This window comes from Nycticebus coucang, chromosome 18 (assembly GCF_027406575.1).
Source record: "Nycticebus coucang isolate mNycCou1 chromosome 18, mNycCou1.pri, whole genome shotgun sequence".
Classification (NCBI taxonomy): domain Eukaryota; kingdom Metazoa; phylum Chordata; class Mammalia; order Primates; family Lorisidae; genus Nycticebus; species Nycticebus coucang.
The window spans coordinates 3,711,379-3,981,088 of record NC_069797.1 but is presented as its reverse complement, the minus strand read 5'-3'; the positions used below and the strand labels follow the sequence as shown (position 1 = coordinate 3,981,088).

Here is a 269,710-nt window from a genome sequence, read left to right as displayed (position 1 = left end):
AGTGATTATGCATCAATTGCACAGTTTCCATTTCTTGGTTTTATATATTTTGAAGACGAAAAAACACCAGCAGAATCTAATATTGTCAATATTTTTAAAATCATCACAGCATCTTGCCTAGGAACAAGAACTCGTTTGCTTTTTGAACACAGATTAAATAGCCTAAGGAACACATGTATTTCTTTGAAAATGAAAGAAACGGAGTTTATTTGCTGCAAAATTTCATCAACACTGTGTGTTCAACTACTGACTCGCCTTTAAAGTACCAATAGCTCTGAGTACCAAATAAACATCATCAAAAAAAGCATTACCATCTCCATTCCAAACCTCCAGAAGAACATGACCCCTGAACTACTTCTCATTGCATCTATTTGTTCCATTTTGACATAGTTTTATGTGATTTTCAAATACTAAGTCAGGCATTTCAACAATAACATTACCAAAGCAACAACAGCAATAGAAAGAAATCAGCCCAGTAAATACATAAAAGCAATCACTGTGGGTCATGATTCACTGATGGAGGATATGAATCCACAGTAGTGAACAGAGATCTCAAATAATTAGATCAGGAAAAAATGGGACTCTGATCAGCCGTCTGCTTCTGCTTTACCTATTTATCCCAAAAACAGATAAGGGGCATGATGAGGAAGGACGTGGCTGTCCACCTGCCCATTTCCAGAGAAGCACTGCTGAATGTACCATACCCACCCACATTCTTCGGCTGATCCACATCATCCCTAAGAGCTCTTCACAGTTTAACAGACCTCTCCTTAATAGTAACACAGCTAAAGAATATTTGAGCAGTACAGTCCAGGTACCATTCTAAGTCTTTTATACGTATTATTTAATCTCCATTTTAGACAAGGACTATTATTACATCCTTTGTAGCCATGAGAAAGCTGAAATAAAATGGGGAGAGGGCCAAATAATGTACCTTAACTGGCATGTAAAAGGTGGCTCTAAGAAATGGAACTGTGTTCCCCATCCTCAACCGACTGCCAAGTACATAGAACAGCCTCTGTCTCCTGCGGTGCTGAGAAAGTGACAGGGGCTCCACCTTCTCTCAGAAGGCAGTGGTACAGTGTGCTCCCAAGCTCCAGATATAGGGGTGCAACCTCCTGGGAGTATGCCCAGCAGGCTGCCCTGCACAATGCACTTAACCTGATGTCTGCTGCACCAATTATTATCAAAGCCATTTATGATCATCAGTATTATGTTTCTCTTTAATTTTATACAGATCTGTACAGTTCCATGGGGGACAAAGGAAGGAGGAGAAATGGTCCCCAGGGAGGACTAAATGCAGTGTGATAGAGGACTGAGCTGAAGATCGAAACAGCAAGTTCAAAGAGCCCTGGATGAGGCAGCCCACGTGGAAAAGCAGGGCCAATGCCCTGGAAAACGCCCACCACCTTCGTCTACACCTAAAAGGGGAGGGCAAACCAAACAGGACTCCGGAATTAGGGCAGGTGCAGAAGACCCATCCTACGCAACATTTAAGGATAAACTAAAACACTTCCTAGAGTCTGAAAAACACTATTTGTTAGCCAGAAGAGGGATCCAGCATCTTCGTGGTACCCTATTAGTAAATCCTATTATATTTATCATAAACTCAAAATTCAGAAGAACCATATGTAGTCTCTAAGTCTTATCTTCTGGCACCACCAGTAATAAAAGGAGATTCACTAAGATTTTCCCTCTGTAAAGTGCTTCTTAGGATTTTGTATGTAGACATTTGTATTCTACATTTAGTAAGTTTTACCTATACCCATTCTAGGATGCACCATAGGTATGACCCCATCAATTACCCTCCCTCCACCCCAACCTCCCCCTCCCCTCCCCTCCCTTGGCCCTTTCCCCATATTCTTGTGCTATAGTTGGGTTATAGCCTTCATATGAAAGGTATAAATTAGCTTCATAGTAGGGCTGAGTACATTGGATACTTTTTCTTCCATTCTTGAGATACTTTGCTAAGAAGAATATGCCACGAAGGCTATATTAAACAGTTTGATGAAAATATTTCAGATTTTATATGAAACCGGCACATTGTACCCCTTGATTGCACTAATGTACACAGTTGATTTAATCTATATATATATATAGATAGATAGATAGATAGATATAGTACTTCTTAGGAGATAAAACAGGAAATAAAATGTGCTTGTGAATATATTATTTTAAAATTAAGCCCCTTGGAAGAAAGTTTAAATGACAGTATTTGGTGAGTATAAATCTTCCTGTTTCTTCATCCCTCCACATTGCTGTTTTCTCTTTTTTATGACCCGGGTGTATTTGTTTTTCTTTCTCTCTCTCCTCCTCCTCTTTCCTCTCTCTTTCTCCATTCTGAAACATTAACCTTAGGATAAAATCCTTTCTCTAGACTCTCTGGACTTGAAGTCCTATGTTAGAATAAAGCACCTAAATGAGGTCCTGAAGTATATTTCTGAAATCCCCTGAAGATTGGCCAATCTATCCTAAATACAAATTCCCTAACTAGTGATCTCGGCTATCAAGAAGAAAAATATAATTTTACAATACTCTACCCTATTTCTAGTTCTGATTGCACTTAAAACAGGAATGATTCCATTTTTGTCAACCATTTTCAGCTTTAATTTAATTCTTAATTTTAAAAAATTCCTACAAATAGTGATACAATTGTTTAGTTTTTAGAATCAAATTTTTTTTTCTTTATAAATAGAGAATTATAGCCAAGAGTTACTGGCATTTTTTATTTATCTCTAACCTTGTTTTTCATGTATATGAGGCTGAATAATACCAGTATTATTTTTTATACTGTTTTTAATACTGTTTTCCACAGTATTCTCTTTTGGGACTTCCAAGTATTCATTTCAATATACTTAAACTAATTATAAGCTACTGTCCTAACATCAAAAGAATTTATTTAAGTATATGCTGAGTATGTTACACATATGGAATGCATATAAATTAACTATAAAACTCTATGTAAGGCAAATTTTAAAATTTTCATTTACTTTATAAGATCAGACTCTGTGTACTGCTTAACTTATTCAATTAAAACAAATATTTATAAAATGCTACTCTTGATACTGAGGATATAATGATGAACCCTCTGTATAGTTACAAAAGTAACATTTGAATAAATGTTCCTGTCCCTTTCAGAAGAATCTCTACTTCATGTTTCAAAATTCAACATAAAACCCTAAAATTCCATTGCTAACAATGAAATTCGCAAGATAATGTTAAGTAAATGATCTGACAAATTTTTAAGTATCAGCACAGCCAGTTGCTCTTTAAATATGCTATAAGTGAAAGGTTTTCTGTAATTTTTAGATTAAAATTATCACTAGGAATGTAATTTAAATGACATTACATTGACAGATGGCATCGAATAGTTATTTGGTAAATTACACAAGAAATAAATGAACAACTAATTTGCATAATATTAAATTATAACTCTAGATAATACTTCTCCTATAGTTAAAAATGGAAAATGTTGTACCCTTTATATTGCAACATGGCACTTAGTACGAGCCTTAGAATCATCACTAAAATTAAAACACCTCTTGCAGTTAAGTATAAATTTGCATTTTCAATAAAGCCATATAGCCATGAGACCATTTTTCCAAAGATAAGGATAAAGAAAAACTCCAGATGTGAATAATCATCAGAAAATGTTTTGAGGCCTAGGAGTATAGGAAAACGTCCAATGATTAGTTATCTAAAGAGTGTATAGATGAAAGAATTTTGAAAAGGTACTAAGTAATTTTTGCAATTGTGGTAATCCTCATTTTCTGGTCCATGATTTCCAAGAAAATCTTAATCTAACTTTAGTATATGTTTGGGTTTTGATTTGTCAAACTGTTTTTAGAGAACTGATCTAAATTCTCAAGTTAAAGACTTGGCCTGGAAAACTAAAATTTATCGCCTATTCCCAGGAGATGGAGGTTGCTGTGAGCTGTGTGACGCCACGGCACTCTACCGAGGGCAGTAAAGGGAAACTCTGTCTCTACGAAAAGGAAAAAGAATACAAATTAACCGTTGGCGCCTGTGGGTGAAAGGAGTAGGGTGCCGGCCCCATATACAGAGGAGGTGGGTGGCGAGAAAAACTGCCCCCTCCTGAAAACCATTTCGTTGAAAGAGTTCGCCTGCGGGCACCCCCGCCCTCCGCCCGCATATTTTGGAGGTGGCGGGTTCAAGCCAAGCCCCGACAAAAAACTGGAAAGAAAAAAAACAAGAAAGAACGAAGGAAGGAAGGGAGGGATGGAGGGAAGGAGAAAGGATGGAACGGAACGATGGAAGGAAGGAAGGAAGGAAGGAAGGAAGGAAAATGAAAGAGTAAAAGTGGTTCAGTGCCTGTTCCTCAGAGGAATAGGGCACCGGCCCCAAATTCCAGAGGTGGCGGGTTGAATCCGGGCAAACACAGCAGTCAAACACAGCAGAAGAAGGAAAATATTTAATAAATAAATAGATAAATAAATAGGCTGGCGTGGCGTGGGGGGGTGGTGCATAGCACAGTGGTTAAGGCACCAACCACATCCACCGAGGAGGCTGGCGGATTCCAGCCCTGTCTGACAAGCTACACAACAATGACAACTGCAACAAAGCAAAAATACCCTGGCGCTGTGGTGGGCTCATGCAGTACCAGGTACTTGGGAGGCTGAGGCCAGACAATCGTTCACGCCCAAGAGTTGGACGTTCTTCAGAGCTGTGACACCACACCAAGGCAATCTACGGAGGGTGACTCAGTGAAAGTCTGCCTCACCAAAAAAAAAAAAAAAAAAATTTCAAATGAATTCAATTTTGAATTCAAAAATTCAAAAAATAAATTAATAAATGTTAAAATTGATCTAATAAAGAAGTAAATAGACACGTAGCACACTTCCTGGAACAGAAACTCTTCCTCTCTCCGAACCCCCGCTTTCCAATCCAGAAAAAAACTTCAATAATGAATTAAGTGTTTTTTCTTTTCTTGTTTTTTTTTCTAGAGACCGAGTGTCACTTTAAACCCTACGGGTAGAGTGCCATGGCATCACACAGCTCACAGCAACTTCCAACTCCTGGGCTTAAGCGATTCTCTTGCCTCAGCCTCCCGAGTAGCTGGGACGAAAGGAGCCCGCCACCATGCCCAGCTATTTTTTGGTTGCATTTCAGCCGGGGCCGGGTTTGAACGCGCCACCCTCGGTCTGTGGGGCTGGAGCCTTACCGACTGAGCCACAGGCGCCGACCCTCAGTTAAGTTTTCGACCTTTATTTCTGATCTGTTCCGTTTTACAGAAGAGCTAAGCAGCCAAGCACAGAGGCGCTGACCTGACCTGACCTGACCTGACCGGAGCCGAGGTTGAAGGGAAGAACTCCTAGGATCTGTCCCCGCCCTTCTCAGCACCGCCTCCCCACTGGGCTTTGAGAGGACACATCTGTCGCCGGGAACAGCTCCATACACACCCAAAGAAGTTATGGGGTTGGGGGCGGTTGATCTCCACTCTGATGCTAGCATTCTGGGAGGCCGAGGCCGGTGGAGACAGGAGACGACCGCCCCACACCCCAGCATAGTCCCACCTGTTCGGGAGTCTGAAGCAAAAGCATCCCTGGAGCTCAAGAATTCGAGGGTGCTGTGACTTGTGAACGGCGCCACGCCGCTCTTCCCACTGAAGGTGGAATGAATGTGTATGGCCAAAAAATATACAAATAAATAAATATATAATCCCACACACGTATACTGTCCTAGCTGGTTGTGTAGACCTGAATGAAGAAGAGTTTTGTTTTTTTTTTTTTGATAGGAATGACACACCCGCTTGGCCCACACACTGCCGAGTTCGCTCTGTAGCTCTAGTAGTTACACAGGAGGCAAGCAGTGCGTATTGTCAGAAGAACCGTTTCAGAATAAAGGGAGAGTGAGAATGAAGGGGGAGAGAGACGGAGAGGGGGGAGAAAGGGAGGGAGAGAGGGAGAGAGAGAGAGAGGGAGAGAGAGAGAAAACGAACAGGAAAGAAGGAACACGGGGTTTGGAGGAGCGAGGCGAATCTCAGAGCCCCAGGGGAACCAGAACTTATACAAGGCCACCACCTGCTGGACTGACTAGGCCAAAACACGCAGAAGAGACATCTGGTCGACCAACAGGCGCTAAGGTGACAAGATCCCCGGTCTAAGGTCTGCCACGGACGTCTGGTCATCCGCGGGGCACCGTGCACACCCAAGTTTCCTAACACCCACATGTGCTCTACGTGGGTGTCGTGCATGCCAGCCTGCCTGGCAGGAGAACCCGGCGTGCTCATTCTTAGCTAGCTCCCGTGTTTCATATGCAGGTGCGGGGGCCAGGGGAGGGGGGATGTTACGAGGGACGGAGAGAAAGAAAGGGGAGAGGGAGTGGAGGACGGAGGGATGTGTGTGGCAGCATCTCCTTTAGTAGTTCATAGGCGTCATGATCATGTGTTCCAGCACAAGTGTGAGATGTGCCATGAGAGAAACAAGGGATAAAAGAAGACAAAAGAAACCCCGAAATGGTGCCTTGGGACACGCAGTCAGAACAAGTCAGCAACCTGCAGACACGGAGGACCGGCCCTCTCCGCAGCCAATTGGAGGCCGCCAACAAGAGGTCAAGAGCTGGGGCCTCAGCGGGGGTTTTTCTCAGCTCAGAAACGCCTGTGCCTGTGCGTGGGAGCAGCCCCTGGCTCAAGGATTAGGGCGCCGGCCCCATATTATACCGTGGGTGTTGGTTCAAGCCCGGACTCCGCCAGAACTGGAAAGCAAAGAAACGAACCCATTTTCGTGAGCTGAACTCAGTGAGTTGAAGCGATCCGCCCACCTAGACCCCCCAAAGTGCTTCGATTACAGGCCTGAGCCACCTCACGTCGCCCAACCTAATTCGATTTAGTTAAATATCCTTCTCCCACACCTGGTTTCACTGTATCTGGAGAGATATATGTGTTGGGGGAAGCTATTATTAAGTATAGAAAATAACGGGGGCGGGACCTGTGGCTCAGTGAGCAAGGCGCCGGCCCCATATACGGAGGGTGGTGTGTTCAACCCCAGGCCAGGCCGAACTGCAACAAAATAGCCCGGCGTTCTGGCGGCCGCCTGTAATCCAAGCTACTCGGGAGACCGAGGCAGGATTATCGCCTATTCCCAGGAGATGGAGGTTGCTGTGAGCTGTGTGACGCCACGGCACTCTACCGAGGGCAATAAAGGGAAACTCTGTCTCTACGAAAAGGAAAAAGAATACAAATTAACCGTTGGCGCCTGTGGGTGAAAGGAGTAGGGTGCCGGCCCCATATACAGAGGAGGTGGGTGGCGAGAAAAACTGCCCCCTCCTGAAAACCATTTCGTTGAAAGAGTTCGCCTGAGGGCACCCCCGCCCTCCGCCCGCATATTTTGGAGGTGGCGGGTTCAAACCAAGCCCCAACAAAAAACTGGAAAGAAAACAAACAAGAAAGAACGAAGGAAGGAAGGGAGGGATGGAGGGAAGGAGAAAGGATGGGACGGAACGATGTAAGGAAGGAAGGAAGGAAGGAAGGAAGGAAGGAAGGAAGGAAGGAAGGAAGGAAAATGAAAGAGTAAAAGTGGTTCAGTGCCTGTTCCTCAGAGGAGTAGGGCACCGGCCCCAAGTTCCAGAGGCGGCGGGTTGAAACCGGGCCCCAGTCAAACACAGCAGAAGAAGGAAAATATTTAATAAATAAATAGATAAATAAATAGGCTGGCGTGGCGTGGGGGGGTGGTGCATAGCACAGTGGTTAAGGCACCAACCACATCCAACGAGGAGGCTGGCGGATTCCAGCCCTGTCTGACAAGCTACACAACAATGACAACTGCAACAAAGCAAAAATACCCTGGCGCTGTGGTGGGCTCATGCAGTCCCAGGTACTTGGGAGGCTGAGGCCAGACAATCGTTCACGCCCAAGAGTTGGAGGTTCTTGAGAGCTGTGACACCACACCAAGGCAATCTACGGAGGGTGACTCAGTGAAAGTCTGCCTCACCAAAAAAAAAAAAAAAAAAAAAAATTCAAATGAATTCAATTTTGAATTCAAAAATTCAAAAAATAAATTAATCAATGTTAAAATTGATCTAATAAAGAAGTAAATAGACACGTAGCACACTTCCTGGAACAGAAACTCTTCCTCTCCCCGAACCCCCGCTTTCCAATCCAGAAAAAAACTTCAGTAATGAATTAAGTGTTTTTTTTTTTTTTTTTTTTTTTTTTCTAGAGACCGAGTGTCACTTTAAACCCTACGGGTTGAGTGCCATGGCATCACACAGCTCACAGCAACTTCCAACTCCTGGGCTTAAGCGATTCTCTTGCCTCAGCCTCCGGAGTAGCTGGGACGAAAGGAGCCCGCCACCATGCCCAGCTATTTTTTGGTTGCATTTCAGCCGGGGCCGGGTTTGAACGCGCCACCCTCGGTCTGTGGGGCTGGAGCCTTACCGACTGAGCCACAGGCGCCGCCCCTCAGTTAAGTTTTCGACCTTTATTTCTGATCTGTTCCGTTTTACAGAAGAGCTAAGCAGCCAAGCACAGAGGCGCTGACCTGACCTGACCTGACCTGACCGGAGCCGAGGTTGAAGGGAAGAACTCCTAGGATCTGTCCCCGCCCTTCTCAGCACCGCCTCCCCACTGGGCTTTGAGAGGACCCATCTGTCGCCGGGAACAGCTCCATACACACCCAAAGAAGTTATGGGGTTGGGGGCGGTTGGTCTCCACTCTGATGCTAGCATTCTGGGAGGCCGAGGCCGGTGGAGACAGGAGACGACCGCGCCACACCCCAGCATAGTCCCACCTGTTCGGGAGTCTGAAGCAAAAGCATCTCTGGAGCTCAAGAATTCGAGGGTGCTGTGACTTGTGAACGGCGCCAGGCCGCTCTTCCCAGTGAAGGTGGACTGAGGGTGTATGGCCAAAAAATATATAAATAAATAAATATATAATCCCACACACGTATACTGTCCTAGCTGGTTGTGTAGACCTGAATGAAGAAGAGTTTTGTTTTTTTTTTTTTGATAGGAATGACACACCCGCTTGGCCCACACACTGCCTAGTTCGCTCTGTAGCTCTAGTAGTTACACAGGAGGCAAGCAGTGCGTATTGTCAGAAGAACCGTTTCAGAATAAAGGGAGAGTGAGAATGAAGGGGGAGAGAGACGGAGAGGGGGGAGAAAGGGAGGGAGAGAGCGAGAGAGAGAGAGAGAAAACGAACACGAAAGAAGGAACACGGGCTTTGGAGGAGCGAGGCGAGTCTCAGAGCCCCAGGGGAACCAGAACTTATACAAGGCCGCCACCTGCTGGAGTGACTAGGCCAAAACACGCAGAAGAGACATCTGGTCGACCAACAGGCGCTAAGGTGACAAGATCCCCGGTGTAAGGTCTGCCACGGACGTCTGGTCATCCGCGGGGCACCGTGCACACCCAAGTTTCCTAACACCCACATGTGCTCTACGTGGGTGTCATGCATGCCTGCCTACCTGGCAGGAGAACCCGGAGTGCTCATTCTTAGCTAGCTCCCGTGTTTCACATGCTGGTGCGGGGGCCAGGGGAGGGGGGATGTTAGGAGGGAAGGAGAGAAAGAAAGGGGAGAGGGAGTGGAGGACGGAGGGATGTGTGTGGCAGCATCTCCTTTAGTAGTTCATAGGCGTCATGATCATGTGTTCCAGCACAATTGTGAGATGTGCCATGAGAGAAACAAGGGATAAAAGAAGAAAAAAGAAACCCCGAAAGTGGTGCCTTGGGACACGCAGTCAGAACAAGTCAGCAACCTGCAGACACGGAGGACCGGCCCTCTCCGCAGCCAATTGGAGGCCGCCAACAAGAGGTCAAGAGCTGGGGCCTCAGCGGGGGTTTTTCTCAGCTCAGAAACGCCTGTGCCTGTGCGTGGGAGCAGCCCCTGGCTCAAGGATTAGGGCGCCGGCCCCATATTATACCGTGGGTGTTGGTTCAAGCCCGGACTCCGCCAGAACTGGAAAGCAAAGAAACGAACCCATTTTCGGGAGCTCAACTCAGTGAGTTGAAGCGATCCGCCCACCTAGACCCCCCAAAGTGCTTCGATTACAGGCCTGGGCCACCTCACGTCGCCCAACCTAATTCGATTTAGATAAATATCCTTCTCCCACACCTGGTTTCACTGTATCTGGAGAGATGTATGTGTGGGGGGAAGCTATTGTTAAGTATAGAAAATAACGGGGGCGGGGCCTGTGGCTCAGTGAGCAAGGCGCCGGCCCCATATACGGAGGGTGGTGTGTTCAACCACAGGCCAAGCCGAACTGCAACAAAATAGCCCGGCGTTCTGGCGGCCGCCTGTAATCCAAGCTACTCGGGAGACCGAGGCAGGATTATCGCCTAAGCCCAGGAGATGGAGGTTGCTGTGAGCTGTGTGACGCCACGGCACTCTACCGAGGGCAATAAAGGGAAACTCTGTCTCTACAAAAAGGAAAAAGAATACAAGTTAACGGGTGGCGCCTGTGGGTGAAAGGAGTAGGGTGCCGGCCCCATATACAGAGGAGGTGGGTGGCGAGAAAAACTGCCCCCTCCTCAAAACCATTTCGTTGAAAGAGTTCGCCTGCGGGCACCCCCGCCCTCCGCCCGCATATTTCGGAGGTGGTGGGTTCAAACCAAGCCCCGACAAAAAACTGGAAAGAAAACAAACAAGAAAGAACGAAGGAAGGAAGGGAGGGATGGAGGGAAGGAGAAAGGATGGGACGGAACGATGGAAGGAAGGAAGGAAGGAAGGAAGGAATCTGAAAGAGTAAAAGTGGTTCAGTGCCTGTTCCTGAGAGGAGTAGGGCACCGGCCCCAAGTTCCAGAGGCGGCGGGTTGAAACCGGGCCCCAGTCAAACACAGCAGAAGAAGGAAAATGTTTAATAAATAAATAGATAAATAAATAGGCTGGCGTGGCGTGGGGGGGTGGTGCATAGCACAGGGGTTAAGGCACCAACCACATTCACCGAGGAGGCTGGCGGATTCCAGCCCTGTCTGACAAACTACACAGCAATGTCAACTGCAACAAAGCAAAAATACCCTGGCGCTGTGGTGGGCTCATGCAGTCCCAGGTACTTGGGAGGCTGAGGCCAGACAATCGTTCACGCCCAAGAGTTGGAGGTTCTTGAGAGCTGTGACACAACACCAAGGCAATCTACGGAGGGTGACTCAGTGAAGGTCGGCCTCACCAAAAAAAAAAAATTCAAATGAATTCAATTTTGAATTCCAAAATTCAAAAAATAAATTAATAAATGTTAAAATTGATCTAATAAAGAAGTAAATAGACACGTAGCACACTTCCTGGAACAGAAACTCTTCCTCTCCCCGAAACCCCGCTTTCCAATCCAGAAAAAAACTTCAGTAATGAATTAAGTGTTTTTTTTTTTTTTGTTTTGTAGAGACCAAGTGTCACTTTAAACCCTTCGGGTAGAGTGCCATGGCATCACACAGCTCACAGCAACTTCCAACTCCTGGGCTTAAGCGATTCTCTTGCCTCAGCCTCCCGAGTAGCTGTGACGAAAGGAGCCCGCCACCATGCCCAGCTATTTTTTGGTTGCATTTCAGCCGGGGCCGGGTTTGAACGCGCCACCCTCGGTCTGTGGGGCTGGAGCCTTACCGACTGAGCCACAGGCGCCGCCCCTCAGTTAAGTTTTCGACCTTTATTTCTGATCTGTTCCGTTTTACAGAAGAGCTAAGCAGCCAAGCACAGAGGCGCTGACCTGACCTGACCTGACCTGACCGGAGCCGAGGTTGAAGGGAAGAACTCCTAGGATCTGTCCCCGCCCTTCTCAGCACCGCCTCCCCACTGGGCTTTGAGAGGACCCATCTGTCGCCGGGAACAGCTCCATACACACCCAAAGAAGTTATGGGGTTGGGGGCGGTTGGTCTCCACTCTGATGCTAGCATTCTGGGAGGCCGAGGCCGGTGGAGACAGGAGACGACCGCGCCACACCCCAGCATAGTCCCACCTGTTCGGGAGTCTGAAGCAAAAGCATCTCTGGAGCTCAAGAATTCGAGGGTGCTGTGACTTGTGAACGGCGCCAGGCCGCTCTTCCCAGTGAAGGTGGACTGAGGGTGTATGGCCAAAAAATATATAAATAAATAAATATATAATCCCACACACGTATACTGTCCTAGCTGGTTGTGTAGACCTGAATGAAGAAGAGTTTTGTTTTTTTTTTTTTTGATAGGAATGACACACCCGCTTGGCCCACACACTGCCTAGTTCGCTCTGTAGCTCTAGTAGTTACACAGGAGGCAAGCAGTGCGTATTGTCAGAAGAACCGTTTCAGAATAAAGGGAGAGTGAGAATGAAGGGGGAGAGAGACGGAGAGGGGGGAGAAAGGGAGGGAGAGAGCGAGAGAGAGAGAGAGAAAACGAACACGAAAGAAGGAACACGGGCTTTGGAGGAGCGAGGCGAGTCTCAGAGCCCCAGGGGAACCAGAACTTATACAAGGCCGCCACCTGCTGGAGTGACTAGGCCAAAACACGCAGAAGAGACATCTGGTCGACCAACAGGCGCTAAGGTGACAAGATCCCCGGTGTAAGGTCTGCCACGGACGTCTGGTCATCCGCGGGGCACCGTGCACACCCAAGTTTCCTAACACCCACATGTGCTCTACGTGGGTGTCATGCATGCCTACCTACCTGGCAGGAGAACCCGGAGTGCTCATTCTTAGCTAGCTCCCGTGTTTCACATGCTGGTGCGGGGGCCAGGGGAGGGGGGATGTTAGGAGGGAAGGAGAGAAAGAAAGGGGAGAGGGAGTGGAGGACGGAGGGATGTGTGTGGCAGCATCTCCTTTAGTAGTTCATAGGCGTCATGATCATGTGTTCCAGCACAATTGTGAGATGTGCCATGAGAGAAACAAAGGATAAAAGAAGAAAAAAGAAACCCCGAAAGTGGTGCCTTGGGACACGCAGTCAGAACAAGTCAGCAACCTGCAGACACGGAGGACCGGCCCTCTCCGCAGCCAATTGGAGGCCGCCAACAAGAGGTCAAGAGCTGGGGCCTCAGCGGGGGTTTTTCTCAGCTCAGAAACGCCTGTGCCTGTGCGTGGGAGCAGCCCCTGGCTCAAGGATTAGGGCGCCGGCCCCATATTATACCGTGGGTGTTGGTTCAAGCCCGGACTCCGCCAGAACTGGAAAGCAAAGAAACGAACCCATTTTCGGGAGCTCAACTCAGTGAGTTGAAGCGATCCGCCCACCTAGACCCCCCAAAGTGCTTCGATTACAGGCCTGGGCCACCTCACGTCGCCCAACCTAATTCGATTTAGATAAATATCCTTCTCCCACACCTGGTTTCACTGTATCTGGAGAGATGTATGTGTGGGGGGAAGCTATTGTTAAGTATAGAAAATAACGGGGGCGGGGCCTGTGGCTCAGTGAGCAAGGCGCCGGCCCCATATACGGAGGGTGGTGTGTTCAACCACAGGCCAAGCCGAACTGCAACAAAATAGCCCGGCGTTCTGGCGGCCGCCTGTAATCCAAGCTACTCGGGAGACCGAGGCAGGATTATCGCCTAAGCCCAGGAGATGGAGGTTGCTGTGAGCTGTGTGACGCCACGGCACTCTACCGAGGGCAATAAAGGGAAACTCTGTCTCTACAAAAAGGAAAAAGAATACAAGTTAACGGGTGGCGCCTGTGGGTGAAAGGAGTAGGGTGCTGGCCCCATATACAGAGGAGGTGGGTGGCGAGAAAAACTGCCCCCTCCTCAAAACCATTTCGTTGAAAGAGTTCGCCTGCGGGCACCCCCGCCCTCCGCCCGCATATTTCGGAGGTGGTGGGTTCAAACCAAGCCCCGACAAAAAACTGGAAAGAAAACAAACAAGAAAGAACGAAGGAAGGAAGGGAGGGATGGAGGGAAGGAGAAAGGATGGGACGGAACGATGGAAGGAAGGAAGGAAGGAAGGAAGGAATCTGAAAGAGTAAAAGTGGTTCAGTGCCTGTTCCTGAGAGGAGTAGGGCACCGGCCCCAAGTTCCAGAGGCGGCGGGTTGAAACCGGGCCCCAGTCAAACACAGCAGAAGAAGGAAAATGTTTAATAAATAAATAGATAAATAAATAGGCTGGCGTGGCGTGGGGGGGTGGTGCATAGCACAGGGGTTAAGGCACCAACCACATTCACCGAGGAGGCTGGCGGATTCCAGCCCTGTCTGACAAACTACACAGCAATGTCAACTGCAACAAAGCAAAAATACCCTGGCGCTGTGGTGGGCTCATGCAGTCCCAGGTACTTGGGAGGCTGAGGCCAGACAATCGTTCACGCCCAAGAGTTGGAGGTTCTTGAGAGCTGTGACACAACACCAAGGCAATCTACGGAGGGTGACTCAGTGAAGGTCGGCCTCACCAAAAAAAAAAAATTCAAATGAATTCAATTTTGAATTCAAAAATTCAAAAAATAAATTAATAAATGTTAAAATTGATCTAATAAAGAAGTAAATAGACACGTAGCACACTTCCTGGAACAGAAACTCTTCCTCTCCCCGAACCCCCGCTTTCCAATCCAGAAAAAAACTTCAGTAATGAATTAAGTGTTTTTTTGTTTTTTTTTTTTTTGTAGAGACCGAGTGTCACTTTAAACCCTTCGGGTAGTGTGCCATGGCATCACACAGCTCACAGCAACTTCCAACTCCTGGGCTTAAGCGATTCTCTTGCCTCAGCCTCCCGAGTAGCTGTGACGAAAGTAGCCCGCCACCATGCCCAGCTATTTTTTGGTTGCATTTCAGCCGGGGCCGGGTTTCAACGCGCCACCCTCGGTCTGTGGGGCTGGAGCCTTACCGACTGAGCCACAGGCGCCGCCCCTCAGTTAAGTTTTCGACCTTTATTTCTGATCTGTTCCGTTTTACAGAAGAGCTAAGCAGCCAAGCACAGAGGCGCTGACCTGACCTGACCTGACCTGACCGGAGACGAGGTTGAAGGGAAAACTCCTAGGATCTGTCCCCGCCCTTCTCAGCACCGCCTCCCCACTGGGCTTTGAGAGGACCGATCTGTCGCCGGGAACAGCTCCATACACACCCAAAGAAGTTATGGGGTTGGGGGCGTTTGATCTCCACTCTGATACTAGCATTCTGGGAGGCCGAGGCCGGTGGAGACAGGAGACGACCGCCCCATCCCCAGCATAGTCCCACCTGTTCGGGAGTCTGAAGCAAAAGCATCCCTGGAGCTCAAGAATTCGAGTGTGCTGTGACTTGTGAATGGCGCCACGCCACTCTTCCCAGTGAAGGTGGACTGAGGGTGTATGGCCAAAAAATATATAAATAAATAAATATATAATCCCACACACTTATACTGTCCTAGCTGGTTGTGTAGACCTGAATGAAGAAGAGTTTTTTTTTTTTTTGATAGGAATGACATACCCCCTAGGCCCACACACTGCTGAGTTCGCTCTTTAGCTCTACTAGTTACAACCCCAAACCTGCAGGTGGCCACTTTGTGCTCAGCCAAAGCCACAGGGGCCACATGCAGGGGACAGAGACCTTGCCTGTGCAGCCACCTACTCTCTAGGGAATTGCCCTGAGAATGCCTGTCATCCCTGTCCCCTGACTTCTCCCTTCTGTGTCCTCAGCTCAGTGACACAGTCATGATCAGCCGGGGTTCCACCTCATCTGGGCAGGACTGAGTTTAGAAATAAATCTGCAGCCAGATAGGCTCACCTGTGTGTGTTCACATAGGCATGTTGTGCTCATGTGTGTGTATGTGTGTGTCCATGTGTGGTGGGTATGCACTGTTACACATGTGTGCCTGGGTGTCCATATGTGTATGTGCATGTACTTGTACAAATTCACTTTTCTTCCTTGAGGTCACAGAGGCTGGCTCTCCTCAGTATCCGGTGTCAGGAAACACCTGCTGTGTTCCATGTATCTGGACCAGTCCTCGGATTGTTCAAGGTGTAAGGACCTCACCAGTTACTGTCTACTATGTCTTGGATGGAATCAGGGGTCATGACAGGTGTGTGGTGTCATTGTCTTTGCCTTCTTATCTTGTTAGAATTGGGTAGGTTTCATCCCTCTGTGATACTTTGCTTATGCCTGGAGAAATCGGGCCTGACTGATTTCTACTGGGGGTTACAGAGCATCTCGGGTGTGTAGGTTTCATCAAATTAGGGAAGTTTGGGGTCATTATTGTTTGAATGTGTTTTCTGTCTTTTTTTTTTTGGTTTTAATTATTTTTTAGTTTTGCTTTATTTATTGTTTGGGATTCATTGAGGGTATAAGAAACCAATGCAAGGTTACACTAATTGCATTTGTTAGGTAAAGTCCCTCTTACAATCGTGTTTGCCCTCAAAAGGTGTGGCACACACCAAGGTCCCACCTCCCTCCTTCCATCCCTCTCTCTGCTCTTCCTTTTCTGTCCATTTATCCCAATGTTATCTTTCTGAGACTTCCACCTGTGTTGCACAAGTTTCTCAAGTTCTGTGCATTTTTTATTCTTATTTCCTTCTGTTTTTCAGGCACAGTAATAACAATTGATCCAACTCGAGTTATATTTTTCCTCATTTCTTTTTTAATTTTTTATACATGATATGACTTTCTTTTGAACATTTCATTATTTTGACTTTTTAAGATCACATTTAATGCATGTTAGCTGGTTCCAGATCTTTCTCTACTAGTTCTAGTGTCTGTGACTCTTTGGAGTTAGTATTTATCAGATTTTTTTGCTGTTTTAATTGTTCATTTAATGTTTTCTCATTGCTGTTATGCTTGGTGTCTTGTAGTGTATGGTGGAAAATCTTTCTTGTTTCTTTATCTGTCTCCTACTTTCATCTTAAAACATGAGACCTTTAAATAATACGATGTGGGCTCAGTGTCCATAGCACAGTGGTTATGGTGCCCACCACATGCACCAAGGCTGGAGAGTTTGAAACTGGCCCGGGCCAGCTAAACATCAATGACGACTGTAGCAGAAAATAGTTGGGGGGTGTTGTGGGTGCCTGTGGTCCCAGCTACTTGGGAGGCTGAGGCAAGAGAATCACTTAACCTCAAGGGTTGGAGGTTGCTGTGAGCTATGATGCCACGGCACTCTACCAAGGGTGACATAGTGAGACTCTGTCTCGAAAAATAAATAAATAGGTAAATAAATGAATAAATTAATTAATTAATACTATAATGTGACCACTCTGGAAGTCCGATCCCTTCCTTGATGATTACTGTTTTTATTTTTTTGGTTTATGTTTTTTGTAGTTATTATTGTTGGTCATTTCTGGCTTCCTGGTTTTCTGGGCTAGGTCTGCATCCTCTGCACATGTGGTCGCTGACGTCCCAGTTCAGTTACATTAGTGGCTAATTACTGGGCAGAGATTTCCTTCACCACTCTCAGGAACACGGCTCTCAGCCCCTCCCAAAAGCCCCTGCATGTGTTGGGCCCAGCTCCACACTCTGTCACCTCACATTTCTGCCTTGGCCTCACTTCATCTTTGCACAGCTCTTCACTTTCAGCCGGTGGAGAAGCATCAGGACCTTTCTAGTTCTTTCTAGGCAGGACATAACACAGCTCAGAGCATAGAAGTGATTTTCTGTATCCACGGGAACGTGTCAGAGCTCGTCAGCACCACCTATGGACTCCCACACCTTGCAGTTTTTCCTTATAAGCTTTTTGTTCAGCTTGTTGTCTGTCCCATCAATGCCACCATCGCAGACACCCTCAATGTTAACAACTGCCTACACTTACACCACAAGAAACTGAGGATGGGGCAGCTTCAACAAACAAACTCTGAGTCAGTTCTAATTCGGAGAAGTGCTAAGAATGAGGCTTCACTTAGAACAACCAGAAAGCTCACTAATGCAGTTGTCTGTAGATAGGATTTTTTTGAAAAAAAATGTGAATCTTACCATTTTGTAACTTCCGGGAATATCATTCTTCTGTGCTTCACAGCTACAAAGGTTTTGAGGCTTGTTATTTTCAGGGATGCCATAGGTTTCAGGAAATACACAGAAGATATGATAAAAACAACACGACTTTCGTTTTTACAAAGCTCCCTCTTTTTCAAATGGTCCTAAGATTTGTGTAAGCCCTTAGTAAATGCCCATAATTGTGAAAAAATTTTAAAAAAGTGTGAAAAAGTTGACTTAGACAATTGATACCATTGTGTACATTGCCTTATATGGTGGGACAGGATTTCAGGGAGCCTCAGTCAGTCCACTATCTGGTAAGTATTTCTTGACTACCTGTTTTTGAAAAAAGAAATCCATTCTAGGTCAGAGTTATCAAAGTGACCTGAATGACTGTTTATTTTTTTTCTTTTAGATTATTGCATATCAGTTGCCATCTACTGGACCTTGAGATAAATTCCTCAACCTTATCCTGAAGGCACTGAACACCTCAGTGTTCAGTGGAAACAGCCAAAGCGCTTAAGATTTGTGGGGGGTGGTGGGCCTTGGTGTGTGCCACACCTTCTGGGTGCAAGACATGATTGCAAGAGGGACTTTACCTAACAAATACAACCAGTGTAACCTGGCTTATTGTACCCTCAATGAATCCCCAACAATAAAAAAAAAAAAAAAGATTTGTTCCTCAAAGCTGGACATGGTGGCTCATGCCTGTAATCCCAGCATTTGGGGAGGTGAGGTGGGTGAATTGCCTGAGGTCAGGAATTTGAGGTGAGCCTGAGTAAAAGTGAGATCCCCATCTCCATAACTAGCCTGGCATAGTGGCGGGCACCTGAAGTCCCAACTGCTTGGGAGGCTGAGGCAAGAGAACCTTTTCAGCTCAAGAGTTTGAGGTTGCTGTGAGCTATGACACTACAGCATTCTACCGAAGGCAACAAAATAAGAATCTGTCTCAAAAAAAAAAAAAAAAAAAAAGATTTGTTCCTCACACTACCCACGAAGTTTTATTCTCTCATTATTTTTTTCAGATCGGCTTTCCACCATATGAAAGGATTTTCAGAGTTTATTAGAAATGAATACAATTATTTTTAAATGTGATTATTTAAATAAAGCTCCAAGAGGCATGAGTGAGGTGTGTCGTGGAGTCTCAGTGTTTAAATGTGGAAAGGAGACTGTCCTTGCACCGCCTCCCCCTATGTAGTGACCACGTAGAAACCAGCATGTGTGACAGATGAGATGTAACATTTCCGTCATTGCTGCTGATCTGTTCACTCTACTGCAGCCTGGCCTAACAGTCTGCTTCCCAGGGAACCCTTAAAAGGCATCAGAATGCATCTGGCTCTCTTAGTGTAAACTTTCAACAAATAGATCAACATTATTGAAGGGTCAGGTCACCAGACCCTGTTTCTGGGACCCAGGTGGCAGTGTTGGTAGCAGAGTAGAGAAACAGTTTTTGTCCCACTTCCCCCTTCATTTGGATCACTGTGCTTCATGCAAATGAACCACTAATGGTATAACTTGCACCACAGACATAGTCAGCCTCGTCCTCAGACTGGAGGTTGGAGATGGTTAAGTAGTGGTCAGCCCAAGAGCTGGAGCAGGAGAAACAATCAGGGATTCCATCCCCATTGCTGGAGCTTCCGTCACTGCTAACATACATCAGGTACTGAGGGGCCTTCCCTGGCTGCTGCTGATACCATTCAGTGGTGTAGTCACTGTGTGCGCTGCTCAGGGTGCGGGTGAGCTTGACCGAGGCTCCCAGGGAAGCAGATGCAGAGGATGGCTGAGTCAGCACAGGCTGGCAGAGGGACACTGGAAACACAGACACCCTTTATGGCCTGGAGGAAGGACAGTCCTAGCATGGGTGTGGGAGAAAGTGTGAGTGGATTAGGGGGTGAGGATGCTGAGGACCATCCTGACCTGTGCAATGAAGGAGGAGGCTGAGAGGGAAGAGTGCTGTCCAGGCCATTCTGCAGACACCCCAGAGCTCTTCTGAGGCAAACATGCTGCAGGTCTCTCTTATCCTCCCTCTAACTCCAGAGGAGAGAGAGGGACCCTGCATGCAATTGTGCTGCTCTTCCCCTACCCAGCCAAACCTTCCCTGGGCCTGTGTGCCACCACAGTGGCTAAGTATCATTTCTTGTAGAAGTGGGTATATGCTGGGTTTGGCCTGAGGCTCCCAGGGGGGCAGAGAGGACATAGCTTCTGGCTCCAGTGAGCCCTGAGCTGAGCCCAGGGCCAGGTGGAAGCTGAGCCCCAAGAGCCCTCAGTGACAGTCCCTCAGTGCCCCCTGCTGCCCAGGCCCAGGTCCCGCGTGTCTATGACCAGATGCCAGGGCGTCCTGAAAGAGTCTCCTGCCCCAACAGGGCCTTGACCACTGCCCACTCCCTGTCCAGGACACAGCGAGGCCCCACTTTAGCACATCCTCCTATCTGTCTCAGTCTTGAGTTCTCTATTTGAGACTCAGCGGAACAGGACACACCAGCCACTTGCTTTTAACATGTCTTCCAAGGGAGGGGTGTCTCATACATATAACTGGTGCATGAAATAAAATGTGCATTAGGTGAGAACAGGGACTGTTCTCAGACTACTCATAGATCCAGGGTTCTCTCTCCCTGCTTGACTGTTCAATAGATCAGCACCCAGATGAAGAGTACTGAGCACTGGAGAGAGGAAATTACCCTGCTTTGTGGTTCACAGGAGGTTCTGCTAAAAAGGAGAAACCAAGAAATTAAAAAAGGAAAACAACAATAAAATTCAACACAACAAAATTAAAATGTTATTAGTATATTTAGGGCTTCTTTTGAAGGGATTACAGATGTTCAAGGGATAATTTCCTGGCTCTGGTGACAGTCCATGTTTATTCTGACATGAACAACTGTGTGATTAACTGAGATGGTCATGCCGGAAGGGAGGGCTAAAAAAAAAATGGAGTGAATGGGACTGCAAACTAATACAACCTTTTTGGAAGGAAGAAGTATGGAGAAATCTCAAACAACTCAACCTAGACCTCCCGTTTGATCCTGTAATCTCATTACTTGGCATCTATCCAGGAAAAACAACATTTTATTATAAAGACACTTGTACTAGGCTTTTATCCAGGCGGAAAAAAAAAAACAAAACCTTTTATTATAAAGATACTTGTATTGCAGCCCAATTTACGATTGCTAAAATGTGGAAACAACCTTAATGTCCTTCAACCCAGGAATGGATTGGTAAGCTGTGGTATATGTCTACCATGGTATATTATTCAGCCATAAAATGGAGATTTTGCAGCATTTGTACTAACCTGGATAGAGGTAGAACACATTATTCTTAGTGAAGCATCACAGGAATGGAAAAGTATGAATCCTATGTACTCGATTTTGATATGAGAACAATTAATGACACAGTGGGGCAGGGGGGAAGGGAAGACCAGAGAAGGAGGGAGTGGGTGAGGGAAAGGAAAAAAAGAAAAGAAAAAGACAAGAAAAGAAAATAGTGACTAATTCTCACATAAATTGGATTTAATTTTGACTAAAATACATTACTTTAAACATTAATTTTCCATTCAACTTTTTAATATGTTGTTTGGGATATTGCATCCTCATTTATAAGTGAAATATGTTTTTAATTTCCCCTTTATAATAATATAGTCTCTCCAGTTTTAATATCAGGTGTACCCAGATCAAGTAGAATGATTTTGAAGTATTTCTTCATTTTCTTTTGTCTATAAGATTTGGCATGATCTGTTTTTTGAAATGACCTTTTACTTTTATTTATAAATATTCGTTGTCTATTTTTTGAGACTTAAAATAATAATAAAAAGTTAACTGATGACTCCACACTGAATCTCACAGTCAAAGCATTCTATAATAGATATACTCTTATTTGACAATGTGAATGTTACTTTCATTGCATTATTAGTAGTAGTATTGCTGAATATTTTGATGCAGCAATTATCTGATTTCTTTTCTGAATGTATTTATGTTTGCTCATTCTTTACGTGGCTTTTGTTTCTAGTCCTTATCTTAAACATTGTTAGTATTATTAAATTTTAGGCCTCTAATTTTGTGATGGCAAAAAACGGAAACCTAATAAATACATGTATATGTAAAAATAAAAGAAAATCTGCCCCTCTTACCATATATCCTACTCCCTGGCTGAGTTATATTATAAAAACCCAGTGATTGTGTCACTTACTGATCAACGTCTCTCTCTTTTCCTCTCTCCTCTTTCTCCCTTTCTTTCGCTCTGTGTATTTAAAGTTCCAAAACTGCTGCACAGTCAGGAAATAGAATCTAACTACTTTCACATAAGTTTATCTGTGTTTCATTCATCAAACTATTTAGATGACGTAGGAGTTGTCATGACTGTCAAGTACAGAAAATGAAAGGGATTCTGTTTCATGGTTGTGATTTCATATCTGTTGGAATTAAGCCTGAATTAAGCCTGGCACATAACTTCTCAGAAAATCATTCACTGCCTTCCTCCACTCACTTTCCCAGTGTTTAATTATCTCATCTGTGGACACAAAGCCCACAAACCCATCATCCTCACTTCAAGAGTTTTCCCTAAAGTCCTTTGTGGGATTTTGCAGTGATGATGTGGATATTCTGATTTTACTGAGCATATGGCAGATTTTGAGTTTTCTATTCAGTGTCCTTTGGCAAATGATAATGTTACAGGCCCCTAGGGACACATTCTCCGTGGTGGCCATAGTGAGCATTAGATTGACTACAAGGGAAAGTGTGAAAATTTTCTTCAGAAATGAAAACATAAGCATGGTTGGGCTGTTGGGATCATTTACATTAGTAAAGACACATTGAACTGTGTACTTAATATCCCCAAATGTCATTCTATGTAAGTTAACTTTAAACAAGGAAAGAATAAAAAGAGAATGATGGATTTTTTTGTTAACAAAAGCCATCAAATTTGCCAGGCCTGCTTTAAAGGAAATTCTAAAACTATTTATCAATGAGATGAAAAATAATCTCAACAGGTAGCTAAAAATTTAACAACAAATAATTATTAAATAAGTACTAAGAAAGTGGAGAAATATGAGTAAAACGAAATAAAAATTGAGTATGTAAAATGGTTATGATAACATCAGTTGGTATTTTAAATGCATATTATGTGTAAATGTGATTGTGGATGTGTGTGTACATATGACACATGTTCATCAACGTGTGTGTATATTGTAAACATAGGACATAACTATGTTTGTTGTCCTTGTGTAAGTAGATAGAGAGTACGTGGAATTGAAGGGCCTGGACTCAGACTTCCTGATGCTCCATTTGAGACAATGAGCTCTTTAAGTCCCTTTATGTTGTTCCAGGAATCAAGAGGTCAGATTTCCTACCTTTAGAAATAAATTAATATAGGTCTGTCCCCAGACCCAGACCCTTCCTGCCCTGTGTGCTCTTATGTCAGCAGGAGAAGGTGGAGAAGAATGAGCTGAGTCAGTTCCAATGGGGAAGAGAATCGTGGACTCTGATAGGCCTCTGCTCTTGGCAGGTCAAATCTTCCAGCCAATCAGGACTTGGTTCACATGTTATCTGCTCAGCTCCTTGAGAAGCTCTGAGTGTTTCTCTAACTTATGGGACAATCCCAGGAGAGCCTTAGTGCCCCACAGTAAGTGCATTGCCTCAGTCTGCGTCTGGCCATCTACTGTGCTTCAGCTTTCCCCTGTGGGGGTCATAGATTTCCTAGATCAACTTTTCTGGTGTTTCTGCTCATCACCTCAATGGATTTATCAAAATTTAAATTATATATGGGGGTTGATAGCTCAGGGGACACCATCTCATGGGGATTAAGGTACATTAAACATCCCTTGTTTATGGCATGGCACCCATAGCTAAGTGGTTAGGGCACTGCCACATACGGGGGCTGGTGGGTTTTAACCCAGCCTGGGCCTGCTAAACAACAATGACAACCACAACAAAATAGTAGCCAGGGGTTGCAGTATTCCCCTGTACTCCCAACTTCTTGGGAGGCTGAGGCAAGAGAATTTCTTAACCCCAAGACTCTGAGGTTGCTGTGAGCTGTGATACCACAGTACTCTACCGACAATGACATAGTGAAACCCTGTCGCAAATAAACAAACAAACAAACAATAAAAACATACCTGCATAGCATAGAAACTGCAGGCTTTTTAATTAGATAGAGTATAACAAACATAGAACTTTCCCCATCTGTCTACATTTCTTTCATGTTTTTTTAAATATAATTACACATACAAATTAAGATGAAAAATATTAAATTGAGTTATGTAGTCATTTGCTATCTGTGGACAAGCTGGCGAGGGTGCAGCATGGATGGAAACCTCTCACACTTGCAGTGAAATAACCCAGGGGGCTCAGAGAGGTGAGCTGCTTCACATGCTCAGAAAGTAGCAAGGAAGAGCTGCCTCAAACAAAAACCTCAGTGGTCTTTTACTGAGCATGAAAAATGTGTATGGCTAACAAAGTACTCAACAAACAGTTAATAACAAACACAGAGAAACTCTAACCTCATTACTAAATGTAAGGGTAAGAGTCACTATTTTTTAAGAAACTCTAACCTCATTACTCAATGTAAGGTTAAGAGTCTTTTTTTTTTTTTTTTGGTAAAGAATGAGGAAGTAATAGGAAAAAGTGGAAGGAAACATCTAAGAACAATGTCCTATAATCATAAAGTCAGAAAGTTACCAAAGAAACAGGGCCAGTGTTTAGGGTGTAAACTCTAACTGCCTTAGCTCTCCTTTTGGTCCCATTCTATACTTTGACTTGCTCAGCAGATCTTAATCTATAATTGCTAAACATTCTGTTCAGACCACAGACCACACTATGCGCAGCCTGGGGAGGTCACGAAGGAGTCCAGACTCAGGAATGTTAGCTCTGGGCAGTCTTGTCACTGAATATTCTGTTTAGACCCCCCAGGTTGTTTCCAACACTGTGCTGTGTGCAGTGCAGTGGGGGTTGTCTGAGGAATCTGGACTGTTTTCAGCCCATCCTCCAGAATGTCAGCCTAAGCTACTTCTGTCCCTGATCTTTAACCCAGATCTCCAATCCACAGAGTTCCTGTGTGCCCTTTGCCCAGTTTCCCCCACTGAGGGAGTCTCATAACACTATATGCAACATACACTATCAAAATGATGAAATTAACATTGAAATAATGCTTTATGCCATTTTATCATTTTACTTTTAACCTCTGTATAGAATTATATTTTAAGTGGGGTTTCAGGTAGAATTATGTGGTTGTCTCTTTGTTTTATAATTGATTTTTAAAAGTGACAATCTCTTCCTTTTAATGTATGTGGTTAGTTCATTTACATTTAATGAAATTACTGGTATAAATGTATTTAAGATTGCAATTTTAACATACATTCTCTGTTTATTTCCATGATTTCTGTTTGTCTGTACCTCATTGCTGCCTTCTTTTGGAATACGTGAAAATTATTTAGTGGATTCTTTTGATATTTCTATTGGTTGTTTGAATTTATCTCTTTATTTAGTTTTATTCTAGTTGTTCTAAAGACAACAATATGCCTAACTTTTCATAGTCTATGTAGAGTTAATACTAAGCTCAATTTTTTCCCATTACATAATTTATATGCAGAAATTCTATTAAAATGCTATAACTTAGATAAAACTTAAGAGCTGAAAAATAAATATTTTGCTAATATACCTATTGATTTTCTTCCCACATCCCTTAGGCTTAATATTTTTCTCATTTAGCATTTATCTTCCACCCAAAGACCTTCGTTTTGTGTGTTTTTTTTAATTTATTAATGTATTTATTTATCTATTTATTTATTTGACTTTGGGGTATTTATTGGAGATGAAACATTTCAGGTTGTCTTCAGCTGACAAGATCTTAATTTGTCCTTTTTTCTCAAAAAAAAAAAATACACCTGGAAAGTTCATTACATGGTGACAGTTCTTTCTTTCTTAACAGTGTGAAAATCTAATGTCACTATATTTTCTCAATGTGTGCACATGAAATAGTCACAATTGTTTCATTTGTTGATCTTCTGTATATATTATAATATTTTCTGTCTGATTTTATTTATGTGACTTTGCCTTTATCTCTGGTTTCAGCACATTATTATTGTTTGGACATGGTTTTTATTAAGTGTATCTGTTTTTGAGTCACTAAGTTTCTTTGCTCTTTAAGTTTATATCCCTCATAGATAGTGGATTAGGGATTACCAGTGGCTGGGGGTGGGGGAAGAATGTGGACTGACTGATAATTGTGGGATTTGGTGGGGGAGTTCATAAAAGTATTGTAAAATTAGATTATGATGGTGGAAGAATAATTCTGTGTACATAGTAAAACGATTTAATTGTACCTTTTATAGTATGTCGAGTATATCTCTTATTTTTTTATTTATTTTTTTTTGGTAGAGACAGAGTCTCGCTGTACCGCCCTCGGGTAGAGTGCCGTGGCATCACACGGCTAACAGCAACCTCTAACTCTTGGGCTAACGTGATTCTCTTGCCTCAGCCTCCCGAGCAGCTGGGACTACAGGCGCCCGCCACAACGCCCGGCTATTTTTTTGTTGTTGTTGCAGTTTGGCTGGGGCTGAGTTTGAACCCACCACCCTCGGCATATTGGGCCGGTGCCCTACTCACTGAGCCACAGGCGCTGCCCTCTTATTTTTAATAAATGAATACTACGTGGGAAAAAACCCCACTGACAATTAGAAGGTGCAATGTGCTCAACCTCACTTCCTCTAACACTGACAACACAGGGTTGGCAACAGTCATCGTCTGCATTTGTCACAGGCAGTCATGGGGTTATTTACCTCACGGGAGGCCAAGGGCAGTTTTTGTCTCAGTTCTCCATGTGTCTGGAGCACTGTGTGAGCACTCAGGCTATCATCCCATGATGAGCAGTAATAAACAGCCTCATCCTCAGGCTAGAGGCCCGAGATGGTCAGGGAGTCAGTGTTGCCAGTATTGGAGCCAGAGAACTGATCAGGGATTCCTAAGGGCCGTGAAATTCCAAGCATGACAGTTTGGGGGGCACCAGGAGAAATCTGCTGGTACCAGCCCACATTATACTTTCCAACATTGTTGCTGTTTCCAGTACAGGACAGGGTGATCGTCTCTCCCATAGACGCTGACACCCAGGCTTCCTGTGTCAGTCTGGACTGTGCCCAGGATCCTGGAACAGAAGAGATGGAGACACACAGAGGTAGTCTGGGGTCATTTTCCACCACATGCTCTCAAAATGAAAGGGAGAAATCAACCAGGTGTACCCCACCCAGGCACTTCTGCTTCCCAGGGCCTGTCACCTGGGCAGAGAGTGAGGAGGGTGAGCAGGAGAGGGGCACAGGCCATGGTGGAGATTCCTGTCAGCTCTGATTCCTGGGGATCCACAGCTGCCTCAGAGCTGCCCCTGTCTCTTGTACCTACTTTCCCACTGTGGGGACTGAGAGGCCTTTCATTCAAATCAGTCCCCTCCCCTCACATGGCCTCCCAGTCCCTGGGCACGGAGATTTCTCTACATGAGGCTGGCAGGGCCTGGCCTGAGCCTCCCTGGGACTAAGATTAAGCAGCCAGTCTGTCGCCTGGGACAGTGAGCCCCAGGCCCCCAGCAGAGAACAGGTGGCTGGTTTCCAGCTGGGCAGCCCCACAGTGCCCCTTACTGCCCCTGGGGTGGATTCGCTCAGGTCTGGGATGCCCAACAGGGGACCCTGGGAAGAACACTGGGCTCCCCACCCCTTCTCTGCTGCTGTCCTCAACAGAAGGACCCCTTCACTCCCCGGTGGCTCCTCCACAGGACAGCTGTTCACCTTGGCTAAGTGCTGACTTCAGTGACAGGGACTCCTTGGCAGTTTAATCTGTGGCCATTTCTTCCACTGTGGATTTGTTGTGGGGTCAGCTCACTAGAACCACAAAGGACAGCGACAGCCCAGCCAAGACCTGTTAGTTGGAAAGGCCTAGGATGCTGGCTTTGCTTTCCCTCTGCCCATGATGCACCATGACAGGGTGGTTGCTTTTATGTTCAGTTGTGAGACTTTCTATTATACATGAGATAGTAGAGCCTTCTCAGATATGTGATCAGCATGTGTTTCTTCTGTTAGTGTTTGACTTTCTCTCTCTTTGATTGTGTCCATTGACAAACACATTTAAAATTTTTCATCAAGTCAAATTTATGTATTTATTCATTCATTTATTTTTTTTCAAATCATAGCTATGTATATTAATGCAGTTATGGTGTACAATGTGCTGGTTTTATATGTAATTTGAAATACTTTCATCAAACTGGTTAACATAACCTTCACCACATTTTCTTAGTTATTATGTTAAAATATTTATATTCTACACTTAGTAGATATAACATGTACCCTTATAAAATGCACCATAGGTGTGGTCCCACCAATTACCCTCCCTCTAGCCATCCTCCTCCCTCCCCTGCCCATCCTCTTTCCCCTTCATCTGTAGTTGGGTTATAGCTTTCATATGGAAGTGTGGATGCTTATAGATTGGTTTCATAGTAGGGCTGAGTATATTGGATACTTTTTCTTCCATTCTTGAGATACTTTGCTAAGAAGAATATGTTCCAGCTCCATCCATGTAAACATGAAAGAGGTAAAGTCCCCCCCCCTTTTTTTTTTAAGAGACAGTCTCACTCCATCACCCTCGGTAGAGTGCTATGGCATCACAGCTCACAGCAACCTCCAGCTCTTGGGCTTAGGTGATTCTCTTGCCTCAGCCTCCTGAGTAGCTGGGACTACAGGCACCCTCCACAACAATAGACCAGGCTACTTCTAGTTGCAATGTGGCCAGGGCCAGGTTTGAACCCACCATCCTCGGTATACAGGGCCAGCGCCCTACTCACTGATCCACAGGTGCTGTTTGTCTCCATCTTTTTTAAGGCTATATTTTATGGCATACATATACCACAATTTATGAATCCATTCATGGGTTGATGTGCACTTGGGCTTCTTCCACGACTTAGCAATTATGAATTGGGCTGCAATAAGCATTCTGGTGAAAAGATCTTTGTTAAAAAGTGATTTTTGGTCTTCTGGATATGTACCTAGTAGAGGAATTGAAGGATTGGCAGGTCTATTTTTAGATCCCTAAGTGGTCTCCAAACATTTTTTAAAAGGAATATATTAGTTTGCATTCCCACCAGCAGTGCAGAAGTGTTCCCTTTTGTCCAAATCCACACCAACATCTATGGTTTTGGGATGTGGAATAATCTTACTAAAGTTAGATGATATCTAAAAGTGATTTGATTTGCATTTCTCTGATGATTAAGGATGATGAGCATTTTTTTCATGTGTTTGTAGGCCATGCACCTGTCTTCTGTAGAGAAGTTTCTCTTCAAGTCCCTTGCCCACCCTGAGATGGGATCACTTGTTCTTTCTTGCTAATATGTTTGCGTTTCTGTGGATTATTATTATTATTTTTTTTTTTTGCAGTTTTTGGCCAGGGCTGGTTTGAACCCGCCACCTCTGGCATATGGGGCTGGCATCCTACCCCTTTGAGCCTCAGGCACCGCTCCCTCTGTGGATTATTGTTATTAAACCTTTGTCAGAGACGTAACCTGAAAATATCTTCTGAGGGCTGTCTGCTTGCTTTATGCACTGTGTTCTTGGCTGTGCAGAAGCTTTTTAATTTGATCATTTCTCAGTAATGTATTTTTGGTGTTGCTTCAATTGCCTGGGGGTCATTCTCAGAAAATATTCTCCCAGGCCAATTTCTTTAAGTGTTTTCCCTGCACTTTCTTCTAGTAATTTTATACTTTTCTATCAAAACACACACAGACACACACAGACACACAAAAACACACACAGAGACACACATAAAAACACACACAAGGACACAAAGACATACACAGACACAGAGACACACATAAAAACCCACATAAGGACACACACATATACACACAGAAGCACAGATGCAAACAAAGACACCCACAGACATACACAGAGACACAGACACAGAGAACACAAAGACACACACATACACACACAGACGCACAGAGATACAAACACACAGACCCACACACAGACATACACAGAGACACACTCAGACACACACATGACACAGAGAGACACACAGAGACACATACACGGATACACACAAACACACACAGGGACACAGACACACACAGAGACACACACACAGACAAAGACACACACAAAGACCCACACAAGGACATACACATATACACATAGACACACACAGACACACACTCAGACACACACAGAGACAGACACACAGAGAACACAAGACATGCACACATACACACAGACACACAGAGAGACAAACACACAGACACACACAGAGACACACCCAGACAAACACAGACATGCACAGACGCACACAGACACACACACAGAGGCACAGACACAGAGGTAAACAAACACTAAGACAGACACTCATAGAGAAACACACTCAGACACACACAGAGAGACACACAGAGACATGGACACAGATACATACATAGACAGAGGTACAGAGACACACATACTGAGATACACAGACACACACAGAGACAGACACACATGGATACACACACAGACCCAGACACACACACAGACACAAACACAGAGACACACACAGAGCCACACATATACAGAGAGACACACAGAGCCACACACAGAGACACACAGACACACAAAGAAACACAGAGAGAAACAAATGGACAACCACACGTACACACACACAGACACACTCACAGACATACACAGAGACACACAAACAGACACACACACACAAAGGCATACACAGAGACACATATATAGAGACACACAGACATATACACAGACACACTCACAGAGACACCCACACAGACACAAACAGAGATACACACAGAGACACACACACAGACACACAAAGGCACAGACAAACATACAATTAGACACACAGAAACACACACACAGACACAAAGAGAGACACAGACACACACAAAGACACACAAGAAACACACAGACTCAAACACACAGAAACACAAACACAGACACACAGAGACACAGACAGGCACACACAGAGACACACAGACACACGCACACACACAGACAAACACACAGAGACACGCACAGACTCACACATAGGCACACATACAGACATAAGACACACTCACAGACACACACACAGCAATACACACAGAGACACACACAGACACACATAGAAAGACAGACACAGGCAGACATACAGAGAAACACAAACATACAGACACTCAGAGACACACAGTCACAAACAGAGACACACACTCAGTGACGCACAGAGATACATACACAGACATACGCAGAGACACCTACATAGACACACACACAGACACACCCAGAGACACACACATAGACACACATACAGACACACACAGACACTCTGAGACAAACACAGACACACACACGCAAACACATAGAGACACAGACAAGACCCACACTCAGACATGCACACACAGGGATGCAGACACAGACACATACAAAGACACATGTAGAGAAATACACACAGACACACACAGAGACACACACATAGACACAAATAGAGACCCAAACACAGAGACACACACCCAGAGGGACATATTACAGAGACTCTCACACACACACACAGACACATACAGAGAGACACACAGTGGAAGATGCAGAGACACACACAGACACACAATCACACACACATAGACACACACAGAGACACACACACAGATACATAAACTGACAGACACACACACTCAGAGACAAAGGCACAGACAAAGGCACAGACAAACATACAATTAGACACACAGAAACACACACACAGACACAAAGAGAGACACAGACACACACAAAGACACACAAGAAACACACAGACTCAAACACACAGAAACACAAACACAGACAAAGGCACACACAAAGACAGAGACAGACATACACAGGCACACAGAGACACACACACAGAGTCATACAGACACACACACAGATACATAAACAGACACACACCCAGACACACACGGACACTCAGAGACAAACACACACAGACACACAGAGATACACACACAGAGACACACACAGCCACACACAACTAGGGGCTGCTCTCAGAAACTTCATTTTGGGACACTGAGGCAGTTGTCAGTCGGCTCTCCAATAAAGGACTCCCCTGAAAATTTGGCTCGTGTGGCTGTGTGATCTCTGGGGGAACTTCTGGGCATAACACTAGGATTAAGGGTGTCATGCACAACACCTGGCCTTTCTTTACTATTTATGTATAGTTCTGAGTCTCTATTCAGAACTCTGTGTCCTCCATCTATGTGTCTATTGTTGTACTAATATCATGCTTTTTTGGTTACTATGGTCTTGCAGTATAATTTGAAGATTGGAAATGTAATGCCTCCAGATGTGGATTGCATTGGCTAGTCGGGCTCTTTTGTGATTCCGTGTGAAAATTAGGATTTTTTTCTCTAATTCTTTCCAAAATGATGTTGGCATTTTAATGGGAATTGTATTGAATCTGTAAGTCATATTTGGGCAATATGACATTTTAGCAATATTGATTCTTCCAGTGTTTTGTCATTCACGTAATCTACAATTTCTTTCATTAGTGTTTTCTAGTTCTTACTTTAGAGATTTTTACTTCCTTGGTTAAATGTATTGCTAGGCATTTTATGTTATTTTGTAGCTATTGTGAATGGTATTGAATTTTTGATGTGATGATCACCTTAGCATTTATTAGTGTATAAAAATGCTACTGATTTGTGTACATTAATTTTGTAACCTGAGATAATTAAATTTATTTATTAATTCTAGGAGTCTTTTGGAGGAGGCTTTACGGTTTTCTAGATTTAAGATCATCTCATTGGCAGCAGGGATAGTGTAACTTTTTTTTTTTTTTCTGACTTGAGTGTCCTTTATTTTTTTCTATTACCTGATTTCTCTGGCTGGGACTTCCAGCACTATGTTGAGTAGAAGTGGTGAGAGTGAGCATCGTCCGGTCTCAATTCTTACTGGGAATGCTTTTAACTTTATCTCATTCAGAATAGTGTTTGAATTAAAGGCCATTCACAATCAGAAAGGATTTGGAAGGGGTTTGTCTTGTGAACTAAAATAAAATCTTACGTCCCCCTCCACCAGCAACTAACTGAATGGACCCCCCCCTTGGCCAAGGGGATCCCTTATATTGAGTTGCTAGGCAGCAGAGAGGAAATCTGACATGTCTCATCATGCTCCCTCCTCTTATTAGAGATGCCCTCTGTGACTCACAACAGCCAAAGGCTGTGGAAGACTTACCTGTGCGTCCTCAATACACACAACAAACCAGTTGAGTCTGTCCAGTGCTTTGTCTCCGATTAACAAACCCTTTACCTTAAGCATGTCTTTTTGCTGACTCCTGGTCTTTTAGCCAAAGTCTAACTCTTCCAGACAATTATCAGGTAAAGAATCTTTAAACCCACGTATAAATCTGTGAGCCCCAACCCACCAGATGTCCCAGCTTTTTGTGCCAAACCAATGTATGTTTTCTGCTTATTGATTTATAACTTCACCTGTAATTCCTATCTCCTAAAACCAAACTGCAAACCCATAACTGGGAGTCCACTTGCTCAAGGCTTCCTGGGTGTGGCTCTGGGTCATAGTCTTCAAATTTGGCTCAGCATGAACCTCTTTAAATTATTTTTACAAGTATGGCTTCTTTTCCATTGACATCATATGTAGTTTTTATTATGTTGATGTATGTATTTATTCTGTCTATGCCTATTTTGCTGAGGGTTTTTTATCATTAACACTTGCTGGCGTAGGGTGAGGGGAAATGTGCCCTTTCCCCCCAAAAGGTGGCTGAAAGACCAACTCACAATTAAGGCAGGATAGTAAGAGAAATGTTTATTTCCAAATATCATGCACATGGGGAGAATTAAAGGATTCATCTCCCAATGTTTTAATGATGGCCCGATACCTTTTAAGATGCCTCTTAGAAGGGAGGGGGAGAAGGTGGAGTACAGGAGCAGCAGGTGAATGCTAAGGAGGATGAATAGATGGGGGGAAATGAATTGACTTGTAAATTAACCTGAGAGACAGTTATTATGTTTTAAACAATTTGCAGTAGGTCTGCTAGCCTTCAGGGTGAACAAAGAAAGTTAGTTTTGCCCCTTTGATATTTTGATCACATTGGTCAGGTTTTATGTAGATAGAGAAGAAGCCCCTTCCAAATGCTTTCTGATTGTGAATGGCCTTTAATTCAAAATATTCTTTATACAAGTAGTCAATTTTGGAGTGAAATTTCCTTAGCTCCTTCACTGGATTTTAGGGAATGTTCTTACTGTATCTATCGAAATAATCATATGATACTTGTTTTAAATTCTGCCTATGTAGTGAATCACATCTTGATTTGCATATGTTAATCCATCTTTGTATCCCTGGGAGGAAATTCACTTGTCATGGTAAACTATACTTTTCATGTGATCTTGGGTTTGTTTTGCTAGTGTTTTCTTGATTGTTTTTGGATAGATGCTAATCAGGCCCTTAGTTTTCTTTTTGTTGTTGTTGTATTCATTCCTGGCTTTGGTATTAGGTTGGTATTGACTTCATTAAATGAATTAGAGAGGATTTCCTCTTTCTAATCTTATGTAACAGTCTCAGTAGGACAGGTACCAGTTCCTCTTTGTATGTCTGGTAAGAATCACTATGATCTGGTTTTTGGCTTTCTGGGGAGGAAGCATATGTTTTATTACTAATTTATTCTCACTACTTGTTGGTATGTTTAGAATTTCTATTTTTCTACAACTCAGCTTGGGAGGTTGTGTGATTGCAGGAATTTATTCATTTTCTCTAGAATTTTTAGATTGTGTTCACAGAGGTGTTCATAGTAGTCTCAGAAGATCTTTTGCATTTCTATGATATCATGATATAATGTCTCCTTTTACATCTCTGATTGACCTTATTTCAATCATTTTCTTCTTTTCTCAGTTAATCTACCCAGTGGTCTATCAATTCTTTTCTTTTCTTTTTATTTTTTTTGTGTGGTATATCAGTTTTATTTGTCTTTTCAAAGAATCAAATTTTTGTTCTCTTGATCCTTTATATTGTTCTTTTTTGTTTCAATTTTATTTAGTTCTCCTCTGATTTTTTGTTATTTCTTGTCTTCTACCAGCTTGGGGTTTGGTTTGTTTTTATTTTTCTAGAACCCCAATGTGTGACATTAGGTTATTAATTTGTGATATTTCTGTCTTTTATTTATTTATTTTTGGGGGAGACAGAGTCGCAGGCTCTCACCCTGGGTAGAGTGCTGCGGCATCACAGCTCACAGCAACCTCAAACACTTGGGTTTAAGTGATTATCTTGCCTCAGCCTCCAAAGTAGTTGGGACTACAGGCAACCATCACAGTGGCCACTGTTTTTTTGTTGCAGTTGTCATTGTTGTTTGGCAGGCCTGGCTGGATTCAAACCTGCCAGCTTTGGTGTATGTGGATGGCACTCTAGCCGTTGAGCTACAGGCATCAAGCCTATGATATTTCTGTGTTTTAATCGGAAGTATTTAGTGCTATAAACTTCTCTCTGAGCTCTGCTTTTAACTTACCCCAGAGATTTTGTTAGTTCGTCTTTTAATTTAAAAAATGTTTTTTAAATTTTGCACCTTCATTTCATTGTTGATCTCAAAGTTAACTTAGTATTATGCCTTTTAATTTGCATGTATTTGTATGGTTTTGAAAATTTCTTTTAGAATTGATTTCTAGTTTTATTCCACTGTAGTCTGAGACAATTCATAGTATTATTTTGATTTTTATCAATTTTTTGATACTTGTTTAGTGGCCTAACATATGATCTATCTTGGATAATTATGTCCCATGTTCTTATGAGAAGAACATAAATCTATACTTTGGGAGTAAAATATTCTGTAAATGTCTGTTAAGTACACTTGTTCTAGAGTCCTGTCTTATTCAGTGTTTCTTTGCTGTCCAGTTTTGACATTGGAGTGTTGAAGTGCCCCACTATTAATATGTTGTTTGTTTCTTTTCTTAGATCAAGTGGTATTTCTTTTATGAATCTGGGACTCTGGTGTTAGGTGCATGTATATTTAGGATTGTTAGATCTAATTGTTGAATTGATCCCTATATCATTATATAATGGCTATCTTTGTCTTTTTTTTTTAAAGTTATTCAGTTATTGATTTCAAATCTGTTTTATCTGATCTAAGAGTAGCTACTCCTGCTCACTTTTTTTTTTTTTTTTTGAGACAAAGTCTCACTCTATCACCCTGGGTAGGTGCCATGGCATTATAGCATTAGCAACCTCAAACTTTTGCACTTGAGAAATCCTCCTGACTCAGCCCCCTGAGTAGCTGGGATTACCGGCACCCACCACAATTCCTGGCCATTTGTTTTATTTCTTTATAGACAGGGTCTCACTTTTGCTCAGGCTGGTTTCAAAGCCCTGAGCTCAAGCAGTCTACCCGCTTTGGCCTCCCAGAATGTTAAGATTACAGGTGTGAGCTATCACACCAGGCCTCCTGCTCACTTTTGATTTCCATAGCATGGGATATTTTTTTCTCATGCTTTAACCTTGAGTTTATGAGAATCTTTATGAGCTAAATGGTTTTCTTGGAGACATTGGATATTAGGGTTGTGTTTTTTATCTATTCTACTAATCTGTATTGTAGGAGTCATAGCAAAACCTGTCCTTTTCCCTTGATCTGGTTTCCTGAAAGATCAACTCACAATTATGGTACATTAATAATGAGAGAGGATAGCCAAGAAGGGTGAGGTCTACAAGAACAGGTCTTCTCAAGGAGACCACAAAGATACACATGCAGGGTCCTCTCCATGGTGACTCAGCTCTTGGAAATTTGTAAACTTAACTTCCTGAAACTTGGAAATTTCTAAGTTCTGTGAAATCCTGTAGTTCTGTAGGGGTGGGAATAGCATCCCCCGCTTGATTCAAACTAGCCAATGAGAAGGGTACCCATGGGGTGGAACTTTTTGATTGTCAATAAAAAGAGAAAGACCAAGGCAGTCGGGGAGCACAGCCATTTGAAATTCTTCTATGCCGTAAGCTCCCAGCTGGTGAATAAAGCCCTTCCTCTTATAAATGTGGTGTTTGGGTGCTCCTTCTCTCTGTTGGGCCTTGTCTTCCTGCAACATTTTTGGTTCCCTGACCGGGAAGTAAGATCCCCCCGGAGAGAACACGCACCTGGTAGTTGCTGCCAATCCTTTGGACACCCACGTGGGGGCCCCTGATCAGCCTGGGTGACGTGAACCACTGAGCACTCCAGGGAGGCAGTTTGGCCTCCCTGTGTAGACGCCTTAACTAGGCTGAGAAAGGACCCCATTGGCAGGTCTTCAAGGAGTCAAACACCAGGAGGAACTGACATGCGGGAACGGGTACTTACACAGGGAGAAGTGTAAGGCAAGGTATGATCGATCTGGAGGTCCCATTACAGTTTTAGTGGAAAAGGAGCCTGATCAACTCCTTGGGCATTAGATTGTTGACAGGTCTGTTGAGAGGTATGTGAGAGTGTGTGGATGTGGTGTGACTGAAAGAACTCCGAGGGTGGAGTTGGACCTCCCTTCACAGGGCCTAGGGGAGTGTTGGTTTGCCTCCTATGGCTAAGTAGCAGCTTGAGTGGGAAATCGAAGCTGTCCAGGTTAAGAATTGGGTTGGAGGGGGGGAGGAGACAAGATGGCTGACTGAAGCCAGCTTTCCACAGAGGCTCCCGTCCAGTAGGAGAGTTTAAGGACAAAAATTCAGCAAGTAACCTGGTGGATTTGAGCTGCACTAAGAGAGAAGGTTGAAGAACGCACATCAACCCCACTGAGGCAAGCTGCGACCACAAGGATACAAACAAAAGGTACAAAATCCATCACCAAGCAGATGGGAGTCCCCTCCCCCATGAGAACGGCTCGGAGAGCCCCACAAACAATGGGGAAGAGTTCAAAGGTCCTCCCACTACACACCACGGGAGAGACCCTCTAAAAACTTGACCTACCTCCCCTACTAGGGTGTCACGGCGTCCTCCTGCCAGGCATAAAACTGTATAAACTGTATATAGTATCTACCTGGAATTCTGAACTCCCAGCACTCCCCTTCACTCACAGTGAGGTCTGGAGACCAGTCCTGGTCAGCAGAGAGGGTACTGCACCAGAGTGGCAGTTCCCTGAGGCACAGTGTGACAGCTGTTTTCTGGTGACAATACGGCCAGGCATAAAACTGTGTAAAGCTGTGTGTGTTCTCTGCCCGCAACCCCAGGCTCCCAGCGTTCTGCGTGCTCCCCTCTGCTCTCCCTCCAAGGTCTAGAGGCCTGTCCCCCAGGGGTTCAGACTCTTAGGCGATTGCTCAAGGGGTGTAGACAGTGCTGGGCTGTAGCTGGTCAGTGCAGACTCTGGGGTACAGGAGCAGAGAGAGGATGGTTGGCCGGAAGGGAGCTACACAGGAGCAGCAGTTGCCTGAGCCATAAAGCAGCAGCCCTCTTTTGCTAGCAATATGGTTCACTACCAATTATTCTGAAGCCACACCCCCTGTCTCCCTGGGCAACCAGAGACTGTGAGTATAGGATTTGCCTTAGGCAACTCCAACTTGCAAACGGGGGAAACTCCCAGAGTGGGGCTGACCCAGAGGTCTGCTATACTAAACCTAAGATGCACCTGGACCTCAGGGGATCATCAGCCTATAGACAATACAAGAGCAAAGACAAGCTAATTTGGAACTCAATTCAGCTTCTCTTCTGCAGGGGAACCGCAGAGTTGTTCTATTCTGTTCTGTCAGTAACATTAATCAGGGGCGAGTCTGGACCTGAGTGAAAACCCCCCAACCTTCATCAAGCGCCCAAGGTTGTCAGGCCTCACCTCCTTCTGCTAGAGAGAAGCAGAACACAGTGGCCTGGCAGACTTCCTTGTGATTCAGGCAGGTAGAAACTCCTGGAGTACCGATTCACTATAGGCAATTGGGTCAGCCAACTGCAGGGCTATCAGTGACTGGGTGTGACAGCGGTGCAAGGTGGGGAAGGAGGCATCAACCTTCCCAGACTGATCTATTGCCTGGGTGGCTCCTCCTGAGTCCACGCAGCACTGGAGAAAGCCACACCAGAGTAGTCACCAGACCCCTGTGATTCAGTTCCCACAGACCTCTTAAACTCTCACCCGAGACAGGTGCAGACTGAGAGAACTGATTTGGACTTTTTGAACTGAACCAATCGCCTGAGGACAAATCAGGTGGCGCCCTGGGTGCACCGTGGTAGGAAGGTTTGACTTTCCTTTTCCAATTGTTTGCTGGTGGGGGTGGGGTGGGGTGACTTAATTGCTGATATTTCTCCGCAGCTGAGACTTCAATCTAGAGTATCTGTTTCACTAGGGTGGAACAGAAACCAACTGAAAACAAGACAGAACCAGTTAGCCCCACCACACCAGACAGGGTCTCAGTTTCTCAGGCCACAACACTGTACAGGCCCTCAACAAAGCCCCAGGGGGGAAAAATCAAAGGGAGTAAAACAACCATGGGGCAGAATCAGCAGAAAAACTCTGGTAACATGAATAACCAGAATAGATCAAACCGCCCCCCCCCAAGGAAAGATATGGCAGATGTAATTGAAGATCCTATTCATAAACAACTGGCTGAGATGTCAGAAATCGAATTCAGAATTTGGATTGCAGACAAGATTAACAAAGTGGAATTGGGAATTCGAGGAGAAAATCAAAAGTTGTCTCAAGAATTTAAGACAAAACCACCAAAGACTTAGACACACTGAAGCAATAAATTGCAGCCCTCAAAGATATGAAAAATACAGTAGAATCCCTCAGCAACAGAATGGAGCAAGGAGAAAAAAAAATTTCTGACATTAAAGATAAAGCCTTTATACGCTCCCAAACTCTCAAAGAGGAAGAGAAATGGAGAGCAAAAATGGATCATTCTCTCCGAGAGCTCTGGGATAATTCAAAGAAAGTGAATATCCGAAATTTGGAGTTCCAGAAACAGATGAAGTGGCCTCGCTGGGCACAGAGGCCCTTCTGCATGAAATTATGAAAGAGAATTTTCCAGACATACCAAGAGATTCTGAAATTCAGATAGGAGACAGCTTCAGAACCCCAGCATGACTCAACTCCAATAAGACATCCCCCAAGCGTATCATAATTAACTTCACTAAAGTTAATATGAAGGAGAAAATCCTCAAAGCTGCCAGGAGAAAGAAAACCATTACCTTGAAAGGGAAGAATATTAGAATGACTGCAGATCTCTCTGCTGAAACTTTTTAAGCCAGAAGAAGGTGGTCACTGACTTTTAATCTCCTAAAGCAAAATAACTTTCAATCCCGGATCTTGTATCCAGCTAAACTGAGTTTCATTTATGACGGAGAAATTAAATACTTGAATGACAGTCATATGTTGAAGAAATTTGCCATAACAAAACCAGCTCTTCACGATATTCTCAGACCTATCTTCCATAATGCCTAACCCAATCCTATACCACAAAAGTAAACTCACTCAGAAACTTCGGATCAAATTCCAATTTCCACACTGGCAAAAGGATTAAAAGTGCCCACTGGACTTTTGAAAAACTCGATACCCAAAACTTCACCAGACTTATCAATATTCTCCATTAATGTGAACAGCTTAAACTGTCCTCTAAAGAGGCATAGGTTAGCTGACTGGATACAAAAACTCAGGCCAGATATTTGTTGCATACAAGAGTCACATCTTAACCTAAAAGACAAATACAGACTCAGGGTGAAAGGATGATCATCCATATTTCAGGCAAATGGTAATCAGAAAAAAGCAGGTGTTGCAATTTTATTTGCAGATACAATAGGCTTTAAATCAACAAAAGTAAGGAAGGACAAGAATGGTCACTTCATATTTGTTAAGGGTAATACTCAATATGATGAGATCTCAATTATTAATATCTATGCACCCAACCAGAATGCATCTCAATTTATAAGAGAAAATCTAACAGACATGAGCAACTTTATTTCCTCCAGCTCCAAAATAGTCAGAGATTTCAACACTTCTTTGGCAGTGTTGGATTGATCCTCCAACAAGAAGCTGAGCAAAGAAATCTTAGATTTAAACCTAACCATCCAACATTTGGATTTAGCAGACATCTACAAAACATTTCATCCCAACAAAACTGAATACGCATACTTCTCATCAGCCCATGGAACTTACTCCAAAATCAATCACATCTTAGGTCACAAGTCTAACCTCAGTAATTTAAAGGAATAGAAATTATTCCATGCTTCTTCTCGGACCACCATGGAATAAAACTTGAGCTGAGTAACAACAGGAATCTGCATACTGATACAAAAACATGGAAGTTAAATAGCCTTATGTTGAATGATAGCTGGATCAGAGATGAGATTAAGAAAGAAATCGCCGGACAGCGCCTGTGGCTCAGTCGGTAGGACGCCGGCCCCATAAAACGAGGGTGGCGGGTTCAAACCCGGCCCTGGCCAAACTGCAACCAAAAAATAGCCGGGCGTTGTGGCCGGCGCCTGTAGTCCCACCTACTCGGGAGGCTGAGGCAAGGGAATCGCTTAAGCCCAGAAGTTGGAGGTTGCTGTGAGCTGTGTGAAGCCACGGCACTCTATGGAGGGCCATAAAGTGAGACTCTGTCTCTAAGAAAAAAAAAAAAAAAATGAAAGTAATCGCCAATTTTTTGGAATGAAACAACGATGAAGACACGAACTATCAGAACCTCCGGGACACCGCAAAAGCAGTTCTAAGATGGAAATTTATAGCACTGCAAGCCTTCCTCAAGAGAACAGAAAGAGAGGCAACTTAATGGGACATCTCAAGTAACTGGAAAAGGAAGAACATTCCAACCCCAAACCCAGTAGAAGAAAAGAAATAACCAAAATTAGAGCAGAATTAAATGAAATTGAAAACAAAAGGATGATACAACAGATAAATAATTCAAAAGCTGGTTTTTCGAAAAGGTCAATAAAATAGATAAACCTTTGGCCAACCTAATCAGGAAAAAAAAGAGTAAAATCTCTAATTTCATCAATCAGAAACAGCAAAGATGAAACAGACTCCTTAGAAATAAAAAAAAAATCCCTAATGAATATTGCAAGAAACTGTATTCTCAGAAACATGAAAATCTGAAGGAGATTGACCGATACTTGTAAGCACGTCACATTCCAACACTTAGCCAGAATCAAGTGGAAATGTTGAACAGGCCCATATCAAGTTCGGAAATAGTATCAACCACACAAAACCTCCCTAAAAAGACAAGCCCGGGGCCAGATGGTTTCATGTCAGAATTCTACCAAACTTTTAAAGAGGAATTAGTACCTATATTACTCAACCTCTTCCAAAACGTAGAAAAAGAAGGAAGACTACCTAACACGTTCTATGAAGCAAACATCACCCTGATCCCCAAACCAGGAAAAGACCCAACAAGAAAAGAAAATTACAGACCGATATCACTAATGAATATGGATGCAAAAATATTCAACAAGATCCTAACAAACAGAATCCAACAACACATCAAACAAATTATACATCATGACCAAGTTGGTTTTATCCCAGGGTCTCAAGCCTGGTTCAATATACGTAAATCTATAAATGTAATCCAGCACATAAATAAATTAAAAAACAAAGACCATATGATTCTCTCAATCGATGCAGAAAAAGATTTTGATAATATCCAGCATCCCTTCATGACCAGAACACTTAAGAAAATCTGTATAGAAGGGACATTTCTTAAACTGAGAGACCATCTACAGCAAACCCACAGCCAATATCATATTGAATGCAGGTAAATTGGAATCATTTCCACTCAGATCAGGAATCAGACAAGGCTGCCCATTATGTCCATTGCTTTTAAACATTGTAATGGAAGTTTTAGCCACCACCATTAGGGAAGAAAAGGCGATCAAGAGTATCCATATAGGGTCAGAAGAGATCAAACTTTCGCTCTTCACAGATGATATGATAGTATATCTGGAAAACACTAGGGACTCTACTACAAAACTCTTAGAAGTGATCAAGGAATATAGCAGCGTCTCAGACTTCAAAATCAACATTCATAAATCGGTAGCCTTTATACATAACAACAATAGTCAAGTTGAAAAAACAGTTAAGGACTCTATCCCATTCACAGTAGTCCCAAAGAAGATGAAATATTTGGGAATTTATCTAACAAAGGATGTGAAAGATCTCTATAAAGAAAACTATGAAACTCTAAGAAAAGAAATAGCCGAAAATATTAACAAATGGAAAAACACACCATGCTCACGGCTGGGAAGAATCAACATAGTTAATATGTCCATACTTCCCAAAGCAACATAAAATTTCAATGCAATCCCTATTAAAGCTCTACTGTCATACTTTAAAGATCTGGAAAAAACAATACTTCGTTTTATATGGAATCAGAAAAAACCTCGAATAGCCAAGACATTACTCAGAAATAAAAACAAAGCAGGAGGAATTACGCTACCAGACCTCAGACTACACTACAAATCAATAGTGATCAAAACAGCATGGTATTGGCACAAAAACAAAGAAGTAGATGTCTGGAAAAGAACAGAGAACCAAGAGATGAACCCAGCTACTTACCGTTATTTAATCTTTGACAAGCCAATTAAAAATATTCAGTGGGGAAAAGGTTTCCTATTTAACAAATGGTGCTGGGTGAACTGGCTGGCAACCTGTAGAAGACTGAAACTGGACCCACACCTTTCACCATTAACTAAGATAGACTCTCACTGGATTAAAGATTTAAACTTAAGACATGAAACTATAAAGATACTAGAGGAGAGTGCAGGGAAAACCCTTGAAGATATAGGTCTGGGCGAGTATTTTATGAGGAGGACCCCCCCGGGCAATTGAAGCAGCTTCAAAAATACACTACTGGGACTTGATCAAACAAAAAAGCTTCTGCACAGCCAAGAACACAGTAAGTAAGGCAAGCAAACAGCCCTCAGAATGGGAGAAGATATTTGCAGGTTATGTCTCCAACAAAGATTTAACAACCAGAATCCACAGAGAACTCAAACACATTATCAAGAATAGAACAAGGGATCCCATCGCAGGCTGGGCAAGGGATTTGAAGAGAAACTTCTCTGAAGAAGACAGGCGCGTGGCCTTCAGACATATGAAAAAATGCTCATCATCTTTAATCATCAGAGAAATGCAAATCAAAACTACTTTGAGATACCATCTAACTCCAGTGAGACTAGCCTATATCACAAAATCCCAAGACCAGAGATGTTGGCGCGGATGTGGAGAAAAGGGAATATTTTTGCACTGCTGGTAGGAATGCAAATTAATACATTCCTTTTGGAAAGAGATATGGAGAACACTTAGAGATCTAAAAACAGATCTGCCATTCGATCCTGTAATCCCTCTACTGGGCATATACCCAGAAGACCAAAAATCACATCATAACAAAGATATTTGTACCAGAATGTTTATTGCAGCCCAATTCATATTTGCTAAGTCATGGAAGAAGCCCAAGTAACCCATCGATCCACGAGTGGATTAATAAATTGTGGTATATGTACACCATGGAATATTATGGAGCCTTAAAGAAAGATGGAGACTTTACCTCTTTCATGTTTACATGGATGGAGCTAGAACATATTCTTCTTAGTCAAGTATCTCAAGAATGGAAGAAAAAGTACTCAATGTACTCAGCCCTACTATGAAACTAATTTAGGGTTTTCACATGAAAGCTATAACCCAGTTACAACCTAAGAATAGGGGGAAGGAGGATAGGGAGAGGAGGGAGGAGGGAGGGGAGAGGGGGGTAGAGGGAAGGGTATTGGTGGGATTACACCAGCGGTGCATCTTACAAGGGTATATGTGAAACTTGGTAAATGGTCTGTGAAGCTAGTGAATGATGCCCCATGATTATATTGATGTACACAGCTATGATTTAATAAAAGAAAAAAGAATTGGGTTGGAATTGTGTGCATGTGAGTGCTTTGAGAACGACCGAGATGGGTAACAATAGGTGGGGTTCACCCCCCCTCCATTCATGGGGTGAAACAAATGTGTGAGTGTGCCTTTCTTTCCTGCTCCAACTTTGCCTCCTGGCTATTATGAGAGAAACTGGAAGTTCCAGGTTTTCTGCTTTCTGTCTTTGGTGGTGACTTGAACAATCTTCCTGACTTGGCCATGTGGGACTTGGGGGGGGGGGTATGAAAAGACATTAGAAAGAATGTTGTTGTATTTTTGTTACCGGAATTTCTTCAGTGAGTGTTTGGTCTCAGTAATTTGAGAATTGTGCCAGCGGGCCACAGATCAGTGATAAAATGGCATTTTGTTGGACTGAGGGGCACGCAGTGAGAGTGGAGAGTGCCAGAGCTATTGGCAGAGGGGTTGGGCCTTGAAAAGTGTTGTGGTTTAGGCAGTCCAGTGAGCTCTGGATGGCCCCTGGAAATATGGGGAAGAGAGTGTAAATTTCATGCTGAATGAGGCTGTATCCATATAAGCAACAGGTTTCCAAGGTGAACAGCCTCTGGAAGTGGGGAGGAGGCCCAGGTTGGAGGTTCCCTGCATAAGTCCTTTTTCTAGGGGTAAATAATTATCTCTGAGAGATATTTTGTCCAGGACTTGGTAGATGGAAAAATAACTTTACAAACTGAAAGGGTGTTCTATCAAATGAATCAATGCAGCGCCTCACCCTGGGCAAGGTTATTAGGTCTTTGTTGCAGTTTTTGTCTGGAGAGGGGATTAAGGTGTGTGCTCCTTAGGGTGGAGCCTTCCAAAAGATTTCGGCTGCTTTGTTTATGACCTTGCTGGGGCTCGGAGGGTTTGTGCCTGGAGATGGGAGTCTGATGTCTAAGCTCACCTGAGCCTGAAAAATGGGGGTTCCCTTTCCAGAGTGGGAAAATCCTGTATCAATCTTATATCTCATAAAATGTCTCTCATTTGTAAAATGTAATAATTTGGTTGTTTAAATTGTTGTGGAAACTGAATCTTTGTCAAAGAATAAGATTCTTGCCTTTTAAACCTTCTAGTTATCAGTTTGGCCGAGAGAATGGGTGACTTCATGGTAAACTGGGATCCTGTTTTGTGGGAAGTGAGTTTTTGAGTAAGAGAAATTAAACAGAAAGGAGAATGGCATTGTGTAAAGAAAGAATCTTGTGTGATAAAATTTGCACTGAAAACAGAATGGTTGTATAAGAAAGTGAAAGGCAGGGAAAAAGTTAAAGAAAGTTTAGAATGTTCGTAAGTGGTCTGTGTAGGTTAAATGAAGCTCATAAAAGAGAATTTGTGAAAGAATTTACATATGATCCAGTTGACTATTTATTTCCTTTAAAATCTTTTGGCTTGTAATTTTCTTTAAACAAATGTTTTAGGCCTTTGATATTTGACAAAACTTTCAAAATAAAAACTCTAAATCTGGGGCTTGGAGCCCAAAGGGCAGTGGTTGCAACGCTGGCCACATGCACTGAGACTGGTGGGTTCAAACTTGGCCAAGGCCAACAGCAAAAAAAAAACGCAACTTTAAATTTAGTCTTCTTGAAATATTAAGACCACTGAAAGTCATGGGAAAACAAATTAAACTTATTTGATTTATTCAAAATATATAGGAAACATTGTCAAATATGAAATGGTGATTAATTTTATGTAGGTTATGGTTATATATATGTTCCAATATTATAAAGCATGGGTCTGTCCTAATGTATAAGACATTGGTCTGTCCTAACATATATTGTTGGTAATAATTTTAATTCATCTAAAAAAGAAAGTATTTTTTATGTAACTGGCTGAGTCCAAAGTTTATCCTAAAAAGAAAAAAAAAATATTAAGAGAGGCTGACAAATTCTCTCAAATTCAAATTCCTGATGTCTTTGGAAATTGAATACCGCCAGACTAAAAAGCAGATTTTTAGAACGTTCATTGGAAAGTTAACATGTCTATGAGTATTGCTAACCTAACTCAACAGAATAGAAATCGGTTAAGCGGATCTGGGCTAGTTTGAAATGGCTTTTTGGTCAAAATATTGTTGATTCTTTCTGTGTTCTGTTTTCCAGAAGTCAAGAAATAATTTTCTGTCTTTTGAGCTATTTGTAGTTTTTCAAGCAATGTGTGTACTTATGAGCAGAGTTTGAAACATGTATTTTTCTCTCTCCTTGTTTTCTCTGGAATTTGCAAGCCATTTGTATGTATTCTTAATTTCTGACAATACAGTTATTTTCATAAATTCAATAAGAATCTGTTTTGTTCTATATGACATGATGAAGGCACTCATTATTTTACCAAGGCTTTGGCTGGAATAGCATTTCCAGAGGTGTCCAGACTGCATTAAAGAATTAAGGTTGACTTTATAAGGCCAATAAAAAAAGCCCTTTGGAAAACTGGCCAGATACCCATCAGTAACATTTCCTGATCTCTGGTAAGTAATGAAGGTCGCTTGCTGACGGGTCCAGGAATCGAAATGTGCTTGGGGACCTCAAGAGAAGAGGGATTTACCCAATACATACAGGTATCTAATGGCACAGATAAAACTTGGGCTCTGAAAGGCTTTCAAAAAGTCCAGCCTGACATTCCTTATAAAAGGTTCCAGCAAAGCCAATTTTAAAGGAAAGAAGAGCCTAGATGGCTAATAATTAATTATTCTTACTGCACTTTATGGAAATAATCAGACCCCATATACTGAAGGTACAGTTTATTTTGGCAAATAAGTTAGTTCTACTATAATTTGCCTTTAGTAAAGAGAGAAATTGGAGAGAGAAAAATAGTTTAAAAGGAGAAAAAAGAGGCTGTGGTCCACCTGTATTTAGATCCCAGCCTTGTCTGTACTGTCAACTTATAAAATGAGACATACTCTGTTGAATCTACTGTCAGCAGAAGCCAAGCGGCCCATTTGTCTGGACTTAAAAGATGTATCTTTCAGTATAAGGCTGGCTCTGGGAAGCCAGAGGCTGTTTTCTTTCCAGTGGGAGAGACCAGACATGGAAACAGTGCACATGGACCAGGTTGCCACAGGGGTTCAAAACACCCACGATTTTTGGAGAAGCGCTGGCTTGTGACCTCCAGAAATTCCCAGCTGAGGAATTAGAATGTGTGCTGTTCCAATATGTCGATGACCTCCTTTCAGGACACCCTACCCAGGAGGGCTGCACCCAAGGCATGGACTATCTTTTATGACATCTAGAGGTATGTGGCTATAAAGTATCCAAATGGAAGGCCCAGATTTGCCGGCAGCAAATACGTTATCTAAGATTTACTGTCAAGCAGGGGTAGAGGTATCTAGGCACAAAATGGAGGCAGGTCATTAATTGCCTCCTCAGCCCCATGAGCCAAAAGCAGGTTTGGAAATTCTTAGGCCCGGTCGGCTTCTGTCATATTTGAATCCCCAACATTGTTGTCTTAGCTAAGCCCTTGTATGACGCAACTAAAGAAGAGAAGGAAGAGCCCTTGGAGTGGGAAGGAGAACAGGAATGTGCCTTCTCCCAGCTAAAGGTGAGGCTGATGGCTGCACCTGCATTGGGACTGCCAGACTTGGCCAAACCCTTTACTCTGTATGTCTCAGAGAGATAAAATGGCTGTGGGTGTGTTAACCCAGCTGGTTGGGTCCTGGCCAAGGCCTGTAGCTTACCTCTCTAAGCAGTTGGATGGAGTGGTAAAAGGATGGTCACCATGCTTACGGGCTCTACCCGCTACTGCTCTCCTTGTGCAAGAAGCTGACAAGCTGACTCTAGGACAGGATCTGAGTGAAAGTACCCCACTCTGTGGTCAATTTAATGGACACTAAGGGACATTTTTGGCTCTCTAATGCAACACTCTGAAACAAGCCACGCTCCTTCCAGTCAGTGAAAGAGAGACTGAGCGTAACCTTACGGAAGTTATAGATAATGTGTACTCTAGCAGACCTGACTTGCGTGACCAGCCCTGGACAGATGCAGATTGGGACTTGTATGCAGATGGAAGCAGTTACATGACGGTGCAAGGTGAGTGGAGGGCTGGGTATGCAGCGGTTACCTTAACAGAGACTAAGCCCCTACCCCAAGGAACATTGGCTCAGAAGGCTGAGTTCATTGCCTTGACTGGAGCCTTAGAACTAAGTCAAGGGAAAAATTTGAATGCTTTTCTGACTCTCCAAGTACGCAGGGCATTGTACAAGGAGAAGGGACTATTAAATTCTGGGAAAAAAGGACATTATGTATCAGTAAGAAATGCTCCAATCGCGAGAGGCAGTATGGAATCCCCAAAAAGTGGCAGTTATGCACTGTTGTGGACATCAAAGAAATGCTTCCATCATCACTAAAGGGACACTGGGTTTAGTACTGAGGCAAAAAGGGCTGCCTCCCAGCCATACCAGGTGTCGCAAGTGGCTCCCCTCATCCCATGGGTCCCGGAACTCACTCTATCTACTCCAGGGAGGAGAGGGAATGTTTGGCAGCAGAAGGGAGCCAGGAAGCAGAGGGACAATGAATAAAGATGCCAGATGGACAAGTAGCAGTCCCCCAGATTCTAGGAGCCACCGTGGTGACAAGAGTGTTTGATAAATTTGCTGAGCCAGTACTTCTACATCTCCCACCTGGCATCCCTGGCCAAAACTGTCAGTCTACAGTGTATCACCAGCAGCCAGTTCAACGCGTGCCAAGGACTAACAGTACCCCGAGGAATCCACTCGTATGGAGCAACGCCCTTCAAGGACTTCCAGGTAGACCTTACTGAAATGCCCAGGTTTAGAGGGAACAAGTACTGGCTGGTGATGGTCTAGCAGACTTGGAATAGGTAAAAGCCTTTCCCACTGGGATAAAAAGGACTCCTAAAGTAGTAAAGTATTACCCGGAGAAATCATCCCATGGTTTAAGTTACCACTCTGTTTAAAAGTTGATAATGGGCTAGCCTTCATAACAGAACTAGTGCAAATAATAAGATAAAGCTTTAAATAATTTATAGGCCTCAAAGCTTATACAGGATAAAGTGTATGAACAGGACCATAAAAGCAGAAATTGGTAAACTCTGCTAGGAAGCAAAGCTTAACTGGATGCAGGCCTTGCCACTGGTGTTGTTCAAAGAGGTCTCTGTCAATTCTCTGCAATTTAGCAGGAACTCCTAAAAGAACTAGAAAAGTCTGAACTGAATAGATAAAAACCCTAGAAAGAGTAACAAGGAAAATCTCCACTGGGATAATTAACTGTGTTCTGTTTAGTCTTTTCTGTCTGTACATCCTTTCTCTCTGGAGGATCAAGGGGACCCAGTCTAGGTCTGGAATCAGAACCTGGTCCCCCTGAAACCAAGGTAGAAAGAACTTTACACCATCATCCTGACCACATGCACAGCAGTAAAGGTGAAAGAAATACCTGGAATCATCATAGCTGGCTGACTAGGGCTTCACTGCTTCTTGGAAAGTAAAGGTAACTTTTGAAACAATCAACATGCCATGCTCCAGCCACATACTGGGAGCTGGCTGGTCAATGCACAGCTGAAGCTTGAGGAAACTCCTCAAGGGACTTTTTGGACTTTGAACTTTGGAAAAGTGGGGGAATGTCACAGGGAAACGTAAAAACTCATATATATATTAGCCCACCACCATGGTACTATTAAGGCCCGAGTAGAGAACTCAAGAAGAGTCACAGTCCCTAAAACCTCAGTGCTGAAAAGTAACTAATCTTGGCACCTGCAGAAACAAGCTGATAGTGAGACCTCAAATTAAAATATCTTGGAATCTCAAAAGAGGGGAATGAGAGAGGATAGCCGCGAAGGGTGAGGTCTAGAAGAACAGGTCTTCTCAAGGAGACCACCAGGATACATATGCAGGGTCTGCTCCACGGTGACTCAGCTCTTGGGAATTTATAAACTTAACTTCCTGAAACTTGGAAATTTCTAAGTTCTGTGAAATCCTGTAGTTCTGTAAGGGTGGAATAGCATCTCCCGCTTGATTCAAACTGGCCAATGAGAAGGGTACCTGTGGGGTGGAACTTTTTGACTGTCAATAAAAAGAGAAAGACCAAGGCAGTCAGGGAGCACGGCTGTTTGGAATTCTTCTATAAGCTCCCAGCTGGTGAATAAAGCCCTTCCTCTTATAAATGTGGTGTTTGGGTGCTCTTTCTCTCCTTTGGGCCTTGTCTTTCTGCAACAATAAGAGAAAGGTTATTTCCAAATACCACGTGAATGGGGGGAAGCATAAGAATGAGTACCCAAAGTCTCAGTGATGGTCAGTGACTTTTAAAGATGCTTTTTAGAAAGAAGAGAGGAGAGAAACTGGAAAGTATACATGTATCAAGTGGTTGCTATGGCGGGAGAGTGTAGATGAGTGTAAACAGATTGATTTGTAAACTAATGTGAGACAGGTATTGAGCTTCAAATGACCCTGGAGCCAGATCTATTAGCATGTGATAAGGAGGCCAGCAGCCTTTTCTGATTTTAAATCAGGGTACTTGGGTTTTATAGAGGGGAGGCCAGTGCTTTCTGATCATGAATTGCCTTTTAATTCATTATATATATATATATATATATACACCCAGGAATTATATTTGAGGGTGAAATTTCCTTAGCTCCTTCATTTCTCTGGTCTGGAACTTCCCTAGAAGTTTCAAACATTAAGAGCTGAGGTGGTAAATGTAGAGAGAGAGAAAGCAGGTTAGCAATTTAGTAATAAGATAAGATGTTTGATAAGACATATAATAGTATAAATTAGAGGTGGCACCCATACCTGCCTTGGGTAAGGCACCGGACACATACATTGAGGCTGGTAAGTTTGAACCCAGCCTGGCTGGCTAAGGTAACAATGACAATTGTGACAACAAAAACAACAAAAATAGCCAGGCATTGTGGTGGGCACCTGTAGTCCCAGCTACTTGGGAGACTGAGGCAAGAGAATTGCTTCAGCCCAAGATTTTGAGGCTGCTGTGATCTGTTATGCCACAACACTCTACCAAGGGTGACATAGTGAGACTCTGTCTCAAAAAATAAGAGACTATAAATTAGGATGAGAATGAATAAGCAGAAAAGAACAGATCTAAGCACATTTCCTCATACCCCCATTAAACCAGTCTCCCATTCCTGGGAAAAGGTCAGTTCAATAGAATGGTTTCACTTCATTAATTTGATGAAGAATGTTTATCTTGTTCTTTAAGAGATGTAGATCAGTCTCTGTTTTCCCTGACTGATTTATGCAAAAACAACATTTTCCCCCAAATAACAGCACAAGCTCTTCTTTGTTGAGCTATCAAAGCATCCAGGATGTGGTGATTTTGAATTACAACAGATGCTAGGCTGTTAATCTCTGCTTGAAGTGTTCCCAATGCCCACATGGTGATGTTTAGCTCTTATTCTATTACCATGGAGAGATTTATGACTGCACTTTCAATTCTGTTAAGTTCCAAATGCTGAATAAAGGATCCTGAGCATTGAAAAGAACTTTGAGTTATGATATACAAGGGGATTTTTTATAATGTCACATTTTGTATGTTCATAAGGTACAACCTTATGAGCAACAGAGCCCAAGATTGTAATTTGACTGGAATTTAAAGTGGAATACTTGGTAATAGAGCGTGTCAGATAGCCAAGACTATAGCATCCTAACCATTTTAGTGGGAACCATTTGTATACCTTATTACCACACAAGATAAAAAGACCAGTATTATTTATAGACAGTCAGGTTAGAACCTGTGACCTTCCAGCCTGGGGATTGTCATGTCTTGTCCTCTTCACTGGCATATTCACATATCAGGTTGTTATGTGTCCCTGAGCAAAAGATATCTCCACAGTTTTTACAGACCAGTTGTCTCACCAGCAGGTGAAGTCGTATGTTGCTTCTTCTCTGGCTGTGGATACCACATATTATCATTCATGCTTTTTCCAGATTGGTTCCACCAGGCACTGACATCAGCAGGGATGAAAATGAATTCAGGTTGCTTTGCATGGTCTAGATCTTGGCATAAACAGCAATCAGGTTGATTAGTTAGTGTGGCCAGGGTTTGAAAGACTGGTGCAAAGGGGTGCTGGGTCAGCACTTGACCTGCTGAAAAAATAGTAAGTGTTAGTAAGAGTAAGTCATAGTTTGAAAGAAGAGTCATAGTGTAAGATAAAATGAAAAAAGAGAACGGGATAGATTGAGGCAATCTTCACTCAGCTTCTAATGTGTTATTTCTGAAAGTGGAGGGGGATGTTTAAAGAAAAGAGTGTTTAAAAGTGACTTTTTCTTTTTTTGAGACATAGTCTTACTTTATTCCCCTTGGTAGATTGCCTCGGCATCACAGCTCACAGCACTTCCAACTCCTGGGCTTAGGTGATTCTCTTGCATCAGCCTCCCAAGTGGCTGGGACTAGAGGTGTCTGCGACCACACCCAGCTATTATTTGTTGCAGTTTGGTTGGGGCAGGGCTCAAACCTGCCATCCTCAGTGTATGGGGCTGGTGCACTACCCAAGGAGCCTAACTAATTAGAATATAAGGCAGTTAGCTGTAGCTGCATAACAAATAACCACAGAACACAGGGATATTGAACAATGAATATTTCTTGTGCATCAGCAGGCTTCCTAGGAGATGTGCTCTCATCTGGCCTTGGCTAGGGCAGCTCAGTGTCACAAATCCCTCATCCTACACAGACTAGATGGCTGGACCCCATATGTCTTCCCAGGGATGACAGAAAGTCAAGGTCAGTAGGCCAAATGATACCTTCACAGCAGCTTGCATTTTGGCTGATTTCCTATTGACCAAAGCCAGACACATGCTGAGCTCGGGGTTGGAAGATTACACCCACCTGCTGAGTAGTAGAGCAGTGCAAAGTTGCATGGCTGAGATGGTGGATACCAACAAGGGTGAAGAATCAGGCCATTAATTTCATCATAGTCTGAGTAGTGTGTATGCCCTCTTGTAGTACCCATGCTGTCAACACCAGCATCACATGTGGAAAAGATGGACAACATTGCACATATACAGGCCGAGAGCGAGTGTCAGGGCCGTCCCGGGTGTTTCTCCTCCACTACTGCTCCACCTCCTGCCCTCCTGCTCTACCTGGTGCCGCCTGTAGGTGCTCAGGTCAGGCTGGTCATGGAGGCTCCTGATGCTGGAACTCAGAACGCGCTGCTCAGAACACGGAACGTCAGCGAACACACTGATCCCTTCACCTTGGCAAAGTCTGTAGTCAACACAAACCTCCCAGAGTAGCGGACCCTATTCGAAGGACCTGACTCTGCTGAACTGCCCTCATGGGCAGTTATCTGGACAAATCTGGCCCGCAGCAGCCTGCGCCAGCTCAGGAGGGCGGGGACCCGCAGGAGAGGCCTGACCGCAGCCCACCCGCCCAGCCCTCACCTCCCGCCCAGCCCTCACCTCCCGCCCGGCCCTCGCCTCCAGCCCGGGTGGCCCATCCTGTCCGCCATGTTTACCCCTTGCTCCCCACTCCTCTGCTCCCGGCCTCCAGGAGGCCTTGCCACAGGGACGGTGGGATGTCCTCAAGGCACTCCATGATGGTACCTCGAAGATGGGATCCCCTTCGACAGCCCGGGTATTCCCATGTGGGGGTACTTCCCAGGGTGTGCTGGGATGGCTTCCCCAAGAAGAAGACCCGGCTACCTGTTCATCATTTCCGGTGGGTGGGCCGCCCGGGGACTGTGAGGATCCCCCCTCTTGACAGAAAATGGACTCGTTCTGCAGGACGGGAGCAGGTGATCAGCTCAGCACTGTCCTCACTATCACGCGACGTCTCAGACCCAAGTGCCCTCAAAGACAGGATGGAAAATACAGTGAGGGGGGAAGACCAAATATTTGCTGATGGCCAGAAAAATACAAGAAGTTGCCATGACAGCAGTGGGACTGGACCTTCAGCCCTTGAGCCCCTGGTGGCCAAAGGAGTCCGGGCTCCTTTGCTGCCTAAGCCTGAGCGTCTGAAGAAAGGTCCCGATTCCCAGAGCTCAGAGGACCCCTTGAATAAGAGATCGTGCACATCTTGTGCGAGCACGTACACATGTGGCATCCCTATCCCCAGGCGCAATGCCATTACCAGCTCCTACAGCTCTACCCGAGGCTTCTCACAGCTCCAGAAGAGAAGCGGCCCCAGTTCCTCACCCTCCTCATCCCGCTCCAAGACACAACTGAGGCCAGCAAAGAAAATAAGAGGAGAAGAGCTGGGTCATCATTTCAGTTCCTCAACTCCACTTGTCCCAGACAAGGAGTCCCGGGGAGAGAAGGCTGCAGAAACGACCACAAACGTCTGCAGTTCCCCATCTACAACTCACAGCTCTAGGCCACGAAAACGGAAGTTTCCGCTGCTGCGCTGTCCGCGAGGGGAACCTCTGACTTTGCCTCCAGCTCCCGACCCTGGCTATTCAGTCACTGCTAAACACCTGGACTTAGAAAAGAAAGCTTCATTTGACTGGCTGAACAAGTTTTTGGCAGACACGACTGAAGACGAGATGATGGAGGTGGACCCACCAGACACTGACACCACCACCGATTCCACAGTCGAGATGATGGAGGTGGACCCGCCAGCAGCCCCCCCTGCCATCGAAGACGTCGAGATGACTGAGGATAGCCCAGAACCTGTAGCTCTTCCAGCGAAGACGTTTACTAAATCCCAAGCCCTATCTGCCCCATCCACCACCGCCAAGCAACGATTTCAGTCTGGAATGCTGAGCATTCTACCCCTCCCACCTTCTGCGGCACCTCCACCTTCTGCGGCACCTCCATCTTCTGTGGCACCTCCATCTTCTGCGGCACCTCCATCTTCTGCGGCACCTGCTGTGTCTTCCTCATCTCCCCTGAGCAGTGTGAGCCGCACCAGGAGCAGCGTGAGGAGCGCCACCACTTACGCTGCACAGCCCTTTCTCTCTGGGGCACTCCCTGCCTCTGCTGACAGGTTTATCCCAGCCCAGATTTCCATCGTCCAGGTTGCCATGTTTACTCCCAACCATACATCAAGCACAGTCACCACCTCTGGATTCAGCCAGTCCCCTCCCAGTGCTGTTCAGACAGCCAGCAGCAGCAGCTCCGGTGGCTTCCGTACATTGGGCGGCACCCTGACCACCTCACGCCCAGCCCCCACCAGCCAGCCAGCGCTGACCATCAGTTTTGCCTCAAGTGAGAAACCTCCTCTCCCGTCAAATCCAGGAGCCAGTCCCCAGACTGCATATAAGGCCACTGATGGGCCACGACGCCGAGCTCCCAAGCGACGCCTTCCCCCAAGCTGTGGAAACTCTGCAGCCGCACCCCCAGCTAAAAAGCCAAAACTAACCCCAGGCCCTGCTGCCAAAACTAATCCCTGAGAGCCATCTTTGCTGGCAGCTACAAGGTGCAGCCCACTTGGATGTCTGTGCATTTGATAGGATTGGGAAAGACTTCTTATCCCTAAAACATTTCCTTACTTGGCTTAACTATCAGAAGTGGCTCTCTTCCCTGAGTTCCCTTAGGGCAGTGGTTCTCAACCTTCCTAAAGCCGTGGCCCTTTAATACAGTTCTTGTGGGTCACGACGCACAGGTTGAGAACCACTGCCTTAGAGGACTCTTTCTCCATTTCCTGCTGCTTTGTCCCTTGTAGGATATAATCACAGTGTGTGCTGCCTTTGCCATTTTCCTCCTTTCTATTCCGAGTCAAGACCTCATCTCCCAAACTCTCTGCCACCTGGCCCCTAAAGGCTTACAGGCAAAAGACTGTTAGCATGGCAGAGCCAGGGGTGAGCCACTTCCCTCCATGAGGGCAAAGCTCTCATCTTAGAGCAGACAGGAAACCCACGCCTGCTGTCAGCTGCCTCCTACCCCACCTCCCTGGTGGCCTCATGGGGCCGTTGTCTGCCTCTCCAAGATGATATGTAGGAGGCCTTGTCCTGTTACTTGTCTGATGCTCCTGCCTATGTTTGAGGAGAAATTGAATTGTATGAGTGGCGGCATGTTGGGACTTAACTGCTTCAAGTTTTCTAGGGCCCTGCTATCTGAAGGTGGACAGTACAACCACTGTCTGGCTGCAAGTGCTGACCCTGAATTTCAAAAGGTTTTTGCCTTTAAGGGCTGGCAGACCTGGATGGTGGGGGTGGGGAGGCGGGGAGTACATACTTTCCAGTGACAGCTGGGTGCCCGTAAACTTGAAGCAGTTGAGCCTGGCACTCCCAACATGCCAACACTCAAACAATTCAATTCTTCCCTGTCCACATTCATAGGCATGAGCGTCACACAAATATCACAGGACAAGGCCACCAACATATAATCTCGGAGAGGCAGACAATGGCCCCATGAGGCCACCAGGGAGGTGGGGCGAGGAGGCAGCAGACAGCGGGCCTGTGTGTCCTGCCTGCTCTTAGAGCTTTGCCTTCCTGGAGGGAAGTAGCTCACGTCTGGCTCTGCCATGCTAACAGTCTTTTGCCACCAAGCTCTTAGGGGCCAAACTGCCAGAGAGGACCGGAGATGAGACATTGATTGAGAAATGGCAGGAGGAAAATGGCAAAGGCAGCACATACTGTGGTCTCCAAGATAAAGCTGAACTTCAAGATCATTTTCAAACAATGAAATCCTACAAGGGATGAGGGAGTATTACCCTCCACTTATGAGACCTCACTGGGGGCTACCTCACCCACACTCTAAGTTACAAAATCTACCTTCCTGAGCCGTACTTTCAGGCTGTATCTTAGTGATTTCCCCTCCGAGAGCCCTGTCCGGTCATTTCCCCTTTCCTGCTTTATACTACAACCAGATGCTTAGGCCCAGGAGCCCCACTGTCATGCCCATCCTCTTTGGGAGAAGAGTGAATATGAGTGTCATGCCAACTTTTCTGAAGATTGTTCTACGATTGGGATTTTGCCCATCACCTGTTAAGAAGACCAACATTTGGGGTCACATACTAATTTAGAGTATAGTTTGTTAACACTATTTTCATGGTTTTAAGGTGTTTACTATATTTCTTTGAAAGCTGAGGATGCTGAGTGATCTTAAGTGAAATGTTAATACCTTTTGTTTGATGTATTAGAATTTAGGGTTATAAAAATCAGAATAGCTGTTCTTAAAACAACAAGAAAAATACCTGTGTTTCTGTCGCCACTTCCAACATACGAATGTTTCCATAGATTGTTTTCTTTATAGCCATCCTGTTTGTGACAGAAGCCCTACTTCCAATTTATCTGTTTCTTATAGAGTGGTTTTGCATATTCCAGTTACCTAGATGCTCTTTGGAGATTTTTGATACCATTTAAGGAAGATGGCTAGATATCTGCTTTTGGAATAAGAAAAAAACAGGAATATTTATTATATTTGTGTATCTGTATGTATTTTTATACTATCTTTGACACCTTACACATTGTTTTCACAATTTACGTTGCCATCACCCTGAAGAAATAAAAGCACTTCCAAAAGGGTTTTTAAAAACAAAATTCTGAGAACAAATTTTAACTTTGTAAGATAGTCAGAAATTGAAACCTCAGTAATAACCATCATTGGGAATATTGATATATTGTTTGACAATGTTGCTTCTTCATTTGCATGGAAGTTGACGGTCAGGTACATAAAGTTAATTTTTACTGTTCAGAATAAGTTATGTGAAAAGATGTCATTTTATTTTCAAATGTATGTATTGTAACCCTCAGTTTCAAGCTGTATAAAAAATTAAATTGGATTGTATTACTGAAAAGTGAATTTTGTAATTCTCCTATGTCAAATTATACCTAATTTGGAAAGAGGGAAGTGGCAACCACTAAAAGATGGGTTCTCTTCTCTAAATGGAGGAAAAGTCTCAGCAGAGCAATAGGATAAAGTGTTATGTTAAGTATAAATATTTAAAAAATGAAAATAAAAATAAAAAAAGGAAAAGATGAATACTTAGATGTTCAGGGGATCCCAGGGCCACCCTCACTTCAGACCAGCTGGCTATTAATTTAGGGGCTCCCACAACCACCTTTTTGGTTGAAAAGACCAAATGACTCACAGAACTCCGGAAAGTGTTACATTAGTGAGTATAGTTTCTTAGAGTGAAAGGATGCATATTAGAACTGCGGAAGTAAGAGACACCTAGAGCAGAATCTGGAGCAGGTCCAGATGTGCAGTCTCATGTCCTGGGAACACGTTCCCCTCCTAGTATCAACAAGGTGAGGCAGTACACACAGAGTCCCGCCAACCCAGGAAGCTCAGTCGATCCCCAAGTGTTCAGGCTTTTTTGTGAACTTGATCACATTGTGTGTGTGTAGCTGACCATTAGCCTTCAGCCCCTCAGGAGCTCAGAAGTCATATGGCATGTCCCAAAGCACCCAACATACATCACCTTCTTAGACTGTCTCATGGCTAAAGCCCCCAGGCAGATAACGATGTTGTGATGAGGCAGGACACTCCAGGGACCTTGAGATTTCCTCCCAGTAGCTGAAGCCAGAGACCAGACCTCTCTCCAGGTGAAGAGAATTTTTTGCCCCACACTGCCCCGCCTGTATCGGGGAAGACATGTTCACCCTGAGCTTGCTTGCCCTGTGTACCTACCATGACGCTATCCATAAACATCCTGGTTTTCCTCTCCTTCTGGGCACGTGGTGGGGTTATGCTTCCTTCCTTTAGCCCTTTGAAGACAGATGTGCCCTAATGACTTGCCTTAGTAGGGGAAATGTAAGAGGAAATAATGAGAAGGCAGAAACTTCAGAATCAACATAGGTTCACCATGTTCCCTTCCCTGATCTCAGGAGCCTGTGGAAACAGGTTGGGATGAAGGGCCCATGAGTCTGGGACCCTGAGAAACTAGGAAGAAGTATCCCTCACCAACCCTTGATACACTGTCCACATCAGTCAGTGGTAACCGTTTGTTGTGTTAACCACCTAAGATTTGGGGATTTTTATGGTAGCACAGCATATCCTGGTAGCTGGATATTACACTGTGGTGGATCGTGGGCAAGTTATTTATCTTCTTATAAAATTCCTTGGGCCTCAGGTTTCTTCTTATAAAACGCAGACAGTAGTACTTGCCTTTTGAGGCTACGGCAAGAATAAATGTTACACATTATAGTAGTTTGCTAGAGAAGTCATAAGAAAGTACTACGGACCTGGTGGCATGAACAATTATTTTCCTAGAGTTCTGGAGGCTGGAAGTTCAAGATCATGACCGCAGGATTGGCTTCCTCCAAAGCCCTCTCCCTGCCTTATACATGGCTGTCTTCTTCATCCCTCTTCACATAATCATTCCTTTGTGTGTGTCTGTGTGTTCATGTCCTAATCTCCACCGTATTTAAGGACAACCGTCACGTTGGATTAGAGTTCACCCTAATGACCTCATTGTAACTTCAATACCTCCTTAAAGGTCCTTTGTCTACGTACAGTCACAGTTTGACATACTGAGGGTTAGCACGTCAACATATGCTCTTCAGGGGGGCACAATACAGTCCACGTTACAGGTGGAAAACAGTTACAGTAGAACAGTACATGGCACAGTAAATGTTCAAGTCGGTTAGTGACTATTGTGGTTGATACCCTAATCTTTGTTCATACTGTTGAGAAAATATGGAGAAGACTTACTTTTTATGGAAGAAAGTTGCTAAACTGTGTTTGATATTATCACTAGTTAATGAATATATAATACACGAACAGTCATGTAAGCTTAGGCACAAAACATTTTAAAAATACAAACAAGCCACTCTGAAATTGCTATATGCCATACAAGCTGAAATATGATATTCTGGAAAAAATAAAACTAGAGACAGTGAAAAGATTAGTAGTTGCCAGGGGTTGTGGGGAAGGTTGGGAAGAACAGACAGAGCACAAAGAATATTTAGAGCAGTGAAACTACTCGGTATGATACTATAGTGGTGGATACACGACATGTGTCCAAACTCAGAGAATGTACAATATCAAGTTGTTGCCTTGATGTAAGCTATGACTTTGGATAATAAGGGCATATCAATGTACGTTATTCAATTGTTCCAGATGTGCCTTTCCAGTGGGGGATGTTGGTAGTCTGAAGGCTCTGAGCGAGTGGGGACAGGCGCCATATGGAACTCCCTGTTCAATTTTGCTGAGCACCTGACTTTGCCCAGGAAATAGTCCATTAAAATGTAATTAGTATGTTATTAGTAACATACCAAACAGTTACTAATAATTGTAAGGAGAGAAGAATAGTTTGAAGATCGTCTTGGTTACATATTGCGATGATGTTTCGGGGTCTTTGTGGATGTATTTTTGTGTGTGTTCTGTGTGAATCTGAAATTGGGAAAAATATGTAAGTTAACAAAAGTAACGGATGACTGGCTCTTCTGGGAAGCAATAATCAAAGACATAGGTGGGTGGTCCCCATCCTGTACTTCCGCCTGATGCTCAGGAAAGGTTGGTGAAACCTTCACTGCTTGTTGTTAATCTCTGCCCGGTAACATCTCTAAGAGGTGAACCATGCCAGAAGGGCCTGACTCTTGGAAGGAAGCACCGCACCTTGACTAGTAACACCTGGCTGGATCAAGAACTCCAAACACAACGGTGCGTCTGAGAAACAAAGACTTAGGAAAGACCCTCTGTGTTCAGGCGACCATGGGAAGGGTCACTGGAGGAAGCCCCCACCTGGGCCAGAACTAACAGGGAAGGACTTCCTTAGAAGCCACCAGAGACCATAGGCACGGCACAGTGAGGCCTTTTGAGTCAGGACAGAAGCCCACTGGCCCTTTCCCCCTTCCAGTAATTGCAATATTTTCTAAAACGTGGCCATGCGTTGGGCTTCCACTGGGGAATCTGGTGTCACAGTCAAACACTGCACCTCAGATGTCGTTTAGGCTTTTACCCATAGTTTCCATGTGTACAAAATGGAGGCAACAGCATCTGTCCTTCAGGATCCGTGTACGGATTGCCTGGCATAATGAGGGTGCTTAGCTGATGAATGGATTAAAGTATGTCTTCAAGCAGTGACCACCCATAGGCTGAACTGAAGGGATTTCTGGGTGAGGATGTGTTGAGGATAAAGGGGGGCAAAGAAAGGAAGGATGGACATGCCTTCCATGCAGGAAACAGGGCCTTTTGGACCTCCTGGTTCTCTGTACAAACACCTGTACGAGTTTCAAATAGCACAAGACAAATATAGAAATATACCCAAGGGTGAAAAATAGGCTCTTCAGGTACCAAACAAAGAAGGAATTGAAGGAGCTATGATGGTCCTCTGGTGTGGCAGGCTAGGGGTGTGTTATCCTGGGAGAGCCAACAATGGCTAAGATCATTCAGAGATGAAAGAGGAAACCTGGGGCCTTTGAGGATTTAGTAAATAACTCTTCTTCTTTTATCTACAGTGAATCTTAAAAAAAAAAAAAGCAACATTGCCTAACTCCCACTAAGGCCTTTGAGCATCCCTAAGTAATCTGGGCAGCTGCTGATTTCTATGTTTTCACTAGCAAACTTCAGCCCAGGACTTACTTGATTAACACTAGAATGGGATGTAAAACCCCTCATGTCCCTCTCTGCAATTTCAAATTCTCATGAAATAATCATTCAAGTGTGAGAATCTGTATGCCTATGGTCACTCATAGCAACATTGTTGAGAATGGTGAAAAACGGGAAACACCAACACGTCCGCTAATGGGAAACTGGTTAAATGCATCCTATTGTGCTGTTATTAAGGTATTGCCTGTGAGCTCCAAATTCATGCTTCATTGCCTGCTCTATGACAATGGACCTGGACCTATGAAACAGTTTTCCTTTGCCAGAAGCAGGGATGTCCAGCACTGTCAGCAGAGGGTACTATTCTCCTCCCATTCCAGGGGTGGCTTGCTCACCAAGCTCCTGGAGAGCTCACTGCTTACTCCAGTGCCTGGCCCCAAGCGGTTTTTCTTTCTGCTGCCTGAGGGGCTTCTGCTGTTTCCACCTCTCAACCCTGACCACATTAGGGTAGCCAGGAGCCCCAGATTGCGTGGGCCTGTGTTGCAAGGAATCTCTGCCCTTCTTTGGTGGTCAGGCTAGCCTTTTCTAATCATGTGCCAGGACCTCAGGCTGAACGGAATCTGAATGTCCAGGCTGCCAGGTAAAGATAAACTGCTTCAGCCGCTAAGGACAATCAGGATTCATCAGATGATACTGACAAATCCAACTGCTGACTTTCTATTTTTACTTTAGCTCCAATTTTACTGTGTTCAGACATCTCCTAGGAATCTCATAAAAGGTACATTCTGGTTCAGTAGCTCTGAGGTGGGGCTGAAATTCTGCATTTCTATAAAGTTCTGAGGTGATGTGGAAGCTGCTGGTCCACATACCATCCTTAGAGAAGTGAGGAGTTAGCTTAGCTTTGAGCTCATTTCTGTAATATAATCTTTTCTTTCCTTTTTTTTTCTAACAGAACCTGCTGCTGAAAGCCACCACCTGAGTGCAGAATTCCATCAGGAACAGATGAATGCCAAGTTCCCTTTGTTAGTATATGAGGAAAGAAATCAGAACGCTCTGGATTAACAACCATCCCCAGCTGATGATGACCTTTGCCACTAAGTACACTAAAACAAGAGAAAATTATTTTCAACATCATATACCTAAGCCCTCTTTCCCCTTAACCCACACATGTTCTTCTGAACCACAGATCAGCAGTCATCGAAGTGTATCTGTGAATATGCTCCCAACAGTTTGGGTTTTATCAAAGTATGATCCAGTTTGTTTCTCTGTAAAAGGCAGAGGGGTCAGAAATATTGTCCCATTGGTGTCATATTGACATGAGGTGCAAATGAACGGAATCACTGTTCCTCTGACATGGAATTTGCCTTATTATCTCCCAAAGCCTAGACTCACAATTGATAATACAAATAATTAAAATGTTCACATTCAGATGCAACGCCTTTATCTTTCAATTTTGTATTTGATCCTTAGGAAACAACCAGTAAGTAGCAAATTATCTTCCTCAGTTCTTTTATTTTTAGTATGTTTTTTATATTTTTTTTAAATACTATGAGGTTACAATATGAGGTTACATTGTTCCCATTTCAGGGTAAATTTCCTGAAGAACTTTGTTGAAGAGCCCCTCAAAGGGTGTGTTATACACCCCGACAATGTGAACATTAAGTGAGATCCTGCCTCACGCTCTCCCTCCTTCTGCCAAATGCCCACACCTTGCTTCCCTCTACTTCTGAACTGGACTATATTAGTCTTTTATTAAACTCTACATCATTTACATTTACCTGGATGAAGTTGAAATACATTCTTCTTAGTAAAGTGTTGCAAGAATGGAAAAATAAATATCCAATGTACACCATACATTGCATCCTAGTGTGCCAGTTATTAAGGTCATAAGAAATCAATATATCAACAATTACATGCTCATAAGAACCATTTCTGATATGTAATCTAATCATAAGACTAGTCAGTGCTATGTCAACATTAATCCAAACTTAGCATAAACATAGTAAAGCATTCACCACACAATATGACATTGGGAGGTTCTAAGTACATCACCTTGCCCCACTACAGCCTCAGTACGTGAGCAGGCCCTCATGCAATATCTTTTAGTGATATGGACCAAGACACAGCTCCCCTTCAGGGCTGTTCTGACTACAAGCACTTTTCATGTGTATGCACACGATGTCTGCCTCCTGCTTGCACAAGTCTTTAAAATGGGAGACTCTGTCCTACTCACATGGCAGGCTTCAGCTCAGTGCCTGACAGGAATGCATAGTGGTAAAGACTGTGGAATCCAGCAGCACCTGTGGCTCAAAGGAGTAGGGCACCGGTCCCGTATACCAGATGTGGTGGGTTTAAACACAGCCCCGGCCACAAACTGCAAAAAAAAAAGAATGTGGACTCCATCCAGACTCCCCACCTTCATAGGCCCAGCTCTCACTCTTACTGAGGCATTCATCTTACTGAAACATGGCACTGTAAAGGCATCTATACTTCAGTGGATTGTTATAAAGATTAAATGACCAGATAGAAAATGCTGGCAACTAAGATGTGCTGTATAAGACTCAGACATGATTATCAGCAGATATGTAAAATAATTAGTCTTTCAGAAACAAGAAGAGGATCACATTCATCAGATTATATAATATTCGTTTCTCAGATTATCTTGTGTTTATGGATTTATTGTATTTTCATTATTTACACACACCAATCGATACGTCATGCATGTAAAAAATTCATTCATCAGAACAAGGATTCATCGTTCCAGGATTGGTCACTTTCCAAACACTGAAGATGAATCTGGAAAGAAGAGAAAGAAGGTATCCACAAATGAATTTGGTATGACTTCCAGCCTGAAGGAGGAGAAATAAGGACGAAGAATTCTACTGCAGTGCAGAAGAGGCAAACCAAAACATGTGCATGCTGATCATCACCTGTGAGGGCTTCTGTTTGTAACCTGCCCAGCATCTACTCCTATCAGCTGGTATTGGAAGCCTTATTTCATCAGGGAACGTCCGCTATGCTCAGTCCCAACGCTTCACAGGGGCTGACCTCAATTAGATTCATCTGGGCTGGTGACTGGACCTGGCTGATCTGAGAATTCAATCCCTCCACAACAGCATCTGGTTCAAGAGCGTACATGTGCCCAAGACAGGGCAAAGTTTCAATTTGGAGACTTCTATGCACATGTTGAAAGTAAAATCCTTCCATTACTTGATGACATTACAACTGTAAGGCTTTAAATATGCAGTGGAGCCATCCCTGGAGGGAAACTGGCCAAAGAGAAGTCAATACAACAGAACATAAATCAAAGAGATTGGGGTGGAGGAGAGAATAGAGATTGGGTTCTTACATGGTTTACCTTGATCTAGCTATGCCTGATTGACCGGTGGACTTTGTTTCCCCTGAGCCACTGAAGTACTTTGTTTTACTTATTCCAAATGGGTTTCTGCTGTTCTAAACTTGAAGAATGCAAATAAATAAAAAATGAAAAAGTTCTAAATCGCAAACTATTTTATTCAGCCTTGATTAACATTACTCAAAAGTGCTTAAAAACAAAACAAAGCAAAACCCCAAACCACAACACCATCCATCAGTATCGTATTTCAACACGACAGTACAAACAAAACCAGTAGAAGAAGCTCTCAAGGGCAAAAGCTTTAACGACTTAAGCAACAAAAATGGAGTATAGAATTATAACTCATAACATAAGCTAAAAATCTTTGAGTCCATAGATATTTACTACATAGATAAATTAATAAGTGGGGGAGAAGAGAGAAATCTTTCATTTTCAATAAATGGTGTAGATATTGTACCCTAATACTCGGGACCACAACGCCCCATTTCATAAGTGTGGGCTTGACATACTGACTTCCTTCCAATGAGCACATGATGGAAGAGGGAACAAAGAATAGCTTGACATTGGAGAAATCACACAAACACTATGGCAGCCAGATGAGCAAGGTCCATGTCAAGAGTCATAGATCATGTTGACAGTATGTATCCTGATACAATGTGATGAAAGTGGCACTTTCTATCTGTGATCTTCCTCCCACAAATGGATACTTAATGATGTTATCAATATTGGTTTGTTAATTAAAACAAATGTACCATAAAAGTTGTTAATGTAAGGATTACATGACATCTGTGCAGGGGGTATTTGAAAACTCTACATTATCTGCTGAACTGCTCTGTAAATATCAAACTGTTCTAAAAGGAAAAGTCTGTTAATACTGTAATTCCATGTACAATACCATCAAAAATACTAAATACGTAGGATGAAGTTTGAAAAAAGTTGTGTAAGACCTGGACACTGATAAGATATTACTTATTAACACTTGCAAAAAGTGAAAAATTTAACGTAATTTTTACAAACAATAAATAGACACACTGAGACAAAAACAAAACCAATGATTTCTGCTTCATTTAGGCAGTTTGCAAGTAAGTCATGTCCAAAGACATCAGAATTGCATTTCAAGCATCCAAATGAAATAGTGGGACGTAGAGAGAATATTGATCTATGTATGGTTAACTTGTGTTCATTCACAGTTCATTGAATAAATTTTTTTTTTTTTTGCAGTTTTTGGCCGGGGCTGGGTTTGAACCCACCACCTTGGGCATATGGGGCCGGTGCCCTACCCCTTTGAGGTACAGGCACCACCCTCTTTTTATTAATTTTAATTAAAATCATAACTATACATTTATGTCATGATTTGATATACAATGTGGAATGCTTAAATTAAACTGATTAAGATCACCATTACCTCATTTACTTGTTTTTTTGTTTGTTTGTTTGTTTGTTTATTTATTTGTTGGGGGGGAGTTAAGACATTTAAAATACACTCTTAGTTAATTTGAAATATACCCTTGCATTGTGCACATTAGGTGAGATCCCACCAAATGCCCTCCCTCCTCTGGCCAATTGCCCTCCCTCCTTCCCCTCCCTTATCCCTCCTCTCTCCTCCCCTTCACTAGACTATATTTGTCTTTTATCACACATATGAGTCTGTAAGTGTTTATACATTGGTTTCATAATAGTACTGAGTACACTGGACACATTTTTTTCCATTCTGGAGATACTTTACTAAGACGAATGTGTTACACTTCCATCCAGGTAAACAAAAAATGTAAACTCTCCATCTTTTTATGGATGAATAGTATTCCATAGTATAAATATACCACAATTTGTTCATCCACATGTGGGTTGATGAGCATTTGGGTTGCTTTCATCACTTGGCAATTAAGAATTGGGCTGGAATAAACATTCTGGTGCAAATATCTTTGTGGTAAAATGATTTCTGTTTCAGGGATCATCAAACTTTTTAAAGAGGGGACCAGTTCACTGTCCCTTTCAACCACAATCTACACTTTAGAGACTATCCACTTACAAATACTAGTCACCACAAGATATCTGCATTTACAAAAACAAAACACATGCCTATATAAAAACAACCACTAGACCAGTGATTGTCAACCTGTTGACCATGGCACACAGGTGTGCCGTGAGAGGATCTGGATCTTAGGTGTGCCATGATAGTTTTTAAATTTCATTATTTTCAAAAGAAGTTCAAAGCACAATTTTTTTTTACTCTTTTTTTGATCAACATAATTTACGTGTGCCACAAAAGTTTAAATATAGATTCATGTGCACCACGAGATAAAGAAGGTTGAAAAACACTGCTCTAAACAAATATCCACTTCTGCCCTCACAGAACTGATTCCAGAGCCCACTATTCACACTGCCCCCTTTTCATCAAGAAATGTTTAAGACAGTCAATGACTGGGATTCGTGGACCACAACAGAGAGAAAAGGACAGCAAACTCCAGTTAGAACAATACATCCCTCTATCTTCTTAATTAACTGAGACTGTAACAATGACTCAAAAGATAGACATTCTACCCTTCCATCAAGATAAAAATGTATAAAGTTATTTAATTCACCTAATAATAAATATATCAAATTTTATTTAACACTTGAGGTCCCTACACTATTACACATCTTGCACCTTTCATAAACCATATACAAAAACGTACAACACTCACCAGACACACCTAATAAATATACTCAAAAACTACATCTCCCCAACACCTGCCATAGTCATAGACACCCCTTCATTTCTACCAAATATGTCTTCTTAACCATTTTATAATGCCTGTTATGACTATTAGTCTTAATATTCAGATTAGCCACTTGGCCTGTACAAAAGACTCAAATACTACTTCTCAAGCTAGAAACACTATTAACACAAAATGAAGACCAGTTTAAAAAACTTAAAAGATCAAAGTACACTAAACAACACCTTACTAAGTTATAACCATAAATGACAAAATTTCAAAGATACATATTATTTTCTCTAATGATGCCCAGTCAATTAAAAAATACAAACTATTAATAATATAATCCAAAACATCACTCAAAAGAAAAAATTCTTTAACACTAAAATACAAACACGATGGTCCTAACACAATAACCACGTTGGGAAGGGGGCTCCTCCTGTTACTCTATTACTAGAGTAACAGGAGGGGGCTCCTCCTATTACTATCTATATTACTATATACAAAACATGCCTGCCCTCCTGTCTCTTTGCTCATTGTATTAATTTCCAACTAAAATACCTTATGATCAAAAAATTAATACTTGAAATCATAGCCATTGTTCCCATGTCAAAAAATCCCCAAAATCCATACATACAAACCCAGAAACAAAACTAAAAAGTGATAATGGATGCGATTATCCTAAACAACCACTACCTACTAGACACTACTAGACAAGCCCTGATGAAATCAGATAAGCCTACATGCCATTATCTAAAAATGATGTGTTCACTTCCAAACTCTACTATCATAGAGTTGGTAGACCCCATAATACCAAAGACAAAGGACACTCTATACATGCAATAAAATATTAACTATAAATTTAGTCTAAATAAAAATACTTTAAAAATATAACCACTTTAAAAACACAACAAAAACATTTTTTTTCCATTTTTTTCTTTTCTTTTTCTTTTTCTTTCTTTTTTTTTTTTTTTTTTGGCCAAGGCCCGGTTTGAACCCACCACCTCTGGTATATGGGGCCGGTACCCTGCTCCTTTGAGCCACAGGCACCACCCAAAACAACAAAAACAATTTTTTTAGCCTTAGAATCTATAGACAAAGAGATCTACTTAATATATACTATGCTAGTTAATAACATTACTTCTACTTTTACTATATATAAAAAAAAGTAACTTCCAAACACCCTCCCCAGAAGAACAGCTCTTTAAAAAGACATCCTTGCTGTTTGAAATTACTGACTTTTCTATAAATAAAAATAAAATATTTTATCTCTTATCCACTCTTCCATTATTTAATTTAAATGACAGACTCATTAGTCCAACAACAGCCACACTCACACACAGGAGCAAATGACAAAGCAACAGTTGTAAAGCAAGTGGCACTGACAAGCCTGAGAAGCAGGTGTACACAGACTGCTGGGACTTGCACCTCCCTGAGCAGCCGCAGGTGATGAAGCCAAGTGAGCCCCAGGATTGAACTGTCAGATAGGAACTGGATATTTCCCGATTTGGGAGTCAACGGCCACCACCTAGGACAATGTCTCTGCTTTGGGTCCAACACCTGATAGTACTTTATGCAGTGGCAAATCTGACATAGCAAATGAAAGGCAGGATAAAGAACACGTTGTGCTGCTATTTTGAGTTCCTTCCCTATAAGTATAAAATAATTGGAAGTAAAAGACTTTTTTTTGAGACAGAGTCTTATTTTGTGACCCTGGGTAGAGTGCTCTGGTGTCATGGCTCACAGCAATCTCAAACTCGGGCTCAAGCGATCCTCCTGCCATAGACTCCACCCCAGTAGCTGGGACTACCAGCATCTGTCACCAGCACCAGTAAGTAACAACTTTTACAAACAATCTTGTCAACACCCTGTCAGTAAAGCAGAGATGACATCAAACTTGGTTGCAAAGGCCAAGCCCGACCCAAATCCAGGTCACCACAGCTGGGAACCGACAGTCTGATGTCACTTCAGTGTGGAAAAGCCACTAAGTGGATGTCACACCAGCGGCCACTGCAACCCATGTGTGGAGGACCTCAGTGTGGTGGACAGAGTGGTCTCCGTTTCCATTTTCCATACGGACACCCCCTCCTGGATCTCTAACCCTAACCCTCACCCTACGCCCCTAAACTTTATCTTGCAGGCCTCTCTGACCATAATTACCACCCAAACAGGACCCTAACTTTAGCCACACCTAGGGACCCAAACCCTCTATCCCACAGGTTCATCTGAACCAAATTATCATCCAAAACGGAGCCCTGACCTGAGGGGCCTGAACTCTCTTCATGCCGCAGGCCCCCCAGACATCAACCATGAGCCAAAGTCAGGAACGAACCCAGCCCTCACTCCAGGGGACAGAACGCTCTTCATCCTGCAGCCACCATCCCCATCACCCATCACGCCAAGCCGAGCCCGAGCCAGCGCGAACCCCAATGGCCTCTGCGCCCGGTGTGTGAGGACCTCGGACACAGCGCACTCTCCATTTTCAACACAGAACCTCCCCCTCCCGGTTCTCTGAACACCAGCTGCCCCTGGGCAGGCAGGGCTGGGACAGGAAGGTCACACTCACGGTTGGAATCGCAGAACCCCGGTGTCCTGAGGGCGTCGCGCTGAAGTGGTCACCCGGCCTGGTCCCCTCGCAAAGGGCGGCGCTGAGGAGCTGTGCGTTCTATCACAGCCACAACGCCCAGGAGCAGTCGCCGGCCACAGTCGCCGTAAACTCGCTCCTGTAATTATTATGTCAAGAAATGGACTACACGAGATGAGATGGCATGTAGCGAAGATCTTTATTTAGGGGTTTGATTTTATACCTTTATAGTCTTGTACACACTTGATCTATTATCTATTAGTTTCACCATTACCTCAATTTACCTATCTGAAATCAACTAAAAGGGAAATATCCTGTTACCACATCAACACAATCACTTTTGTAGTAAACATCTTCTTCTAGACACTGACTAACCTCTGGGCAGGTGTGTAAACAAAATCATAAAGAAGAAAGTAGCCACAGGGGAACAGAGTTAATAGAAGAATATCTTCAAGCATTCACTCAGTTTACTCAGTATGAAGTAACGACTGTGTCTTTCCCTCAGGGCAGAGCACCTATAGACCTCTGACAATATGTTGTTAACATATGTCAACCGTCTGGCCCGTATCTCTGAGGAAGGGTGGCATGCTTTTTGATCTCAGGCTTCACGGTGTGTACAGCTTCAGAGAAATGGCTTATGGAATTTATAACTCCAGGGAAGCCAATTCTGCATGTATCCCAGGGGGGCCCAGGTCCCTTAAGCCTCTGGAAGAAAAGCAAGTCATTTTAAACTCACACTGAGTTCATTTTGTGTGCTTGATGTAGGATATGTTTATTTCTAAATATTATCCTAGAGTCCCAGCCCTTAGGTAAGCTGGGGCCTTGGTGTTAGCATCACAGCAAGTATGGCGGTATCAGCCATCTAGCTAAGTCTTGTTTGGTGAGCCTAATCCCAATCTTTGCATCTGGCTGACAATGAAAGGTGGCCAAACTCTCTTCCTTTGGTAATGAGAGGATCGCTTGAGGCCACGAGTTTGAGGTTGCAGTGAGCTATGAGGATGCTATAGCACTGTAGCCTGGAGAACAGAGTGAGGCCTTGTCCAGAAAGCAAAAAGAAAAGAAAAGAAAGAGAACGAGAACACAAGTCAATGATGGGTTCAGTGAGGGTGATGTGACTCAAGAGAGTTCACGTTACTAATGTATACGTCACTGGGGTTTGAACTCTGAGTCTCATAAAGCTAGCATATCCCCCCTATACACCATACTTTTCCACCTCTGAAATTATAAATCTCACATCTCAAGAGAGCAGCTGAGACCCTGCTGGGAAAGACAGAGAATAGAGTCAACTGTGGTGTGGCAGGTCACCAAGTCTCCTCTCTGTAGACAGTCTATGGGCATATGGAGCCATTAAACACTGCTTACGAGGAAAATAACATGTCAAGGGAAATGAAACCGCTCTTCCTCTTGCAGTACTTTCTGGTCAGATGCTTATTCACAGATTGAGATCTATCATTCAATGTCAACATTATCCATGAGTTACTCCTTGCAACTTTCCAAACTTTCTAGGACATATCATATTTATGATGATGATGGTGGCAATGATGGCTTAGATGAAGACACTTCCCCTGGGGTGGGCAATGGATGCTGGTCTATACGGTGGAAACTTAAGATCAGCTTTTGTGAGGCCCACTATATTCACACAAGAAGGGACATGTACTAATACTGAAATATGCAATTTTAATCTTGGAAAACAATGCATGGTGCTCATCATCTTAGATACAGTCAGCAGAAAACCTTCACAGATAAACAAACTATGTGAGATCTTCCGCAGAGATCAACTATTTTGGGGACAGGGGGAGATGATAAATAGTGAGGGTTGAAGATCAGTTAAATGATTTAAAACAAAACAAAAACTCCTGGTACCTCAATACAAGCATTTCTTTAAAGGGTTATATGCCCTTTAGGTGGAAAGTCAAAGCAGCTTTAAAAAATAATACTGTGAGGCCTGGTTATGATCATAGCAGTAAGTGCTATCCCATCACAGGTATAAAATATATTAACTCTGGCTTATGCCAGTACAGAGATAACCATGAGCACCACCACCATCGCGTCCAAAAATGTGAATGAAAAAGACAAAATGTAAAAGAAAAAGCTCTTGGACTGATGGATGTGACAATAAGTGACTTGTCAATGCAAAACAACCCCAAAACTCTGTAAAATAGTTTAGAGAGGTTGGTTCTGAGTCCCGCAAGTGGTCCCGCCACAGTTGGGTTACAGCTCAGCTTCACACATTTTAGGGAGACGAGAATGACATATAAAATCATCAGTCCATAGGTGGAAAGTGTACATGAGTTTGGCCTGGAAAGGCAGGACCTTTTTAAGCGAAGGGAGAGTGTTGACAGGTTATAGCTGGCTTTAAAGCTGCTTTGATTCTGGGTAAGGGAATAACATCATAGTTCACTGCAACCTCAGACTTGGGCTGTGGGCATCCAGCTGTCTCAGCCTCTGGAAGCCGTTGGGATTACAGGCACCTGGCACAATGCCCAGCTATTTTTAGAGACAGTGGTCTTGCTCTTGGTCAGGCTGGTCTCCAACTTGTGAGCTCAGGACAATCCACCCACCTTGGCCTCCCAGAGTGCTAGGACCACAGGTGTGAACTACTGCACACCTACTTGTGGGATTTGTTTTTTTATCCTCCTAGATATTCTCACAGGCTTAGATAAGACAAAAACACACAAGTTAGCTAACCAACAAACAAAATGAGCCCATAGGCTGCCCCTAAAACTTAGATTTTGTGTTTCCTTGCCTCTTCATAACTGAGCAACATACAAAATTAAAGAATGGGCACACACTTTCAAAAGGTTTGTATGCAGCCCCTTTTATTTATCAACCAGACAAGAGCTTTGCTATTTGTGCCCTGAAGCTGGTATTCCCATTAACCTTGTGGCCAAAGTGCTTGCCTGTCAGTCGTTAGGGTAAAGTCAGTAAGTATACCACCTATACAGAGATGCTTACATTCCAAGTAGCATTCTACTTAAACACTGGGAACAACAAGTTCAAGAATTAAATAGATCTACATTTCTGACCCCAAAAAGCATTTACTCCCATGGTGTGACTGATGAAAAGTCCATACTGGCACTTTGGGAAACCCTGGTGAGAGCTGAAGCCAGAAAAGTGTGGCCTGCAAGATGGAGTCTGAGAAGCTAAGCCGAAGCACAACAGCTGACCTAGTCTTCCTGGCTTTCCTCCTGCCCCTGCCTTGGGAAACTCTAGTTAAGCTTTCACCAGCCCTAGGCAACTTCATGAAGGGAACCCCCTGACCTTTTGCCCCTATGGAGGGACTGCATTCACTGGTCAATAACACTCATGAACACTGAAAAAGTGTTTCCCTCTACAAAGTCCTGGATAAATGCTATCCTTAGGACCTTATACTTCTAGACAAAGGACCCATGTGAAGACTCCCCATTTGGGTCTTTCCCTCTGCCAGAAGATGTGTCCAAAATCTCTGGTGGTCTTTTACCCTTTTCTGTCTAGTAAAATCCTATTTAACCACTGATCTGTTGTCTGCAGGTTCATTCTTTGAACCCCTGAGACCAAGGACCTACTGAAGAAAGAAATTCTGGTAACGCTAGGATTACAGATGTGAGTCAAGGTGCCTAGCTTCTTACGGGCATTTTTAAACACAGTTAAGACCTTATTTTTCCCAGTATCATTTTTTCTGGATTTGAATTAAGATGCTAATATATATATATATATATATATATATATATATATATATATATATATATATATATATATATATATATATATATATATATATATATTTTTTTTTTTTTTTGAGACAGAGTGTTACTTTGTGGCCCTCCGTTAAGTGCTGTAGCATCACAGCTCATAGCAACCTCAAACTCTTGGGCTCAAGTGACTGTCTTGCCTCAGTCTCCCAAGTAGCTGGGATTACAGTTGCCTACTGCAATGTCCAACTATTTTTATAGGCAGGGTCTCGCTCTGGCTCAGGCTGGTCCGTAACCTATGAGCTCAGGCAATCCAACCCCCTTGGCCACCAGAGTGCGAGGCTTATAGGGGTGAGCTACCATGCCCAGCTAAGATGCTAATCTTAATGTTTCTGTCAAAGGCTCCTTAAAAAATCTTGGCTTTGGCCATAGCTCGTTATCCACATTCCAGGCCATTTAATCCCACAGGTAAGAATTGGAGTGAGGTATCTTTTTACTTACTCCTATGTACATATATCTAAATGGGAACCTTTTAGGTTTAGGACATCTCAGAGTCAATAGTGGAAAAGATACACAGGAACTGGTGATGATATTGGATGAGGAAGCAGATAGTGTATGGAACAACTTTCCCTAGGGCTCCACTTAAACCAGGGTATGTTGAAACATTAACACAACTTTTCTGACAAGCAACTATCTATCCGTCCATTTTCATTCCATACTCTGTCATCAATAAACTGAATGAAAGGCAATGTTCTGACACCTGGAATGGTCTATGTTAGGCTATGACACATTAGGAAGGAATGATGTCCCCTAACAAGCCAATACATTGATCTGAAATTACAAATTAGTTATATAATAAAGTGAACTATTAAAACATTTTTGAAAAACTAGATACCTCTCAGTGGATCTATTCTCAGATTAGGAATATCTTAGAAACACCATATCTGACAAAGGATTGTCATCTAGAATACATACAGAACTTGTTACAACTCAGCAGCAATTAATCCAATTAAAAGATAGACAAGGCAGTGTCCCTAGTTCAGTGGGCAGGGTGCTGGCTACATACACCGAGGCTGGCAACCCAGCCAAGGCCGGTTAAAACAACAATGACAAATGCAACAATGTAAAAGATAGCCCAGCATTTGTGGTGGGCGACCGTAGTCACAGCTCCTTGGGAGGCTGAGGCAAGAGAATTGCTTGAGCCCAAGAGTTTGAGGTCATTGTGAGCTGTGACACCACAGCACTCTACCAAGGGCAACATAGTAAGGTCCTGTCTCAAAAAAAAAGAAAAGAAAAGAAAGAAAGAAAACATAGGCAAAATATTTGAAGAGAAATTTCTCAAAAGATGGATAGATGGCCAACAACCCACGAAAAAATTTTGCTCAATATCATTAGTCAAAGAAATCCTCATTTAACCCACAATGAGAAACTACATATGTCTCCATCAAAAAGGCTAAAATCATGTTGACAGAAAATAATAAATGATAGCAACTAAAACTCTTATACATTGTTGGTGGAATGCAGTCTGATAATTTCTTATAAAACTAAATGTTTAACTACCCTATGACCCAATAATTCCATGTCTATATACTGACCCCAAGTAAATTAAAACATATGTTGACAAAGGACTTATGTAGTTCTTTTCATAATAGCATCTTATTCATAATAGCCCCACACCTGAAACAGCCCATGCAGCCAGTAACAGGAAAAAGGATAAGCACACTGTGGCACATTCATACAAGGAAATACCACTCTGTGGCATAAAGATGCCATAGACATATGCAGCAACACAGACGAATCTCAAAAGCAGTGTCTAACAAAAAAGCCAGAGACAAAAGACAACACACTTCATGATTCCATTTATATAAATTCAAAAGTAGGTAAAAGCAGGCCAGGCATGGTGGTTCATGCCTGTAATCTGAGCACTGAGGAGGTCAAGTTGGGTGGATTGTCCGACCTCAGTGGTTCGAGACCAGCCTGAGCCAGAGAGAGACCCCTGTCTCTAATAATAGGCAGGCGTTGTAGCGAGTGCTTGTCGTCCTAGCTACTCAGAAGGCCGAGGCAAGAGAATTGCTTAAGCCCAGGAGTTTTAGGTTGCTACAAGCTGTGATGCCATGGCGCTCTACCAAGGGGGAAAAAGTGAGACTCTGTCTCAAAAAGAGGAAACAAACAACAACAACAAAATAGGTAAAAACTAATATATGGTGAGGAAAAAGTTTAAAGAGTGATTTACCTCTATGGGTTTGGGGATGGGGACCAACTGGGCAGGGGCATCCTGAGGTGATGGTAGGAGTCTACAATAGTGTAAGTCAATTCAAAATCCAGTAAATATATACTATATAAATTTCATAACAAAAAAATTAGACAAGTTTGAACTTAAGCTAATTTTCTCTGTAGCACATTAAAAAAAAAGTCAAGAGAGAATGGAAAAAATGTTCAAATGATAGAATATGGAGGTGAGTATTCAGCTCTTAAAGTCTTTCAACCTTGCTGTTCCATCTGGAAATTTTTGTAATAAAATATCAGGAGGACAGACAAATGAACTGGGGTCAGCATCACAAGAGAACACACAGACACAACAGCTCCAGGCAGTGGATGCCCCAGGTTGTGGCAGGGGGAACAACCTACCTTATCTTTATAAGTATCAGGCAACCACGGCTGTCTCTGTGTCTTCAGGAAGGTTAATATAAAATCCTGGACAGGGAGACAGATGTCTGATGTCTCCCTGTCCATAGCCAGAAGACTAGTGTTTCCCAATGGACTAGTGAAACTTGGTTCCCTTTTTGCTCTGCCAGGAATACTAAATTTATCATCACCTAAGGGAGCTTGAAGATTACCTGTCCCAATAAAAAGATATATAGGAAGTCAGGAATACAAGGCAATTCTGGTTTGCTGAAGGAAAAAAGATTCTACTCCTTTTTTATTTATGTAAAGTTGCTTACAAATGGTTTCTTACAAAGAATTGCAAAAATATTCCAAGAACTGCAAACAAATTAAACCCTTGGGAACTGAATTTTATTCCCAGTCTAATAAACCAAATAATCTTGAAGACTTAGCTAGATGGCTGATACCACCACAACATGGCCCCAACTTCCCTAAGGGCGTGGAGCAACCCAGTGTGGCAGCAGTGTCTGGTGGCATCTCATCCACGGTGATTTCAAAGTACCAGGCATCTTTCTGTAAACCCATGGTGACAGGCCTTCACCATAGATTACCCCTTCTCTCCAACCACAGTCAGGCCATCATCAGAGATCTTTAAGGAGCTGAAGTGACGGAGATTAAAACAGGCCTGCAATTATTGAGATTAGTGGAGACAACTGTCACAAAAACATGGGGCCTCATACTTCAGTAAGACAAAACAAAAAAATACTGAGCTCGAAGTCCTAGCTAATCCACTTGCCTCAGGAAGTTGAGATAGGAGATTGAGCACTCCAGCCTGGGTGACAGAAACTCTGTCTCTGAAATAAATAAACAACAACAAATATTGACATATCAGTTCAGGAGTTGAAAAATTTCAACACAAGTTGGGTGCCCATAGCTCAGTGCTTAGGGAGCCAGCCACATGCTCCAGGGCTGGTGGGTTTGAACCCGGCCTGGGCCTGCTAAACAACAATAAAAAAAAAAAATAGCCAGGTATTGTGATGGGCAGCCAAAGTGGGTAGATTGCTTGAGATCACAAGTTTGAAACTAGCTTGAGCAAAAGTAAGACCCCCCAACTCTGCTAAAAACAGAAAACTTGAAAGAAGAGTATTGCTTGAACCCAAGAGTTGGAGGTTGCTGTGAGCTATTATGCTACAGCATTCTACAATGGGCGACAGCTTGAGGCAGACTCAAAACAAAATGCTGAAAGACAATATGCAACTCCCTGGTTTAGTTTGTGAAAACTATAAACATTTACAATTAGCTATATCTCATACTCAAAGATTTAATACTGGCCAGGCACAGTGGCTCATGTTTATAATTGCAGCACTTTGGAAGGCTGAAGAGGGAGTATCTCTTAATCCCTGGAGTTTGAGATCAGCCTGAGCAACATAGCAGAACCCAGACTTAAAAAAATAAAATAAAATAATTAGACAGGCATGTAGTTCCAACTACTTGAGAGGCTGAGGCATGTGGATTGCTTGAGCTCAGGAGTTTGAGGTTGCAGCGAGCTATGAGGATGCCACTGCACTCAAGCCCAGGCAAGAGAGAGACCATCTTCCATTGCCATGAAAAAGGATAAAAAGATTTAATATTAAATTGTCCTCATTTTTTAAAAATTGAGACAGAGTCTCACTTTGTCACTCTTGGTAGAGTGTCCTGGCATCATAGTTCAAAGCAATCTCAAACTCAAGCGATGAACTTGCCTCATCCTCCCTAGTAACTGGGACTACAGGCACCTGCCTTAACACCTAGTTATTTTTTTGTTTGTTTATTTGTTTGTTTGTTTTGTTTAGCAGGCATGGGCAGTGTTCAAACTTACCAGCCCCAGAGTATGTGGGCAGTGCCCTAAACACTGAGGTATGGACGCCCAGCCTGTCCTCTTTTTCTTTCTCTCTCTCTCTCTCGCTCGCTTTTTTTTTTTGAAAGAGTGTCACTATGTCGCCCTCAAAGTATAAAAGAAACTTTTTTTTTTTTTGAGACAGCCTTTCACTTTGTTCCCCTCGATAGAGTGCCATGGTGTCATAGTTCGCATCAACTTTAACCTGTTGGGCTCAAGCAATTATCTTGCCTCAGTCTCCCCAGTAGGTGGGACTACAGGTGCCCACCACAACGCCTGACTATTTTTCCAGACGAGGTCTCACTCTGGCTCAGGCTGGTCTCGAACCTGGGAGCTCAGGCAATCCACTTGCCTCAGCCTCTCAAGTAGTAGGATTACAGGCATGAAAAGATAAGGCACTTCTGACCAACTTTGCAGCAGACCATACAGTATTGTGAAGTGAGAGCTAAGCCTGGAACAATCAGTAAGCATGAGAAACACCCACGACCTCGGTGATTACTCTCCTTAACGCAAGAGCAAGAGAGCCTGAGAGACACACACCGTACTAGTGGTACAAGCAGTGTCCACACCTGTGGTTCTACAGAGCCACTGGACAACGCCTATCAAAGCCCTGGGAGAAGGCAGCACCGGCTTCAGCTGCCGCTCCGCCTCCAGCTCCTCCCTTGGCTCTGCTTCCAGCTTGCAGGAAGTCCGCTTGGCATTCCCCTTGTGAGGAGACTGCTGTGCCTTAGGGACACTTCGGCAGCTCGGGTTCCTCCTACAAAGACTCTCTCTCCCTCTCTCTGGCTCTCTCTCGCGTCCTCCCACTCTCGCTCACTCTCCCTGGCTAGGACAGCAGCACAGAGGTCCGTGTCTGGACAGTAGACGAGCCGGGCCAGAGACAGGCCAGGCCTGGTGTTTGCGGCTCTGACAAGTGGTGGCCCAGATGGGACTGTAGACAGCCACCGGCACAACTTCTTTTTTAAAGGTTGGGCATAGCAGTCTTAATGAGTAGATTTTTAGTTTAGATACTACCATCAACTATTACTTGTAAGTTATTGTACAACTTCTGTTATATTTTAGATAACAGAAGTACGTTATTTTCACAATTCAGTAATTGTCCTCTCCTTTTTATGACAGGAAACTCTGAGTACCTTGAAAGAACATAATGAATAAACCTGAAGTTAATCAGAAACTCACCAAAAAAGCTCTTATTAAGGTAATTGTGAATTTTTGTGAAGCAATGCAAACTTTTTGTTAAGACCAAATTCCGCCCCTGAGAGATCACCAGACACACATGCAAAAAACAAAGGAGAGACTTTATTCAAGCATGCTTGGGCCGTAACACCAGCAGGACTCTGCTCAGAGGGGATTACCCCAAGGTGGAAATGATGGTGGGTTTTATACTCTTTGGCGTGATGCATTTTGGGTTTCCTGGGGGAAACCAGGACCAAGTTGGGGGGTTGGTTGGCACAGGGACTGAGGTAACTTAGGAGGTTTAAGATTGGCTGGCTTTATCCGGGCCTGGCCCCTACCTGGAGGCTGTGAGAACAAAGAGTGCATGTTGGCTTGGCTAGCTCTATCTGCAACTGACCACGCAGGAAGCTGTGAGACTCAGGAGGGTGGGCTTTCCCTGGTGGTGGCTGGGGCACCAGGGCCAACTTTCACCCAGGGGGCAGCCGCTGAGAATCTCTCAGCCCCTGGTGAAAGACCAACTCTGCACCACCCTCCTTCACCCTGCTAACTAGGCTTTTTACCTTCTCTCTCTCTTATATCCCCTATGGCTCCCATTGCCCTTAACATCTCTGGGTGGGAGTTAATTAACATTGTAGTGTTGCAGTCAAAACCCTCTCTTTCCAGCAATTAAAGAGTTACTACAGAGTTTGTTAAAAATTATTTTTTCTGGCTGCAAAAAAAAGAAGTGTGGTTGCTATGTTACAAGTAATTTTGAGATAAGGTGCTGGCATTCTGCAGAAGACCCAAGGTCAATTACTCATTTAGAACTAGAGAAAAAACAATGGTCTTCTTAAACTGTAGCCGTTTCCCCCATACCCCTACCCTCTCTGCCCCACCACAGGGTTAGGATTCACCACCGGGCCCTTCATTCCCCCCTTAATTTTGAGTGACTGGGCCCAGTCATGGGTCCAGCGGTATTGTCTTTTTCTGGGTGAGAGTCCGCAGGTCAAACGTGGGTGTGGTGGATCCACGCAGCGATCCTGTCTACTTTGATGGCAGTGGGGGTAACCAGGATGATGAAGTATGGCCCTTTTCACCTTGGTTCGAGAGTTTCTCTGTGGTGGTGCTTCACATACACCCAGTCTCCTGGTCAGTATCTGTGCAGCTCAGGCGGAGGGTCTTTTTTTTTTCTTTTCTTTTCTTTTTTTTTTTTTTTTTTTGGCCAGGGCTGGGTTTGAACACACCACCTCCGGTATATATGGCCAGCACCCTACTCCTTGAGCCACAGGAGCTGTCCCTGGAGGGTCTTTTTCATACACAGCCCACAACTGAGGCCACACCTGTTGCTGAACAACATACAGTAAGTCTAGAGAAGAACGGAAGTCTGGGTAATTAAAATCTGTTAGCAGTTTTGGTTTTATGTTAGGCAAGATTGGAGGTGGCCTACCAAATAATATTTCAAAAGGAATTAAACGAAGGGTATAGGGGGAATTCCTTACTCTACAGAGGGCGAAGGGGAGGAGAGTTACCTGGTCACCACCAGTTTCTAAGGTTAGTTTAGTTAAAGTCTCTTTTAAAGTTCTATTCATTTTTCCTACCTGTCCTGAACTCTGGGGTTTATATGCACAATGTAGTTTTCACTTAATATTCAAAAGTGAAGCCAAATTTTGTTATATTGGGGAGATAAATGCTGGGTCATTGTCTGATCTTACCTGAGTGGGAAGTTCATATCTGGGATGATGTCTTCTAGTAATTTTTGTTCACCACGGTGGCAGTTTCAGGCTTCTACTCATCCTGAGAAAGTATCTATGAAAACTAGAAGGTATTTATATCCATACTTTCCAGGTTTTATTTCTGTAAAGTTCACCTCCTGCTAAGTCCCAGGCCTAGTTCCTTGTTCTCTTGTGCCAGGTGGTCCCGTATTGGCTTTAGTGTTTACCAGTTTGCAGGTGTTGCATTTGGAAGTGACAGACTGCATTTTGGCCTAGAGATTAAATATCTTGAGGGGGCCTCTGCGCAACAAATCCTCAGTTTTCTGTGGCCCCATGTGAGTGCTGCTGTGGATCTGGTAAGTCAGGTTTAGGCCAAGATTGTCAGGGAGAATCAGTCTTGTAGTTGGAGTATAGTATCATTTGTTTTCCTGGTAGCACAATAGCACTTTTCTGTGTATTTGGGTCAGGTCTTCTTTGGTATATTCAGGCCCTGGCAGATTAGGTACAGGTACAGGGGGTAGTTGTGCCATCAGGACCAGGGTGGCTGGGGTGTCAGTTGCTGTGGCCTCTGCATAACAATTTCTCCTTGTGACCAGGGTTAGAGGTTTCTGGTGCCCTGAACAATGTATGATAGCCAGTTCTTTTGGAGACCAGAGTGCCTGTATGAGGTCTAATGTCTCTTGTTTGTTCTTGATGGTTTTTCCCTCTGCTAACAGTCCTCTCTCTTTATAGATAGCACCATGCACATGTGCTGTTGCAAAAGCGTAGCGGCGATCTGTGTATATGTTTAGCCACTTATCCTTCCCTAGCCGGAGGGCTTGGGTGAGGGCTATAAGTTCTGCTTTTTGGGCCGAAGTGCCAGGGGGCAAAGGTTCTGCCTAGACCACTTTGGTCTCTGTTGTGACCACTGCCCCTGCATACCTGTTGCCATTTTTGATGAAACTGCTGCCATCCGTGGACCAGGTGGTCTGCATGAGGTAGAGGGCAGTCCTGGAGATCATCTCGGATGCAATGGACCTGGCTCAGGATCTCGGTATAGTTATGAAGTGGCTGTGCCAGGTCCGGGTCAGGTAGCAAAGTAGCCGGGTTGAGGGCAGTACTGGAGGTAAACTGGATCTTTGGTGGGTTTAATAGCAAGGCCTGGTAGTGGGTCAGCCTGGCGTTGGTCAGCCACCAGTCAGGTGGCTGTTTGAGCACCCCTTTAATAGCATGGGGGGGGGAGTTATAGTTAAGTCTTGGCCCAGAGTTAGTTTGTGTGCATCTTTGATTAATAAGGCTGTGGCGGCTATACTACACAGGCATGGCGGCCATCCTGCGGCTACAGGATCTAATGTTTTGATAAGTAAGCCACCAGTCACTTCCAGGGCCCTAGGGCTTGGGTTAGGGCTCCTTTTGCTACTCCTGCCCTCTCGTCCACATACAGATGAAAGGGTTTGGTCATGTCATGCAGGGCCAGAGCCAGAGCTTATAGGAGGTCAGCTTTAATAGTCTCAAAAGCTTGAGCCACTGGCTCGGTCCAAATTAAGGGCTTCTGTCCTCGGGTGGCCCCATGTCTTTGTCTTTTCAGCAAACCCTGGAATCCACAGCTGGCAAAACCCTGCTGACCCCAGGAATTCTCTGATTTTTCTCCTGTTTTCAGGTCTAGGAATTTTTAAGATAGCTTTTTTCTAGAGTCTGATAGCCACTTCTATCCCCCCTTGAGTATGTAACCAAGATTGGTTACTTAGGTTTTACAGGTCTGAGCCTTCCTAGCTGAGGCTCGATACCCCCACTCCCCTAGGGTCTGAAGGAGGTTTCGGGTGGCTTGATGGCACTCATCCTGGCTGTTTGCTACCACTAGGAGGTTATCTACATACTGAAGCAGGCTTACACCAGGGTTATTTCTCCAATATTCACTGAGGTTGATAGTAGATATGAGCTCCCATTTTGGTTAACAAGTCTTCCCAACAGTGGGTAGGGGCACTCAGGAATGACCATGAAGGTGTGTGTTACTTGGTTGTTTCCTAAATCCACTGTCCTTTGAGTAGTCCATGAATATTGACTAGTCCCTGTGGACCCATGACTTACGGTTAGGTAGGCTTCCGAGAGGCCATTTGAGGATGGAATGCTGAGCGCTCGTGTCCACCAGGAATTCCACGGGTTTCCCCTCCACTTGTAGAGTTACCCTGGGTTCGGGAAGGGGCTCTGAACCCCATCTTCCCTAGTCGCTCAGTTCCCCTAGTTCCAGGATTCGGGCCTGGCCCTGTCGTGTCCTTCTTGACCGCACAGGGCACTCATTTTTCTAGTGCCCCTTTTTCTTGCAGTAGGCACACTGGTCCCTCCCAAGGGGGGCTCTCCCTTCCTCCCGGTTGTTGTATACCTTCTCTGCTACTGCCAGAAGTTCAGAGACAGTTTTATCCCCTGGGTGTTCTAGTCCTTGTAGCTTCCGACGAATGTCTGGTGCTGCTTGATTAACAAAGGACATGATTACAGCAGAGCGGTTAATAGGGTCATCTGGGTTTATGGGGGTGTAAATCCGGTACACCTCTAAGAGGCGTTCCAGGAATGCCCCAGGTGCCTTACCTTGCTTAATCTGACTAACTTTAGCCAAATTTGTAGGCTTCCGGCCGCTGCCTGGAGCCCCTTCCTGAGAACCTTCCTCCCCTTACCTTCAGAGGTGTTATAATTCCAATCAGGACATGATGAGGGAAATTCCTCAGCAACATGTGCAGGGTTCAAGGTAGGGGTCTCACCCGCCCCAGGGACTAGCTTCTGAGCCTCTGCCAGAATCCTCTCCCTTTCCCCGGTGGTAAAGAGGATCTGGAGGCGTTGACTACAATTGACCCACGTGGGTTAATGTGTGAATAGGGTGGAATCTAACAAATTGATTAAACCACTAGGCTTCTCTGAAAATGATGGTGTCTGCATTTTCCAGTTATAAAGGTTGCTCGTCAAGAATGGCCAATAGATACCATTTTGGCCTCCTTGTACATCAGGGGACCCTATGGCTCAAAGAGGAAGGACTGTCGGGTCCGGCTCAGAGCCGGTCCATTGGGCCCTTTCTCTTTGAGTTCTTCCCCTTGTGTTAGGTCCCTCCCTTCCCCCTCCGGCACCTACTGCCTCGGCCTCTCCACCCCCCTGGTTTGGTATGGAGGAGGGTTTAACAGAAGCATGTCCTCCTGAGGCTCAGAGGCTTGTGGGAGAACTGGATAAAGTGGGGCTGAAGGCTTGGTTTGGTGCTTCCCTGGTTTCTCCTGCAGAGTGAGGACTGCGGGGCTTGGAGGGAAGAAGGGCTTCAGCCAAGAGGGGGGCTGTTCCACCACAACCTGCCAGGTGGTGATATAAGCCACCTGGTCAGAGTGGCCTGGCTTCCCATAAACTATGTCTTTCACTTGGTATATGGTGGGGAGATTAAAAGTTCCCTCCTCCAGCCACCCGACACCGTAGGTGGGCCACTGATTGTGGCAGAAAATGGTAAGTTTGCCTCTTTTGTCACTAGGCCTAAATCACTGGCCTGGGCCTGGACATCTCAGAAATGGGCGAGGAAGAGGGTTAAGGGGGTGGTCTGTGTTTGGCCCATGGCTAGTCAAGGAAACAGAGCAGAGAGGTATTAAAGGAGATTTTTAAGGAAGAGCAGAGGAATTAGACCTATCTATGGAAAAAAAAATTCTTTAGACAGGGTTAGAAATGCAAACAAAACTGCCAAAAGGTAATACAGGCAGGCTAAAGCCACGCGCTCCCTGACTGACCAATCGGAAAGGGCAGCACTACCAAGCCCAACACAGATAACAAAGACAAAGAGCACAAAGATTGCCAGGCCAAAAATGCCCCACGTGGGTGAGGGTCCAAGATACATAGTAGAAAGAAAGTTAATAACCCAGTTTCTACAGGGGAGAAATCTCCCAAGGTCCCCTGAAGATAGAGGTCTGCTACCCACTCACACACACCACCCGGGTCAAGTGCGGAGGGGGGTGGCGCGACCAATCCTTTAACAAAGTATCAAAAAAGAGCTGAAAATAATCACTAAAGTGACACACGAACACTTAATTCCATCCAGGACAAACACAAACACTAATTAATCACACAAACACAGATACTAATTACTCACTCACTCAGGCGCCTTTAACCAAACAACCAGATGGAGCCGTCCTCCCCGACTCTGTGAAACCAGGCTCTGTGGACGCAAAATCCACCAGAGCAATCCTGAAACCAGGTGAAGCAGAGACGTCTCTCCCGGCTCACGTCGGAACCCTTCTGCAGCGCGTCCACCTAGGTCCCACAAAACAGTTACCAGTTACCAGACACCAACCATTCATTCCATTCACCCAAGACTCACAATTCACCGGCAGGTTCCTGAAGCACTCCATGCAGTGACGTCTCAGGAGGGGGATCCGGGTGCCTCCTCCCAATGTTAAGACCAAATTCGGCCACTGAGAGATCACCAGACACACATGCAAAAAACGAAGGAGTGACATTCAAGCATGCTTAGGCTGTACCTCTGGCAGGACTCTGCTCAGAGGGGACAACCCCAAGGTAGAAATGATGGTGGGTTTTATACTCTTTGGCCCGATGCATTTTGAGTTTCCCATGGCGGTGGGGGACCAGGACCAAGTTGGGAGGTTGGTCGGGGCAGGGACTGAGGTGACTTAGGAGGTTTAGGATTGGCTGGCTCTATCTGGAACTGACCACGCAGGAAGCTGTGAGACTCAGGAGGGCGGGCTTTCCCTGGTGGTGGCTGGGGCACCAGGGCCAACTTTCACCCAGGGGGCAGCCGCTGAGAATCTCTCAGCCCCTGTTGAAAGACCAACTCTGCCCTGCCGCCCTCCTCACCCTGCTAACTAGCCTTTTTAGCTTCTCTCTCTCTTATATCCCCTATGTCTCCTATTGCCCTTAACATGTCTGGGTGGGAGTTAGTTAACATTGTAGTGTTGCAATCAAAACCCTCTCTTTCCAGCAATTAAAGAGTTACTACAGAGTTTGTTAAAAACTATTTTTAATGGCTGCAAAAAAAACCCCAAAAACTGTGGTTGCTATGTTATAAGTAGTTTTGAGATAAGGTGCTGGCATTCTGCAGAAGACCCAAGGTCAATTACTCATTTAGAACTAAAGGAAAAAAAATGGTCTTAAACAGTAGCTGTTTTCCCCCACTTCTCTGCCCAATCACAGGGTTAGGATTCGCTGCCAGGCCCTTCACTTTGACAAACATGAAAACAAAGAACTGAAACAAATAATAGTTTTTTTTGTGTGTGTGTGTGTGTGAGTGTGTGTTTGTTTTGTTTTTGTCCTTGGTAGAGTGCTGTGGCATCATAGCTCACAGCAACCTCAAACTCTTGGTCTGAAGTGATTCTCTTGCCTTAGCCTCCCAAGTAGCTGGGACTACAGGTGGCCCCTACAACACCTGGCTATTTTTCTGGATGAGGTCTTGCTCTGGCTCAGGCTGGTCTTTAACCTGTGTGTTCAGGCAGTCCATCTACCTCAGCCTCCCAGAGTGCTAGGATTGCAGACATGAGCCACGTTCCTTGGCCAAGAAACACGTAATTGTTAAATAGGATTTGTTAAATTGCCAGTGAAAGGCTTTTTATCTAGTGATTTAAACTAAATATGCTATATGTTGAACTATTTTCTAGTGACAGTTTGTTGTTTTCATCAGCTTCCACCCAGTTGATATCCTCAACAAAATTTGCACTTATTTACATTTACAAACTTTATTTATTTGCATCTTTTATTTTGTTTGGTTTTTGAAGCAGTGTCTCACTCTGTGAACCTGGGTAGAGTGCCATGGTTTCCAACTCTTGGCCTCAAGAGATCCTCTTGCCTTAGCCTCCTGAGTAGCTGGGACTACAGGCACAACACCTGGCTAGTTCTTCTATTTTTAGTAAAAATGGGGTTCCACTCTTGCCCAGGCTGGTCTTGAAGTCCTGAGCTCAAGTGATCCAACTGCCATGGCCTCTCAGAGTGTTAGGATTACAGGTGAGAGCCACCATGCCTGGTCTTAGAATATATTTCTTCATGTAAAGAAATTAGAAGCTGTACATGGTTGCTCACACCTGTAATGGGAAGGAGAAAGAAACTTAAAACTAGAAAGAGTTAAGTCCTAGTTTGCTTGAGACACTCCTTGTTGTGTTGTGAGAATTAATAAGAATGGCCCCTTTCACTCTAAAAAGTTTGGATGATAATCTAGTTAGCTACTTAAGACCTAACAACCAAATCTAGTGATGAGTCCTGGTGCAAGAAAACCAATTTAACACACATATGAGACAATCGGTAAAATTGAACACTGACTAGGCATTTGATATGAAGAAATCAAAGTCAAACATTTCAGATGTGATAATGGTCTTAAATGCTCTTAACTCTAAGAGATATATGCTGAAGTGAATGGATGAAATGATATGAGATTTGCTTCCCAATAATCCCGAGTCTGAGGAGGAAGTGGCCAATCTTTTATTTTTTATTAAATCATAGCTGTGTACATTAATGCATTTATGGGGTACAATGTGCTGGTTTTACATACAATTTGAATTACTTTCAAACATAGCCTTCACTGCACATTCTTGATTATTGTGTTTAGGTATTTATACTCTAAACTTAGTAGATTTGACATGTACCTTTGTAACATGCACCATGGGTGTGGTCTTACCAATTACCCTCTCTCCACCCACCCTCCCCCCTCCCCACCCCTCCCTCTACTCTGTCCCCTTCATCTTGGGCTGTAGGCAGGTTATACCTTTCATATGGAAGTGTGTTAGCTTATATATTGGTTTGATAGTACAGCTGAGAACCTTGTATACTTTTTCTTCCATTCTTGAGATACTTTACTGAGAAGAATATGCTCCAGCTCCATCCACATAAACATAAAAGAAGTAAAGTCTCCATCTTTTTTTTTTTTCCTGTGCCTTGACTTGTTTTTTATTTATTTATTTTTTTATTGTTGGGGATTCATTGAGGGTACAATAAGCCAGGTTACACTGATTGCAATTGTTAGATAAAGTCTCTCTTGCAATCATGTCTTGCCCCCAGAAAGTGTGACACACACCAAGGCCCCATCCCCTCCCTCCATCCCTCTTTCTTCCCCCCCATAACTTTAATTGTCATTAATTATCCTCATATCAAAATTGAGTACATAGGATTCATGCTTCTCCATTCTTGTGATGCTTTACTAAGAATAATGTCAATGCCAGAGACATTTTCTGATTGTCATGACTGGGATGTTACTAAACATACTGAAATGCACAGGACTTCCCCACAACAAAGAAATATCTGGTTTAAAGTTATCAGTTGTGCTAAGGCAGAGAAACTGCCCTAGAGAATAATCCCTTGATTAAACCTCATGAAGGTTTATGTGGTGGTGTGATAGTGGTATGTGTGCAAGGGTCAGGGGTATAATTAGTCTGTACACATAGTTTAATTTAGGCCTCCAGTTTTTAGCCCATTATCTCACCCCTTCCAATGTGATACCTGATACCTTCCAGTCTCAGGTCTTCCCAGCATTCTGTGGGGAGTATTTATATTCCATATCCCTGATTACAAAAGCTTAAGTTGTAGTCCCTCCCTCTCTACTTTGAGTTATAATACTCTGCTGACTATCTAGCTTTACAAATTTGATACACATAAGATAACTACTAAACTTACATTAAACTTTATTTTAGAGCCATGAATGGAAAATTAACTGCTCAAGAAAAATAGATTGTGGAACTGATTGAAAAAATTGGTGATGTTGAGGAGGAACTAAGTAGGGTAAGCATTTAAAACGGCATTCAATGTTACATGGAAAGCAAACACTATAAGAAACTTTAGAATGTGAAGGACCTGATACAGTTTCCTTCTTTAAGATTTTTTTCTGGCTGACCCTTATACCAAAAGTAAGTTGGAATAATGATTTTACTCTCATCAATGATACTGAAAAAGCCTAATGAATGCAATGTTTTCAGAAGATAACTGAATAATGCAGATTTGTTGTATAGCTACAAAATAGTGAGTGCCAAGGCATTTTTGTTGACTTGATTATCAGAGGAAGGGATACATATATTGGGAGAGAAAGGATATTAAGTAAAAATGATAACTAAGTTAGGCAACAGACTGGACCCTTTGATGCTTCTTTTACTTTAATACATTTGTATTAAAATCCATAGACAGTGTTGGAAGGAAACTGAAGAATTGGTATCCCTATACCAGACCTGTTATCCAATCTCACACTTCAGAATAAACTTACAGAAAGAAGACAGGTGCCATATAAAACAGCTGGTCACTTGTTATAGCTTTTGCATGAAGTAATTTGTTTCATTCTTCTAATAGCATATTATGGGTTACCCAGATGTCTTAACAACCAGATCAGTCTGTTTTAATTCTTAGTGTTTCACATATTTAGGTACCAGAGTAGTTTACGACTAATAAAAATGAACTTGACCAGTGTAAAAATGACCTGAAAAATAAGACACGGGAACTTGAAAGCACTCAAAAACATTTGCAAGAAACTAAATTACAACTTGTTTTTTTCTTTTTTTCATTAAATCATAGCTGTGTACATTAATGTGATCATGGGGCACCATACACTGGTTTTATAGACCGTTTGACACATTTTCATCACACTGGTTAACATAGCCTTCCTGGCATTTTCTTAGTTATTGTGCCAAGACATTTATATTCTACATTTACTAAGTTTCACATGCACCCTTGTAAGATACACCGTAGGTGTAATCCCACCAATCACCCTCCCTCCACCCATCCTCCCCCCTCCCTCCACTCCCTCTCCCCCTTCCCCCTATTCTTAGGTTATAACTGGGTTATAGCTTTCATATGAAAATTAGTTTCATAGTAGGGCTGAGTACATTGGATACTTTTTCTTCCATTCTTGAGAAACTTTACTAAAAAGAATATGTTCCAGCTCCACCCATGTAAACATGAAAGAGGTAAAGTCTCCATCTTCCTTTAAGGCTGCATAATATTCCATGGTGCACATATACCACAATTTATTAATCCATTCGTGGATTGATGGGCACTTGGGCTTTTTCCATGACTTAGCAATTATGAATTGGGCTGCAATAAACATTCCGCTATAGATATCTTTGTTATAATGTGATTTTTGGTCTTCTGGGTATATACCTAGTAGAGGAATTATAGGATTGAATGGCAGATCTATTTTTAGATCTCTAAGTGTTCTCCAAACATCTTTCCAAAAGGAATGTATTAATTTGCATTCCCACCAGCAGTGTAGAAGTGTTCCCTTTTCTCCACATCCACGCCAACATCTCTGGTCTTGGGATTTTGTGATATGGGCTAATCTTACTGGAGGTAGATGATATCTCAAAGTAGTTTTGATTTGCATTTCTCTGATGATTAAGGATGATGAGCATTTTTTCATATGAAGACAGCCGTGCGCCTGTCTTCTTCAGAGAAGTTTCTCTTCAAGTTCCTTGCCCAGCCTGCGATGGGATCACTTGTTCTTTTCTTGCTTATATGTTTGAGTTCTCAGTGGATTCTGATTATTAAACCTTTGTTGGAGACATAACCTGAAAATATCTTCTCCCACTCTGAGGGCTGACTGCTTGCTTTACTTACTGTGTTCTTGGCTGTGCAAAAGCTTTTTAGTTTGATCAGGTCCCAGTAGTGTATTTTTTTTTTAATTGTTGGGGATTCATTTAGGGTACAATAAGCCAGGTTACACTGTTTGCAATTGTTAGGTAAAGTCCCTCTTGCAATCATGTCTTGCCCCCATAAAGTGTGACACACACCAAGGCCCTACCCCCCTCCTTCTGTCCCTCTTTCTGCTTTTCCTCCCCAACCCCACAACCTTAATTGTCATTAATTGTCCTCATATCAAAATTGAGTACATAGGATTCATGCTTCTCCATTCTTGTGATGCTGTACTAAGAATAATGTCTTTCACTTCCATCCAGGTTAATACGAAGGATGTAAAGTCTCCACTTTTTTTAATAGCTGAATAGTATTCCATGGTATACATATACCACAGCTTGTTAATCCATTCCTGGGTTGGTGGACATTTAGGCTGTTTCCACATTTTGGCGATTGTAAATTGAGCTGCAAGAAACAGTCTAGTACAAGTGTCCTTATGATAAAAGGATTTTTTCCCTTCTGGGTAGATGCCCAGTAATGGGATTGCAGGATCAAATGGGAGGTCTAGCTTGAGTGCTTTGAGGTTTCTCCATACTTCCTCCCAGAAAGGTTGTACTAGTTTGCAGTCCCACCAGAAGTGTAAAAGTGTTCCCTTCTCTCCACATCCACGCCAGCATCTGCAGTTTTGAGATTTTGTGATGTGGGCCATTCTCACTGGGGTTAGATGATATCTCAGGGTTGTTTTGCTTTGCATTTCTCTAATATATAGAGATGATGAACATTTTTTCTTATGTTTGTTAGCCATTCGTCTGTCATCTTTAGAGAAGGTTCTATTCATGTCTCTTGCCCATTGATATATGGGATTGTTGGCTTTTTTCATGTGGATTAATTTGAGTTCTCTATAGATCCTAGTTATCAAGCTTTTGTCTGATTGAAAATATGCAAATATCCTTTCCCATTGTGTAGGTTGTCTCTTTGCTTTGGTTGTTGTCTGCTTAGCTGTACAGAAGCTTTTCAGTTTAATGAAGTCCCATTTGTTTATTTTTGTTGTTGTTGCAATTGCCATGGCAGTCTTCTTCATGCAGTCTTTTCCCAGGCCAATATCTTCCAGTGTTTTTCCTATGCTTTCTTTGAGGATTTTTATTGTTCAATCAGTTTCAGAAATGTGCCACCTATGCCTATACTCTTCAGTGTTCTAATTAGAAAAGGATGCTGGATTTTATCAAATGCTTTTTCTGCATCTATTGAGAGGATCATATGATCTTTATTTTTGCCTCTGTTAATATGGTGGATAACGTTTATGGACTTGCATATGTTAAACCAGCCTTGCATCTCTGGGATGAAACCTATTTGATCATGATGAATGACTTTTTTGATGATAAGCTGTAATCTATTGGCTAGGATTTTGTTGAGAATTTTTGCATCTATATTCATGAGTGAGATTGGTCTGAAATTCTCCTTTTTGTTTGGGTCTTTTCCTGGTTTTGGTATCAGGGTAATGTTTACTTCATAGAATGTGTATATACTAGGTATATACCCAGAAGACCAAAAAATCACATTATAACAAATATTTGTACCAGAATGTTTATTGCAGCTCAATTCATAATTGCTAAGTCATGGAAGAAGTCCAAGTGCCCATCGAACCACGAATGGATTAATAAATTGTGGTATTTGTACACCATGGAATATTATGCAGACTTAAAGAAAGATGGAGACTTTACCTCTTTCATGTTTACATGGATGGAGCTGGAACATATTCTTCTTAGTGAAGTATCTCAAAAATGGAAGAAAAAGTATCCAATGTTCTCAGCCCTACTATGAAACTAATTTATGGCTTTCATATGAAAGCTATAACCAGTTATCACCTAAGAATATGGGGCAAGGGGAGAGGGAGGGGAGGGAGGGGGGAGGATGGGTAGAGGGAGGGTAATTGGTGGGATTACACCTATGGTGCATCTTACAAGGGTACATGTAAAACTTACTAAATGTAGAATATAAATGTCTTAACACAATAACTAAGAAAATGCCAGGAAGGCTATGTCAACCAGTGTGATGAAAATATGTCAGATGATGTATAAAACCAGTGTATGGTGCCCTATGATTGCATTAATGTACACAGCTATGATTTAATAAAAAAATATTAGTAATAATAGGGGAATTCATTTGTTGTGCAGGTTGAGAAATCCAAGGTCATGGGCTGTAGCTGGTGAGGGTCTTCTTGTTGGTGGGGGCTCTCTGTGCTGCTCCAGAGGGTTGTGGGCATGATAGGGTGAGGAGGCTGACTGTGATAATGTGCTGACTCAGGTCTCTCTTCCTCTTCTCATAGGGCCACCTGTTCCCCTCCCATGGTACCCATTAAGACATTCACCTGTTAATCCATGAATGAATTTATCCATTACTGAGGGCAGAACTTATGATTCGGTAACCTCTTAAACCCCCGTTCCGTCATACTGCCACATTGGCTATTAAGTTTGTATATGAGTGTTGGAGGGGACATGCCAACCACCGCATTCCACCCCTGGGCCTGTAAAACTTATCCCCTTCTGACATACAAGTAAATTCTTTTCATTTTCATAGCTACAAACTATTAAGTCCCTCCAGCACCAGTTTAAAAGTACAAAGTCCTATCTGTGAGCCTGTAAAATCCAAACCAGCTATATCCTTCCAAGATAAAGTGGTGGTCCAATCATTGGGTACATGATCCCATTTAAAAGGGAGCAATAGGCAAGAGCAAAGGGGTGACAAGGCCAAGCAAGTCTGAAACCTAAGACAGCAGACATTGGATCTAAAGCAGTGATTCTCAACCTATGGGTCACGGCCCCGTTTGGAACAAGGCAGTAATTAGGAAGGTTGAGAACCACTGGTCTAAAGGCTCCAGAATAATCTCCTTTGATTCTATGTCCACTCTGGTGTGCAGGATGGGTCCCCAAGGACTTGGGCAGTCCTGTGCCTACGGTTTGGCTGGAATGAGTCGACCTAGCTCTCCGTAGTTGACCTTGCACACTGGTAGCTCTTTGGTTGTGGGGTCTTGGTGGCAGTCCTGCTACCATGGTTCCACTGGGCATCACCCTAGTGGAGACTCTTGGCAGTGGTGTTGCTCTCACAGCTTCAGTAGGCATTGCCCTCATTGTGAAAAGTTCCCTCTATGCCTAGTCTTTGGTCTCTGAGTTGGAAGAATGAAACCACAGACCACACAGATAACCAACATGATAGAGTTCATTGACAGGGAAAGATTAGAAAGAGTGATAAGCCAGTGGGAAAAGAACCTCCAGCAGTGGAGGCGGGAATCCAATATGGAAGCCCCCTGAATTTTCAGTGTAGGGGGTTTAAATGCTGCTTTTCCTATCCTGTGGGCGGGGGGGTTAGGGAAGTATGGCACAATTAGCCAGAGGACTATGTGCAAAAAATGATCCTGAGGCATCCAACCTTTCAGGTTTTGAATGAGGGAGCCTATTTGTGTTTTGCAAAGGGGGTCTGTAATGATACTGCTTTCTGTGTTCACCTAGGGTGAGAAAATAGGGTTCCCGGTCCTGCCCTGAGCAGCAGAACACTGCATCACTCTAATAGGGACTCTCTGTGGCAGTTCCAATACCTACTTCCAATTGGCACAGCTTCTGTGAGGATTCTTCTACTGAGACAGATCTCTGTGTGGGCATATTGGCTTTCAATGACTCTCTTAACTTAAGTTTTGAGCTCCTTTTCTTTTTTATTGCAGGTTTTGGGCAGGGCTGGATGTGAACCCACCACCTCTGGTGTATGGGGCTGGCACGCTACTCTTTGGAGTCACAGGTGCTACCCTGTCCTCCTTTTCTAAATGGTATGTGATGTATACTTCTCTTTAATTTTCACTTTGGTACAAGTAAGGTAATACTTAAAATGAGATAACATTTATAAAATGTTTAACATTTCTGAAATGCTGAAGATAGTATAATGTTTGTGATGATGATGATGATGATGATTGGATCAAAGTTTGAAAGATTCTTAAGTTAATAGGATATGAGTCAGGCAAAACAAAGGATGAAGTTGGAGTAAGGAAACTCCTGTTTGGAAGCTGATACCTTTTCCCTGCTGGATTGGCCACTTTTTCATCTGAAAACTAGGAATCAACCCAGGAAACTGGGATGAACTTTACCAGAACACATGAGAGAGTTCTGAAACACCTGGCTTGTGCAGAGCAGTTGGTGGTAGAGCTCAAAGACATCATCAGGCTGAAGGATGTTCAGCTACAGTAGAAAGATCAAGCCTACCAGCTACAGTTTTTTCAGTTCTTGCATAACATATAATAAAGCCCAGATACCTGTTCATTTAGATTTTTCTCTTCACGTAGATTATTAGAGAATCTGGTCCCTGTTTCCCAAATACAGTAACATGATGTCTACTGAACATAACTGTGTTTATATGATAGGTAAGTGATGAATAAACATTTGTCTATTGACATCCCTTGCAAAATGAAAAAAAAAGCTTCCAGTAAAAAAAATAAATAAATAAATAACAAACCCCAGACTGCATGCAAAGGCTGAAGTCACTCTGCTGAACAAACAGATAGAAGAACTGAAGGCACAACATCAGCCGGGGAAGCCACTCTCCCAGGTATGGTGACTGGGTGGAATGTACATTTTCTCATTCAGAAATGCCTCCCAACATAGCAGAATAGTAAAGCAGATCTCCACTAATCACAGACATTTGAGATGGTAAATCATACATGTTGTCCTTTCCTAGTGTCCTTGGGGTCCAGCTGGACTACAGACTGCACACAGGGAGAAGAAAAATGCCACAGAAACATGGACGTGAAATGTCTCACTGTCACCCAGACTTGAAGACAAATAAAAAAAAAAAATTACGAGAGGAAAGCAGTACTGACAGGAAGCATTTAGAGAGGAGAGGTACGTCTCTTTTGGAGGCGCTTCATCATTGGTTAGAAGATTAGCTGACCTCTAAGGTGTATTCCAGCTCTGAAATCCTTCATTTTAATTACACTACAGAGAATGTTCTGTGTCCTCCATGGCTTCATGGGTTCTTGTGTGCATGAGTTAGATTACCGTGGACTTCCTAGAGGGAGGCTCTCTAGTTTTCAACTGCTACCACTAACACAGTTTAAGACTGGGGACACAGAGGGGAATAAGGGCAGCACTGCCTTTTGAGGATCAGAGCATTGACCCATAAGCATTTTCATCATCTTTCCTCTGTGGTTACAGATACTTGTGTTCAGCCAGCTATTTTGAGAAGCGGAGACTTCAGTCTTGTGGAGAGTTTGGCACATGAAGGCAGGAATATCACATGTGCACATTATTGTTATTGAGTCTAGATTTCGCCTGCATAAGAAATCTTTTTATTTTCACAATTTTCCTCTACTTTCCCCTTTGACCAGTAGTATTCTTATTCTCAATTTGCTTTGCTCTTGTGAAATAGGTTTTAATAATTTATCTAGGCCCAACCCTTGGGGTCATTGGTTAGCTTTCTAGTACCCAGGTTAGTTATGTTTTGCTTTGTTTTCTTTTGTTTTTTCTGAGGGTTTGTGTTTAGAGGACATTTCTTTTTCTGAATTGATAACCTTACTTAACTTTGCAAAGCATATTTTAAAAGCCCTTCTCAAATAATTTGTTCATCTTGATTCTTCTTTCCTTGCTGTTTGTTTTTTTCTCTGACAATTCTTACCCTCACCAGCTGTGGTAACACCCACCTCTTTCCCCATGTTGGTTTGTTCCTTTATCTTCCCCAGAGTTATGTCATTAGCTTTTTTAATTGTCCATTTTCTATGGTGCTTTTTAATTTAACTTTTAGCTCCAAGACTGTAACCTAAGCAATGTGATATAGCTCATTTCCTTCTGTTAAATAAAGGATTTCTAAACTGCAAGCAGTTACAGCAACACTTTAACTACGATGCATCCAACAAAGGGCCAAGTATTTTATGGGAAATGTAAGGGTTATAATTAGCCTTTTAAGCAACTGAGCCTATTTCTCCACTGAATAAACAAGCACAATCCTTTTTATATGGCGAATAGGTTTGTAATATACCTGTGCAGTATTTATTCACATCCTCATGAATTTAAACAGGAGGTTTCCAGGGCAGAGATCAAACTTATTCTAATTAACATTGTAAAAATGATCTTTTTATAGTGAAATGATAGAGAAATTATTAACTCATACTGCTTCAGTGAGGACTAAATCTCTCTTCCTGCTTTCTTTCTTTCTCTTTGTCTTAACTGAAAGCCTCTCCTCTCAACCTCCAGCCCCAACCCTAACCCTAATTCTAACCCTACCTCTATCCCTATCCTTACCCCTACTGCTAAAAAATAAAATATCAGTCTCCCCAATCTGTGGATTTCTGTTTTTACAAACCACTGGAGGAGCCTGTATGGAGACCAGCCTGAGCAAGAGAAAGACCCCATCTCTACTAAAAATAGAAAAACTAGCTGGGTGTTATGGCACATGCCTATAGTCTCAGCTACTCAAGAGGCTGAGGCAAGAGGACCTGCTGAGCCCAAGAGTTTGAGGATGCTGTGAGCTGTGACAACACAGCACTCTACCCCATGGTGACTGAGTGAGACTTTGTCTAAAATAAAAAAATAAAATAAATAAATAAAACATTAAAGAGGAATAGGTGAAAATAATTTTTAAAATGTATCTTATTTGTCCAGGCATGATGGCTCCTGCCTGTAAGCCTAGCACTCAGGGAGGCCAGGAGGGAGGATTGCTTGATGTCAGTTTGAGAACAGCCTGAGCATAGTGAGACTCTGTCTCTACTAAAAATAGGAAAAATTACACTCAGCTCCTTAGCTTAGCTCAGCTCCTATAGCTTAGACTGGCCATATGCACCGGGGTTGGCAGGTTCAAACCTGGTCCAAGGCCTGCCAAACAACATGACAATGACAACTACAGCAAAAAAAAAAAAAAATAGCTAGGCATTGGGACAGGTCCCTTTAGTCCCAGCTACTGGGGAGGCTGAGGCAAGAGAATTGCTTATGCCCAAGAGTTTGAGGTTGCTGTGAGCTGTGACGCCACAACAGTCTACTGAGGGCAACATAATAAGAATGTCTCAAAAAAAAAAATTAGCCTGGTGTGGTGGTGTACACCTATAGTCTTAGCTACTTGGGAGGCTGAGGCAGGAGGTATGATTTAGCTGAAGAGTTTGAGGTTGCTATGAGCTATATTGAGGCCATGGCACTCTAAAAACCAAAAGAAAACCAACCAAAAAGTCTGGGGCAACAGAGTAAGACTCTGTCTCAAACAAACAAACAAACACCTTGGGAGGTCAAAGGTGGGAGGATCACTTGAGGCCAGGAGTTTGAAAACAGCCTGGACAACATAGCAAGAACTTATCTCTAAAAAAATTTCTAAAAATGTAACAGGGCATGGCAGAATGCACCTGTGGTCCCAGATGCTTGGGTGCTGAGGCAGGAGGATCACTTGAGTCTAAAGATTGGAGGTTACAGTAAGCTATGATGATGCCACTGCATTCTATCCTGGGCAACAGAACAAGCTCTGTTTGAAAAAAATAAAATAATAAAATAAAAAGACTAACCATACATGGGGGAAGATGTACAGCATCTGGAACTCTCACACATTTTTGGTGGGAATGTATAATGATACGACCACTGCTTGGATGTTTCTTAAAGAGTTAAACATGCACTATATGATCCAGGCATTGGACTCCTAGGTATTTATCCAGGCTGCACTGTTGGTGGGAATACGTTCCTTTTGTAAAGAAGTTTGGAGAACTCTCAGGGATCTAAAAGTAGACCTGCTGTTTGATCCTGCCATTCCTCTACTAGTTATATATCCAAAAGACCAAAAATCACTTTGCAACAAAGATATTTGCATCAAATTGTTCATTGCAGCTCAATTCACAATTGCCAAGTCATGGAAGAATCCCAAGTGCCCATCGACCCATGAATGGATTAATAAATTGTATATGCATACCATGGAATACTATGCAGCATTAAAAAAGATGGAGACTTTACCTCTTTTATGTTTACATGGATGGAGCTGGAAAATATTCTTCTTAGTGAAGTATCTCAAGAGTGGAAGAAAAAGTATCCAATGTACTTAATACTTTTATGAAATCAATTTATAATTACTCACACTTTCTTATAAAAGATCACAACTATAGCCCAGGATGAAGGAGAGAAGTAGAGGGTGATGGAAGGGGAGGGGAGAGGTTCAACAGAGGGAGAGTAAATGGTGGGACCACACCCAGGGAGCATATTGCAAGGGTACAAGTCAAATCTATCAAGTATAGAACATAAATGTCTTAACACAATAATTAAGTAAATGAGGTGAAAGCTGAATTAGTTTGATGTAACCATTCCAAATTGTATAAAAAAAAACACATTGTATCCCACAAAAGCATAAATGTATTCACGATCTATGTATATATGACTTAATAAAAGGAAAAAGTATTTATCCAGGAAAAATGAAAACATTTCTATAGAAAGACTTCTCTGTGAGTGTTCCTGTTTTGATCTGAAGTGTCATATTTTATTGACAAAGTTATTCATAATATTTTCTTATCTTTTAAATGCCTATAGTGTGAAAATAAAATTTAAAAGCTGTTGGAACTCCAAGAACACTTTTAAGTCTTGAGAGATGTTACTTCTAAGATTATACATTAACTCTCTTTCTTATTGTTCTTACTCTGTAAATGACTTGGAGAAACCAAAGACCAAACCTCCTGCTCTTAGAATCACTGAACTTTGTTGTGATTTAACTGCCTCTTCTTTGTCCTGAACCTAATTTAGACTAGATGGTGCAAAAGACCTTATGACTGTTACATCTTCAACGTGAAAAGTTAAATATACGTTTACCAACTCATTGACCAATCAGACCTTTTTTATTTTATTTTAATTTTTTGAGACAGAGTCTCACCATGTCACCCTGGGTAGAGTGCTGTGGCATTACAGCTCACAGCAACCTCAAACTCTTGGCTTAAGTGATCCTCTTGCCTCAGCCTTCCAAGTGGCTGGGACTACAGGTGCCTGCCACAATGCCCAGCCATTTTTTGGTTGTAGTTACCACTGTTTGGATTGGAATCCAATCCTGGGCTGGATTCCAATCCGCCACCTCCGGTGTATGTGGCTGGTGCTGACCACTGACCTACAGATGCCAAGCCCAATCAGACCATTTTGTAACTATGCATTGAGCCTTGCTTAGAAAGATGTTGAAGTTCTGTTAAGCTTCCCCAAACCTTGTCTATATAAGTGACTCCAAACTTCTACACTTTGTAACACTGAAATCTATTATTTGGAATCTGTGCTTCCTGGCTGGCTGTCCTTAAGCTTTGTGCTTGCATAAACTCTAAACTTAATTGTTTTTTTCTGAGTATCTGTATTTAACATCGACAACAGCAATGTCTACTTTTTATTTCAATTAGATAATTTTTGCTTTTGAGAAAGAGAAGTGACTCAGAGCAAGCTGAGAAATGTGAAGTATGCAAAATGTATCGGGCCCAGAAAGACATGAGCATGAGACTTCAGTTATATCCCCTGTACCCATGCTTGTTGGTAATTGTTTTAAGTAATTTATTTTTTCTTTCCTACCCAGTAGTTTCCAGACTAGCTGATAAATGTCTTAAATGATACTACAAGTTGCACAAGTGTGACCCTGACCTGCTATCTTCATGCTCCTGGAATTTTTGACACAGAGAACTTCAGTAGCTTATGTTATTTTAACAAACCAATATAAATTCTTGGTAAACAACTTAGAAAATACTCTCGTCTTTTTTTTTTTTTTCTTTAAAAACTTATCTGTAATTACTGCTAACCAGAGCATCTGTTTAGAGTAACTTCCTATGATTTCCTGGCTGCAGTCCCCAACATTGGCCCAATAAACTCTCTCTACTTATGTTAATGTTTGCCTCTGTTTCTCCCTTTAGCTCAATATTTCCTGCCTTTTGTTGTGCTAGGGGTTTATTAATTTTGTTATTCTTTCCAAATAACCAACTTTTCATTATTTTTTTCAATTGTATATCCATTTTCCATCACTCTTTATTTTTTTCTTTTCCCCTTTTGAGTATAATTTGCTACTTTTTAAATAGGCTATTGGATAAGTGACTTTTAAGCTAAGTATTCATTTATTTGAGGATTTCATGCTGTCCCCCAAGCTGGAGAGCAGTGGCATCATCATAGCTCTCAGCACCCTCAAGTTCCTGGTCCACAATCGACCCTCCCACCTCAGCCTCCCTAATAGCTGGGACCCCAGGCTCACACCACCATGCCCAGCTGATTGGATCACTAGGTAGTTCAGGTCGCACTTTTATTTTTGGTGACAGAGTCTTGCTTTGTCATCCTCAGTAGAGTGCCCAGGATTCATAGCTCACAGCAACCTCAAACTCTTGGGCTCAAGTGATCCTCTTGCCTCAGCCTCCCAAACAATTGGGACTACAGGGGCCCACCACAACATCCAGCTATTTTTAGATTTGGGGTCTTGCTCTTGCTCAGGCTGGTCTCAAACTCGTGAGCTAAGGCAATTCATCCTCTTTGGCCTTGCAGAATGATAGGATTACAGGTCTGGGCAAGTATTTTATGAGGAGGACCCCCCTGGGCAATTGAATCTGGTTCAAAAATACACCACTGGGACCTGATCAAACTAAAAAGCTTCTGCACAGCCAAAAACAGAGTAAGTAAAGCAAGCAGACAGCCCTCAGAATGGGAGAAGATATTTGCATTTTATGTCTCCAACAAAGGTTTAATAACCAGAATCCACAGAGAACACAAACGTATAAGCAAGAAAAGAACAAGTGATCCCATCGCAGGCTGGGCAAGGGACTTGAAGGGAAACTTCTCTGAAGAAGACAGGTGCATGGCCTACAGACATGAAAAAATGCTCATCACTCTTAATCATCAAAGAAAGGCAAATCAAAACTACTTTGAGATATCATCTAACTCTAGTAAGATTAGCTCATATCACATAATCCCAAGACCAGAGATGTTGGCGTGGATGTGGAGAAAAGGGAACACTTCTACACTGCTGGTGGGAATGCAAATTAATACATTCCTTTTGGAAAGATGTTTGAAGAACACTTAGAGATCTAAAAATAGATCTGCCATTCAATCCTATAATTCCTCTACTAGGTATATATGCAGAAGACCAAAAATTACATTATAACAAAGATATTTGTACCAGAATGTTTACTGCAGCCCAATTCATAATTGCTAAGTCACGGGAAAAGCACAAGTGTCCATTGATCCACAAATGGATTACTAAATTGTGGTATATGTACACCATGGAATATTATGCAGCCTTAAAGAAGGATGGAGACTTTACCTCTTTCATGTTTACATGGATAGAGCTGGAACATATTCTTCTTAGTAAAGTTTCTCAAGAATGGAAGAAAAAGTATCCAATGTACTCAGCCCTACTATGAAACTAATTTTCATATGAAAGCTATAACCCAGTTATAACCTAAGAATAGGGGGAAGGGGGAGAGGGAGTGGAGGGAGGGGGGAGGATGGGTGGAGGGAGGGTGATTGGTGGGATTACACCTACGGTGTATCTTACAAGGGTTCATGTGACATGTGAAACTTAGTAAATGTAGAATATAAATATCTTGGCACAATAACTAAGAAAATGCCAGGAAGGCTATGTTAACCAGTGTGATGAAAATGTGTCAAACGGTCTATAAAACCAGTGTATGGTGCCCCATGATTGCATTAATGTACACAGCTATGATTTAATAATAAAAAAATAAAATAAAGAATGCTAGGATTACAGGCATGAGCCACCACACCCACCCAGATTGAACTTTAAAATTATTATGTTGCACTTAAAACTATATTTTGTAAGTATTTCACAAATTTTTTCTAGTCAAAATCGTTTTAAATTTCTCCTATGTTTTCTTCTTGTTCTTCTTTCATTTGTTTTGGGAACTATTTTGCTCAATTTCCAAACATTTGAGAATTTTAAAATCATCTTGTCAGAAGAGTTTTGATGCTCTACATAGTAAGTTAACCATATATCAGAACTGTGACTAACATCTTTTGCTTATTTTATGTTTATTTGTTGGTTGGTTGGTAAGTATTAATAGCCTATTGACTCTGCAGTAAAATACTGTATCTACTCTCTGTGAAGCAAGTGTTGTATCTGGCAGACACTGCAAAATTCCCACTGTGCTCACATCTGTCATATTTCCATGTAACTTCAGGCATAGGGAAACATTCAAAAGCTCACAAACAATTTTCTGGAGAGATTTCTTTTTCCTATTCTGTTAATAAATATGACGGGGGAAAATTGAACACAAAAAATTCTTATTTATCTTTGTAATTCCTTGTATAGAGAAATGTCTTGAGTATTATAATTTTTAAATTGAAACATTATTATACTTTCTGTTTTGAAGAACTGGATCACAAAAAGGCCTGATATGTGAAAGAGAGAAAGGAAATTGGAGACTAACTGCCTTCTATCCTCAGAACAAAGCTGGTTCTGAAATAAAAACAGAACACAGGTCACAAAGAGTAAAAGAGCTCATCAAAAGAAGCTCAAATGGGCTCAGCACAGTAGCTGTGTGGTTAGGGCTCCGGCCACATATACCTGGGCTGGCTGGTTTGGGCCTACTAAACAACAATGACAACTACAACAACAACAATAACAAAACAGCCGGGCATTGTGCTGGGTGCCTGTAGTCCCAGCTACTTGGGAGGCTGAGGCAAGAGAATCCCTTAAAGCTGAAGAGTTTGAGGTTGCTGTGAATTGTGACGCTACAGCACTCTACTGAGGGCTACAGAGTGAGACTCTGTCTCCAAAACAAAAACCAAAACAAAACAAAACTCAAATAAACAGGTTTACAGGAAAATTAAAAGTTTTTTTATGGGGCTGCTTTTTACAAATTTGCCATTCTTGAGGAGGCTCTGGATGCTTCTAGATCTTGCTGAATCCTCCTTTTTCTTTCTTTCTTTCTTTCTTTTTTTTTTTAGAAACCAAGTCTCTTTCTGTTGCCCAGCATAGAGTGCAGTGATATCATCCTAGCTCACAGTAACCACCTCAAACTCCTGGGGTTCAAGTGATCCCAGAGTAGCTGGGACTAGGGCGCCTAATCTTTTTTTATTATTATTATTTGTACAGACAGTGTGTAGGGGGTGTCTCATTCTTGTTCAGGCTGGTCTCCAACTTCTGAGCTCAAGCAATCCTCCCACCTTGGCCTCCAAGAGTTTTAGGGTTACAGGTGTGAGCCACTGCACTGCCCAAATCCTCAATTCTGCACAACAAATTCCATCTTGATTTCCCTTTGAAGGAAATTATCTTGGAATAAAATCAGTCTGGATAATCTGGTGGTGTCTTCTGTTAGAGGAAAGAATGAAACATGCCATCCTGGGGCTAAAGAACTTTAGTGACAGACCACTTTTCAAGTACAACAGTGACATCTAGTGGAAGAAATACTTCAGTAATTTACCAAACAGAAGAATTAAATATTTTTCGTTTCTGTTGGTTAGAAAAAATATGCTTTAATTGCTAAAATTCTTATATTTCCTTCTTTCCATTTTTAATGTGTTTATACTGACTTTTCTTCTTGATGATTTTTATCCATGTATTTGTTTTGAAATAAATACTGGAGAAATTTTAAAAAGAAAAAAATACATTATTTTATTTTATGACAGAGTCTCACTTTGTCACCCTTGGTAGAGTGCCACAGCATCATAGCTCACAGCAACCTCAAACTCTAGTGCTCAAGTGATCCCCTTGCCTCAGCCTCCCAAGTAGCTGGGACTACAGGTGCCTGCCAGAGCTGGGCTATTATTTTTTAATTTTTTTATCAGATCACTTGAATTTTATTTTATTTTTTATTAAATCATAACTGTGTACAGTGGTCTTTTTTTTAGAGATGGGATCTCATTCTGGCTCAGGCTGGTGTTGAACTCATAAATTCAGGCAATCTAACTGTCAGCCTCCCCAGAGTGGTAGGAATACACATGTGAGCCACCAAAAAAATATGTTTTAAAAAGAGGTGCTTTTTTTTGGGGGGGGGGTGGCAGCGCCTGTGGCTCAAAGGAGTAGGGCACCAGCCCCATATGCCAGAGGTGGCGGGTTCGAACCCAGCCCTGGCCAAAAACTGCAAAAAAAAAAGATGTGCTTTTTAATAAATGCTTGTTTGTTTCCTAAATATAGGTCAGTGCACTGATAGAAAAAGTTTCGGGTCCAGGTGTGGTGGCTCACACCTGTAATCCTAACACTCTGGGAGGCTGAGATGAGAGAATCCCTTGAGTTCAGGACTTTGAGAACAAAGTGAACAAAGTGAGAACCCATCTCAACTAAAAATACAAAAACTTGCTGGGTGTGGTGGTGGGTGCCTGTAGTCCCAGCTACTCTGGGACATTAAATTTCTTGTTAAACTTGGCAGAGTGTAAGTGAAATCAGGGACATGTCAGTCCAAGTTTATGGGGATAATGCCATGAAAAAAAGGGCGGTGTACACATGGATTAAATGATTTTCAAAGGGGCGAGAAAGTGTCATGCATGAAGAGAGGTCAGGGTGGGCAGTTAGAGCAGAACTGATGAAAACACGGCAAAAATGTGCCAAACTGTGCGTTAAAAATTTCAGCTGATTCGGGCAGCGCCTGTGGCTCAGTCGGTAAGGCACCGGCCCCATATACCAAGGGTGGCGGGTTCAAACCCGGCCCTGGCCAAACTGCAACCAAAAAATAGCCGGGCGTTGTGGCGGGTGCCTGTAGTCCCAGCTACTTGGGAGGCTGAGGCAAGAGAATCGCTTAAGCCCAGGAGTTGGAGGTTGCTGTGAGCTGTGTGAGGCCATGGCACTCTACCGAGGGCCATAAAGTGAGACTCTGTCTCTACAAAAAAAAAAAAAAAATTCAGCTGATTCTGAAGAAGCATAGCAGACCAAGTAAATATTAACAGAGAAACACTTAGGAAAATCTTAACTGAAAATCTTGGTACAAGAAAGGTGCGGCTCTTGCATCACTACAATGCACCAGCTCCCATAGCACTGTCTGTGAGGGGCACAGCTTCCCCAGGGGAGTACTGAGAAGGGGACAGTAGTGATTTTTTTTTTTTTTGAGACAGAGCCTTAAGCTGTCACCCTGGATAGAGTGCCCTGGCATCACAGATCACAGCAACCTCCAACTCCTGGGCTCAAGAGATTCTCCTGCCTCCACCTCCCAAGTAGCTGAGACTACAGGTGCCCGCCATAATGCCTGGCTATTTTTTGGTTGTAGTCATCATTGTTGTTTGGTGGGCCCAGCTGGATTCGAACCCACCAGCTCAGGTGTATGTGGTTGGTGCCTTAGTGGCTTGAGCCACAGGTTCTAAGCTGACAGTAGTGATTTTTAGCAGTGAGGTACGGAACACTTTTTTAGGACAAGTTTCCAGACTTAATTGTCAGACCTTGTATTTACTTAGTCACATCTCTTTATTCATTTAGCAAATATTTATACTGAGTTCTATCAAGCACTTAACATTATGTCAGGTATTATAAAACAATCTAGTTCTTTACACATAACCTGTCTTTGAAATTGGGGAGGCAACATGGACACATAAATTATAACATAAGAGACCTTATAAGGTTTTACATTAAAACACTTCTAGAATTAGGGAAAACTTATCCCTGAATAGACAAGATTTAATAGAACTAGCTAAAATATTCTAATTCAGGTACTCAACCTTTTTGTATTTGAACCATTTGGCTGCATTTCTTTTTTTTTCTTTTTTTTTGAAAAAAGTCTCAAGCTATCACCCTGGGTAGAGTGCTGTGGCATCACAGCTCACAGCAACCTCTTGGGCTTAAGTGATCCTCTTGCCTCAGTCTCCCAAGTAGCGGGGACTATAGGTGCCTGCCACAATATCCGGCTGTTTTTTGTTGCAGTTGTCATTGTTGTTTTAGCTGACCTGGGCTGGGTTCGACCCCAGTAGCCTCAGTGTATGTGTCCGGTGCTCTACCCCCTGAGCTACAGGTGCTGCCCTGCATTTTTTTTTCTAAAACGTATTATGTATGTTGGGTACAGCAGTCCATGTCTATAATTCTCATGCTTTGGCAAGCCAAGGATTACTTGAGGCCAGGAGTTCAAAATCAACATGAGCAATACTAGTAAGACCCCCATCTCCCCCAAAACCGCAGGAAAATCAGCCACTTCCCTCTTTAGTCTCAGCTACTCAGGAGGCTGAGGTGGATTATTTTAACCCAGGAGCTCGAGGTGGCAGTGAGCTGTGACGATACTACTGCACTCTACACTCTACTCTGGGCAACAGATGGAGACCCTGTCTTGAGGAGAGGAGAGGGAAGGGGAGGGGAGGGAAGAAAGATATTACATACTTTTCTGCCTTCTTAAACTGAATATGATTTGGTCAGGTTTTATGACAAGTTTTGTTGTACAAACCTAAATAATGCAACATAAAAATGATTATTTAAAAGAGTTAAAGTCTCACTTCATGAACATATCTGAAATTATGCAAAAGCTCCAAATTAATAACAAGCATTGAGAATTACACAATGTCAAACTGGCAGGCTGACGGGACTATAACCTGTGTCTATGCTACTGGCCCATGGCAAATCACTGTATCTGGAAAACAGAAATAAGTCACCATACTTTGTGAGTCCTATGGGAAAATTAGTCTCACAATTATATGACTGTTGAATTATGCAGAGGTCTCAGATCTGTATCTACAGATGCACAGATATATCATATATATATATATCAGATCTCTATCTCTCACAACATACCAGGGTAGCAATCAGAAGTTAAGCTACTGATGACTTGGCTTTGACTGCAGATTAATTTTCTGGTCTCTACAGTGGTGAGATCAAGACCTGCCGGGGTATGTAGGTGGAGAAGACCCTGCTGGCCACCTACAAAGTATGTTTCCTCCTTCTTCCTTCCTTGCAGAATCCCATTTTTATCCCCAGCAGCCTGTGCTACCAAACTCCCAAGTTTTCATTCTTCTTTCAAACTGTGCGTCATAATTTTCAGCTGACTCTTAAGAAGCATACCAGACCAAGTAAATATTAACAGAGAAACACTTAGGAAAATCTTAACTGAAAATTAAATTAAAATCTTTACTGGCCACCTACAAAGTATCTGTTTCCTCCTCCTTCCTGGCAGAATCCCATTCTTCCCTAGCTTAGGAAATGGCAACCTGACGTAGTTCTTGCCAAGGAGATGCAAGAAGAAAGACATCTCTGGGGGGGGCATCTCCTCTGACACAGAGAGGCAAAGTTTCCCTTGGAGAAAGCTTTCTGCTCCTTTACTCTGCCCCCTTCTTTTTGGCTGGAAGTGAAAGAAGTGAGGGCAGACACACAGCAGCCATGGAGAGACCAACGCGGGCTGAGGCCCACAGAAAGAGGGGAGCCTGGGAAGGCGGAAAAAGTGGGTTCCTGGGAACGTTCTAGAGCAGGGTCACCAACCCTGGACGGCCTACCTCAGATGCCTTGTCACGTAAGAAAAAAGCTCCTGTTTACCTTAAATGAGTATTATTTGATCAGCAAAAGGCACCGATTTTTGAGGACTCTAAACAGTCTTGTTTTACCATGCCTTTTATGTAAGAATTACCTTACATTCTTATGGCTATTACTTAGAGATTTTCAGACTTTTCTTATGGTCAAAGAATGCTATTAAGCAAATCAATGCATGGCATTTACTGGGATGGAAAGTGGGAGAAAGAGCTTGAATGGAGGTTTTCCATGCTTAAAAAAGAGACCCATGGACAGGAGACACTGGCCCTCCCTGCCTTGCTCATGTGGATGTGAGGCCTGAACTGCTGCCCCCATCGTGGTGCAAGCCCACTCACGAAGTCTACGCAGAGGAAAGTAGAAGTGTCCCAAGAAATGGAACTGGGACCACAGGATTCAATTAGTCCTGAAGATCATCCGACCACTGAACTTCTAGTATATGAGCTAATACATGATTTCACTATTTATGCCAGTTTGAGTCAGTGTTCTGCTACCTGCCAACAGGAACATTCCAACTGCCTAAAAAGTGAAAGGCGTAGTCCACTGAGAGAACAGAAGCTGGTGCAGTCCACTCCACCACCACACCCACTAACAATAGCCCTCCACCTCCACCCGCCACCACCAGCACTTCCAACTCCAGGAGTGCCCTCACTTCTTACACTTCCAGCCAAAAAGAAGGGGGTAGAATAAAGGAGCACAAAGCTTTCTCTTCTGTGTCAGAGGAGATGCCCTCCCCAGAGATGTCTTTCTTCTTGCATCTCCTTGGCAAGAACTACGTCAGGTTGCCATTTCCTGTGCTAGGGAAGAATGAAAAACTGGGAGTGTGGTAGCACAGGACCCTAGGGATAAAAATTTCACCTCCAATTTCCCCCACCTCCATGACCAACATCTTCACCTTCACAACAAGCACCATCACCATCACCCCCTCCACTTTCATCTTCAACTCCATTGTCACCTCTGCCGCCATTTTCTCTACCACCATCCATACCATCATCATCACCTCCACCAACCCCAACATCACCACTACTTCCTCCACTGCCACAACCCCCAGCACCTCCATCTACCTTAGCCACCATCTCCTCCCTCATCACACCACCTGCAACATCACCTTTACCTCCACCTCCAACCTCTCTACTCTACCACCGCATTTACTTTGCCTGTCCAACAAATTTCCTCGTCATTTCCTAGTGCTTAGGTCTGCTGCCCATAAGAGAAGTCCACAAAGTAAATTGGGTATTTTATCTCCCATATGTCAAATGTGTTTTTATTAACTTGTATGTCTTCTTGCTTTTTTGATACCTACTTTTTTTATTTTTTGAGACAGAATTTCACTGTTGCCCTCAGTAGAGTGCTATGATGTCATACCTCACAGCAACCTCAAACTCCTGGGCTAAGGATCCTCTTGCCCCAGTCTCCCAAGTAGCTGGGACTACAGGTGCCTACCACCATACCCACTAGTTTTAGAGAAGGGGTCTTGCTCTTGCTCAGGCTAGTCTTAAACTCCTGAGCTCAAGAAATCCACCTGTCTCGGCCTCCTAGACTGCTAGGACTATAGGCATAAATCACTGCACCTGGCGGATCCTCCTTTTTTTTTTTTTTGAGACAGAGTCTCAACGTTGTTGCCCTCAGCAGAATTCCATGGCCTCATACCTAACAGCAACCACAAACTCCTGGGATCAAGTGATCCTCTTGCCTCAGCCTCCCAAGTAGCTGGGACTACAGGTGCCCACCACAACACCCAGCTATTTTTAGAGATGTGGTCTCACTCTAGCTCAGGCTAGTCTCAAACTCTTGAGCTCAGTCAATCCACCTGCCTCAGCCTCACAGAGTGCTGCAATTACAGGCATGAGCCACTGCACTCAGCCCATGACGCCCACTATTTTAATATTTGTCTCTAAGCTTTCCTTTACTCAATGGCCATAGTTCATGAAGCAATCAGTCAAAAAAAAAATCAAACAACATAGATTTAATGAGGATAATATCTGTCATGTTTGATATTTGGGGGAATACAAAGGACATGGGCATAGTGAGGAGATGTGATAGTGGCCTTGGGACTAGCACCTCCACTGACACTGGAGAGATATAAGAGTGAACACAAAGATACCCAAAGACACGCTAGAGTCCGGGGTGAGGGGAGCAGCCACGTCCCCAGGGCATGAGGCTCACCACTGCTGCCTTCTCCTGGCTCTCACACTGGTGCAGTGAGCAGTGGTGATTGGAATGGAAGTGAGAAAGGCACCCTGGGGTTGATCAAGACAAGCTATAAAATTTCAAGCAATCTTGTGGCATTTTACATTATTGCTCACACCTCTTTGCCTACACACTTAGAACCTGAAAGGGAGGAAGGGAAAGAAGTGAAAATGTATTTTTTTTTTTTATTTTTGGGGATTCATTGAGGGTACAATAAGCCAGTTACACTGATTGCAATTGTTAGGTAAAGTCCCTCTTGCAATCATGTCTTGCCCCCATAAAGTGTGACACACACTAAGGCCCCACCTTCCTCCCTCCTTCCCTCTGTTTCCCCCTCCATAACCATAATTGTCATTAATTGTCCTCATATCAAAAGTGAGTACATAGGATTCATGCTTCTCCATTCTTGTGATGCTTTACTAAGAATAATATCTTCCACGTCCATCCAGGTTAATACGAAGGATGTAAAATCTCCATTTTTTTTAATGGCTGAATAGTATTCCATGGTATACATATACCACAGCTTGTTAATCCATTCCTGGGTTGGTGGACATTTAGGCTGTTTCCACATTTTGGCGATTGTAAACTGAGCTGCAATAAACAGTCTAGTACAAGTGCCCTTATGATAAAAGGATTTCTTTCCTTCTGGGTAGATGCCCAGTAATGGGATTGCAGGATCAAATGGGAGGTCTAGCTTGAGTGCTTTGAGGTTTCTCCATACTTCCTTCCAGAAAGGTTGTATTAGTTTGCAGTCCCACCAGCAGTGTAAAAGTGTTCCCTTCTCTCCACATCCACGCCAGCATCTGCAGTTTTGAGATTTTGTGATGTGGGCCATTCTCACTGGGGTTAGATGATATCTCAGGGTTGCTTTACTTTGCATTTCTCTAATATATAGAAATGATGAACATTTTTTCATGTGTTTGTTAGCCATTCGTCTGTCATCTTTAGAGAAAGTTCTATTCATGTCTCTTGCCCATTGATATATGGGATTGTTGGCTTTTTTCATGTGGATTAATTTGAGTTCTCTATAGATCCTAGTTATCAAGCTTTTGTCTGATTGAAAATATGCAAATATCCTTTCCCATTGTGTAAGTTGTCTCCTTGCTTTGGTTATTGTCTCCTTAGCTGTACAGAAGCTTTTCAGTTTAATGAAGTCCCATTTGTTTATTTTTGTTGTTGCAATTGCCATGGCAGTCTTCTTCATGAAGTCTTTCCCCAGGCCAAACCACCTAATCTTTGATAAACCAAACAAGAACATACCTTGGGGGAAAGACTCCCTATTCAATAAGTGGTGTTGGGAGAACTGGATGTCTACATGTAAAAGACTGAAACTGGACCCACACATTTCCCCACTCACAAAAATTGATTCAGGATGGATAAAGGACTTAAATTTAAGGCATGAAACAATAAAAATCCTCCAAGAAAGCATGGGAAAAAATATTTTTTATCACCATGCCAAAGATGCTCTGTACCTTGACGTATTTTGGATATTATAGTATTAATTGCCATATCATAAAGTAGAAAATGGGACTAGCCATGCTGTTAAGCTGTTCTTTTTATATTTTATTATTTGGGAAATCAGCTTATTGTTTTTCTAAAAATGGAACATGTTCATTGTAAAAATTTTAACACTCTAAAAATGTTGAAAGAGTAAAATAAATATAAATTGCTGCCCACCAACCATGACCATGAAAACCACAAAAATGAACGCAAATTGCAAAAAACTCAAATTGAAGTAATTAGAATTTATCAACACATTCTCGTTACTGAGAGGGAGATGAAACGTCAGTATACCAAAGTCCATAACCTCTCAATGCATTCTTTAGAAGTAGAAAACCAAAATCAAAAACAACTTAGTGTTTGAATCCCGGTAAGCCAGAGCGCACAGCCCCTCCCTGGAATTGGCCTTCTGTGAACTTAAATTTTTCCTCTCTTTAATCTCAAAGTCAAAATGCCCTCCTTTCAAGAATGCTAAGACATTTCACTTTTGAGATAAAGTCAAATAGAAAAGACCAGAAAAAAGAAAACAAATTAATTCTGCACCTGGGTAGTGTTATTTTTTTCCTTGCTTGGACTATGTACCAACTTCAGTCAGATCAACTCTTTCATGGAATGAGGCAGAGAATAAACTAACAAATTTTTACACTTGATCTTAGCCAAAAGGTCAAGAAGTGATGAAACTATCAAATTTTTAAATATATTTTTTATCATGATAAAAAGATAACTGTATATGCCAACTTTTCTCCATAGTGGAAATAATCCATTTCTATTTGTGAGAAACTGAACTCAACCTTACATGAAGTAAAGCTTTTTTTACTATCATATTCCAGAGAAATTTTATCTTCCCCAATCTGAATGATGCTGTTTAAGCAAGTAAACATATTTTATGACAAGTCAAATTAATCAAATATTTGATTATGCCTCAGTAATGACAATATTTAACATGACAGAAAAAAACTTGGTATAACATTTCAGGTTACCTGGTAACAAACCAGGTAACATTTCCAAACATTTGTTGGAATATAAAAATATATAAAATATATATATATAAAATATATAAATAATATATATAAATATATATATATTTATATATATAATATATAAATACATATTAATATGTATTAATATTATACATAATATATATATTATATGTATTAATATTATACATAATATATATAAAATATATTTTTATATTCCAACAAATAATTAAAATTTGTTTCTCATGAACTCAATGTTTGACTTCTGAAAAGCAATTCACTTAATTTTAAAACATTTATATTTTCTTTGGGCACGTTAACTGTTAGGTCTACACAGCAAGAAATGACAGTCTTTTTACTCCTTTTCTCAGTTGTTGATTAAATGTCTTCTGATAACTCATTTTACCTTCTTGTGTCTTGGGTCACAAAAAATGTTCAGGATCACTTTTACTGAACTAAATTACTTCAGTAAACATGAAAATATTAAAGTAAAATGTAAAAAATATAGAGCATTTCCATTTGCTGAGCTTTTATTTTCATTAATTATAGGTAAGAGATGTAAATGACAGGATTTTGTTTCATACTTCAATACCATTTTTTAAAACAACAATGGTCAGTGGTAAGTTTATAATTGAGAATTTTTCAGAACTCAAAGGGAAGAAAGACACACATCTAGTCTACCAGGCATCCTAAACATTCGTTAATCTGCCATTGAACCCTATGATACATAAATTTGAATAAAACTTTTTCTTTTTTTGAGACAGAGTTTCACTTTGTTGCCCTTGGTGGAGTGTCGTGGAGCCATAGCTCACAGCAACCTCAAACTCTTGGGCTCAAGCGATTCTCTTACCTCAGCCTCCCAAGAGCTGGGACTATAGCCAAAACACCTGGCTATTTTTAGAGACAGTGGTCTCACTGTGGCTCAGGCTGGTGTCAAACCTGGGAGCTCAGGCAATCCACCTGCTTTGGCCTCCCAGAGTGCTAGGATTACAGGTGTAAGCCACTGCACCCGGCCCAAATAAAACTTTTTCACAGAAAGGAAAATTCTAGTACTTCCTTTATGGCATTACAATAGTTTTATTCAAGTGAGGCCTGAAAGTGTGTTATTCTAAAAACATGCACGAATTTACCATATACCCATATGAAAACCTGTAACTTGGCATGAAAAAAAATACGACCATAAATGTTAATCACTTAGAATAGAAAGAAAGCACCATTGTTGACTGAACTGGGATCTGTCCTAATTAGAGTAATTATCATCTGGCACTACCAGGAAGTTGGATGTTTGGAATTAATCAGATCCTTAAGTCCCCACTTATATTAACATGTGGATTTGAGACTTTCTAAGAAATTTATATTATTAATACTTTGTAGAACTCAGTTCAGTTTTTCTTGTAGAGTTCAGAGCATTTCCCTATCTTCATCTTTGCATCAGAATCATCATTATGAACCATGTATTATAAATGTAACACTCATACTAGTTAAGAAAACATTCTGGTCGGTAACCTGTTGAATAAACAATTTTTAAAACAAAAAATGCTTACCACAAAATAAGCTCGTTACGTTTTTATGAAAATAGAAAGGTAAAATAAAAATTTTCATACTATCTTAAAAATGAGGAAAGCATCAGCCAGTCCACTTACAGTGAGCTCACAGAAATCGAAGCTATCCAGACTTTTGCTTCTGGGCAGTCTTCCCTTAATTCGTCTTAAAGAGGGTTTTCCTTGGCTGACACTAGAAGTAGCACCATTAGGATTTTCAGAGGATGGCGTTACCATGCAAGAAGGGGAAAAAATTCTTAAGAAGGGAGGTTTATAGGCGAACATTTACTTGAGGATAGCTTTGAAAATGTCATGCTCCTTTTTTTCAACCAGAAGGTGAAGAACTACAATAGAGCTAATTCTACCAGACACCCTTACTAAGTATTTCTTAGCAGCTGTCTAGTTTAGAAATCTTAACAGACTTCAAATACTCCAACAGTAAGATTCATTAAAAGTCAACTCTGCAACCATCAAAGCAGCAATTAAGAGGAGGCTGAAGTTTCCAAGTAACTTAGGGGCGTCTGCTTCCCCCAGGTGGTTACTTTCCCAGCACTCAGTCTGGAGCCTGGCACCCGGCACTAGTCAGCTTAATTATGGTGTACATCCCTGATACTGTTCAGCTTGCTTTTGTTAAGCACGAAAATAGCTCTTACAAATTTGAAGGTAACAGTCAACACTAGGCTGGGTATGGTGGCTCATGCCTGTAATTCCAGCACTCTGGGAGGCCGAGGTGGGTGGATTGCTTGAGCTCAGAAGTTCAAGATCAGCCTGAGCAAGAGTGAAACTGTCTTTACTGAAAATACAAAGACTAGCCAGAAGTTGTGATGGGCATCCGTAGTCCCAGCTACTCAGGAGGCTGAGGCAGAGGGATGGCTTGAGCCCTGAAGTATGAGGTTGCTGTGAGCTGTGATACCGTGACACTCAACCCCAGGGCAAATGAATGAGACTCTGTCTCCAAAAAAAGAAAATGAAACAAAACAAAACAATTCAGAATAATTATGAAATCAAGAAAACACAGGTAAGAAGAAACAACAAATAAGCTATTAGTCATTTGAAGAGCACACACTGGGATACATGCACATGAGCGCAGACACACACTCAAGACCAGCCTGTGCTCATTTCTAAGTCAGTCTGGTGGCAGCCTTAGAGTAAACTAGGTAGCAAAAGGATGCCCTGAGTACCTGCAGGATAACAGCTCCTGTCTTAGAAATAATAAAGTTGGGGCGGTGCCTGTGGCTCAAAGGAGTAGGGCACTGGTCCCATATGCCAGAGGTGGCGGGTTCAAACCCGGCCCTGGCCAAAAAAAACTGCAAAAAAAAAAAAAAAGAAATGATAAAGTTTCTAAAGTAATAACAGTAATTTCTGTGGTTTATGAAAGTCAGTTTCCTTATTTTATGTTTCCTCTTTGTCAATCTATGTTCAAATATTGATCAACTTTGGTGACTTATCTAATTTTTTATATTTAAAATGTTGTCTGTTCAAAGAAATATGAAATATCTAGGAATATACCTAACAAAGGAGGTGAAGGACCTCTATAAAGAAAATTATGAAACCCTAAGAAAGGAAATAGCAGAGGATATTAACAAATGGAAGGACATACCATGCTCATGGCTGGGAAGAATCAACATTGTTAAAATGTCTATACTTCCCAAAGCAATCTACCAATTCAACACCATCCCTATTAAAGTACCAACATCATACTTTCAAGACTTGGAAAACAGGATTCTGTGTTTTGTATGGAACCAGAAAAATTCCCATATAGCTAAGGCAGTTCTTAGTAATAAAAACAAAGCCAGGGGCATCACCATACCAAATTTTAGGCGGTACTACAAAGCCATAGTGGTCAAGACAGCATGGTACTGGCACAAAAATAGAGACATAGACATTTGGAATCAAATAGAAAATCAGGAAATGAAACTAACATCTTATAACTACCTAATCTTAGATGACCCAAATAAGAACATACCTTGGGGGAAAGACTCCCTATTCAATAAATGGTGCTGGGAGAACTGGATATCCACATGTAAAAGACAGAAACTGGATCTGTACCTTTCTCTATTCACAAAAATTGATTCAAGATGGATAAAAGACTTAAATTTAAGGCATGAAATGATAAAAATCCTCAAAGAAAGCATAAGAAAAACACTGGAAGATACGGGCTTGGGGAAAGACTTCATGAAGAAGACTTCTGTGGCAACTGCAACAACAAAAATGAACAATGGGACTTAATTAAACTGAAAAGCTTCTGTACAGCTAAGGAGACAACCAAAGCAAATAGACAACCTACCCAATAGGAAAGGATATTTGCATATTTTGAATCAGACAAAAGCTTGATAACTAGGATCTATAGAGAACTCAAATTAATCCACATGAAAAAAGCCAGCAATCCCATGTATCAATGGGCAAGAGACAAAAATAGAACCTTCTCTAAAGAAGACAGACGAATGGCTAACATATGAAAAACTGTTCATCATCCCTATATATTAGAGAAATGCAAATAAAAACCACCCTGAGATATCATCTAACCCCAGCAAGAATGGTCCACATCACAAAATCTCAAAACTGCAGATGCTGGCGTGGATGTGGAGAGAAGGGAACACTTTTACCCTGCTGGTGGGACTGCAAACTAATACAACCTTTTTGGAAGGAAGTATGGAGAAACCTCAAAGCACTCAACCTAGACCTCCCATTTGATCCTGCAATCCCATTACTGGGCATCTACCCAGAAGGAAAAAAATCCTTTTATCATAAAGACACTTGCACTAGACTGTTTATTGCAGCTCAATTTACAATCACCAAAATGTAGAAACAGCCTAAATTCCCCCAACCCAGGAATGGATTAACAAGCTGTGGTATATGTACACCATGGAATACTATTCAGCCATTTAAAAAGATGGAGACTTTACATCCTTTATAGTAACCTGGATGGAAGTGGAACACATTATTCTTAGTAAAGCATCACAAGAATAGAGAAGTATGAATTCTATGTACTCAATTTTGATATGAGGACAATTAATGACAATGACACGGTGAGGGTGGGGGAAGGGCAGAGGAGAGAGAGAAGCGGGGAGCGGTGGGGAAAGGAAGAGCAGAAAGAGGGAAGGAGGGAGGGGGTGGGGTCTTGGTGTGTGCCACACCTCTTGGGGGCAAGACACGATTGTAAGAGGGACTTTACCTAACAAATGCCATCAGTGCAACCTGGTTTCTTGTATCCTCAATGAATCCCCAACAATAAAAAAAATAAAAAAGAAATAAAATGTTGTCTGAAAGGTATAACACAGGTCTCTAATGGCTTAAAAAGACACACAAAATGGACTGGTAACAAAATAAATGATTTCTACATTAATAAGACAGAATAAATACCATAAAACAGACTAGTTTAGGTGTAGCTACAGTTTAGAATAAAAGTAAAACTTCCACAAGTTAAAACATTTGAAGAGTATAGAAAGATACAGAAATGGAAAGTTAAAGCTGCCACCTTCTCCCTCATCTCAAACCTCCCTCCCTTTTCCAAAATCAACCACTACTGACAGGTCGTCCTGCACAACCTCCCAGACAGATGCCTATTCTTACCTATGCCTGTATTTATTTCCTTTTAAATTTCTGTAGTAAGGTGACCACATTGTTCATGTTTTCTACACCTTATTTTTTTCACTTAATAATAGACTTTGAATAGTCTATAGACTATTTGAATAATAGACCCTTTGCATAATAACCCCTACAGAACTATCTCACTCTATTGAATGGCTAAATAGTACTCCATAATATACAGTAGATGTAACACAAGTTACTTAACCTCTCCCCCACTGAGGGACATTTAGTTCATTTTCAAATGTTTGCTATAAGACCACAAAGCAACAAACATCCTTGACATCTTTGGGCACAAGTGTAATATTTACTTAGGAAAGATTCCTAGAAGTAGAAATGCAGGGTCAGAGGGAGGCGCTTTCTAAATATTACTGCCTTTCAAAAAGGCTGTACAAATCTGTACCTTCATCAACAGTGTATACGAATGCCTACCTGGGTGCTGCTGCAGGGCAAAAGCTTCCCTGAAAACAATGAACTTTATTCAAAAGAGGGCACAGGAGAGGGAAAAATACAGTCATAACAATATATGAGTCAACTTTTCTCCTTATTTCTTCTCTCTCACTTTATTTCGAAGTGCTGGTAGGTGTAACCAAATTTTAGGAAGTTACTGCAAACATAATTTTTTTGATAAATAAATCTATCTTGTATTTTTCATAAGTTTTTCTCTCACCTGACTTAAAAATGCACTGCTATTTTCTCTTTTTTCCAAATTTAAAAGCTCCCAGGCTGGTCTTGAACTCTTGGGCTCACATGATCCTCCTGCCTCAGGTGAGAAAGATAGTAGGAATTTGTATCCACCAAATTTTATAAATGTCTGACAGCAAAGAAATTGGTTAGAGTTAATTCAACGTAATACCAAATCCAAAGACAAAATAAAACAGAAAAAAAAGATCACAAATATAACTAGAAGAACGAACCCACCCCTCCTTACCAGGATCATCATAAAAACTTTTGGTCACCAGGAGAGTTGTACTGGTACACACCAGGGGGGTATCAGCTCTGGACTCACCCTGCACACAGACTCTGCAAGAGTACCTTGTCTTAAGAATTTAACCAGGCTATGATCTATGTTTTTTCTAATGCTACCCACTGAGCTCCCACAAAGTCATTTAGGCAATTTTAAAGTTTTGACCAGGTCTCTGAAATGAAGCTAAGAGGTCAAATGATAAGAGGCATGTGGCAGGCCAGGTGCAGTAGCTCATGCCTATAATCCCAGCACTCTAGGAGGCTGAGGTGGGTGGACTGCTTGGGAGCTCAAGAGTTTGAGATGAGCCTGAGCAAGTGAGAGACCCCATCTCTAAAAACCAGCCAGGTGCTGTGCCAGATACCTGCAGTCCCAGCTATTCTGGAGGCTGAGTCAAGAACATCACTTGAGCCGAAGAGTTTGAGGTTGCTGTGAACTCACGATGCCACAGCACTCTACTGGGGGCAAGAAAGTGAGACTCTGTCTCAAAAAAAAAAAAAAAGAAAAAAGAAAAGAAATGCACCTCTTTGCTCTACAACCCTAGTTTTACACTAGCCCACGTTCAATTAAATTCAATAAAACCTTCATGAGCTACACACTGACTACTGATTTTAAAATTAAAATCATCACCGACTATCCTGATTACTGACACCTTTTTTTCTGAAGTCAGCTTTCCTTTACTTATTTTTTTGAAAGAGTCTTAAGCCTAAATCAAGCCAGTGGAATGCCTAGGTGGCCACTGGGATTCCAGATGGCATATATAAATGCTAATGGCATGCAATATATACGCCTATAGATAATCAGCAATGTACACTAATAACTTCCAGCGTTTTTCTTTAAGGATGTTCTCTTCCCATTACCTCATTAACAGCTTCCAGGTAGCAGGAACCAAAACGCGTGCAAATAAAACACAGTCTCTGACAATGCAATTGTAATCTTGCAACTTACTCCCTTTGCCCTTGGAACAGCCCAATCTTGACTACGTACTCAACATCAGCAGCAGCAAATGACTTTCTAGAAATAACAGAAAACGCATCCAGCGATGATAAACTGTTCGCTGTCTGCAAGGCCACCTGGCTGGAAATTCTGAACCAGAGCTCGCTGGAATGAAGCTTAAAGGACAACTGTGCGGAGGCCGGTGTCCGGGTGCGGCCGCCCGGGGCCTCCGGCCGCTGCTTGGCCGCAGCGCGCGTCTCTCGGTGTCACCTGCCTCGGGATCCACACGCGACGGCACCCGGCCGAGGGGCTCGGAAATGGCTGCTGCGCCGCGCGCCGTCGGGACAGGCCACGGCCTCCTGCCTGCACGACCGGGCCAGGTCCAGGTCCGGCCCACGCCCCCCAGCGGCCCCGCTCCGGCTACGACCCCGTCCTGGCCCCCACCCCGTAGCCCCAGCGACCCCGGCCGGCGCCCCCCTGACCCGCCCCGCCCCGCGGCCCCCGCGACCCGGGCCGGCGCCCCTCTGCCGTCCACCCCACCCCGCGGCCCCCGCGACCCCGGCTGGGGCCCCTTGGCCCAACCCGCCCGCGCGGGACGCGGCGGTGCCCGCCCTCACCACAGCTTCCTCTTGAGCGGCAGGAGGCTGCTGCGTTGGAGGGGGTGACGCCAATGGCCGTCTGCAGCACCGTCAGGTATTTCTGGTACTTCATCTTGTCCCCGCTCCGCTCTCCTGCAGGGCCCCGCCGCCACCGCCCGCAGACACAACTCCTCCAAGCGCCGCATAGATCAGCTCTGGGCCATCCGCCGCCGACACAGCCGCGGTGCGTGGCCGGCTCCGCTCCCGCTCCCGGCGCCGCCGGCGCCGTGCGTGCCGGGCCGCTGTGCGTGAACCGCGGCTCCCGCCGCCGCCCGCCCCCGCCCCCCGCCCCCCGCGAGCCGGGGCCTCCTGGCAGCCGCAGCGGGGCCGAAGTGCCGCCGCCTGCGCCGCCCGCGGCACCGCCTGGGCCCCACGCTCCGCGCGCATCCGGGGTTCAGCGGACGACCGGAGCTCGTTGCAACCATTCCTAGTCCAAAAGAATCCCAAGGGCACACTTACAGAGCAGAGAATATTTTATTTATAATGACCACCGAATGACTTGTAATGGTGTGATCTGCCCTTTATATTTATATATAGTACACGCTCCATATATATTTTATATATATGCACACACATGCAGTTCTTACTTGGGTGGTACCGGACAGTGAAAATGGCTGTGAACTGTGCAAAATTGCCTTAATGGAACAATTAAGAGTTCCATGACCTTTAAAATTTTTGTCAAAACGTGCAAAACTCACTTAACTGACGGTTACAAAAATATTGTATAGGGAAATGAAAAAATAGAAAAGCTAATAATTTAATGCATTGCAATTTAAAGCCTTAACGGACATTGAAAAATGAAAGTGCTTTCTTTGTAAAAAAAGCGCCTGTGGCTCAGTGAGTAGGGCGCCGGCCCCATATGCCAAGGGTGGCGGGTTCAAACCCAGCCCCGGCCAAACTGCAACAACAAAAAAAAAATAGCCAGGCGTTGTGGCGGGCGCCTGTAGTCCCAGCTGCTCGGGAGGCTGAGGCAAGAGAATCGCGTAAGCCCGAGAGTTAGAGGTTGCTGTGAGCTGTGTGATGCCACGGCACTCTACCCGTGGGCGGTACAGTGAGACTCTGTCTCTACAAAAAAAAAAGTTATCAAGAGTAATTTGAATAGCGTTTGCTTTCTTCTAGTGTGACTGTTACTATGTACTGAGAGAGCATCTTTCCTGTACCCTTGGGAAAGCATCACGTTTGGATCGCACTCAACATTTAATCCAGCGTGCTTCTAGTGTCGTGTCATGGGCTCAGACAGTTCCTTAAATGTAAAATTTTTGTGTGAACATCTCACTTCCTTTGGGACATCTCATCCTTGTCACAACCACTTTCCTCATCTTAGTGTGCGTTCAGTGAATTCCACCCGCTTCGTAGCTAGAGTCTCTGGACGTCCACCTTCCCACAGTTGTCTATTCTGTGGGACTTCATTTATGTTCTATTCAAATGCCACTTCAATTCCATCTTTACCATTTTTTGTTTCTTTGTTACACATTCATCTTTGTTAACCAATTCCCTTACAGTGATCCATTTTTATACAGTGCTGTGTGGATTTATCACTTAGAGAAATGGAAGCAACACAATCTCACCCTTTGCTGTCAGTGTCTAAATGAAATAACAGATGTGCAATGTCAGATCACTAACAGACTTTGAAAGAGCTGCTGTGGTTGGTCACTAATCCTGATAGTTACCTGTTATTTACATAGGGATTTGTGGACTGAAGAGCTAGCCACAAAGTTTGTACTGTATGCATTTGCTCACAGTTAATATGCCACAATAACTGAAACGTGAACCATTTTATTGAAGGGCTGGTATTTTTTTTTAAACCTAAATGGCTGACATCAGGCATAGCTAAAATGGAAAAGCCTGGAGAGCCCATAGTATTAGTGTGTGTGTGGGAAGAGTACCACCTATGCGTTCACCTCCAAATGATAGCAGCTTTGAAAACCAACAGACTAAATGTACTAACATTCCAATTAAAAGGCAGAGATTGGCAGAATGAATACAAAACTATGATCTTACCATCCCTTATAGTGTGTGAAAGAGACACACTTTAAAGACACAAGTGGGTTGAATGATGAAAAGATAGGTTCCATGCAAAAAAGTAATTAAAAAGACCTGGAGTGGATATGCCAATGTCAGACAAAATAGACTTTTAGGGAAAAAATTGTTCCTAAACAGAAAGAAGGACATTTTATAATGACGAAGGGTCAATCCATCAGGAAAACGTAAGTTAGAAACACGCATATACATGAGTCCAAAAATACATGAAGAAAAAGCTGACAGAATTAAAGGGTGAAGTAGACAACTCAACAGTAATAGTTGGAGATTTCAACATCTTGCCTTTCACAATAGATAGGATGAGGCAGAAGACCAATAAGGAAATAGAAGACTTGAACGACACTACAAACCAACTGCAACCAATACATCTCTAGAACATTCCACCTCAAAACAGCAGAATACACTATTCTTCTCAAGTGCACGTGAAACATTCTTCAGGATAGATCATGTTAGGCCACGAAACAAGTCCTCAATATAATTAAAAGTACTGAGATCATACAGATTATTTTCTCCAATCACAATGGAATTAAATTAGAAATCAGTAACAGAAGGAAATTTGGGAAATTCACAGATACATGGAAATTAAACAAAACACTCCTAAATAATTATGAAACAAAAAAGAAATCACTAGAAACATTAGGAAAAAACTTGATGAATGAATGAAAACAAAAGCATGACATAAAAACTTTGACATAGCTAAGACAGCCAAGAAATATTTGTTAAATTTACATACTTAAAGGAAAATTGAAAGTTATATTGAAAAAGATGAAAGTTCTCAAATTTATCACCTAAGTTTTCACCTTAAGCCATTAGAAAGAGGAGCAGAGTAAACTCAAAAGCAAGGAAAAATTAAAGATTAGAGTGTAAATATATGAAATACAGAATAGAAAAAATAGAGAAAATTAACATAAACAAAAGTTGGTTCTTAGAAGATATCAATAAAAATGGCATACCTTTGGCTATACTAACCAAGTAAGAGAGAGAAAGAGAGAACTCAAATCACTGATTATGGAATGATAGAAAAGACATCACTACCAACCTTGCAGAAATAAAAAAGATTATAAGAGAATATTATGAGTAATCACATTCTAACAAATTAAATAATCTACATGAATTGAAAAAATTCCCAGAAAGATCAAGCTACTGAAATTGACTCAAGAAGAAACAGAAAGTCCAAACAGAACTATAACAACCAAAGAGAGTGAATTGATAACAAGAGAAACTTCCCTCTAAAAAAGGTTTTGTCAGTTATGAAAACTGCTGTGTCTCCAGTATACAGAACAGTACCTGGTATACAGTAGGCATAAAAATATTTGCTTAGCTTGACTGAGGGCATGGATACTAAGTGAAAGACTTCATGTCTTTTCATAAAACATATTTTTCTAAAGAACATGACAAGCTACCTATATAGCTTCACATGTAATGTAGATAGATATTACAGGTGGAACGGCAACATCGCTTTATGAAGAACAAAAAATTTATGTTAGTTCTCAGAGGATAGCCAGTGCTTAGACAGAAAATAAGGGAGTTGCTTCAATGGCATTATGCAAGGCCTGAGGAAGACTCTTCCAACCTGCCTCCCAATAAGCAAAACATTCAAACCCAGTTGTCCGCCTTTTTCCAAGAGAGGGTCTTCCAACTTTTTGACATCTACCCCCAGTAAGAAGCATATTGTATACAGTGGCCCAGTAAACACAGACACACATAGATTATGCTCCCTCGCCCTTCCCCCACAACTGAAGCAAATGTTTCTGGAAACAAAGATTTTACCTATTACTTGAATTGAACTTTTCTGTTTTCTTCTATAAATGTTAATCACAACCCACCAAGTTTATTTTTCGTCTCTTAATAGATTACTGTGGTTTGTAAAGCACAGGTCTAAGAGATGCCTGTGACCAACACCACTACACTTCATATCCTCTGTTACCTCGGTGGCTACCAGTAGTCCAAGGCCCTCCAGTCAGCTGCTAAGATCTGGACTTAATACTGTGTTCATCTCCAATTTCCATCCCTCCTAAGCTATCTCTGTACCCCCCTGAATGCCATTTCTGTAAACTTTAAGCCACCCTGCATCCTCAGCATTTTGTTTGAACATTTTTCACCTCCTATTTTGGCTTGAAGCTGGACTGTCCTTGGATTCATTGTTACCTGCTGCAGCCCCCATTGGGAGAAGGTATTTATTTCACACACCCCACATACCTCAAGGAAGTCCAGAATTTGGGATAAGTTTCTTCCTTGTTAGTACTGGCTCTTTTAAACCCTTCCTTCCTTTTTCTCCTGGCAAAAACTAAACAAAAATCAACAAGAAAAACCTAAAGCTGGATGCTTTGAAGTTTATTCCCTTAGACTACACCATCTTCTTCCCCTCTTCTTCCCCGTCATTCACTGGCTTCCTCTCCACTTCTATTTCTGGGATAATTTTTAATGACTTCATCCATGTGGGTGGACCATCCAATGTTCTTGCCTCTCAGTTCCTTGGCCTTGGCTCTTCCAGTGAGCTTTTCCCTGTCCTACGTCAGTCACTCACTCCTTTGCCCGTGCTGTAGACATGGGCTCATGAGCTCAAATGGTTGTAGGTAAGGCACTCGCCACCGATGAGCAAAGAGGCCAGGTGTTAGTTTCCAGAGAGTGGTAGAAGCTGTCGCCTCCCTACCTGGTGCTGCAAGTCTCTTTCACCCCCATAGAAATGGAGGTGTATTCTCAGGAGAAAGACTGGAGCAGCATCAGGTATGATGGGCTGTGCTACCAGAGTGAAGACGACAGAGCCACGGGACAGTTGTGTACTGCGTGACAAGATGTTAAGATTCTTTCTGCCTCCCAGCTCCAGAATGCTGGCAACCTCAGACAAGAGATTTACGGGAGATAACGTTTTTTTGGTTAAATCCATAGGTTTTATTATTATGATTATTTAAGCCATGTTTATACTGAACCTACAATTGTACCATGATTGCCTCATCTTTTCCTTATACCTTTATTTTACTTGAAATTAATAGTTGCCTTGTTTTCAACTTGTTCTTTTCCTAGAACCCGTGGGTGAGGGTTCACATATCTGCAACAATAACGTCAAATGCCTTGTAATACAGCTTCCCATGCCCTCAAACCAGCCAGACAGTCTATCAATTTCATTTTTCCCTGGACTCAGGCCTCTGCCCATCTCTGAATCCACATTAATAGTTTGATAAGCTTTTGACTATAAAGGAAATTTAGCTTTTAAAACAAAGAGAAAATGAAAACTTAAAGGTTTAAATGGGCATATACAAACAAATGGAATCCTTCCATTTTTTTAATATCACAAATGTGTTCTTCTGAGACTTTCAAGCGTATCTTAAGCACACACTATTTTTGTTTGTTTTTATATTCATTTTAAGATCAATTTCTCCATAGACATTGTAATTATGCAGCATATAATTGCTAATCCATCAACTTTTTGAAGACAGATTTCAAATTTTAAATTATTTCTAATTTGCACTTCTTTGATTTTTCTTGAACCAAAAATCTCAATAGTCATTTGCTATCTGTAATCTATAATTCATAGACTGAGATTGAACACCAAGCCTAATTCAAACTTGGAATTCTAAAGCTATTTCTGATATAGTACATCAGCTGAAGCTATGATGGTCTTTTTCAGTCAGAAAGGAACACTTCATTATTCTGTAGGTAATGAAACTCCTGCTCACACACACTCAAACACCCAACAATGCCTTAATACCATGTTTTTGAGACATAATTATGTTTATCCTGATCATTTGCGAGTTAGAGCAGCTAATGTATCTAATCAAATATTGATGCAGTCATCTAGATTTAGCTCTCCAGCAAATCCTTCCCAATGCATTTTTGTTAACAGAACTATAAAAGCTATTTATACTATTCTTCTCAAAAGGCTTACTCGCGTAGTCTGGATCTATGGATACATATTAGTAAATTTCACCACAGCTCATGTGTTCAGGTGATGAGAAGAGTTCAGCATGCAAATAATGAAGTGGTTCACCCCCTGCCCCAAAAAATATGAAGCAGAAAATTAAACTTGAATGTCTTTAGCTTTGTTATTCACAATATTCTTAAAATCACCTCTGATTCTTCAAACTACAGGGTACAATATAAAAAATAAAGCAGATAAACTGATGTAAGAACACCATGGCCCTATGGTCACTCAGTTACATTACAAACAAAACTAGCTGGCAAGATTTTCACCTCCTAAAGCTAAAAAGTGAGAATGCTTTTTAATATCTTTGGAAGTACCTATATTTAAAAATACAAAAATCAAGTAGAAAATTGCAACAGGAGGTGGTTAGTCATGTTCAGAAAAAGATTAGGATGATACTATCAATATAGATGATTGAAATGCATCTCTCTCTAGGCATGTAAAATTATACATAAATATTTTTAAAGTTTTTCTTCAATATTTACAGCCTTGTATTCATCATACATAGTTGACTGTTATCCATATTTTTGGTCTAATTTAACTTCATAAGGTTAACAGAAGGAACTGAACAAGCCTGGCTTAGCCACTCTCTAAGAGTTTCTATTGCCCAAGAATTATGTCTATGTCAAATTTCAATATCTTTCTTTTACAACTTTGGGGACTATGTTGCTAAATCCTTAATACATAATAAGGCTCCACCACTGAGCTCACCTGATCTAGACCAGAGCTTTCATTTTGGTTGTCTAGGTTATTATAAAAGCTAGGATTATAATCTTTAAATTTTGTTATTTATGGCAGAATAATAAAAAAAATAAGAAATTGAGAAAACAGGGTATATCACTTTAAAGCAAAATTTGTTTCTCTGATTCTGTACGGCCACATTTTAATAATTTCTGGCTTTAGAGCGTTGTGTCCAAACAAGTTGTATTTGATTTTCTTTTCTTTTTTTTCATTTTTTTTTAAACACATGTTCTCCCCTTTCTCCTTTCCTCCCTCCTTTCCTCCCTCCTTTCTTCCCTTCCTTCCTCCTTTCTTTCTTTTTAAAGTTTACCATAAATTGACCCATCATAATTGCATATATTCTTTCACTTTCTTTTCTGATAAAAATAATTTCTATACCTAAATAGATTAAACTAGAACCAGAAAAACAATTTACTCCAGAATACATTAAAAATGTTTTTTGTTTTCTTTTGTTTTTTCAATGTGAACAGACCCAAATCATTTGGATTTAACTGAATTATCATGTGGAAAATATAGATCAGACTGGAAGCCAACTTTTCTCCCTCCTGTGAAAATATAGATAGGAAATGTCAGCTACCTAAGCTTCTATAAGACCTAACATATTAATTATCTTCAGCACAGTATTTAAGAACAGAAGAATTGGCTTCCCTTCAAAGGCCAAATGCCCTTAAAAGTTATTTAATTAAAAAAAATGTAATAATCTGGATTCCTGGCTACTAAATAATATAAATTCTAAAATATACCTATAAAACTTACTGGTTACTTTGAAATTTCATATAAAAATAAAAAATATCAAGCTCCATGGTCTAAAATCATTAATTGCCACAGAAATCACCCTAAATTATATGATTTTGGTTAACATTATGTAGTTTTTAATTTCTCTTAAAGATTTCATATGGTTCTTTCTATTTAAAGGTATATTATTATAATTATTAATCATAATCATAAATGTTTTCTGAAAATTAAAGTATGCAATATGGAAAGATTCATTTTATCGATTCAGCCCTTTCCATCCTTTAAGTTACACTGGTGATATAATTAATGACTAAAAGGCAGGAGTGTCTATGAACAACAGTAGCTTATCATTAGTGACTCTTAGTTTCTGTGTATCTGAAAATTCTATATTAAAAGTATTTGTTAAGCATTTTCAAACTCCAACACAATTAAACCCCAAACCATAAAAGATAGCACAAAATTCAATGATCTGTGTGTAAAACTAATTCATGCACGACAGATATTTTGTGTTCAGATAGCAACTAATCATCAGGGGAAAACAACAAACCAAACACAAGATTCAACAAGTCAATTTTTCGTAATAACCTTCAGAAAACTAGTTCTTGCACATGAACACATCACAAGAAGGTAATCTTACTTTGATTACTCAAGAAAGCTCTGATTTAGAGGAAATAGGAATAAACTGAATATATGTAGCATTCTTACCTGAAAGACATTCTTTCTGCTTGATTTTTCCTTGGCCCATTCTATATGTGCCCCATACAAATCCACACTTTCTGCTTTGTGCCCAGTTTTCTGTAAACCAAAATGAAATAAGATTAAAAAGCATATAACATTGTAGATACATTTCAAAGAAAATAGGTTTTATTGAGTTAGTAGCTATACATAGTTATAATATAAAGCCTTGCTCCAATCTCCTGGAAACCTAATTTGAAGGAATTTTTCATTTGAGACTTTATAATTTTTTTTTTTTTTTTTTTTTTTTTTGCCGTTTTTGTGGCCAGGGCTGGGTTTGAACCCACCACCTCTGGTATATGGGGCCGGCGCCCTACTCCTTTGAGCCACAGGCGCTGCCTGAGACTTTATAATTTTTACCATATAAAATTAGAAGTCTATTTTTTAAATTATATCACTCATTATAGATAATATAAAAAAATAATATTTAAAATGTTGACATTTTGAAATAGTGTTTTTAGTAATTATTAAAAAAAATTTAAAATCTGCTACTCAATAATGTGGAATATTGCTATTCAATTGATAACATAAAACCATTGTAAGTCACAAATTATTACACTTTAAAGGAAAAGAAAAATTAATAAATCATACTATAATGCGAAAAATTGTTAATTTTTAGTTTTGTGACTTTAGAAACGTTATTTAGAGCCTTGTTACATACATCATCTGAGAAGTGAGCAGGCAGATTAATTAATCTCAAAGACTCCTTTTAGGTTTGTGTTTCCTATACTAACAAACTCAGTAAATACTGTATTTATTGTACCAACTATGCCTTCTGGAAATTCACAATTTAGATATTAAGATTATACATGTAAGTATATGTATAATTTTATTTAATAAATGTAATACATACTAAATAGATTATAATGTATAGTTTCTTTATCATTACCCAATTACAGTGTAGATGTTAGTTAAAATTTGTTTTTATCTTGATAATTCATAATAATAAATTTATAGGAATATCATTTATATTTGCTGCTTCTTATTTTCATTTGATACAAGTGAGTCACACATATAATTTTAAATTTTCATAACTCCAATTATTAAACATTTTTAGTAACTAAAATTTATTAAAGAAAAACCATTACTTTATCAGTTTTAATATACATAGCCTATAATAGTTTTTTGGGCAATGTTTTCAACATGAACGTGAGCATAATACATAAAATAATAATATAATGGTAAAAATATTGAAAGATATTATCTGTCACATATGTTGCCTCATAACTATTTTGTCTAATTCTATGAGCTTAATAGAAATACTATTTGTCTGAAGCCACATCTCTGGAATTTTAAAAAATAAGTTGTGAGGGCTTTTGGGGGGGGACAACTGTATAATTTTTGTTCAAAACATTGTACAAGCCAAGCATAAGTTTCCTGCAGGATAAATTCAGTTGACAGGATAAAAGTTATAATATACCTGCCTTTCCCTTTTTTATTTAATAGTGACTTCATAAGAAATTCCTCAAGATTTGCCATCACCTTTAAATACCTCATATTTTGATCCATGAAAGTGTTTAATGATTTACCCACACTTTGCCAGCCAGGCGATTACTATTGTGGAAAATCTCAAAGTATGATTATGGTGTTCATTGTTAGGTGATTTGTGATGCAGGAAAATTAAAAACGACATCCTTCCTATAGAGTTAATTAAATTAGGTGATACTCAGAACCAACAAAAATAATCACTAATAATAACAAAGGGATTATCTTTTCTATATAATACAGTCTTATATGTAGTATTATATATATATTTTATATAACAAGCACTTTTTATGTGTCAAACCCTTCCTTAAGTTCTTTACAACTATTATTAATAATTCATTTAAATCTTACAGCAGCTTTATGAAGTAGGTATTCTTATTATTACCATATTTCAGGTAAGAAAGTGTGTCAAATGATTCGTTAAATTTCCTCAAGATAACAGAGCTAGAAATTGAGGGGCCAGGATTTAGATGCCGGCAGTGTCGCTCAGAGCCTATTCTTCACCACTACGCAGGGCTTGAAATTTGCCTATACGCTGTGCTCAGACTCATGCTTAAACATGTATGAATTTGGGGAAAGTTATGGCTTGCACACTAGACTCTAGGACAGGCATAGTGATCTTGCTTTTGTCCTTTTCTGTTAAACTTGATCTCGCAGTAGGTCCTTTGCCCTACCTTTTTGCCTAGAATATTTCCTGATCTTCACATGGCCAGTTCCCTCTTATCCATTAGGTCCCAGTTAAATGTCACCTTGTTAGAGGTGTTTTCTGATTGTCTTGTATAAAAGAGTTGTGCTTCAGTGCTCCTGGTTACTCTCTGGCTCACTACTTATTTTAATTTCGCTGCAGCCCTCCTCCCGACAGAAATTAACATATATATTTTTATATGCTGACCGTCTGTGTCCTACCCCCCCTCCATTTGAATTAAGCTCCCTGAGCTTGGGCCTTGTTTGCCTTTCCCTCCACTGTTTTTCCCAATGTGTGGAAGATTGCCTGGCCCATAGTTGTTGTTCAATGAGTATTTGCTGAATTAATGAATGAAGGAAAAATACCAAAATGCAACTATCATTTGTGATTTGGAAGGGAGACTTGGGTATCTTAAAATTCCAATTTTACAAAAATTAAGATTTGTATTTTTTTTCCCAATGGGTATGAAGTCTTTGGTTTGTGATTTAGAAGTGACAAACGGTTTAATGGACTCATATTTAGATAGAATGTGGGATGTCACGGATCATTCACTGAGCAATTATTGTACACCTGCTGTGTATCAATGTGGGAGTCACTTTGCTGGGCACTGGGCCTCCAGGTTAAAGGAAAATATTGGCTCTTCTTTATGGATCCCATATTAGCCTCAGTATCTGTAATATTACCTATAGACTCCATAGGATACAGAGGAAACCTGTGGGTAAAAAGCATTCTAAGCTTTCCACAGTCTTATCATACTCTAGTGATGTCAATCTCGAAAATGTTCTTGTCAGCATCATGGACTAAATCACATGGCAGCTGGCTCAGGTTTCTTGCCCTCGGAACTCTCTCAATAATCTCATGGCATCATCCACCTGAGCACTTTCTCCACATCGCCCTGTCTCTTCCATTCCTCCTGATCTCATCCCTTCACTTCCTCTCCACTTCAGAAGTCTTTGTGCTGCTTCTCACTCCAAAATCCCACTTCCAGAGCTTTCCTCACTGCCACTCTGTTGTCATGTGTGATTCTGAAGTTATTGAAATCGTCCACTTTTGTGCAGTCTCCCAGCCTCTCAAGCCCCTCTTGAGTTCACTTCTTTTGTGACCAGCAGTGGTCCCTGATTCAACAGTCAGCAACTCCCTCCACTGATACCCTTCTCATCTGCTTGTCCCTCTGTGATCTTTCTCATACCACCGAATACTGGACTAACAAGACCTCCTTCGGCTGGGTCTTCGACTTTGCTGGGTAAACTTTTGATGTGTTTCTGGTCCCTTTCTCTTCTTCCTCATGACACCTCTTTTCCAAAGCTTTGGGCCTCATTAGTCTGCCCCATCCAGTGATTTACTCCTACTTCACAGGCATCATGGAGTTTTTGTGCTGGAAACTTCGCAAATTTTCACACTTTTCATATTTAGTTTGTATAATTAAAATAAAAAAATATATAAACTTTAATGACAGCTTCCTATCTTGCTCTATGAACACTTTATATTGATATCTCATTTATCCCTTAAAACAATCTGATAAAAATATTACTATTGCCTTCAACTTACACATGAACAATCTCAAACAGGTAGTGACCAGGTGCCTTATGTAAGATCACACACTCAGGATGTGCCCCACCTGAGATATGAACTCACTTTTATCTGACTCCAAGTTCCAAGTCCTTGATCACAACAGAATACATGGCCTCCCCACCATACCTCTATCTTCCTCCTACTAGTTTATTTACCTAAAAATCAATGCCTTTTTTAGGTCCAAGAACAAGTATTCACATATTTTACTTTTTCTCTATAAGTGTCAACATTTCTCACTTTCCCTCTGGCTTCCAAATTCCAGGCCTGGATCTGTGACTCTTACCTAATGAACTTGCTTGCCTGGATATGACAAGTTGCTGCTACCAGTATCAACATTACCTGGCCCATCAGTGCCACATGGTCCATAAATGACCCACAAGGCATGCCCTGTCTTGCCCCAAAGGGAGCTCAAAGCTTATACCTCTCTAGTTCCTAATTTTATCCAATCTTGTGTCTTATTTTCTGAGCTGTCCCTTTCTCCTACTCTCAAATGGATTATATCATTTAGCTTGTAACTATGCTCAATTCAATTCTTTGTACCAAAAAAAAAAAAAAAAGGAAAAGCAAGCATCAGCTCCACAACCTGACTTTTTCTTGGTCTTACCTATTTCCCTTTCATTATTGCCAGATTCTTCCTTGTTTTGCATTCACATTCTGTCTGATCATGTTCCATTCTCTCCTAACCACTGACATCTGACTTTTCTAAAAGGTCTTGACCATTCAGATCAACACAATCTGGTGCCGCTCTCATTCCCTCACACTCTCTCAGGCAACATGGCGGGTGTGGAGGAGGCAGCGGCCTCGGGAGCCACCTGAATGGTGACTTGGATGCAGATGACAGGGAGGAGGAAACTGCCTCTATGGCTGAAGAAGCAGCCAAGAAAAAAAGATGGAAGAAGAAGAAGAGTAAAGGGGCTGCTGCAGTAGGGCAACAAGAACCTGATAAAGAATCAGGAGCCTCAGTGGATGAGGTAGCAAGAAATTGGAAAAACAAGCATTGGAAGAAAAAAAGAAAGAGATGATGATGATGAAGATGGAGATGGTGATGGGGATGGAGCAACTGGAAAGAAGAAGAAAGAAGAAGAAGAAGGAGGAGGAGGAGGAGGAGGAGGAGGAGGAGGAAGAAGAAGAAGAAGAAGAAGAAGAAGAAGAAGAAGAAGAAGAAGAAGAAGAAGAAGAAGAAGAAGAAGAAGAAAAGGAAGGAAGGAAGGAAGGAAGGAAGGAAGGAAGGAAGGAAGGAAGGAAGGAAGGAAGGAGAGATCAAAAGTTCAAACAGACCCTCAGTTCCAATATGTGACCTGTATCCCAATGGTGTATTTCCCAAAGGACAAGAGTGAGAATATCCACCCACACAAGATGGGCAAACAGCTGCTTGGAGAACTACAAGTGAAGAAAAGAAAGCCTTAGATCAGGCCAGTGAAGAGATTTGGAATGATTTTCGAGAAGCTGCAGAAGCACATCGACAAGTTAGAAAATATGTTATGAGTTGGATCCAGCCTGGGATGACAATGATAGAAATCTGTGAAAAGTTAGAAGACTGTTTACGCAAATTGATAAAAGAGAATGGATTAAATGCAGGCCTGGCATTTCCTACTGGGTGTTCTCTCAATAATTGTGCTGCCCATTATACTCCCAATGCTGGTGACACAACAGTATTACAGTATAATGACATCTGTAAGATAGATTTTGGAACATGCATAAGTGGTAGGATTATTGACTGTGCTTTTACTGTCACTTTTAATCCCAAATATGATACATTATTAAAAACTGTAAAGGATGCTAGTAATACTGCAATAAAGTGTGCTGGAATTGATGTTCGTCTATGTGAACATCATAGACGTTGGGGAGGCCATCTAAGAAGTTATGGAATCCTATGAAGTTGAAATAGATGGGAAGACATAACAAGTGAAACCAATCCGTAATCTGAATGGACATTCAATTGGGCAGTATAGAATACATGCTGGGAAAACAGTGCCCATGGTGAAAGGAGAGGCAACAAGAATGGAAGAAGGAAAAGTGTATGCAATTGAACCCTTTGGTAGTACAGGAAAAGGTGTTGTTCATGATGACATGGAATGTTCACATTACGTGAAAAATTTTGATGTTGGACATGTGCCGATAAGGCTTCGGCACCCTTGCCTTCTGCCGCAGATGGCTTGATCGCTTAGGAGAAAGTAAATATTTAATGGCTCTGAAGAATCTGTGTGACTCGGGCATTGTAGATCCATATCCACCATTATGTGACATTAAAGGATCATGTACAGCACAGTTTGAACATACCATACTGTTGCGTCCAACATGCAAAGAAGTTGTCAGCAGAGGAGATGACTATTAAACTTAGTCCAAAGCCACCTCAACATCTTTATTTTCTAAGCTTTGTTGGAATACATTATACTAGAATTAATTTGCAACATGTTGTCTGTTTTAACCGTGGACCTTTGTAATACTTTTTATTCATGTTAAAAAAGAAGGAATTTGATCAAAGGCAAACGGTCTAATTAACCAAGGAAAAAGCTTTCAGGACTTTTCAAATGTTAACTGTTTTAGTTTCTCCTGTCTAGGAAATGCTATAAAGCTTAAATTAGTTAGGAATGACTTAAACATTTTGTTTTGAACATCTAAGGGATGCTTTTTGGATGTTTATATTGCCATATTCTTACTTGAATGCTTTGAATGACTACATCCAATTCTGCATCTATACTCTCTGGTATTGCTTTTTAACCTTCCTGGAATCCATTTTCTAAAAAAAATAAAGACATTTTCAGATCTGACAAAACAAACAAACAAACAAACAAAAAAACAATCTGGTGCCCTTCTTTCCCATCAGCATCTTACCTGAACTCTGTATTCTGAACTCTGTATCGTTAGCTTCTGTCGACCTTTTTCCTTAAAACCCTCTTGTTCCTGAGCTGTAAAAATACCATATTTTCTTTCCAAATTCTTTCACTTTTTATGTCTCTTTGGGCAGGGCATGGTGGCTCATGCCTGTAATCCTAGCACTCAGGGAGGCTGAGGCGGGTGAATCACCTGAGCTGATGAGTTTGAGACCAAATTCTTTCTCTTTTTATACTCTTCCTTCTTTTTTCTTTCACTGACTTCTCTTCCTTTCCCCACTTCCTAATTGTTGGTAAGCCCTGGCATATTCTTCTAGGCCCTTGTTATCTCTCCCAGCTCACTGCTTCCAGGGGGTGTCAGTCATGTTCCCAGTCCTGTACCATCACCTGTCATTTGCTGACTCCTCGGGGGGTTACTCTGGCCCACAGCTTATTCCACATGCCAGAACTGTTTTTTCTTTCTTTTTTATTGTTGGGGATTCATTGAGGATACAATAAGCCAGATTACACTGATTGATTTTGTTAGGTAAAGTCCCTCTTGCAATCATGTCTTGCCCCCAGAAAGTGTGGCACACACCAAGGCCCCACCCCCCTCCCTCCATCCCTCTCTCAGGCCTTTTCTACGCCGTCACTAGAGGATAGCACAGACTCTTCAGTGGAATCATTGTGTTCACAGACTTGGCCCCTTTTCTTTATGGCTTGTCTTCAAAAATAATCACTAATAATTTCACCTGAAAATTTTTTAACCCTTCGCCCTTTCTCTTGCCATCCAAAATCAAAAGGCACAGCAGCCCCAATTCCAGAATTAGCTTCATCTTCTCTATCTCATGATCATAACTTCAATTGAGTTTTTATTTTCTCCCACCTAAATTATTCTAGCTCTTGCCTTTGTGACCAATAAAAATCTTTTCAGTTCATTCTTCACTTTTTTGACTTTTTTTCCCCCCTAAATTACAAACCTCACATTATTTTCCTGGAAAGCATATTATTGACAGGATAATGTTCAAATCTATCAGTGAGGTACATACAGGCTGCTTTGTATCCTCTCCTCCCCATCCTTCTTGTTTTCATTCCTTTTCCAATTATTCTCCTCATTAGTCCACATTAGCTATAGCCATGGCAGCAACCAAATACAACACGTTTCCACAATTATATACTTTTGGGATGTGAACATGCATTCATTCTTTTCACCCAGAAAACATTTATCTCCCTCTTCAACCCAGCCTGCTTGCCTGCTCATTTTCACAATGCAACTCCAAGAAGGTCTCCACAGGTTCTCCTTATTGTTGGGCAAGTCACTCCTTTCCCTTTCTCCTACTTCAAAACATACTCGTTTGCAACCCTCTGTGTTATTCACATAGTGAATTGTAACCATTTGGGGGGGCTGACTCTTCCCTCCAGCTATGCAGTCAGATAACTGGGTTTGTCTTACATTTATTTTTTCAAAATCTAGCCAAGTGGCCCACAGTAAGTGTTCAACAGATACTATTGAAACAATTGATGAACTGCATGGAGAATTATAATGAAAAATATCTGGGTTAGTCCAATATGTTAACAAAAACAAATAATACATCTCAGAATGAGATTTACAAAGTGGGAAATGCATAGGAAGTTAAAGCACAATGTTTCCATTTACACTGATTGTAGGCAAGAACTGAAGCAAATAAAGATTTGGTGTGGATTCATAAGTATCAAAGATAAATGTAAATTTATTTGAGTAAGATTAAAACCAACAAATACATTTAACCTCAGAGGAGAAAATTGAGACAAGTAGAGAGAGGACTGTGTAAAAATTGTACTGATCAGTAGTTCATATTCACAAAGCTACAGCAGAAAGGCCTAGGAATTATTAGAAGGGAAAATTTTCAGCATTTCAGTGTTAAGCACTGGAATAAGTAGTTCAGAAAAGTTGTAGAATTTATTTGGAAGATGATCAAGATTTTATTCAAGAAGCCTGAAATTAAAGACTCCTTTAATAGAAAACGTATTTCTGATTCTACAGCTATAAAACATAAGAAAAAAGTCTGTTAATAAACTGCATGATGCCAATGGATCATATTGTACATCATTATAAAAATAAACTTTTAAAAAACTGACTAAATATGAATTTAAAAATTGAAGAATGCACATATATTTCTTCTGGGGGTAAACTTAAAATAGAAATGACTGATTTTTAAAATACTGAAATAGAATTATGTAAGAGTGACTGTTTTTTGGACAATATAAAAGCCTCTTTGTTGGAGTGATATGAAGTTATTAAAAATTGATGCTAGGTCTTATCCACTTCTGATGTTTATTATTCTCTTAGTCCATCTTCATCATTTCCCAATAATAACTGATTGAGTATTTTCTCTCTAATATTTTTTGTCTCTGATTCAGATTAAGTTTTCCATTTTTCATGGGATATTTGGGGTCCATTGTCTTTTAATGTGTACTAATAAAATATCAAAGGTCAGATTTTGCTTGGTGGTAGTTTCCACGATGAAGACTGGGCATGTATGTAGGCAACAATCCTCTGGTCCTTCATCCTCCACCCTTATTACTAGATGTGGCTTAAAATAATGGACAAAGCTCAGAGTTTATGCAACAGGTTATTAGCTGCCATCTTTTTATTTTGGATTAATTGCTATTCCAGAATATAGACTCAAATGGTCCTTATCATTCTTACATGTGAAATATAAAATCTGATTAGAGGGATTAAGTTTTATCACATAACTGGTTTTGATTCTGGAAAATTGTTCATGGAGGAGGATAAAACTCACTTATAAATTCTCATTTGGGCCAAATGATTTAGTAAAGAGTGCTGAATGGATACCTGATTTTATTAATGTCTAAAGTATGGCCCCTGTCACCATAGAAGATGATACTTTGATTATAAGATGTGAGTTTTATGTATATGAATATAAATGATGTCAATAATAACTGGAACTGCTTCTTCAATGAAATTTCTCAGTATATTACATGCCCAAATCAAACCAGATTTTCAGAAAAATAAAACTTTGCTAGTGATTTGGGGTACTAGAATGTTGGGTGTTTTTGTTTATTTTTGAAGAGAAAGTATTCTCTCTTTTTCAAGAAATGAGCATTTATTTCTGAATTAAAATCTTGTTATAATAAATATAATAGCTTCTACTCAGTCTATTTTTGTTATAAGCTGATACAGTTTTACATTTACATTACACAAAAAGGCTAATTTATTTCCTCAAGGTGACTATCTTGGGCATATTTCTGATGTCTCAGGTGCCTCCTCAGAGTCTCTCCTGTTGTTCACTGAACCCACCTCAGATGCCCCTCATTGGGTGAGGGTGAGGCCAGGGCCCTTAAGAAGCAGGCAAGTGAAGACTCTGGTTGGTGAAGAAATCGGAAGAAATGTGGAAGATAAATTCTGTCACTCCTTCTGCTCCCTCCCTCCTACAAATTTTTTTTTTTTTGTGTGTGTGTAGAGACAGAGTCTCACTGTACCGCCCTCGGGTAGAGTGCCGTGGCATCTCACGGTTCACAGCAACCTCTAACTCTTGGGCTTACGCGATTCTCTTGCCTCAGCCTCCCGAGTAGCTGGGACTACAGGCACCCGCCACAACGCCAGGCTATTTTTTCTTTTTGTTGCAGTTTGGCCGGGGCCGGGTTTGAACCCGCCACCCTTGGCATATGGGGCTGGCGCTCTACTCACTGAGCCACAGGCGCCGCCCAGCCTACAAATTGTTTTAAGCTTTTCCTACACAGTCCCTTTGCAGCTCCCTTTCCAGCTGAGCAGCGCACCTGTCTGCTGAGGCTCCCTGCACAGTAGCAGCCAGAGTGGACACCGTCCTGGAAACACATCCCAGGAACTGTTTCCTGTCATTTCCAGCCTCATTTCTTTCTGAGTTCATTCTCTGTGTCCTTGATTTGTACAAGTACCTCTCCCATAAAGCTTTGTTTATGTGATTGTTTTCAAAAAAAAAAAAATGTATATATAGGGTTGAGACAGCTAGTTTTGCTCTTGTTGCAGAGACGGATAGTTCTCCACCAAAATGTGTGCTGTGCTCTCTCTTCAGGGGTCTAGAGCTGTCACTGCAAGCAGCAAACCAGCTGGATATTCCATTTCTTCCCTATCTCCTTTTGCATCAAAATGTGACCAATTACTTAGTCCCACCACTGGCATCTGAGCAGAAACAATAGGACACCTCTTAGCTTAAGCCTTTTAAAGGTCATTAGGCTTTTTCCCAGGTTCTCTTTCCCCTTCTCTCATCTGCCTCTGCTCTTACCCACCACACTCCATTGCTTCATGTAGTAATAACTGCAATAATAAATATAATTACGATTTATTGTGTTTTCTAGGTGCTAGGCACATTACTCCAATTTTCTCACAAGTAGCTCGAGGAGATAGGTACTCTTTTAACCCTCATATTGCAAATGAGACAACCAAGATTACAGCTGCAAATATGTGAACCTGGGATTCCTAGCCTAGGTGGTCTGACTTGAAAGCCTCTGTTCCTACCTAATATGATATGCTGCTTCCCAGAGCAGTTCAATTTAGTAGGGAATTTTTAAGGAAGACTAAGTACATATAGTCCATAAATTAAGAAATACACTCTGGGATTAAGTTTATTTTATCTTAGAAAAATGTAAGCTCCAAAACAGATGCATTACACTGACCAAAATGATAAACCACAGAGAGGCAAGCTTTATAATTTAAATAGTTTTCTGAGAGAGCCTAAGGTGAGGTTTATTGAGGGACAGTAAACTATTATCCATTTATAAAGCATTCTATCAATTTCATGGATTTTTGTGGTTATTAAAAATTATATAAGATATAGAATTTATTATGGTTAATGGCCAAATCTTGAGAAAATTATAACTAGAGAACCTGGCTTCATTTATAGTAATATTGATCACTTGATCTCCTTTTTTTTCTTTCCAAAGCTTACATTAATAAAACACTAGAATTTAATTTCTTTTGTTTCTTTCTTTATTTCCATCTCTATCCACTACTCTCTAGATTTTGGACTGTAACCTGTTTTCCTAATTATTAAATGTTTGATGAGGCCATATGATGATGCAATACATATGGCTATACTAATAAGCTGCACCAAAGATAACCATGCTCACTTTGCAAGAGGACTACCATTATAAAAATTAAAATATAAACAGAGATTTTAAATGCCTTCATTAGGCTAAACTTGGTAGCTCTCTTGTTTGCCTCTCCATTTTTCATGAGATTCTTGAGCGGGGGTCTGAATAAGGCTCAGTACTCACTCTACAAAGATAAAATCATTCTATATTCATTTTGCACGGAAGAATACTCAATAATTCATGAATAGTTTTCTGATTGAAACTATTTTCATCTTTTTGCTAAATCACATCATTTTACTTCCATATATAAGTTTGTTTTGTTGTTAAAGTTATACTACAGTGGATGAGTATTGTATGCATTGCATTATTTAATTAATGCTTATGTTCATTATTCACACGGGAAGTAAAGAATATTAAAAAAGCAAACAGATTATTTTAATGAGGCTTTTTATACTACACCTTTTTTGCTTTTGAGGTTATGGCTGAATGAGTGGTTTGAACAAGTTAACCGTTTATTCACAGCCTTCGCAAAGTTTTCTGTCATTAGAAATAAAATTTTAAAAAAGTGAAATTCTTTTCTTTCTTTATTTTTCTTTTTATTAAGACATATACACATACATCATGAAAACATTTATGCATTTCTGGGGTACAATGTGTTCATTTTTTATATAATTTGGAATGTTTACATCAAACTAATTAATATAGCTTTCACCTCATTTACTTAATTATTGTGTTAAGACATTTGTGTTCTATACTTGATAGATTTGACTTATTCCCTTGCGATACACTTCATAGGTGTGTTCCCCCCATTTACCCACCCTCTATCAAACCTCTCCCATCTCCTCCCATCTTTTTCCTCTTCCCTCTTTCATCCAGGGCTATAGTTGTGATTTATCTTTCATAAGGAAGTGTGACTAATTATAAATTGGTTTAATAAAGGTACTGAGTACATTGGATACCTTTTCTTCTATTCTTGAGATACTTCACTAAGAAAGATATGTTCCAGCTCCATACATGTAAACATAAAAGAGGTAAAGTCTCCATCCTTTTTTAAGGCTGCATAGTATTCCATGGTATACATATACCACAATTTATTAATCCATTCATGGGTTAATGGGTACTTGGGCCTCTTCCATGACTTGGCAATTATGAATTGAGCTGCAATGAATAATTTGGTGCAAATATCTTTGTTGCAAAGTGATTTTTGGTCTTTTGGATATATAGAGGAATATATCCTAATAAAGGAATTGTGGGATCAAATGGCAGGTCTACTTTTAGATCCTTGAGTGTTCTCCAAACTTCTTCTGAAAGGAACGTATTAGGTTTCATTCCACCAGCAGTGAAGAAGTATTCCCTTTTCTCCAAATCCACACCAATATCTGTAATTTTGGGATTTTGTTATGTGGGCTACTCTTACTGGACTTAGATGATGTCTCAAAGTTGTTTTGATTTGCTTTTCTCTGATGATTAAAGATGAGTAGCATTTTTTCATGTGTCTGTAGACCATGTGCCTGTCTTCTTCAGAGAAGCTTCTATTTAAGTCTCTTGTCCACAATGAAATGGGATCATTTGTTCTTTTCTTATTAATAAGTTTGAATTCTCTGGGGATTCTGGTTATTAAATCTTTGTCAGAAACGTAACCTGAAAATATCTTTTCCCATTCTGAGGGCTGTCTGTTTGCTTTAGTTACCGTGTTCTTGGCAGTGCAGAAGCTTTTTTAGTTTGATCAGATCCCAGTGGTGTATTTTTTGGTGTTGCTTCAGTTGCCCCAGGGGTTTTCTTCATAAAGTATTCTCCCAGGCCAATTTCTTGAAGTGTTTCCCCTGCACTCACTCCGAGAATCTTTATAGTTTCATGTCTTAAGTTTAAGTCTTTTATCCAGTGAGAGTCAGTTTTTGTTAGAGGTGAAAGGTGTGGGTCCAGTTTCAGTGTTCTACAAGTCGCCAGCCAATTTACCCAGCACCATTTGTTAAATAGGAAATCTTTCCCCCAAATTATATTTTTGATAGGCTTATCAAAGATCAAATGACAATAAGTGTCTGGGTTCATCTTTTGGTTCTCAATTCTTTTTCATACATCTACCTCTCTATTTTTTGTGCCAGTACCATGCTGCTTTGATCACTATAGATTTATAGTATAGTCTGAAGCATAAAAAGTCAAATTCATAGAAGGAGTAGAGAGTGAAATTGTGGTTTCTAGCATCTGGGGATGGAAGGGTGTGAGAAAATTTTGATCAAAGTGTACAAAATTTCAATTAAATAAGAGGAATTAAGTTCTGGAGATCTATCACACAGTGTGCTAACTATACTTAAAAATAGTATATCATATACTTGAAACTTGCTAAGAGAATAGATTTTTAAATGTTCTCATCACAAAAAAATGGTAAGTTAATGGTGGATATGTTAATTACCTTGATTTAATTATTCCTCAATATATACATTTATCAAAGCATCCCATTATACTCCATACATATGCAATTTAAAAAGAAGAAACTTTGCCAGCTGTTTCCTTTGGTAAAAAGTACATATTAATGCAATGTAAAATGAAAAACAATTTTTTAATATACTGACTTTATAACCACATAATTTTAGAGAAAAAATATTCCCTAAAACATGTTTAATGCTTTTGAGTGTATGTCAAAAGTGATACTAAGTTTTCTGAGCAATATTGAACATAGTGGAAACAGTGGATCTCATCCACCTAACAATGAGACTGAGTTCGTCCCATGGATGGTGGCAGTGGATACAAGAAAAAATTCTCAAACTGCAAAGACTTTACAAGATGGATTTATTCTGTAATAGTGGGGTGTAACCCTGAAAAAATATTCTGGAGTCACAGAAAACTGCTTTCAGGTTTGCTTTACAGGTGACATACCTGTGTTCTTGGGACCGGATATTTTCAATTCTCCTTGCATGAATTGCCCTGCTTATTCTCTATGGCCTAGAACTTTTTTAGAAATGACCATGAAGGTCAAAGACATATAAGACAATAAAAATATTTTGTCAGTGAAAAGATACTTTGTGATTTACTAAATGCATTAAACCAAAATTATGATAAACTTAGCCATTTTGCCCTTTTCTTTATCAATAAGAGCTCAGGCCTTATTGCTTTTGTCAATCTGCATAAAATTTTAGAACATGCCTCTCAGATAATGTAACAAGTTCTATATGTGTTTCTTATTAAAAATAGAAAAAAATACACCTTAATTTCCCAAACATGTCCCTGAAAACTGAGTCACTCCTAACATGAGGAGATTTCATATTAGCTACAAAAAGCTCTATATTTCTTAGAGAATTCAATCATCTCTTCTCTCAATCAAGGTTCTTCATAAACCAGTCCCACACAAACTTTCTAGCAAAATTAGACTACTTACTGTTCTACAGTGCTGTTGCTCAACTTTGTTTTGAAGATATCGCTCACTGACACTGTTCCCAGGCATCTAGCAAAAGATAAACAAAGTAGTCTATACTGGGGAATATTCACTCCAGACATCAGAGAAGCTCTACTAAAATGTTTTCAAGAGCAGTAACTAGCACACAGTGCAATGAGGGGAAGGCGAGAGATTGGTACATATCTGTAAAGTAAACATAAATTAAGGACATAATTTTCCCTGTTTACTAATACTTATTTTTACATAAAGCTTTTTTCTCCTATCACTGCATCAAAATCCTAGTCATCCTAAAATGTCATTCTCTCTATGAATATAATTAAAAACCTTTCCAGATGGAAGCAATCACTCCCATCTCAGTTACCATAAAACTAACGCATGCCTCTGTTCATGCCATTTTACAACAACTACAATGTTCATTTTTTCACTAGAATTATTCAGTTTATGAGCATACTTTCTATTTGTTTCTAGACTGTCAAGGATAGGGCTTCATTCTGATTCATTTTTGTATCTTTCAGAACATCTGGCATAGTAACTTAAACATAGAAGATGTCAGTAATATTTGATATAATATTTGAACAAATGGAAAGATACATAGACTAACCATTATTAGGACTACCTATAGCTAAATCTATGGTTTTATGAAATATTGTCTGAAATTTTGTATCACTTTTGTCATGGCTTATCATAAAAAAATACCTACATATATATACACATATACATATACATAGGTACATAACATATACATACATATGTATATAACATATATACACACACATATACATACATATATAATTATACACATATATATAAAATTCTGTCTCCTTTACCATATTATAAGCATTTTGAGAACAGGAATCCTTTGTCATTCATCTGGAATCTTTATTGCCTCTAGGGGGAAAAAGCATTATATCACACCTGGTAGGAGTTAATTGTTGTTAGAATAAATAAATGAATGGATGCTATAAATTACAGAGCTTCTTCTCCATGAGGCATTTCATCAATAGATTTTGTTAAACCAGGAACACAACTTTTCCATATACCATGCACATTACAGTTGCCTCCCTTGCGTATCAAGCAGAAGTTCTAAAATCATGAAGTATATAAAATACTGAGAAGGTAAGTTGAATCAGAAGTGTTGGGGCCAATTGAAATGCTTCACTGATACTAAAATAGGTAAGTGTATCTGAAAGATACAAGGTGTATTATACAAGGACTGAGAAGATAAATTAAACTGACAACTCCTGTTCCTCTAGTGTTTCTCTACTACCAGATGAAACAAATAATAATCTAGGTGTTTTTCAGGCAAAAGTTTTTGCTCCTATGCTAAATGAGATGAAGCTTTTATGATCTGAAATTAACCAGTTTCCTCTCTTGCTTTGATCCATCTTGTAGGTCTGGCTCTTTTAAGACTCATAACACTGGCTTGTACAGCTGTTCAATACATGTTTATTAAAAGAATAGTCATGATAGATTATTCTAAGAAGAAGTTATCTGGAGAATACTGACATACCTTATCACAGAATTGTCCCAGGTAGCAAATCACAATCTACAGCACTCTTCTCAATCCTTTTCACTTATCCTGTCTTCCAATGACACAAAATAAGTGGAAACTCCATAGTTGACCAAGTCCCTACACTGACCACCTCAAGTTGACCTAATTTTCATAGACTAGGCATGCAACATATATACGTATCAGTTCGGTAGGTCTAGTCCCTTATATTGACCACCTTAATATGTTGACCAGTTTGTTATAGTCCCTTGGTGGTCATCTTACAGAGTTTCTACTGGATTCTTTTCTCTTTTTTAGTGGACAGACTCTGCTGGTTCTTCGTCTTATGCCATTGTTCATGTTTTTAATTTGCCCTGTATTCCTTGCCCACAAATGTTTATGTATTGAAATTATAACCATCCTCTAAGTCCCAGTTCAAATCTTTCACATATGAGCGCTCACTAAAAAAAAAAAGAAAGAAAGAAAGAAAAACTCTACTATGTTTCATATTTCATCTCACCCTATTTTTTGGCAGAGATTTTATAAGGCAAAGACTATATCTTGACTATATCTCTATGCCTTATATGTAGCCCTAACGAGCAAGCTGTTCATTGTAGGATTTCAATACATATTCTTATGAAGTCTTTTCCCACCAAGGCTTATATAAATAGCACAAACTTGATTAACCAAATGTATACTTACATTAAAGTGAGGTAGATTGTAATGAGAAGCTATGTTTCTGGATCAACTCTCCCACTGGAAACAATAAAAAAAAAATGCTGGATAAAATATTTTTTAAAATTGTCTTAAAAGAATTCAAAGTATATAAAGATAGTTGGAACTGCTAGGGGAAATATTTGTGGGGGATGGGAATCTGAATGCAGTGAGAGAAACCAAACATCAAAGCAACGTAAGTGCATTTTCCTATAGTCATTTGTTTATATTACACATTTTATCTTTGATCAATCAACCTAACAGAATAAGGGAACAAGGTTCTGCCTGAGATTTCATTAAAAAAAAAATGGACACCAAACATTAAGCTTTTCTCTTTCTCCAATCCCAAGTGAATACAAAGAATATAAAGAAGACTTTCTTGGTAGAAGTACAGTGTTTAGGAAGAAAGAAAAAAAAAGAAGGATAGAAGTGAAAAACAACATGGTCCCTGAGAAGTTGTAGCACAGCTCTAGCCTTCTTATTATGTACGTATAACCTGCAAATTTTATTCTATTAACTTAGATTGAAGTAATCAGTTACTGGTAATGTCCTAGGCTTCTTAAGAAAAAATGCAAAATACTCTGTAGAAGGATACTTTCTCAGGGAAATTCCTATGATAATAGTTGAATAAAACTGATCAGCACACAGTCAAAGATAACCAGACATACAAGAAACAAAGCCTCATTAGTAAGAACCAGCAAAAATCAACTGAAACAGACTTCAGATGTTAGTATCACAAGACATCAATTATAAAACAACTATGTCTCCAAGTTTTAACAAAATAAAGTCTTCAAAATGCTTGCAGGAAACAATTAACAATCACATACTAAGTTCAAACAAAGAAACAAATGTCTAAAAGTAAACATTGCAAGAATTAAAATCAAATCCATATTGCATATCACAAAAAGAGACTGATATAAAGACCTGGAAGATAAATAAAGATAAATTACTTGCAATGCAGCTCAAAAAGAGAAAAATTTCCCAGAAGAGGACTATGGATTGGATTGATGTGACACCCAAGCAATCCATTTGTTCCAGCTCCCCACTCTGCCATTTATCACCCCTCTTTGTGTGTCTCCATGGCCATCCTCCCCGACCTCACTATAATTTTATTTACCCTTCCCCTGCCTTTGATTTTTTTTGACACATGTATTAAATTCACCAGAAACCTGAAAAAAAAAAAAAAAAAGAAAAAAGATATGACAAGGAAGGGTATAAAAAATTTGAAGAAACAGTTAATGTAGGTTTAATTTGAAGCTTAGAAGGAAATAAGAGAATGTAAAAGGGGATACATTTGAAAAAACAATGCTTGAAAATTTTCTAAAATATATTAATGACATCAATAAACAATTTCAGAAAGCATAACAATCTAGGCAGAAAAAAGTAAAAAGATATTGATGTCTCTAGGCATCATCCTAAAACTGTGGAAAAATAAAGATAATGAGAAAAATATTATGAACAATGAGAGAATAGCAGTTATGTTAACAGATGACTTCTTGATTGCAATAATGGATGACAGATAACAGTAGAATGATATTTTTTGATGAGCTGAAAGAAGTGACTGCCAACTCAAAATTCTATACCCAGAGAAAATATATATTTCCCAAATGAGGGAAAAATAGAGATTTTTTTCAAATAAGCAGACACTAAGATACATTTCTAACATAAGACTCTAAATATAAGAATTTCTTAGAATACACTTCAAGCAGAAGGAAAAATAATTCTAAAATGCAAGATTAAGATTCAGGAAGAAATAAATAACAAAGAATGCTGTAAACATTGAGCAAATATAAACCTACCTTTACTGTATAAAAGAGAATAATGTCTAGTGGTGTTAAATTAAAATGCTAGGCAGCAATACCTTAGGAATGAGATAAATGAATTAAAAATATTCTGAAGTAATATCTTGGAAGAAAGTAAAGGATTTGACTCACTTTAGTCTTTGATATGAACCAGTGTTGTAATCCTAGGCTAACTACTAACAGAAGAGAAAAAAGTATGTCCCTCCTAAACTAGCAGAGAAAAACATGGAATGATGGAGTATTAAAGGGCAGAAAAAGCAAGACATACATGGCAAAAGAAGAAATAAATACTATAATTATATCTATATAAATTAAAAAACAGACTATATTAATATTTTAAGGGATATAGATATAGGTGGAGAAATATTAAAAAAAACAATAAAATAAGGAATAAAATGCAAATAATCTTCCTAACTCCAGAGAAAAAGAAGAGGTGGTGACGATGGCAAAGGGACAATGATAGAAATGGGGCTTCTAGAAGGTTGAGAGGGTTTATATCTTGTTGTGGTTGGTGCTGATGTAGGTAACTGAGTATTAACTGTTTATATTTACACAGGAATTTTATACATTTTACTAAAAATTATTTCTACATTATTTTATAATATTTGTTTAAAAAATTTAGTAAGTTATGGATCAGAATATGTATATGTGTATATATACAAAAGAAAATCTATGAGAATGTGAAAACTATCCTTTCCTTCACAATCCAGGAAAACTATATCTAGGGACACTGGCAGTCCTCCTCACTGGAGGGCTAGTCAAACTCTGAATAAAGTTTGTCCTAATTTGAGATAAAGTGGGCAAAATAAAACTATGTATATAGATGTATAATTTCATGTCCTGAAAGAGATGTGTTTATTCTGAGATTTTTATCCTTCCTAGATTTTGGATTGAGTATTTTATAATGTCCTTTCTGTTATAAAATGGTGATGATAGTAGGTGGCAGGTTACTATGTAGTGTCCTTACTATAAAAACAAAACCAGAAGAGGTCGGTCTGCTAGCTCTTTTAATAGACCACTGAGGAATAAGAGCCTATAATTCTCTAATCTACACATACCAGTGAAGTGATTCTGTGGTTATTTCAGGGGAAAGCTGCTTTGGATAAAAATGTGACTTGGGTATTGTAGAGTGAATGTTTGTGTTCCCCTAAAATTCATATGTTGAAATTCTAAACCCCAATTTGATAACATTGAAAAGTAAGCCCATTAGGAGATACTTAGGTCATAAAAATAAAGACCTCAAGAATCAAACTAGTGACCTAATATTAACAGACGTAAAAGTTTTCTCTCTCACTTTCTACTGTAGAGTGAGGATACAGTGAGAAGATGGCTAAATGGAAACCAGGAAGCAGTCCCTCATCAGACACCTGATTTGCTAGGTGCCTGTACTATGAGAAATAAATGTCTGCTATTTAAAACAACCAGTTGGTTGCTGGTATTCTGTTGTAGAAGCTCTAAGAGAATAAGACAGATATGAACTAAAAGAACTTCATTCAGAAAGAAGGGAGCCAAACATGGAATGTGGGATCATTTTGTAATATGCTATATTAAATGTGAAAACAGTAAGGGTAAGAGTCAAGGGAAGAAAATAAGGGCTCTGGGAAACTTCATATAGACATGCAGGAAGTTATATCTAGGGCCCCAGATGGATAGATGGCTTCATTTTCCGTATTAGTGCTCGCACATGACATTTTATGCTGCTTACGCATATACATTTTCATTTCTGGAGGCTGTGCGTTATGTAGTCTCCATAATTAAATATGTCTCTTGTATAAATATCTGAATCAGCTCAAATGCAAAATTAATATAGGGTAATAATATGTTCTAATTATACTATATCATGTATCATAGAATATATTTACTTACGTATTTTTTTTTTTTTTTGAGACAGAGTTTCACTTTGTCACCCTCAGTACAGTGCTGTGGCGTCATAGCTCAAAGCAACCTCAAACTCTTGGGCTCAAGAGATTCTCGTGCCTCAGCCTCTCAAGTAGCTAAGACTACAGATGCCTGCCACAACACCTAGCTATTTTTAAAGATGAGCTCTTGCTGGTTCAGGCTGGTTTGGAACTCCTGAGCTCAGGCTTCCAGAGTGCTGGGATTACAGGTGTGAGCCACCAGCCCAGCCAACATATTTATTTATTTATTCATTTATTATTATTATTATTTTATTATTGGGGATTCATTGAGGGTATAAGAAACCAGGTTACACTGATTGCATTTGTTAGGCAAAGTCCCTCTTACAATCCTGTCTTGCCCCTAAAAGGTGTGGAATGCACCAAGGCCCCACCCCCTCCCTTCCTTCTCTCCTCTCTCTCCTCTTCCTTTCCCCACCCCTACCTCCTTCTTTCTCACTCTGCTCTCCCCTTCCCCCACCCCTACCGTGTCCTTAATTGTCATTAATTGTCCTCATATCAAAATTGAGTACATAGGATTCATGCTTCTCCATTCTGTGATGCTTTACTAAGAATAATGTGTTCCACTTCCATCCAGGTTAATACAAAGACTATAAAGTCTCCATTTTATTTTAAATGGCTGAATAGTATTCCTTGGTATACATATACCACAGCTTGTTAATCCATTCCTGGGTTGGTGGGCATTTAGGCTGTTTCCACATTATGATTAATAGAGCATAATTATTTTATAGTCATTATGTATTTTTATTTTTATTAATTAATTTCATCTCTTATTTTTTCTGTTGTCAAATGTCACCATTCTCATCTTACAGGTGAGGAGTCTTAAGTTCAAAGAAGTGAGCAACTTTGTCAGCTACTAGAATTATATCCCTGAGGTCCAACTTCAAAACTCTGCTCTGCTTTGTTTCACCACAGCATTAACATTCAAAGATCATTTGTATAAAGATTAAAATGCCATTTACTCTTTTAAATCACCTTCCTAACTCACTCAGGCAACTTCTATCAATCCCTTGGAGGAAAGGACAGACTTTCCCAGAAGCACAATTAACAACACCAGGACATGCATAAAGGGTTGCAAGAGAAATTCAGAAACTTGGGCATAAATCCCATCCAAAATAAAGCCACAGCATCTTTAATCAAGGCCTGGCAGTCATCATTATCATTTCTCTGAGACTAGAACTGGTAATGTGGGCTATCCCACTAGGCCTTTAATACTTGGTTAGAAACGAATCCAAGAAGTTGACTAGCAAGACAATTCCAGCAGTACAAACATGAATCGAATCTGTAATTCTCTTCCTCGTTACCACAAAACAGTTAGTTCCTGCCCTGAATTCACTTTGAAGACAATGAATGCTTTGGAGAAACTGTACAAAGCATTGAAAACAGGGCCAAAAGTAATAAATACGGACTGCCAAAAAAACGTTAATCAATTTCCTCTATAAGTCAAGTCTATTGTCAATTTACAATAATTCTGAAGGTTGAACTAGAGGGATGCAATTAGTAAGCTAACTTGCAGGGTTTGCCTCCAATCTAAAAGGGAGTTTTCTTTCACCTGTATAAAATTAAACAGCTGGTAATTATATCTCCTGTTAGGAAGAGATTAAAATAATAAAATAAAAATAAACCAATGCTTTACTATGGAATCTAATCTCTCCCATTATCCCACACATTCACATAAACTCTCCTCCCAGTGGAATTCTTTTCACTCAGCAGGATGAAGATCATCTTCTCAGCAGCCTAACTCAGCAAGGCCAGCCACTTTCCTTCCTTCCTGACTTCCCCTTTAGAACTTATTCAAAGGGAAGACAAAGGACCTGCAAGTGGATGGGAGTTGTTTTGTGCCTGGCCCTTAGGGGTACTTTATTTTTCTTAAAAAGATTATGTCAACCTTCTTGTAGCCAAAAATAAAAACAAAACAAAATACTAAAACAATTTTCTCAGGCAGTTTGAATTAAAAATACAAAGAACCGAGATATATTTTTAATTTATTCATAATTAGTTTACAGATTGGCCCACACTGAGACTCCAAAATCAGCACACCACCTGGGGATAAGGGCTATTGCAATTATCAGAAGCAAGCCAAAAGCTACCTTTTGTTCTTGCTAAAATCTTCTTAAAAAAAAAATCTTCTAGCAAATGATTTTCTATTTCCTATTTAAAGAGGATTACATAGCAAACACAACAGTGGCTGGAGAGCAAAGAATTTACCATCGTTTTATTACCTGCCAAATATAAATTAGTTTATTGTGGTTTACTCCTGCCAGGCGACCCCTCTCCTTGTCCATCAGGCCAGTGGGCTATGAAGTCCTTCCTAAACAGGAGGCTGTCAGTTATGTTCCCTGTCCACTGTCTTCTACATCTTACAGTGTCTCTTGGCTCGGGTAGCAAGGTTGTGAGCTTGAATTGGCCCCAACAAATTGCCTCCACTTGCTAGCTATCACTGTGAAATCTCTGCAGGCATGTATGAGGCCCTCCTCCAGGTATAATGAAGAAACCCTACTAATTTCACTTTGTAATAACTACAGGATACAGAAATTATATTTGCTCCATTAGATGGAATCACAGAAATGTGGAGAAAGGTTAGCTTTATATAGTGAATGTCACAGTTAGACTAAGGAAAAAAATCACTTTGTTAACGTAGAGTGTTTCCTCATTGGTAACACCCTACATTAAGGTGCCATTTATGAATAGTTTATTATTATTTATTAATGTCTGAAGTACTTTATAGCATGCTAGATAACAACTTAAATTCATGTGTTAAAGATGCACATACATGGTTTAATACAATTTATGTCTTATTCTTTAAAACAGCTTCCCTTGGTATCATCCGTTAAGCATTTATTACTAATGCATTTTATAACATTCTTTATAATACATTATTTGAGCAAGTAGCTACATTTAGTGATCATTTCATAAATAAGAATAACATATTTATAAATGGCACCTTAATTTGAAGTGTTACCTTCACATTACTATATAGCTGCTCACCATTCATCTCATTTTGTGATTATTCTCCAAATGCACCACTTAATAAAATAGACACTAAGTTCTATTTCCCTTCATCTGATTAAAAGTTTATTGAGTCATTTTCTCCATCTGATTTCAGATGTTGGTAGCTTGGAAGTTTTAGTGTGATTTCTGACAAAACCAAACTTTTAGTACAACGATATTTCTGAAAAGATGATTAACAGTAGAAATAGAGAATTATTTACCGTATTGGACAGAGCCTGTTGTTTGGATTCTTTGTAAAATTCAATTTTTCTACTAGAAAGAACAATCCAGGAAGTAGACCAGTTTTTCCTTAGGAAAAAACAAAGAGGAAAAAAGCATTATCAGTTGAAGAAATCATTTATAGATACAGTATGAGCAACATTTGGAATGAGTAAATACCATCGTTATTTTTAAGTAGTCTTCCTGGAAGTATTCTCTTTATTAAAATCTATAGGTGCCATGAAATTTAGGTGACAATAAAGACATTCTGTAATTACTGAAAAGCATGGTCTTTATAGTAAAAATTTTTCAATTTATAAATCTTCCTGAAATCTTTTCCAACTACTAAAATTCCTATTTTTATGTAACCATGTGCCTTGCTCTCATAAAAAGTCTATATTTCTACATCAAGCCAAAAATAGCAAAGTAAAATAGAAATCAGAATCCCTTCTTTCATTTTGTCTTCTCTTCATTGGTTTAGTATATTTCAGAGGATGAAAAACTAACCAGCTCATATGTCATTGCTTAATTTAAAATATTTTCATAATGTTGAATCTCACTGGAAATCAAAGAAATGCAAACAAACACAGAGGCATACTTTTTCCCTCTTTGCCCATCAATTTGTCCAGGATTAAAAGGAATGATAACATCTAGGGTTAATGAGAGTATAGGAAATGGGTTCTCTCATACCCGATAGGTGGGAGTATAAACTGGTATGTCCCTTCTGGAGTGCCACTGACAATATATTTTTAAAACAATCTTTAAAAATATGCATATCTTTTGCCTTTACGTGTTCATTACTATTAATTTAAATTTATTCTAAAGAAAAATATCTCACTCATTGTTAAGGCTGTATGTTTAGAAACAAATGTACATCATTATTTGTTAATTCTGTACCAAAAATATCAAAAAATAAGAGATTTGTTAAGTAAATTGCATATGGTAGATTCATATAATGAAATAATGAACCCTACACTTCAGAAGAATACTGACATGGGAAGATTTTAATGCAAACCATAATGCAATCTATAGTCCAAAACTCCATGCTGTGCTGTCTTCGTCACCCATCTGAAACCTTTCTGATTATTATTATCATTTTTAAGGAAGCAGGAAACAGTTTTTTGAGGATGAGAAAGGTAGGCTTACAGAGTAAGAAAGTTTATAAAGTGGGATACATTCACCATGGACATGAACAGGCCTCCATTACTAGGGAAAGTAGGCAAAGAGGCCCCTTCTGATCATTAATTCCATTCATTAAAAGACAAGATATTGCTTTTTCAAATGTGCCTCCATGACTTCCTTGTATATTACTTATAATAAATTTTAAAATATTTTTAAAATTTCATTCTCTCTTATCCCATTAAAAAAATAAGTTCCCAAATGGTAAAAACAATTTCATCTTTATAGAGGTATCCGCAGTTCCTAGCATACTGCCTTGGACAGAATAGAAACACAATATATATTTATTGAATTGGTGAGTGCACTTTGGCATGGAAAAAAGTCTGACTATGATAATACTTAAATCAGGTAGTAAAATCATGGCTTTTTCTTTTCCTTTATATTTTTTGGTGTTTACCAACTTTTCTACATTAAGCATACATTATTTGTACAGTTAGACTATGTGTGTGTTTGTGTTGTGAAAAGTATTCTTTTTAGATGACAAAGCATTAAGGAGATTAATATACGTAAGTTTCTATCCATTATATCATATTGCTGCAGCTTGCTTTGGCTTAATATTAACTTTAAAATAGTTGAATTCAACTTTTAAAATATTTACAGAAAGATTTCATTCGGGTCAATAGAAAACCCCACAAACATATTTTTTAAATGACCATTCAACAACTTTGTGTCATTTATTTCCATTTGTCTCTTAGAATCTAGGATCTTGATGAAAAGACAGCTTTGATTCAGCAAGGTTAGTGTTTGCAAGAATTAGGTTGCTCTTACACGTCTGACGCTTTTTTAACGACGCGTCATTGTGTTATTATAAAAAAGAACAGGATAAACAGACACACAAGAAACACAATGTGTATTTTCCAACATAGGAATACAAACATCACGTTCTTGGATCCTCTTGTCTTTAAATGAAGAGTCAATTTTTCAATTAAATAATGAAAAGATGTAAAGAAGTAACACAGGAAGAAAATCATATAGGTGTTTTCTTCTGCCCTACTGCTCATTTCTCCTTTTAGGTACCGGTAGCTGCAAGGTGAACTGAAGGAGCCATAGCTTTCATATGCTACAGGTTGTAATATTACATGGCCCCAAATAGCAGAAAGAGAAACGTTAGAAAGACTGCTGGTCTAGTCTGGGCATCTTCTGTGAGCATCCTTATTTTATTATTTTAACCATATGTGATGAGAGAGTATGGAACACCCTCACACATGACGAATCCATATTTAACCTGCCTGTTACATTTCCCACTATATTTTTTATCTTTTGGCAAGGAGATACTATACCTTATTTGCGTCCTATCTATAGTAAGTCCTGGTTAAATGGTTTTGATTTGAATCTGTTTCAGATGTTGATCGTTTATAAACTTTCTGGCAAAACTTCTTCCTTAAAGTTGGAACTGGAACTGGTTAGAACTAACGTTGCATGAAATTCAATTATCTCATTGTTCTTGATTAGGACTTTGAACTGCTGTGAACTGTGTTCTTATTACGTGAACAGAAGAATGAGCTGGAGAGGGTAGGAACCACAGGTCTTGGAACTTTAGTAATATAAATTGCTTTGACACCTTAAATACAGTGCTATTTCTTTTTGTGTTCGTAAACTGTAAACATTATCTTTATCATATTAGAATAAAAGTGAAAGCATTTAAATCTATTGCTTGGAAAGAATGTCATTTCAAAATGAAGAATAAAATGCTGCTGACAACCTTTTAGATGTCCTTCTTTCATTTCATTTCCCCCCATGATTTCTTTTAAAATAATAACTAGCATAAGTTATTTTGAGTTCCTACTGTAAATTTGATCATTTAGCATAGGTTTAACTTCGCAATCAAAAAATGATAAGGTACGAATAATGTCCTTATTTACTAATGGACGAAAATGAGGATCAGAGAGTTTAGGTGATGTACTTAAGGTCATACCTTTATATTTATAGTTAAACCCAGTCTTTCTGACTCCAAAACTTATAATCTGTTCATTACTTTTTTAAAGGGTGAAGCAGTACTACCTTAGTTAAGGATATTGTCAATGTCAAATTTCAACATAGTTTGGGTTGAAATCATTAAATCATAAAAGTTAGTGTGCACAGCCTGTGACAAAATATCAGCCATCTGAATTCTGTCATTAGCTAATTTACCTTATTCTTATTAGAAAATTAGGGGAAAGACTCACCACTCCCAAGCTCTCTTCCCTTAGAATTAGCACTGTTTCAAGGAGTAGGACCACGTACCGTTTTATTCCTCATAAGAAATCAGAAGTAGGTGTATGTTCCTAACTGGGTGGAACCTGTCTCTTTCCTACAAGGGATTATTCTGGTCTCGGTAAGGAACAAATCATCTGTATTCGGTAAGGATCATAAAACCAGAAAGGGAGTCAAGAGCCTGTAGTCTAGGAGTAGCTGAGACTTCATCTAATGGGAACAACTTTTAACCTATGACTCAAGTCTGACCCTTCCTCTCTGAACAAAATACTCTAGCAGCTTGATCATTGTCCATACAATATCTGTTCAGTCCATTCCTCATTCTGATATGTTTGACTAATTGTGATGGAATAGTTCTTAGGATCTCAGCGGAATGGCCTTTTCACTCAGTTACTTAACACAGTGAGACACTGTCATCCCTGGAGAGAACATGGGAAGAATCAGTTGGCAAGATTTTGCTCCAAGTGAAACCTTTAATATTTTCCATATGCAACCAAGTAACTATAGGTGACTGCTATTCAGTGTATTGGGTGACACCTCAGAAAGTGAGTAACTTCTGTAAGCTTAAAGGACTTAGCCAGGACAGGTGAGTCTAGCAGTTTTGGATAAAATTTTTCAAATAAACCTTTCTAAAATGAAGTTGTTTTTAGAATAATAAAAGTTCGTCTAATCCCCCAGTCTCCCTGCACCCACAAAGAGAGACACCATCTCTGGTCTTTTAGGTCCTTTCCAGGATGGGGCACAGTATCTGACCTTCAGTAGTTGATCATTAAAGGTTTTTTGAGTAAAAGTACAGGTATATATGGATTTTCAAATTTCAAAGGGTCATGCATCAAGATTTTTCCTGCTCTGTGTTGACTATTGTTTACCAACAAAGACAAAGAAAAAAAGAGAAAAAAAGTTAAATTTCCCTTCTTTGTTCTTTACTATTTTAATACAGCACTGCTAGCATTCCTTTTTTCCCTAAATTATTTAACCCTGAACATTTAGGCTATTTTTCCAATATATAATTCTAGTGGCTCATCCCTGAGCTTCTTCCAAGGGTCTTCCTATGTCTCATACCTACACAAATACTATGAGCTTGCTTTGGGCCCCATGGTGTGCCACACATGGCGCCTGGTATTCTATATGAATCATGTAATTTAATCACTAAACCAGTCATAAGTACCTGCTAAACATTTACAACATGCTAAACACAATTCTCAGGGCTTAAAATATTAAGGAAAATAAGAGATACATAAAAAACTTTACCTCTAACTATAGAAAGATGGGAAATAATCATGGAAAGAAATAATCCTCCAAATAATTTCAGTAGGTGGGCTTAACCTCATATTATGGATGAGAAAACTGAAGCATAGGGATGTTGCATTCTCACCAAGGGCAAAAAAGTCATAAAGATGGGGTTCAACCACCAAGCCTCCTAGACCCTGAGGCCCCTGCTCATTCCAGCCTCCCCAGAGAAGGTGGCATGCAGCCCACCCTTCAGTTGTGCTCAGCTTGCCTGTGTGGGGCCTCAATGTAGGAGCTAAGAGAGGGAGTCACAGAACTGTTTCCAAAGAATTGCCAGACCTTCTTTCTCCCTTGGAGCAAAGTCACTCTTAGCTTGACCTGGATTGTCCCCTGGTGTTGCCCTGCAAACCCTTTATCCCCGCCTGCCATCCATTCCATACCCAGTCAGGTCCGCACATTTCATCACAACTTGGAGAGCATTCTTTTCTATTTTTTCACAGGAAGAGATAAAAATCAAGCTGTGAGATAGATGTAAGGGGTAAATAAGACATACGGTTCAAAAAATATCTAATTTTAGTAAATCCAAAGTCCCATGAATAAGCGAGGCAGTCCCCGGTCTCCAGACAGATTTATAGGAAATCAGGTAAAGGATTAATCCTAGTGACTCAGGGCAGGAAACAGATACCAGGACAAGAAATTCAGGTGTTTATTTTATTAATATTTTGACACACAGAAAAAAATCGCATCTCAGAGGGGAGAAAGGTACTGACTACAATTAGGAAGGGGGGAGAACTAAATTTGTATTAGGGCAATTATATACAATTTATGCAATCAGTGGGGCATTTATCCAAGTGAAACCCTTCACAAAACTTTCCTAAAAACAGATCTTGAGTTGTGAAGTTGCAAAATGCCAAAAAGAAAACCAAACTAAACTGAAAACAAATACAAAAAGCACCTATAAAACAATAACCAAAAACTCAGTGTGGACATCAGCTTGACATTCTACACAATGAACACCGGATGGCAGCACATAATAACAGCAACTTTGTCACTGCTCGTCTGGAAGAAAGCTTGATGGAAAACCGCCCTTAAATTTTTCATTGCCATTCTAAGAATCTGTTAGCTTCAGCTCTAGGTTTAACACATTTGCTTGCTCTAAACACCAAAGCTTTATATTCTACACTCACTTCTCTTATGCCTTCTTGAGGTAACAACACATTGACAAACCAAAAAAGCCAGAGGAAAACACACATGTGATTACTTTGCAAATTTTAGCCTCCCCTATTTGGGCCATCTGCCTTTTTTACCTGACTTGGTCATGCTGGATTTGATTTGATTCTGCACCAGTGATGGAAGTGAAAGTGATTTACTCTAGTGTCTCTGACTGATTTACTGCAAAATCACTCTGACACTGTTAAATGTTCAGACTTGTTCTCAAACTGGTAGGTCTAGGAATGTATTTTCTCTCTCACATTCTAAGCTTCTTATGATTTATGACTGCTAAAAGGTGTGTTAAAGAGACAGTGAAGTATAAAGGACACACATTTCTGTCAGTGTTGCAAGAAATTGAGAAAGACAGATATAGCCATGAAGCATTTATTATGATCCTGAGCAGAAAATACTAAAGAAAAGATATGTTTGCATTAGGCAGGCACCTTAGTATCACAGGAAGTCCATTCTAAATAACAATTGTTCAAGCAAACAAAGTTTAGGATGAAAGCAGGCACTAGCAGACATAACCACTACACTGCCCTGTTCTGCGTTTTTTTTAATACCCATATTTATGTCCATGTCTTCACTCCCAAGTATTTCTTTCTGAGCAAGAGAACAGAGGAAGAATCTACATGTAATAAGAAGTATGACATACAAAGGAGCCGGCTAAGGAGAAGGACTGACTGGGTGCATGGGGAGAGGCTAGCAGAGCATGTTGAAATAGTGCATTGAAATTAACTTTACTAGGGGCTTGTAGAATTTTAGAGAGGACAGGGTTACTCACAGTTTGGGGGATGGACATCTTTAAATAAATTCCTAAACTTAATCAGAAAAACTGACGTAGATTTTTGATGTTCAAAATTAAAATTGAAGTTGAATGCTGAATATATTCCTTTTTTTTTTTTTTTTTGAGATAGAGTCTCACTATGTCATCCTTGGTAGAGTGCTGTGGCATCACAGCTCACAGCGACCTCACACTCTTGGGCTTAAGTGATTCTCTTACCTCAGACTCCCAAGTAACTGGGACTACAGGTGCCCACCACAGCACCCGGCTATTTTTTGTTGCAGTTGTCAAGGTTGTTTAGCTGGCCTGGGCTTTGTTCGAACCTGCCAGCCTTGGTGTATGTGACTGGCATTGTAACCACTGTGCTATGGGTGCAGAGCCGAATCTTGAATATGTCCTGCTTTTAAATCTACCAGTGTGTCACCAAGGAAATGTGTACAACCTCATTCCAAAATAAGCCTAAATGTATGATCTTTTTTGAATGTAAGATACAGCCAAGGAATTCATCTTCCTTGTAGCCTCTCCTGTTCATACTTAGGGATCAGTCAGAATTTCCTTAGATAGAAATAGAAATAATTAAATACGAATAAAAGAGAAAACAAGAAGGAGGAAAATGGAAGATAAGAAAACAGCACAAAGTACAGATAATCTAGAATGGATTTATGAGCAGAAAACGTTGTAGAAATTAATAAAATGATATTTATTAAGTGAAAATTGAAGTCTTTAGTACAGTTGATGTCCTGAGATAAAAAGATAATTTTTAGTCCTTGACTTCAAACAGATGAAAGCAAAAGATAAAAAACAAACATATTTCAATCAGAAGGCAGGACTAAATTCTGTCATACTAAGTCTGCATAAAATAGGAGAAAGGAGAGGTTAATACAGGTGACCAAGACTCCATTTGTACAATACTAAGTAATAATAGAGTTTACATTGTATTAATAATTATTACTTAAAACTTGTAAAACATTTAGCCAAGTTCTTGACAGAGTAAGCATCTATTAATATTGCCTATTAACTCATTAAAATTTATAAAAAGATATAAAGATTGTTGAGAAATGTTACAAAGCCTATCAAAGGAAATTTTACATAAAAATACAAATTATACCAAGTATGGTATATTATTAGTTGCTAAATTATAAATGTGATTAAAACAAGATTAAATCATGTGATCAAAACATGATTTTTAAAGTTATAAGTAAACAACATTTTTGGTGTTAGTGATGAAAGTGTAAAGCAGTATGGGAATACAAAATACGAGTCATAAAAAAACGGTCATGTAATTTGATCAAGTAGTCCAAGTTTAGCATTGATCTCTAGAAAATATAAAATAATAATTGATAAGCAGTAGGAGGGTTCACTGTAATTATAAGTATTAGCATAAAACTGAACTCAACTTAAAAATCAAATTTTAAAGGACAGTAGAAATGATTCGGTATATTACAGACCATCAACACGGTAGGATAGCATATGTTATTATCTTGTTGATTATACATACAATATTCAATATGTGAAGTATTTACAATAAAAACAAACAAACAAAAACCACCATAAACTTGTAGGAGATATTTCCAATATCAAAATTTGTCAAAATGTTATCAGAAATATATTAAGAGTTTCCTCAATTTATAAAAAAAGGAAAAACCTCAATAGAAAATAATCAAAGTTTATAAATAGGCAATTCTTAGAATGCAGAATCTGAATGACTCTAAACAGACAAAGTTGTTCAACTGCAATACCAGTCAGCAGAATACAAATAAAAGTGACATTGAGGTAACATTCTATGGCCACCAATTTAGTGAAGTAAGAGAGTAAGATAATGCCGTATGCTGATGAGATTATGGGAAATGAGATCCCTTCTGCACTGCAGAGCAGTTATGTGAACAGGGGCACTCATTCAGGAGAAAGTCTGGCAGTGGTATTCAGTGGATTTACAAATGTACATAACTTAACACCAAGCGATCTGTGCTCCTGGCTATATTACCCTGAGAGTTCCTAACAGGTTAAAAGGACACATATGTGTGATTCATTGAAATGTTGTCTTGGATGGAATGAGTTAGAGGAAGTTTAGGGTTTGTACCTGAGGGACTGGGTAAGTAAAATTTAGTATATAGTCATGTGTCACTTCATGACATTTGGAGAAATGTGTCTAAGCTTAGGTACTTTTATCATTGTATGAAAACCATTGACTGTCCTTATACAAACCTAGATGGTATAGCCCACTACACACCTAGGCTGTGCTATAGCCTATGGCTTCTGGGTTACAAACCTGTACAGTCTGAATATTGTAGACAACTGTAAGACAATGGTAAGTGTGTTTAGATCTGTACCCAAACATAGACAAGGAACAGTAAAAATCAATATTATAATCTTATGAGATCACCGTCATATATGCAGGTCATCATTAACCACAGTGTCTTTGCACAGGGTGCAAAGGGCAGTAATTGGGAAAAATGACCTAGCTTTGAATACATTCGTATACTGTATGACAATGCCTCAGTCAAACACAGACCATATATAGATGTTGGTCCTATACGATCACAATGGAGCTGAAAAATCCCCGTCATCTAGTGACATCCTGATCATTGTAACATCATTGTACAATGTTTTACCTTTTCCATGTTTAGATATGTTTAGATACACGCACACACACAAATTATGTTAAGATTGTCTACAGTGCTCAGTGTAGTAACATGGTAAATGTGTAGCCTGGGAGTGAGCGACAGCCTAGGTGTGTAATAGGCCATACCACGTATGTTTGTGTAAATACACTCTATGAAGTTTGCACAATGACAAAATCACCTAATGACTTATTTTCCCCATGGTTAAGAAACACAGGTCTGTCTAGCACCATAGAAAGATGTCCAAACACTAACGTTGAATGAAAGTAGTAAGAACCATAATGTAATTTACTACACAAAAATGCTTATGCAATACAACACATTCACATACACACAACTACACACTACTTTTAAGGTGACACAGATATTCTGATACATACATATATATATGAAAGTGGATTTGATGAACACACATTAAATGCATTAAATTGGAGGTCTAAAGGGGATGGAAGTGAGGATTAGAAACAAAAAATAAAATAAAACCAGTTAGACATCATTCCCAGAGTAATGATAACACAAGGCCACAAACTCAATTCTGTATATCTATGGTGAAAATAAAAAAAGGAAAAAAAAAAAAAAGGAAAAACTAAAATTTGTATAACTTTAAGTGAGAAAAGCTGAAAGAATGCATAATAGTTTACAAATAGATTGAAATAATGAAACTGCCTGCAAATGTTTATATGAAATTAAACTGCAGCATGCAAATTGTACAACAACATATTAAAGTAAAAGCAAATAAAGCAAGTACACAATAGTATACAATGATCACAACTACCAAAAATCATATTCATGTGAGTGGGTTAGGGGAAGGGCCCTATTCTGGTCCTTTGCTTCCTCCTGGCCCTGCCTTCTCAGAGATGTTACAAAGTTTGCTATGGATCGGCAAGGATACTTTACATAACCCCCATGGTAGGGCATCATCTTGGTTTCTTGTAATATCCCTCCCCCCCACCCCCCACCCCCCATCTTCTTTGCACGAGGCTGGAGAGTAGGATTGACCAATGATGTTACCTCCTTTCTCCCATCAAGCCCCAGTGAAGGGTTGACGTGGGAAATGAGATTAAACCATGAGGATTTTTTTATCCATGCTGTTGGTGAGGTAAGAAAGGGTCCTGATTTACTTATCTAAAAATATAGTTCAACTACTTCATCCTTTAAACAATTGCTCCCCTAATTTACTGTAGGGATTTTTTTTTTCGTTTTTTTCTTTTTTAGACAGAGTCTTGCTCTGCTGCCCAGTCTGAAGCTGAAGTCTAGTGGCCCAATTATAGTTCACTATAGACTTAAACTCCTGGGCTCAAGAGACTGTCCTGATTTAGCCTCCAGAGTAGTTTGCACTACAGGCATATACCACCACTACTAGCTAATTTTTCTTTTTTTGTAGATACAGGGTCTCACTCTTGTTCAGGCTGCTCTCAAACTCCTGAGCTCAAGGAATCCTTCTGCCTTGAATCCTTAAGTGCTAGAATTACAGGCATGAGACACTCACTGCACCCTCCAGGAAATTTTTATGTAATGAAAATAAGTCCTTTTACTCCAAAATCTGTTAATCCCAGAAATCAAGATCCATTGCCTTACTTCCTTTAATTTTTTTTAAAGAACTTATACTTTAAAAGGACAAGAAGCATTTCATATCTGTATGCTCTGTGTAATAATATGTACTGTTGTGCCTTTCTTCAAAAACTACAATTATATTAAAAATAATGTTGATCATAGTGGTAGCAAAAGGGACCAGTCTGTTATCATAGGGCCTTGCTTCCCAAACAATAGCAGTGATACAAGTTAAGGATACAGGAACTAGCATAGTTATATAAAAGTGGGTCAAAGAACTTTTTATTACCTTAGTTTCTTTCCTCCATCTGCAATTTTAGCTTTTTGAAGATAACCTTCTTTTTCAACCATCTGCAAGAAGAATGCATATGTTAAAACTGTGACAAACTCATATGCATTGTTAGTTTGAATGAATCTATGCTTTTCAAGAATCATTGCAGTGATGGACGTTTCCCGTCATAGAACTTCATTAATAATGCACAGATAGCTTATGGGAAGTGCCTGCAAGATCATAATCATTACAAGCCATTGAAGAGACAAAGACATATTGTGAAGAAGAACGTGAAGGATTTGTTGGACAGCAATACACCTTTACTCACTTTTCTTTCTGGGCATCGAAGGCTGTAGGTTAAAAAATAGACTGAAAATGGTAACACGAAGACAAATGTAATGCCTTCTTAATTTTACTTATTGTTCTTGGAAAAATTCTTCCTTTTTTAACATCCCCATATACCTGCTGAGGCTGAGTGTACGGGTGTGGGTCAAATTCAATGGGACCATATAACTTGGCCAGTTGGGTCATGGAAGGGCATTTAAAACACAACAATTCACGTGTCACAAGCAGTTTTCAAGACACTGTTGCAGCACTGCCTCACTGCCTTCTTCCATGATGTGGGATTACTTCTTTTTCCTATTTGTATGTAATATACTGGCTTTCAATGCTAATACAATTGCAACTTTCTTTCTTTCTTTTTTTTGAGACAGAGTCTCACTGTGTCGCCCTCAGTACAGTGCTGTGGTGTCACAGCTCATAGCAACCTCTAAATCTTGGACTTAAGCGATTCTCTTGCCTCGACCTTCCGAGTAGGGCCTACAGGTGCCCGCCACCACACCTGGCTATTTTTTGGTTGCAGTTGTCATTGTTGTTTAGCAGGTTGGAGCCTGGCTTGAACCCGCCAGCCTTGGTGTATGTGAGCTATGGGTGCTGAGCCACAAGTGCGACTTTCTTAGCGGAAATTCAATAATTCATTATAAATTCACAGAGGGGTTTGTGGCATTCTGGATAAAATAAATGCATGATGCAAATTGTAATGTGTTGATTCCCAGCAAAGTCTAAACTAGGTGTTCAATTACTTCCCCCCCTTTGGTAAACTCTTTATGCGCACACCAGCTCTCTCTCTATATATGTGTGTGTGTGTGCGCGCGCGCGTGCGCATGCACGCGCACACATATGTATATCTTCATGTTTCATTGAGATAAAAAGGATTATATTATGTACTACACCAAATGAAACTTTCTTTTTTTTTAATTATTATTATTTTTTTATTGTTGGGGATTCATTGAGGGTACAATAAGCCAGGGATCACTGGGAACCACAAAGGCTGTCCACTGCAGGGATCACTGGGAACCATAAAGGCTGTCCACTGCAGGGATCACTGGGACCCACTAAAGCTGTCTCCTGCAGGGATCACTGGGAACTGTTAAAGGCTGTCGACTGCAGGGATCACTGAGAACCACAAAGGCTGTCCACTGCAGGGATCACTGGGAACTGTTAAAGGCTGTCTAATGCAGGGAAAAGTGAATTCTGGAGGATGAAGGCCCAGAGCATGAAGACTGGTTAAGGGGTCTGGGTGGAGAATTTAGGGAAATACTACAATCTAGGTACCAACATACTACAAACACATTCCCCTAAATAATTGTTTATATCTGCCCTTGGAAAATATTACTGTTATTATTTCCAATTCTGGAACAACCATCCAATGTTTCAGAGCCCCTAGGAGTAATGCTGGAATATGGATCAAAGCACTTTGATGTGAGGGCCAACATTTCACCATTGCACTGTACTAGAAGGAGGGAAGTAAGAAAAGTTGGAGAAAGCTGTACAAGTACCGGGAGTAAATCATTCTGTTTATTAGATGTTACTGTAAGTGTTATCGAACAGGAGAAATTTCTTATTTTTTACCTCCCTGTTCTTTAGCTTTCATGCTTCACGGCAACTTGAATTGGCATTCTTCATACTGGAGATCAGATTCCTAATGTTTTTAATTGAAAATATTACTCAGATAATTATCCATTTACATGAAACTGTAAGGACTAATATAGGGAGATGCCACAGGTTATTTTAGTCTCCTGTTGCTGCTGATATACACGACCACGTACTTGGTGGCTTAAATCATCAGAAATTTATTATCTGAAATTTCCAGAGAACATTGATCTAAGGTGGGTTTTGCTAGACTAAAATTAAAGGGATGGCGTGATTGCCTTCTTTCTGTGCACTTTAGGGGAAAATCCGTGTCCTTACTCTTTCTGGCTTTGAAGGCCACCCGCATTCCTGGGATTGTGGTCTCTGCCAGCCACTGGATCACTCCAGCCTCTACTTCATCCTCACATCCATTTCTCTTACTTTTCTACCTCCTTTCTTTCCCTTATAAAAACCTTGTGCTTACACTGGACCCACCTGAATGATGCAGGATAATCTCCCCATTGAAAGATCCTTAACTTAATCACATCTGCCAACTCCCTTTTGCCATCCCAGGGAACATATTCACAGGTTCCAGGGATTAGAACATGGCACTTGGGGGGACCATTTTTCGGCTTGTCACACCTGGTCCCCCTCAATGATGATAACTTTGCACGATTATAGTGCAATGTCTCAGCCTATTGAATTTGATGCAGTGCACCAATCTTTGATTTCTCCTATCAGGTGTACAGATGTGTCCTATCCACTCCCAAAGTCAGTACATTAAACACGATGCTACCTCATGTTGCTCATTTATAACCAACCACACCACCCTCCTTCCTGATCTTTCCCTCATTTCTAACCCCTGAATCACTCACTTGTTATTTATTCTAAACTTTTTTTCCATTCCAAAAATATTATATAGATAAAATCACATATGGTATAACCTTGCAACCTTTGGGTTTAACCTTTTTCATTAAGCATAATTCCTGAGAGAAGCATCCAAATAGTTATTTGTGTCAACACTTCTTCTCTTCTCACTGCTAAGCTTTGGTAACTAGCACATACCGCACACTTTTTAACCAGTCACACAGAGAAGGATATCTGAAGCTTTTACTCTGGGGTTATTATAAAGGAAACTGCTATGAATATCCAGGTTTCCTTGTAAATATACGTTTTCATTTTTCTAAGATAAATGCCAAGAGGAGAATTGTTACATTCTGTGGCTACATGTTTGGTGTACAAGAAACTGACAAACTGTCTTCTGTTACAGAATGGCTATACCATTCTGCATTCTTACCAACAATATGGGAGTGGCCCTGCTTCTCTGCATTCTTGGCAACATTTTGTGTTGTCACTTTTTTTTTATTTTAGCCATTCTGATAGGTGGGATGGGTATGTAGTGATATCTCATTTGGTTTTAATTTGGATTTTTCTAAAGGCTAATAGCATGGGCTGTATTTTTACATTCTTATTTGCTATCTGTATATCCTCTTCAGGGAAAACTCTTTTGATGTTTTCATTTTTAACTGGATTGTTTATGGCTTTTGTCCTTGTGTTTTAATGTTGAGGCTTAGGGATTCTTTACCTGTTTTGGATACTAGTCTTTTAGGTATGTGTTTGCAAATATTTTCTCCCTATATCGGTAGTTTGTTTCTTCCTATATCCACATCTATATCAGGACTTTTATAGAGCAAAAGGTTTCAATTTTAATGAGGTCTGATTTATAAAAAGTTTCTTTTGATTCATTGTGCTTTTGTTGTCCAGACTAAAAACTCTTTGATTGGACCTAGATCCTAAAGATTTTCTCTTAGTGTTTCTTTTATAAACCTCTTAAAGGGTTTATATTTTGTTTTTTAAATGGAAGTGTCAATATATGACCCCTTCCATAGCATTTTATCATTTAACTCTTGCATAGAGTGTGACACTTGGGTGGGGCTTTATTATGCTGCCTATGGATGTCCAATTACTTTGACTGCATTTGTATTAAAGTTTCTCTATCCTTCACTGATTTGCTTTGTACTGATGTCAAAAATCTGTTGGCCATATGGTTTGGGGCTATTTCTAAGTTCTCTCTTCTATTCCTTTGATCTATGCCTCAATCCCCCTCTCATACAGCACTGACTGTAATACTGTAAGCCTAAATATCGAGTAAAATAATCCCTCCCACTTTCAATTTTGTCAGAATGATTTTACTTATTCTAGGACCTATACTTTTTCATACACATTTTAGAAAAAGCCTATCCATGCTTACATTATAATAAAACTTGGGATTCAGATAGTTATTGCAACTAAATCTGTTTCCATGTTGAGTCTTCCCAAGCATGAACACAATATGTCTCTCCGTTTGGATAAACACATTCCTTGAGCCTTTTTAATCAACATTTTGTAATAGTCAGCACACACACCCTGCACATTTTGTTTAATAGTGTACCTAAGAATTTTCTTATCTTTAGAGAGGTTGTAAATAGTACTATGTTTTTAATTTCAGTTTCCAATGTTTATTGCTAGTATATGGAAATGTGATGAATTTTTATGAGTTGACCATGTATCTTGAAATCTAGCTGAATTCATTTTTTAATTATAGAAGTTTTTCTATATTATTTTGATTTTTTTATTTCTCCCTTTCTCACCTGTGTGCATTACTACAGTAGCTAACACCTCCATACAACATGGAATAAAAGCGGTAAAAGTGAGTATCCTTGTCTACTCTTCAATCTCAAGGGAAAAGTGTTCAGTTTTCCCCAAACAAGAATGATGGTAGCTGTAGGTGTTTTATTGTTTCTCATTATTAAATTGAAATGTTCCCCCATTTCCTCGGTATCTTTAATGTGAAAGAGTATTTAATTTTCTTTATACTTTTTTTCTGCATCAACCAATAGGATTATATAACTGTTCATTAACTTGTTATGTGATGGACTTTTATTAACTTATCTCTTTCTTTTTTTGAAGAAGTATAATAAAATTTGTATCGTGATGAGAAGCTGTCAACTTAAACAGCAGCAAATGGAGAGAATAAGGACATTTCCTGTTATAATAAGTCTACATAACCTTCATAATATACTATGTAGTAGGCATTTTCAATATGTGACTGTCAGTCTAGAACTGCCAAATACTTTTTCATTTAACCTAATACAACTGCATACCTACTAAAAAGAAATGCATTAAGAAAGCATGAAAACTTTGTTTGTTGAAAAAACAAAACCTGACGGGAAGGAATATAGAAATTATGAAGTTATGCAGAACACTTAATGTAATTAAGTATATGTTCATATCTTTATAGGAATATAAAACCCAATCATTTGCAGAATGGACTCAGATTGCTGAAATACTATATATACTTTAGACCTCTACATAAGCATTTTAGACCTACTTTTTGATCCACTATTCCCACTTGTAGGTATGTACTCAAAGGAAATGACTTCTATTTATACAAAATAAGTTATGAATACTTTTCTGCAGTGGTAACTGCATACCAGTAAGACCAAAACAAACATAAATCAAGCAATGGAGTGTTCTCAAAGCTGTGATGTTTGAAGACTACAAACTGCTAATTCTATATAGAATGGGTTTTGTTGTTACATGAAATTCAAGTTGACGCATAAATTGAGATATATAGAGATCAAATTAAATGATTGCTCCACAGCCAAGGAATAAATAGACAACCTACCAAAAGAGGAAAAATATGCACATGCTGTTCATCTGATACAGAGCAGATGACCAGAATCTACAAAGAACTCAAGCAAATAAGCAAGGGAGAAATCAAAAAACTCCATCAAAAAAAAGGGCAAAAGACTTGAGCAGAAAGATTTCAATTGAAGATAGGTTAATGGTCAAGAAACACATGAAAAAAGGCTCATTTCTCTAATCATCAGGTAGTTGCAAATAAAAACCACAGGGAGATTATTACCTAATTCTAGGGAGAATGGTTTATAATTAGATGAATCAGAAATGAAAAGGGTAACATTGCAGAAATACATACTGCAAAAATAAACACCATCCATGAATACTAGATAAATCACTATGCACATAATGTAGAAAACAGACATTTTCAGACATACAGTTGGATGATGGTTTGCCTTGCTAACATATTCATGTTGATATGTTGAATTTCTTTTCAAACATATTATTTTAAAAATTATAAACATTTGTTTTTAAGTTCACAGAAACGAAATTATGTTCAAATTCTCAGGAATTTTGGACTAACCATAACATTGTCAGTTATATTTAAATTTTGATGGCAAGTTTGTTACCTCACTTGAGTGGGGCCTTCCCCTTCCCCTCAGTTCTGAGAGAATACAATATGTATAGTAAAACATTAATAATTTCAAAATTTTCATTAAAAAAATCATCCATGAATACTAGATAAATCGCTATGCACATAATCTAGAGAACAGAGAGAAAATAGAAAAGTTCCTAGAAACACACAACCTCCAACACTGAACCAGAAAGAAAGAAAACTGAGTAGACCAAAAAACAGAAAGAAAAGTGAGATTAAACCAGTAAGGAAAAATCTAGTCAAAAAAGAGAAGCCCTGCACAAGATATGTTCATAACTGAATTCTGTCAAACCTACAATGAATACCGGGCACATATAACGTAGAAATTACTCCATAATATTGAGAAAAAGGGAAACCTCCCCAACTCATTCTATGAAGCTAATGTTATAGTCATACAAAAGCCAGGGAAAGACACAATGATAACAAAAGAAAAGTAGAAACCAATATCCCTTATGAATACAGGTGCAAAAACCCTCAAAAAAAAAAAAAAAACAAAAACTAGCAGTCTGAATAAAACAGCATACTAAAAAAAAAAAAAAAATGAAGCGCCAAGATGACTTCATTCCATATGCAAAGGATAGCAAACAAGGCATGATAAAAACCCTGAACAAACTAGGCATAGAAAGAAAATATCTCAGAATTATAAAAGTCATATTTGGAAAACATACAACTAACATATTCAACGGAGAAAAGTTGAAAGCATTGCCCATAAGAACTGGAGTAAGACAAGGATTCCCACTATCACCACTCTTTTTTGACATAGTGCTAGAAGTCCTAGGCAAGATAAAAAAGAGGAGAATATTAAGGGTATCCAAACTGGTTAAGTGGACATCACTTTTTCCCAATGATATAATCTTGTACCTAGAAACCCCAAAGGTTCTGCCAAGAGTCTTCTGGAATTAATAAATAAATTAAGCAAAGTCTTAGGATAAGAAGCCAATATACATAAATTAATACCATTTCTATATAACAATGACAGTTAAGCCAGGAGTCAAATCAAAGACTAAGTAACATTCATAAAAACAAAAACAAAATAAAATAAGTAGGGATATACTTACACACAAGAGAGTTAAATTTCTCTAACATGGAAAACAATAAAACTCTGAACAAAAAAGTTGCAGAGGATATAAACAAATATCCTGACTTAGTAGAAACAATAATGTTAAAATATCAATACTACCTAAAGTGATTAATAAATGCAATGCAATCTCCATCAATTTGCCAAAGTCATAATTCACAGATAAAGAAAAAAAAATTTTATACTTTGTTTGGAGCCATAAAAGAGCCTGAATCTTAAGCAAAATAACAAATCTGTAGGACTCCCAGTGCCACACTTGCAGCCATACTATGAAACTATAGCCTTGTAGTTTAACAAAAACAGCATGGTATTTCTACAAAAATATGGAAATACACCAATGGAACAGAGGACCCAGATATAAAACCACCTACCTTCAACAAAGTTATCTTTGACAAAGCAGGCAATAACATACACTGGGGAAAAGAAGCCTTATTTAATAAATGGCTCTGGGAAAATTGGATTGTTACATGCACCAGAATGAAGTAGGACCACTAGTCCTCACCGCTCAAACTCAGGATATACAAAAGATTTATGGCACAAAATCATAAGTATTCTGGAGGAAAATGTAGAAAAAGCTCTTCTAAATATGATTCTAGGCAAAGAATTTAAGAAAAAGACCCCAAAGGCAATCATGACAAAACCAAAACTGGGATTTGTTTCAGCTAAAAAGCGTCTGCACTGCTACAGACACAATTAACAGATCAAAATAGACAACCAACAGAATGGAAGAAATAGTCACAAATGACACTTCCAATAAAGGACTAGTAACTAGAATTTACAAATAACTCAAGCAACCAACAGGAAAAGACAAACCATGTTATAAACAAGTGGGCAAAAAACGTGAAAAGACAATTCTCAAAATAAGAAAAAATGGTCAGTGTGTGTCACACTTTATGGGGGCAAGACATGATTGCAAGAGGGACTTTACCTAACAATTGCAATCAGTGTAACTGGCTTATTGTACCCTCAATGAATCCCCAACAATAAAAAAAAAAAAAAAGAAAAAATGGTCAATTTCATGACCTATTAGGGTAATGCAAATTAAATTCACAATGACATTATCACCTTACTCCAGTTACAATGGAATTTATTAAAATTCCCAAATCAATAGGTGCTGACATGGACACAGAGAGAAAGGCATTTTTGTATGCTGTTGGTTAGAGCACAAATTTGTAAAACTTCTGTGAAAATGAGAATGACGTTTTCTTAAAGAACTAAAAGTAGACCTACAATTTGACCCAGTAGTCCCACTACTAGTTATTTTCCCCAAAAGAAGAGAAATTATTTTACCAAAAAGATACCTGCATTTGAACGATTATTGCAGCACAATTCATTATTGCCAATATGTGGAAACAAACCAAGTGCTGACAAATTCATGAGTGGACTAATTAAATGTTGTATATGTATTCCATGGAGTACTACTCAACCACAAAAAATGATAAATTAATACCTTTTACAACAATCTGTATGGCACCAGAGACCATCCTTCTAAGTAAAATACCTCAAGAATGAAAAACAAACACCACATACAGTCACTATTAAATTGGAGCTAACTGATGAGCTCACATGTGCATAGAAGGAAGTAAAAGTATGTGGAAATCAACCAAGGGAAAGGGGTAGAGGGAAGGAGGCAAATGGACTAAGCCAACCTAGTGGGTACTATGAATACCATATGAGTGATGGGCATACCTATAGTCAGGACTGTAGCATCACAAAAATGATCCATGTAACATGAAATATTTTTACACCAGTAATACGTTGAAACAAAATAATCCATTCATTTTTGTGAAAATATAAAAAAATCTTCTAATCTATTTTCAGTCCATAAATACCCAGATGGGTTTTAAAAAGAATGAAGAAAGGGAGGCTCCATGATGATAGACTAGAGACATTTCTTCATCAGCTGATCTCAAATTGATGAGCGGAGTCTTTAGGTGCCTCCATCTGGATTGTCCTGTCCAGAAACAACATTGCAAAGGCACAGTGAGACAGAATGGAGCACCAGGAGCAAAACGTTAAGAAGGGTGAGAGGCACGCATGAAAAGCAGATGCAAAGGACTGCAGCAACCCAGGGAGAGAGAGAGCCTGCATGTGGAATCCCTGGGGGATCAATTTTGCAGGTGATTTCCCCACACCGCACCATGGCATTCTGTAGGAGTGGACTGGGAGTTGAACTGAACTCTGGGAGGGCCTGTCCATCCATGCCTGAAGACTGATACGAAACAAGCAGGAATATAGGTCCCACAGGACGTTCAGGTGCACAGAAGCTGGCCTTTTGTTCAAGGGTTGGAGAGAGTATATTCTGCCTCTTAGGGACAAAGCCAGAGGCCTGAACCCAGGCTATCATTTTACTGCCACTGGCTGGGCAGATCTGGTCCTGGAGCCTGTTCAGTGGGAGGCCTGGCAGCCTGGTCCCCATTGCCTAGGGAGACTGACAGGGCAGGTGTGGATAATGCTAAAACCTTGAGCTGGCTGACACCCAAGGGAGCCAAGCTTGGAGAAGCCTCACAGTATCCCATTATGTTAATGCTTCTGACTCCAGCAGTTGGAGCTACCCCAGGGCTGACTTCCTTGAACACATGGGCAGAGGTGAGCAGATTATGCCTACGACACCGCTCCATCTGTGGCTGCAGGGAACTGTTTGGATGGCAGAGTCTTCCCTGCCTCCCCACCTCATAGTCTGGCATAAGCTTCAAGAATTTGCCTCTACCACCCCCATGGGGATTCATCTCTCATACAGTTAGCTACCAAGCCCAGAATAACATCAATGAATCAGGAAAACAAGACTGGATCTCTTTGGCAACTAGCTGATAACATCCCACCTCTACCACATGCAGAATACAGAGTACTGGGTTTTCCCCCCCCCCTCTTAACCAAGAAGTGCCACGTATTGTCATTAGGAAGAAAAGGTTTTTTCTTTTTCTTTTGCTTTTCCTAATCCTGGAGCATTACTTACGGACCATGCAATACATGTATTTTTTGATTTTTTCCCTTTTTTTTTTTAACTTTTTTGTTTTTTTCTTTTTTTTAACTTTATACTATTTCTATTCTCTTCTCCATTTCTTTTTCTTTTGGTTTCTTTTTCTACTTTTCTAATCTTTCTCTCATAAATCCCTTAAGTAACAATCAAGATAATCTCTCTCTTTTGAGTGTGTTTTGTGTTTGGTTTTTTGGAAGACCATTTCTAAGGCCTCCATGGCAGTGTTGCAGCAATGATCTGGCTCATGGTGGCCTTCAACACCTGGATTTGGAAATCCCTGCTTTGACCTCCTGAGGAGTTGCAACAGCTGTTCCTCACTAAAGTTCATGTTTTTGTTGGTTTGTTTGTTTTTTCCATATTTGATGGAAGTAGGGTCTCACTCTGGATAAGGCTGGTCAGAATCATCTAACTTTGGGTAATACACCAGCCCTAGAGCCGCCAGATCACTGATAATTGCTGGTATGCTTCACTATGCATGGCCTGTTACAATTATCATCATTAGCTTTCTTCTTTTTATCTCTCATTTTCTCATTCTTTTACTCTCCTTCCTTTTCATTTTTTAATCCTTGTACCAAAAGACAACCTTTTTTTTTTTTTTTTTAGAGACAGAGTCTCACTGTACCGCCCTTGGTAGAGTGCCGTGGCGTCACACGGCTCACAGCAACCTCTAACTCTTGGGCTTACGCGATTCTCTTGCCTCAGCCTCCCGAGTAGCTGGGACTACAGGCGCCCGCCACAACGCCCAGCTATTTTTTTTTTGTTGTTGTTGTTGCAGTTTGGCCGGGGCCGGGTTTGAACCCGCCACCCTCGGCATATGGGGCCGGCGCCCTACTCACTGAGCCACAGGCGCCGCCCAAAAGACAACTTTAATCTCAAAGCACAGAAACAAAGAGGCTTCAGGACAACTAGGAAGTGCGAAAAGTTAAGTAGGGGAAGGAAATAACAAGAAGTAACAACACATGCAGAGGATCCAACAAATAAAAATTATATCAACTTGAAAAACTAGAATAGACCAATCCTGCAAGGGATTACCAAGCTGCTGTCAAAGATGAAAAGACAAAAAGAATTTAGATTATAGATGTCCAAAGTGATGAAGAGAATTAAAGGGCAAGTGGAAAGTCACCAAACAGAAATAAAGAAAACTGACCCAAGAAACAATCAAAAGACATGATGAAATTAGAAAAGAGTTCAAAGTATTGAAGGAGTCATTCAAGGAGTTTAAAATGCAACAGAAAATTTCAATAACAGCATAAACCTTGAAGAAGAAAGAATCTTAGAACTTGAAGACAAGGCTCTTGAGCTAACTCACTTACTTAATGAGGCAGAAAAGAGGAGAGTAAAGGTCAGGTGTGATGGCACACACCTGTAATCCTAGCACTCTGTGAGGCCAAGGAGGGTGGATTGCTTGAGCTCACAGGTTTGAGACCAGCCTGAGCCAGAGTGAGACCTCATCTCTAAAAATAGGCATTGTGGCGGGCGCCTGTAGTCCCAGCTACTTGGGAGGCTGAGGCAAGAGGATTGCATGAGCCCGAGAGTTTGAGGTTCCTATTAGCTATGACACCACGGCACTCTACCTCAGGTGACAAAGTGACAGTCTATCTCAAAAAACAAAACAAACAAATCCAAGAGAGTAAAAGAATAGCAATCTTAGAGAATTATGGGATTTTATAAAGTTTATAAACATACAAATTATAGGCACAGAAGACCTATTGGAGGATATCATAAATGAAAAATGTTTAAGTATTACCAAAGATTCAGAGAAAGTCCGTTGAGAAATATCAAAGCCCAGTTTATCTCAATTCAAACAGAGCATCTTCTAGACACATTGTAAAAAACTTGGCCAAAATGAAATAGAAAATTTTGAAGGCCACCAGGAATAAGCACCAGTTGACCTACAAGGACAATTCCATCAGAGTGACAGCAGATTTCTCAGCTGAAGAACAACAAGCTAGAATAGATAGGACTCTCATTTTCAATATACTCAAACACAACAACTCCCTGCCTAGGATTCTGTATTCTATGAAACTAAGTTCCATATTCAATGGATACATCGAATGTTTTCCTTGCAAGTAAACGTTGAAGAAATTTGCCACTATAAGACCACCTGTCCAGGAAGTATTCCAGAGTAATATTACACATCGAACATAACAATGTACCACAAGAAAAGACACACAGAAATTAAAGGTCATAGCCTAACTTCCTCAATGGTACAAGTGATAAATGTAGGTGGCAACCTTCACAAAAGACAAACACAAATCCATCATAGTCAAGCCATAGTGAATGGCTTGAATTACTCACTGATGAGACACAGACCAGATGACTGGATCAAAAGCACAAGCCAACTCTATGCTGTCCTCAGGTAACATATTTAACAGCTAAGGACAAAACAAGACTCAGGTTGAGGGATTAGAAATCAATATTTCAGGCAGATGGAAATCAAAAGAAAGCAGGGGTCACAATTTCAAGATAAACTGGGCTTCAAACCACAAAAGGTAAGGAATGATAAAAATAAAGTACTCTATTTTCTTGTCAAGGAAACAATACCAGAAGACATCTCAATCCTAAGTCTTTATGCACCCAAATTCATTAAATGTTTCCAGATTTACAAAATGAACTCTAACAAGTCTGAACAATATAATATCCTATAACAGCATAATTTCTGGGGACTGCACACCCTATTGACAGAACTGGACAGACCCTCCAAACACAAACTGAGCAAAGAAACAATCGACTTTAACATGACTCTACAAAACATACCACCCCGATATTACCAAATACACATTCTCCTCATTAGCTCATGAATAATTTTCCAAAACTGACCACATCCTAAGACACAAATCAAACCTCGCCTAATTTAAAAGAATAGAAATTATACCTTGTAGCTTACAGATTACTATGGAATCAAGGTCGAACTCATTTCCAACAAAACCTTTCATTCCCCAAATCATAAAAACTAAATGATCTTACGCGAAAGACAACTATTTCAAGGAGAAAACAAAGGAGAAAAATCATTAGATTTGTCTAACAAAATGATGATGAAAAACCTCTGGGATACTGAGAAAGCAGTCATAAGAGGGAAATTTATTGCATTACATGCCCACAGCCAATAATTTAAAAAGCACAAATCAACAATCTAATGCATCATTTCTAGGAACTGGAAAAGAAAGAGCTATCCAATCCCAAACCTAGCACAAGGAAAGAACCAAAATCAGAGCAGAAGAAAATGAAATTGAGAACAAAAGAACCATTCAGGAGATTAAGAAAACAAAGAGTTGGTTCCTTAAAATAAATAAAATTGATAAAAATAAAAAAATTGATAAAACTTTGGCTAGTCTAGAAACAGAAAAGTAAGCTCTCTAATAACCTCACTGAGAAATGAAAGAGGGAAAATAACAATAGATGTCGCAGAAATACAAGCGATTATCTCTGATTGCTACAAAAATTGCTATGCCCAGAAATTTAACATTGTGGAGGAAATGGACTAATACCTGGAATCATACTACCTACCTAGACTTAACCAGGAAGAATTAGAACTCTTGAACAGACCTATATCAAGCACAGTAATCGCAAAAATAAAGTAGCTTCTAATAACGACAACAAAAAGTCCTGGACCAGATGATTTTACACCAGAATTTAAACAAACATTCAAAGAAGAGCTCATACCTATGCTGCAGAATCCATTCAAAAACATTGAGAAGGAAAGAACACTCCCAATTCATCCTCTGGAGCAAATATCTTCCTGATACCAAAACCATAAAAAGGACCCATTAAGAAAAACACACGCACACCCCCCAATTTCACTAATGAATACAATCCAACTATACTCAAAATCCTAGCAAATAGAATACAGGTGTGGGACAGCGTCAGCGCCCGGCGCGCTGCGGCGGGTGTCAACGGTCCCCACATCAGTCTCACCTCACCGGCTGCCGTGGTGACAACCGCTGCGGCTCCCCGGTGCCTCGCCGCCTCGGCCTCCAGCAGCCCCGCGTCGCAGCCAAGTCTCCGCCTCCGTCAGCCGCCGCCAGCCCGATTGCGCGCCACGTGACCGCGTCACGTTACCCAGCGCTGTGAGCTGTGCGTCTGGGACCCGTCCAGCCGGTCTGACCGCGCGCGACGACCGTTCCTGGCGCAGCATCCATCCCCCGCGCCACGCGCTGCCGGGCCCGATAGTTTGGCCTCCTCCTTCCGGTGGACCTTCAGTTCCCGAGCCCTCCCGCGAAGCCTCAGCTGGCTGCGCCGGACCCTCCAGCCTCCGCCGCGCCTCGTCCAGATAGGCGGCCTGGGTCAGCGGCTGCAGTCACTTGACCTGCTGTAGCCGTCCGCCTCGGCCTCCCGCAGGGCCTGGCTCAGGTCGCGCAGCCGCCACACCAGGCACAGTACCGCGAGCACACGCGCGCGCACTTCCCCTAAGCTGGGCCTGGCGTGAGTGCGCTGCAGCACCCGGCAGGCTGGTCGCGGGGTCCCGAACACCGCCTCCAGCCACTGCCGGTCGCGCAGTCTCTGGAGGACCACGTTGGCGTCGGTCCCCGGGAAGGGCCGGCACTGGGGCGGCGGCGAACACCGCCTCCTGGCCCAGGGCCACTGTGGAGCCCCTGCTGTCCTGAGGCGCCTCGGCCGTCCGACGTGCGCGGGGACGCCGTCTTCCAGCGCCGGGTCACGTGACGCGGTCACGTTGTGCGCAGTCGGGCAGGCGGCGGCTGACGGAGGCGGAGAGTTGGCCGGGACGCGGGGCTGCTGGAGGCAAAGGCGGCGAGGAACGGGGGAGCCGCAGCGGTTGTCACCACGGCAGCCGGTGAGGTGAGACTGACGAGGGGATCCTTGTCACCCGCCGCAGCGTGCTCGGGCGCTGGCGCCGTCCCACACCTGTATTCTATTTGCTAGAATTTTGAGTATTGTTGGATTATGGGGGCAAGACATGATTGCAAGAGGGACTTTACCTAACAATTGCAATCAGTGTAACTGGCTTATTGTACCCTCAATGAATCCCCTACAAAAAAAAAAAAAGGAAAAAAAAATAATTAGAAGAGATAGAAGCAAGATGCAGGTTATGTAAGGCCATAAATTTTATAATTTATTTTTTACCAAAACAAATTCATTATAACTACTAGTTGATTACATCACCATTTGGGTTAAATTGGCATATTTAATACACATTCTACCAAACTCTCTTTGTGTATTATATATACCTGTATATGTGTCCCCTAACCAGGGCCTAAAAAAATATTAGCACTGCCAAAATATAATTTGTTAAGAGCACATTGTAACTGCTTTGAGTGAAGCTGTAGAGAAAACTGAGTGTTGCTAGTGATTGAATCATATTATCTTAGTTGCCCTGAGTCCTTAAGATGTTTCGTGGCAAAGAGTACAACAAGCTGTGCATGTGGACGCAAAACCAGGTAAGGAATGACAGCCCTTCCACTTATTGTTGTGAGTTTTAGGCAGGGCAGTAGTTTAGCTTTTTCAATAATCTGCAGTAAATATGGATTCAGGATACTTTCAAGAGTTTATCTTCCTTGGGAAGCCTTTCTTGCCCTGATTTTTTTCCCCTATGGTGCTGATCTTGGAGCGGAGATCTCTTTGAAGTCAGCAGGAATCTTGACACTTGAGAAACCACACAGCATGAGAAAAAGAAAGGGAGGAACCAGGCATTGGTGGGTAGTTCCCATCAGAAGGCACATTGGTAGGTGAATGCAGGGGTGGCTGTCACATTATAATGCAGTATAACATCATCTAACAAGGACAGAATGAAGGAAATACCTTTTAATAAGGCCAGAGCCCATTTCCATGTTAAAATATCATTTTTCCTGTTAGGAAAGATAGAATTAAGAACAAAAAGCAAAAGGCATTTTATGAGACTATTTTTTCATCTTTCTGTGAATGTTAGACAATACTTATAGTGTTGCTCAGTATCCTCATGTTTAAACAGTATAATGATTTAAAAAATAATTTTCTGACTTTTGAATATAAACAGGTCTATAAATGGGTTTTTAGTGAATATATCCTTAATCTTTTATATGGGAAAGAGACTATTTGAAGTCTCCATTTACTTAATATGGGTTTATACATTTGGGGTCATTTCCAGTGACATATTTCAAGACCCCAGAGACTTTCTTACAGTATCGTATTTACTGAGAGGGAGAGAGAGAGGATTTAAATTAAGGTTTAAAGCAAGGTTTATATAATGCATCAGGAGGAATGTAGATTAGTTGGAAGTTGAAAATGAAAGTTGTGAACTAATGATTAAGTACCAAAAATATAACATTTTAAAATCAATGCAAGAAACAAATATTTTAAATAAATTCATTTCAAATGAATATTGTACAGTGTATCTGCGAAGTCAACACTCGTAGAGAGTGGTATGTGGCATGTAGCCGACATACTGTCATTTTCCTGTTTCCTGACTTAGTAGAATGAAGGGCGAGGTGAAGAATCAGACTTCAGGCTCTCACTGATTCTTGTGCTCTCCCCTTCTTGCCTTAAGGTTCACCAAATAATTAACAAACAAAATCAAAACAAAATGGAACAAAGACAAAACCACTGGCTTTAAACAAACCCTAAAAAGCAGTACGTATCAATAGTGCGTAGCCTAAATTATCTTGGGGATACTAACTTGGCAAGTGTCATAATGAAAAGATGTTTGCCTTCTCAAATAAGAACTGATATCTGAATATAAGTCCATTAGATTTTTATTTCATTTTAATTTTATTATTATACTTCTAGACATGATCACGGCTCACTGCAACCTAAAACTCCTGGGCTCAAGGGATCCTTCCACCTTAGCCTCCCTAGTAGCTATGACTACAGGTTCATGCCGCCAGGCTGGGCTAATTTTTTTTTAATTTTTGTAGGGATTAAGTCTTACTGTGTTCCCTGGGCTGGTCTGGAACTCCTGGCCTCCAGAGGTCCTCTTGCCTTGTGGGATTACAGGTGTGAGCCACCCAACCAGCCACCATTAGACTTTTAAATTTAGGGGCTCAAAAGTGAAGGAAAGCATAGAAATAAATGATTATAAGAGTTAATTCGTGTATACACAAATGACATAGTGAAAATATTTTCATGGCAAGGGATGTTGGAAGATTTGATAAGAAAAGTTTAGGCTCACTCAACTGCATTGAATCATGGAATGTTAGACTGAAAGGAAGATCTCCTTAAAGCATATGTCTATAGAAAAAATTGAGATGAACATAACTCCCACCTAGCTAAGTGTGTTTTATTAGGACTACGATTTGGTGATAGGTGCAGTATCCAAAGTAGTCATTACGTAATGACAATTATAAGACTTAAAGAACATGGTATTTATTTCCCTTCAAAATATCATGCTTATTGTCTTTTAATTATCTCCTCCTATTTTTGTTCACATGTAATTCAAAGGCAATATGAATATGTTATTTGTTTGTAATTAAATGTACTAAACTGTTAACAACTTACAAACTGGTTAGTGCAAATAGTGTCAGATTTCTAGTAAAGCTAATTGCTGGTAAACTTGAGGGAGGACTGGGAAACCTATTGATTTTTTTTAAAAAGCAAAAAAAAGCAATTATAATGACAAAGAACTGAGATCTTTTTATGCTGAATTGCATTTCAGTGTTATTTATACAAATCTTATTTTCAGTAGTGTGTCAGTAGTCTTTTTAATACAGAAAGGGGCATAAATTATCATGGCATTATCCAATGTAGGAAGGGAAATGTCTTCATGAAAACTGACCTTTAAGAGCCAAAGTTATGTGTTAAAAAAAAATAGAAAAGATTCAGAATGTTCTTCTGATAGTAGATGGCACTAGGAAATATATTTAGATAACTAAAGTGGATGTTAAATCACTTAGTAATATTTGATTGATGCCTGAAATGTTTTCTATTTATCTTAAGTTTATATGTTTGCATAAATATGGGCAAACTCTCAGGAGCCACTTTAAAAATCGTATCTATATTTAGTGTTTAATATGCCTTTTTGATATTAATATGGCTGAATTTCTCATCTTAGTGTATCATGAATTATTTATCATGGATTAATTTATTAGTAGATTTACTTCTATATTAATATATTTCTTGGAATTTATTTTAGGATATAGTATATTTTACAGAATCTCATTCAATTATAATATTAATTATTATAAATTTGACTATTCTAGAGAATATGTACAATGGTCTGAATGTTTGTATCCCCCTAAAATTCATATATTGAAATCCTAATCCCCAAGGTCATTGTATTGGGAGATGGGGGCCTTTGGGATGTGATTAGGTCATAGTGATAGATCTCTCATGTATGAGATTAGTGTCCTTGTAAAAGTGACTCCACAGAGCTAGCTAACCTTTCTACCATGCGAGGATACACCAAGAAGGTCCCATCTAGGAACCAAGAAACAGGTCTCCATTGGACACTGAAGCTGCCAGAGCCTTGATCTTGAACTTTCCAGCCTCCAGGACTGTGAGAAATGAATTTCTATTGTTTTTGAAGTACCCTGCTTGTGGTATTTTGTTACAATAACCTGGAATAGACTAACATGGTTTCCTTTAAGATACATATGCTAAAACTTTATATGAGTTGCCTTATTTTGTATTTTGCCACAAAAGTATGAATTCAGTCCACTGAACTTAATGATTATAATGGTTATGGGCATTAGAAGCACTAAGCATTAATGCTGGTAGACATCCTGGTTGATGCCTTTGTATGTCTGTTCTGAATTTGCTTTACTGGAGAAAAAGTAGTTATTCATCTGATGAAAATTATATTTTATACTTATTGTTCATTGTAGTTTTGATAATACACAGAAATTAGTTTATTTTGAAAGAGGAAAAAGGTCATTTCATGCTAAAAATCTTTGTTAATGTGAAAAGGTTATAAATTTCAGAGGACCAAGTGCCATTGCTACTATAACTCTCTAAAGTATCATTGACATTGTAAGATGTAACTTTTCATAATAAATAACATATGATAATTTCTCATGTCAATGTACTGCATGCACCAGAGTCAAATTGCAGCCGTACTGGAAAAATACAATTTTTATATTTTACAAATGGAATATTTCTTTCGTGGCACACAATGTTTTACTACGTCACTACATTCATTGGCTGGGCCTGCTGTAACAAGGCATTATAAACTGGATTGCTTAAAACCCAGAATTTATTGTCTCCCAGCTCTGGAGGCTAGATGTCCAAAATCCCGGGGCAGGTTTGATCCCTTCTGAGGGCTGTGAGAGCATGATCTGTTCCAGGCCTCTCTCCTTGCCTGGTGGATGCCTGTCTTTTCCATGTTTGTTCATATCGAATTCCTTCCACACATGTCTATCTCTGTGTTCAGATTTTCCCTTTTTTTAAGGATACCAGATTTACTTTTACTTTATTACCCTTGAAAAGACCCTATCTCCAGGTAACATTACATTTTGAAACATTGGGTTTAGGACTTCAACATCCAAATTTTGGGGAAGACCCCACAGTTCAACCCATAGTAGTTAACCATTGTTTAGTATATGATGCCCAAAGGTATTTCCTTGCTACATACAGTTAAAGGAACTGAATATGTTGTAAGATATAATGAATCACAGTTAATTTCCTTGAGATTTCTAAATGATAGAGGATATGTAAGAATAAAATGTTATGGCTAGTATTGAATTTTTAAATGCCAACGTTAGTTTTAAACTGCCTGAGAGGACTTGGAATGGTTTGATTCATTTGCAGGGAGATTATTCTATCGCCATAGCTAGTGTTTAGAAGATTTACTAGACCAACATGCAAGCACTAATATTTTGTATTAACTAAAATGACTTTGGCAGACCACTTAACATTTGTCTAGGGGAATTCATGAAAGCCAGATTTTTAGTAAGCCTCTACAAATCATCATAGATGAAAGGCAATCACATCACACAAGCACTTACTTTTGTTTATCATGAATGTTTGTTGCCTCTGAGATAAATGTGTTGAGAATTTTATCCAAAGATTAATGCATTAGAATCATACTTTCCTCTAACATACAGATCACTGTAGATTCCATAAGCAGAATTCTAAGAAATATATATTAATTCTGTTGTTATTCAGTTGTAAGACATACTGGATTGTAATAATTTCAAGAGACTAGAAGCACTAGCATTAAATATTAAACATTTAAATGAGGAAGTACTGATTAATTCATAATATTCTGAGCAGCTCATGAATGTTTAATACTCATATCTTGCCTTGATTGGACATTGTTTAACTGAAGCCATGGTCACTGTAGAACTGCTTAGTTACTATTTTTAATTGCAGGTTCACTTTACAAAATGACTAATTTTACTTTAAGTAAATATGATTTTGAATTTCCCACCACTTTCTATTCACTGTTTCATAAGCTAGAACAGAATGAAAAATTACAGGTTAACAATAACTGTTAACATTTAAACTATAATTAGCTTTAAAGGTGATGGTTGAGATTAAATTTGTGTCGTAAATAAACTGTAAGTACCTGAGTGGTGACTGTACATTGATTTTAATTTTTAGGTGATCTGTAGATATGACTCAACCCTATTATGTACTCAACCCTATTATGTGCTCAGCCCTGGGGAAACAGCAGCAGTGAACAAGGCATCTCAGTGCTTCGTGAAGCTTAGGAGGGATTTAGAGACTGAACAAGTAATTACAGTCATGAATCACTTGGTGAGGGGGATATGTTCCGAGAAATTCATCATTAGGCAATTTCGTCATTGTGTACACACCTAATAGAGTGTAGTGTCCTTATACACAGTAGGTGTCCTTACTGCTCCCAGGCTGCAAACCTGTAGAGCATGTTACCATGTTACACAGTGGTGTTTGTGTATCTAAACCTAGCTTAACTTAGATAAGGTACAGTCAAAAGACAGAATTATTATCTATTTCACCTGTCATATGTGCACTCCGTCACTGACTACAACATCATTGTATGGCACGTAACTGTACTCAAATAATTACTTAATTACAATACAGTAAGTGTTAAGCAGGAAAAGTGTGAGATTTTGTGAGAACATTTGATGGAATTTGTAATCTGAACAGAGGGGTTAGGGAAAGCTTTATTGAGGGAACACAGTTATGATGTGGCTCATAAGCAGTGACTGAGCACCAGCAGAGGGGCTGGAAGGAGGAGCTTCTCTGCAGAGAGGACCATCCACCTTAAGGACCATCAGTCTTTGGAGGGGAGGACACTGAACCCAGTTTAAAGTCCAAACTAGTATTACAGATGAGAATTGGTTTTCTTTAGAGATCGAATTGGTTTTCTTTAGAGATCAGGATTAGCTGTTGGGGAATATGTCCGGGAGGCCTAGAGAACCAGAAGCGTGATCTCAGTTTGTGATAACGGACTTCCTTAATTTTGGTCAACTTTTGTTGTACTTAATTCTCTGGTGGGCTGGTGGAGTTAGTTCTCAGGCACATATTCTCCCAGAATTTGCACGTCTTCACTTGAATGTGGCCTCAAGAAGTTCTCGTTAAATTTCCATTGTTGTACCACTAACCATCTCTGTGACTTCCTTTTCATTAAATCTCAAGCACAAGGCTTTACGTTGCTGTTCTAACTGGCTGATGGTCAGGATGGAAATGTTTTTCTGGCTCAAGACAGCTGTCACAATTTTAATCCAATTGTGTCCCATCTTATCTCCACCTTGATATCCACCGCTCTTGCATCCATATGACCAAGGCTAAACCTACCTTCTTTGGATGAAGAGCGTAGCTTTTCTCTTTTGAGAAGGAAAACTAGAATTGCAATGATATGATTTAGTTCTTCTTTTCCTATCCCATATTATGTATTGTGTTCAGTTTAGGAGAAAGTCATTGTTGTCAATAAATCATATTATGTGTACAGTTACTACCGACCAAGTCTTCACAGTGACATTGAAAAATGTAAATATGTTTCCTTGAGTTTTGATTCTTGAAACAGTCCTCCTTCCCAATTCTGTTAATTAAGAGACAAACCAGTGGTTCTCCAACTTTAGCGCTTTTAAGAATTATTTGGTATATTTATTAAACAAGCAGTCTCTCTAGGTCTCTCTCTGTAGGTTTTCCTTCTGCCACTCCCCGTATCCTGCCTGGAAATTCTGTTTCTTAGATGTTTGGTTGGGGTTGAAAATCTGCATTACTACTAAGTCCTCGAAGTGGTTTCTACACAGGTTGTATTCTGTAGACTGCATTTGGGAATCATTGAGTTAAGAAATGTGTCTCTCGTTCAACTAAGTGAAACAGGTGAGGCAAACAAAGACAAATACCACACCATCCGATTTATGTGGGGGCTCCAGGAGAGTAGAACTCTAGAAAAGGAGGGTAGAGTGGGGGTGGTTTCCAGGGACTGGGTGGGGACGGAGGAGCGGGAGAGATGTTGGTTAAGGATACAAAATTCCAGTTAGGAGAAAGAAATTCCGGAAATCTATTCTATGGCATGGTGACTGTTAATAATAATGTTTTGCAGGCTTGAAAATTACAAAGATAGTAGATCTTAAATGTTCTTACCACATATGAGACAATGGGGTCTGAGGTGATGGATATGTGAATAAAAGAAAAAGAAACATGTCTCTTAATTTATTGTTGCAGGCATAAATTTAGTCTTTGCTTTTGAAAATAGCAAAGCATATAAGCTTAGCATATTTTTGTAAAGTAATATAATAAATATAATGATATAATATATAAACTATTAAATTGTATAATATAATAAATATGGAAATAAATATAATAAATTGTATAAATATACAATATAATAAATTATATTTTTAACCTTAACTATGCTATTTGAGTAAAATACTTCAATATTAGTGATCATATATTTATTGCCATATAAGTATATATAATTATTATGTAATAATATACTGATCATATAATATTTTAAAATTAGTATGTCCACAAATCGCTTTACTTAAAGAGATTTTGCTACCTGGAAAGTTGTCTCTTTTTCTTCCAGTGGTCTAAAGTTCTGCAGATCCCTAAAACAATCTGATGGTGTCATCAGTAGACTCATAGCCTGATTTATAATTTTTAGTTTTAAAGAAGTCAGAAGTTCTTTGATTACCAGAGAAGTAGTAGACAAATATCCTTTGGTTAAATGTTAGAGTTATATATATACCTGGAATAAAATGTTGACATCAGAGATGTCTAGATAAAAGTGTTTCAAGTGATTTTATCTTTTTTCTAAAACATTACATTTTTTTTCAAAATTTTAAAATGTGTAGGCATTACCTTTACAATCAGAAAAATGTAATTTAGTTTCAATAATTGAAAAATAATTCCCATTTGGCTAGGTGTGGTTGGAGAAAGATATTAAAAATAATCAATAAAATCAAATGAAAATAAAATGAATTATCCTTCATGCATCTTTCTTACTAGATTATAGGTTATTTTAGGGCAAGAAATATAACTTGTTGTGCTCTGGGCTTAAAACAACATCTTGTACATATGTTGGTCCATAGTAAATATTTATTGGCTTTAACATAAATTTATGTATTCATTCAAAGAACATTTTGAGCAACCAGAAATAGGTTCTCAAATATTATACAGTTACCACAACAGATAACATGCAGTCCTTGTTATCACATAACTCATAATTGTATAGGGAACATCTGAGAAAAACATGGGCAGTTTTTATGGATGACATCTTATTAATATATTAATAAGTGCCAGTGAGTTTCACAGTGTAAATAAGTGTGAATAAAAACAAAGAAATCAGCTCTCGTTGGGAGTTTGACTGAAGGGGAAAAAGCCAGTGTCTTTTAAAAGGAAGAAAATAGCTTGAATTCTTCTATGCCTTTTGGACAATCTTGACAACCTGCGTTTGTCTTCATAAGCTCCAGTTTGTCTAAAAACATTTTACCTACCACTTAGAGGAAACCCAGGAGGGTCTGGGATTTATGATCAGAGTAAGTGTAGTAGAAACTTCAGTACATCTTCTTTTTTTTTCAGCTGTTAGGACACTCACTGAAGGTGAGAGTTATGAAAGTCTGATCTCTTCTGAGGGGATAGTGTGTCCTAGGCAAATTGTACCAGTCTAGTTTTGGCCTGGTGGTGTGAGAGAAGGAAGGGAAGGGGAGGTGCCCAAGGCAGGTAATACCATTGAGGGAGGAAGATTTGGATTTTGAATGTTTATTGAGTAGTAGCTAACCTCAATGCATTCTTGACCTTTGGAAGTAGAAGTTATTATTAATTTACAGTGAAGTTGCCAGGCTCGGGTTGAATCCAAAATGTCCTTCAAAGTGTTAGATAATAGGCAAAGCTTAGTAAAGGAAGGAAATGGAACCTACAGCTGATAGCCTATGAATTTACTTCATCAACGAAATCAACTGTGGAAATTTTTGGTTTCTGTAGTTCTTCTATGAATCTGTTATCTAATGCATCACCCACGCAGCTACCTCCAAATGAAGCGATTTCATTGAATCTGGAGGCAAATGAAGGCAGTTTGCCTGTCTTTAAGGTTTCAGATATGCTTGTCTTTTCAGGGATCAGATGGGACGTTTATGCCTCAGGAAGCTCCAATGCTGTTCCAGGAACTCTGTGGGGTGCTGTGAGGAATGAGAGGTGCCAGTGTGGAAATTATGGCAGCTGCTGGTCAGCAGAGGCAGTTGTGGGGCATGGGGGTTGGTACTGTAGTATGGTAGTCCCTCTAAATTTTTAGTGATTGCTTGCAATAACCTCATTCTCAATAAGAATTTAAATCCTATTCAATGGTAATTTTAATAACAAATCTAACAGTTTGAGCACAAGTACCAGAAATTATTCTAAAAATTTTATATATATCATCTAATTTAATTCTTAAATCATGGTAGTCCCAGTTGACCTTCTTTAGAAACTCAAAGAGGTCATATAGCCCCAGACAACCCAACCGGTAAGTAGTGAAGCTGTGTGTCTGTTCTCAAGATAGGCCTTCTTCCGACCTGAGTTATATGGGTTACCAAGGCAAGTGCTGGGGAGATTCACATTTATTTTGTCCATATTTCTCTCCATTTGTTTGGATTGGGCATATGTATGAAATACTATAAATCAACCTTTAACCAAGTGCCCTATTGATGTATGTCATGGATATAGAAAAATAGCAAGTAGCTTAAGCGTATAGCTTGTTGAATTTTCACAAGCTAAACAGATCTATATAACCTTCACCCACACCAACAGCAACAACATTTATAAAGCAACATTCGTGAATATACTTTTAAACAAAATTGGATCCTACTGTAACAAGAGTTTAGCCTCCTACTTTTTCCATTTAACATTTTGTTGTCAAATATTTCCAATGTTAATACACATTATTCAAAAAGCAAGCTTTTTAATGGCTGCATGATAGATGTTCACATGGGTGTATAATAATTTATTTAATGATTCTTTGGATTTTGAACATTTAGGCTACTCTAGTTTTTCGACATTGTAAATAGCAGTTTATAGTATTGACCATAAATATTGGGTTATATCTTTGATTATTTCCTTAGGATACAGTTCTAGAATTACTGTAGTAATTGTAATTACTAGATCAAATAGCATGACTATCTTAATGCTCTTGACACATATAGAGAAATTATCCCACAGAATGGTTACACCAAGCGACCAGTGTTCACGGGTGCTCCTATTCCAATACTGAATCTTCTCCTCACGTGGGAATGGTGAGGATGTCTGTGTTTGTTTTTGCCTTTTTAACAGAAAGTAATTACTGTCTGAGTACTGTTTGGGTTTTATCAGTGAGGTTAATATGTTTTCATATGTTTATTGGACATGTTACTGTATTTTCTATACTCTATATATAGAAAATATATACAAGATTATTCATTACTTATTCTTAGTTTCTTTGGGAGATAAAAGCTTATTGGACAGAGATCCAGGCTTCATAAATCTTTAGGAGAGAGGCTGAGGTGGGGCAATCACTTGAAGCCAGAGTTTAAGACCAGACTGAGCAAGAGCAAGACCGTAGCTTTACAAAAGAATGGAAAAATTAACTGGATGTGGGGCATGCGCCGATAATCCTAGCTACTCAGGAGGCTGAGGCATAAGGCTTGCTTAAGCCCAGGAATTTGAGGAGGCTGTGAACTATGATGATGCCACTGCACTGTAGCCTGGGCAATAGAGTGAGACCCTGTCTTAAAAAGAAAAAAAAATTAGAAGAATCTCTTATGTAGCTCCTAAAGTCATAGGAAAGTAATGGAATAACTTTCCCCTTCATGATCCCCTTTTCAAAGCGTCCATATAACTATTTTCGAGAAAGGTATGTGTCCACTTCCAAAAACTGCTCTAGAAAGATGTGTATGACAAGTGAGTCTTAAATGGTATGTTTACTTAAAAGCCATTTTATACTGTTGCCTTGCAAGTGCCTGTGGTCTTATATGGTAACTCACTTCTTCAATAGTCTCAGACTACTGTTCCTATATTAAAGAAACTATATTAGAAGGCAATATGTATTTGAATAAGTGAAACAGCATATTTAGGTAATTTGGTTATGATGACTAATTTGGACATCCCTATTTATAATATTCCTTATTTGTAGAAAAAGATTGGACTAGGTTTTAGATCGCTTTTTACCTTTTGAGACATATGAATTTGAAATTTAAGGATTATTGTAAACAAAATTAGAATGAAAATGATACACATCAAAGGGTAATTAGTTGACTATTCAGTACGTGGAAACATTTTGATATTAAGGTTGTCTTTAGGCTTTAAAGGTATATTCAATTTTAAAAACAATTGGGAAACATAGAATATAGGAAGATTTAATAATTTCAGGAGCTAAGGTTTTACTAAAGTAACTTTTACATGAGGGGAATGGAAATTTAATAAAATAAAGAAGAATTTATTCAGAGAAGTAAGAGTTAGTGAAAATAGGGCAGGTGGTCTGTTGCTGTGTGTATCTTCATTTACCTCTGGTTCCGTCCCGAGCCTCATTACTGAGATGAGGCTGCCAGAACTGGCAGATTGTGCCATCTCTTATGTAATGGTGACCAACAACCTGTAGTTCTGAGCCTATTAAGATGAGGCTGTTTTAATACATGTGTTTTAATCTCTGTTAGAATTCTGATCTCCAGATGTTATACGCATTAAGCTATCCTTTCCTCTTTTATAAGTAAATTCACCGGAATATTTTCTATACTTGAGAGCACTTGGATGCTATCTCTGAGCTTTACCTTTTAGTATTGTTTGCTATACAATTTGATGTCAACTAAATTCAGTCCCCCTCTATCATTCCATAAGCAACTTTTTCCTATGTAATAAAGGCATAGATTATTTTTACATTTGGAAGAGACCTTAGCGATCATACCATCCTTTAGATCTTCAAATCCACGTGCCTTCTAGAACAAACAATAACTATGTGACGTTATTCGGGCTAGGGATGTGATGGTGTCTGCGCAGACTGCCACAATAAACCTCACTTAAAGGCATTAACTTCAAAAGTTTGTTCACACATGTGCTGTCCTAATAAAACGTGTCCTGTCTGTGGGCCACATTTGGCCTGTAGGCGTCTGAATTTCAATCTCTGTAGTCTTCTCATTTTAAAAATAACCTAATCTTCCTAGTACACTTCCTGTGAACAGGGATTAGAGATCAGGTTTTCTGACTTCCAGTTAATTCGTTTAATATCTGTTGAGAGCCCACTTCCATCAGATCTTTTCATATATTTACTTCATTTATTATGTACATGCCACCTACTTACAAAAGCATATTTCAGGCTAAAGACAATTAAGTGCACACACTGACCTATCCATAAGGAGGATAAAATAAAGATGGGATGCTAACTTGTTGACATTAGTTGGTTCACAGATACCCTTGGCAATAGTTCAAAGTAAGAATATAGATGTAAACTGAAAGAACATATGGACAGGGAAGGCTTAGCTGCCACAGTGGCAGAAGAAATAGAATTTTACCAGGCAGAGGTGAGTATGTACATTGGAACGTTCTCAGGAAACGAAATAGCTGGTATATAGGTTCTGTGATTTGGTAGAGAGAAGGTAAATGTGGCTAGAACAGACAGGGCAAGATGAAGCTGAGCAATCAAGAGTGTGGGGGCCATTTTTTAAGGATTTTTGTCCTATATCCAAAGAATGCAGAGATGCTGAGGAGAGATTTTAGCCTGGGAGTATGAGTGGGGAAGGAGGGTCCTATGATCAGATCTGCCTTTTGCAAAGACCACTCAGACTATGTAGGGAAGCAGACTAGAGTGAATGCTGAAAGACCAGGTAAGAAGCCAGGGAAGCAATTTATGCAAGATAGAAGCTTGGAATGGAACTTGAGATACGGACAAACATCAAATATATTTAAGAGATAAAATTGGCAGTATTAGGAATGGATGTGGCTGGGAGTTGGGACAGTGACAGAGATTAAAGATGATTTCAATCCTTGGATTTTGCATTTGTTTGGATGGCTGTGCAATTTAGGGAGGTGGGGAGCACTGAGAAAGGATCAGATTGGGGGTAGGGGAATGGAGAGTTTTCATGCCTCATGCAGTCAGGGGCACAGTCTTATTCACAGATGTCTTTGAGCCTGGTACACAGTGGGTACTCAATAAATGTGACAGTGCCTGGTACACAGTGGGTACTCAACAAATGTTGGTTATCTAAATGAATTATACATTCAGGTTTAGACAGATTTGAGTTTGAATGTCATTGAGACATTCAAGTGGTGATGTGAAGTAGAAGTCTGGACTCGGAGCTAAGCTGGAGCCGAGAGGAGAGAGACTTGAGATCCACTAACTTGTAGGTGGCACAAGGTGTCAGGACCAGCTGGGGGTAGGACAGCATAAAAATAGGAACAGAATACGAAAGAGCTGTGGGCAGAGACGTGGTCAGTAAAGGATGAAGAAACACTTTCAGTTATGTGGGAGAAAAACTGTGGGCTCCCGGAAGTTAAGGGAAGAGGGAATAGAGCAATAAAGAGGAGTCCAGTAAGATGAGGACGAAAAGTGCTGCTGGATTCAGCAACAAAGGAGCCATTAGTGACTTCTGCGGAGTGCTGCTCTTGGGGTACATATGAGGTGGAAGCTGGTTTGGAATTGATTGAAGAGTGAAGGGGTGGTGAAGGAAGAAACATATTTGATCACTAATAGAATATGGTTAGAGACCAACTAAAACCCCAGGAAATCCAGGAACCTGCAATGTACTTTCATACAAATACTTGGGGTGCAGAGAAATTTCATTCACCAAACATTTACTGAGCACTTTCTGGTGCCAGGTCTCGTGCTCAAGGAATACATCGCAGAGATAGCTTTTCCTTTTGTGTATAGCCACTGTGATTGGAGATGTCTGCAGCTCTGTTCTTCAGCTGCTCGTTGTTAGAGCTGGTGGATAGGTGCAGCGTTGCTGCCAGACAGCCTGGTTGCCTAGCAACAGGAGCAGATGCTATTGTCCCTCAGTTTGTGAGCGCAATATATTCTAGCCCAAGGTGCTTGATGAACACAGTCATTACATGAACCCTCCACGTCACCTTTGGAAGTTGTGGTTCTGAGACTGGGAAGTCAGACTGTCTTTGGAAGCTGCATTTGCAAGAGAAAGAGGCATATAGGATATGGTCATCTGGCTACATAGATAAATATTGAAAAACAGGATTTGGGTTTCTGGCTATGGCTTAAGCTAAAAGAATAATAGGCTCCTGGGAAAGGATAAAGTATATCTCATGAAACAAAAAATAATGTGTCTGGCAGGCGTGCGATTCTCCCTGAATCTGAGGAAGTGGGAGACAAATGCCTGGATAATCTGAAAAACAAAACATAGATTTCATGGAGGATACCAGGTGTGAAATAGAAAGAACCACAGTGGGAAAGGACACACAGAGTGAATTTCAAATTTTAATACATGACAATCATTCATTTCCTAGCTAGTACTGAGACTTGGAAGTTCAAGGTGAGTCCCTTTGTGGTCAAATGACTATCCTGAAAGGGATTGGGACAAATTCCCCACTGTCAGAATGTGGATGAACAAATAGGCATTATTAGGAACACTTAAAGAAAAAAGGAGTAAGAAAAATTGGAGGTTTTTGCTATTTCTCATCATCCCCATAGAGAGGTGGGCAGGGACCAGGGCTGCTGCCGAGCACTTTGTTTGGGTCTGTGTTCCAGTGAAAGGCGGCTCCCCACCCTCATGGTGTTCCCTTTTAACAGAGAAAGTAGGAATAAAAACAGTGGGACGGGGGGTAATCAATCTTTGTGGGTCCAGGTAATCTTATCGGTGGGGGAATGATCAGTCTATGTGTGGCGAGGCAGTCAGAAACCATAGTTGTCTGGAAAGTCAACCCAGCCTCTGGGGCCTATGGAGTGTTGCAGTGTCCATGGGGGGAGGTAGCCCCCCATTTTATGGGAAGCTCAGCTTTGCTGCTACCCTCTTCTTTTGCAAAATGGAGTACTCATCTCCAGCTAGCTTCCAGGCACCCTAGGCTTGTGGACAATTCCGTATGTTGCCCCACATGGTAAGATAGAATACGTGGTTGGAATACAGCATAGAAAGTGTACATTTTGTTCAAAAAGAACAGGTAGTGTAACAGATACTTTAGTGTATATCCCTCATATTCAATCAGTTTATGAATGCTATTGATTAAATTTGCAGGTATTTTGCAAGACAGCTGTTAAACAGTGATCGTTACAAATTAAATTATGGGCCGGGTGCAGTGGCTCATGCCTGTAATCTTAGCATTTTGGGAGATCAAGGTGGAACTGTCGCTTGAGTCTAGGAGATCATAGTGAGACACCCTCCTTCTCTACAGAAAATAGAAAAATTATCTAGATATGATAGCATGCACCTGTTGTCCCTGGCTATTCAGGAAGCTGAGGCAGGAGGATTGCTTGAGCCTGGGGGTTTGTGGTTGCAGTGAACTGTGATGATGCCACTGCACTCTAGTCTGGGTAACTGAGACCCTGTCTCAAAAATAAAAATTAAGCTATTCAAAATTAAAATTAAATAAATCATAATAGAAGCAAAGGCAGTACATGCCCCAGACTAATCATCTCACTGCATTTCACTGCTGTTTGCCCAGTGTCTGTAAGGTGGAGGTGCTCCAACAGGATAATGGCATCTCGTCCACTTCATTGTTCGTGAGTTAGCAGTTGGAAACTTGATTCTGCCATGCAGGAGTTTGTAATATTTATAAATACATTCCCACATCCCTTGAACTTTGACATTTTGTTCATTGTGCTCCAGCCCAGAAGCTCCAGCCTGCTTCTCTCTGGGACTGCCTGCATCTCTGTACCAGAGGCTTTCTCTGGAAGGTCACTTTACGCCTGCCCACGTGCATTGCTGGCAGGAATCAGCTTCCTGCAGGAGCAGCCCTCAGCTTATCCTTCAAGTGGGATGACTTTGAGCAAGTGTTCTACACCATTTCCTACTACCCACGATATCAGTGCATTTCATATTGTACTTTTATTAACAGATATCTGCCCTCCCTTCCCTGGACCACTTCTTTTCCTCTGTCCTGGTGTTCACTCTGCTTGCCTCAAGGTCTACCTCTGAGTGAGGCATGCTGTGGATGTATATTGGAGAACTTTGGGGCAGGATTCGGGGTAGCTCGTGAGAAGTGACAGTGACCCGTGCAGCCAGGCTCAGACATGGATGCTGATTTTCTAATAGCTATCACAAAATTAGCAGAAAAGCAAGGCTGGTAGTCATGAGGGACTTCAACTGTATTTACCTAATTTAAATCCAAGTTCTACTAAAAGCAAAGCATATCTGCTTTAAAACATTTGCTAATAACCTAGTGGGGACTCTGCTGAGTGGTGTGGGGACGCGACAGTGAATAAGCCATTGCCAATGGTAGTGATAGCATATTGAGGGTTATCGGATGTGCACACAAACACAAGGGTAGAATGTGGTCATTTTCACAGAGCTGAGCGCGAGTGCAGCTTGTCGGGGAGGAAGAGGCTTGGAGGAAGGAGGACAGTCCTGGAATAGCTAACATTTAGCTGAGATGGTGAATTGGAAGGATTTCAGCAGGGAGAGATGGAGAGGAAAAGAGTTGGGGGCAGTAATGCTGGTGAGAAGACAGGCCTGAAACCGAGAAAATGTCTTGGACAGGGAGAGGTATTTAGGGGCATGGACTCAGAGGAAAGTCTGGAAAAGCACATTAGAGGCAGGGTGTAGAGGCTTGGGTGGAATCTGGGGCATTCCCAGTACCTGTCTAATATAATAAGCGCCTAGGATGCAGAGGACTGTAGAAGGGGTCTGATTTCCTGGCCATGCTAGAGCTCCACAAGAGAATTCTTGAGACTCAAGAGGGAAAGTGGTCTGTAAATAGTCAATACTAATTATGTTATAACTTGTTATAAGAGCGTTCTGATCAGCTTAGATTTCAGAAGCATTTAAAAAGACACTCAACCAAGAGGCATGACTTGGAGAATGTCTTTGGGAAGTCCAAGCCTGCAGTAAACTAAAGCATGGGGGAAAGCAGTGTGCGACAGACGTGCTTGGTGTTACGGGCTGTGGGCTGCCCCTTCCCCAAATGCCTGTGTTCAGGCCCTAACCCCAAGTGCCTCCTAATGTGACTGTATTTGAAGATAAGGTCTCTAGGGAGGTTAAAATTCGGTCATTAGGGGGCTCCAATGCCGTATGACTGGTGTCATTGTAACTAGAAGAAATTTGGATACAGACACGAGTGAGCATAGAGGAAGGGCTGTGTGGAGACATAGGGAGAAGGCGGCCAGCACAAGCCAAGGAGGGGGGCTTCAGAAGAAACCAGACCTGTGGATACCTTGGGCTCCAACTACTAGCCTCCAGAACTCTAAAAAAAAATAAATAAATTTCTGTTGTTTAAACCACCCCGTCTGTGGTACGTTGTCAACAGCAACCCTAGCAAAGTAATGACTTGGCATGAGGAGAGCAATGAAAGGATGAGGTCTTTGCCTTGGGGCAGATAACATAGTTGATCCTCATTATTTGCAGGTTTTTATTTGTGACCCCCATGACCCCCAAATCCATGCTGAACTCCATTTCATGGTCACTTGAAATTGTGCACAGAGCAAGTGCTGGACAATGTGAACTGGCCGGTGCTCGTTTACCAGGCGAGGCCAAGGGCTCTGCCTTCCTGCTGTAGCTCTCATACTGTAAACAGTCTGGAGGGCATAGTTTTAATTATTGTCCTTTACTTGGTGATTTCACTTTTAAAACAGCCCGCAGGTATAGCACTGAAGTGCTGAAGGCTGAGATATGCCTTACAGAGAAAACATGGGTGTTAGATAAGCTTCCTTCAGGCATGGGTTTCAGTGCTGTTGGCCATGAGTTCAGTGTTAATGAATCAACAATATGTATTGAATAAAGTCGTCTTTAAACAGAAAAATGCATAAAACAAGGCTATGAATTGATTGGTTGGTGAAAAAGTTGTGACTAGGGATTCACAGGACTCTAACTCCGTATGTCCTCTAGGAGCTGTGTTTCAATATTTGCCAATTCAGTGTTAGTAGTGATTTTATAGAACGTAACTACTGCAAATAATGGGAATCTGTTGTATCATGTTGCAGAGTGGCTGTTGGAAAGTCGACCTATGCAAATCCTGATTCCACCTTCTCCACCAATAAGGTTATTTCAGATTGAAAAATGTAGAACACAAATACCTTTAGACGAGAGTTGAAGCTCAAGGTAGGTAGAGAAGTAGTGGAATTACTACCTAGACATTGGAAGTGAGATTCCAGCAACAACCATTTAACTCGATGTTGATTCATGAGTAAATTCAAGAAATTCTGATGGCCTGATAGCAAGCAGGAAAGAAAGGGGTACTCCCTTACATTCGGCAAGGATTCCCTACAAGACATGCTAATGAAACTATAATATCTATGTAACATTGGCTAAATGTTCTTTAAATGTTCACCTGCCAAATTCAGGACGTATTCACTTCTGTTGTGAGTTCGCAGTCAGCACTCTGACATTGCTCCTTAGAGCTCACCCCAAATCTCCTGCAACCTTGGCTGCTTCTCCTCATTCTGTTTCGTCCTCATCAGTCAGAGAAAATTTGCTGGCACATGTGAGGTCTCCTAAGAACAGGTGTCCCATTACATACTTATCTTGTTAAACATCATTTGCACTAGGAGGAAACTGCGGTATATTAAAAGGCAAAGTGGCTTTTTACTGTAGTTGAATTCTTAATGTGGTCTCAATTCAGTTCATTTGTAATTTTTAGTCCCATGGACAGCCTTCGTTGGAGATTCTGTTTCCCAGGAGCTATGAATCTGAAAGTTTTGCTGTCACTGGGACTTGTCTGCCCCAGGACCACCGACAAAATGTACTGAGCTGACATTGTTAAACATGCGGATTCCTGGGCTTTATCCTAATAATACAGAATCAGAAGCCCTGGGGGAGCTGGGAATCTGGACTTTTTTTTTTTACAGACATAGTTTCACTTTATCATTGTCCGTAGAGTGCTGCAGTGTCACAGCTCACAGCAACCTCCAACTCCTGGGCTCAGGTGATTCTCTTGCCTCAGCCTCCCAAGTAGCTGGGACTACAGGCGCCCACTAGAACGCCCGGCAATTTTTTTGTTGCAGTTTGGCCGGGGCCAGGTTTGAACCCACCACCCTTGGTATATGGGGCCGGCGCCCTACCCACTAAGCTACAGATGCCGTTCTGGGAATCTGAATTTTAAAAAGCTTCTTAGGTGATTGGAAGTTTTAGTTATAAAAGTGAAATAGTCTTTGAGAGAATTTAGTTGTTCTGCCAGATACTGATTATTTGACACAGAATATGAATCCACCTGTATCCAATAGATATTTTAATATTTTCAATTCTGTTTAGAGCTATATCTTGACCAGAGTGCAGTAGCTCACGTCTGTAATCTTAGCACTCAGGGAGGCTGAAGCAGGTAGATCACCTCAGCTCAGAAGTTGGATACCAGCTGGAGCAAAGTGAGACCAGTGTGTACTAAAAATGGAAAAACTAGCTAAGTGTTGTGGTGGGTGCCTGTAGTCCCAGCTACTGGAAAGGGTGAGGCAAGAGGATCTCTTGAGGCCAAGAGTTTGAGGTTGCTGTGAGCACTCTGCCCAGGGTGACAGGGTGAGACTGTGTCTCAAAAACAACCAACCAACCAAACAAATAATATCTTTAGCATTTCTGTGTAGCAGTAATTGCAAGCAAGAAATACGTTGATAAAAATGTATCTGTATGTTATCTATATGTTAGTTTGCCTTTCATCAAATTTTAGTTTTCCAGGCCAAGTCTTTAACTTGAGAATTTAGATCAGTTCTCTAAAAACAGTTTGACAAATCAAAACCCAAACATATACTAAAGTTAGATTAAGATTTTCTTGGAAATCATGGACCAGAAAATGAGGATTACCACAATTGCAAAAATTACTTAGTACCTTTTCAAAATTCTTTCATCTATACACTCTTTAGATAACTAATCATTGGACTTTTTCCTATACTCCTAGGCCTCAAAACATTTTCTGATGATTATTCACATCTGGAGTTTTTCTTTATCCTTATCTTTGGAAAAATGTTCTCACGGCTATATGGCTTTATTGAAAATGCAAATTTATACTTAACTGCAAGAGGTGTTTTAATTTTAGTGATGATTCTAATGCTCGTACTAAGTGCCATGTTGCAATATAAAGGGTACAACATTTTCCATTTTTAACTATAGGAGAAGTATTATCTAGAGTTATAATTTAATATTATGCAAATTAGTTGTTCATTTATTTCTTGTGTAATTTACCAAATAACTATTCGATGCCATCTGTCAATGTAATGTCATTTAAATTACATTCCTAGTGATAATTTTAATCTAAAAATTACAGAAAACCTTTCACTTATAGCATATTTAAAGAGCAACTGGCTGTGCTGATACTTAAAAATTTGTCAGATCATTTACTTAACATTATCTTGCGAATTTCATTGTTAGCAATGGAATTTTAGGGTTTTATGTTGAATTTTGAAACATGAAGTAGAGATTCTTCTGAAAGGGACAGGAACATTTATTCAAATGTTACTTTTGTAACTATACAGAGGGTTCATCATTATATCCTCAGTATCAAGAGTAGCATTTTATAAATATTTGTTTTAATTGAATAAGTTAAGCAGTACACAGAGTCTGATCTTATAAAGTAAATGAAAATTTTAAAATTTGCCTTACATAGAGTTTTATAGTTAATTTATATGCATTCCATATGTGTAACATACTCAGCATATACTTAAATAAATCCTTTTGATGTTAGGACAGTAGCTTATAATTAGTTTAAGTATATTGAAATGAATACTTGGAAGTCCCAAAAGAGAATACTGTGGAAAACAGTATTAAAAACAGTATAAAAAATAATACTGGTATTATTCAGCCTCATATACATGAAAAACAAGGTTAGAGATAAATAAAAAATACCAGTAACTCTTGGCTATAATTCTCTATTTATAAAGAAAAAAAATTTGATTCTAAAAACTAAACAATTGTATCACTATTTGTAGGAATTTTTTAAAATTAAGAATTAAATTAAAGCTGAAAATGGTTGACAAAAATGGAATCATTCCTGTTTTAAGTGCAATCAGAACTAGAAATAGGGTAGAGTATTGTAAAATTATATTTTTCTTCTTGATAGCCGAGATCACTAGTTAGGGAATTTGTATTTAGGATAGATTGGCCAATCTTCAGGGGATTTCAGAAATATACTTCAGGACCTCATTTAGGTGCTTTATTCTAACATAGGACTTCAAGTCCAGAGAGTCTAGAGAAAGGATTTTATCCTAAGGTTAATGTTTCAGAATGGAGAAAGAGAGAGGAAAGAGGAGGAGGAGAGAGAGAAAGAAAAACAAATACACCCGGGTCATAAAAAAGAGAAAACAGCAATGTGGAGGGATGAAGAAACAGGAAGATTTATACTCACCAAATACTGTCATTTAAACTTTCTTCCAAGGGGCTTAATTTTAAAATAATATATTCACAAGCACATTTTATCTCCTGTTTTATCTCCTAAGAAGTACTATATCTATCTATCTATCTATCTATCTATCTATCTATCTATCTATCTATCTATATATAGATTAAATCAACTGTGTACATTAGTGCAATCAAGGGGTACAATGTGCCGGTTTCGTATAAAATCTGAAATATTTTCATCAAACTGTTTAATATAGCCTTCGTGGCATATTCTTCTTAGCAAAGTATCTCAAGAATGGAAGAAAAAGTATCCAATGTACTCAGCCCTACTATGAAGCTAATTTATACCTTTCATATGAAGGCTATAACCCAACTATAGCACAAGAATATGGGGAAAGGGCCAAGGGAGGGGAGGGGAGGGGGAGGTTGGGGTGTAGGGAGGGTAATTGATGGGGTCATACCTATGGTGCATCCTAGAATGGGTATAGGTAAAACTTACTAAATGTAGAATACAAATGTCTACATACAAAATCCTAAGAAGCACTTTACAGAGGGAAAATCTTAGTGAATCTCCTTTTATTACTGGTGGTGCCAGAAGATAAGACTTAGAGACTACATATGGTTCTTCTGAATTTTGAGTTTATGATAAATATAATAGGATTTACTAATAGGGTACCACGAAGATGCTGGATCCCTCTTCTGGCTAACAAATAGTGTTTTTCAGACTCTAGGAAGTGTTTTAGTTTATCCTTAAATGTTGCGTAGGATGGGTCTTCTGCACCTGCCCTAATTCCGGAGTCCTGTTTGGTTTGCCCTCCCCTTTTAGGTGTAGACGAAGGTGGTGGGCGTTTTCCAGGGCATTGGCCCTGCTTTTCCACGTGGGCTGCCTCATCCAGGGCTCTTTGAACTTGCTGTTTCGATCTTCAGCTCAGTCCTCTATCACACTGCATTTAGTCCTCCCTGGGGACCATTTCTCCTCCTTCCTTTGTCCCCCATGGAACTGTACAGATCTGTATAAAATTAAAGAGAAACATAATACTGATGATCATAAATGGCTTTGATAATAATTGGTGCAGCAGACATCAGGTTAAGTGCATTGTGCAGGGCAGCCTGCTGGGCATACTCCCAGGAGGTTGCACCCCTATATCTGGAGCTTGGGAGCACACTGTACCACTGCCTTCTGAGAGAAGGTGGAGCCCCTGTCACTTTCTCAGCACCGCAGGAGACAGAGGCTGTTCTATGTACTTGGCAGTCGGTTGAGGATGGGGAACACAGTCCCATTTCTTAGAGCCACCTTTTACATGCCAGTTAAGGTACATTATTTGGCCCTCTCCCCATTTTATTTCAGCTTTCTCATGGCTACAAAGGATGTAATAATAGTCCTTGTCTAAAATGGAGATTAAATAATACGTATAAAAGACTTAGAATGGTACCTGGACTGTACTGCTCAAATATTCTTTAGCTGTGTTACTATTAAGGAGAGGTCTGTTAAACTGTGAAGAGCTCTTAGGGATGATGTGGATCAGCCGAAGAATGTGGGTGGGTATGGTACATTCAGCAGTGCTTCTCTGGAAATGGGCAGGTGGACAGCCACGTCCTTCCTCATCATGCCCCTTATCTGTTTTTGGGATAAATAGGTAAAGCAGAAGCAGACGGCTGATCAGAGTCCCATTTTTTCCTGATCTAATTATTTGAGATCTCTGTTCACTACTGTGGATTCATATCCTCCATCAGTGAATCATGACCCACAGTGATTGCTTTTATGTATTTACTGGGCTGATTTCTTTCTATTGCTGTTGTTGCTTTGGTAATGTTATTGTTGAAATGCCTGACTTAGTATTTGAAAATCACATAAAACTATGTCAAAATGGAACAAATAGATGCAATGAGAAGTAGTTCAGGGGTCATGTTCTTCTGGAGGTTTGGAATGGAGATGGTAATGCTTTTTTTGATGATGTTTATTTGGTACTCAGAGCTATTGGTACTTTAAAGGCGAGTCAGTAGTTGAACACACAGTGTTGATGAAATTTTGCAGCAAATAAACTCCGTTTCTTTCATTTTCAAAGAAATACATGTGTTCCTTAGGCTATTTAATCTGTGTTCAAAAAGCAAACGAGTTCTTGTTCCTAGGCAAGATGCTGTGATGATTTTAAAAATATTGACAATATTAGATTCTGCTGGTGTTTTTTCGTCTTCAAAATATATAAAACCAAGAAATGGAAACTGTGCAATTGATGCATAATCACTGATACTTAAGTCCTAATTTCAAAATTTGTGTAATTTGTGTGACGGTTGTCATCTTAAGAAATATGGAAACATTTCAAATATTGTTTGCTATGTTTATTTTCTGCACATATTAAAAGCCTTTTGTATAAAATAGTCCTGGAATATCCTGGAAGTGATCAAAATTTAATAGACCATAGAGCATTTGTAGACCAGAAGCTTTAGGATGAAATGCAAAAAGCATTAAATGTCTAAATTTATTTTCTTCCAGACTTTCATCTTACAGTGATTTTCTGCAAGAACAGCATTAGAGCCTTGTTCAGAACATTTAATAGAAGCTGTAACAGATAATCACTGACTCTGTAATTAGTCATCTCTACGGAGGTGCTCTTTGAGCCACTGATAAGAATTGGATTGTGTTGCTACATCATGTTTTCATTCTGCTGTCACAACCCAGCCATCCATATTTATAGTCTCCTGGCGCTAAGCTCATTGCCAGTTTAACACAGATGTGAAGAGATACGCATAACCTCCGCCTTCTGATCCCTGATGTTTATTTTAAGGAACTGGCTGAGTAACTTTACAGTGAAGATAATAGTATTAGGTACCTTAGTGACAAAGCTTAATAGAAGATTAATTTGGTTTGTACATAAAGTATGTATATATTTATGCACAAAATACAGACACACAAAAGAAACATAGTTAAATGTAAAATTCAACCAAAACTTTTATAGACATTTCTGATTTTTGGGTACTATAACAAAATACCACATTATTTTTTATTTTCTTTTCAGGGGAAACTGTTACGTATCATATGAATAACAAACTCTTGCCCTTTTTTCTGTTGAAGGGAAGTTAGATTTTACAATGCAAATGACATTGACTGCAATCCATTTCTCCGTTATATTCTTTTTTTATCCTTGTATGTTATTTTATATTGGAACAAATATTTCTGTGTGGTTGAACTGCACACGTGTTGGTTGAGCTCCTTCTTTGACCCAAGCTCTAGGGAAAGCAGAGTGTGATCAAGTGCCCTGCAGTTTCCCAGAGCTGTGTGTCTCTGAAATGGGTGAGGAGGCTTTCACCAAGGGATCTGTCTTCATGAGAGAGGTGGCATTGAAGCCTGTGCCTAGAGAATGGGTGGGGTTTTAACAAAAGGTAACAGGGGGGAGTCATACCGGGTGAGAAGTCCAGGGAGGCGGGGAAGTGTAAAACATGTTGTGATTTCACTGGATCCAAGGGTGTTTTCAGCTGAAATGGAGAAATTCAACCACAGAGATGGGTGATGGCCACAGCTTGAAGGTCTTTGAAACCTGTTGAAGAGTTAGGGTTTTAATCTGTGAAAGTTAGAGATGTTTACTGAACAAGGGAATGGTGATCTGGTAGGACACATTGCCTTTCTGATTATAGGTAATAATATACATGCCTTATTTGCCCCCCTAAAAATGTACCGGCAATTTGGAAATACTATTTGCAATCTATAATACTTATGTTTTTCCCATATAATTAAAGTTATTAGTTCTGTTTACTATATTTTGATGCAAAACTATGAAATATAAAAATTGACTCCAAGGGGGAAAAAGTACCCTGGAAAAGAATTTTACAAATTTTACCATGAAAATGTATAAATCCATGAAGAGAAACAGATCGGGGGGAGAATGGATTGTATAAGTAAGTGTTCAGCTATTTAAAATTGTTTGATGATTTTACATAAATAAAACTTTGGTATTGGAAATGAATAGCTCATGGTTCCTATCCCACAGGGGTGATGCATTTTAATTTGTATAAAATAGCTGGAATTGACAAACTGTCAGAGTTTATAAACATTGTTGTCAAGGGGGGACTAGTTATAAATGTCTCTTTTTAACTTCTAGTTAGTAAAACCCAAATTCCGGTGCTTACATGGTTCTCTGGCTCTTACAGAAGGTGTCTGTCAATCAACCAGTCATGCGCCTTGCTCAGTTCTCGAAGTCTGAATGTGTTATGTACCTTCTAGTGTGTTTTATTGTTTGGGCTAGTTTGCTTTAGTGCATTTATGATAAATTTCTTCCCCCAAACTTTTTAATATAAAATTTTTGTAAAATGAAAGTTAAAATACAAGTACCACAAACATCTGTATACCTACACCTAGATTTGGCAATTATTCCTATAATAATTCTTCAATAAACTCCTTTAAAAGTGAATTGAATGATGCCCCATGATCATATCAATGTACACAGCTATGATTTAATAAAAAAAAATAAAAATAAAGTGAATTGACACTTGGTAAATACTATTTGTTCCCCATCTTAACATTAAGTAGAGCATTTGGCTGATGATCGTGGAAAAAACATGAAGGGTTTGCTTAATTAACTGAGCTTAGTTAGATATCAGTTAGACACATGCAGCCCAACAACTGTTTATCTTAAAGGTAGTTCAAATGTAAACATTTTGTGAAAATTTTTCCTATCTTAATGTACTCAAATTTGTATCTTTTAATTCTAACTTCAACTTATGCAAAGATACTTCATAAATATTTTTATAGGAAACATTTTAAAATGGCAGGAGCTATAGAAAAATTTAAACTATGTAGTTGGTACTATATAACATTTTTAATCAGAGTATCAGAAAATTACAAGAATATCTGTAGTGGGAATTAGGACTGTGTATTTTACGTTCTACAAATGAGTATATTTAGATCTACACACATACATATAATCTTACGATTCATGGATAGTTCATTTAAAATAGTAGATAACAGTTTTCTGACTTTAGCTAATCAGCCTCATCAGTAGGCTAACTATTGTAGGCACCATGAACGTTTTAAGTTTACCTTCTAGTTCATGCACATATTAACACAATAGGCCCTCCATAGTTGATCACTTCCTTACATTGACCAACTCTTTAAGTTGACCTAATTTTCATAGATTGGACGTGCAGCACATGTACGTATCAGTACAGTAGACCTGGTTCCTTATGCTGACCACCTCTGTATGTTGACCAGTTTGTCACAGTCCCTTGGGTGGTCATCTTACAGAGGTTCTCTTGTAATTTAATATTCACAAACATGAATCTCAACTTTTTTCTCATGAGGCATATTGGTTTTAAGTTTTTCCTTTAATTTATCATAAATTACTCTTCTGCTTTCAAGATTATGCCAGTTGCCCAGATGGCAGCAGGTTGTAGACAGGAGTGATGAGTAGACTAGAAAAACTAAAGTAGTGCTTGAAGGGTGAGTCCAGTGAAACTGGAGGAAAGGAAGTCAAGGCAGGGCACACAGGAAGGACAAGAGCTTGTGCACTGTGGGAGTCAAGTGCACTTTGATGAAAGGGAACTGGGAAGACACTAGAGGGCAAGATGTGGGGAGAGGCCCTACAGGAAGCCAGCCTGCAGGGGTGAAGACGCGGGGCTATACAACAGCTGGGGCGTCACAACAGCTGGGGCATGGGGACACAGCAGCCAGAGAGCGCCGCCTGACACTGTCCATGCTTGTTTACTCTGACAGATTAGCCAGGGGCTGTAAGTAGAGATAAAAGAAGGGTGTTCCTGATGCAGTTTCAGAGTCAGAGTGCCTTGGTGTAGAGTCTCAGTGAGCTCCTGTAGACTGCTACTCACGGCCAGGGCTCTGGTCAGTAAGAACAGCGGGGACATCCTGAAATGTCCTGTGTGCTAACAGGGAAGTGCGAACTGTGTCTGGTGTTCTTTAAACACAGAAATTGGACCCGTTTTCTTGAATAAAAGAGCCTGGTGATCAGAAAGCTATGTCTTAAGTTGCATGCAAGTCTGGGCAGGGCTTCCTCTTTCTAAAATAAAGAGACTAGTTGCCAGTTCACGTATCTATTGTGCTTCTGTTTCAAGGAGGAAAAGAATGCTTATTCCATACAGTCAAAAGAGTAGCATGTTTCCAAAGGGAAACATTGTTTTTCCTAAAAAATAGTTTAAATTTCCAACTCTAGCATGCAGAGAGATGGGTTATAATCACTTTGTTTCATATAAGGAAACTCACTTTGCATGGCTCTTGTAAACACACAGCATGTGAGAACTTAGGGGTACTTAAGCTTTTTTCCTAAGTGCCTTTAGCTGGTCCCTTGGTCAGTTTCTCTCTGCATTGATCTGTCTTGTGCTCTAGAAAACATTTCACATATTTAAATAGCCAACTTTTCTCTGCCTTCCTTTTATTCGGTGTGGCTTTTCCATGCAGGATTCATCTGACACATAAAGTCTAGGATTCATAATATTCTCTGGAAATAAGTTGAAGATAAGACAGCCTCGTACTACTTTTGAATGAATGAGTTTTTAACAGCTCACTAAATGTTTATTGATCACTTAAATGTGCCAGGAATCTTTCAAGACATTGAACAGAATACTCAAGATACCTGCCTTGATGGAGATTACATTCTATAGAATGAGACTGACAATAAACAAAGATATTGTATGTACATATATCAGTACAATGTGTTAGAAGGTGATAATTCTAAAAGGAGGGGAAATAGAGTCAAGCAAGGGGGACTGGGAATGTGGGGACAGTGGGAGCCAGTGTGCAGGGTCTGTCTGCAAATTTAAATAGCGTAGTCAAGGCAGGCATCATGAAGAGGGTGATGTGTGAGCTGAAACATGAAGGAGGTGAGGACCCCTTCAGTATCTGGAAGAAGAGAGTCCAAGCAGAGGAAATGGCTGGGGCAAAGGCCTGATGTATCTGCGCAATAGCAAACAGACCAGTGTGCTGCAGTGGAGTGGGCCAGGAGGAGAGCAGGAGGCGGCGAGAATAGAGAGGGAGCAGAGGCAGGTCATGCAGGACCACAAGGCCACTGTGGAGACTCTGAGCATTTGAGGAGCCACTGGAAAATTGTAAAGAGAGAAGTGACATGATTGTTTCAAAAGCTTCCCTCTGACTCACACTGAAAATATATTAGAGAGCTGAGGATAGGACTGGGCAGACCAGATTAATGTCTAAAGAAATAAATAATCCGCGGGTGTGAGGCTAGTCCCTCCAACCAGGCAAGGGGTCACATTCTGGATAGCCTCTAAAGGCAGAGCCACCAGGATTCTCTGAGCCCCTGGAAGCAGCCTGTATGAGAAAGGCAATCCCCCAGTTGGCTCAGAGGTTTTTTGCCTGAGCAACTGGAAGTCTGCAGGAGAAGGTTTGGGAGTAGGGGTGATATGGGCATTCCATGTTGGCCATGTTGAGGTTGAGATGTCTCTGGGACAGCTTGACATACGTCTGCATCTTGCAAAGAGGTCTGGACTGGAGATGGAAATTTGGGAGTAGTCAGCTTATGGATAATAGGTATTTAAAATGGAGAAATAAGTATTTTTCTTAGAAATTCTATTTTTATTCTAAGATTCAATGTTTAGAAATTATTTCCCACATATTTAAAAACACTTAGCAATGAGCTTACAGAGTAATAGGTATTTGTATCAGTGCTAGGAATAGAAGCAAGCGATAGAAAAATGTGCCAAGTCTGACATAGCAACTTAATATATTTTAATATGTTGGGAATAAAATCCAGAAGTCTTTACTTCTGGGCTGTTCTCATTAGACCTTGCTGCTTTAGCATCCAAGAATCTATATCAAGGAGAGAACTGATCTGAAACAGGTTTTTTGGTGTGTGATGGAGTAAAAATAAGAATTTGTTTCATCCTCTGAGGCAGGAGAAGTCTGGCCTGCCCACTGAGAGGGTGAGAAGGGGTCTGGTGAGGGGTTAACAGCTTGGCTGGATGTCTGACAAGTGATCTTGGTCATCTCAAGACCCAAATGAGTCACAGGCCTTCCAGGCAGCTTCCTGGAGGCCTATCTCTAAGGGATTCAAACGTCACTGGATACGCACAGGCTACCAATGAGTTCAAATAACAATGCTACACTAGACTGGCAGGGCTTTTGTTTTGCTGGGTGGGTTGTACCCATTTGGGACAAAAGCTGAGTCTCTGAGGGGCTGCCAAGGAAAGAGTGAGAGCTGCCTGTTGTTCTCGTTCTCGGCCCATCTCCAAGAGTGGTTGGCTTCTGTTTTAAATAAACCCTGAGCAGGTACTTAAAGAATATCCTTTGGAAGAGAAAACAAATTAATAACAAGCTGGAGATACTTGTTCTGGATGCACTGAGATCACAGCTTAGACTTGGTGAGGACCATGGTCAGAGGGGAAGTGGCGGTGGGGAGGGTGGAGGCAGATGTAGGACTCAGATGTGGGCAGTTCAGTAACCCTACGTGCCTAGGCCCTGGGAGGTAGATGCCCAGAAATTTGTGGGGACTTGTGGTCTCAGGAATTGAAGGAGCTCTGGGTCTGAGAGAGGACAGGAAAGGGGGAGGGGGGAAAGGAAGAAAAGAAGGAGGAGGAAAAGGAGGAGAGAGAGATACTAGTTCTTACAACAGACCTCACAGTATTATTATTCCCTTCTGTGAATGAAGAATCTGAGACTCCCTCAAGGTCACCTACTGATCAGAGGTGGATAGATAGGTGGGATTCAAATTCAGGTTTGCCTCCCTTCCAGACCTGTGAAACTCTAATCTCCTTCCCCCCCCCAGAATTTGGGAAATAGGAGCCAGAGCAAAAGCAGAAAGGAATAGGGCAACACCCCCAAGCCTGTGCACCAGTACAGCATTGCTGTCTCTGAAAGCGGCTTGGGGTGGTGTGAGCTGAGGGGACTCCATGGGGCCACGATGAGGCTCTGCAGATTGGGTGTGATCTGCTGTGAAGGATGATCTGAGACACAATATTAAAGTCTCATGGTCACTATGGTGAACCTAATAGGAATTAAATTAATTTTAAACCCTACTTGGAGCACTGAAGCAATTCAAGCACGTTCTGTCTTGGTTAACTTGAACTCATGTTTTAAAGGGAGGAAGCATTCCCAGAACCAGTTGTGGGAATCTGAGATCAACAAAACAGGGTGGGCGACAGACAATTAGATAATTACCCCATAGATGTGGAAATCAAGACTGAGAGAGATGAGGTGGTTTACTCAAGAACACCCAGCCAGCAGGTAGCAGATGATGGCCCAGCGTCCAGGGCTCATCCTTCTTACCCTGAGGCTTGTCTGCCATATCCTAGAGGACATCTCCCAAGAGCCTTTGGCTCTCCTTCTAATAACCACGATACAAACTCCTGATGCTTTCCTTTCCTTTTTCTTTAAATATTCTTCCTCCATGTGAATAATCTGGGGAGGGAGCGATTGAACAAGGATTTGGCAGTGATCTCTTTGCCACTTTGGGATCTGGGCTGAGCAGAGGGAAAAATAGGGGAGAACCCACATAAACAACATCAGAACATTTTAAGATGATAAATGGTGCTGGCCAAGGTTCTTAAATGGCCGTAAATTCCTCATTTGTGTGCTGGAAGAAATAATTGCACCCCTGCTGTGCTTTTTTCAGTTAAATGAGATAATACATGTAAATTCCTTAGCTAGGTGCCCAGGGGAGTGGTTTACATGTGGATTACATGTCAGTACTCAAAAGTATTAGTTATTATTTCTTGTTAAAGAATGGTAAGGTAATTTGTTCTAAAATCCAGTCCCATTTGGGGGTTAACATAGTATCATGGTATCAGACACCTTATATATGTATCTTGTTTTATGGTTTATAACATGAATGTTCCAGACCATTCAGCTTCGTTCAGTGAATTTCCTGGAGTTTAATTTAAAAATTGTCTTCAAAGTTTATGTGACTCTGGCCATCCTCCTTTTTTTTTTTTTTTATTGTTGGGGATTCATTGAGGGTACAATAAGCCAGGTTACACTGATTGCATTTGTTAGGTAAAGTCCCTCTTGGAATCATGTCTTGCCCCCAGAAGGTGTGGCACACACCAAGGCCCCATCCCTCTCCCTCCTTCCCTCTCTCTGCTTTTCCTTCCCCACCCCATGACCTTAATTGTCATTAAGTGTCCTCATATCAAAATTGAGTACATAGGATTCATGCTTCTCCATTCTTGTGATGCTTTACTAAGAATAATGTCTTCCACTTCCATCCAGGTTAATACGAAGGATGTAAAGTCTCCATTTTTTTTAATAGCTGCATAGTATTCTATGGTATGCATATACCACAGCTTGTTAATCCATTCCTGGGTTGGTGGGCATTTAGGCCGTCTCCACATTTTGGCGATTGTAAATTGAGCTGCAATAAACAGTCTAGTACAAGTGTCTTTATGATAAAAGAATTTTTTTTCCTTCTGGGTAGATGCCCAGTAATGGGATTGCAGGATCAAATGGGAGGTCTAGCTTGAGTGCTTTGAGGTTTCTCCATACTTCCTTCCAGAAAGGTTGTACTAGTTTGCAGTCCCACCAGCAGTGTAAAAGTGTTCCCTTCTCTCCACATCCACGCCAGCATCTGCAGTTTTGAGATTTTTGTGATGTGAGCCATTCTCAATGGGGTTAGATGGTATCTCAGGGTGGTTTTGATTTGCATTTCTCTAATATATAGAGATGATGAACATTTTTTCATGTGTTTGTTAGCCATTCGTCTGTCTTCTTTGGAGAAGGTTCTATTCATGTCTCTTGCCCATCGATATATGGGATTGTTGGCTTTTTTCATGTGGATTAATTTGAGTTCTCTATAGATCCTAGTTATCAAGCTTTTGTCTGATTGAAAATATGCAAATATCCTTTCCCATTGTGTAGGTTGTCTCTTTGCTTTGGTTGTTGTTTCCTTGGCTGTACAGAAGCTTTTCAGTTTAATGAAGTCCCATTTGTTTATTTTTGTTGTTGTTGCAATTGCCATGGCCGTATTCTTCATTAAGTCTTTCACAAGGCCAATGTTACCTCCCCCTGCCTGCTTCCTGCAAATGGCATCATAGTGGCCTTATAAAACCTATGCAGGAGAAAATTTATCATGTCAAGCAGGAAATTATGATCAATTTTTAAGATGGTGAGCAAGAAAAATGTTAAAAACCCAAACCTGAGTCACATACAGATACACTTAATTTGACCCTTTTTGTCCTAGGAACATCCCAATTTTTTGGTTATGGAACCATTTGGACCCCTCCTGTAGACTTTGTTCTAAGACTTAAAGCATGCAGTGGCCTTGGGCGGCGCCTGTGGCTCAGTGAGTAGGCGCCGGCCCCATATGCCGAGGGTGGCGGATTCAGGCCCAGCCCTGGCCAAACGGCAACAAAAAAATAGCCGGGCGTTGTGGCGGGCGCCTGTAGTCCCAGCTGCTTGGAAGGCTGAGGCAAGAGAATCACCTAAGCCCAGGAGTTAGAGGTTGCTGTGAGCCGTGTGACACCACGGCACTCTACCTGAGGGCAGTACAGTGAGACTCTGTCTCTACAAAAAAAAAAAAAAAAGCATGCAGTGGCCTTCACAAGAAGAAAAGGGCTGCCCTCATGCAAATTAGTCTGTTTTTGTTGGAAACCTTCAGGGAATTTACCTGTGAAATGGAGACTCACAATAAGAAATACAGCACATCTTACTGTTCCGCTTTCAGCCAGTGTAATATTGTTTCCCACAGCATGGAATGCTTAAAAAAAAGTGTTTCATCCCAGCGCCAAAACTCCAGCCATGGCTTTGACTGCCTTCAGGGGTGGTAATGGAAGTGGGGAACCATCTTTTCAATACTGTATTATTTTCAGATTATTTTCCACCTACCTGGAAATGTGTAAATGAATGCAGAAAGGTTGAACTGAGATACTAAATTTAGGACAGGCAATTATAGACGCTGGAGTTCTGAGCTTCCTTTTGCTCCTCTGTAATTTCTGGCGTAAAAATACTAAGTGTGGGGTGGCGCCTGTGGCTCAGTGAGTGGGGCGCCGGCCCCATATGCCGAGGGTGACGGGTTCAAGCCCGGCCCCGGCCAAACTGCAACAACAACAACAAAAAAAATAGCCGGGCGTTGTGGCGGGTGCCTGTAGTCCCAGCTACTCGGGAGGCTGAGGCAAGAGAATCGCGTAAGCCCAAGAGTTAGAGGTTGCTGTGAGCCGTGTAACACCACGGCACTCTACCAAGGGCGGTACAGTGAGACTCTGTCTCTTAAAAAAAAAAGAAAAAATACTAAATGTGGATAGTGTAAAAATAATTTGTTAATAATGAGCAAAGATCGTTTTGACAATGTCTGACATTTCAGAAATCTACTGCATTGTTCTGACTGTATTAATTGACACTTCTTTCTTTTCTTTTCCTTATGTATCAGTGACAATTTCAACAAGCACCTTCTTTGACGGCTTGCTGGTGACAGGGCTGTACATGTTCACAAGTGTCCAGGCTTCACAGAGCATTGCAGGTTCCAGTGCCTTTGGATTTGGTAAGCTGCCCTGACAAAAGAAACCAGTAGTAGTGGCTATTTTATGCAGTTGTAGGTCTTATTTTTTGAAATTATCTCTTTTAAAAGTAATGAAAATTGACTACTTCAGAGAAAATAATCTGAAGTGACTTGTGTGTATTTGCTTGAAGCTGGGCGAATTGAAGTAAGTCCTGCAAATGTGCAGCCAGCTTTGATCATGATGAGCTTTCTCTATCTTTCTACACCTGCCGCCACTGTTATTCTGGTCCTGTGGGGTTCACGTAAATTTCTGGGTTCCTTCACCAAGGCTGCTGGAATTAGCTCTGATGCCCATGCGATCTTTCAGTAATCTGTTCTCATAAATAGTAAATAAAAAGTGTACATGTCAAGTTTGACAAGTAATCATTGTATAAACAGAAGATAGCAGTGGTTGTTAAAATGATTGAAGTCTATGAGTATTCATAAAAGAATGCTATTTAATGTTTAAGATATTTATTTGGAGTCTTAATCTTTAAATCAGAGACCTGTCAGGTTACTTATTGGAGAGGCAGAAGACCACATGGTAGCCATTAATCCCAGAGGATTCTCAATTTGGAAATCTCTGGTTTACTCATAACGCTATCAACATGCCAAGCTGGGATTAAGTCAACCTTTCACAGCATCAAAAAATGCAAATATAACATATCAGTTTATGTAAGACATGAAATTATTGATCTTTCTCTCAAATTGGAAAACTATACATGACTTCATAGACGTTAAAAGGATAGAATTGTATTATCAAAGGCAGGTGTATGTTCAGTCTTTTTTCCTGTTGTATTTATAAATGGTTTTATAAATTTATAAATGGAAATAAATGGTTTTTACCTGTTTTTTTTTTTTTATATGAAAGAGCCCCCTGCTCTGTGTGGAGTCCCAGCAGTAGCTCTGCCCAGGTGACTCATTGGCTATGTTGATGCTGCCTTCTCTCTCTGCTTGCCCCAGATGAGGTCCACAGCCCTAGGGCTTAAAGGAGCCTCAAAGTCATTTAATTCCTAAGTCTTAGACTATGAGAATTAAGTCCCATAGTTTTAGACTATGAGAATTTACCTATATTTAAAAAGTCATAGATGAGATTTTATAATGTTTTGGTAACGACTTCTAGGTCTAAACCTCAGGGAAAAAATTTTCTCTTATGTCTAAAAATACCACATCTTCAGACCCACTCTTCTTACGCGCTGTAGAGATGAAGAGTCAGGTTACGATCATGTATAAATGCGTAAGTATATTGCATACTATCTGTTTTGTTATAAGTAGGGCTGTCAGATTTAGCAAATAAAATACATGACAGTGGGTTAAATTTAAATTTTAGATAAATCACTAAATTTTGTAGTATAAGCATGTAATATTTGGAATAAGAACTCTTGGGCTCCACCATAGCCCCGTTAAATCAAACCTCTGGAGCCGGGCCTGGGAATTGGTAACTTTTAAAGCTCTCCAGTTGGTTCCCAGTCCAGTAACATCAGCAACTCTGGGAAGTTGTAATTGCAGAGTTCGGGGCCTCACTACTGACATGGTGATCAGTAGAGGGTGGGACCCACTGGCCATTTATTTAATACTCCAGGTGATGTTGATACATGCTGAAGTGTGAATAATTCTAGTAGAAAGACAAATATCGATGAAATGATAAGGTAAGTGGGGCTGACAAATACACTGAATGCTGGGAAAGAAAGGGTCTCACAAGGAAACTAGACCTAGTCTTAGGTAAGGTGGGGTGTACTTTGGAAAGGTTTTCCTGAGGAAATGGTATCGGAGTGGAGATCTGAAGGAGCAGGAATTATTTGGCTAAAGGCCTGTGAAAGGCAGGGCATAGCATGCCCAAAGGAAAGAAGGGCAGTGCAAAGGCTTAGAGTGGGAACAGGCTGGCCGTATCCTAGATAAAGGAAGGGACACTGGTGTGGCTGGGCCTGGAATCCAGAGGGAAAATGATAACTATGGTTGGATAAGAGACCAGGAACAGACTATTTGGGATGTTGTAAGATTTGGGTCTTCATTCCAAGAGCAAGGAAAGCCATTGAGAAATGTAGGCTGAGGAGTGACTTGAATAGCCTTTGATTTTGAAGAAATCACTCTGGGGTCAGTACTGAGAACAAATTGTAATGGATGCCAAAAACAGTTCTGAAGTGTAATTAATCTGTACTATGTTGGTGGAGATGATTCGAGAGAACTTGGCTGAATTAAGTAACTATCATTTGTTAATTTGGGGGCTTTAAGGAAAGTCATTAAAGATCATTCACAAGTATGTTACAAGTACATTTGAAGGAACATATAAAATATATGTATCATATTGTCTCCAATTTTAGCTGGAAAGACAAACACAACACTAATAACAAAATTGTTAAGCATGATTTAAGAAACCCAGGCATCAAGACATTTTTTACAGTGACTTTGAAAGATACGAAAAATCAATTTTTAGTTGAATTATTATCTATTTTGGGGAGCTGAAATTGCACTTAGGCTTCCCATCACTGTCAATCCTGTATCCTTGGTTTAATGGTCCAAAGAGGCTTCCGAATATAAACAGAGTCCATTGATGATAGTTTGACTTCCACAGCCAAGTGCTCAGGTCTTGAACTAGATATTTTCCTTTTTTATAGAACATAATTTTTATATGGATGGATAGGTCGATTCCAATAATATCCTAATAATTGTATGCTTGTTTATGTGATACTGATAAATAACTTTAAAATGAAATTTAATAGTATGCCTGAATATTACATAGCAGAGTTAATCTTCATAAATAATGTTTAGAATGGAAAGCAGGAGGTTAAATGTCTTTTTAGATAAAATGGTCACTTTTGAAGTAAACTGTATTGTTCTTTGGTATTTGATTTAAATTAAACATATTCTTTAGAATATAAGAACAAAATAAAAAAGATTTAATTTGTTTAGGGTACAGGTAGGAAAGTAGGGGAAACTTATAGAAGGTAAAATTCAAAAGAATTGCTGCTTTTTGGTAGTTTAGAATTTATATGAGAATCAGGCTGAAGTAATATGGCATTCTTTGACCTAGAACAAAAGAGTTATTGAACACTGACTCCATTGTTAATCTCTGACCTTTTTAATGGAATGTTAAGCAAACCTAGTTTGGCATTTTTCCAAATCCTAGCATGATTGTGATATATTTAGCTGTGACAGTAAGGCAAAATAAAGTATATGATTGAGTCGAAATAGGTACTTTGGAAAGTTTTTTTTCTAGAGTTGTTTGAATTGTACTAATTATACTATGGTTACAGCCACTCTCTTTTGAATATAAAACGTGTATATGACCATCCAAAATAAGTCCATAATTATTCTTAAGATACTGTGGTAGGAATGGAATTGCACTAACGTAAGTACAGCTTTTTATGCAAAACCAGAATTCTATAAAATGCATGCCTCACCGACCAAAAATAGACAAATGCCTAATAGCCAGAAATACATTAAAACAATAGCTATGCAAAAAAATGACTGTAAGCCAGCAATGTCTGATTTGAAATGCCTCATTTTGCTTGTCAATATAAGAAAACATGCTGCCCTAGGAAAGTGTGATGTTTAATTATGGATATCTCTTTGTGTGTCCCAGAAAAAAAATGCTTCTCTCTTGTCTTTGGCTTTGAATTCCAGCTCAATCATGTAAATCTTCAAGGCTCATTGTGGTTGCTCAATGAAGAGCGATTTGAATATCCTTTCGTGCAAAATTGTTCCTGTTCCAGGGCTGAAATGCATTTTACTCAATATTTAGTATTCTGGCTCTAAATGCTAGAGATTTTACTCAATTTTTAATATTCTGGTTCGAAGACCTGAAAATCAGGTTTGCAAGTCTGATAAATACCAGCCACAATTGTTAGACCTTGCATAAATTAAGGTCTTTGCAATTCCTAGATAATCTTGCTTAACTAACCCATGAGGCATTTTAGCAATTTTTCAAAACTTAAAGTTTTATAATTTCCTACTTGTTTCATATTTTTGTTTTGTAATAATTAGGCATTCTAGATCCAATAATTTAAGTAATAAAACTTTTAAAATGGCAATTTTTGATGAAATTCAAGAGTTTGGGATGGTGATCTGATGAACAGGTCTAGGATTATTTTTTTCTTTTTAATTTTCTCTCTTAAACATTCATGTTATATTTTTAATAGAGATTAAGCAATTAACATAAAATTAATATTTTCAATGTTATCTTTAAAACACAGTATTAGAATTTTTAACTTGATATTATTTTTTTAAATGTGATTTGACACTCTAGATTGGGTATATTTATACAACAAATTACTTAAATACTTTCAGAAGGACTTCAAATTTTAGTAAATCTTATATTGTCACTAGTTAGTAAAAATGTGTACTTTGCCAGTAGATTTAGATGGTATGTTAATGTTTCATCACCAGAATGCAAGCTTTTACTACTTTGTTTTATTTTCACTAAGGATAAACCTACAGGGTTGGCTGGGCATAGTGGCTCACGCCTATAATCCTAGCACCTTGGGAGGCCAAGGTTGTAGGATCACTTGAGGCCAGGAGTTTAAGGACTGCCTGAGTGAGAGTGAGACCCTGTTTCCACTAAAAATAGAAAAAAATAATGGGCCTGGTGGTGTACACCTGTAGTAACAGCCACTTGGCAGGCTGAGGCAGTAGGATGCTTTGCACCTGGGAATTAGAGGTTGTAGTGAGCTGTAATCATGCCACTGCCCTCTATCCTTGACAATAGAGTGGGACTCCATTTCCAAAAATAAAAGGAAAGAAAAGAAAAATACAGGGTCTCTTTAAGCTAACTGTTTTGGTTATCATGTTAAGACTAAGTTGAACCTTTTATGACTTTGCTAATTATCATTAAGACTCCTCCCCCCCAAACATTAGCTAGAGTTCAGTCCTAAGGGTCTTGTTTCTGTGTCAGATGCACAGTCTGAATACATGAGCATAAGAAATTAATGTCTGTAAAGGGGGGTAGCCCCTACTGACTTTATTAAATAGGATCTGTTCTGGTATTTACCAGTCCAGATTAAGCTTACTATATTCAGGATGATCTGGATAAATTTGTCTTGTCTGTCTCTTTACAAGGAAATAAAAAATAAATGCAATTGAAATATACTTGAGGAATTCAAAGGCATGACCTTTTACTAGGTATAATAAATGATCTAAAATTAACAGGAAGACTCAATTAAACAAATTACTCTGGTCAATGGTATAAGGAGCACAGCTGACAAGAGGTGAAATTGCCATTATTTATTTATTTTTTTTTATTGTTGGGGATTCATTGAGGGTACAATAAGTCAGGTTACACTGATTGCAATTGTTAGGTAAAGTCCCTCTTGCAATCATGTCTTGCCCCCATAAAGTGTGACACACACCAAGGCCCCACCCCCTCCCTCCGTCCCTCTTTCTGCTTCCCCCCCCATAACCTTAATTGTCATTAATTGTCCTCATATCAAAATTGAGTACATAGGATTCATCCTTCTCCATTCTTGTGATGCTTTACTAAGAATAATGTCTTCCACTTCCATCCAGGTTAATACAAAGGATGTAAAGTCTCCATTTTTTTTAATGGCTGAATAGTATTCCATGGTATACATATACCACAGCTTGTTAATCCATTCCTGGGTTGGTGGGCATTTAAGCTGTTTCCACATTTTGGCGATTGTAAATTGAGCTGCAATAAACAGTCTAGTACAAGTGTCCTTATGATAAAAGGATTTGAAATTGCCATTAATTTTTCCTGTTTACAGAGTATTAACTTAAATTTGGTCTTTATTTATTCTACTTAGGTATGCCAGCATTACCTTCATTAAGAAGTAGTTTTATTTAGTTTATATTTGACATACGATAAAGAATTCAGGGATATTTCCTAACTTCTAAATAGCCAACTTGAAAAGAATCACTTGCTACAATAGAATAGTGGGCATAGTCCATATACTGTTGAGTTCATCAATCAACAAATTGCTTATGCGTATGTTTAAGGCCATGAGATTTGAGCCAAGACAGAGAAATTGGTTGGTAGAGAAAGGTAACTCATTGTGAATGGTTCATCACATGACCTCTGGAGCTGGGCAGTTTAGGTTTTGTGCCTGGCCCTGCTTCTTGCTAACCTAAGCAATAGACTTACCTTCCCCAAGCCCTAGTTTCTGTATTTGTAAAATGAGAATAACAGTAGTGCTCAGTACAGAGAGTTATTGGATGGAGTAAATAAAATTACCGTTCAAATACAAAGTATATTACATGTTCCAAACAGGTATTATTTAAAGACTCAGAAAGAAGCAAGAATTATTTCTTTGAGAAGGGCGATGGAATGGGAGGATTGTTCAAGAAGGTTTAAAAGGAGAGAGTTTGCCTCTGATTCTGGGGGGATGCACTCTGTTTCTTACCCATAGAATTTTGAGCGGGAATGGACCTCCAGGAGAGTCTGGCTCAGCCTCTGTCCAAATGTCTGGGTAAGGAAGCAAAATTTGGGAAGGCAAGTGGTGACTCTTATGTGAGCTGGTTAAGTGTGAGGACTAAAACCAGGTGTTCTAGTGTCACATCCAGTTCCCAGATATTTAAAAAATATAATAGTATAAAATTGACCGCTTAAAGGATATATTTCAATGATTTCCTGTATATGCACAAGACCAGCAATTCCAGAGTGTTTTCATCACCTCTAAAAGAAACCCAGGACCCATGAGCAGTTACTCTCCATTCTTTCTTCCCCTCAGTCCCTACGCTTATCTACCCTCTGTATAAATTTGCTTATACTAGACAGTTCGTGTAAATGGAATCATAGAACGTGTAGCCTTTTGTACCTGACTTCTTTTCCTTATCATAACTTTTTCAAGGTTTACCATGATATAGCTACATCATTCCTTTTTACATCCAAATAAAAATTCCACTGTATGGATAGACGTTACTTTATTTAGTAGGTGGATATTTGGCAGTTACCAGATTTTTATTATAAAAGGACGTAGGACTGTGCAAATTGAAAAAAAAAAAAAAAAGAAGGAAAAGAAAAAACAGTTTAAGGAAGATGCTGAGCAGTAGGATCACCAAATTCCTTAAATATTTATCATCAGTGGCTCAGAATCTCTAAAGACTAAAATTGTTTAATCTGTTCTATGGCTGAGATATGAGAATTTTCAAACTTCGGAATCAAGACAAATTCCTCCTCGGCCTTCCTTTTCTGCCAGTCAAGAGAGGCATGGTGGCATGTTTTTAGCCTAACCCTTGTCGAGTTACGTAAGTCGAGACTCACCAATCCCAGTCCCCAGCTCTTCATGAGGTAGACCCATGGAGCATGAAAACATCCAGGAGTGATGGCAGCCGCCCTCAGCAATGGCTCAGAGGAGTTTTGAGCAGGGAAAGGAGAAGGTGAGAGTCAGAGTGCTGAAGTACTGGAGCTTTCTAGGCTCCTATTTTTCTTTTTTTTTCTTTTTTGAGACTGAGTGTGGCGTCATCATAGCTGACAGCAACTTCAAACGCTTGGGCTCAAGGGATCCTCTTGCCTCAGACTCCTGAGTAGCTGGGACTACAAGTGCCCACGCAAAGCCCAGCTAGTTTTTCTATTTTTAGTAGAAACAGTCTGGCTCTTTCTCGGGCTGGTCTTGAACTTCTGAGCTCAAACAATCCACCCGCTCAGCCTCCCAAAGTGCTAGGATTACAGGCGTGAGCCACTGCACCTGGCCTCCATTCTCCTATTTTAGGATTATTTTGGGGTTCTAAGAAATGATAAACATAGCTAATATACCAAGCATTTGGTATATGCAAGGTGTGTTGCAAGTATTAACTCTTTCATGCTAAAAAAAGAAATCCTACTATCATTCTCCTTATTTTGTAGATACAGAGCTGAGGCACAGAGAGGATAAGAAACTTGCCTGAAGTCACACTTGCTTAGGGACTTACAAAGCCGTAATTCAGACCAGGCTCTCTGGCTTCTCATTGAGCTTCCCTGGCAGCCCAAACCAGTTTGGATTCGTTTCTGTTACAGTCAAAAGAAATGAAGGAAAGGCCTTCTCTGCTCTAGCCCCATCTCTTCCCAGCCTCCTACCACCCCTTTCCAGATATGCACTCCCAGCACACACACACATACGCACCCATGAACCATTCAAAATAACCCATGCCTGGTTCCAAAGTCCCAGCTGCTTTAAAACTTCTGCTGCCCTGGTTTATGGCCCTTGGAATTCCTTCTGGCTCTGTCTCCTGGGGGAACATGAAAATTTATGTGAGAAAGGTCCTGAAAAATCCTCAAATCTTTGAGGATTCACAGGCTATTTTACTACTAAATACATGTGTATGTGCCAGTGTGTGGATATGTATTGGCTGTGGGGAATATTACATCTCTAGACATCCTGGCAACTGCTCTGTCCCTTTTTCTACTGTAGCTGATGGGTACCAATACTCTCAGATAGGACAGTGATTGATTAAGAAGATAGAAAGAACTTTAAGAGATTGCCCAGTGCAGCCTCAGCTCTCAGAGCAGGTTAATGTCATGGTGGTACACCGTAGTTCTTATTTCCTCTCTTGTATCTTCCCAGAAATGATAACTCTGCAGTTTCCTAGGAACATATTCTAACATTAAGTCAAGTCAGATAATGAAAGATTTCTTCTATAAAAGTTTAATCCTTTGCTTTAACTTCAGCATCTTTCTCATCTAATTTTTCATGTAACTGAAAATGGTGTTTGTGAGAAAGTAATTGTCTCTTGTTTTCTTTCCTTTACAGAAACAAAATTCCCAAAACATACACTTCACAGATGTGTAAGAGTCATCCATTTCCTAGCTCTTAATAATTTACTTGTCAGTTTTCTCTGGACACTCTACAGATTGCAGGTGGAGGAATTTAGTCCTGATAAGACATGTACCCAGAAACCACTGTGGATGGTTTAAAAATGTATCCTGAAGAGCAGTTCTTCTCTTCTTACTTCTGTTCAAATGAATATGCTCAGAATCATATAGAAAACTGATATATATATTATAAATCATACAGAAAACTGGTATGTATATATAAAATTATGTAGGAAATTGAAATAGAGGGCTAAGAAGTGCACATTTTAGAGCAGGTTCTGGTGGAAGTTATAAGCTATGACTTCGGAAAATATTCTATCATTTGCCAGCTGGTGTTAAAAATGTGTGAAGGGCTTCTTCTATCTTGGCAGAGCTTATTCCTTTTATTGAAGAAGACATTTGCCCTGGTTATTGAGCGAGCAAACAGGAATGGAGTGGAGGTCGTTACTTGAGGTACTTTTTCATGGGCCAAAATTGTTAAGAATAATTCTGGAAAGTGAATGAACTCTTAGCCCTCACTTGATGAGAACAGAATCAGGAATACTTTCCTCTCTCTCTTTCTTCAATAATAATGTTTAAAAACATCTAGGAATTGTGGGTCTTTGCTGTTAAAAGGCGCTGTTCTCCAGGAGAGTGACACTTCTCTGAATAAGCCAGACTGTTCACATTAACAGGAGAGGGGATGGAAGCACATGCTCCAGGGAATGGACTTCAAAGTTTGACTCTGACCTAGCAGCTGTTTTACTTACAGTGTAGTTTAATCTCGATGTTTTCCAGTCCTTTTTTTTGTTTGTTTCCAGATAATGGTAAATGAGTTTATGTTCCACGTACACAGTAACTTATTTATAAATACTGTTGGATGAAGTTGGCTTCTCTTTCTTGGCAGTTACATCTAAGAAAAGCTTAACAATGATTTTGTAATGTTATTACTTCTTCGATATAATTCTGATTTTATTTTGAGATAAAAAATAGTGAAAGTAAATTCTTCTCCCAGAAAATAGTTGTGCATACAACATTATAATTTGAAAATAGATGTAGGAGTCCAACAAAGGCCCCTCACCAAGTGCTGGTTTTGTTTCCACTCCCGTCTTCTGTTTTGTAGTTTGTTTTCAACCCTCTGATGCAGAGTTTTGCATTTAGCCTAATAGATGTGTAGGCTGCTCTCTGAGGCAAGCACACAACTAAATTACTGTTTTCAGGACTCTGAATTGTCTGGATGGAAAGATACTTGTTAGTGTGGGTGTTGCCATTTTGGAAAACAGAACAGCGAAAATTGTTAATATGTTGGTAAAAGTTCAGATTGAACTCCCCTCCTGCTTTTCTTCCTGCACGTTTTCATACAGCAGAACCATGTTGTTGTTATTATCTGGTTAATTATGTTATTTCTGGTTCTCTTTCAGAAAAGTTCCTCTCCACTTGAACTCCTGTAAATAGCAAGTTAAACATACAATAAATGTAGCTATCAGAGATATTATTCTGGGACTATGTTTTATTTATCATTTGTTTCCTTTTTAAAATAATTATTTGTATTATGAGACAATTCCTTTTTAACCTGACTTGTAACCTGTATGATCTGATAGCATTTCTTACAACAATAGCAAAGATGGAGAGAAATCTGTTGCTAATAAGAGAACTCAATTGAGGTTTGTGCTTTCTGCGTCTAGAGCATGGAACAAATGGCCAGCTCTGGAATCATTATGAGGCTGGTGAAGTTGATCCCTAGCTTTTCTCTTTCATTCTCATCCTTGTCCCCCTTTTCAGCCAGGAACTCAGATAGCCACATTTTAGACTGAATTTTAAAATGTTGTGTTAATAGCAGCTTTTTCCCACACTTCACTTCTTGCAAACATTACTGCCTCATGATATATTAATAAGTCTAACATGGAGAAGGGGCATTGCCATATAAAAAGCTGGGAATATTCTGGTTAAGGTTAAACAGTACTTCTTAGAGTTTTTAATGTTTTTTTTTTCAGACATAATTCACATAACATAAAATTTACCATCTTAAGTGCAATTCAGTTGTTCTGAGCACAATCACTATGTTAGGCAACCATCACCACTAATTTTGAAAACATCTTCGTTAGCCCCAGAAAGAAACCCTATTGTCTATTAGCATCTCAAATTCCCCTGCCAATCACTCAACTGCTTTCTGTCTCTGAGTTTGCCTCTTCTGGACATTTCATATAAAGAAAATCATACAAAACGTGGCCTCTTGTGACTGGCTTCTTACATGTTTTCAAGGTTCATCCGTATTGAAGCATGTATTAATATTTCATCCTTATTTATGGCTTAATAATATTTCATTGGATGGATATTCCATATTTTATTCAATGTATTGACAGACATTTGGGTTGTTTCCACTTCGGACTATTGTAAATAATACTCTTATGAATCGCCTTACAGGTCTTTTGTGCGAATGTATGTTTGAAATTTCTCAGGTATGTGCCCAGAAGTAGAACTGCTAAGTCATAGGATAATTCTTTTTAACATTTTGAGGAGCCATCCAACTGTTTGTCATAGAAACTGTGCTATTTCACATTGTTACTGGAAATGTATGGGAGTTCCAATTTCTCCACCTCCTTGCCAACACCTGTTTTTTTCTGTTTAATTTATTTATTTTACGATAGCCATCCTCGTAGATGTGAAGTGGTATCTCACTGTGGTTTGATTTTCATTTCCCTAATGACTGATGACACTGAATATCTTTTCTTGTGTTTATTTGTGTGTCTTCTCTGAAGAAATATCTACTTCAGGCCTTTTCCAATTTTTTAATTGTCTTATGAGTCTTTTTATTGTTGAGCTGTGAGTTAAATATACCTTTGCACATTATGAATTTTTAACAATAGCATATAGTGAGTATTCTTTCAAAAATATATGTTAACATAAGAGTTCTTTTTATTTCCCCCAAAGAAAATTTGTTTTGTATCTTAAAGAACTAGTTTTGTGCAGGACAACTTGGAAAATCTCATAGTGTCTAATAGTTTTCTTCTTTTTTAAAAAAATTTCTGGCAATGAAAAAGTATTGCTTGTGTATTAAAAAATTAATAAAATGAACAAACATCTTGCCGTAGGTGTAAAGGGATTATTGAGCCTTTGTACAATGAAACCAGTAACCTATGTCTTAATAGAAAAGTATAAAAAACTCAGACCATTTACAAAAAAAAGAAAGACAAATGTTCAATATATGTGAACAAAATATTCAACTTACTAATAAACATACATAACAGTAAGAGGTACATTTTTTTTAACTTGGCAAAGATGTTTAATATTCTGCATATTTAATAACTAGTATTAGTGCTAGAAAATAGAATAGGTATTTATTATTGATGTGTATGTATATTGGTTACCTAAAAAGCAAACTGATGGTACCTAAAAAGAACCATTAAAATGTTTATATATTTTGACTCTGTTCTTTTACCTTTGGACATCTATTATAAATTTAAAAAAACAAACACAGACAATTCGATGTACACGATTGTTCACTAGGCACTATTTATGATAAGATTTTGAAAATTTTCTAAATACGGAAATATATTAAGTTAGCATTCAGGAATAGAATGCTGTAATTAAAATTATGTTTTGCATAATATTTAATGGTTAGAGTATAATTGAAATATGTATACAAATACACACACACGGAGTTTAAAAATTGACCTTGCTTCTCCAAATACTTACACATTCGTATCCGTACTAAATTATGTAAAAAAAAAACTACAGGAACTCTGTTATTTGACTTGATCAGTACTAGGAGTGAGGGAGTTAAAACAAATCGGTTAGACATGCTTGATATTGATTTTTCTATGAATAATTAAGCAACAGTTTCATTAGTTTGTTAAAAGGTGAATCCCGTGGGGAGGAAAGGAAGTGGCTAGGGATAGGTAACAGAGTACTTGTGTGGGTTTGTCCGGTCTGGGCTCTTGGTGCACTGTTGTCCTGGGTCTTTGGCTCCTTGCTTGGAAGCATCACAAGCAGAGCTGGTGGAGGGAATGAGCTCAGACAGGAAGCAGTTCCACACAAACAGCTTTTATTGTCGAAAAGAAGGAAGTTATACAAAGTGGAGAGAGAATGGGTCAATCTCTAAGAGCAGAGAAAGAAATTAAGGACTCTCAGGTGGTTTCCTTTTATTGGGCTAGTTCTGGACAGGGGTTAAGGGAAGTGTGGATGTTACCAGGAGATTGAGATACGTGACTGACAGGTGTTCTGTGGTTTCCTGCAGCCCCTGCCCCTGATTGGTCCCCGGCCCCTAGGAACCGCCCTCCAGATTTAGTTCCTGCCTAACCCGTTTGGGTATCAAATAGGATGGTTGGTAATAAAGTTACCCTTTTCAAAGTTTATCTAAGAACTGTTCTTTAAATGTGGGCCCAGTGATTGGCACGCCACTAGGGTTTTGTTTTGTTACATAAACCACTTACCTACTTTTCGTTTCTTTAAAATGGAGCAGAAACATAAACAGACTTGTGAAGAAGTCTGAGTACAGAATTCTAGATATTTATGATTTTTTGTTTTGCAATCTTTAACTGGTACCCTTTTCATCATAATCTAAAGCAACGTTTCTTTAGCTTCTTTTTGTCACGTCTGCCTGAAACATTCAAGTTAGTTTATATATGAACAAAAACTCCTTTTCTTATGCATACAGGCAGTCCCCAAGTTACAAACATCCACTTTAAGTACACCTTGCACTTATGAGAATGGAGGCTATTAGAGTGAGTCCCCAAGTTATAAACATCTAATTGGTGTATAACTCACACTTATGAACAGAGACTATTACAAGTACTATGTAAGAGCAAATTTACCTGTTGTAAACTTATATACAAATTCAGCTTAAGGGCAGACCTACAGAACCTCTCTCATAAGCTGGGAACTGCCTGTATTCATTTTTCATCAATTTGTATACCATTTGATGAGATTACATTACGATAATATCAGGTTCAAATGGGATAAACAGGTTGAGGGGCACATACCACATGCATACCCATATAAGCGAACACCAGGTTGGCACACTGGTAGAAGGACAGATATTGAACACAAAAGCAGTGGTACCTGCTCTCCTATCGCAAGGCCGATGTGACAAAATGAACTGATGCTTTGTCAACAGTTACATTTATGTGGCTTTACATTATATGTAGCGATTCACCTAGTGAACTAATGTTATTTTTAAAAGGAATTTAGTAGGGATTTGATTAAAGTCATATCAATCTACTTTTTAACACATCATTATAATTTTTAAACAAATATCAAAATTGAAAGAATCATACAACACCCATTGTGTTGGTAACGTTTATATATACAATGATCTGCACACATTTTAAGGGTATATGAGATGAGATTTCACAAATGTACACAGCTGTGTAAACCCCTATAAAAAACATAGGATGTTACCGTCACCTCCTGTTTCCCTCATGCCTCTTCTCTGTCAACTCTCACCCTGCTTCCCAGAGGCAGCGCTGTTTTGATTGTCCATAGATTAATTCGCCAGTTCTAGACCTTCAGATGAGTGAGGTTCTCTCACTCAACATGACGTTTTTGAGATTTATCCATGTTGTATGTATCAGTAGTTTTTACAATTTTTTATTACTGTGTGGTATTCCTGTGTTTGTTTTTACATTTTCCTTGTACTGGATACCTGGGTTGTTTCTGATTTTTGGCTATTGTGCACACAGCTGCTATGAACATTCTGCAAGCCTTTTTATGAATACCTGTTTCATTTTCGTTGGGTAAAAACCTAGTGGTGGTTTGGGTTTTTCTTTTATGAGACGCTATGAGATGTTTTTTTCAAAACAGTTATCCCATATTACACTCTCACCAACAGAGCGTGAAAGGCACAATTTCTCTGCATCTTCAACACAGTCTGTTTCTAATTTTGGCCATTTTTGTGAGTGTGTGGCGGCATCTCGCTGTTGTTTTAATTTGCATTTCCCAGATGCCGATTGGTGTTGAACACTTTTTCATGTGCTTATCAGCCACTTTTGTCAAAGTCTGCCAAATCTTACACCCGTCTTAAAAGACAGAGTTGTGTTTTTATTGAGTTGTATAGGAGGACGTGGCTATAGTCTTCTACCAGATTTATGTTTTGCGAATGTATTTCCCGCTCATGGCTTGTCTCTTTTTTTCCCCTCAATGTTACTATGTGATGACTATGAGAAATTCTAATTTATCAACTTTTTCTTTTGTGGTTATCGCTTCCTGTGTCCTGTCTAGCATACCATCATATGACTCAAGGCAAATCCTTTTTTTAATGAGAGCCTAATTATTGAAAAGTAGCTGTTTTTCATTATCATAAAATCATGAAAACCTTTGGGTGATTGGAAAGCAGACACAGAATTTAATATACGATGTTTTGTAAAGTTCCTTTTTAAACATTGCTTCCCTGTTTTTAAAAATCAGGATGCTGGGTGGTGCCTGTGGCTCAGTGAGTGGGGTGCTGGCCCCAGATACGGAGGGTGGTGAGTTCAAACCCAGCCCCGGCCAAACTGCAACAACAACAACAAAAATCAGGATGCTTTTCGTCAGGTAGCATCATTTTCACACTTAATAAGTTTTTCATTCCACATGTGTAAGTGTCTGACTTTATGAAAGCGCCACTTTATGAAAGGCCAAAATTACTTCAGACCCTGGATGACACTGTGATAAGCCAAAAGGGCTTTGGGGCACTCCCTTCTCACCAGAGGCACATGCCAGAAACCAAACAGATGGTAAACAAGGCAGAAATGACCCTCGGCATTCTCATTAGAGCAGTTGGGGAAATTTTAATGGGCCCCTGTTTGCCTTGTGCTATATCTAATACCCTTTGAACTACCACTTTTTTTTCTCTTGTTACAAGTCAACAACCACTATGTATATTTTAATAAGGATTATCAAACACAATTTGCCCAGAAGATGTACTAGTCAAGTTTAAATAATCACTGAATTCTGGGATAATTGAAAAGAAACACTTTTTCTTGCCAGTGCATAATTACTAATTAACAGGAAGATAAAGTATCAGTGTAGCAGTCATATCTTGAAGAATCTGTTAACAGTTACTTAACTGATGAGTTGTTGCCAAGTTGATGTTAGTCAAGACAGTTTACAGATGAAGTTCTTCCGTCAAATAAATAAATAAGCAAACAAACACACTACATGAAGATTACATTGTGGAGCCAGAGCAGAGCATGGGTGGGGTGAGCCTGTGTGATTTTTGGCATTGCAGGGCTTACGACAGTGGGTCAGGCCATTACATTAAAGACACAGTTTCTGTCACTGTAGGTACTGAACACATCAGCTGCTTTTTGCTCCTGTGCTGCTTACACACCAAATTTGAGGCTTCATTAATTTGCTTTTCTCTTGATCCCAATAATTTCATGGGCTTTCTCAGCCTGACATTTTTCTTCTGAAATCGGGCCACAACCTCCTCTGTGTTTTTCTGCTTATTAGAGTTAAGGCTGGAGCACCTGAAATGGGGAGCTGGAGATTAACAAAGAAGCAAAAAAGTCTTGAATGGGCAGGCAGGAATTCTTTGAAAGTATATGAAAGCACATATGTCAAGCCATCTTTTAAAAGTTAACATTTTTATTACCACTTAGCATGCTTTTAAATCTATTTTTAATTTAAAAATTTAAACTAATGAGGGAATGGGTATGTCATGTATTTAGTACACAAGAAAATCTAAGTGTTTTAAAATTGCTTTTGTTTGGATGTCTTTTAGTCATGGGCAAAAAGTAAAACTTCAGTTACTTGTTTATGAATGTATATGTTATTAAAACTTTTTTTTTCAAAATCTTACAGCAGTGAAGGTTATATTGTAGGTCAAAAAATCTCATAGAATTTAGAAATTTTGTAAATAAGAAAGTTACGAATTATTCAAGAAATAAGAAGGTGGTAGACAAACTATGGTTTCATAGATTATTACAATGAAGACTATTTTTAATAATTTCTCTTGAAATAAGATAAAATCCTAGCAGTCTGTGGAGGCCAAGGCAGGTGGATTGTTTGAGCTAAGGAGTTTGAGACCAGCCTGAGCAGGAGTGAGACCCTGTCTCTACTAAAAAAAAAAAAAAAAGTAGAAAACCTAGGTGGATGTCATGGAGGGGTACCTGTAGTCCCAGTTACTCTGGAGTCTGAGTCAGGAGAATGTCTTAAGCCTAGAAGTTTGAGGTTGCTGTGAGCTAAGATACCACAGCACTCCACCCAGGACAACAGAGTACAACTCTGTCTCCAAAAAAAAAAAGAAAGAAAGAAAGAAAGAAGCTAAAATGCATAATGACAAATTTTTAGCAGGGAAATTTTGATTGTTGTTCATACAATCAAGGGTGTCCAACCTGCGTCCTGGGAACCACATTCAGGTTATTTGAGAACTGTTTTGCTTATTTGTGGTTTTGGTTATTGCAAAAAGTATGCATAGACCTTTTCTTTTATTCAGCTTTCTTTAGTGTTTGTGTATTTAATGTGTGGCCCAAGAAATCTCTTGTTCTTCCAGTGTGCAGCAGAAAAGGAAAAAGGTTGGACACCTTACATTTAACACACTGAAAGTTTGGTAAGAGTTATTGAAGTGGAAATTTAAATAAGTTATAATTTATTCTCTTGTATTCAGACCTCATCCATACCTGAGAGTAGTTTCTCTTCCAAGAAAAGAAAGGAGAAACAGTGCTGCATGATTGTTTAATTCATTTTGGTCATCTACTCTTCTGATGATGAGGAAATCAGCCAATTTACTGATTCACCCTATACATCCCTCTGTCTTACTAATCTGCAACCTTGGGGAGCTATGTAATATTCTGTAGTTAATGCTTAAACCATGTTGTGACAAAGTTTTCTGTGTCCTTGGTTGCAAAATAAAAACTGTATTCTCTGCTCTGGATGGTTGTATTACTCCTCTTACAGAGCTGGACAAGATCCTCTAAACAGAAACTAAACAAAGATACAAGTGACTTAAATGTGACCCCTGAACAACTGTGCTTGATAGACATATACAGAACTCTCTATCCCAGAGCCAAAGAATATACGTTCTTCCCGTCGGCCCATGGAACATTCTCCAAAATAGACTATATCCTAGGACACAAATCAAACCTCAACAAAATCAAAGGAATTGAAATTTTACCTTGATTTTCTCAGACCACAAGGCTATAAAGGTGGAACTCAACTCCAACAAAAATTGTCATCCCCACACAAAGACATGGAAATTAAACAACATTATGCTGAATGACAGTTGGGTCAAGGAAGAATAAAAAAAAAAAAAAAAGAAATCATTAACAACAACGATTGAATATAACAGCAATGAAGGCTCAAGCTACCAAAACTTGTGGGACCAGCAAAAGCAGTCCTACGAGGGAAATTTATCCCATTAGATGTCTACATCTGAAAAACAGAAAGAGAGCATGTCAATAACCTAATGAATCATCTTAAAGAAATGGAAAAGGAAGAGCAGTCCAATCCCAGCTGCCATTCAATCCTGTAATTCCTCTGCTGGGCATATACCCAGAAGACCAAAAATCACAACATAACAAAGATATTTGTACCAGAATGTTTATTGCAGCCCAATTCATAATAGCTAAGTCATGGAAAAAGCCCAAGTACCCATCGATCCACGAATGGATTAATAAATTGTGGTATATGTATACCATGGAATACTATGCAGCCTTAAAGAAAGATGGAGACTTTACCTCCTTCATGTTTACATGGATGGAGCTGGAACATATTCTTAGTAAAGTAACCCAAGAATGGAAGAAAAAGTACCCAATGTACTCAGCCCTACTATGAAACTAATTTGGGGCTCTCACATGAAAGCTATAACCCAGTTACAACTTAACAATAGGGGGAAGTGGGAAAGTGGGGGTGGGTAGAGGGAGGGGGATCGGTGGGATCACACCTGTGGTGCATATTACAGGGGTATATTGTGAAACTTGGTAAATGTAGAATGTAAATGTTTTGGCACAGTAACTGAGATAACACCGGAAAGGCTATGTTAACCACTGTGATAAGAATGTGTCAAATGGTTTATGAAGCGAGTCTATGATGCCCCATGATCATATCAATGTATACAGTTATGATTTAATAAAAAAAATTAAATAAATAAATAATAAAAATTAAAAAAATAAAAAAAGAAATAACCAAAATTAAATCAGAATTTAATTTAATGAAACAACAAGTTGGTTCTTTGAAAAGATAAATAAAATCCGTAGAAAGAATTTGAAAAGCACTCACTGCCATAAGAGGTCCCTGACACCGGGTGGTTGCTTAAGTGTGCGCGTGTTTATGTCCACCTTCCTTATACGTTAGAATGGTCTTTGGCATGTAAGAGTTAACATTCAGTTTCAGTGACTAGTAAGCCTCCTCAAAGAACAAAGTCATGTAACAGCCTGCAATGTGGCTAACATGCAAATTGGAACATCACACATTTCAAGGCTTCACGAGTGGCCTCTCAGTATTCATGCTGCAAGGCAGTTTTGTGTTTCTCTAGTTGTTTTCATGCAACGAGGAAGTGACAAGAATTTTATTTCCTTGCAGAAATTACCATACAAAGAGAGTCGAGTGTTAGAACTGGACATGGACATAAAAAGACACAGAGTCTTAGTCTGGATACTCAGATTCCTGAGCGTCCAAGCTTGTGGCACCACTTGAGGGCTCTGCATCCTAGAGGAATTTCTGGGGGTTCTGCCTCTCTCTGGCTGAGTGCCAGCGTGTCTGTATTCCACCCTCAAACAGAGTAACCTGTGAATCAGCTTTTGGAAGCAAGAAAGAGAAATCTTCATTTTTGTCTCTTTTCCTTGTGCAAAATGTTTTCTCCTTTGCCCTTATATTTGGGCTACACAGAGAATTCTTTCTGGCCCTTTTAAGACTCTTTCTACATGTTCAACCATAGAAATCCATCCCAGGTCCACTCTCTTCTATTTCAAAATTCAAAATGTATATGTTGGGCTCAGAACTAAAGACCCCTTTGGCTAAGCCATCAGTTTCCTGTTACATATCTAAATATGTCATAGGGATTGATGACAGGTATGTTCTGAAATGTTATTCCGGCAGGCATACAGGTAGTTCCTAAAGTGATCTCCATCTGAGAATAATACCCAGGTGTCCCAAAAGTCACCCCTAAAATCACCAGACATAGACAAAAATGGGAAACTGTAGCTAAGTGTACCTTTACTGATGATGCAAAATATTCATTACAAGATTTTACAAAATATTCTCTACATGTTGACTTTCTTTGTAAAGGAAAATTCTTACTTCCTGGTAAAATTTAGTAATGAATATTTTGTAAATAAAGGTACATTTAGCTTTAATTTCCCTTTTTTTTATGTATTGCAACATCAGGGACAACTTTTGGGACACCCTGAAATATGAGTCTGTACTAGAAAAGGCAGTATTATGCTGGGAAGACCTAGTAATTTTAGCTTTAAACTAGACACTACCTAGTTTATATGCTAGTGCATGAAAAAAAATAAGCAAAATGAATTATAGACTTGAAGGACTACAGAAATTTGGCAAATTGAAATCACTTAAAAAACTGAATATGTTAATTTTTAAGGGGCATTTTTATAAAAACAAAAAATGTTATCTAACTTATTTTTTTTTATTTTTGAGACAGAGTCTCATTATGTCACCCTCAGTAGAGTGCCGTGCGTCACAGCTCACAGCAACCTCAAACTCTTGGGCTGAAGTGATTCTCTTGCCTCAGCTTCCCAAGTAGCTGGGACTATAGGCACCCCTCACAATGCCTGGATATATTTTTGTAGTAGTTGTCATCATTGTTTACAGGCCCAGGCCGGGTTTGAACTCACCAGCCCTGGTACATGTGGCTGGCACCCAAACCACTGAGCTATGGATGCTGAGCCTCTAACTTAAATTTTTACAGAATGGCGTGGTCCCAGAAATTTAAAAAATTAAAATCTTAAATTACCTTGTAAATAATCAAAACACATACTAATATAAGAGTTGTTTTAAGATTTTTATTTTTGATTATTATGGGTCCATAACAGTTGTAAATCTTTGTAGGGTAGGAAAAGTGTCTCTCCCTGAGATGGACATGTTGGCATTTCCCCCCCAGGGCTTTGGCAGGAAACAAATCCCTAGGCAAAAGAAAGGGTGCTGGTCAGTGTCAGTGGGAAGGGCAGGTTTTTGTTGTTGTTTTTGAGACAGAGTCTCACTGTGTCTTCCAGGCCACAGTGCAGTGGCATCATCATAGCTCATAGCAACCTCAAACTCCTGAGCTCAAGCAATCCTCCTGTCTCAGCCTCCTGAGTAGCTCAAACTACAGTGCCCACCCCAAAGCTCAGCTAACTTTTTTAATTTTTAGTAGAGGCGGGATCTTTCACTTGCTCGGGATGTTCTCAAACTTCTGAATTCAAGGGCTTCTCCTGCCTTGGCCCATAGAATGCCGGGATTATAGGCGAGAGCCACTGTGATTTGCCAGGCCTATGTTTACAGCGTGTTGCAGAGAAAACTTATGACAGCACGTTGAGATGTGGCCATAGAAGTGGCAGCTTGAGGTGAAAGACTATAGTTGTAAGTCTTCATCAGATTATAACATAGAAAAAAAGTTTTTAAACTATATTTAAAAATGAAAAGTATACTATAAAAGCATATTATGGTGCTCACTTCGGCAGCACATATACTAAAATTGGAATGATACAGAGAAGAATAGCATGGCCCCTGCGCAAGGATGACACGCAAATTCGTGAAGCGTTCCATATTTAAAAAAAAAAAAAGCATATTATGAAGTCTATGTTAAAATAAGAAATACTGTAAAAGTATATTTTAAAATAAAAATTATGCTATCAAGTGTATTATAAATTATATTTTAAATGATTGAATTAGATGTTATGCTCTCTGTAATTGCTCTTTCAAATGTATGAAATATATTATGAATCATAAGCTACAACATATTACAGATGTGTTAGCCCTATAGAATTGTTTAGCTAAAGACTCAGACCTGAGCAGAACTGGTTGTGGTCTTCAAAAATGTTACCCAAATTCCCTAATACTTACGTGGTGTGGTGGGAACTGGATGAAATGATAGAGGAAAACCTACCAAGGTATAACATGTTCTCAGTAAATGTTTTTCATCTGCCTTGCACCCTTTGAGTTTGTTCGGAAGTAAGTCGGTACTATCATATATATGTGCAAAATTTCAAAGGCTTCAAACAATAGGACTTGTTTTCTCACTTGTATATCTAGGGTCACCTCATGTTCTGCAGGGCTTAATTCTCTACGTGTATATAGTGAGCTTGACGACGTGTATCTAAAGGGCATTTGTGTTCCCCATAGTAGGGTGCTGTGGCATGAATCCCAAAGATATCTCCTATCATTTAGTGGACACAGCATGCCACAGTCGCAATGAAAAGAAATAACAGTCTCCCTGCACTAGAAAGAAAATTATTTTTAAAAAGTTCTGAGTGCCTACCCTCGATGAATCCCCAACAATTAAAACAAGGGCCTGAGCACCTAGACAGATTTAAAGCAGGAGTAGCTGCAGTGTCAATGGTGGAGACATAAAGGATGTAGGAGAGGAAAACCAGAGGCAGGCTGTAAACAACCACGGAGGCTCCGTGGGAAGGGCCCGAATGAAGGAAGTCAAGGAAACATAAAAGAGAGGAGGATGTGAACAAAAGGTCACTGGCCAGGAGGAGAATTGAACTGGGGGTAACTATGTGGCCGGAACCCAGAGACATCCTCACTCGCAGTGCCAGCTAAGTCAGTTTTGGAAAGGTCATGCTTTTACCTGGCACAAATTCTGTGTTGTGTCTACCTGCTTGGATGAGGCCGGGAAAATGTTTCTAGAGTCTAGTCTTTTAAACAAGGATTTTAGGGTTGGTGCTGCTTATTCTCTCCTACGAGGAAGTATTTGGGTCTTTGTAGCTAACTACAGAAAACTGAACTCATTCGGCGGTCCTTCCTGGTCTTTAGAGTGTCATCCCCTGTTGTTGCCTCAGTGTCTCTGCCCTCCTCCCCCACCTCCATAATGTGTCTCTGTCAAGTGGAAGGAATGAGATAATCCTGGAAAGGATGTAGAATCTTTTGAAGGAACCTGTGACACCGTCTAAGCTGGTTCTATCAAGAGTGATTGAAATGTGAAGGGTGCCCTTCAGTTTCCTATGCCAGGCCTACTAAATCCTCAGGACTCTAAAAAGTATAAAATTTCATAAAGCTTTTCGCACTTTCTATGAGTTGTGGACTTTAGCTCATAAGTTGCATATTAAGTGGTTGGTAATATTCTCAAAGAGAAATAAGTGTTCTGGCCTTCAGTCCTCTGCTATTAACACTCTCGGTGGTAGCATTGGCCATCATCTTGCTACCAGCATTCCCAAAGAGCGCAAGAGCTGCCAGCAAAGCTCATCACCTCCAAAAAGTGTGACATCAGAAAAGCAAGAGTGTTTTACTTAAATGACAGGAAGTATAGATTGTTTTCACATTCTAAACCAGCCTGGGATCTCAGTGCTTGGAATAGTTAAAAGATAATGTAAACTGTGTCTCTGCTCTGGATGCTATCAGCTTTGATAAGCATAAGTTTGTATAATTGGCTGTTTGGGCCTCTGTGTATTCTCTCTTGTCAGAAGCAGAACTGGATGACAAAAGATCAGAACAAGGAGCTGTAACTCATTAGTCCTCAGCATGCTGAGGTCTTAGGTTGGGGGCAGTGGCCAGCAGGCCAAGTGAGGATGTTGGGATGCTCCTGGGATCCAGGACCAGAGAGCCAGACTGATAAGGAAGGGTCAGTCGGAGTCATGCAGAGATGTGCTACTAGTGGTCAGAGCCTGGGAGCAGGGCTGGGGGAGGGCAGAGTCATGCAGTTAGTGCTTTACACAGAGCCTCCTGGAGTGGGGCTGGCATCCGGCTCATGCTGGCTCACCAGGTCTTGTGCTTTGGTGCAGAACTGTGTCTGCCAGGATCACCAAGCTGGGGTACCATGTGGCTTCGCCTATGGGAGATAACTTTCTGCTTTCTACAAAGGCCAACAGTAGGCTAGTAGTCACTCTGCCAGGGGGTCTTCTTTACCACACTTTGAGGCTGTATCTGTAGCAAGATGCTAAATAGATGGTCTTTAAAAAGCTTGTTAAATGATTAGGCGGGATTAGGAAATGGCAGATGTTGTTTTAAGTATAATAACATCAGGGAAACATAAGCACTAATGCAGTTTCTGATTCCACTTTTGGGATTTTCTATGGCTTTTGGTGGCCAATCTCAAGCCCCATCTGAGAGAAGAGGCTAATGAAGACATCTGGTGAGGTGGAGAGAGCAAAGCAATTTCTGTGATTCCCCTCGGGTCTCTCCATACCTTCACCCCATAAATATTTATTTGAGTCCAGGTTCTCGGGTTATATAATCTTTTCTTAAAAGAGCAAGTATAGAAGAGCTCAGATCCAGCTGTCATTTTGGGAGCCACAGACTTTATATAGGGGGAAGAAAGTTTGAGATTCGGGACCACAACAGAAGAAGAGCTCAGAACTCTTCTTGAGTCCTGGGGTATCTGAAGCAGTAGAAAACCTCTGTGGGGCAGGATAAGGCAATGAAAATGCCAGCAATTTGAGGGGAGTAAATGTTTTTTCACTAACTTTTGGCAGGAAAGAAGCACAGTGTATCCATGTTAGAGTTTTCCTCTGAACCATCTGGACTAGTTCCTATTACTTTGCCATTTTATGGCTATGAGTAATGAGAGATGAGCACATTCTCCCCAGAACTCCTCTGAAAATGTCAAATGCTAAGGCAAGGAAATGGAAGAACTTTCCCAATTCTGGTGCTTCTTCATTAAATCCAGCCATTCTTCTTGCTTCCCACCAGTGACACCCATGAACATACCAAAACAATTTAATTAGAGCAAAAGCAGAGTCCCTCCTCTCCATGGGACAATTCTCGAGTGCCCTTCTTGTCTAGACTATATTGTTCTCATGTCTAACCACAGAAACCTCTTACTCATGTAACATCTAGCTCTCGGTTCTCCGTCCCTTCCTCCCATCCCATCTGTCACAGCCAGAGTAGACCACAAAGCATGGTCATGCTACACCATTAATTTTTCTTTTTTTTTTTTTGCATTTTCTTTTGCCATTTTATTATTATTATTTTTATTAGTATTAAATCATAGCTGTGTACATTAATGCGATCATGGGGCACCATGCACTGGTTTTATAAACAGTTCGAAACATTTTCATCACACTGGTTAACATAGGATTCCTGGCATTTTCTTAGTTATTGTGTTAAGACAATCATATTCTGCATTCACCATTCATTTTTCTTTTGCTTTTCAGCATTTTGGATGTCCCTTACATAATTTTCCTTTCAGTTGCCAGTATTTGAGTTAGCACCTTATTTCCTCTCTCTTGCAAATCTTTTTGGTTTGGTCTTGTTTACTGTACCAGGAACAGACATCTTCACTCTGTATACCATTTAGGCAACTTTCCTCTGGTCACCTTGACTCACTTAAGACCCACTGCAGGGTATTCAACTAATTCTAACTTCTGTGTAACTTAATTGGCCAACACCAAGATTGGTGTAATTTATGAGGCCGTCTGGAGTGCCAAATACTGAATTTGGAAGAGGAGGTGGTTTCCACATTCCCCCAAACTCTCTTTCAGCAACTGCCTTTTGTCAAGGTGGGCATGCTTTGTCTTTGGAAATTAAATTGGCAAAATTGACCCAAGGATGGGAACAAGCAGAGATTTTGGAGTAAGTATTCTGTAATTTAATAAAGATCCCTCAGTAGTAATCTGGATATAAAAACATTTGTGTGAAGTGGAAAATCACCTTGCACTGGTTCTCACCTTGGCCTTGTTATTGTTTTGCCTTTATTTGTATGTTGTCCTACGACATGTGTTCATTTGTTCCTATTCTTAATTTCCTCTTGTCCACTGTAAATCACCACTAGATTGCTAGTAAATGAATTCAAGGGTGGAAGCTTTCTAAAAATACATACTTTGTGGCACCTGCTGTGAAGGCAGAATCATTTTTGATATGGAATTATTATTGGTGATAAGATACATTCTTACAATGACTGAAAAATAGGACATTTTAGTAGGGATAGATAAGGTTAGGTGACCTTAATTGTTAACTCAATTGTTAGTTTGCAAACAGCTATTCTTATCTCGTAGCTGTTTCCTAGATAAGATTATAACATTATGGGATTTACTTAATTAGAATGAATTTTTTTTTCTGTTCTTAATATCAAGATGACTTTCATGTTCTCACAAAGCAAATAACTCACTGTTGCTTAAAATCAAGATGTGCATTAATGTGTACATGAAAGATAATCCCTTGATTGAAAAAAGGGTAATTGGGGTTAGCTTCAGCTGGTACAGAATCATGAAATAGCTTTGATAGATTTAGCATATGGATAAATTCTTTCTCCAAACTTCCCATGATGAAGACTATCTTTCAGTTGGATCCTTTAAAGAATTTGACGCATAAAGAAAAAAATCTTATCAGGCGTAAAATGTTTGTCCATTTCCTCTTGATATAAATAATGAATTCCCTATCCTATTAACAAAGGTTGAACTGATGTATACAAAAGAGATGGGGTTCCAGCTTGGGTTTTGTCCCCTTTTCTTTTGCCTATTTATTTCATGTTGGCTTTCAGGCTAACAAAAACAAATTCAGATTGCTTCCTCACTAGAGTCATCATCTGTCATCTATTCTTATGACACTGCTCATTAATAAGATTTGTCAAATAATAGGTTCTAATGTTTAGTCACTTCATGGATATCATTTTTAAAACTGATTTCCTTTCACTGTTACAAATAATATTTATTTTGGGAAAGAGTAATGACAATTGAAATAATTACCATTTTCTTTAACCTATTTGCCCTGAAATGAAATGTTTCATCTACAAAAAGGCTTCATTAGACATATCAGGACTTGGAAATGTAACTAAAAGACTCTCAATACAGCATTATAATCATAAGACATTTGACTAATACAGAAATGGGGTAATGTGAGTCCAAGCTAGCACGAGGGAAGAAGGAGTTTAAAGGAAAGGAGGAATCACCAAAAAAAATTTACCAAGGCAGGGCAGTGCCTGTGGCTCAAAGGAGTAGGGCACTGGCCCCATATACTGGAGGTGGCGGGTTCAAACCCAGCCCTGGCCCAAAAAAGAAAAAAATTACCAAGGCAAATTGATCTAAATTAATAATAAGGTGGAATATATTTGTAGGGAGAAGAAGGCAGAAATCAAAGCTGACTGAGATTTCAAGAATGAAGAATGATCGTAACATAGCCAAAAAGATCAAATAGGACCCTGGTATAAAGGTTTGTAAAAAGTTTAGGTTTGGCAGAAGAGAGAGGGACATACTTCAATGGAAATATGTAGTAGGAAATAGAAGTGAGACTGTAGTGATAAGAGCAGATCAGAGCTAGAACTTTAGGTCGGTAAGTCCCTCCAGAGACATGAATTTACTTAGCATTCATTCTTCTCCTTATCTCTCCCTTTTCCCCATTTTGTTGGCTTCCACGTTCAAAGAAACATTTAATTAAATTAAAGGGAAAAGACTAACTTTAGACCACTTTGACTGATGGACTGGCTCATTAGTTGACTGGTTGGTTGGGTGGTTAGTTGACTAATCATTCATGGGGGCTTCATAAACCAGAGAATTGTTGTTTTCAATACAGTATTCAACGCAACATGAGTCTGCCTTTGAAGAACTTAAAATCTAGTGAGTTTGGGGTGTTTTGTCTATCTATTGCTGCCTAACAAACATCCCAAAACTTGGCCACTTAAAACAATAACAATTCTTTATTTCCTCATGATTCTGTAATTTTGCCAGGGCTCTATAGGGAAGCCTGTCTCTATTTATGAAACCTCAGCTGAGGGTAGAATATTAAAGATGACTTTTTCAGCCCCTGTTGAGACAGCTTGAGAAGAAGGTGATGCTTGAGCTGAGTTTTGAAGGCTAAATACAGAGAAAATGTGGAGGGAGGAGAGAGAACCTAAGAAAAAGACGTGTCTTCTGGAAGGCTGAGAAGCAGGATACAATGGGTGCATGCAGGGATTTGGAAGTAGGTCGATGGCATAAAAGGACTGGGAGAGAGGGGCAGAAATAGAAATGTGATTAATTGGAGAGACCGAGTCTACAAGAGCAAGCAGGGGCCAGATCACAAAGGGTCATGTTTGTTGAGCCAACAAGAGCCGAAAGCTCTTTTTCTGCCTCCATTGATGATGCCAACAGTTCAGGAGGTGAGGAAGAGGAGTTTTCAGGAATTCAGAAGGAGCAGGCTCAAGAAGGTAGGAAGAAAATCAGGAGAGAGGGTAATCACGTGAATTACAGGAGACGAGAGTTTTAACAAGGACAACCTGACCAACAGGGTCAATGCTCTCTCTAGTGAGGTAAAGGAAGACGAGGAATGAGTACATCCACTAGATTTGGCAGAGAAGTGGTAGTTGGTGGCCACCGTCAGACCAGTTTTAGTAGAAGCAGAAACCAGACTGTAATGGATTGAGCACTTAATAGTAATTAAGGAAATGGAAGGGAGGAAAAACAAACAGTAGTTAAATGAAGTTGGAGAGAATTAGTTTGTTTAAGATGGGGAGGCCTTGGCATACTTTTATATTTATGTTAGAAGTAAATGATAAATAATAAGAAGTACCTTATGGAGTGCTTATCGGGTTCCTGGATGAAGACATGGAAGCTCAGAGAAGTTGAGCAACTTGTTCCAGGTCATAGGGCTAGGAAGGTCAGGAACAGGAATTTGAACCTAGGTCCCACTTAACACAGCTGTGCTCCTGACCACTGTACCTGGTGACGATGACGATGATGATGATAAGGGAGGGGCTCTTACACTGGATTCCAGCTAATGAAAGGAACATTAGGTATACACAACCTATAATTATTGGTGCCTTAGTTTTCTCACGTTTAAAGGAACAGCTTCATAATGGCAGTTATTCATGAGCTATATCACAAATGAGCCAAAAATAAAGGAATAGCTAAAACATCTTTAAAAAGAGATGTTTTCTGTGTATAAAATTCTATTCTGTGTTTTAAACCTTTGTCAAGTTCTAAGGAAAAGTTACTAATAAATTACACCTAGAACGTGTAAGCTTTTCTACTTTAATGTGCCATGCCACCATTCTGCTTGTGAAGGTGGATGTTAAAATTACCTGTTTCTTAAGTCAGCCCATCTGTTTTAATCTGGAAGTTACACAGACAAAGAGCAAGTGTGCTCTGCCGTGGCTACCATGAGGAAGAATGATTATATTTTTGCATTTTTTTCATTTTAGAAAAGGGGAAATGTCTTATTTAAACACACTCCGGTATTAAACCCAGCTTGTGAAAAATGCTTACAAGCAGATTTTGTGATATTTTGATGACGGTTACACTTTAATGGGGGTGAGAAAAAAGGCTCAAGGGAAAGGAAATTAATGATGGCTGGGAAGAAGCCAGCTGTATGATTATGTGTGTATGAGATCAGTTTTCAGAAAAACGTTTTTATTTTTGCTACCAGTGTCTTCAGTTGTCAAATATTAAAAAATAGAAATATGTCCAAAATAAAATTGGCCTGTGGGAAAGACAGCAGTTAAGGTTATCAAAACAACAGAAAACACTGAGTTATCTCGCCTTCTCCCAGCACCTGTGAGAAACCGCAGGCGGATGAAAAGGCCTATGTTGCCAGCTGGGCCATCTGTTCCGGCTGCTGGCCTGGTCAGTGTTTGGAATGGAGACACCTGTCAGAGACATCCACGTGTTGTGGGAAGCTTAGTGGTTGGTGTTTTGGCAGGTCATTCTCTTCTCTTTGAATCATAATGAAATGAATGTTTTGACATCTAAGAGGACTGCATATTCCCTCCAGTGGAATATGGAAGTGTGGTTTGGTTCTCTTATTGTGGTGGGTAATCCTCTAGTAATTAATGCAAACATCGTAACTTACAAAACTGAGAGATGTTCCCTCTGCCCTTGCTAACTCCAGTAATCGCTGCCTGATTTAGAAAACATATAAGAGAGAAGGATGAATAGCTAATTAAGGTAGCTAATATTTGTAGCAGGCATTATGTTAAACTCTTTGTGTATATTAGTTCAATTATTCTATTGAAAACACTGTCAAAGAATTGCCATTCATATGGAAATTAAAACCTGGAGAGTTTGAGTTACCCTAAATCATATAGATAGTAAACTGAGATTAGAATCTGGATTTCTCTAACTGTAGAACTGAGCCTTTTACCTATAAAGTTACACTTTCATACTTCTGAAGAGGATATAGTTAGTAATATCTTACAAGTCATGTCTTTTGTCCTTGGTGAACATTAGGGCCTCAGCCTGAGGTTCGCTGTGTTAATAAAAGCCTGAGTTATGACTTAACTCCTGAGTTTGTGTTTGAAAATTGACCAAGAGTAAAGTCAACCTCTGATCATCTGCCTGCCCGTCAGGAAAGGCGTAACTCATAGAAAATCAATCTGGGTCTGGTCTGCAGTCAGAAGCATAGATTCTTCTGGAGAGAGATATTTGGACAGATATTTTTAAAGAGGACCTTGGTGATCTACCTTTCTTGAAGACAGGAAAATAAATTTGATGGTGTTTCTCTACTGACTGTTAGTGTTTTAATATTGCACCCCGTCACAATGACTGTGTAACTTTGATATACAAAGTGTAACTTTGAGCTGTTAGAGCTCAAAAATTTCAAGCAAGACCTTGAGTCTCACATTTCCAGTTGTGCCCCAGCGCCTGCCGCTGGAGAGGCATTCACAGGCCTCTATCCAGCACCTCAGGTGGGGTCTCTAGTAGACTCACCCACTCTTTACAGTGGGCAGTGACTCCTCTGTCACTTACTGGATGAGTCATCTCCCAGGAACAGTTCTGAAAAATATGTACCCGAAAGTTGGGAAAGGGAGTAAACACCAACAATTGATAAATATCCAACAATTTGATAAATATTTACCAAAGTAGACACCAAAGATACGTTATTGAATAAGTCCCAGTCCTAGAGTTTTGGTGAACTGCAGTTGGCTGTGTAAAGGGTGCCGGGGAGCAGGCGAGAGGGGCAAAGTTTCTTCTTAGCTAAGTTTCATCTTCACACCCACAGATGCTTAATTGCAGGTGTGAAATGGAGGGCTCAGGAAAGAGAGAGGTGCTCTAGAAAGAGGGACCAGCACATGGCAAGGCCTGGAGGACAGAGAGATACTGCAGTTTTTGTTTTTGTTTTTTTTTTTGCAGTTTTTGGCCATGGCTGGGTTTGAACCCACCACCTGTGGTATATGGGACTAGCGCTCTACCCCTTTGAGCCACAGGCGCCGCCCGAGATATTGCAGTTTTAATAACTGGAAGAATTTTAGTGTGACGGAGAGGAGATGGAAGGTGGGGGGCCTGAGAACAAAGCTCGTGTCAGACTTTGATGGTCTCATGGACCATACGAGGGACTGGGGCCTTGAGGGTGTGTCAGCAGGGAATTTATGTGACAGATTTGTACTTTAGGAAGATGATTTGGGGAGTAGGGTATAGAGAATTGGGTGGAGAAAGTCAGGAATGGAGGAGGGAGACCGTTGGCAGTAATCTGGGGGGAAATGATAAGGGCTGAGCAGAGGGGTGACAGAGGAAAGGGAGAGCAGTGCATGTGCTTAGGAAGCTTTATTTTTTATTTATTTATTTATTTTATTAAATCATAGCTGTGTACATTAATGTGATCATGGGGCACCATACCCTGGTTTTATGGACCGTTTGACACATTTTCACCACACTGGTTAACATAGCCTTCCTGGCACTTTCTTAGTTATTGTGTTAAGACATTTACATTCTACATTTACTAAGTTTCACATGTACCCTTGTAAGATGCACCGCAGGTGGAAGCTTGAGATTCAAAACCTGTGAGTTTGGAAATGAAATTGAGGAAAGCGATGGGTTGAGATAATGTTCGGGTTTCTGATCTGAGTATAAGGTGATCGTCTTCACTCTGACAAGGAACATACTAAGAGCAATAATTGAGTCCAACATGTTGGAATGTTCAAATGGCAGTGTCCAATATGTGACAATAAAGAGCTCAATGCAAATGAATGCTTTCACAGATGACAAACAGGAGTGGAGGATTTCACTGTGCAGCAGAAAGTGTTAACAGAGGTATGCATTAAACCCTGAGGTGTACCAGTATTTGTAGGAGGGACAGAAGAAGAATTTGCAAATGACACTGAGAAGAGACAGGTAGGAGTCAGGAGACCCTGGGATTGGTGGACGGGGGGATTCAGGGGCCAAGGAGTGGAGCATTTCCAGAAGGGTGGGGAAGTCAGCAGGTCAAAGGTGTGGAGAAATCAGGTGAAGTAAAAACTGGGAAGTGTCCATAGGATTCAGCAACATAGAGGTTGTTGGTGACCTTGAATTTGATTTTCTGTAGAAAGTAGTAAGTGAAAGTAAATAGCCTTTTTTGGATTTTTATTTTAAAGTCTAAAGTAGTGATTTTTCACCTAGTGTTTATTTTTGTATTATTATTATATTATTATTATTATTAGACAGATTCTTGCTCTATCACTGAGACTAGAGTGCAGAGATCATAGCTGACTATAACCTCAATCTCCAAGCAGTCTTCCTGCCGCAGGCTCCTAAGTAGCTGGGACTACAGGTGCTACTCTACCTAGCAAATTAAAAAAAAATTTGTAGAGACAGGGTCTAACTATGTTGCCCAGGCTGGTTTTGAACTCCTACTCTCAAATAATTCTCCCACCTCAGCCTCCCAAAATGCTGGGCTTACAGGCCACCGTACCCAGCTTGGTCCTGTCTTTTTCAATAGCAGAAGTTTTGTCATGTGATTTGATAATTTTTTTGTTTTGAATCAATTTATTTTTCAGTTAGCATTAAGCATCATGTGATGTATTTCTGAAAAGAGCTCTCATTATTGAACTTTTATGGTGCAGATTCGTAAGTCTCATATTCATAAGTGAAAATGAAATCAGCCATTCACCAGGCTTTATCCTGTTAATGTTCAGTGCAATTATAAAGTATTACTGACGCCAGTAGAAGGTTCAAGAGCGATAAAAGCTTAATGATAGTAATAACTTACATTTGATAGTATATGTTTTGTACTTATCTATATATTTAAGCATGAATAAAAGCTTATAGACCAATAAGTCCTTTTAGAGGGACAGGAAATAACTATGATTAAGTGAAAAAGTAATTTACGTTCTTTTTTTGGTTTTGACAATATATAGTAATCCCAAAATTAATACTGCATATCTTTATCTTTTTTTTAAACTTTATTCAAATTAATATGAGGGTACAATTTTTAGGTTATGTTGTTCTCACTTCCAGGGTGCGTTCCATTTGTAGAGGAGCTCCTTACCCAGGGAACGTGTTATACACCCTCACAAGGTGCACATTAGGGTGATCCCACCTCATGCCCTCCCTCCCTCTGTCATCTGCGCCCCCCTGTCCACAGCTCTGTTTTGTGTGAGTTTGCCCTTGTGTACAACCTTTCACAGGTATATGTATTCAGAAGATGAAACAAACATTTATTTGGGGGGATACAAAAGATATATTCTGACATCTTAATTGAATGCCTTAATGAAATGCCTTTCTTTCCATCTTTCGGCACAAGTTAATCCTAAAAAAAGTATCCGTAATGGCCAATTGTCAGAGCAAGTGAAAGACAGAAACTAGACTCTGTAGTCCTTTAGGAGCACATAATCAAACAGAGAAATAGCTATCCTGCACCAAGAACATGATGGTTACTCTGGGAATTCGGGTTGCTTTCTTGTCTTTAGATTGCTTCCTCAAGAATGCTTGCAGGAAAGTGGCTTTTATGTGGCGGTGCAGGGACTCTCGAGGGTTGTCTCTCACACATACTTAAAATATGAATTATGCCCTGAGTCTCTCAAATCTCCTCAGAATAATGTTATATCAAGGAAATTTCATTCTCTTGAATTTCTTCAGAATCATCTTACTCCAAGGAAATTTTATTTAGCAGGTCCCAAGGTGATTTCCATGCATCAATTATAAAAAAGAAATCCAGGGCGGCGCCTGTGGCTCAGTCGGTAAGGCGCCGGCCCCATATACAGAGGGTGGCGGGTTCAAACTCGGTCCAGGCCAAACTGCAACCAAAAAATAGCCGGGCGTTGTGGCGGGCACCTGTAGTCCCAGCTGCTCGGGAGGCTGAGGCAAGAGAATCGCTTGGACCCAGGAGTTGGAGGTTGCTGTGAGCTGTGTGAGGCCACGGCACTCTACCGAGGGCCATAAAGTGAGACTCTGTCTCTACAAAAAAAAAAAAAAAAAAGAAATCCAGGGTTTTGAGTTTTCACTGGGTTGCAATCTTTTGATGTTTCCAGACTATGCCTAGAAAAACATTCTTAAGTCTCCTGTACATTTTCCTTTGCTGTGATCATTTATGAAGTAAGCCATAGGTTTATGTCCACTTTGTAGTTTTAAAGAGGCATTTTAAGTTTGCTTTGACTGTGATTAATCTCTAGCATTTTGGGGGGTATAGTAACAATCTGTAGTTAATGTTTGAATAGTCTTTCAAGATGTGGTCTGCTAAGAATTGGAATTGGAAATTTTCTATGCAAAATTATGCTTATTCCTTGTGCTCAGAATGTAAATGATAAATGATTATATGAATAATTAGCATTGTATCTCATTGGTTCAATTTCTGATATTAGTAAAGTGGATATAATTTCTAATATGGACACTAGTATTTGAAGCCTCTGGTAGCTCTCCAGAAGTATGGAAATGTTGAAATACATCCATCAGCGAGTGAATCAAACTATCAATCAGGGATTGCCATCTCTTGTAAAGGTGAAATGATAACTATGTCAGTGAAACAGGTTGCTGACGTGTTGTTTTGCTCTTCTCTTTCTCTCAATCCTAGTCTACTCTTACTTCATATTTGATGCATAAAATAAAACGTTTCCCACAGGAGTTCTTTGTGACCCTTTGCAGTCCTTGGCTTGATGGGCCAGGACACTTCCTGCTGTCCCTCTTCTTCCCACCATGGTCTGTGGTGGAGCAATAAACAAAGCCCGACACTGAGACAAAGTGCTCTGAAGCCATTGACCTAAAAATAGGTGTCTGTTCTATGGTAATATGACAGATAGAGCTTTTTGCTTTGGAAATAAGTTCTTTGTGGCTAAAGATTGTGTGGGGCATCCGTTCTGTGTATCACTAAAAATAGTTCATGTGATAAGTAGTAAAATATAGATTGGGTTGTTGTTATTTATTTGTAATTGTAATTTTCCACTTATGAAAACAATTTGAGACTCCTTACAATGGGATAATAGGTAAAAAGGGAGTTCCCATAGTAAAGAATGAGAAGAAACCACTTAGGTAGAAAGAGAGCTAGAGATGCAAATTAAGTCGAGTTAATTACTCTACCCTGTTTCCCCGAAAATAAGACAGTGTCTTATTTTAAGGTGTGCTCTCAAAGACGCGCTAGGTCTTATTTTCAGGGAACGTCTTATCTTTCCTGTAAGTAGGTCTTATTTTGGGGGGATGTCTTATTTTCAGGGAAACAGGGTAGTTGAATACTAGATTTAACTCTGAGGCATTTCCCCCTTAGCCATGATGAAGTACTGGTACTTGGATAGATAACTCACCTTAATCAATTTTAAAACTGGACAAAATATATGTAGATACTGTTTTTTTTTTTTCCCCTTTTGCAGTTTTTTGGCTGGGGCTAGGTTTGAACCCGCCACCTCTGGCATATGGGGCCGGTGCCCTACTCCATTGAGCCACAGGCATCACCTAGGTGGTTACTGTTTTTATGTACAGGCAGTGCAATATGGAAAGTGAGCTGTATGATTGCCTCAGTTTTCTACCTGAGAGTAGTTTCTTAACTGCGGAGCAATGAGTTGGTTTCCAAGAAGAGCACAGTGGTCCTACTGAGACCAGGAGGCAAAGACCTGAGTTTGGGCCAGGTGAATTGGCCATCTGTAGGATGGGGAGCCAGGGGAACTGCTCAGAGGTAGGGCTGCAGAGGTCTTCATATAGTTGCTCATGAGTATTGGATTAAGAGCTAAACTGTACACATGCAGGAAGAGACCACATGCTGCTTTTCCGACTGTGGTGCCTATAAGGTTGAGAACAGAATAGAGATGCTGGAGGGTGAGCAGGGCTAGAGGACATTGAAGGTCTGGCCTTACCAGAATGAAGAGATGTCTAGGCACCAATCTGGGATACCAGAAAGACCAGAAACGCCATGCCTTAGCAGTAAGGACATAACCATGAGTAAGACCTCCTCTAAAACCATCAATCCTTGATAGAGATCCTCAAGGAGGATGGAGTTTGGATGCTGAATCCTAACTCAGCAATTTAAAAGGACTTGGGAAATTCCCTGGGCATTCTACAGATCTGCCCTAGCAAAACTTTTATAATGCAAGTCTTACCCAGGTACCTAAGTTTAAGATGGTCTTCCAGGTAGTTGAATTGCCTACCCCAAAATAATCACATGCACTCTCTAATAAATCAGAACTACCTGACAGGGCACACAGGAGCAGAGGGAAGCAAAAGTCATTGGAAACCAAGGGGGAGGGGCATGGAAGGAGAGGTGTACAATGCCTATTGGGTACACTGAACAGTATTTGTGTGATGGACTCGTCTATAGCCTGACTCATGCTATGTAACAAAAACATTTGTACCCCCTTAACATTTTGAAAAACAAAACAAAACAAAAATCTCTTTAGAGAAAAAGAACAGAAACCAGACTCTCTGCAGGGTATCATCAGCAATGTGTATATGGAAATAGCAAAACAGGACCTATTGTCAAGCAAAGAAAAAAAGAATTCAACAGAAACCAATCCTGAGATGGCCCAGATGTTGGATTTAACAAAGACGGCAAAGCAGCTATTATAAAAATATACCAAAAAAGGTACAAAGAACTAAAGTAAAATATATTCAAAGCACTAAACGAAAACATAGCCACAGTGAGTTTAATGTGTAGAGAATGTTGAGCGAAATCGAAAGAATAATAGAAGAACCAATATGAAACTTTAGAACTGAAAAGTATGATGTCTGTAATGAGTAATTCATTGGATGATCTTAAGTGCATAGTAGAGATGGCAGAAGAAAGAGTCAATGAACTTGAAGACAAATCAATAGGAATTATCCAATCTGCAGACCAAATAGAACAAAGTTTGAAGAAAAACCTCAGGGACCTGTATGAAAAAATAGGATTTCCAGAAGAAGAGAGTGAACAACATTTGAAAAACTAATGGCCCCACATTTCCCAAATTTGATGGAAAACATTGATTTACAGATTCAAGAAGTTTAGTAAATGTCAAACAGTGTAAATATACATTTGTAAATAGGCATCCTGTCATAAGCTAGAAAGCAAAGGGCGGCGCCTGTGGCTCAGCGGGTAGGGCGCCAGTCCCACATGCTGGAGGTGGCAGGTTCAAACCCAGCCCTGGCCAAATTAAAAAAAAAAAAAAAACCCTTTAAAAAAAAAAAAAGCTAGAAAGCAAAGATAAAAAGAAACTAAAGCAGCCAGGAGGAAAAAAGACAACTTCTGTGTAAGTGAAAGTCACTGCTTACCTCTTATCAGAACAGTGAAAGTTGAATTACATTAGTGATGCTTTGGATGGTAATATTAAATTGCTGAAGGAAAAAAAATCTGTAAGCCCAGAATTCTATATCCAGCATAAATATCCTCAAAATAAAAATTAAAAAGTTATTTTCAAATAAAAAAAAAGCCGAAATATTTCCTTGTTAGACCTATACTGTGGGAGATTCTAAAAGGCATTATTTCCATACTCTGTATTCTCTTCATATCATATAAATTGTTCTCCTTTTACTAAAAGACATTATTTTTTTAAAAGGGAAATAACAGGAGGAGGAATCCTGAATCTATATGTAGTAAATGAGTTGTAAAGAAGAGCACTGAAAAATGTATAAAAGTGGGTGACATGTGCCCGTTGATCCATAAATGGATTAATAAATTGTGGTATATGTACACCATGGAATATTATGCAGCCTTAAAGAAAGATGGAGACTTTACCTCTTTCATGTTTACATGGATGGAGCTGGAACTTATTCTTCTTAGTAAAGTATCTCAAGAATGGAAGAAAAAGTATCCAGTGTACTCCACCCTACTATGAAACTAATTTATGGCTTTCACATGAAAGCTATAACCCAGTTACAACCTAAGAATAGGGGGGAGGGGGAAAAGGAAGGGAGGGAGGGGGGAAGGTGGGGAGAGGGAAGGAGATTGGTGGAATTACACCTGCGGTGCATCTTAAAAGGGTATATGTGAAACTTAGTAAATGTGGAATGTAAATGTCTTGGAACAATAACTAAGAAAATGCCAGGAAGGCTATGTTAAATGAAAGTGAGTGAATGTCATGTATGATGGGCTTTTTCTCCTTGTAATTTCTTAAAGAAGAAAACACAATTCTATTAAAATGTGAGGTTTCAAATGCCCGTTTATTGTACCAGTTCACACCTGACCCTTTACACATGCTTCCTCACCCTTCCAGGTTCTTACAATTTTATACTTCACATTTTATACTTTACAAAATTTATGAGGTTACTATTTACCCTCAAGCCTTTGCACATAAAGGACAAAGACTTAATTAAAAAAAAAAAAGAAAAAAAGGTGATAAACTTAAACCCAGCCATATCAACAATTATGTTAACTGTAAGCAGATTAAACACTACAACTAAAAAGAAGATTTCATCAGACTGTATATAAAAACCAAAGATCCACAAAATCTTGTCATAGGAAATGCAGTTTAAATAGAAAAAGACAAACAGGTGGAAAGCAAAAGGATGAAAAAAGATATACCATGCAAACAATAAGTATAAAAATGGGTGTGACTATATTAATATGAGACAAAATATTAAAACTCATTAAATATTCTTTATGAACAACAAAAAGTGGAATTCAATAAGAAGTTATAATGATACTAAATATTAATTAACATATATGTGTGACATTTAACAGGTTCAAAATTCATGAAGCAAACCTGAAAGAACTAGTGAGAAGTAGACAAAGCCCAAACCATAGTGGAAGATGTAACACTGAGTTCCATAGCATACCAAGCAAAAAGAGTATCGTAATTTTTGTTATTTAGTTCTGTCTGATTAGTGAAGGGTGATCTGGATGTGTAGACTTTCTCTAGGACTAAATTCTGGGATGGATTTATGGCAATACACAATGTCTTACCAGATCAAGATTCTGAAATAGTGTAGAAACAATCTTGAAATGGAATTTCTTATCTTTATTTTCTATAATAAAATTAATAATGTATAGTAAATTCATTTCTATATGGTGGTAGGTTTTAAAAGAATTATTTTACTGCTCTTTTAGTTTATTTATCTCAACACAGAATTAGAGTCTGGGAAGCCTAAAAATATTTGACATGGCCCTTAGAAGCTTTCTTTCGACATCCAGTTTTTCAAACATGCATTTAACTCAGTGAGTTTGAGGCTGAATTTCCAAATTGGTTCCTGGTTCCTGACACCCTATTTTACTGATTGAAAAGAAATCCATGTGTTTTAGGTTACAGATATGCAGGTGCCTTTTCATTATAAAAATCCAGTCACTGTATATTCATGTCCACGTGGAGTACCATCCACTTAGGTATGGAGGGGGCCTTAAGCGGTGCCTTTGGGTAGGGCCAAATTTTTTCTCAAAATAGAGCTTTAAATTTTGTGAAGCACTTGGATAGAACAGGAGGGCACTTGGCGCCAGGAGGAAAAAAGACTTTGGAAAGGGAGGTGGGGAGGACAGAGTGGACGGATTTGGCTGACTTCACAGCGTTGCCTGGGGTCTACTCTGGTTTGGAATATGAATTAGGTGGTTCGTGATTGGTAAACATTGTTTTATCACATACAGAAAATTGGTAGTTTTTTTCCCTCTCTCATTATTCTATAAAATGAAATAAAGAGTATATGCACTTGTATGATTACTAAACATTATAGTCTCCTGCAGTCAAGGAGAGATTACATTTCAGGATGGCACAGAAGGAAATAAGCCAAATCAGGAACAGCACCAAAGATTTTTAAAATAGCATATTTGAAGGTAAGAATTCTGACCCAAATATTAATTTAGTTACTTTAGGTGAATAAATACTAATTTTTCTTCTAGGAGATATTTCCAGATATTCCCAGTTAAATTTTTGTCCCTTTCTTTCTTTCTTTTCTTTAAATTTTTGTCCTTTTCCAATCTAAGTTTAATAGTTACATAGACAGCTTAGTGGCTTTGATCTACCATATTTTAAATAGTTGTAATATATACTCCAAAACAAAAATTATCACACAGAATCTTCTTTGATATAATATTTTTATGCCCCAAAGACACATAATAAGCCTGTATGTATTTTTTATTTTTTATTTTTTAGTAAAGCAATATAATGAACTAATCTTTATCTTAGGGGTTGACATTTTGGGGGACTATTATCAAACTGGGAAATATAAATTGTCTACTTTAACAAGTTTTTTAAAAAATGAAAGTACTTCTTCATGGTCTGAATGCGCTGTGTGCAGCATAAGAGTACATAAATAATTTTTATTTTGTAACAAAATCCACACAGCAATGTTTAAATTGCTTCAGGTAAATGTTAACTGTCATTTATTCAGCTGTTGTAGAACTTGTGTACCATCAATTCAGTTATGCTTGTGGGTTAGAAGCAATCTGTTCACTCTTGCCTGTTCTTTCTTTCTCTTAAGGTTGCCTAATTTTAAACTGTACAACTATAATTTACATATCTTCCTGTTTGGTTTGATACACGAACTATATTGATCTTTTAGGGTAGTAAACAGGGATGGCTAAGGATTCTTTCTGTAATTACTTAATGAACAAAGCACCATCTAGTTCTGTGACTCTAAAGTGTTTGCATTCCATGGTATAAATATACCACACTTTATTAATCCATTCATGGGTTGATGGGCACTTGGGCTTCTTCCATGACTTGGCTATTATGAATTGAGCTGCAATGAATAATCTGGTGCAAATATCTTTTTTGTAAAGTGATTTTTGGTCTTTTGAATATACTCCTAGCAGAGGAATTGCAGGATCCAAAGGCAGGTCAATTTTTAGATCCCTGAGTGTTCTCCAGACTTCTTTCCAAAAGGAACGTATTAGCTTGTACTCCCACCAGCAGTGCAGAAGTGTTCCCTTTTCTGCACATCCACATCAACATCTGTAGTTTTGGGATTTTGTTATGTTGGCTAATCTTACTGGAGTTAGATGGTACCTCAAAGTGGTTTTGATTTGCATTTCTCTGAGGTTGGGGGCGGTTGATCTCCACTCTGATGCTAGCATTCTGGGAGGCCGAGGCCGGTGGAGACAGGAGACGACCGCCCCACACTCCAGCATAGTCCCACCTGTTCGGGAGTCTGAAGCAAAAGCATCCCTGGAGCTCAAGAATACGAGGGTGCTGTGACTTGTGAACGGCGCCACGCCGCTCTTCCCAGTGATGGTGGACTGAGGGTGTATGGCCAAAAAATATATAAATAAATAAATATATAATCCCACACACGTATACTGTCCAAGCTGGTTGTGTAGACCTGAATGAAGAAGAGTTTTGTTTTTTTTTTTTGATAGGAATGACACACCCGCTTGGCCCACACACTGCCGAGTTCGTTCTGTAGCTCTAGTAGTTACACAGGAGGCAAGCAGTGCGTATTGTCAGAAGAACCGTTTCAGAATAAAGGGAGAGTGAGAATGAAGGGGGAGAGAGACGGAGAGGGGGGAGAAAGGGAGGGAGAGAGGGAGAGAGAGAGACAGGGAGAGAGAGAGAAAACGAACACGAAAGAAGGAACACGGGGTTTGGAGGAGCGAGGCGAGTCTCAGAGCCACAGGGGAACCAGAACTTATACAAGGCCACCACCTGCTGGACTGACTAGGCCAAAACACGCAGAAGAGACATCTGGTCGACCAACAGGCGCTAAGGTGACAAGATCCCCGGTCTAAGGTCTGCCACGGACGTCTGGTCATCCGCGGGGCACCGTGCACACCCAAGTTTCCTAACACCCACATGTGCTCTACGTGGGTGTCGTGCATGCGTGCCTGCCTGGCAGGAGAACCCGGCGTGCTCATTCTTAGCTAGCTGCCCTGTTTCATATGCAGGTGCGGGGGCCAGGGGAGGGGGGATGTTACGAGGGAAGGAGAGAAAGAAAGGGGAGAGGGAGTGGAGGACGGAGGGATATGTGTGGCAGCATCTCCTTTAGTAGTTCATAGGCGTCATGATCATGTGTTCCAGCACAAGTGCGAGATGTGCGATGAGAGAAACAAGGGATAAAAGAAGACAAAAGAAACCCCGAAAGTGGTGCCTTGGGACACGCAGTCTGAACAAGTCAGCAACCTGCAGACACGGAGGACCGGCCCTCTCCGCAGCCAATTGGAGGCCGCCAACAAGAGGTCAAGAGCTGGGGCCTCAGCGGGGGTTTTTCTCAGCTCAGAAACGCCTGTGCCTGTGCGTGGGCGCAGCCCCTGGCTCAAGGATTAGGGCGCCGGCCCCATATTATACCGTGGGTGTTGGTTCAAGCCCGGACTCCGCCAGAACTGGAAAGCAAAGAAACGAACCCATTTTCGGGAGCTCAACTCAGTGAGTTGAAGCGATCCGCCCACCTAGACCCCCCCAAAGTGCTTCGATTACAGGCCTGAGCCACCTCACGTCGCCCAACCTAATTCGATTTAGTTAAATATCTTTCTCCCACACCTGGTTTCACTGTATCTGGAGAGATCTATGTGTGGGGGGAAGCTATTGTTAAGTATAGAAAATAACTGGGGCGGGGCCTGTGGATCAGTGAGCAAGGCGCCGGCCCCATATACGCAGGGTGGTGTGTTCAACCCCAGGCCAGGCCGAACTGCAACAAAATAGCCGGGCGTTCTGGCGGCCGCCTGTAATCCAAGCTACTCGGGAGACCGAGGCAGGATTATCGCCTAAGCCCAGTAGATGGAGGTTGCTGTGAGCTCTGTGACGCCACGGCACTCTAACGAGGGCAATAAAGGGAAACTCTGTCTCTACGAAAAGGAAAAAGAATACAAGTTAACGGGTGGCGCCTGTGGGTGAAAGGAGTAGGGTGCCGGCCCCGTATACAGAGGAGGTGGGTGGCGAGAAAAACTGCCCCCTCCTCAAAACCATTTCGTTGAAAGAGTTCGCCTGCGGGCACCCCCGCCCTCCGTCCGCATATTTCGGAGGTGGCGGGTTCAAACCAAGCCCCGACAAATAACTGGAAAGAAAACAAACAAGAAAGAACGTAGGAAGGAAGGGAGGGATGGAGGGAAGGAGAAAGGATGGGACGGAACGATGGAAGGAAGGAAGGAAGGAAGGAATCTGAAAGAGTAAAAGTGGTTCAGTGCCTGTTCCTCAGAGGAGTAGGGCACCGGCCCCAAGTTCCAGAGGCGGCGGGTTGAATCCGGGCCCCAGTCAAACACAGCAGAAGAAGGAAAATATTTAATAAAAAAATAGATAAATAAATAGGCTGTCGTGGCGTGGGGGGGTGGTGAATAGCACAGTGGTTAAGGCACCAACCACATCCACCAAGGAGGCTGGCGGATTCCAGCTCTGTCTGACAAGTTACACAACAATGACAACTGCAACAAAGCAAAAATACCCTGGCTCTGTGGTGGGCTCATGCAGTCCCAGGTACTTGGGAGGCTGAGGCCAGACAATCGTTCACGTCCAAGAGTTGGAGGTTCTTGAGAGCTGTGACACCACACCAAGGCAATCTACGGAGGGTGACTCAGTGAAGGTCTGCCTCACCAAAAAAAAAAAAAAAAAAAAAAATTCAAATGAATTCAATTTTGAATTCAAAAATTCAAAAAATAAATTAATAAATGTTAAAATTGATCTAATAAAGAAGTAAATAGACACGTAGCACACTTCCTGGAACAGAAACTCTTCCTCTCCCCGAACCCCCGCTTTCCAATCCAGAAAAAAACTTCAGTAATGATTTAAGTGTTTTTTTTTTTTTTTTTTTTTTTTTTTTTCTAGAGACCGAGTGTCACTTTTAACCCTACGGGTAGAGTGCCATGGCATCACACAGCTCACAGCAACTTCCAATTCCTGGGCTTAAGCGATTCTCTTGCCTCAGCCTCCCGAGTAGCTGGGACGAAAGGAGCCCGCCACCATGCCCAGCTATTTTTTGGTTGCATTTCAGCCGGGGCCGGGTTTGAACGCGCCACCCTCGGTCTGTGGGGCTGGAGCCTTACCGACTGAGCCACAGGCGCCGCCCCTCAGTTAAGTTTTCGACCTTTATTTCTGATCTGTTCCGTTTTACAGAAGAGCTAAGCAGCCAAGCACAGAGGCGCTGACCTGACCTGACCTGACCTGACCTGAGCCGAGGTTGAAGGGAAGAACTCCTAGGATCTGTCCCCGCCCTTCTCAGCACCGCCTCCCCACTGGGCTTTGAGAGGACCCATCTGTCGCCGGGAACAGCTCCATACACACCCAAAGAAGTTATGGGGTTGGGGGCGGTTGATCTCCACTCTGATGCTAGCATTCTGGGAGGCCGAGGCCGGTGGAGACAGGAGACGACCGCCCCACACCCCAGCATAGTCCCACCTGTTCGGGAGTCTGAAGCAAAAGCATCCCTGGAGCTCAAGAATTCGAGGGTGCTGTGACTTGTGAACGGCGCCACGCCGCTCTTCCCAGTGAAGGTGGACTGAGGGTGTATGGCCAAAAAATATATAAATAAATAAATATATAATCCCACACACGTATACTGTCCTAGCTGGTTGTGTAGACCTGAATGAAGAAGAGTTTTGTTTTTTTTTTTTGAGTGGAATGACACACCCGCTTGGCCCACACACTGCCGAGTTCGCTCTGTAGCTCTAGTAGTTACACAGGAGGCAAGCAGTGCGTATTGTCAGAAGAACCGTTTCAGAATAAAGGGAGAGTGAGAATGAAAGGGGAGAGAGACGGAGAGGGGGGAGAAAGGGAGGGAGAAAGGGAGAGAGAGAGAAAACGAACACGAAAGAAGGAACATGGGGTTTGGAGGAGCGAGGCGAGTCTCAGAGCCCCAGGGGAACCAGAACTTATACAAGGCCACCACCTACTGGACAGACTAGGCCAAAACACGCAGAAGAGACATCTGGTCGACCAACAGGCGCTAAGGTGACAAGATCCCCGGATAAGGTCTGCCAAGGACGTCTGGTCATCCGCGGGGCACCGTGCACACCCAAGTTTCCTAACACCCACATGTGCTCTACGTGGGTGTCGTGCATGCCTGCCTGCCTGGCAGGAGAACCCGGCGTGCTCATTCTTAGCTAGCTCCCGGGTTTTATATGCAGGTGCGGAGGCCAGGGGAGGGGGGATGTTACGAGGGAAGGAGAGAAAGAAAGGGGAGAGGGAGTGGAGGACGGAGGGATGTGTGTGGCAGCATCTCCTTTAGTAGTTCATAGGCGTCATGATCATGTGCTCCAGCACAAGTGTGAGATGTGCAATGAGAGAAACAAGGGATAAAAGAAGACAAAAGAAACCCCGAAAGTGGTGCCTTGGGACACGCAGTCAGAACAAGTCAGCAACCTGCAGACACGGAGGACCAGCCCTCTCCGCAGCCAATTGAAGGCCGCCAACAAGAGGTCAAGAGCTGGGGCCTCAGCGGGGGTTTTTCTCAGCTCAGAAACGCCTGTGCCTGTGCGTGGGCGCAGCCCCTGGCTCAAGGATTAGGGCGCCGGCCCCATATTATACCGTGGGTGTTGGTTCAAGCCCGGACTCCGCCAGAACTGGAAAGCAAAGAAACGAACCCATTTTCGGGAGCTCAACTCAGTGAGTTGAAGCGATCCGCCCACCTTGACCCCCCAAAGTGCTTCGATTACAGGCATGAGCCACCTCACGTCGCCCAACCTAATTCGGTTTAGTTAAATATCCTTCTCCCACACCTGGTTTCACTGTATCTGGAGAGATGTATGTGTGGGGGGAAGCTATTGTTAAGTATAGAAAATAACGAGGGCGGGGCCTGTGGCTCAGTGAGCAAGGCGCCGGCCCCATATACGGAGGGTGGTGTGTTCAACCCCAGGCCAGGCCGAACTGCAACAAAATAGCCGGGCGTTCTGGCGGCCGCCTGTAATTTAAGCTACTCGGGAGACCGAGGCAGGATTATCGCCTAAGCCAGGAGATGGAGGTTGCTGTGAGCTGTGTGACGCCACGGCACTCTACCGAGGGCAATAAAGGGAAACTCTGTCTCTACAAAAAGGAAAAAGAATACAAGTTAACGGGTGGCGCCTGTGGGTGAAAGGAGTAGGGTGCCGGCCCCATGTACAGAGGAGGTGGGTGGGGAGAAAAACTGCCCCCTCCTCAAAACCATTTCGTTGAAAGAGTTCGCCTGCGGGCACCCCCGCCCTCCGCCCGCATATTTCGGAGGTGGCGGGTTCAAACCAAGCCCCGACAAAAAACTGGAAAGAAAACAAACAAGAAAGAACGAAGGAAGGAAGGGAGGGATGGAGGGAAGGAGAAAGGATGGGACGGAACGATGGAAGGAAGGAAGGAAGGAAGGAAACTGAAAGAGTAAAAGTGGTTCAGTGCCTGTTCCTCAGAGGAGTAGGGCACCGGCCCCAAGTTCCAGAGGCGGCGGGTTGAATCCGGGCCCCAGTCAAACACAGCAGAAGAAGGAAAATATTTAATAAATAAATAGATAAATAAATAGGCTGGCGTGGCGTGGGGGGGTGGTGCATAGCACAGTGGTTAAGGCACCAACCACATCCACCGAGGAGGCTGGCGGATTCCAGCCCTGTCTGACAAGCTACACAACAATGACAACTGCAACAAAGCAAAAATATCCTGGCGCTGTGGTGGGCTCATGCAGTCCCAGGTACTTGGGAGGCTGAGGCCAGACAATCGTTCACGCCCAAGAGTTGGAGGTTCTTGAGAGCTGTGACACCACACCAAGGCAATCTACGGAGGGTGAAAAAAAAAAAAAATTCAAATGAATTCAATTTTGAATTCAAAAATTCAAAAAATAAATTAATAAATGTTAAAATTGATCTAATAAAGAAATAAATAGACACGTAGCACACTTCCTGGAACAGAAACTCTTCCTCTCCCCGAACCCCCGCTTTCCAATCCAGAAAAAAACTTCAGTAATGATTTAAGTGTTTTTTTTTTTTTTTTTTTTTTTTTTTTTCTAGAGACCGAGTGTCACTTTAAACCCTACGGGTAGAGTGCCATGGCATCACACAGCTCACAGCAACTTCCAACTCCTGGGCTTAAGCGATTCTCTTGCCTCAGCCTCCGGAGTAGCTGGGACGAAAGGAGCCCGCCACCATGCCCAGCTATTTTTTGGTTGCATTTCAGCCGGGGCCGGGTTTGAACGCGCCACCCTCGGTCTGTGGGGCTGGAGCCTTACCGACTGAGCCACAGGCGCCGCCCCTCAGTTAAGTTTTCGACCCTTATTTCTGATCTGTTCCGTTTTACAGAAGAGCTAAGCAGCCAAGCACAGAGGCGCTGACCTGACCTGACCTGACCTGACCGGAGCCGAGGTTGAAGGGAAGAACTCCTAGGATCTGTCCCCGCCCTTCTCAGCACCGCCTCCCCACTGGGCTTTGAGAGGACCCATCTGTCGCCGGGAACAGCTCCATACACACCCAAAGAAGTTATGGGGTTTGGGGCGGTTGATCTCCACTCTGATGCTAGCATTCTGGGAGGCCGAGGCCGGTGGAGACAGGAGACGACCGCCCCACACCCCAGCATAGTCCCACCTGTTCGGGAGTCTGAAGCAAAAGCATCCCTGGAGCTCAAGAATTCGAGGGTGCTGTGACTTGTGAACGGCGCCACGCCGCTCTTCCCAGTGAAGGTGGACTGAGGGTGTATGGCCAAAAAATATATAAATAAATAAATATATAATCCCACACACGTATACCGTCCTAGCTGGTTGTGTAGACCTGAATGAAGAAGAGTTTTGTTTTTTTTTTTGATAGGAATGACACACCCGCTTGGCCCACACACTGCCGAGTTCGCTCTGTAGCTCCAGTAGTTACACAGGAGGCAAGCAGTGCGTATTGTCAGAAGAACCGTTTCAGAATAAAGGGAGAGTGAGAATGAAGGGGGAGAGAGACGGAGAGGGGGGAGAAAGGGAGGGAGAGAGGGAGAGAGAGAGAAAACGAACACGAAAGAAGGAACACGGGGTTTGGAGGAGCGAGGCGAGTCTCAGAGCCCCAGGGGAACCAGAACTTATACAAGGCCACCACCTGCTGGACTGACTAGGCCAAAACACGCAGAAGAGACATCTGGTCGACCAACAGGCGCTAAGGTGACAAGATCCCCGGATAAGGTCTGCCACGGACGTCTGGTCATCCGCGGGGCACCATGCACACCCAAGTTTCCTAACACCCACATGTGCTCTACGTCGGTGTCGTGCATCCCTGCCTGCCTGGCAGGAGAACCCGGCGTGCTCATTCTTAGCTAGCTCCCGGGTTTTATATGCAGGTGCGGGGGCCAGGGGAGGGGGGATGTTACGAGGGAAGGAGAGAAAGAAAGGGGAGAGGGAGTGGAGGACGGAGGGATGTGTGTGGCAGCATCTCCTTTAGTAGTTCATAGGCGTCATGATCATGTGTGATCTCACAAGTGTGAGATGTGCAATGAGAGAAACAAGGGATAAAAGAAGAAAAAAGAAACCCCGAAAGTGGTGCCTTGGGACACGCAGTCAGAACAAGTCAGCAACCTGCAGACACGGAGGACCGGCCCTCTCCGCAGCCAATTGAAGGCCGCCAACAAGAGGTCAAGAGCTGGGGCCTCAGCGGGGGTTTTTCTCAGCTCAGAAACGCCTGTGCCTGTGCGTGGGCGCAGCCCCTGGCTCAAGGATTAGGGCGCCGGCCCCATATTATACCGTGGGTGTTGGTTCAAGCCCGGACTCCGCCAGAACTGGAAAGCAAAGAAACGAACCCATTTTCGGGAGCTCAACTCAGTGAGTTGAAGCGATCCGCCCACCTAGACCCCCCAAAGTGCTTCGATTACAGGCCTGAGCCACCTCACGTCGCCCAACCTAATTTGATTTAGTTAAATATCCTTCTCCCACACCTGGTTTCACTATATCTGGAGAGATGTATGTGTGGGGGGAAGCTATTGTTAAGTATAGAAAATAACGGGGGCAGGGCCTGTGGCTCAGTGAGCAAGGCGCCGGCCCCATATACGGAGGGTGGTGTGTTCAACCCCAGGCCAGGCCGAACTGCAACAAAATAGCCGGGCGTTCTGGCGGCCGCCTGTAATCCAAGCTACTCGGGAGACCGAGGCAGGATTATCGCCTAAGCCCAGGAGATGGAGGTTGCTGTGAGCTGTGTGACGCCACGGCACTCTACCGAGGGCAATAAAGGGAACTCTGTCTCTACAAAAAGGAAAAAGAATACAAGTTAACGGGTGGCCCCTGTGGGTGAAAGGAGTAGGGTGCTGGCCCCATATACAGAGGAGGTGGGTGGCGAGAAAAACTGCCCCCTCCTCAAAACCATTTCGTTGAAAGAGTTCGCCTGCGGGCACCCCCGCCCTCCGCCCGCATATTTCGGAGGTGGCGGGTTCAAACCAAGCCCCGAAAAAAAACTGAAAAGAAAACAAACAGGAAGGAACGAAGGAAGGAAGGGAGGGATGGAGGGAAGGAGAAAGGATGGGACGGAACTATGGATGGAAGGAAGGAAGGAAGGAATCTGAAAGAGTAAAAGTGGTTCAGTGCCTGTTCCTCAGAGGAGTAGGGCACCGGCCCCAAGTTCCAGAGGCGGCGGGTTGAATCCGGGCCCCAGTCAAACACAGCAGAAGAAGGAAAATATTTAATAAATAAATAGATAAATAAATAGGCTGGCGGGGCGTGGGGGGGTGGTGCATAGCACAGTGGTTAAGGCACCAACCACATCCACCGAGGAGGCTGGCGGATTCCAGCCCTGTCTGACAAGTTACACAACAATGACAACTGCAACAAAGCAAAAATATCCTGGCGCTGTGGTGGGCTCATGCAGTCCCAGGTACTTGGGAGGCTGAGGCCAGACAATCGTTCACGTCCAAGTGTTGGAGGTTCTTGAGAGCTGTGACACCACACCAAGGCAATCTACGGAGGGTGACTCAGTGAAGGTCTGCCTCACCAAAAAAAAAAAAAAAAAAAAATTCAAATGAATTCAATTTTGAATTCAAAAATTCAAAAAATAAATTAATAAATGTTAAAATTGATCTAATAAAGAAGTAAATAAACACGTAGCACACTTCCTGGAACAGAAACTCTTCCTCTCCCGGAACCCCCGCTATCCAATACAGAAAAAAACTTCAGTAATGAATTAAGTGTTTTTTTTTTTTTTTTTTTTTTTTTTTCTAGAGACCGAGTGTCACTTTGAACCCTACGGGTAGAGTGCCATGGCATCACACAGCTCACAGCTACTTCCAACTCCTGGGCTTAAGCGATTCTCTTGCCTCAGCCTCCCGAGTAGCTGGGACGAAAGGAGCCCGCCACCATGCCCAGCTATTTTTTGGTTGCATTTCAGCCGGGGCCGGGTTTGAAGGCGCCACCCTCGGTCTGTGGGGCTGGAGCCTTACCGACTGAGCCACAGGCGCCGCCCCTCAGTTAAGTTTTCGACCTTTATTTCTGATCTGTTCCGTTTTACAGAAGAGCTAAGCAGCCAAGCACAGAGGCGCTGACCTGACCTGACCTGACCTGACCGGAGCCGAGGTTGAAGGGAAGAACTCCTAGGATCTGTCCCCGCCCTTCTCAGCACCGCCTCCCCACTGGGCTTTGAGAGGACCCATCTGTCGCCAGGAACAGCTCCATACACACCCTAAGAAGTTATGGGGTTGGGGGCGGTTGATCTCCACTCTGATGCTAGCATTCTGGGAGGCCGAGGCCGGTGGAGACAGGAGACGACCGCCCCACACCCCAGCATAGTCCCACCTGTTCGGGAGTCTGAAGCAAAAGCATCCCTGGAGCTCAAGAATTCGAGGGTGCTGTGACTTGTGAACGGCGCCACGCCGCTCTTCCCAGTGAAGGTGGACTGAGGGTGTATGGCCAAAAAATATATAAATAAATAAATATATAATCCCACACACGTATACTGTCCTAGCTGGTTGTGTAGACCTGAATGAAGAAGAGTTTTGTTTTTTTTTTTTGAGTGGAATGACACACCCGCTTGGCCCACACACTGCCGAGTTCGCTCTGTAGCTCTAGTAGTTACACAGGAGGCAAGCAGTGCGTATTGTCAGAAGAACCGTTTCAGAATAAAGGGAGAGTGAGAATGAAGGGGGAGAGAGACGGAGAGGGGGGAGAAAGGGAGGGAGAGAGGGAGAGAGAGAGAAAACGAACACGAAAGAAGGAACACGGGGTTTGGAGGAGCGAGGCGAGTCTCAGAGCCCCAGGGGAACCAGAACTTATACAAGGCCACCACCTGCTGGACTGACTAGGCCAAAACACGCAGAAGAGACATCTGGTCGACCAACAGGCGCTAAGGTGACAAGATCCCCGGATAAGGTCTGCCACGGACGTCTGGTCATCCGCGGGGCAACGTGCACACCCAAGTTTCCTAACACCCACATGTGCTCTACGTGGGTGTCGTGCATCCCTGCCTGCCTGGCAGGAGAACACGGCGTGCTCATTCTTAGCTAGCTCCCGGGTTTTATATGCAGGTGCGGGGGCCAGGGGAGGGGGGATGTTACGAGGGAAGGAGAGAAAGAAAGGGGAGAGGGAGTGGAGGACGGAGGGATGTGTGTGGCAGCATCTCCTTTAGTAGTTCATAGGCGTCATGATCATGTGTTCCAGCACAAGTGTGAGATGTGCAATGAGAGAAACAAGGGATAAAAGAAGAAAAAAGAAACCCCGAAAGTGGTGCCTTGGGACACGCAGTCAGAACAAGTCAGCAACCTGCAGACACGGAGGACCGGCCCTCTCCGCAGCCAATTGAAGGCCGCCAACAAGAGGTCAAGAGCTGGGGCCTCAGCGGGGGTTTTTCTCAGCTCAGAAACGCCTGTGCCTGTGCGTGGGCGCAGCCCCTGGCTCAAGGATTAGGGCGCCGGCCCCATATTACACCGTGGGTGTTGGTTCAAGCCCGGACTCCGCCACAACTGGAAAGCAAAGAAACGAACTCATTTTCGGGAGCTCAACTCAGTGAGTTGAAGCGATCCGCCCACCTAGACCCCCCAAAGTGCTTCGATTACAGGCCTGAGCCACCTCACCTCGCCCAACCTAATTTGATTTAGTTAAATATCCTTCTCCCACACCTGGTTTCACTATATCTGGAGAGATGTATGTGTGGGAGGAAGCTATTGTTAAGTATAGAAAATAACGGGGGCAGGGCCTGTGGCTCAGTGAGCAAGGCGCCGGCCCCATATACGGAGGGTGGTGTGTTCAACCCCAGGCCAGGCCGAACTGCAACAAAATAGCCGGGCGTTCTGGCGGCCGCCTGTAATCCAAGCTACTCGGGAGACCGAGGCAGGATTATCGCCTAAGCCCAGGAGATGGAGGTTGCTGTGAGCTGTGTGACGCCACGGCACTCTACCGAGGGCAATAAAGGGAACTCTGTCTCTACAAAAAGGAAAAAGAATACAAGTTAACGGGTGGCCCCTGTGGGTGAAAGGAGTAGGGTGCCGGCCCCATATACAGAGGAGGTGGGTGGCGAGAAAAACTGCCCCCTCCTCAAAACCATTTCGTTGAAAGAGTTCGCCTGCGGGCACCCCCGCCCTCCGCCCGCATAATTCGGAGGTGGCGGGTTCAAACCAAGCCCCGACAAAAAACTGGAAAGAAAACAAACAAGAAAGAACGAAGGAAGGAAGGGAGGGATGGAGGGAAGGAGAAAGGATGGGACGGAACGATGGATGGAAGGAAGGAAGGAAGGAATCTGAAAGAGTAAAAGTGGTTCAGTGCCTGTTCCTCAGAGGAGTAGGGCACCGGCCCCAAGTTCCAGAGGCGGCGGGTTGAATCCGGGCCCCAGTCAAACACAGCAGAAGAAGGAAAATATTTAATAAATAAATAGATAAATAAATAGGCTGGCGGGGCGTGGGGGGGTGGTGCATAGCACAGTGGTTAAGGCACTAACCACATCCACCAAGGAGGCTGGCGGATTCCAGCCCTGTCTGACAAGTTACACAACAATGACAACTGCAACAAAGCAAAAATACCCTGGCGCTGTGGTGGGCTCATGCAGTCCCAGGTACTTGGGAGGCTGAGGCCAGACAATCGTTCACGTCCAAGAGTTGGAGGTTCTTGAGAGTTGTGACACCACACCAAGGCAATCTACGGAGGGTGACTCAGTGAAGGTCTGCCTCACCAAAAAAAAAAAAAAAAAAAAAATTCAAATGAATTCAATTTTGAATTCAAAAATTCAAAAAATAAATTAATAAATGTTAAAATTGATCTAATAAAGAAGTAAATAAACACGTAGCACACTTCCTGGAACAGAAACTCTTCCTCTCCCGGAACCCCCGCTATCCAATACAGAAAAAAACTTCAGTAATGAATTAAGTGTTTTTTTTTTTTTTTTTTTTTTTTTTTCTAGAGACCGAGTGTCACTTTAAACCCTACGGGTAGAGTGCCATGGCATCACACAGCTCACAGCAACTTCCAACTCCTGGGCTTAAGCGATTCTCTTGCCTCAGCCTCCCGAGTAGCTGGGACGAAAGGAGCCCGCCAACATTCCCAGCTATTTTTTGGTTGCATTTCAGCCGGGGCGGGGTTTGAACGCGCCGCCCTCGGTCTGTGGTTCTGGAGCCTTACCGACTGAGCCACAGGCGCCGCCCCTCAGTTAAGTTTTCGACCCTTATTTCTGATCTGTTCCGTTTTACAGAAGAGCTAAGCAGCCAAGCACAGAGGCGCTGACCTGACCTGACCTGACCTGACCGGAGCCCAGTATGAAGGGAAGAACTCCTAGGATCTGTCCCCTCCTTTCTCAGCACCGCCTCCCCACTGGGCTTTGAGAGGACCCATCTGTCGCCGGGAACAGCTCCATACACACCCAAAGAAGTTATGGGGTTGGGGGCGGTTGATCTCCACTCTGATGCTAGCATTCTGGGAGGCCGAGGCCGGTGGAGACAGGAGACGACCGCCGCACACCCCAGCATAGTCCCACCTGTTCGGGAGTCTGAAGCAAAAGCATCCCTGGAGCTCAAGAATTCGAGGGTGCTGTGACTTGTGAACGGCGCCACGCCGCTCTTCCCAGTGAAGGTGGACTGAGGGTGTATGGCCAAAAAATATATAAATAAATAAATATATAATCCCACACACGTATACTGTCCTAGCTGGTTGTGTAGACCTGAATGAAGAAGAGTTTTGTTTTTTTTTTTGATAGGAATGACACACCCGCTTGGCCCACACACTGCCGAGTTCGCTCTGTAGCTCCAGTAGTTACACAGGAGGCAAGCAGTGCGTATTGTCAGAAGAACCGTTTCAGAATAAAGGGAGAGTGAGAATGAAGGGGGAGAGAGACGGAGAGGGGGGAGAAAGGGAGGGAGAGAGGGAGAGAGAGAGAAAACGAACACGAAAGAAGGAACACGGGGTTTGGAGGAGCGAGGCGAGTCTCAGAGCCCCAGGGGAACCAGAACTTATACAAGGCCACCACCTGCTGGACTGACTAGGCCAAAACACGCAGAAGAGACATCTGGTCGACCAACAGGCGCTAAGGTGACAAGATCCCCGGATAAGGTCTGCCACGGACGTCTGGTCATCCGCGGGGCACCGTGCACACCCAAGTTTCCTAACACCCACATGTGCTCTACGTGTGTGTCGTGCATCCCTGCCTGCCTGGCAGGAGAACCCGGCGTGCTCATTCTTAGCTAGCTCCCGGGTTTTATATGCAGGTGCGGGGGCCAGGGGAGGGGGGATGTTACGAGGGAAGGAGAGAAAGAAAGGGGAGAGGGAGTGGAGGACGGAGGGATGTCTGTGGCAGCATCTCCTTTAGTAGTTCATAGGCGTCATGATCATGTGTTCCAGCACAAGTGTGAGATGTGCAATGAGAGAAACAAGGGATAAAAGAAGAAAAAAGAAACCCCGAAAGTGGTGCCTTGGGACACGCAGTCAGAACAAGTCAGCAACCTGCGGACACGGAGGACCGGCCCTCTCCGCAGCCAATTGAAGGCCGCCAACAAGAGGTCAAGAGCTGGGGCCTCAGCGGGGGTTTTTCTCAGCTCAGAAACGCCTGTGCCTGTGCGTGGGCGCAGCCCCTGGCTCAAGGATTAGGGCGCCGGCCCCATATTATACCGTGGGTGTTGGTTCAAGCCCGGACTCCGCCACAACTGGAAAGCAAAGAAACGAACCCATTTTCGGGAGCTCAACTCAGTGAGTTGAAGCGATCCGCCCACCTAGACCCCCCAAAGTGCTTCGATTACAGGCCTGAGCCACCTCACGTCGCCCAACCTAATTCGATTTAGTTAAATATCCTTCTCCCACACCTGGTTTCACTATATCTGGAGAGATGTATGTGTGGGAGGAAGCTATTGTTAAGTATAGAAAATAACGGGGGCAGGGCCTGTGGCTCAGTGAGCAAGGCGCCGGCCCCATATACGGAGGGTGGTGTGTTCAACCCCAGGCCAGGCCGAACTGCAACAAAATAGCCGGGCGTTCTGGCGGCCGCCTGTAATCCAAGCTACTCGGGAGACCGAGGCAGGATTATCGCCTAAGCCCAGGAGATGGAGGTTGCTGTGAGCTGTGTGACGCCACGGCACTCTACCGAGGGCAATAAAGGGAACTCTGTCTCTACAAAAAGGAAAAAGAATACAAGTTAACGGGTGGCGCCTGTGGGTGAAAGGAGTAGGGTTCCGGCCCCATATACAGAGGAGGTGGGTGGCGAGAAAAACTGCCCCCTCCTCCAAACCATTTCGTTGAAAGAGTTCGCCTGCGGGAACCCCCGCCCTCCGCCCGCATATTTCGGAGGTGGCGGGTTCAAACCAAGCCCCGACAAAAAACTGGAAAGAAAACAAACAAGAAAGAAAGAAGGAAGGAAGGGAGGGATGGAGGGAAGGAGAAAGGATGGGACGGAATGATGGATGGAAGGAAGGAAGGAAGGAATCTGAAAGAGTAAAAGTGGTTCAGTGCCTGTTCCTCAGAGGAGTAGGGCACGGGCCCCAAGTTCCAGAGGCGGCAGGTAGAATCCGGGCCCCAGTCAAACACAGCGAAGAAGGAAAATATTTAATAAATAAATAGATAAATAAATAGGCTGGCGGGGCGTGGGGGGGTGGTGCATAGCACAGTGGTTAAGGCACCAACCACATCCACCGAGGAGGCTGGCGGATTCCAGCCCTGTCTGACAAGCTACACAACAATGACAACTGCAACAAAGCAAAAATACCCTGGCGCTGTGGTGGGCTCATGCAGTCCCAGGTACTTGGGAGGCTGAGGCCAGACAATCGTTCACGTCCAAGAGTTGGAGGTTCTTGAGAGTTGTGACACCACACCAAGGCAATCTACGGAGGGTGACTCAGTGAAGGTCTGCCTCACCAAAAAAAAAAAAAAAAAAAAAAAATTCAAATGAATTCAATTTTGAATTCAAAAATTCAAAAAATAAATTAATAAATGTTAAAATTGATCTAATAAAGAAGTAAATAGACACGTAGCACACTTCCTGGAACAGAAACTCTTCCTCTCCCCGAACCCCCGCTTTCCAATCCAGAAAAAAACTTCAGTAATGATTTAAGTGTTTTTTTTGTTTTTTTTTTTTTTTTCTAGAGACCGAGTGTCACTTTTAACC

The 269,710-nt window shown here is 40.8% G+C and overlaps 1 protein-coding gene, 1 non-coding gene and 1 pseudogene across 3 annotated transcripts; 2 read left to right on the top strand and 1 right to left on the bottom strand.

Annotated features, from left to right (window-relative positions):
• Window positions 1–26,313: 26,313 nt before the first annotated feature.
• LOC128570682 (rho GTPase-activating protein 15-like) lies at window positions 26,314–178,642 on the bottom strand. 2 transcript variants are annotated; one of them, XM_053570063.1, is made up of 6 exons: window positions 178,299–178,642; window positions 164,157–164,218; window positions 153,100–153,187; window positions 143,949–144,014; window positions 128,918–129,007; window positions 26,314–26,887 (listed from the first exon to the last, which is right to left on the bottom strand). In XM_053570063.1, the coding sequence occupies exons 2-6, from the start codon at window positions 164,216–164,218 to the stop codon at window positions 26,864–26,866; spliced, it is 330 nt and encodes a 109-aa protein (XP_053426038.1). In that variant the 5' UTR covers window positions 178,299–178,642; the 3' UTR covers window positions 26,314–26,863. The 2 variants fall into 2 exon arrangements, with proteins under 2 accessions (XP_053426038.1, XP_053426039.1); XM_053570064.1 differs by lacking the exon at window positions 178,299–178,642 and adding an exon at window positions 173,093–173,203.
• On the top strand, window positions 133,464–135,100 carry LOC128570678 (methionine aminopeptidase 2-like; annotated as a pseudogene).
• Window positions 178,643–234,833: 56,191 nt separating the features above from the next.
• On the top strand, window positions 234,834–234,940 carry LOC128571329 (U6 spliceosomal RNA). The gene has a single exon (XR_008375760.1). It is a non-coding gene; the product is annotated as a U6 spliceosomal RNA (small nuclear RNA).
• The last annotated feature ends 34,770 nt before the right edge of the window (window positions 234,941–269,710 follow it).

Bases quoted from the DNA above. Each gene is read 5' to 3' on its own strand.
- LOC128570682 (XM_053570063.1), bottom strand. From the start codon at position 164,218: ATGGTTGAAAAAGAAGGTTATCTTCAAAAAGCTAAAATTGCAGATGGA. The intron at 153,188-164,156 runs GTAATAAAAAGT...TTTTTTCCTAAG, and splicing joins GATGGAGGAAAGAAACTAAG to GAAAAACTGGTCTACTTCCT. The intron at 26,888-128,917 runs GTAAGAATGCTA...CTTCTGTTCCAG, and splicing joins GCAGAAAGAATGTCTTTCAG to GATCCTGGGCACAGTCCAGA.